The sequence below is a fragment of the Peromyscus californicus genome, unplaced genomic scaffold (assembly GCF_007827085.1).
Source record: "Peromyscus californicus insignis strain IS unplaced genomic scaffold, ASM782708v3 Scaffold_23__1_contigs__length_62951481, whole genome shotgun sequence".
Classification (NCBI taxonomy): Eukaryota; Metazoa; Chordata; class Mammalia; order Rodentia; family Cricetidae; genus Peromyscus; species Peromyscus californicus.
In genome coordinates, this window is record NW_026294534.1 from 59,403,281 (window position 1) to 59,691,638 (window position 288,358).

General features: G+C 44.7%; 8 protein-coding genes and 1 pseudogene across 13 annotated transcripts in view; 6 read left to right on the forward strand and 3 right to left on the reverse strand.

Moving 5' to 3' along the window:
* The first annotated feature begins 17,859 nt into the window (after nt 1–17,859).
* Nucleotides 17,860–125,634, forward strand: LOC128119341 (uncharacterized). The gene is made up of 16 exons (XM_052752751.1): nt 17,860–17,885; nt 20,437–20,470; nt 30,702–30,766; nt 42,005–42,041; nt 45,551–45,623; nt 46,710–46,958; nt 55,316–55,759; nt 58,239–58,496; nt 60,176–60,421; nt 77,851–78,099; nt 80,005–80,438; nt 101,048–101,120; nt 120,338–120,778; nt 123,205–123,501; nt 125,175–125,327; nt 125,443–125,634. Exons 3-16 carry the CDS (start codon nt 30,709–30,711, stop codon nt 125,632–125,634), a joined length of 3,204 nt encoding a protein of 1,067 aa, XP_052608711.1. The 5' UTR covers nt 17,860–17,885; nt 20,437–20,470; nt 30,702–30,708.
* Nucleotides 68,419–69,142, reverse strand: LOC128119441 (lactoylglutathione lyase-like; annotated as a pseudogene).
* A 5,849-nt stretch (nt 125,635–131,483) lies between the features above and the next one.
* LOC128119197 (cytochrome P450 4F3) lies at nt 131,484–153,344 on the reverse strand. Of its 2 annotated transcripts, none has more exons than XM_052752457.1 (13): nt 153,249–153,344; nt 152,668–152,866; nt 147,427–147,571; nt 146,122–146,175; nt 145,885–146,012; nt 142,048–142,169; nt 137,368–137,638; nt 135,647–135,713; nt 135,310–135,439; nt 132,922–133,055; nt 132,769–132,833; nt 132,056–132,138; nt 131,484–131,729 (listed from the first exon to the last, which is right to left on the reverse strand). In XM_052752457.1, exons 2-13 carry the CDS (start codon nt 152,863–152,865, stop codon nt 131,558–131,560), a joined length of 1,569 nt encoding a protein of 522 aa, XP_052608417.1. In that variant the 5' UTR covers nt 152,866; nt 153,249–153,344; the 3' UTR covers nt 131,484–131,557. The 2 variants fall into 2 exon arrangements, with proteins under 2 accessions (XP_052608417.1, XP_052608416.1); XM_052752456.1 differs by having other exon boundaries at nt 132,724–132,833.
* Nucleotides 153,345–184,892: 31,548 nt separating this feature from the next.
* On the forward strand, nt 184,893–185,837 carry LOC128118846 (olfactory receptor 2Z1-like). The gene has a single exon (XM_052751611.1). The coding sequence runs from the start codon at nt 184,893–184,895 to the stop codon at nt 185,835–185,837; it is 945 nt and encodes a 314-aa protein (XP_052607571.1).
* A 10,997-nt stretch (nt 185,838–196,834) lies between these two features.
* Nucleotides 196,835–197,776, forward strand: LOC128119342 (olfactory receptor 1361-like). The gene has a single exon (XM_052752752.1). It carries the CDS (start codon nt 196,835–196,837, stop codon nt 197,774–197,776), a length of 942 nt encoding a protein of 313 aa, XP_052608712.1.
* Nucleotides 197,777–219,351: 21,575 nt separating this feature from the next.
* Nucleotides 219,352–245,032, forward strand: Tpm4 (tropomyosin 4). Of its 4 annotated transcripts, none has more exons than XM_052752459.1 (9): nt 219,352–219,480; nt 225,769–225,894; nt 230,326–230,459; nt 234,962–235,079; nt 236,034–236,104; nt 237,826–237,901; nt 238,388–238,450; nt 238,531–238,600; nt 243,576–245,032. In XM_052752459.1, exons 1-9 carry the CDS (start codon nt 219,367–219,369, stop codon nt 243,656–243,658), a joined length of 855 nt encoding a protein of 284 aa, XP_052608419.1. In that variant the 5' UTR covers nt 219,352–219,366; the 3' UTR covers nt 243,659–245,032. The 4 variants fall into 4 exon arrangements, with proteins under 4 accessions (XP_052608419.1, XP_052608420.1, XP_052608418.1 ...); XM_052752460.1 differs by lacking the exon at nt 219,352–219,480 and adding an exon at nt 225,343–225,435; XM_052752458.1 differs by lacking the exon at nt 219,352–219,480 and having other exon boundaries at nt 225,511–225,894.
* A 7,420-nt stretch (nt 245,033–252,452) lies between these two features.
* Nucleotides 252,453–271,730, forward strand: Rab8a (RAB8A, member RAS oncogene family). The gene is made up of 8 exons (XM_052752463.1): nt 252,453–252,613; nt 259,562–259,622; nt 262,144–262,204; nt 265,485–265,562; nt 266,868–266,957; nt 267,376–267,441; nt 268,776–268,826; nt 270,533–271,730. The coding sequence occupies exons 1-8, from the start codon at nt 252,490–252,492 to the stop codon at nt 270,623–270,625; spliced, it is 624 nt and encodes a 207-aa protein (XP_052608423.1). The 5' UTR covers nt 252,453–252,489; the 3' UTR covers nt 270,626–271,730.
* Nucleotides 271,731–271,855: 125 nt separating this feature from the next.
* Hsh2d (hematopoietic SH2 domain containing) lies at nt 271,856–288,038 on the forward strand. Its single transcript, XM_052752462.1, has 7 exons — nt 271,856–277,117; nt 279,681–279,789; nt 280,102–280,248; nt 282,530–282,619; nt 283,414–283,579; nt 284,029–284,154; nt 285,841–288,038. The coding sequence occupies exons 3-7, from the start codon at nt 280,124–280,126 to the stop codon at nt 286,354–286,356; spliced, it is 1,023 nt and encodes a 340-aa protein (XP_052608422.1). The 5' UTR covers nt 271,856–277,117; nt 279,681–279,789; nt 280,102–280,123; the 3' UTR covers nt 286,357–288,038.
* A 216-nt stretch (nt 288,039–288,254) lies between these two features.
* The window catches only part of Cib3 (calcium and integrin binding family member 3), an 8,394-nt gene continuing 8,290 nt past the window's right edge, over nt 288,255–288,358 (reverse strand). For both annotated transcript variants that reach the window (XM_052752818.1, XM_052752817.1), the window contains one exon: nt 288,255–288,276. In XM_052752818.1, coding sequence (XP_052608778.1) covers nt 288,255–288,276 — 22 coding nt within the window. The remainder of the gene's footprint in view (nt 288,277–288,358) is intronic.

Here is a 288,358-nt window from a genome sequence, read left to right on the forward strand (position 1 = left end):
GTTTATTGCTGTGGGGTTATCTATTGCCTATATTTTGTGGGTGTATCTGACTTCCTTAGATTGGAATTTTCCTTCTAGTGCTTTCTGTAGGGCTGGGTTTGTGGATAAGTATTGTTTAAATCTGGTTTTGTCTTGGAATGTCTTGTTCACTCCATCTATCATGACTGAAAATTTTGCTCGGTATATTAGTCTAGGCTGGCATCCATGGTCTCTTAGTGTTTGTATTACATCTGTCTAGGTCCTTCTGGCTTTCAAAGTCTCCATTGAGAAATCAGGTGTTATTCTGATGGGTTTGCCTTTATAAGTCACTTGGCCTTTTTCCTTTGCTGCTCTTAATATTCTTTCCTTATTTTGTATGTTGAGTGGTTTAATTTTTATGTGTTGAGGGGACTTTTTTGGGGGGTCTAGTCTGTTTGGTGTTCTATAGGCTTCTTGTATCTTCATAGATATTTCCTTCTTTAAGTTGGGCAAGTTTTCTTGTATGATCTTGTTGAATGTATTTTCTGTGCCTTTGAGTTGGTATTCTTCGCCTTCCTCTATCCCTATTATTCTTAGGTTTGGCCTTTTCATGTTGTCCCAGATTTCTTTGACATTTTGTGTTATGACTTTTTTGGCTTTGGTGTTTTCTTTGACTGATGAATCCATTTCCTCTATTGTAACCTCTACACCAGAGATTCTCTCTTCTAGCTCCAGTATTCTGTTGGGTATGCTTGCATCTGTGTTTTCTGTTTGTTTACTCAGATTTTTCTATTTCCAGCATTCCCTCTGTTTGTGTTTCTTCATTGTTTCTATTCCCCTTTTTAGGTCTTGAACTGTTTTCCTCACCTGTTTCATTGCTTTTTAATGGTTTTCTTGGCTTTCTTTAAGGGATTTATTGATTTCTTGCAATTTTTTTGTTTGTCTTTTCCTCAATTTCTTTAAGAGAATTTTTCATTTTTTCTTGAAAGGCCTCTAGCATCTTCATGAAGCTATTTTTAAGTTCACTTTCTTCTGCTTCTTCTACCTTGTGATGTTCAGGTCTCACTGTTGGAGGAGGGCTAGGTTCTGGTGATGCCATATTGCTCTTTATGTTGTTGTATATTTGCCTTGATGTCTGCCTATCTCCTCCTCTAATAGGTGCAAGAGGTGCCTGTATCTGAGTGAGCTGCTATTGATCCACTCTGTGCTTGTTGTGTCTGTGTCTCAGGGGTCCAATCTTAGCTCTTGGTCTAATTGGAGCTGGCAGATTCTGTATCTCAGGGAGCTGCTCTTGGCCCAATCTAAGCTAGCTGATTCTGTGACTCACAGAGCCACTCTGGTCTTATCAGGTCTCTTGGTTCAGTCAGAGCTGATAGATTCTGTGTCTCAGGAAGCCTCTCTTGGTCCAATGAGGATGGCACATTCCCTGTGTCAGGAAGTTATTCTTGGTCCAATGAGAGATGGCAGTTTGGTTTCCCTGTCTCAGGAAGTTACTGGGGTCACAAGCAGATGGGTATTGGGGCAGGGCATGGAACTTGTAGATTGCAGAGTCCAATGGGAGGTTTTGGTGAGGGGGGGCCTTCCTGTAGGAGTTTTCCCTGCCTGCTGGCAACTGGGGCAGTGTTGGGTGGGGGTTCCTGGAGACTGGGTCATGAAGCTACTTTTAATGTCACTTTCTTCTGCTTCTTCTATATTGTGATGATCAGGTCTCGCTGTTGGAGAAGAGCTAGATTCTGGTGACGCCATATTGCTCTTTATGTTGTTGTATGTATTTTTGCATTGAAGTCTGCCCATCTGTTCCTCTGACAGGTGCAATAGGTGTCTGTGTCTGAGCAAGCTGCTACTGGTCCACTCAGTGCTGTTGTGTCTGTGTCTCAGGGGGTCCCTCTGGGTCCAATCTTAGCTCTTGGTCTAATTGGAGCTGGCAGATTCTGTATCTCAGGCAGCTGCTCTTGGCTCAGCCCAAGCTAGCTGATTCTCTGATTTAGAAAGTCACTCTTGGTTTTATCAGGGCTCTTGTTCCAGTCAGAGCTGGTGGGTTCTATTTCTTAGGAAGCCTCTCTTGGTCCAGTGAGAGCTGGCAGGTTCTGTGTCTAAGGAAGCCATTCTTGGTCCAATGGGAACTGGCAGACTGTGGTCACAGGCAGATGGGTATTGTAGATTGTAGGGTCCCATGTGGTGTTTTTGTGGAGGAGCCTGGCCATGGGAGTTTTCCCTGCTGACATGCCAGACTATTTCAAACCTACAGGAGAAAGGGATCTGGGACACAGGACTGGTGGGGACCTGCTTTGTCAGCTATTCAGCTTGGGACATTCCCTGAATTCCCAAGGAAGAAGACTCAGAGTGCATCTGGCTTGGATTTTTTCTCTTCCATTAGAACTGCTAGAAGTTGAACTGGGAAATACATACTGTGCAAGACTAGAGAAAAACAGCACCTTTCTCCAGTAGTCCAGAAATAAAAACAAACAAGCAAACAAACAAATGGAAAACAGCACAGCAATGTCTAAATCACAGTTCAGGAGATTTATGCATGTCCTTAATTAGATACCAGGTGACTGTGGGCAAGCTGATAACTGTATGGAGGCCTTCTAAAGGAGACAATACAACACTGTAGTAAAGGCTCTGATTAGTCCTACAGCACAGAAACATACATGGGTTCAATTTGTTAACCTTTATACCTACTCATAACCAGAGAAACCTTCTCACAGGAAACCCACACACACTGCAGACAGCCTGTAATCAACAGGAGTGTGCTGCATCCAAATCTGCCCAAGAGTAGGAACATATCTCTAAAGTGATGTTCTTAAGAAAATAAAGCAGGAGGATGCATCATCCTCCACAACTGATCCATCCCCTGCTAGGTTTGAGGCTATAATAGGAAGATTTGTGGGAAGACCTAAGGGACAAGATATGCAGAACATACTAGAGATCTCAGAAGGGGAACACAATTCCTCAGATACACTGAATATCAAACATATTGTCTCCGGGACAGAAGTATTTGTTGACTGAGGCAGAAAAGCACACAGAAGTGTTCCTTCCCTGGCATTTCTGAGAGTCATGCTTATCAAGAAAAACTGAAAAGGACAGAGATCCAGCTACAGGGGATCCTCTTGTCTCCACCCTCTCCTCTCAGCCTGGGCTCCTACCTCATCTCAGAAACATCAAAATGATACTGCAGCTTTATTGCCAAGTCCTTTTGCTGCAGGACCTTCTGCTTCAGTGAGTAATAAAGTTTTTCCCAGGAAACTAGAAAATTTCTACAACCAAGAGCCAAAATAAACCTTTTGTCTCTGTAAGGGGATTGTATAAGGGATTTTGTTCCAGCTACAGAAGGCTGGCTAACTAATGGTTAAATGATTGCATGTATTACTTCATGGTGAACAATATTCCATGGAAAAGCTGAACCACATTGTACTTTTTCACTCATTGACGATGAACATCTGGATAGTTTCTACTTTAAGACTGCTCTGAGAAATGATGCTCCCACACTGGTGTCCCCTAATTTCTCTGTGGACACATACTTATTATTTTAGAATCACTGAGTCACCTGGGAACTCCAGTTCAAATTCCAAAAAAAAACTGTAGCATGAATCTTAAAAGTTCTGATGAATAAAATCAAACCTGAAGCCAGTTATTGGGGTGAACACTGGATGATCAGAGAGACAGAACAAGCCACAGCTATCTCACCTTGCCAATTCCTCAGCTGGTCCTGTTTCCTCAGATTGGAAGCTTCTGTGTCCTCATCCCAATGACTCTCAGCTGAACTGCTGCTAGAAGCCTGAATGCTTAACCAGCCAAACACTTAACCAGGCAAATGCTCAACCAGCCAAATGCTTAACCAGCCAAATGCTTAACTAGCCAAATGCCTCAGTTTCTGGTCTCCACGGCTTATATATCTTTCTGTCTTGCCATCACTCCCTGGGATTAAAGGCTGGCTTTCTGGGATTAAAGGCATGAGTCACCATGCTTGGCTGTATCCTTGAACAGATGGATTTCTGCCTCTGGAATGCTAGGATTAAAGGTGTGTGCTACCACTGCCTAACTTCCATGTTTAATATTGTGGCTGCTCTGTCTCTGACCCCAGATAAGTTTATTAGCATGCACAATATTTGGGAGAATACAATACCACAAAAAACTGTATAAAGTTTCTCAGAGGGCTATACCATTTTGCACCACCAGCTATGTGTGAGGGTCTTCATCTCCTGACACTCCATGAGGCCAATTTTAACTCATTATGAAGAAATTTGAAATAAAAGTAGTTTCTGAGTGCTGCAGACACAACATGGAGTGAGTGCTTTAGACTATGATGGGCCCAAGTGGGCAGCTCTTAGACAGCCCTATTCTCAAACCACAGCTTGGCTAGGGGACTTCTGCTGGACTGAAATAAAATCACAAACATGCTGAAATCCAGAATCTCTAAGAATACAATTCAGGCCAAGCTCTGAGGCCAAGATTAACTGAGCCAAGTTTCAGCAAAGGTGGAAAGAAGATGGTAGAATGTAACAAAACAGGGTGCAGGAAAGACATAGCAAGTTACCTCACCACACAGTGGGCAGTCCCCATTCAGCCAAAGTCAAGAAGGGACACATACCCACAGCCAGCTTTTCTTGACTCGTGCCCCTTGATTTACCTCAGCAGCTGCCTCCACCTCACCTTCAAGTTTGCATTCCTTCAGTTTCCTCCAAAGGGTTTCTTAGCAGATAAATATTTTGCCTCTACAAACACCGGAAAATCTTTGAGTTTACAGTAGGTTTTATATCCTTTTATTCTAGGGAGCTGGGTGTACATGAGATGTTTGATGGATATAAAGTAGTACTAACCAGAGGGTGCATAGAGCTTTCTCATTAAAGATGGTCTCCATCTCATACCCAGTGAGGCCTGCCCCTAGGACCCATCACTGGGCCCCAGCCATTCCCTGGGAACAACCACCCAACTCAGCCCCAATTGCCGGCCAGCAGGCAGTGCTCCTACAGGAAGGCTCTCCCTTCACCAAGACCTGTCAGTGGACCCTGCAATCTACACACCCTGCCCCCATACCCATTTACCCAAGATCCCACCCACTTCCTGAGGCTTGGAAACCAACCCCAAGCTCTCATTGGACAAAGAGCGGTCATTGGACCAAGTGTAACCTCAGCAGACAGGGAATCTGCCAGCCCTCATTAGACCAAGAGTGGCTTTCTGAGAAGTAAAATCTCCCACCTCTCATTGGAAGAAGAGAGCTTCCTGAAACACAGAATCAGTCAGCTCTGACTGGACGAAGAGCCCTGATAAGACCGAGAACGGATCTGTGAGTCACAGAATCAACTTGCATGGCTTGACCCAAGAGCAACTCCTTGAGACGCAGAATCTGCCTGCACCAATTAGACCAACAGCCAAGATTAGACCAAGAAGGGCCCCCAAGACACAGACACAACAAGCACAGAGTGGACAAATAGCAACTCAATCAGACACAGGCACCTCTTATACGTATTAAATGAGGAGATGAACAAACGTCAAGGCAGAAGTACATACAACAACATAAAGGGCAATATGGCATCACCAAAACCTAGCCCTCCTCCAACAGCAAGACCTGAACATCACAATGTAGAAGAAGCAGAAGAAAGCGACGTTAAGCATAATATCAGGAAGATGCTAGAGGCCATTCAAGTAAAAATGAAAAATGAAATTGAGGAAAAGACAAATAAAAAATTGCAAGAAATCAATAAATCCCTTAAAGAAAATCATGAAAAAAAGCAATGAAACAGGTAGGGAAATATTTCAAGACCTGAAAAATAACCCTTAAGGAAATAGAAACAGTCATTAAAAGTATCCCAACCAAAAAAAGCCCAGGACCAGATGGTTTCAATGCAGAATTCTACCAGATCTTCAAAGAAGAGGTAATACCAATACTTTTTAAATTGTCCCACACAATAGAAACAGAAGGACTGATTCCCAAGCCAAACAAAAATGCACCAAAGAAAGAGAACTACAGACCAATCTCCATCATGAACATTGATACAAATATACTCAATAAAATATTGGCAAACAGACTCCAACAACACATCAGAACAATTATCCACCATGATCAAGTAGGCTTCATCCCAGGGATGCAAGGGTGGTTCAACATATGAAAGCCTGTCAATGTAATACACCATATAAACAAACTGAAAGAAAAAACCATATGATGATCTCACTAGGGGCTGAAAAGGCATTTGACAAAATCCAACACCCCTTCATGATAAAGGTCTTGGAGAGATCAGGAATACAGGGAACATACCTAAACATAATAAAGGCAATTTACAGCAAGCCAACAGCCAACAGCCAACATCAAATTAAATGGAGAGAAACTCAAAGAGATTCCACTAAAATCAGGAACAAGACAAGGCTGTCCACTCTCCCCATACTTATTCAATATAGTACTTGAAGGTCTAGCTAGAGCAATAAGACAACAAAAGGAGATGAAAGGGATAAAAATTGGAAAGGAAGAAATCAAACTTTCACTATTTGCAAATGACATGATAGTGTACATAAGTGACCCCAAAAATTCAACCAAGGAACTCATACTGCTTACAAACACCTTCAGCAATGTAGCAGGATACAACATCAACTCAAAAAATCAGTAGCCCTCCTATATACAAATGACAAACGGGCTGAGAAAGAAATCAGAGATACATCACCCTTTACAATAGCCATAAATGATAGAGAATACCTTGGGGTAACTCTAACTAAGCAAGTGAAGGACTTGTATGACAAGAACTTTAAGTCCCTGAAGAAAGAAATTGAAGAACATGTCAGAAAATGGAAAGATCTCCCATGCTCATGGATAGGCAGGATTAACATAGTAAAAATGGCACTCTTACCAAAAGCAATCTACAGATTCAATGCAGTCCCCATCAAACTCCCAACCCAATTCTTCACAGACCTGGAAAGAACAATACTCAATTTCATATGGAAAAACAAAAAACCCAGGATAGCCAAAAGAATCCTGTACAATAAAACAACCTCTGGAGGCATCACCATCCCTGACTTCAAGCTCTACTTTAGAGCTATAGTAATAAAAACAGCTTGATCCTGGCATGAAAACCAACATGTAGACCAATGGAACCGAACTAAGACCCTGACATTAACCCAACCACCTATGAACAGATGATTTTCGACAAAGAAGCCAAAACTATACAATGGAAAAAAGAAAGCATCTTCAACAAATGGTGCTGGAATAACTGGATGTCAACATGTAGAAAACTGCAAATAGATCCATATCTGTCACCATGCACAAAACTAAGTCCAAGTGGATCAAAGACCTCAACATAAATCCAGTTACTTTGAACCTGCTAGAAAAGAAAGTAGGAAGTAGTCTTGAATGCATTGGCATAGGAGATCACTTCCTAAATATAACAGCAGTAGAACAGACACTGAGAGCAACAATTAGTAAATGGGACCTCTTGGAACTGAGAAGCTTTTGTAGGGCAAAGGACATGGTCAAAAAGACAAAATGGCAGCCTACAGAATGGGAAAAGATCTTCACCAACCCCACCTCTGACAGAGGGCTGATATTCAGAATATATAAAGAACTCAAGAAATTAGACATCAGGCTGGAGAGATGGCTCAGAGGTTAAGAGCACCAACCTATCTTCCAGAGGTCCTGAGTTCAATTCCCAGCAACCACATGGTGGCTCACAACCATCTGCAATGAGATCTAGCGCCCTCTTCTGTATACATAACAAATAAATAAATCAATAAAAAACCAAAAACAACAACAAAAAGCTACATGAAGAAATCCTGTCTTGAAAAAATAAAAAAAAATAAAACAAAACACAAAATTATTTTTTTTAAAAAAGGAATTAGACATCAAAATACCCAACAGTCCAATTAAAAAATGGGCTATAGATCTTGACAGTAATAAAAACAGCTTGGTACTGGCATAGAAACCGACATGTGGACCAATGGAATCGAATTGAAGACCCTGACATTAATCCGCACACCTATGAACATATAATTTTTGACAAAGAAGCCAAAAGTGCACAATGGAAAAAAGAAAGCATCTTCAACAAATGGTGCTGGCAAAACTGGATATCAACATGTAGAAGGCTGCAAATAGATCCATATCTATCACCGTGCACAAAACTTAAGTCCAAGTGGATCAAGGACCTCAACATAAATCCAGCTACTCTGAACCTGCTAGAAGAGAAAGTAGGAAGTAGTCTTGAACGCATTGGCATTGGAGACTACTTCCTAAATAGAACACCAGTAGCACAGACTCTGAGAGAAACAATCAATCAATGGGACCTTTTGAAACTGAGAAGCTTTTGTAGAGCAAAGGATACGGTCAACAAGGCAAAGCGACAGCCTACAGAATGGGAAAAGATCTTCACCAACCCCACATCTGACAGAGGACTGATATCCAGAATATATAAGGAACTCAAGAAATTAGACATCAAAATGCCCAACAGTCCAATTAAGAAATGGGCTATAGAACTAAACAGAGAATTCTCAACAGAGGAAACTCAAATGGCCGAAAGACATTTAAGGAATTGCTCAACATCCCTAATCATCAGGGAAATGCAAATCAAAACAACTCTGAGATACCACCTTACGCCTGTCAGAATGGCTAAGATCAAAAACACTGAAGACACCTTATGCTGGAGAGGATGTGGAGCTAGGGGAACTCTCCTCCACTGCTGGTGGGAATGCAAGCTTGTACAACCACTTTGGAAATCAATATGGCGCTTTCTTAGAAAATTGGGAATCAATCTCCCCCAAGATCCAGCTATACCACTCTTGGGCATATACCCAAGAAATGCTCAACCACACCATAAGAGCACTTGTTCAGCTATGTTCATATCAGCATTGTTTGTAATAGCCAGAACATGGAAACAACCCAGATGCCCTTCAACTGAAGAATGGATAAACAAAATGTGGTACATATACACAATGGAATACTACTCAGCAGAAAAAAACAATGGCATCATGAGGTTTGCAGACAAATGGATGGATCTAGAAAAAATCATCCTGAGTGAGGTAACCCAGACTCAGAAAGACAAACATGGTATGTACTCACTCATAGCAGGATACTAGACATGAAACAAGGATGAATTGTCTGCTACTCACATCACCAGGGAGGCTACCCGGAAAACAGGACCCCAAGAAAGACACAGGGATCGCCCAATGACAGAGAAATGGAATGAGATCTACATGAACAGCCTGGACATGAGTGGGGGTAATGAAAGGCGAGGGTCGAGGGAAAGAGAGCTTGGGGGAGCGGGAGATCCCAGCTGGATCAACAACAGAGAGGGAGAACAAGGAATAGGAGACCATGGTAAATGAAGACCACATGAGAACAGGAAGAAGCAAAGTGCTAGAGAGGCCCACAGAAATCCACAAAGATACCCACACAACAGACTGCCGGCAATGGTCGAGAGACAGCCCGAACTGACCTACTCTGGTGATGGGATGGCCAAACACCCTAATTGTTGTGCTAGAAACCTCATCCAACTACTGAGGGATCTGGATGCAGAGATCCATGACTAGGCCCTGGGTGGATCTCTGGGAGTCCAATTAACGAGAATGAGGAGGGTTTATATGAGCGAGAATTGTTGAGACCAAGGTTGGATAAAGCACAGGGACAAATAGCCAAATGAATGGAAACACATGAACTATGAACCAATGGCTGAGGGGTCCACACTGGATCAGGCCCTCCGAATGGGTGAGACAGTTGATTGGCTTGATCTGTTTGGGAGGCATCCAGGCAGTGGGACCAGATCTTGTGCTCATTGCATGAGTTGGCTGTTTGAAACGCATCATTTTTTGCTATGTATTATTATATAGCAATGTGATTATGTATAAAACCAAAAATGCAATATCCAATTACCTTCATTTATTTTTTGTGACTAAATGTAATTAAGGTTATCTGTTTTTTTCCATTCTGTAATTTTTCAATTTAGACATATTAGACAATTCACATATTGTCTTACTGTTACCTTTAAGTATCTGCCACTTAATGTGTGTAGATGTAACCAACGGTCTTATTATATAAGAAACACAGAGCCAATTCAGAGAAGAAAGCCAAGAGGTCAGAGCTAAGAGCCTCACCCTTCCTGATTCAGGGATCCTCTCCAGCCAAGAGAACTCTCCGAAAAGGGACCTATTTCCTGTGTGTGTATGTCTTTATAGTCTTTCTGTTCTGCCTTCTCATTGGTTGTAAACCCAAATATGTGACTGCCTCCTCACTGCCAGTATGTACCGCCCTCCAGGTCCTTAAAGGCGTGCGCCACCGCCGCCACGCACTTGCTATGGCTCCAATAGCTCTGACCCCCAGACAACTTTATTTATTAACATACAATTAAAATCACATTTCAGTACAAGTAAAATACCACCACAAATGTGAATGTGTCTTGAAACAGTATGTAAGAGGTTCAAGGAATATCTTTTAAAAGTCAATGGATTTTGAATTTTGTAGGCAGTGCTAGGGATTGAACACTGCCATTGTGAGCATTCTAGGCAAGTGCTTTCTCTATTGGCTATGTGGCCAGATTATGCCAGCATATGCCGGTTATGATGACAATTGGTTTATGTGTTACAAGATGTATTTTCAAGAAAATATGCCACAGTAGCAGGAAAGTTGACAAAACAACACTATTATCAAGTAGGCAACATTGACAACAGGGTCCTGGCCCACTGAGTCTGGACAAGATTTTAACAGTGGAGAGAATGCTACAGGATTTGTGCTTTCAGCAACTGTAACCACAGAATCTTTCACACCTATCATGCCTTTGGAAGGCAAACCAGGGAGTGATAGTGTAGATGAATTGGAATGCCCCTCTTCACATAAGAGATGAGGTGAAAAGTGGCAGCCAGTATTACTATAACCCGGGTGACTTTCTTTTATATTATTTCAACACAATATTATTGAACCTCCCTTGTGGTGATGAGGACTGACCAAGGCCTCCCACATGCTGAATGTAGGCTCTAGCACTGAGCTGCATTCTCAGTCCATTTACTGCTGGGACAAATGCTCACCTCAGTCATGGACAGGGTCAAGGAAATGACATTTTGCATACTGCAAATGAAGCCAACAAGAATTGATTTTCTTTCTTTTTGGAGGGCAGAGTGTTAGCATAGAGTGAAAGCTCAACTCATTGATGGTTTACATGTGGAAACATAAAAGGGTTTCATGTGAGATACTACTCCCTTGAAATGGCTGCTTTGTGCCCATGCTTCTTCCACGATTCTCTCACCGGAGATCCAGTTCAGGGTGCATAACTGCTAAGGGACGACCTTTCCAGTACTTCTTATGGTGGGAGGTGAAGGGAGCTGATGCTGAGCTCCTTTACACTGCACAGGCATGAGGTACTCTAGCTAGAATGGAGGGGCTTCTTAGCATCCTCCTCAGATGGGGACAAGAGGACAAAGCACACTGACCTCTCCGGAGCTTTGCCACACTGGCAGGTGGAAATTCTTCCCAAAGGTGTTTGTCCTTGGTCTGTTTGCATCTCCTATGTTCTGCTATGCTGCAGAGGGCAGTCATCATAGATTTAGCTTCCTTGTGTCTGGAATTTTCATTCTCAATGGAGCAAGTTAAACTCAATCCTTGGGGAAGCTCATTTCACTCCTATACAAAATGAGAATACACATAATTCCTAGCGCCATTAGTCCACAGACAAAACAGCAACAGCAACAAGGTTCAGTTTGGGATACTGATCTGGTGTAGATGCCAGTTCCTCTGTCTGATAGGGTCATAGATATTTGCACAATTTGTTAGGATTATTAACTTCTGGTAAAGTTGTCTCTTTGCCTTTGAAATATACAGGAAAATGGAAATTAACAGTTCTCCATATATTTATTGTATATAAATAAATATTTGCATGAAAGACTATCCAGAAATGGTGTCAAAATATATGTGGTAGCAAAATTTTAGCCTTGGCATTTAATAGTTTTTTTTCTGCAGTTGTTTATAATACATTTTGTCTTTTTCTTTCATAGTGAATGCAGGAACTGAACTGAAGACTCCAATCAGGTAAGCATATATGGGTTTTAAAATACACTGAATATCTGGAGATATCAAATTTGGAAATCACACTGTTTTCCTCTGTACAAGTCAATTTCACCATCTTTATTCCTCCTTTATTCACAAGCTGAATAATTATTGGTAGAGCACACAATTTTGCAATTACTGATTACACCTGATCCAGTGTGTAATACTGTTAAGAATCCATGGCTAGAGAGATGGTTCACTAGCGAAATTACTTGCCCTGCCTGTGTCAGACTGGGAGTTGGATGCCCAGAAGTCACATGAGGCCTGATGGTCTCATGTGCATCTGTAATCTTGAGGAGCTTCGAGTGAGTTGGAAGGGAGACAGAGAATCCCCTAAAGTTGACTCAATAATTATTTGGGGGTGTGCATTCATGGACAATACACAGCAACAAAAACAAGGTTGAAGGTGAAGGTTGACCTTCCGCGCAGTTTGTACTCTAATTGCCAAACTATGCACCCTGGCATGCATGTATGTACCTGAAATCACATATGCATGCAAGTGCACTGCCCATAACATACCATGCACATGTATTTAAAATATCAGTTTCAGGTCATTAATTCAGATCACTAGTATGTTTGGGCCAAGTTATCTGTTGGCAAGAGTGTGAGTAACAAGGCAGGGTTCAAGACTCTCCCAGGCATTGCTGAAGATCCCTTCAGAATGGCCTTATGGACATGTTCCACACAGACATAAAGAGCCTCCTCAATGAGTTCCACAAAGGTGCTGAAAACCAAGGTCGGTGGAAGGTAGGAGAACAAAGTGGATTATTATTACCAACAACAAGCCCTGAAGTCTGGAGTTCTGTCTGTAGTTTGGATAAAGTGGTGCTGAGGGGACAGCGTTGCTCCCCACTGTGCTATAAAGACTCAGCATTACAGAATTACTTGTTGAGCGTAAAAATAGCCATTTGACAGCTTCATCATATACTGGTGAATAGACTATCAAAAAGCAGCTTTAAAGCACCAAAAATGTGGTGGCTTCTGAGAGTGCTGGCCCTTCAGCCCTTAGAGCTATGAATCTGTTTCATGTTCTACCCACCAACCTCTTGGGAGGGAGCATGAGACTCAGCGAAATACCTAAAATGTTTCCTGATAGTGAAGGGACCATGGTGCTCTAGGGTGTGGGAAAGGAATTAAACAGGAGCATTAAGTGCATTGAGCACATGAACAAAGTCAGCAGTTACTGCAGCCATGGGAACAAAGTGTGTGGAAAAACCCCTGGCCCCTCCTGTGTGTGATCATTAATTTCTGCCCTCATGTCGCGTTCCACTTACTAATTTGGCTTTGCTGGGTCCTCGTTTCTCTGAAGCCCTAAGATGCATCATTAAGTTATTTGAGATCGTTCTGACTCTTTTTAATGTAGGTACTTATAGCTACTGGTTTCTTTCTGAGTATGTCGTTCATTGTATATCTAGCATGGTATATTTTAAATTCGTTCAATTTTAGAGAATTTAAAATTTCTTCTTAAAGCCTATGATGTATACCTCATTGCTTAAACAGAGAAAAATCTGAGTTAACTGCCAGAGTTTTGCCAAAGGCTTTAATCTCAGAACTCAGGAGGCAGAATGCAGGCGTGTCTCTGTAAGTTCAAGGCTTACATGGTCCACCTACTAGGTTTCGGGTCGTCTGGGTTACATAGTGAGATCCTATATCAGATAGGGACTCAAAAGTAAAGCCTTTAGAGCACTTGCTAAATGTCTTTCATACTAATAGTACAATGATCACTTTTAACATATGTCACACTGAAAGAACATCTGCCAAGGAGCCAGAACAGAGAAACAAAGAACATGTGAGACTCAACACAGGTAAGATTTTTATATTGAACTACTCTATCTGTCCCTAACTACCCTAAATAAAACAAATAAGAGTAAAAATTTTAACACCTCCAAAGGAGTTAAGGAAATCAAATATAAATGTAGTTATTTTGTTTTAAAATTTGTTTCCTAATGGTCTGGAAAAATCAGAATCAATTAAACATTTCTAAGCACTTTCAACCATGAAAATATACTGTCAAAAATGTTGCTCATTTGATTTGACAGAACATGTACTGTCTTTGTATAAAGGAGAAAACTTCTTAACCGGGCAGGGGAACTCCATAAGCACACTAGCAAATTGGACTGTTATAAAAACTGATTTTTTCTTTCAGTTTTTATAACAAATGCTTCATCCTTTGTACTGCATATGATTACAAACTTGAATGTTACTAAAATGTAATTATGTCACAAACTTAATAATCAGTCACTTTAATTAATTTCTTGCCTAATAAGGTAATTACAGTCATCTTGGTGTTTTATTTATCTTGCAATTTCTCACTTGAGGTAGATTCCACACGCTTAATTAAGTTTATCTTTAGTCCTGTCCCATAGTAGACTGACAATGCTGAGTCATAGAAAGTGTAATAGACTTTAAGAAGACTGTCAATCCTTATATGTTCTTCTCTTCTTTGTTTCTTTCTTTGGTTTTGGGTTTTTGAAGTTCTGGGATTGAATGCATGGCCTTGTGAATATTCTAGCTTGCACCCTTCATATTTATTCTACCCTTATAACATTTTCCCTTTTGTTTTGTTAAGTACATAAGGGTATGATAAAAACATGGCTTACACACTGAAAAGCACACTTTCCAGAGAAACTTTGGACATGAAGGGAGAGTTGAGCCAATGACATCATTCTGTATGTCACAGAATTAGCTGCATCTCCACTGAGTCTAGAGATACTCTCTGACAGTGGAAGGAACACTGCAGAGTTTGTATTTCAATAACTGTCATCTCAGTGTCTTTTATACCTAACTTGCCACTGGCAGCCACACTAGGTAGTAAATCCAAATGCCTTCTTCCCTTCAGAGGTAAGACAAAAAGAGTCAGTATTATGGTAATGCAGGTAAATTTCTAGTATCATGTTACTGTGAATTTTGTTGTTCTCTGCACTTATAGTGATGAGGGCTGACTGAGGGCTCCCACATGATAGGCGTAGGCTTTACCACTGAGCCACAGTCTCAACCCATTCGATAGTGGGTCAGATGCTGTTCCTGAGTCATGGGGAATGCTAAGAAGATACAGAAAGTTTCTCTTGAAACAAGACAAAAAGAGGAGTAATTTTCATTGATGAAAGACAAACTATCAGTGTACAGTGAAAACTTGAGTGAGTTACTATTTTGTGGACACAGACATGTCAATTGATTCCAGGTCAGCAGGTGATCCATGGGATGTGGTGTTCCACCCCACTGATGTTCCTGATGCTCTCTCACTGTGAGATACAGCTCACCGTACATAACTACTTGGAGGATTCATTCCAATACTGTTTTTATGGGAGATGATGAACACTGTAATGACCGGGTTTTAAGTTGCCCATGAGTTTGTGAACTGAGCTGGAACTAAGGGGCCTCTTTCCCAAAAAGGATGAGGAGAGTATGCAAATTGTTCCCTCTTAGCTTTTTGTGAAGGTCTTTGTCCCTGGTCTGTTTCTGTCCACCGTGTTTCATCATGCTGCAAAGGACAGTTGCTGTACACCCAGCTTCCCGTGCTGGGGCGTTTTACCTAAACTGAACAATATCAGCTAAAAAGCTGAAGAAACTTCTTTGTGTTTTTGAAGGAAAAGAAATAGGATTATACAGTTTAAGAAATTTTCCTTTTTTATGTTATGTGACTAATCTTTTTGTTATGAAGCTCTGGCTGACCTAGAACTCACAGAAATCTCTCTGGCTCTGCTGCCCCCCTTGTGTTAAGGGTGTGCACCACCACACCAAATCAAGAATTCTTTCTAGTACTTTTAGCCCAGGGTCAAACAACAACAAGAAGCTATTTTGTGACTCAGTCAGTTTGAGGTCCTGAGTCTGGTAAGGATGCTGCTCTCTCTGTCTGAGATTGTTTAGTTAGGATCATCACAGATCTGCATAGGAGTTTATTTTTAGGCATTAATGCTTGATAGATTGCTCTCTCTTTGAGTTTAAATATACCGTGAATGGAAGTAAGAGCTCTCGGAATTAATTGCCCACAACTGAACGTTTACTCTAGAATAGTCTACACATTGATCTTAATGGAATTGATATTGACAATGAGTTTATTTCCATTTATATATTTTTGTGGAGTTATAATAAACCAATTTTTCTTTATCTTTAGAAGTGCACCACAGTACTGATCCAAAGCCTCTCTGCAAGTAAGATTTAAGAGATTTAACAGTACATTAACATTAGGGAAATTCAAAGATAAGAGACTAATTCCTGTTTGGTGTGCTCTGAGTTAGGTACTCTATACTGGAAGCTTGCTGTGTCTTATAGTCCCTATGGTATTATGAATATAATTTTAGACTGAGAACTTGTTCATTTTTGTTCATATAGACACAAGTTTTACACTCAACTCTCATTTCCCAAGCACTAACTCTCTGCTTTGGAAAAGGAACCTTTTGTGTTACTCACACTTATTAATATCAAATCGACTCTCCTTACTTATTCAAAAACATTCTGAAGTCAGCATTGAACCTAGACTTTCACTAGCAGTTATCATTTTTGACATTTATCTTTTCTGAGAGCATACATGATTTGGGATCATTCTGAATTATCAGAAGCTATCAGAGGCAGCCAACATTTGGCTTTCCTTCTCTGATACCGGAATTACATGCAAAGTATCCTTGTATCAGGTATAGCACACAATTTTCCATGGTAAAGACACATTCCATCCTTTTCCCAGAAGAGCTCCATTCATCAATTGTTTCATCAGTAATCTGTTTTCCCCCATAATGAGTCCTATGAATCTCAAATCTTAACTACAACAAGACTACTAGTTATCTCTGTATAAAGAGTATTTTCCTTCCATGTTATTTGGACATAAACACAGAGGTGAAAGCACATTTGTGTCCATGATCTGCTAGCCTAGACACTGCTTAGGTAGAGAATTTAACCTTCATTTCAAGCCAGTTCTGTCCTCGGTATAGTTGACTAGGTCCATAATAGAGGACATTGTTATCTTCTTTAATGGGGCTGTATATAATAAAACATCTGTTACATATTATGAAATAGCTGATTTACTCCAAGTTAAAAGATCCCCAAGTTGGAAGAGTTAATTACCCATGTAAAGATTCATAATTTTCTGGTTGCTACATTTCAAAGACACACCTTGAATGTTAAATTCTACTTGGAATTCTAAATAGTTCCATATCAAATAACAAAAATTATCCACCAGGTTTTATTTTTGTCTTCATGTTATTACCTTGATTGGTCTTTGTAGAAATCCTTGTTTAGCACATAAACAGCCAGATTGTGGTGCAGGATTCCCTCCTGAATGGGCTGTCAAGGAAAGGTTTGGAAGTTAGAGTGTTAGCAGAAGCGGGACTCTATTCCATGGTCTGAAAATCAAGCTCTTGGGAGGGAACACCACAGTCACTGAAATGCCAAAAATATGACAAAGAAGGTGCTGTAGTGCTCTAAGGGCAAGGAATGGGGATGGAGACAGGATATTAATTCCATTGAACATGTGACTATAGACGACCAGTTACTGTAGCCATCGAACAAAGGCTGTGAAAGAACCAGTGTCTCTTCTGTCTGCCTCTGTCTGACTCTCTGTCTCTCTTTCTCTCTGTCTCTCTGTCTCTAGCCCTGTCTCTGTCTCTCTGTTTCTCTCTGTCTCTCTGTACTTTTGTTGAGGTATTTTTTTTGTGGCTCAGTTCTTTTTTTTCTTCAACACAAGAAAAAGTTGTAAGGAAAGTGTCACCCACTCCAGTCAAAATATTGAAGAACGTATTAGTAGCTGTTTGTAAATTTATAATGTAAGTTATGTTATGAACTGAAACAACAACAAATTCAAATCATTGGGTAAATATTTTTTAAAATGGCTATTAAATTATCACTTTTAAAATATGTCACAGTGAAGTAAGAACTCCAGGAGAGCTACAATCGATACTTAAAAAGCCTGTCCAGATCAGTACAGGTAAGATTAATAGTGAATACTCTATTGGTCCTACCCTAATTGAAAAAGAGTAACAAGTTTTTTTTCCAGAAAAAAAAGCCAAGGAAATCCAATATAAATGCAGTTATATTCTTTCTTAATTTGTTTCTTAACATTTGTAGAATTTAAAATCTGTTAAGTTCTTTCTAAGAAATTACAGTCTCAAACCCTATCATCTGAAACATGTTTGTTTGTTTTTTAGCATGAGCCATTGACGAATGTAATATTTTTGTATAAATAAGAAAATGATGTTTAACCTAGTCCACATATCCTCTATACCCACTTAATAGCAAGTTGGCTCTGTTGTAAAATGGATTGTTTTTCAGTTGTTATAGGAAACGCATCATTTTTTGCTATGTATTATTATATGGCAATGTGATTATGTATAAAACCAAAAATGCAATATCCAATTACCTTCATTAATTTTTTGTGACTAAATGTAATTAAGGTGATCTGTTTTTTTCCATTCTGTAATTTTTCAATTTAGACATATTAGACAATTCACATATTGTCTTCCTGTTACCTTTAAGTATCTGCCACTTAATGTGTGTAGATGTAACCAACGGTCTTGTTAAATAAGAAACACAGAGCCAATTCAGAGAAGAAAGCCAAGAGGTCAGAGCTAAGAGCCTCACCTTTCCTGATTCAGGGATCCTCTCCAGCCAAGGGAACTCTCCGAAAAGGGACCTACTTCCTGTGTGTGTATGTCTTTATAGTCTTTCTGTTCTGCCTTCTCATTGGTTGTAAACCCAAACATGTGACTGCCTCCTCACTGCCTGTATGTACTGCCCTCCAGGTCCTTAAAAGCGTGCGCCACCGCCACCACGCACTTGCTATGGCTCCAATAGCTCTGACCCCCAGACAACTTTATTTATTACCATACAATTAAAATCATATTTCAGTACAAGTAAAATACCACCACAAATGTGAATGTGTCTTGAAACAGTATGTAAGAGGTTCAAAGAATATCTTTTAAAAGTCAATGGATTTTGAATTTTGTAGGCAGTGCTAGGGATTGAACACTGCCATTGTGAGCATTCTAGGCAAGTGCTTTCTCTATTGCCTATGTGGCCAGATTATGCCAGCATATGCCGGTTATGATGACAATTGGTTTATGTGTTACAAGATGTATTTTCAAGAAAATATGCCACAGTAGCAGGAAAGTTGAGAAAACAACACTATTATCAAGTCGGCAACATTGACAACAGGGTCCTGGCCCACTGAGTCTGGACAAGATTCTAACAGTGGAGAGAATGCTACAGGATTTGTGCCTTCAGCAACTGTAACCACAGAATCTTTCACACCTATCTTGCCTTTGGAAGGCAAACCAGGGAGTGATAGTGTAGATGAATTGGAATGCCCCTCTTCACATAAGAGATGAGGTGAAAAGTGGCAGCCAGTATTACTATAACCCGGGTGATTTTCTTTTATATTATTTCAACACAATATTATTGAACCTCCCTTGTGGTGATGAGAACTGACCAAGGCCTCCCACATGCTGAATGTAGGCTCTAGCACTGAGCTGCATTCTCAGTCCATTTACTGCTGGGACAAATGCTCACCTCAGTCATGGGCAGGGTCAAGGAAATGACATTTTGCATACTGCAAATGAAGCCAACAAGAATTGATTTTCTTTCTTTTTGGAGGGCAGAGTGTTAGCATAGAGTGAAAAGTGAAAGCTCAGCTCATTGATGGTTTACATGTGGAAACATAAAAGGGTTTCATGTGAGATACTACTCCCTTGAAATGGCTGCTTTGTGCCCATGCTTCTTCCACGATTCTCTCACCGGAGATCCAGTTCAGGGTGCATAACTGCTAAGGGACGACCTTTCCAGTACTTCTTATGGTGGGAGGTGAAGGGAGCTGATGCTGAGCTCCTTTACACTGCACAGGCATGAGGTACTCTAGCTAGAATGGAGGGGCTTCTTAACATCCTCCTCAGATGGGGACAAGGAGACAAAGCACACTGACCTCTCCAGAGCTTTGCCACACTGGCAGGTGGAAATTCTTCCCAAAGGTGTTTGTCCTTGGTCTGTTTGCATCTCCTATGTTCTGCTATGCTGCAGAGGGCAGTCACCATAGACTTAGCTTCCTTGTGTCTGGAATTTTCATTCTCAATGGAGCAAGTTAAACTCAATCCTTGGGGAAGCTCATTTCACTCCTATACAAAATGAGAATACTCATAATTCCTAGCAGCATTAGTCCACAGACAAAAGAGCAACAGCAACGAGGTTCAGTTTGAGATACTGATCTGGTGTAGATGCCAGTTCCTCTGTCTAATAGGGTCATATATATTTGCACTATTTGTTAGGATTATTAACTTCTGTTAATGTTGTCTCTTTGCCTTTGAAATATACAAGAAAATGGAAATTAAGAATTCTCCATGTATTTATTTTATATATATCAATATTTGCATGAAAGACTATCCAGAAATGGTGTCAAAGTATATGTGGTAGCAAAACTTTAGCCTTGGCATTTAATAGTTGTATTTTCTGCAGTTATTTATAATACATTTTGTCTTTTTCTTTCATAGTGAATGCAGGAACTGAACTGAAGACTCCAATCAGGTAAGCGTATATGGGTTTTAAAATACACTGAATATCTGGAGATATCAAATTTGGAAATCACACTGTTTTCCTCTGTACAAGTCAATTTCACCATCTTTATTCCTCCTTTATTCACAAGCTGAATAATTATTGGTAGAGCACACAATTTTGCAATTACTGATTACACCTGATGCAGTGTGAAATACTGTTAAGAATCCATGGCTAGAGAGATGGTTCAGTAGAGAAAGTGCTTGCCCTGCATGTGTCAGACTGGGAGTTTGGATGCCCAGAAGTCACATGAGGCCTGATGGTCTCATGTGCATCTGTAATCTTGAGGAGCTTCGAGTGAGTTGGAAGGGAGACAGAGAATCCCCCAAAGTTGACTCAATAATTATTTGGGGGTGTGCATTGATGGACAAGACACAGCAACAAAAACAAGGTTGAAGGTGAAGGTTGACCTTCCGCGCAGTTTGTACTCTAATTGCCAAACTATGCACCCTGGCATGCATGTATGTACCTGAAATCACATATGCATGCAAGTGCACTGCCCACAACATACCATGCACATGTATTTAAAATATCAGTTTCAGGTCATTAATTCTGATCACTAGTATGTTTGGGCCAAGTTATCTGTTGGCAAGAGTGTGAGTAACAAGGCAGGGTCCAAGACTCTCCCAGGCATTGCTGAAGTTCCCTTCAGAATGGCCTTATGGACATGTTCCGCACAGACATAAAGAGCCTCCTCAATGAGTTCCACAACGGTGCTGAAAACCAAGGACGGTGGAAGGTAGGAGAATGAAGTGGTTTATTATTACCAACAACAAGCCCTGAAGTCTGGAGTTCTGTCTGTAGTTTGGATAAAGTGGTGCTGAGGGGACAGCGTTGCTCCCCACTGTGCTATAAAGACTCAGCATTACAGAATTGCTTGTTGAGCGTAAAAATAGCCATTTGACAGCTTCATCATATACTTGTGAATAGACTATCAAAAAGCAGCTTTAAAGCACCAAAAATGTGGTGGCTTCTGAGAGTGCTGGCCCTTCAGCGCTTAGAGCTATGAATCTGTTTCATGTTCTACCCACCAACCTCTTGGGAGGGAGCATGAGACTCAGCGAAATACCTAAAATGTTTCCTGATAGTGAAGGGACAATGGTGCTCTAGGGTGTGGGAAAGGAATTAAACAGGAGCATTAAGTGCATTGAGCACATGAACAAAGTCAGCAGTTACTGCAGCCATGGGAACAAAGTGTGTGGAAGAACCCCTGGCCCCTCCTGTGTGTGATCATTAATTTCTGCCCTCATGTCGCGTTCCACTTACTAATTTGGCTTTGCTGGGTCCTCGTTTCTCTGAAGCCCTAAGATGCATCATTAAGTTATTTGAGATCGTTCTGACTCTTTTTAATGTAGGTACTTATAGCTACTGGTTTCTTTCTGAGTATGTCGTTCATTGTATATCTAGCATGGTATATTTTAAATTCGTTCAATTTTAGAGAATTTAAAATTTCTTCTTAAAGCCTATGATGTATACCTCATTGCTTAAACAGAGAAAAATCTGAGTTAACTGCCAGAGTTTTGCCAAAGGCTTTAATCTCAGAACTCAGGAGGCAGAATGCAGGCATATCTCTGTAAGTTCAAGGCTTACATGGTCCACACACTAGGTTTCGGGTCAGCTGGGTTACATAGTGAGATCCTATATCAGATAGGGACTCAAAAGTAAAGCCTTTAGAGCACTTGCTAAATGTCTTTCATAGTAATAGTACAATAATGATCACTTTTAACATATGTCACAGCAAAAGAACATCTGCCAAGGAGCCAGAACAGAGAAACAAAGAGCATTTGAGACTCAACAGAGGTAAGATTTTTAGAGTGAACTACTCTATCTGTCCCTAACTACCCTAAATAAAACAAATAAGAGTAAAAATTTTAACGCCCTGAAAGGAGTTAAGGAAATCAAATATAAATGCAGTTATTTTATTTTAAATTTTGTTTCCTACTATTCTGGAAATATCAGAATCAATTAAACATTTCTAAGCACTTTCAACCATGAAAATATACCATCAAAAATGTTGTTCATTTGATTTGACACTGATACATGTCCTGTCTTTGTATAAAGGAGAAAACTTCTTAACCTGGAAGGGGACCTCCATAAGCACACTAGCAAATTGGACTGGTATAAAAACTGATTTTTTCTTTCAGTTTTTATAACAAATGCTTCATCCTTTGTACTGCATATGATTATAAACTTGAAAATTACTAAAATGTAATTATGTCACAAACTTAATAATCAGTCACTTTAATTAATTTCTTGCCTAATGAGGTAATTACAGTCATCTTGGTGTTTTATTTATCTTGCAATTTGTCACTTGAGATAGATTCCACACGCTTAATTAAGTTTATCTTTAGTCCTGTCCCATAGTAGACTGACAATGCTGAGTCATAGAAAGTGTAATAGACTTTAAGAAGACTGTCAATCCTTATATGTTCTTCTCTTCTTTGTTTCTTTCTTTGGTTTTGGGTTTTTGAAGTTCTGGGATTGAATGCATGGCCTTGTGAATATTCTAGCTTGCACCCTTCATATTTATTCTACCCTTATAACATTTTCCCTTTTGTTTTGTAAAGTACATAAGGGTATGATAAAAACATGGCTTACACACTGAAAAGCACAATTTCCAGAGAAACTTTGGACATGAAGGGAGAGTTGAGCCAATGACATCATTCTGTATGTCAAAGAATTAGCTGCATCTCCACTGAGTCTAGGGAGACTCTCTGACAGTGGAAGGAACACTGCAGAGTTTGTATTTCAATAACTGTCATCACAGTGTCTCTTATATCTAACTGGCCACTGGTAGCCACACTAGGTAGTAAATCCAAATGCCTTCTTCCCTTCAGAGGTAAGACAAAAAGAGTCAGTATTATGGTAATGCAGGTAAATTTCTAGTATCATGTTACTGTGAATTTTGTTGTTCTCTGCACTTATAGTGATGAGGGCTGACTGAGGCTCCCACATGATAGGCGTAGGCTTTACCACTGAGCCACAGTCTCAGCCCATTTGATAGTGGGTCAGATGCCCTTCCTGAGTCATGGGGAATGCTAAGAAGATACAGAAAGTTTCTCTTGAAACAAGACAAAAAGAGGAGTAATTTTCATTGATGAAAGACAAACTGTCAGTGTACAGTGAAAACTTGAGTGAGTTCCTATATTGTGGACACAGACATGTCAATTGATTCCAGGTCAGCAGGTGACCCATGGGATGTGGTGTTCCACCCCACTGATGTTCCTGTTGCTCTCTCACTGTGAGATACAGCTCACCGTACATAACTACTTGGAGGATTCATTCCAACAACTGTTTTTATGGGAGATGATGAACACTGTAATGACCATGTTTTAAGCTGCACATGAGTTTGTGAACTGACTGCAACTAAGGGGCCTCTTTCCCAAAAAGGATGAGGAGAGTATGCACATTGTTCCCTTTTCAGCTTTTTGTGAAGGTCTTTGTCCCTGGTCTGTTTCTGTCCACCGTGTTTCATCATGCTGCAAAGGACAGTTGCTGTACACCCAGCTTCCCGGGCTAGGGCTTTTTACCTAAACTGAACAATATCAGCTAAAGAACAGTTGCTGTACACCCAGCGTCCCGTGCTGGGGCTTTTTAACAAAACTGAACAATATCAGCTAAAAAGCTGAAGAAACTTCTTTGTGTTTTTGAAGGAAAAGAAATAGGATTATACAGTTTAAGAAATTTTCCTTTTTGGTTCTTTATGTTATGTGACTAATATTTTGTTATGAAGCTGTGGCTGTCCTAGAATTCACAGAAATCTCTCTGGCTCTGCTGCTCCCCTTGTGTTAAGTGTGTGAACACCCACACCAAATCAAGAATTCTTTCTAGTACATTTAGCCCAGAGTCAAACAACAACAAGAAGCTATTTTGTGACTCAGTCAGTTTGAGGTCCTGAGTCTGGTAAGGATGCTGCTCTCTCTGTCTGAGATTGTTTAGTTAGGATCATCACAGATCTGCATAGGAGTTTATTTTTAGGCATTAATGCTAGATAGATTGCTCTCTCTTTGAGTTTAAATATACCATGAATGGAAGTAAGAGCTCTCTCTGAATTAATTGCCTACAACTGAACTCTAGAATAGTCTACACATTGATCTTAATGGAATTGATATTGACAATGAGTTTATTTCCATTTATATATTTTGTGGAGTTATAATAAACCCATTTTTCTTTATCTTTAGAAGTGCACCACAGTACTGATCCAAAGCCTCTCTGCAAGTAAGATTTAAGAGATTTAACAGTACATTAACATTAGAGAAATTCAAAGATAAGAGACTAATTCCTGTTTGGTGTGCTCTGAGTTAGGTACTCTCTACTGGATGCTTGCTGTGTCTTACAGTCCCTATGGTATTATGAATACAATTTTAGACTGAGAACTTGTTCATTTTTGTTCATATAGACACAAGTTTTACACTCAATGATCATTTCCCAAGCGCTAACTCTCTGCATTGGAAAAGGAACCTTTTGTGTTACTCACACTTATTAATATCAAATCGACTCTCCTTACTTATTCAAAAACATTCTGAAGTCAGCATTGAACCTAGACTTTCACTAGCAGTTATCATTTTTGACATTTATCTTTTCTGAGAGCATACATGATTTGGGATCATTCTGAATTATCAGAAGCTATCAGAGGCAGCCAACATTTGGCTTTCCTTCTCTGATACCGGAATTACATGCAAAGTCCCTTTGTATCAGGTACAGCACCCAATTTTAGATGGTGAAGACCCACTCCATCCTTTTCCAAGAAGAGCTCCATTCATCAATTGTTTCATCAGTGATCTGTTTTCCCCCATAATGAGTCCTATGAATCTCAAATCTTAACCACAACAAGACTACTATTTATCTCAGTATAAAGAGTTTTTTCCTTCCATGTTATTTGGACATAAACACAGAGGTGAAAGCACATTTGTGTCCATGATCTGCTAGCCTAGACACTGCTTAGGTAGAGAATTTAACGTTCATTTCAAGCCAGTTTTGTCCTCGGTATAGTTGACTAGGTCCATAATAGAGGACATTGTTATCTTCTTTAATGGGGCTGTATATAATAAAACATCTGTTACATATTATTAAATAGCTGATTTACTCCAAGTTAAAAGATCCCCAAGTAGCCGGGCGGTGGTGGCGCACGCCTTTAATCCCAGCACTCGGGAGGCAGAGCCAGGCGGATCTCTGTGAGTTCGAGGCCAGCCTGGGCTACCAAGTGAGTTCCAGGAAAGGCGCAAAGCTACACAGAGAAACCCTGTCTCGAAAAACCAAAAAAAAAAAAAAAAAAAAAAAAAAAAAAAAAAAAAAAAAAGATGACCAAGTTGGCAGAGTTAATTACCCATGTAAAGATTCATAATTTTCTGGTAGCTACATTTCAAAGACACACCTTGAATGTTAAGTTCTACTTGGAATTCTAAATAGTTCCACATCAAATAACAAAAATTATCCACCAGGTTTTATTTTTGTCTTCATGTTATTACCTTGATTCGTCTTTGTAGAAATCCTTGTTGAGCACATAAACAGCCAGATTGTGGTGCAGGATTCCCTCCTGAATGGGCTGTCAAGGAAAGGTTTGGAAGTTAGAGTGTTAGCAGAAGCGGGACTCTACTCCAAGCTTTTGGGAGGGAACACCACAGTCACTGAAATGCCACAAGTATGACAAAGTAGGTGCTGTGGTGCTCTAAGGGTAAGGAATGGGGATGGAGTCAGGATATTAATTCCATTGAGCATGTGACTATAGAACCACCAGTTACTGTAGCCATCGAACAAAGGCTGTGAAAGAACCAGTGTCTCTTCTGTCTGCCTCTCTCTGACTCTCTGTCTCTCTTTCTCTCTGTCTCTCTGTCTCTAGCCCTGTCTCTGTCTCTCTGTTTCTCTCTGTCTCTCTGTGCTTTTGTTGAGGTATTTTTTTGTGGCTCAGTTCTTTCTTTTCTTCAACACAAGAAAAAGTTGTAAGGAAAGAGTCACCCACTCCAGTCAAAATATTGAAGAACGTATTAGTAGCTGTTTGTAAATTTAGAGTGTAAGTTATGTTATGAACTGAAACAACAACAAATTCAAATCATTGGGTAAATATTTTTTAAAATGGTTATTAAATTATCACTTTTATAATATGTCACAGTGAAGTAAGAACTCCAGGAGAGCTACAATCGATACTTAAAAAGCCTGTCCAGATCAGTACAGGTAAGATTAATAATGAATACTCTATTGGTCCTACCCTAATTGAAAAAGAGTCACAAGTTTTTTTTCCAGAGAAAAAAGCCAAGGAAATCCAATATAAATGCAGGTATATCCTTTCTTAATTTGCTTCTTAACATTTGTAGAATTTAAAAACTGTTAAGTTCTTTCTAAGAAATCACAGTCTCAAACCCTATCATCTGAAACATGTTTGTTTGTTTTTTAACATGAGCCAATATTTTTGTATAAATAAGAAAATGATGTTTAACCTAGTCCAAATATCCTCTATATCCACTTAATAGCAAGATGGATCTGTTATAAAATGGATTTTTTTCAGTTGTTATACTAAACGCCTCATTTTTTGCTATGTATTATTATATAGCAATGTGATTATGTATAAAACCAAAAATGCAATATCCAATTACCTTCATTAATTTTTTGTGACTAAATGTAATTAAGGTTATCTGTTTTTTTCCATTCTGTAATTTTTCAATTTAGACATATTAGACAATTCACATATTGTCTTGCAGTTACCTTTAAGTATCTGCCACTTAATGTGAATGTGTCTTGAAACAGTATGTAAGAGGTTCAAGGAATATCTTTTAAAAGTCAATGGATTTTGAATTTTGTAGGCAGTGCTAGGGATTGAACACTGCCATTGTGAGCATTCTAGGCAAGTGCTTTCTCTATTGCCTATGTGGCCAGATTATGCCAGCATATGCCGGTTATGATGACAATTGGTTTATGTGTTACAAGATGTATTTTCAAGAGAATATGCCACAGTAGCAGGAAAGTTGACAAAACAACACTATTATCAAGTCGGCAACATTGACCACAGGGTCCTGACCCACTGAGTCTGGACAAGATTCTAACAGTGGAGAGAATGCTACAGGATTTGTGCTTTCAGCAACTGTAACCACAGAATCTTTCACACCTATCTTGCCTTTGGAAGGCAAACCAGGGAGTGATAGTGTAGACGAATTGGAATGCCCCTCTTCACATAAGAGATGTGGTGAAATGTGGCAACCAGTATTACTATAACGTGGGTTACTATCTTTTATGTTATTTCAACACGATATTATTGAACCTCCCTTGTGGTGATGAGGACTGACCAAGGCTTCCCACATGCTGAATGTAGGCTCTAGCACTGAGCTGCATTCTCAGTCCATTTACTGCTGGGACAAATGCTCACCTCAGTCATGGGCAGGATCAAGGAAATGACATTTTGCATACTGCAAATGAAGCCAACAAGAATTGATTTTCTTTCTTTTTGGAGGGCAGAGTGTTAGCATAGAGTGAAAGCTCAACTCATTGATGGTTTACATGTGGAAACATAAAAGGGTTTCATGTGAGATACTACTCCCTTGAAATGGCTGCTTTGTGCCCATGCTTTTCCCACGATTCTCTCACTGGAGATCCAGTTCAGGGTGCATACCTTTCCAGTACTTCTTATGGTGGGAGGTGAAGGGAGCTGATGCTGAGCTCCTTTACACTGCACAGGCATGAGGTACTCTAGCTAGAATGGAGGGGCTTCTTAGCATCCTCTCAGATGCGGACAAGGAGACAAAGCACACTGACTTCTCTGGAGCTTTGCCACACTGGCAGTTGGAAATTCTTCCCAAAGGTGTTTGTCCTTGGTCTGTTTGCATCTCCTATGTTCTGCTATGCTGCAGAGGGCAGTCACCATAGACTTAGCTTCCTTGTGTCTGGAATTTTCATCCTCAATGGAGCAGGTTAAACTCAATCCTTGGACAAGCTCCTTTCACTCCTATACAAGATGAGAATACTCATAATTCCTAGCAGCATTAGTCCACAGACAAAAGAGCAACAGCAACGAGGTTCAGTTTGAGATACTGATCTGGTGTAGATGCCAGTTCCTCTGTCTAATAGGGTCATATATATTTGCACAATTTGTTATGATTATTAACTTCTGGTAATGTTGTCTCTTTGCCTTTGAAATATACAGGAAAATGGAAATTAAGAGTTCTCCATGTATTTATTTTATATATATCAATATTTGCATGAAGACTATCCAGAATTGGTGTCAAAGTATATGTGGTAGCAAAACTTTAGCCTTGGCATTTAATAGTTGTATTTTCTGCAGTTATTTATAACACATTTTGTCTTTTTTTTTTCATAGTGAATGCAGGAACTGAACAGAAGACTCCAATCAGGTAAGCGTATATGGGTTTTAAAATATACTGAATATCCAGAGATATCAAATTTGGAAATCACACTGTTTTCCTCTGTGTAAGTCAATTTCACCATCTTTATTCCTCCTTTATTCACAAGCTGAATAATTATTGGTAGAGCACACAATTTTGCAATTACTGATTACACCTGATCCAGTGTGTAATACTGTTAAGAATCCATGGCTAGAGAGATGGTTCACTAGCGAAATTACTTGCCCTGCCTGTGTCAGACTGGGAGTTGGATGCCCAGAAGTCACATGAGGCCTGATGGTCTCATGTGCATCTGTAATCTTGAGGAGCTTCGAGTGAGTTGGAAGGGAGACAGAGAATCCCCCAAAGTTGACTCAATAATTATTTGGGGGTGTGCATTCATGGACAAGACACAGCAACAAAAACAAGGTTGAAGGTGAAGGTTGACCTTCCCCGCAGTTTGTACTCTAATTGCCAAACTATGCACCCTGGCATGCATGTATGTACCTGAAATCACATATGCATGCAAGTGCACTGCCCATAACATACCATGCACATGTATTTAAGATATCAGTTTCAGGTCATTAATTCTGATCACTAGTATGTTTGGGCCAAGTTATCTGTTGGCAAGAGTGTGAGTAACAAGGCAGGGTTCAAGACTCTCCCAGGCATTGCTGAAGATCCCTTCAGAATGGCCTTATGGACATGTTCCGCACAGACATAAAGAGCCTCCTCAATGAGTTCCACAACGGTGCTGAAAACCAAGGTCGGTGGAAGGTAGGAGAATGAAGTGGTTTATTATTACCAACAACAAGCCCTGAAGTCTGGAGTTCTGATCTGTAGTTTGGATAAAGTGGTGCTGAGGGGACAGCGTTGCTCCCCACTGTGCTATAAAGACTCAGCATTACAGAATTGCTTGTTGAGCATAAAAATAGCCATTTGACAGCTTCATCATATACTTGTGAATAGACTATCAAAAAGCAGCTTTAAAGCACCAAAAATGTGGTGGCTTCTGAGAGTGCTGGCCCTTCAGTGCTTAGAGCTATGAATCAGATTCATGTTCTACCCACCAACCTCTTGGGAGGTAGCATGAGACTCAGCGAAATACCTAAAACGTTTCCTGATAGTGAAGGGACCATGGTGCTCTAGGGTGTGGGAAAGGAATTAAACAGGAGCATTAAGTGCATTGAGCACACAAACAAAGTCAGCAGTTACTGCAGCCATGGGAACAAAGTGTGTGGAAGAACCCCTGGCCCCTCCTGTGTGTGATCATTAATTTCTGCCCTCATGTAGAGTTTCACTTTGTTGTGTTCTTGTTTCTCTGAGGAACAAAAATACATCAGATTTAAGTTATTTGAAATTGTTCGGACTGTTTTTAATATATGTACTTATTGCTACTGATTTCTTTCTGAGTATATCATTCATTGTATACCAAAGATCTAGCATGGAATATTTTTATATTCATTCAATTTTAGAGAATTTAAAAATTCTTCTTAAAGCCTATGGTAAATAATTACTCAAAGAGAGAGACATCTAAGTTAAATGACATGCCATCAAATGCACCTAACAAACATCTATAGATCATTCTATCCTTACATTCAGAACATTCATTCTTCTTACCTGTGCAAGGAATATACAAAAACATATGAAGTGTGAACAACAGAGTAATGTGTGTGGTGTTTTAATCAGGGTAAAAATTTTTCTCTGTCTTTGATATGAGGAAAGCATTCTCTGATCATAGTTAACCACTGAAGCACAAATTATTATTTTGTAAATGACTAATGTAAGATATATTGGGAAATCAAAAAGAAAGTATTAAGAGTATTTGTTAAATGTTTTTCATGTGAATTTAAATGTTAATTAAAAATACTTCACAGTGAAGCTATGCCTTTGAAGCAGATGAAGTCTGTTAACAGAACAAAGTCTGCAGAGTTCCGTGAAGGTAAGAGTAAAAGTCTTTAACGAGTATTTATGTGTGTGAGCGTTTTTCTTGGGCATGTACAAGCAATACCACATTTGTGCTTGGTGCCTGTGGAGGTCAGAAGATGGCGTTGGAACCCTTGGGATCCTTGCACCTGGACTTATGGTGGTTGTGAGCCACCATGTGGTGCCTGTGAACTGGACCTGGATCCCTTTAAGAGCAAGCTGTGCCCTTAACTGCTGAGCCATCCCTCTAGCCCTAGGTAAACTTTTGAAAATGAATAACTCTAACACTAAATAAAAATAAAAATGTGAACAGTTTAAAAAGTGAGTAAAGGAAACCACATGAAAATTGTAGTTACATTGCTTCTTAGTCTATTTTTTAGCATTTTTGAATGCAGAATTACTAAGAAAAATCTCAAATCTAAAAACATATCTCTAAAAACTACTGGTGTGTTTCATATTAACAACTGATATCATTGTAAAAATAAGAAAAAAACCCTGCTACACAGTATGTGTTCCTTATAGTCACACAATAACAAGTTGACTTTTTACAAAAATAGATATTTCGTTTAGTTTTTAACAATAGATACATTGTATTGTGTATGCATATTAGTATATAGTTAAATATCACTAAAATATTATTATGTCACAAAGGGTCATTTTTATTATTAGTCATTTTTATTATTTTTATGCCTAATAAAATAATATAGTCATCTGAATAAAACATAAAATAATGATTTATTTCTGTTTGTGGAGAGCAACAGTTGACTTATGGGGAAAGAGTCAGTGAGTCGGTAGTTTATATGTGTAGTCACATAAATTCATTTCAGGCCAGATAATACTCTCACAAAAACTTCTGTCCTGTGTCTTCTCTGCTTTTCTCTCACTAAGAGATGCAGTTCAGGATACACAACTATTAAGGGTGGGATCTTTCCCTAGTTCTGTTTATGAGAAGCAATGGAAGCTAATGAAGATAATTATCCTTTATACTACAGGGAAGACAGGGACCAGAGTTAGAACTGGAGAGTTTATTAGCATCTTTTCCAGAAGTGAACAAGGAGAATAATTACGTTTACCTCTCTCAAGATTTCCTACACTGGCAGTTTGATATTGTTGTTGTTGTTGATGATGATGATCATGACGATGATTTATGATGTTGATGAAGATGATGATGATGGTGTTCATGATGATGATGTGTTGTTCATGATGATGATGACAATGCTTTTGTTTTTCCAGACAGGACTTCTCTAATTTAGCCTGGCTGTCCTGAACTCACTCTGTAGACTCAGATGGCCTCCATCTCAGAGGTCCACCTGCCTCTGCCTCCCAAGTGCTGGGAGTAAAGACATGTGCCACCACACCCAATTCTAGATATTCCTTGGAAAGATTTCTGTCCCTGGTTTGTCTCTGTCTCCAGTTCCCATCATGCTTCATGGGATAGTCACCAAAACCTAGCTTCCTTATTCCAGAGAGTTCTCATCTTAAATGAACATTTTTTTAAATTTAAAAGTTATTTTTTCATTTTGCACAGCGAACCACAGTTCCTACTCCCCTGCCATCCCATTTCCCACACCTCGCCCCCTCAGAGAGGGTAAGGCCTCCCATGGGGAGTCCACAAATTCTGGCATATTAAGTTGAGGTAGGACCAAACCCCTCCCACTGCATCAAGGTTGAAGAAGTTATCCCACCATAGGGAATGGGTTCCAAAAAGTCAGTTCATGCACCAGGGATAAATCCTTGTCCCACTGCCAGGGGCCCCACACACAGATCCACTACAGAATTGTCACTCACATTCAGAGGGCCTTTTTCAGTCCCATGCATGCTCCCCAGCTGTCAGTCCAGAGTCCCTGAATTCCCACTAGCTTGGGTCAACCATCTCTATGGGTTTCCCCATTATGATCTTGACCTCCCTTGTTCATATAATCCCTCCACTCTCTCTTCAGCTGGACTCCAGGAGCTCAGCCCAGTGGTTGGCTGTGGATCTCTGCACACTCTTCCATCAGTGTTATAGATGAAGGTTCTATAATGACAATTAGGGTAGTCATCAATCTGATTACAGGGGAAGACCAGTTCAGGTACCCTCTCCACTATTGCTTGGAGTCTTAGCTGGGGTCATCCTTGTGGATTCCTGGGAATTTCCCTAGCACCAGGTTTCTCCCTAATCCCCATAATGACTCCCCCTAACAATGTATCTCTTCCCTTGCTCTCCCTCTCTGACCCTCCTCCAACTTGGCCCTTCCCTTCCCAACATTCTCATTCCCCCCACCCACAACATACACCCAGTTAACCCAGGAGATATTATTTATTTTCCCTTCCTAGGGTGATCCATGGATTTCCCTCTAAGGGCCCTCCTTGTTACCCAGCTTTTCTGTGGCTGTGGATTGTAGCCTGGTTGTCCTTTACTGTATAGCTAATATCCACTTATAAATGAGTGCATACCATATTTGTCTTTCTGGGTCTGTATTACCTCACTCAGGAGGATTTTTTTTCTAGTTCCATCCATTTGCCTGCAAATTCATGATGTCATTGTATTTTTACCACTGAGGAATACTCCCATTGTGTAAATGTACCACATTTTCTTTATCCATTCTTCAGTTGAGGGGTATCTTGGTTTTTCCAGGTTCTATTCCAGGCTATTATGAATAATGTTGCTATGAGCATAGTTGATCAAAAGTCCTTGTGGTATGATTGTGCATCATTTGGGAATATGCCCAAGAGTGGTATTGCTGAGTCTTGAAGTAGATTGATTGCCAATTTTCTGAGAAATTGCCACACTGATTTCCAAAGTGGCTGTTCAAGTTCACACTCCCACCAACAGTGGAGGAGTGTTCCATTTACTCCACATTCTCTCCAACATAAGCTGTCATTTATGTTTTTGATCTTAGCTATTCTGACAGGTATAAGATTGTATCTCAGAGTCATTTTGATTAGCATTTCCCTGATGGCTAAGGATGTTGAGCAGTTCCTTAAATGTCTTTCAGCTGTTTGAGATGCTTCTGTTGAGATCTATATCTCAACAGAATCTCTGTTCAGATCTATATCCCATTTTCAATTGGATTATTTGTTTTTTGATGGCTAGAGTTCTTTATATATTTTGGAGATCAGCCCTCTGTCAGATGTGGGGTTGGTGAAGATCTTTTTCCATTCCTTAGGCTGTTGTTTTTTTCTTATTTACTGTGTCCTTTGCCTTACAGAAGCTTCTCAGTTTCAAGAGGTCCCATTTATTAATTATTACTTTCAGGGTCTATGCTACTCATGTTTAGGACATGGTCTCTTGGGCCAATGTGTTCAAGGCTACTTCCTACTTTCTCTTCTATCAGGTTCACTGTAACTGGATTTATGTTGAGGTCTTTGATACTTTGGACTTGAGTTTTGTGTTGGGTGATAGATATGGAGCTATTTGCATTCTTGTACATGCTGACATATGTTATGCCAGCAACATTTGTTGAAGATACTTTCTTTTTTTCCATTGTACAATTTGGCTTCTTTGTCAAAAATCAGATATTCATGGGTGTGTGGATTAATGTCAGGATCTTCAATTTTATTCCTTTGATCCATGTGTCTGTTTTTATTCTAATACCAAGGCATTTTTATTACTATAGCTCTGTAATAGAGCTTGAAGTCAGGGATGGTAATGACTCTAGAGGTTCCTTGATTGTACAGGATTATTTTGGTTATCCTGGGTTTTTTGTTTTTCCACATGAAGTTGAGTATTGTTCTTTTGACATCTTTGGAGAATTGTGTTGGGATTTTTATGGAAATTGCAATGAATCTGTAGATTGCTTTTGGAAAGACTGCCATTTTTACTATGTTGATCCTACCTATCCATGAGCATGTGAGATCTTTTCATTTTCTGATATTTTCTTCAATTTCTTTCTTCAAAGGCCTAAAGTTCTTGTCATACAGGTTGTTCAGTTGTTCGGATTGAGTTATCCCAAGACATTTTATGTTATTTGTGGATATTGTAAAGGGTGATGCTACCCTGATTTCTTTTTCAGCTCATTTATCATTTGTATATAGGAGGACTACTGATTTTTTTGAGTTTATCTTGTATCCCACCACATTGCTGAAGGTGTTTATCCATTGTAGGAGTTCCCTGGTAGAATTTTGGGCTTGCTTATCTATACTATCACATTCTCTGCAAATGGAGAGGATTTGACTTCTTCCTTTCCAGTTTGTATCCCCTTGATCTCCTTTTGTTGTCTTATTGTTCTAGCTAGAACTTCGAGTACTATAGTGAATAGATATGGAAAGAGCAGGCAGCCTTGTCTTGTTCCTGATTTTAGTGGAATCACTTTGAGTTTCTCTCCATTTAGTTTGATGTTGACTGTTGGCTTGCTGTATATTGCCTATATTATGTTTAGGTATATTCCTTGTATCACTTATCTTTCCAAGTCCTTTATCATGAAAGTGTGTTGAATTTTGTCAAAGGCCTTTTCAGCATCTAATGAGATGATCATGTAGTTTTTTTCTTTTTATATGGTGGATTACATTGACAGATGTTTGTATGTTGTACCATTCCTGCATCTCTGGGATGAAGCCTACTTGGTCATAGTGGATAATTTTTTTGATGTATTCTTGGATTCGGTTTGTCAGCATTTTACTGTATATTTTTGCATCAATGTTCATGAGGGAGATCGGTTTGTAATTCTCTTTCTCTGTTGTGTCTTTTTGTGTTTGTATATCAGGGTGACTGTACCTCATAAAAAGAGTTTCACAATGTTTCTTCTGTTTATATTGTGTGGAACAATTTGAGAAGTATTGGTATTAACTCTTCTTTGAAATTCTGGAAGCATTTTGTGCTGTAACCATGAGGCCCTGGGCTTTTTTGTTGGGAGAATATTAATGACTTAAAATGGTTATAGGACTATTTAAATTGTTTGTCTGGTCTTGATTTAATTTTGGTAAGTGGTAACTATCCAGAAAATTGTCCATTTCTTTTATATTTTCCAATTTTGTGGAGTACAGATTTTTGAAGTATGACCTAATGATTCTTTGGATTTCCTCAGTGTCTGTTGTTATAGCCCTCCTTTCATTCCTGATTTTGTCAATTTGGATATTATTTTTCTGCCTTTTGATTAGTTTGGATAAGGGTTTGTCTATCTTGTTGATTTTCTTGAAGAACCATGTCTTTGTTTCATTGATTCTTTGTATTGTTCTCTTTGTTTCTATTTTATTGATTTCAGCCTTCAATTTGATTATTTCCTGTTGTCTACTCCTCCTGGGTGAGTTTGCTTCTTTTTGTTCTAGAGCTTTCAGGTGTGCTGTTAAATCCCTAGTGTGAGATTTCCCCAAATTCTTTATGTTGGCATTTAGTGCTATGAACTTTCCTCTTAGCACTCCTTTCATAGTGTCCCATAAGTTTGGGTATGTCATGCCTTAATTTTCATTGAATTGTAGGAAGTCTTTAATTTCTTTCTTTTTTTTTCTTTTTTAACTTTTATTTTGCAACACAATTCAGTTCTACATATCAGCCACGGATTCCCTTGTTCTCCCCCCCTCCAACCCCCCTCACCTTCCCCCCACCCACCCCTCATTCCCACCTCCTCCAGGGCAAAGCCTCCCCCTCGGATGTAAAATGAATAAAAAATTCTTAATAAAAAAGAAAGAAATTCCCCACAACAGAGAATTTCTTTCTTTTTTATTAAGAATTTTTTATTCATTTTACATACTAATCACAGATCCACCTCTTTCCTCCTTCTGTCCCTCCAGCCTTCCCCCGACCCAATCCACCCCTCATGCCCTCCTACAAGAAGGTAAGGCCTCCCACGGGGAGTCAGTAGAGGCAGGTGCATTCAATAGAGGCAGGTCCAAGGCCCTCCCCCTGCATCAAGGCTGTGAGAGGTGTCCCACCATAGTTAGTGGGCTCCAAAAAGCCAACTCATGCACCAGGGATGGATCCTGATCCTACTGCCAGGGGGCCCCTTAAGCAGATCAAGTTACACAACTGTCTCACTTATGTAGATTGGTGAAATTCTTTCTTATTTCTTCCTGACCCAGTGATGATTCACTTGAGTATTATTCAGTTTCCATGAGTTTGTAGGCTTTCTGCAGTTTGTGTTGTTGTTGAAATCTAACTTTAATCCATGGTGATCTGATAAGAAACAGGGGGTTATTCCATTTTTTTTTTTGTATCTGTTGAGATTTGCTTTGTGACTGAGTATGTGATCAGTTTTAGAGAAAGTTCCCTGAGGTGTTGAGAAGAAGGTATTATTCTTTAGTGTTGGAGTGAAATGTTCTACAGATATATGTTAAGTCAGTTTGAATAGTAACATCTGTTAGTTCCCTCATTTCTGTGTTAAGTTTCTCTCTGGCAGTCCTTTCCATTGGTGTGAATGGGTTGTTGAAGTCTCCCACTATTAGTGTGTGGAGTTTGATGTGTGATTTAAGCTTTAGTAATGTTTCTTTTACAAATGTATTTGGGGCATAAATATTCAGAATTGACATTCATCTTGATGGATTTTTTCTTTGATGAGTATGAAATGTTCTTCCCCTTCTCTTTTGATTAATTTTATTTTGAAATCTATTTTGTTAGATATTAGGATAGCTACACCAGCTTGCTTCTTAGGTCCATTTGATTGGAAAAACTTTTCCCAACCCTTTACTCTAAGGTAATGTCTGTCTTTGAAGTTGAGATGTGTTTCTTGTATGCAGTAGAAAGATCTTTTTTTTTTTTTACTCATTCTGTTAGCCTATATCTTTCTGTAGGTGAATTGAATCCATTGATATTAAGGAATATTAATGGTGAGTCATTATTAATTTCAGTTATTTTTGGTTTTGTTAGTATGTGTGTTTCCCTTCTTTTGGATTTGCAAATGTGAGATTATTTATTGCCTGTGTTTTTGTGGGTGTAGCTAAATTCCTCGTGTGGAAGTTTTCCTTTTAGTACTTCCTGAAGGGCTGGATTTGTGGATAGGCATTGTTCACACTTGGTTTTGTCATGGGATATCTTGTTTTCTCCATCTATGGTGATTGAAAGTTTTGCTGGGTATAGTAGTCCTGGCTGACATCTGTGGTCTTTAATGGCTGCAAAACATCTGGTCAAGACCTTCTGGCTTTCACAGTCTCCATTGAGGAGCTAGGTGTTTTTCTGATAGGTCTACCTTATATGTTGTGTGACCTTTTTCTTTTGCAGCTCTTAATATTCTTTCTTTAATTGATATGTTTAGTATTTTTATTATTATGTGGTGAGGGTATTTTATTTGGGTCCAGTCTATTTGGTGTTTTGTAAGCTTCTTGTACCTTTATAAGCATGTCCTTCTTTAGGTTGGGAAAGTTTTTCTTCTATGATTTTGTTGAATATATTTTCTGTTCCTTTGAGCTGAAATTATTATCCCTCTCCTATCTGTATTATTTTTAGGTTTGGTCTTTCATGTTGTTCCAGATTTCCTGGATGTTTTGTGTTAAGAATTTGTTGGATTTGACATTTTCTTTGACTGATGAATCTATTTCCTCTATCATATCTTCAGTGCCTGAGATTCTCTCTTCTATCTCTCGTATTCTGTTGGTGATGCTTGCATCTGTAGTTCCTGTTTGTTTATCCAGATTTTCCATTTCCAGAATTCTCCTGGTTTGTGTTTTCTTTATTGCCTCTATTTCAGTTTTCAAGTCTTGAACTGTTTCCTTCACATTTTTTTATTTTTTTCTCTGCTTTTCCTAAGGGATTTATTGATTTGGTCCAATTATTTGTCTTTTCATTGATTTCTTTAAGGGAATTTTTTTATTTCCACCCTAAGGGCCTCTATCATTTTCATAAGGTTATTTTTAAAATCGCTTTCTTCTGCTTCATCTGCATTGGGATGTTTAGGTCTTGCTATTGTAGAACCACTAGGTTCTGGTCATGCCATGTTGCTCTTTATGTTGTTGAATGTATTATTACACTGCCATCTACTGGGTTTGGGGTAATTATAGGCTGTGATGGGTCAGGAGGTGCGTGGAAAGTGCCCCAGGTCCTATGGCCTAGGGTACAGAGCTGTCCAGCTGGGAGAGCAGCCACTCACTTCTTCCTCCAATTGGTGCAGGTGGGGGCTGTGCCTCTGGGGCCCTCTGATGCCACTGGGGATGGTGGTGGAGCAGGCTGACCACAGGAGACTTGCCTGATGACCAGCTGCTGAGGCTATAATGGGTGGAGCTTAACTGAACAATTTTAACTAAGTAGCTGGAGAAGCTTGTTTCTTTACAAATTGAAAACATGTACTCAGTATTCGCTGGATACAATTCAGTGGTAAGCAACAACAACTACTACAACATGATGCTTCTTTGATACAGTTATGTTATGACACTGATTCTGGTAAGGATGCCACTTTCTGTGTGTCTGAAGGTAGTCAGCTAGGTTCATGGCCTTTGTGCATAGTGGTTTATTTTTAAGTATTGACATTCAATAAATTGATGTTTTTTCCTTGTATTGGAAATATAAAAAGAGGAATAAGTATTAATTGTCTATTCATGAATATTCACTCAGGAATATGCTATAGGAGAGGCTCAATGCAATGCATACTAAGAAATTACTAGTCTTTTCATTTTATTCTGCTATAGTTTTCTATACTTGTTGTGAAATATGTTTTTCTTTCTCTCTAAAAGCTGATGACCAGAATCTTTGTGTGGTTTGGGTATCAGGGTGACTGCAGCCTCTTAAATAAGTTTGACAACCTTCTTTTGGTTCCTATTTGGTGGAATAATTTAAGGAGCATTGGCATTAATTATTCTTTGAAGACTGAGAAAATTCTGCAATAAAACTCTCTGGCCTGGGTTTTTCTGCTTGGGAGACTTTTAATAGCTGCTTCTATTTCACTAGGGCCTATAGCTCTGTTTAAATTATTTATCTGATCTTTATTTAACTTTGGTAAGTGGTACACATCAACAAAAACATCCTTTTATTTTGTGTTTTCCAATTTATTGGAGTACAGGTTCTTAAACTAGGTCTCATGGTCCTCTGGACTTCCTTGATTTCTGGGTTTTATTTCTCCTCTTTGTCTAATGGGAGCTCTTGGTCTAGTTGATGCTGATGGACTCTTTGTCTCATGGAGCAGCTCTTAGTCCATTTGGTGCTAGTGGGCTTTGTCTCAGGGAGTAGCTTCAGTCTTAGCACTTGGTAGATAGTGGTAGTCTGATCTGTCTGCAGGAGGTCTGCCTGCCAACTGGCCTGAAACTAGGACTGCAATGGGTGGTGGTGTAGGGGCGAAGGGTTGTGCCCTTGGGCCCAAAGCCTAGGGGCTGGTGTGTTCGGGTATGAGGATAAAGACTCAACTCTTAGTCTAGTCGGGTCCTGGCCGGCTCTGTCTTGAGGTGTATTTCTTGGATGCAACAGAATTATAGATCCTGTTTTTGTATCCTTTCTGTTAATCTATGTCTTTTTTGTGTGTGGGGGGGATTGAGACCATTAATATTGGCAGATATCAATGACCAGTGATTGTTGATTACTGTCCTTTGTTGTTGCAGTTGGTGGTGTGTGTGTTTGAGTATTTGAACATGTCTTTTGGTTTTGCTGGTGTGAGATTATTTATTCCCTGTGTTTTCATTGGTAGACTTAACCTCCTTAGATTGGGGTTTTCCTTCTAGCACCTTCTGTAGGGCAGGATTTATAGATATTGTCTTTATCATAAATATCTTATTCTCTCCATCTAATGAAATTCTTGCTAAGAATAGTAGTCTGGGCTGGCATCTTTTGTCTCTTAGGATCTGCAGGACATCTGTCCAGGCCCTTCTGGCTTTTAGAGACTCCGTTGAGAATTCAGGTACAATTCTAATAAGTCTTCCCTGATATGGTACTGATATGGCACTTGGTTTCTTCCCTTGTAAGTTGTAATGTTCTGTCTTTGTTTGGTATATTTAGTGTTTTGATTATTGTATGGCAATCTATATGGTGTTCTGTTTGCTGATTGTACCCTTATAAGCAACTTCTTCTTTATATTAGGAAAATTTTCTTCTATGATTTTTTAAAAATATTTTCCAGGCCTTTGACCTGGGATTCTTCTCCAAACTCTATTCCTATTATTTGTAGGTGTGGTCTTTTCATAGTGTTCCATATTTCCTGGATGTTTTGTATCAGGAATATGTTAGGTTTAACATTTTTTGACTCTTCTATCCATTTCTTATATTGTATCTTCAGTGCTTGAGATTCTCTCTTCTATCTCTTGTATTCTGTTGGTAGTTCCTGTTCAAATTCCTAAAAATTTTATTTGTAGAATTCTCTCAGTTTGTATTTTATTTATTGCTTCTATTTTCATTTTTAGGTCTTGAACAGTTTTATATTTTTTTCTTTAAGTGTTTTTTTTTTTTGTATTTTCCCCTGGTTTTCTTTAGGGGATTTATTCTTGTCTTCCAATTGTTTGCATTTTCCTAGATTTCTTTAAAGGCTTCATTCATTTACTCATTAAGGACCTCTGTCATCTTCATATGGTTGCTTGCAAGGTCTTTATCTTGTGCTTCATTTATGTTGGAATATTCAGTGCCCACTGTGGTAGGATAGCTGAGCTCTGGTGGGGATATATTGCCCTGGCTGTTATTGAACGTGTTCTAATGCTAACATCTAGGCATCTGGGTTTGGGATGATTATAGTTCTAGGTGTTGATTTCTGGGTTTGTCAATTGGGTAGGTGTTACGTTGTTGGTTTTTTTGTTTGTTTGTTTCTTTTCTGGATTTTCATAGAGTGTGATAGCTGTGTATTGCCTGTTTTACAGGCCTTCTCAGCTGGTGTATTCACAGGGAATGGCTGCTGGTATTGGATACTGGAATGCAATGATGAGTTGGGGGGAGTGAGGTTAGGAGGAGATTGTCTGTGGCTTCCACAGGAGAAGTGGGCTGGGAGGAAAGGAGGCTGTAGTTGGTGATCTGTTGATGTTCTGAAGAAGAGACTGAGTGATTAGGTCTACAGGAAAAGAGTGAGAGAGAGAGAGAGAGAGAGAGAGAGAGAGAGAGAGAGAGAGAGAGAGAGAGAGAGCTGAGAAGTTCTGTGGGCAGCCTACCTAGTTTTCTGGCAGGTGTGGCCTGAATCTCAATAGGAGGCACCTGCTTAAGTTGAGGGCTGGGGTACAATGAATTGGGGAGGGATGTTAGGAGTGGATAGTCTATGGGATCCACAGAAGATATAGATGGGGTGGGGTGGGAGGATGAGACACTGGAGCTGGTTCTCTTGTATCACTAAGGATAAGACTGAAGGATTTGGTCTGGGAGAACAAAGAGATCAGAAAAAGATCTGCAGGTGGCCTATAGATATAACAATATATTGTTATAAAATATATTTTTCATTTATATTTAGAAGTGGATAACAATATCGAACAGAAGTCTTTATCCAGGTAAGACTATATAAATTAAAAATATGTGGTGAGTCCAAAGATAAGGAAGTATTGTTATTGAGTGTACCTTGAGATAGACACAATACTATGTGTTCAATGCTTGCTGTGTCCACAGTCAGTTTGCAAAGTATCTATGTTACTAAACCCTCTTTAGAACTGCTTAGACAACTGCTGCCCTGATTATTCGGTCTATGGTCCTGGCTCTGCAATGCATCTCTTGCCCTTCTGTACAGATCAAAGTGCAGAACCACCTCATATCAATTCAGAAAGTTAAGTTGTGTGACTTGGCTGTGGTCTATCCTCAGAAGCTGGGTTATATAGCCCGACAGCCTATGTGAATAATTTTGACAACTGCAGTTGGATCTCACACCTCATGTTTTATCGCTGAAGTTTTTAAGGCACATATGGCAGACATTCATAGCTTTTACATGGGAAGAATCAGGTGACCTTTGTAGATGAATGAAGAGTATCAATATGTAGATTATATGTAGATCTACATAGGCCATGTAGATCATGGCCTATGAATACTAGTTAGCATTAGCTTAGAGGAGTTGTTTATTTAATTTTTTTAAGAGAAAGAGGGTTCTCTAAATATCCCTAGATGGCCTAGAACTCACTTTGTAACCAAGGATGGACTCAAAAATCATAGAAATACATTATCTTCTGGGATTAAAGGCATTAAGTACTAACTTTTGACTTAAAGGATATTTGTAATTGATTACTTACTAATGTTGTAGATTTCTGTTTCTAGAACCACACCCTTCCTTGATTTTTTTAAAAAGCATTTTTCTTTTCTATTTTTTCATTTTTGAAAATTAAATATTCATTTTCATCAGTACACAGATTAAAAACATCTAGAATTTCAGGATTTTAAGGACTCTTAGAATACGTGTTAGTATTTCTTGTGTTTCATTTCCTTCCCAAGTGATGCTTCCATTGGGGAGGCCTGAAGTTCAAACATGAAAGTAATTTATGTCGACAGAGCACATGTCACAAACGAGATTTTACTCTAGCTTCTGAGTTGTAAAGCTGGTAGTCTGAAAATCCACCTGGTAGTCTCCTCACTTATCTACAGGTATGTGAGTGTTTAGTAATAAAATGGGAGAGCACAGGAAATGAAACCCATGGAGGAGGTAAGTGTGGGCTTAGCAGGTTAACCTCCTAAAGGAGGATGGGACTGAGTTTACAGTGGAAAGTGGAGCTTGAAGAACATTAGTTTGGGTAGCAGCGAGGGTTCTAGAAAAGCGGTGAAAACAATGGGGTGTGTAGCAGATGTGACAAGGATAACAGGGAAACTCAAGTTAAGAGACACTAAAATGATCACAAAAGCACATTAAAACTGGGAATTGAAGAGAGTCCTGAAAATGTATTGCTGTTTAGACTGCCTAGTTGGAGGACCTGAAAATGTCAAGGTGTCTGTTGAAAGGTCCCAGTTTGGGACTGGGGAGACAGCCCTGTCAGTGAAGTGCATCTTCTGTAAACATGAGACACTGATTCAAGCACACAAATAAAAGCCCAGGCATGATTGCACACGCTTGTCCATCCATCACTGGGGAGGCAGACTTACAGTTATTCCGATTGCTTGCTGAAAACCAAATAGAATAATGGATTTGTTTTCTTGTGCAGTGAGACACCTGTGTATGGTGGATGGTACCCGAGGAGGAAGCACACTGATGTCCACTGTCCTCCACACACACACAAACACCAGCACATGTATCTATACACATGTGCAAACACACACACACACACACACACACACACACACACACACACACACACACACACACAAAGATGTGAATGTGATTTGAACCCCTTAAAGTGGTCTCTGTAGCAGATATGCTTTCGGTACCCAATACTCTTTATCAGTTTACATAAATAATTAGTCTTCGCCCAGGTGTAGACAATGGACAGGGCATAGAGTGCTTAGTCTTCAACCAGAGTCAGCCATTGGGGAAGGTGCCGACAACCTTCTGTCTTGTTTTAGCAGTGGATTCATTTCAGTTCAGGTAGCAAATGTATGTACTTGTTAGGGGAATTATCAGCTCCAACTTTAAGAGAGGCAATTTGTACAGGCAAAAGTCAATATATTGGTGATTGACTCTCTCTCTCTGTCTGTCTCTGTCTGTGTCTCTCTCTGTGTCTCTCTCTGTCTGTGTCTCTCTCTGTCTCTATCTCTCTCTGTCTCTGTCTCTCTCTTTGTCTCTCTGTCTCTGTCTCTCTGTCTCTCTGTCTCTGTGTGTGTGTTGCATATGTCTGTGTGCAGGCTTAGAGGTAAGAGGAGGATATTGGTATCTTGCTCTATCATTCTCTATCTTTTCCACTTGATATAAGGTCTCTCAAGAACTTGGAGCTAGACTTGCAGCCAACAAGACCCCATGATGCCCTTTCTCTGCCACCCACAGACCTAGGGCTGCAAATGCATGCCCAGTTTTTTTTCAAAATGTTTTTATTTTCAGATTTGAAACATCAAATTGGCACAATGGAAGGGTCAAAGAAAGAGCATCATCACCAAGTCACTGTCTACTATTGCCAATCATTAAACCTATCAGCTCTCATATGTCTATTGTGAAACACAGTACACAGTTTAAAGGTCAAGTTCCTGAAGAGAAAAGATCAAATCCTAAATGTGACAGCATACAAGGTTCCTGCAAATAAGAATGTTAATGACATGCTATTTTTGATTAAAATATTTTACTTATTTTCAATGTTTTGGACATGACACAGTGTGTGTGTGTGTGTGTGTGTGTGTGTGTGTGTGTGTGTGTGTGTGTGTGTGTGTGTGTATAAATCAAAGGACAATAACGGGATTTGTATTTCTCTTTCTACCATGTGAGTGGGGCTCCAACTCAGGTCATCAGGCTTGATGCCAAGTGAAACAGCTATTGAAACATCCTTTCAAACCAATGGAATTTTGTATTGTTACATAATATGTGACACATAAACATGAATGTGCTAGTAAAAAGAAATGGAGTACAGACTTAATTCCTAAAACTCTAACAAGATGTTTTTATTCCTACTGTGCTTTCCCTAGTCTGCCTGACTCTAGAATCAACATGAGAACTCTCATGATTTTGGATTATGGATTTATGTTTCTATTCACAGGGGAGGAAAAGTGACTCTCAGAAAATGAGGTTGTTAACTTTCAAAGAAAAACTGTTTTTGGAATTTTAGAAAGAAGTTTTGTTATAGGGCATGCCCAATTTTTTTACACGTATGATGCAGATTTAAACCCAAGTCCTTGTGTGTAGGCAGCAAGCACTCTTATTTTCTGAGCCATCTCCTAAGCTGCTGACGTTTTAAAAGACTGGGACTATCAGTGAGTCTTTGTTGAATGGTTTATAGATTGAAATAAGTTAAAGCTCACACAGTCAACCAAAAGTTTTAAAACATAGGATGACTTTGAATTACATAAATGTAGAAATGTCACTTAATACATTAGTACTGGATCTTTTCTCCAGAGTTTCTCAGATGACCAAATCCTGCCATTATTGCATGTTTTTTTCCTAAAGGCTCTCTGACAAACCTGATCCTGATGTCCCTGGGACTACAATAGAAGGCAATGACAGTACCTCTGTTGTTAAGGTAAAAGGCACCTTAGTGAAATTTATTTTTTTATGATTTTTGTTCAAATGCAGCAGTAGTCTACCTATCACAGTTTCATATAGAAAGTTGGTCTGGGTTGGCATCCATTTTATATGTATGAAAGTTCCTTTCCTTAACCTTCAAGTAAGCAGCAAATCCCTTCAGGTTGTGGTGGCCAATGAAGAGAATGGCCTGGAAACACATAGTGGTAGAAGATTGAGTGCTGGTCACCGATAGTAGAAGATGTTTGATGTTTGCCCGAGGATTGTTTGCAGAAATAAATGAACATTGGAGTGATTTTAAAACACAGCTCTGGCAATACACCTAAATACATAATGGTTCCGGTTAGCTCTCTTTCTCTTGACCCTCACCCTTCATTACCCCCACTCATGACCAGGCTGTTCATGTAGATCTCATTCCATATCTCTGTCAAGAACCAGCTCTTAGATTCATTGTTTCTTTCAATGGTTTTATTTGCTTCTATTTCATTAATCTCTGGGCAGATGGACTTCCTTCTTTGGTTGTGTGTCTGATGTCAGATTTTAGCCTGCCTTAGATAAGACCAATGCCAGAGCTGTGTGGCCAGTTAGGCCAGGCAAAGCTGGTACATGAGCTACTTGACTGGACCTTCATCAGGCAAAGCTAATGTGAGCCATGGTCTGGAGCTATGCCTATGTGTGTGGGTATGGTAGGGGTGGGAGGTGGGAGTAAGGGAGGTACTCACCAGCTGAAGTCAGAGCCTGAGGGTCCAGAGTAGGTCTTTGGGTGCTGAGATGGCAGCTGTGGGTGTGGCTATGGCAGAGAGGATTTACAAATAAAGTCAGAGCCTGAGGTCCAGAGTAGGTCTTTGAGTATTGAGATGGCAGCTGTGTGGGTGGATGTGACTATTTTCACTTCTTAATGATAGGCCAGTAATTGTGAGTAGCTAAACATTTATAAGGATATACAATTATTAAATGATTAGTAGTGTCTGTTTTTTTCTGTGTCAATATCTGATGACTACTGAGGGAAAAAGAGTTGTTTGAAGACATACATCTCAAAACAAAAAATATGAGCAAATGTATGTTCCATCTTTCCTATATGCAGAAAATAACTCAAGACCAAGAAAAAACTAAATGTGACAGTGAATATAAAACTGTCCATCTTCAGCCTCCCTGTGAGGACTCAGATGAAGAAAGATGGGTACGACAAGTTGCAACACAGTATTCATATCTTAACCAGTACCTCAGAGAAAGATCAAAGGAGATGATGAGAGAAGGTATTGAAAGCTCTGACTCTGATACATCTGATGAAGAACCATTACCTAATACCTCTGGAGGAAGAACACACTCAATGGTAAGTAGTTCCCACTAATTTTAAAAGTGCTTGTTTCATGATGGGGGAAAGATAATGTGGAGGGTCTCTGTGTGGTACTGCAGAGTTTCCCAACAAAAGAACCCAGCTTTGGACATGCCCTCGCATCTCCTTGTTCTCTTAGTCACAGGAATACTTTGGTTAGTCATCTTCCCAGCCTTACATGCAAATAATTAAAGCTATGAAAATAACAAATCTTAAACCTGCCATGGTTTAAACACAAAGAAGAATTCTAGCACTAATACAAAAACAAACGATAATAACCACACAATAGTAGTGAGGGAACTGGGGGTCATTACAGTTGAAATGATATTTGATGTATGTAAACCAAAGCATAAGTAATTGGAAATTTGATATTAGACATATGCCAAAATACAGTAAACCTAAAGTGTAGTCATTTATGCACTTCAAAGATATAATTTTATTGAATTGAAATAAAAAGAGTGCTGGGCGGTGGTGGCGCACGCCTTTAATCCCAGCACTCGGGAGGCAGAGACAGGTGGATCTCTGTGAGTTCGAGGCCAGCCTGGGCTACCAAGTGAGTTCCAGGAAAGACACAAAGCTACACAGAGAAACCCTGTCTCGAAAAACCAAAAAAAAAAAAGACATCATATTTCTGTAGTTAAAGTTATATGTATGAGAACAGTTGAATTCTCAGTTTTCTTCTCTATCTACTTAAAAAGTTTCAGAAATTTGTCTAGGTTTGCATTTCTTTTTTTAGTTCATTGAGAATTTCATATGATGCATTTTGATCACACTCATCCCACAGCTCCTCACAGACTACAGCCCCCTTCCCTTTGTCCTCAGGCTTTTCTCTAAATGCCATTGAATCGGATTTGTGTTACTACCTACTGGAGCACGGTCCACCAACAGGGGCTACACAGACCCTTACAGAAAACTCCCTCTCCCTCTCCTAGCAGGAATTATTGCCAATACCTCCTCAGTATGGGTGGGACTTCAGGTTCACCTCCCTTCTTCAGGTCTTGCACATGCTACTGCAACTGCTGTGCTGTTCATACATGCAAATACCCTGTTTTGTCCAGAAAATACCGCTTCCTCGCAGTTATCCACCACTTCTGGCTCTTACAGTCTTTTTGGCTCCTCTTCTTTTTTTTTTTTTTTTTTTTATTAATTTATTTTGCAATACAATTCAGTTCTACATATCAGCCACGGATTCCCTTGTTCTCCCCCCTCCCGTCCCCCTCACCTTCCCCCCAACCCCCCCCCCATTCCCATCTCCTCCAGGGCAAAGCCTTCCCCACAGACTGAGGTCAACCTGGTAGACTCAGTCCAGGTAGGTCTAGTCCCCTCCTCCCAGGCCGAGCCAAACAATCCTGCATAGGCCCCAGGTTTCAAACAGCCAACTCATGCAATGAGCACAAGATCTGGTCCCACTGCCTGGGTGCCTCCCAAACAGATCAAGCCAATCAACTGTCTCATCCATTCAGAGGGCCTGATCCAGTGGGGACCCCTCAGCCATTGGTTCATAGTTCATGTGTTTCCATTCATTTGGCTATTTGTCCCTGTGCTTTATCCAACCTTGGTCTCAACAATTCTCGCTCATATAAACCCTCCTCATTCTCGCTAATTGGACTCCCAGAGATCCACCCGGGTTTTTGGCTCCTCTTCTACAATGATACCTGAGCCTTAGGAGAGGGTATAAGATAGGTTTTCATTTAGGGCTGAGAATTCTGCAGAGACCAGTTGTGGGTCTCTGTCAATCATCATCTACTGCAAAAAGAAGCTTCTCTGATGAGGGTTAGTAGAGGCACTAATCTATGGGCTTAATGAAAGAGATTGGTAAGTCATTAGGAGTCAGTTTAATGTTGTCCTCTATGGGGATTCCAAATGAAACATGAACATCTACATATTCAAAGCTTATAATCTACAAATAAGAGAAAACTTGCAATACTGTCTTTCTGGGTCTAGGCTACCTCACTTGGAATGACGGTTTCCAGCTTCATCCTTTTATGTGTGGCTTTTAGGACTGAATTTTCTTATCAACTGAATAAAATTCCATTATGTAAATACACCATATTTTATTCTCTATTGATAAGTTAATGGACATCTAGGTGGTTTCCATTTTTCTGGAAACTGGGAATAAGACAGCAATGAACATGGATGAGCAAGTATCACTGCAGAAGGATATAGAGTCCTTGGATAGATGCTCAAGGACTAATATAGAAGGACTATGTGATCAATTTATTTGTAGGTTTACAAGGAATATCTACACTGATTTCCATAGTTGGCTACACCAGTTGGCACTCCCACCAGCTGTGAAAACTGTTCCTCTTTCCCCACATCCATGCCAACATTTGTTGTCATTTTAAGAACCTTAGCCACTCTGACTGGGGGGAGATGAAATGTCAAAGTAGTTTTAATTTGTATTTTTCTGATGGCTAAGGATATTGAACATTTAAAAAATTTTATCAACCATTTAGTTTCCATATTTTGGGAACTATTTGTTTAGTAAAACTAAACTATTTCTTTAGTCCCGTGCCTCATTTTTTTAAATTGGGTTGCTTTCTTTCCCTGATGTTTATGTATTTACTTGTTAGTTAGTTAGTTAGTTAGTTAGTTAGTTAGTTAGTTAGTTAGTTAGTTAGTTCTTTTCATATTCTAGAGAGAAGCCTTCTGTCAGACAGATAGCTGGTAAAGATTTTTTCACATTCTGTAGGCTGCCTTTTTACTCCAATTATGTTGTCCTTTTCTATGCAGAAACTTTTCAGTTTTATGTGTTCCCATTTCTCATTTGTTTGTCTTAATGCTTGTACTATCAGGATCTGCTCAGAAAATCCATTCTAGTGCCTATAAATTCAAGTATATTTCCTACTCTTTTTTCTACCAAATTCAGGGTACCAGATCTTATATTAAGGTCCTTGATATATATGGATTTGAGTTTTGTTCAAGGTAAAGTAATAAGAATCAAGTTTTATTCTTCTACATGTAGCTTCCTTGTTTGACCAGCACCATTTGTTAAAGATACTGTCTTTACAACAAGGTGTGTTGTTGGCCTCTTAGTCAAAATTCAGGTAGCTGTACAATTGTAGGCTGTAGGCCTACACTACACTACACACACACACACACACACACACACACACACACACACACACACACACACACACACATTTTTTTTTTATTTTGCAATACAATTCAGTTCTACATATCAGCCACGGATTCCCTTGTTCTCCCCCCTCCCGCCCTCCTCACCTTCCCCCCAGCCTGCCCCCAATTCCCATCTCCTCCAGGGCAAAGCCTTCCCTGCAGACTGAGAACAACCTGGTAGACTCAGTCCAGGTAGGTCCAGTCCCCTCCTCCCAGGCCGAGCCAAGCGATCCTGCATAGGCCCCAGGTTTCAAACAGCCGACTCATGCAATGAGCACAGGACCCGGTCCCACTGCCTGGATGCCTCCCAAACAGATCAAGCCAATCAACTGTCTCACCCATTCAGAGGGCCTGATCCAGTTGGTGACCCCTCAGGCACACACACACATTTTTTAGTTATGTTCAGTGTATCTTGCAAATATATCTTCTGGAGAACATATGCATTTTGCAATTAAGGCTATCATTCTCCCATGTAGCAATTCAATTATGCCTTACAAGTACTCTGGGTGCCTCAGACTTCGTGGAACAACCTGAAGACATTGCCCTTTAGTGTTCCCTGATACTTGTCTGGCTAATATTCTGCTCTGTTATCCTTTTTCTCCTGTATAGTAAGTAGTGCCTGGTAAATAGCACTGAAACCCCGAATGTAGAAGTCCTAGGCTCTTACCTAATGCAAATGATTTCAGCTTTTAATGATAGCCTAGTGATTTTTGGGTAGCTGCGCATAGATATAGATAAATTTAACTGTTAATTACCAATTATTTTCTGCTTTCACTGTCTCCATAACCTTTGTCTTATAAAGTTACAGTCATTTTAAAATACAAGGACCCCAAATAAAGAACACTGAGACTGAAGCAAATCAAATTAATCTTCCATCTTCTCCTCAGCAGAAAATGTCCTCAAAACAAGAATACACATCCACACAATCAGATCATTTCTCTGCAAAAAAGAGTAAGGAGGAGATGTGGGCCCAGATGAGTGCACACCAGTATGCATGTCTTAACGAACTTCTCAAGAAAGATTTGAAGAGGAAAATGCGTAAAATGTATGAAAAGTCTGAAAGTAACATCTGTTCTAACAGAGTGCCAATTCCCAGTAAGCCCAAAGAGAAAGCATACTTAAAGGTAATTCTGTTCCCTCTGATCTGAAAATTGCATATATTTGAGCATGTAGGAAAAGATGCATCTGGACTGCCCATCTCTGAAGCAGGTTAGATATTTTCCAAACAACAGCAAAACCTAAATCATGAAAATAACTTGCATTTCCTCATGCTCCCAGTCCCAGGAATACACTGGCCAGTCATCATCTAAGGTTTAAGCAAACTAAACTAGACTCTAAAGATAACAAACTAAAAATCAAACATGTTTTTAACACCATAAGGAAAATTTATACAATTATGGTGAAAGTGTAAATAATAGTAAAAATAAAGGCCCAGGAGTCGTTAGAGTTGATATGAAAGGAAGCAACATGGCAGCTCTGCAAGTGATACCAGAACGAAGTGTATATAAGGAACTGGGGGTTAGCCAGTAGACACATGGCAAAGTCTAGTGAACCAAAGGTGTCTGGGCTTCTAGGATCATGTGACTGAAATGAAAATAGCACCACAGTTTTCCCACTGTTGACTTATCTACTTGAATAGTTGTAGCTAGAGTTTTTCTCTCCAGGCCCTGCCAAGCCCCAGCAGTCCCGTAGGCCACTTACAAAATAAACAAACATATAGACGCTTATATTATTTAGACTGCTCGGCCATTAGCTCAGGCCTACCACTGTCTAGCCCTTACTCTTATACTCAGCCCATTTTTGTTAATCTATATGTCGCCATGTGTTCTGTGGCTTTACATGCTGCTACCTGGATGGCAGGCTGGCGTCCCTCCCAGACTTCCACGTCCCAGCCTCTCCTCTCTGTTTGTCCTGCCTATCCTATACTTCCTGCCTGGCTACTGGCCAATCAGCGTTTTATTTATTCACAACATACAGGGCATCCCACAGCAAATAGTTGACTACTCAAGCTTGTATCTCCCTTGCTTTTACATTAAATAATCCAGAATTTGTATAAGTTTTCATCTTGAAGGTATAAGTTTATTGTGTTTTACAAATATTTACCCTTTAAATCCATATGCACCTTTCATTATGTATACATTGATACTCAGTTGTGCCTTCTAAGTTTTCTGGGTACCTCAGATTTCGAATAACAAATGAAGACATTGGCTTTTACCATTTCCTGATTCTTGCCTGCCCATCATTCTGCTCTATTACCTGTTTTCTCCATTAAGTAAACAGCATCATGACATTGAAGAGGAACTTCAGTTGGGAAAGTCTCTCCAACAGATTACATGTAGGCAAGTGTGTCGGGCATTTTCTTGCTTAATGATTGATGTGCAAGGACCCAGTTTAGGATGGACAGTGCTACCCTTGGGCAGACAGTCTTGGGTCATATCTGAAAACATGCTGAGAAAGTCATGAGGAGCAAACCAGTAAGCAGCTAATGGGTCCATGGCTTCTTCTTAAGTTCCTACTTTGAGTTTCTGTCTTGACTTCCTTCACTAGATTGTGACCCAGGGTATAGAAGCCAAATAATTCCTTTCCTTGCCTGTTGCTTTTGGTCATGCTTTTTATGACAGAAACAGAAAGAAACATCCATTGAGCCATCACCTCGGCCTCATCTTGCAGCTGTTTTGAGAAAACTGGATATTAAAAGAAGAAACTATTTCACATGCATGTATTTGCTTTGCACACACTATTTCAAAATCAACTCACCAAAAGAGATATGTGGCCCAGAGAAGATACATGTAGTTACTTACACAAACTGAATTAGACATTACAATTCCAGAGGTTTCTTCAACAATCTGGACTTTCAATTACCTATAAGGAATTGAATCCAGTATGCTTTGAGCCATGTCATTGATCAGTACGTATGCAGAAGGTTTCCCTTCTATATGAGCCACACAAATGCATTGGTTTGCTAAAAATCTAATTTGTGCTTTTTTTCTTTAATTAATATTTTCTGAAATAATAATATAATTATATCATTTACTTCCCTTCATTTTTCTCCCCCAACTCCTCCCATACACTCCCCCTTGCTCTCAAATTTATGGTCTCTCTTTATGTTTTTACACACACACACGCACACACACACATATATACACACAATACACACATACACTCTTAAATATATGAATACAACCTGCTCAATCAATATAATTTTACATGTATGTGTACATGTATTTATATAGCCTCAGGGCTGACCACTGGTATTAGATGATTCATTGAGGGAGGTACTTTCCTGAAGAAGACCATCTCTCCACTCCTTAGCATTCCCCACTCACCCATAGTTCTTTATATAGAGGTGTGGCCCTGTGACCTTTTGCCCTTCTATGTTAGCTGTCTATTGATATCATTTTTGTTCAGGTCATGTTTAGGCAGCCATGTTGATAAGACTTTATGGGTGTAGCTACTTTGACTTTTCGAGGAGGCACAATCTCACAGCAAATGTCATCTACTCTCCCTCTATAAGTAACTAAACTTAAACTCTGTCATCCACTGTGATTAAAATTTAAGTATTTTCCAGATGGTTTGTATTAATTCATATTAAGAAAGTTTAAATTACATGTTAATTCTTTTTTTTTTTTTTTTTTTTTTTGGTTTTTCGAGACAGGGTTTCTCTGTGTAGCTTTGCGCCTTTCCTGGAACTCGCTTTGGAGACCAGGCTGGCCTCGAACTCACAGAGATCCGCCTGCCTCTGCCTCCCGAGTGCTGGGATTAAAGGCGTGCGCCACCACCGCCCGGCTACATGTTAATTCTTGAATATGGGATTGCATACTAGGTATTAGACACTGGTAATTGTAAGAACTTTTGTTTATAGGATAGTAGATGTTTCCTAGCATCAAACAATAGATTTGAATCCAACCCTAAAAAAATCTTGTACTTCATTTATACTATAATCATATTTCCATGAAACATATAGTGGTTGTAGTTTGGTACATTACTGTCAAACATATTATATTCCTCTCATGCCTGAAATGTGCACTAACCTGGTCAATTTATCATTCTAAATGCAATCCATATCAATAATATCTGAATTTTCCTTCATAAAACATTGTATCTTTATTTCTAATATTTTGCCTAACATTTTTCTAGAAATACTTTATAAGGCATAAAATCTTTACACATAAACTATAAACTTAATTTTTAAAAGGACTGAAGAGATAGCTCAGAATTTAAAGCCCTTACTATTCCTTCAAGAAGACCTGAATTTAGTTCCCAGCACTTACATAGTAGCATACAACCACCTGTAATTCCAATTCCACAGATCTGATGCCTGATTCAGGCCTCCAAGAGCTTCAGCCCACACATGGAGACAGTCAGGCACACGTATACATAAACAAATTAAAATAAACATAAACTCTTAAAATCTAGTAATTTCCTGTGAAACCTTATCTTAAATAGTCTTTACAATTGAGGTAAATTTTATTCTGAAAAATTTGCACTCTCTCACTTATATAATGTCCTCTAATGATATATGTATGATAAGCTTAAGCCTCCTGACAAGGTGATTGACATTATGAACAATGTGTCCATAATAACCAGCATGTTAGGATAACTTAAAAAGAATTTATTCTCTAGAACTGAAATTTGTACCATTCACATTTATGTCAAGTTTATAGAATCAGTTCTACCCCAGTTTCTAATTGTCTTTACTGCCTGTACTGAGAGATAAAATCAACACTTAGCCAGGTATCCCTGCAGAAAGAGCAGCTAAAGGACATACACACACACACACACACACACACACACACACACACACACACACACACACACCCTTTTATACATATACATATGCATACATAAAAACAGTCAAAATGGAGTTATTTATAACAGGACCACAATGACCCTACTAGACATCAAAGATTAACAATACAAAACCCATTGTTCAAGAATTGTTTTGTAATGTTAAAAATCATCCAAGTCACTATTTTTGGCAAATTTAACAAAATTAAATTTATTTCAGTTAACACTGAGCAAGTTTGTTGGTTCATGGCTTTCTGCTGATGATAGCCTAGTGACTTGAGTAGCCAAACTTATGAAGAAACTGAACTGTTAAAATGTGCTTCCTGCTTTCCCCATCTGCTCCCTACAACCTGTAAGGACAAAGCCATTTTGTGAACAAGCACCCCAAACAACAACAACAAATGTGAGAATGAAGTCAAGCGAACTAATCTCCTTTTTCTCATCAGCAGAAAATGACTGAGGAAAAGAAGAAATGTGATGGAATAGATGCACGTGTGCATTCAAGAATTCCTTTGGTCAGGAGGAAGGAGGACGTGAAGGAGCAAGCTGATTGGCACCACACACAACTGAATGAAGCCTTCAGAAATTATATAAAGGAATTAATAAAGGAGGAATTGGCTACAGGGTATGCAAAGATGAGGAAACTCCTCATAAAGGATCTAGAGGAAATTAGGGGAACACTCAAGAAGGAATTAAGACAAATATTTGTGGAGAAGACGGCCCTGCTGCAAGAGCAGGAGCACTGGAATCTGCAGTACCTGCAGCTGAAGGAACTCTTTAGAAGGGACTTAAAAGAGATGGTTCGGCAACAGGTTAAAAATTCCAAAATTATCATTTGTCCTAAAGAAGAGCCACTACCTGGTGCCTCTAAAGGAACTGCAGACTACCAGGTAGGTCTCTCTCACTGGAAAGGACTGTGTTTGATTGACAGGCTCTGAAAGATGCATCTGTTTGCCTGAGTCGGCAGTCCTGCAGATAGTTCCTGTCAGATGCCCAACCTTGATCATATCCTGGCCCCTCATGTTCTTGGTCCCAAGAATCCAGTGGCTGGTAATCTTCTGATGTTCATGTGACTCAACTATGAAAACAATAGATCAGGAAGTGAACGTGCTGTTAACACAAATGGGCACAAGTCTCGTAATAGTACAGAAAACAGAGAATAATAACAAGCCAGAGAGTAGTTATGGTTGACAGGAAAAGAACAGATATGCATGTGGTAAGTGTATAAACAAAAGCAGAATTAGAAATTATATAGTAAATGCATACTGAAGTCAAGAAAGGACACTGGTTTAAATATTTCAAAGAAATAAATCACATGACTAATAAAACCACACTGTATGTTAACAGGTATAGATAGACTATAGAGCTGCATTAGAGAATTCTAAGCTATTTTTCTCTCTTGTTTCAGACTTCTGTGTATATTTGCATATATAATTATAGGTTTATTATACTTTACAAGTGTTTATCTTTTTTTAAAAAATTTGGTTTTTCCAGACAGTGTTTCTCTGTTTAGTTCTGGAACCTGTCCTGGATCTCACTCTGTAGACCATGATGGCCTTGAACTCACAGAGATCCACCTGCCTCTGCCTCCCGAGTGCTGGGATTAAAGGTGTGTGCCACCACCACCTGGAAAGTTTATCTTCTTAAATAATTTGCTTTTCCCAAGTTAGGCTGCCTCCTCTTCTAATGAATTGATAGAGCGCTGTGCATTAACCCTTGGGTGGCCTAATTTCAGGCAACATCACTTCTTACCATTCTCTGAAACTTTCCTGCTGTCATTCTGCTCTGTCCTTTCTTGTTTTCTTCAATCCAGTCAATAGCACAGAAACACTGAAGTTGGGAAGTTCTGGGCTCCAGTCATCCCTCAAAGTACCAACTGGTAACTAAGGTCTGTGATTTTAACCTTTCTCTGCTGACAGACAGAACAGGTTCCTGAATCAACCCCAATGCTTAGAAAGAGAACCTCACCTTCCAGAATGGAACCTTTGAAGTTAGAATTTCACTCTAGTACTTATTTCACTGTAACAAGAGGACAGTAGGCTACATTAGAACTAGACGTAGCATGGATAGTCCGTGTACATGCACGGCATGTTCACAGCGTGTAGTTTGAAATGAATCCTGTTGGCTGTGCCTGCTGCTTGCTGCCCTCTGGACAGAGAGTTCTACTTGTTTGTCTCTCCTCCCTGGCCTTTTAAAAATGCTTTGTACCAATACTGAACTATTTTTGCAAAACACATTTGATCTTTCTTACAGTTTCTATTTCTATTGTTAGTTAATTTAGTTATGTCTCCCTGTGTAACAGGTGTATATGGCTTTATTAATTAATTGTTGTCCCCAAAGCTTTATTATCAACTGCTTCTCCTCTTTCTTAGAAGCAGCCAAATCCATATAATCATGTGTCTCTAGCTATTTGACACCCTAAATAGCTCTTCTCTTACTGTCTGTGATCTCAAGTCAATATAATACATACATGATTTTTCATGTATGATCTTCCCCCTTGAGAGGTTATTTATGAGAAAAAATCCTTAGCCGGGAAGTGGTGGTACATGCCTTTAATCCCAGCACTCGGGAGGCAGAGTCAGGTGGGTCTCTGTGAGTTCTTGGCCAGCCTGGGCTACAGAGTGAATTCCAGGAAAGGATCCAAAGCTACACAGAGAAACCCTGTCTGGAGAGAGAGAGAGAGAGAGAGAGAGAGAGAGAGAGAGAGAGAGAGAGAGAGAGAGAGAGAGAGAGAGAGAGAATCTTGTAAACATGCTAAAATTTTAAAAATATTTAAGCTAGTTATTTAAATAAGTAAAAATCCTACATGACACTTTAAAAATCATTTTCTTCCATTTATATGTGTAGTTAAGATAGTCATCAGTTTGAGATATAATAATCATTAATTTGAGGAAGAGAATCATTGTTTAATAAACACTCCCAGGGAGCAATAGTACAAGTTCTCTGAGGAAACACACAGGTGAGGTCAAATCTTTAGGTGTGAGAATTGTTTTTACATGTTAAATCTCATCTAAATAAAAAAATTCAAAAAATCTCATGTAATTTATGGTTTTGAATATGTGACACACCATTAGTTTATTCCAAACAACATTGACACAAAAATCACGGGTTCATGACTTTTAGTTAATTCTAGAAAAACGTAATTTGTTTTCAGTTCTTAATGAGAGCCTAGTGATTTGAGACAGACTAAACATATATGAAGAAGTTTAACTGTTAAGTATTAAGCATTTTTTTTTACTTTCTCATGGTCTATAACTTATGACTTGTGAAGATAAAGTAATTTTGAAAACAAGCACCTAAAAATAAAAAAATTAAAAAAACTTCTTCTAGGAAACCAAGCAAATGAACCTTCTATCTCTCCTCCTGCAGAGAACATCTCTGGAACAAAGAAAAAAGAAAAAACATGGAGGTGACCATGACAGTGCCCCTTCACATTCAGAAAAGCCCTCAGTGCAAACTGAAGAGGAAGTCATTGATGGGCAGAGTGATTCCCGCTGTATGCCTCTAAAGGAACTCATTAAAGACGATTTAAAAGAAGCACTTTGTGAAACACTTGAAAAATATAAATGTGATACATGTATGAAGAAAGAACTACCTCATATCCTTCATGGAAGAAAACAACTACGGGTAATTCCTTCTAATTTTAAAAGCAATGTACGTAGTGTGTGTGTGGGGGGGGGGTAGAGGCATCTGTGAGCCCTTGTCTCTGGGCTGTAGAGAGCATCTCGACAACAGGACTTCAGCCTTGCACATGCCCTACACTTCTCCATTCCCAGGACACTTCCCACCCACCTTGAGCTTCTGTGAAAAATTTAGATTACAACAAATATGACTTTAAAATAAATGATGAGACTTCTTATATAATAATAATATAGAAAAATGATAAAGACCTCATGGGGTTTTCAGTTGAATGAAAAGAACTAATATGCTTTCTCTGCAAATAACATCATAAGCCAAATGTAATGACCTGGAAATTCAATCTTAGACATGTGCCTAAGTCTAGTACATCAAAGGGCCATGGTCTCAATAATTCAAAGACAGGAATCATGGGACTTAAAAACAGCATGTGAATCTAATGGAAAGCCCTATATCACTGGACAACTGGATCCCCTGGCTTTTCTGCCTTTGATACTCTTACTTAAGTATTTCAGAATTCTGTATAAGCTAACATTTTTAAGTCTAAATTATATTTATGGATGTTTATCTTCTTGAATCCATAAGCTTTTTCACAGGCCACATCCTCCTTGGCTGTCCATGCAGTTCTGTCTCCCAAGGCCTCCGTGTGCCTAAATTTCATATTACAAACTGAAAATATCCTTCTCCATTCCCTGGGTCTTGGCTGACCATTGCTCTTTCTGCTGTTGTCTCCATTCTAGTAAATAGCAGCTGGTGAATCGTATTGAAATACTGAAGTAGAGGAGACCTGGACTCCAGCCCTCCTTCAAAGTCCCAACCAGTCACCAAGCTCTGTCTTTCACATGTGTCTCTTTCTGCAGAGAACAGCTTCATTTAATGATGTTAGGATTCATGTAATAGCATTTTATTTATTTTAATATACTGAGGAAAAATAGGTAAAGATCATTGAACATCTTGTTCATTATCTCATATGAACTATGTTAAAACGTGAGTCAGTGCAGATAGTCTGCATGTATGCAGGGTACTCTCACAGGGTATAATCTGAAGTACAATTTAAACTTTGTTGTACCTGCCAGCTGATGTACCTTCAGCAAGATGGCTGTATTTGTTTATCTTCCCTATGATTTGTTTATGATATGTTAATATACAATATACTTTATACCATATAACTATAAACTACACAGTACATAATGTAAAGTAAAATTTAGCAGTTTGTTTTTCTTTTTGATGGTGTTCAGTGATTTTGGTTCTTGGTAACTTTGGCTTGCCAACAAGCTATTTACTGAAAAACAGAAAAAGGCCTCAAATGTACTCTTGGGGCTTAACCTTTCTAGGTAGTGTACGATAATATCTCTTACGAAAGTCATCCGTTGTGATGTTAAAAGTCATGTAATCATTTGTTAGAAGATTTAACAAGTAAAGTGTGGTTATTGTAATCAACACTGTAATCAATACTAAGTTAAGTATGTTGGGTCATGTTTTTCTCCTACTCTAGATGAGAATAAATTGGTTTCACTTCTTATCAATAGCAAGTGATGGTGTAAATAGAAGAGCATTTATGAAGATATTTAACTAATAAATATTAATTAGTTGCTCCTTTTTCTTTGTCCATACACTGTAATATATAAGGACAGAGTCATTTTGAAAACATTCTACCTTCTCATCTTCAGAAAATATCTACAGGACAAGAGCTAAGGAAGAAATATGACAGTGAGTTCTTATATTCAGAGCAGCCTGCTACCAAGAGAGTGAAGGAAATGGAGCATGAGCACAGTGAATTGCAGCACGTGCATCTTAAGGAACTCATTAAAAAAGATTTAAAGGTGAAAATTTGTGATGTGCTTGGAAAATACAAAAATGTTTGCCCCGAGAAAGAAGGACTACCTCGTGTCTCTATGGGGAAAACAAGATTAAAGGTAATTCTAATTTGAAAAGCAGTATATTTCATGTGAGGGCAAAGATGCATCTGCAAGCCCAAGTCCACAGTGCTGCAGTCCAGAGAGCAGAACCCCAGCTTTGTACAGGTCCCCCAACTCCTTCACACCTTCGGCCCCAGATGCATCCTTCTACCTGATCTTTAAAGGTTTAAGTGACAACAAATTAGACCGTGACTACAACAACAGACATTAACAAGCTTTTATACAAATGAGAATTCTTATAAAATAAACAATAATAATAATAATAATGGGGGTGATGATAAAAGACTTCTAGAGTAGTTACAGTTGAGATGAAAGGAACTAACATGTTTGATATGCAAATGAGTATATTATAAATCAAAACATAATTAACTAGAAATGCAATATTAGACATGTGCCTAACTGTAGTAAACCAAAAGGACAGAGGTTCCCATGATTCAAAGGAAAGAATCATGTCACTATAAAACAGCATGTGGTTCTACTGGAAAGCCCTACATCACTGGATAACAGGATCCCCTGGCTCTTCTTTGTCTGGTGTTTGAAATTAAATATTTTAGAATTCTGTGTAGATTTACATTTTTTACATATTAAAGAGCATTAAAGTTTTATTTCAGTCTATGATTTGTTTAAGCTGCTCACATTAATCCATTTCATCCCCAAAAGAAACAAAATGCTTCTAGCGTTGTAACACTTCACATCACCCATCCAGATAGCATCCACTACAGCCTGCAGAAAACTTGAATGTAGTTTGATCTCAAATTGGGTTTTATCCTCTAGACCAAAAGCTTTCAAAATTGCCTCTTAGAAATCCATCACCAGTCAGTCAGCAGAGTAGACCACTGAGCTAACTCCTGATATCTGAGTTCCCACTGGAAATAATTTATCCTAAGTGAATTCATAGGCCCCTATGGTGGGGAAGACTCATGGGAGCCTCCCTCACACAGAATGTCACCTAGAACAGTCTTTTTTTTAAATCTATAGATGTCTATCTTCTTTCACTATGGTAAGTCAAGCCTGAGAGCAAAGGGCACAAAGCCAAGCTCACTGAAGGTCTCAGAGTAGAAGATTAACACAGGAGGTCCAATGAGACATTAACTAGATAAAACTAAAAAGGATGACACAATCAGGTTAGTCTGTATGTCTAGCTGCTTGCTTTTTCACATGGTAGTTGCAGTATTCATTCACATAAAGTGTGCTGCAGCCTAGCCTATTGCCTGTAAGATGAATTGCTGAACAGTCTTATTAATAAAAAACCCTGGAGCCAGATATTGGGGTAAAAACTGAGAGATCAGGGAAGCAGAAAGAAGCCAGCCATGTTCTTACCACTAGAAATCCTTAGCCAAAAAGAGAGAGACTTATTTCCTGTACTCATGGCTATATGCCTTTCTTTCCCTGCCCTCTTACTTCCTCTCTCCACCCAGTTACATCATTTCCTGTCTGTCTGTACAGACCTCCAGACCTCCATGGTTAGTACTGGGATTAAAGGCATGTGCCACCATACCTGGCTCTGTTCCCAGTGTGGCCTTGAACTCACAGAGATCCGGATAGATATCTGCCTCCCAAATGCTAGGATTAAAGGTATATGCTACCATTGCATGACCTTTGTGTTTACTATAGTGGCTGGCTTTTCCCTCTGATCTTCAGATAAGTTTTATTGGCGTGCACAAATAAAATATCACCACATTTCCCCTTTTTTGCCTAAAATAAATAAGTTATAACTAATATCAGAAAAACTATATACAATAAGTACAATAACTATATACAGTATATACAGGCAATAAATACATCAACAATGTCTAGTCCATTTGCATTTGACAAATTCAGCAAAAATATTCCATCATCTATCCTATTTTGGTGAGTCCGAAATGTACTTAATTCACTTTCTATCCTAACTTTTATTACCAACCAAAAACTATCTTTTGATGTCTTTCAAACTTATACACTTTACACCTCTTTAGTGAGCTTCTTTTCTGAAATTGTTACCAAGGAAAACGATAACTAATCTTCAACTCCCTCAGAGAACCAAGAAGGAAATAATATTACCTAGTAAAACAGGAAGTGTAAACAAGCAACTTCCCAAAAATTTGTGAGTTATGACAGAAACAGCAAGCTGCCTGGACAGTCACTCGAGGTTTCTCTGCAACGTTGGGGCATCCATTCTTCAACCTACAGGCTTAGCATATCTGACACACTCATCTGTGAAGCAGGATTTTCTAAAGAGCCTTCCGACCTTGTCTTAGCAAGGTTTGCAGTCCTTTCTTTTATGTCCTGCTTGTCCATTTTGGACAGCATACTGTCAGCAGTCAATTTGAGGGCACTTTCTTGCCCAGTGGCTAACTTTTGCCACAATGAAAGTAAACATATGGAGTTTCTTCAATGCCCATCATCTTCTCTGAAGTAAATTGGTGCTGCCAGGAGCGGACATGTCTCATAGTCATAAAAAAAAGAATCTATGTTATTAAAACATCTTAAATGCCATAGTCTGCAGATCTCTGAAGTGTTTGAAGATGACCTGTCTATATAAAATATATCTCTGCTTGATCTTGGAAACATACCTAATATGACTACAAGTTTAATTATAAGGACTAATTACTAATTTACATTTCTTTAGATCCTAATTAGTTGGTAATAATAACTTTCAAGGACTAGCAAATTGCACTATATTGTTAAATGAACTGTATAGGTACAATACCTTGAACAAGATTAGAAATACATGTACAGTATTTTCTAATAAAGTCAATCTCAAATCAACATACAAAATTTGTATACAATATACAAAAACCCAATCCAATGTAAAATATTTAAAACTAGTAGTTGCCTTTTAAAAGTAAATTCAATAATCTACCATTTTATCTTTTCATATCCACATTCTCTCTTTTTTCTTTTCAGATTAGATTTAATAATCTACCCTTTTTTATCATTTCTATATCTTTTTTCAGAGTAAGATTCAATAATCTATCTCTTATCTATATCCTCTTTTTTTCAAACAAGAACCCTGAATATAATTTCCTTTGTTTAATATTTTTCCTGACCATTAATAATTAACAACTTGTAACCAACCATCCTAAACAATGACTACTATACAAAACCCATTGAAAGACCAAAACCCACCCACCCTACCTCTTGGGAATGTGGGTGTCATGTTCTTAAAATTACTTCCTGCTGTCTGGGGGCAAAAGCATGTTTAGGGGATCCTGAAAACAAAAATTTTTTGGGTTAATTGTCAAGTCCTGGGAGAGGTAGCTGTATCATTTGTTGTCCAGTCTCTACATAATGCAAAAGTACAGGGCTTATCTCAAGTCCTTGCTTGAGTAGTCTGTGAGGCTGGATCATCTCAGTTAGCCATCTCAAAATTATCCTGAGCAGTTTGTAGTAGAAAGCCAATCTTTGGGTGGTGTTTATCATCATCCTGATGGAATCATCATTGTGGAGCCCCATCATCTTTTTGGAGACTTCAAATTTGCTGTTAGGCATGGTCATGATTCCCTGCAGAAAACTGATAGAGACTCAAGCACGAAAACATGTAGAAGCAGCTAGATGAAGCTTTTTTTCTGGAGTAAGTTAGTACTCTATATGACCATTAATATTATGACAAAAGTTTAAAAGTATATGCATGTAAATCTTATAAATTTTGATATAAAATTCATACCTTGAAAAAAGTTTTGAAGAATCAAAATAGAACCAAAGAATTATGAGATTAGTGGCAATAGAATAGTCCCTTAATTTTGGTTTCTTCTGTCCCATTTCAGATGGCTCTTCTGACATGATACAGAGATTTTTCATTTTCTTTTTTTTCAAATTTTTTTCAAGACAGGGTTTCTCTGCATAGTTTTGGTGCCTGTCCTGGATCTCCCTTTGTAGACCAGGCTGGCCTCAAACTCACAGAGATCCACCTGGCTCAGCCTCCTGAGTGCTGGGATTAAAGGCGTGTGCCACCACCACCCGGCTCATTTTCTTTTAGCAAGCATGCTTGTGTTTAGAGAAAGAGAAAGCCATTCTCCAACTCCAAAGGCAGCTTTAATTTTTAATTGAACTAGGACTACATAAAGATAATTTATGTTAAGTGTCTGTAGAGAACAGCAGAAGCAAACATTTAGGAAGACATGAAATTTTATATGTGACATACCAATAGGCCAATTGACTCTTTTTTCTTGAGGCATTTTCTTTCAGGATAATTTGTCCTTTTTCTTCAGATGTCTCATTTGTCCAGTGTTCTTCAGATTCCTTAGCTGAATGCCTTCATTTTCCTGAAAGACAACAACAAAAACCCTTCCCCAAGCCTAACTTTGGGGAGGTTCCCTTTTGGTAAGTTATATCTGATTAAGTGAAAAGCATTTTTTAGTGGTATAAGTTAGTTTAAACTGAATGAATAGTTTAAATTGATTGATGAACTGCCACCTCTTCTAATTAAGAGTCTCTTAATTCAAATTGAACCTTTATCAATTTTGATGGTATCCATAGCTTTTGTTCCGCTGTAGAACAAAAGTAAAGCCTCATCCCCAACGTAACACATATCCTGGTTTCCATTCTGAGGTCAGCACATCCTTAAAGTATACAGGCTGATTTAATTCTCTAGTTTTTTCTGTTATATAATGTCTCTCCACAGCTCTTGTTCCTTTCTCCTTGGCATTGAGAAAATTGAAAGTTAACAGAGCATTATGTAATCTATTTCTGGGTTTTTTTTGTTACCCCTTTCTGATCCTTTAGAGTTCGAGTTGATCTTTCTATGACTGCTTGGCCTGTAGGATTATGTGGTATACCTGTAATATGCTTTATATTGTAATTAGCAAAAAACCATTTCATTTTACCAGAGACATATGCTGAAGCATTGTCAGTTTTAATTTGTACAGGTATACCCATGATAGCCATAACTTCTAGCAAAGGCATGATTACCAAATCAGCCTTTTCAAAACTCAGTGCAGTTGCCCCCTGAAATCCTAAATAATTATCAATGGTATGATGTACATATTCCAATTTTCCAAATTCTGCAAAATGAAACACATCCATCTGCCAGATTTCATTCCTCTGAGTATCTTTTGGGTTACATCCTGTTGATAGTGGAGTTTGGTTGTAAAAGGAACAAGCAAGACATTTACTTATAATTTCCTTGGCTTGTTATCAGGTTATAGAAAAACCTTTTTTATTCTTCTCTCATATATTACATACAGACCTCAGTTTCCCCTCCCTCCTTTCCTCCTAACCCTTTCCCCCACCTCCCCTCTCCCCTAGATCCATACTTCCTCTGGTTCCCTTCGGGAAAGGCAGGCCTCCCAGGGATATCAATGAAACATGGCATATCGCATTGCAATAAGCCTAGGCACATCCCCTCATATTAAGACTGGGTGAGGCAGTTTCCAGATGAAGGTGCAGCTGGGGTGTGACCTCACTGTTAACAGGGGATCTGACAGGGCAGGAGTCTTCACTCTCCCACAGGGTTGTGTTACAGAGGTCAGGGAGAGCTTTTTTAGTGTGTGATATTACAGAGAGAGACCCAGCCATTGACCTGAAAGACCAGCATTCCAGTTCCAAGCTGTTTATTGTGCTAGTTAAAATACCAGTGACAGACTCTGGGAGAGAAATGAAAGGGTTTAAGCTTCTACCTAAGAACGTGGATTTACCTTCAGGGAAACTCCTGCCAGTACAGCTCCCAGTGAGTGCGGAAGAGGCATTTAGATTCCTGAAGAAACCCAAGGAGGAGGCTGACACTGATGAGCCTCTCAGCACGCTGCTGTGATGTGGTACAGGTGGGCACCTGGGGACAGGAGGCTGCTGGTCACTGTCATTCTCCACCTAAAATGCCTCTGTGTCCCAGGAGACTCACTCTCCCAGTTCTTGTATGGCCTTGAATAAAGGGTTATTTTGCTGAAGGACTCCAGATTGTGCCCTGTCTAGTTGATGAGATTAATCTTGTTAAGTGCCCTTAAGTATGAACTGAATGGTCTGAAATGCCACAGGGTCTTCATGTTTTATATCACATATATGGTTTCCTAATGTTGGAAAACTGTCTTTAGAAAGGTGGTCTGTTTGAGGCCACTGGGAAAAAACCAAGCCAACTTTGGTATCTGTCCACAGCCCCTTGAGACAGCTTCAGAAAAGAACAGTGTACAGTATGTGTTATTGAGGGTGATGCTGCCTTTACCTGTGTTAGGGCCAGACATTTGCTATTTGATTAGTTTTGTAAAGACCTCAACAGAAAGAGGTTCATGTGCCTTAATAAATGCTGTTGGCTGAGAGGAGAGGTCAGAAGCATTTTAATGCCACTTGTCTCATGGTTAAACATACAGACTTCTTGCTTTTTAAAATTCTGTGTACTTTACTTTCTGTATTTATAATAACTTGCTTGGGTATGTAACTTGCAAGGTTGACTTTCCCAATGCTTTGTGTAAATTCTCTACTGTTTGGCACTTGTAGCTGCAGAAGCAGTGCCAGGGATCTCTTACAGCTACAGATGCAATGCCAGGGATCTCTTGCAGCTGGAGATGCAATGCCTGGGTCTCTTGCAGAAAAATCCCCTTTTAAACCCTTACTATTGACATGATGTTTTTTATGAAATTATGAGACCTCCAGCACATTTCCTATCAATGATCTATCAATCTCATCATTACCTTGTGCTAGAGGTCCTGGCAGACCCATGTGTGATCAGATGTGAGTTATATATAAGGGATGATTCCTATTCCTGATTATATTTTGTAACTGAATAAATAGTGAAGTTAATTCTGACTACTCAGGGATACATCCTTCAGTCTCAATATGTAAGACCACTCTTTCAGCATACTGAGAGTCAGTAACTATGTTGAGAGTTTATGAAAAATCCATTAATACCATCAGAATAGCATATGATTCTGACTTTTTAACAGAATTATAAGGACTTTGAACCACTTTACTTAAATTTTCTGATTTGTAACCTGCCTTTCCTTGTTTGTTTGCATCTGTACAAACTGTAGGGTTTCTCATACAGTGTGAGGTAGGATCCAATCAGCTCTCTTTATAAGTTTAATTCTATCACTTTGGGGATATTTGCTGTTAATCTCTCCCAAAAAATTACTGCAAGCTCTTTGACAAGGTTCACTTTCTGTCCATAATTTGACAATTTCATCCTTAGTTAAAGGTACTACAATTTCTGCTGGGTCTATCCCTGCTAATTGACAAAGTCTCAATTTTCCTTTTAAAATCAAGTCAGAGATTATTTTTCCACGTAAGTTCTAAATTTTTTACTTTGTTTATTTGGTAAAGATATCCATTCCAATACAATATCTTCCCTCTGCATTAAAATTCCTTTAAGAGAATGCTTAGAGGGTAAAATAACCAAATGCAATCAAGCTTTGGATCCACATGATCCACATGTGCATCCTGTATTTTCTTTTCCACCAAAGCCAATTCTCTCTCAGCTTCAGCTGATAATTCTCTTGAACTATTTAAGTCCTTGTCACCCTCTAAGACTTTGAACAAATTACTCAGTTTATTATTTTTTTTACCCCAACAGCAAGCCATAGACTGGCAATGTCTCCAAATAATCTTTGAAAGTCATTAAGTGTTTGTAATTGATCTCTTCTAATTTGCACCTTTTGGGGTCTAATTTTTGTGGACCTATTTTATATCATAAAGAATTAATAAAATCTCCTCTTTGTATCTTTGCAGAAGCAGTTTGTAATCCCCAACAAAGCAAAATTTTCTGCTTTAAACATTCTTTCTAAGGTGTCTGCATTTGAATCAGCTAGTAAACTATTGTGCATATAATGATAAATTACAGATTTAGGAAACTGTTTACATATTACTTCCATTGGCTGCCTGTGGTGGTATTGTGTTCCCCAAATATTGTGTATCCTAATAAACTTATCTGGGGTCAGGGAACAGAAAAGCCACTAGATACTTGGGATAGGCAGTGGTAGCACACGCCTTTAATCCTAGCATTCCAGAGGCAGAAATCCATCTGTTCAAGGATACACTGTTTCTTGTCCCCACTGTCACCAACACCTCAAAGGAGCATTCTTACGGAACTAAGTAATCTCTGTTATTTTGTTAGGATTCAGAATTTCAACCCAGTAGCCGTCAGGATCTTGAATGAATGCCAGACCTTTCATTTTACCATTGTCGAGTTTCTTCACAAACTTGACTTCCAGTCATTCAAATCTTTTCAGGCACCGTAGACATCAGGAATGGCAATCCCAATGTGACCAATTCCCTGAGGGTCTGAGTTGCTTTTGTGGTAACTCTGGGTTCCATCATCCTCTGTGCCCCGGTTGTGTGTCAACTCAAGTGTAGCTTTTCTGGAAAATGTCCATGCTGTTCTTTCAGTCTTATCTTTAGGAATGTCATTCTTATTTTTGTAAGCCAAAAAATAGAGGGAAAATTTCATTGAGGGAAAATCAAACTTTTGGAGTAACGTCAATCCAAGAACTCTAGTATATAAATCCAGGGATGCTGGGCGGTGGTGGTGTCCACCTTTAATCTCAGCACTCGGGAGGCAGAGGCAGGCGGATCTCTGTGAGTTCGAGGCCAGCGTGGGCTACAGAGTGAGTTCCAGGAAAGGTTCCAAAGCTACACAGAGAAACCCTGTCTCGAAAAACAAAACAAAACAAACAAAAAAAATCCAGGGATTTCTTAGGGTCCTTAGTTCAGTTGCTGCAATAGAAAGCCCTTGGTGCTGGGGTCTAGATCTGAGCAGCAACTGAAGGCGACTTCATCCGTGAGGCCACTGGAGGAGGGATGTGGCTCTGCCATGGCTGCCTTGGAGGATCACTGACCAGTTCTGCCAACAAACCAGTGGGTCATAACCTCTGCAAAGACCTGTTCCATCTTTGCACTAGACAGAGTGACTGGCCCAGGAGCGGACAGCCATGGCTCCCAGCCCTGGATTTATATTTTTAAGTATATTTTACAAATATTCATTTTCTCAAATCCATGTACTTTTTCCAAGTAAGGCCACCTCCCCCTACTCCATTGAGTTGGTTCTTTCTTCCTAGTCCTCTGAGTACCTCAAATTTCATATCACAAACTGAAGATAATGTCCTGACACTTGTTTGGCTCTTATCTGATTCTGTCAGCTGTTGTATCCGCCTTAGTTAATATCACCAGATAAATTGTTTTGAAATATTGACATAGGAGGAGTTTTGGGCTCCAATCATTCTTTATAGACCCATCACCAAGTACTGTGTTTATTCCCTGTTTCTATTGGTAGGGAGAATATATTTATTTTTTAAATTTATTTATTTTATTTTAATGTTTAAAAATGTTATACATACATATAACAAATTTTGATCAAATGCACCACAGTTTACAACCATCCAAATCTTCCTTATATGTCTGTCACCAGTACTATTCCTTCCCAAATTCATGTTTTCTTTAAAAAGAAAACAGTGCAATTAGTGTGCAAGGAAGTAATAAAATTACTGGATCATGGATAGCCTCGACATGCTGCATCCCTGAAGAAAGCTGAGTCTCCTTCCTCAGCATCCATCACCTTTCAATAGCTCCTCACAGGGTGGGACTTCATGAACCCCTCCCTCATTAATGCTGGGATGTTGGTTGGCCAGATCTTGTACATGTCTGTTGCATGCAGTTAAAGTTGCTATGAGTTAATTGTGCAGCAACCCTGTCTCAGCTAGCAAATACTGTTTTGTTGTGGACATCCACTACCTATGGGTCTTATAATTTATTTCCTCCTCCTTCTTCTGATATGCTTCCTAAGCCTAGGGATTTGAGGCTGTGATATAGCTGTGTCATGGAAAGCTGAGCGCTCCACAGGCCCTTATCCTCTGTACACTGAAAAACTGAGGTTGTAGGTATCTAATAATTATTGTCTACTGTAAAGAGAATGGTTGGGAGATGCAATATTCTATGTGTCTAAAGTTAAAACTCAGGAGACAGTTCAATATAGCAAGATAATAGTAGGATCTCCCCTAGGGCCTATGCATCACCCAGCTGTGGGTGTTTGACTCTGTCAACAGTCTCAGCTATAAGTCTTTGTGGAACTTTTAAATCCAGTGAGAAAGTGATTGGTTACTCCCATAGAATTCATACCATTATTGTACCTGTGTGCATGGCTTTCCAGGCTGGTGGTTATTGTAGCTCACAGGGTTGACAGATGGGTAAGACTATTGATGATCTTTCCTCTCTGGTAGTGTGAAAACCACCTTCTAATACATTGAAAGCTAGCCCAGAGGGATGGAGCTTCCAGGTTAGTACCAGATTGATTTTTCTATGTTCTATGACTCAACTACATAACATTTTCAGCAAAAGACTGATACCATTGAGTTTTGAAAGTTAATCAAGAACCACCACAGTATCTTCTAATTTGGAGAGGGAGGCTATAAATGGGACTGAAAAAAGTATTACTATGCCTAGCACTGAACTTTTTGATAGACTGTGGTGTATAGGAGAAAAACTGATCCCTATTATATAGTAACACCATTAAACTTCACTTATATGAATATATGTATATATTTTAACATCTGTATACTACAGAGGGTGAAGCTGTCTACTACAGTATGGTCCTGTCTTGCCATACTGGTCATTATCGCAGTTCACAGGATTCATGGCTGGGTGAGACTCTTGATGGCTTTTCCCCAGCAGATTTCATTGCATACAGCCAGGAGGGTATCAATAATTCAAAATGCTAAGTGAAAGAGGACAGACACAAAAGATTGTATAGCATACAACATCTCATAGGGACTGGCCATAGACATGTTAAAATATTTATGTAAAAATATCCCTCCAGCCTCTGACACTAGATATGAACCAGTGATCAGTACAGTATGGGATCTCCCAGATCTCAGCTCCTTAAGGCATCTCTGGAAGAAATTAGGTTTCATAATGGAGGTCTTATTTCCATATCTATCCCATGTAATTCCCCCTTTGTCAACCTTTCTTTTTCCATGCTGGAGAAGTTAATACAAATATTATTTTGCACTGACATTTGCTTTGAGTATAACATTGTTTTCCTTACAGCTATTAGTCCTTTGCAGACATTTATAAGAGCTATTGAAATTTTCCAATGGGTGTTCTTTTAATGAAGGGAGTCTGGCCGCTTAAGGATTTCTTGACCCTTTATTTTTGTTCCTGTCAACAACACAGTGACCTCAAATAATCAGTTTTTTGTATTGTTGTTGTTTTGTTTTGTTTTAATTGAAGCTAGGCTGTATCCTATCTCAACATATCTATTAAACTCGCAGACCCTGACATCATTAGTGTGGCAGTGTTCTGCACTGAGATCCATGCAGCTTATTGTCTATAAGAACAGCAGTAAGACTCTATTTAGTAATTTAACTTCACTCATCCTATGGAATCAATTGTCCATTTAGCAGTCTGAGGAAACTCAATGTGAATAAGGGATAAATTAATGAGTTAGAAACAGATTGTTTGAACCCTTTTATCTATATTCTAGCATTTTAATAAAAATGATACTACAGAGAGAAAAATTCACACATAAATGCTTTCTTTGTACACAAGCTATTGGAAACCATTGACATGAAGGGACTGGGTGTAGGCAACAGCTGGTACCACTTAGTTCCTTCCACAAACTGAAACATTGCAAGAGGTGTTGCTTTTGTTTCTACAGGAGAAGACAAACTGTGGATACCATCAAAATTGATTAAAGTTCAATTTAAACAAGAGAGACCTCTTAATTATAAGAGGTGATAGTTCATCAACCAGCATGACCATCCAATTTAAACTAACTTATACCATTAACACATGCCTTTTCAATTCATCAGATAATAACTTGCCAAAAGGGAACCTCCCCAAAGTTAGTCTTGGGGAAAGGTTTTTCTTTTTGTCTTTTAGGAGAATGAAAGCTAAGGAATCTGAAGAACACTGGACAAATGAGACAACTGAAGAAAAAGGACAAATTATCTAAAAAAAATGTCCCAAGAAAAGGAGTAAAGTGGCCTATTAGTATATCATCTATAAAATTTTATAAGTCTTCCTAAATGTTTGTTTCTGCTCTTCTCTAAAGACATTTAACACTAATGGTCTTCTTGTAGTCCCAGTTCAATTAGAATTTAAAGCTGGCTTTGGAGTTGGAGAATGGCTCTCTCCTTCTTTAGACCCAAGCATGTTGTTAAAAGGAAAATGCAAACTCCCTGTATCATGCCAGAAGAAAAGAGCCATCTTCTGATACGGGACAGGAGAAAACAAACAAACAAAAAAAATTTAAGGGACTATTCTATTACTACTAATCTCAATTCTTTGATTCTATTCTGATTCTTTAAACTTTTCTTAAAGTATAAATTTTATATCAAAATTCACAAGATTAATATATATATTAAACTTTGTTAAGATGTTAATGGTCATATAGAGTACTAACTAATTCTAGAAAAAAAGGCTTCAATTAGCTGCCTATATATGTCTTTGTTTCAAGTCTTTATCAGTTTTCTGCAGGAAATCATGGCCAGGCCTAACATCAACTGAAGTCTCCAGGAAGAAGATGGGGCCCCACAACAACAATAATTCCACATGGACAATAATAATAACTCTAAGCTGACAATCATCATTACAGATCAGCTTTGGACTGCAAACTGCTCAGAGCAATTTTGAGATGGCTAGCTGAGATGATCCAGTTTCAAAGACTACTTACTTGAGATAAGCCCTGAACTTTGGCATTATGCACAGACTGGACAACAAAGGATATAGCTACCTTTCCTAGAATTTGACAATTAACCCAAAATTTTTCTTTCCAGAATAAAGATGTCTTTGCCCATATCCAGCAGGAAACAATTTTAAGAATACGACGCCCACATTCCCAAAGAGTTGGCATGGGGCGGGTGGTTTTTTGGTCTTTTAATGGGTTTTGGGATGATTTTCATTGTTTAGGAGGGTTGGTTACAACTTGTTGTTGTTAAGGGTTAGGAAAAGGGCTAAGCAAAGGAAATTAGATTTAAGGTTCTTATTTAAAAAAATGATATATGGAAATGATAGAATAGAGGGTAGATTATTGAATCTACTCTGAAAAGTAAAAAGAAGATATAGATATAATATAGATAAAAAGATAGATTATTGAATCTACTTTTAAAAGACAATTACTAGTTTTAAATACTTTATATTGGATTGGACTTTTGTATATTGTATACAAATTATATATATTGAGATTGATATTGTTAGAAAATGCCATACAAATATTTCTAATCTTATTCAAGATATTGTTCTCATACAATTCATTTAACAACGTAATGCAATTTGCTAATCCTTGAATGTTATTATTACCAACTATTAGGATATAAAGAAATGAAAGTTAGTAGTTAGACATTACACTCGAACTTGTAGTCATATTAGATATGTTTTCAAGATTGAGCAGATATATTTTAGATAGACATGTCATCTTCAAACCCTTCAGAGATCTACAGAATATGGCATTTAAAAAGTTTTAATAACTTAGAAACTTTTTTATGACTATGAGACATGTCAGTTCCTGGCAGTACCAATCTACTTCAGAGAAAATGTGGGCATTGAAGAAACTGCATATGGAATTAACTTTCATTGTGGCAAAAGTTAGCCACTGGACAACAAAGTATCCTCGAATCAACTGCTGACAAACAGAACAAAACAGACAGACAGGACACGAAACAAAGGACTACCGATTCTTGACAAAACAAGTGTGGTTATGGCTTTATCAAAAGACATCTTGTGAGGCCAGGACAATATGGCACCATCCCTGAAGTGGCCTTCACAATCCGGAAAAGGTACAGTGCCCTTTTCTTCTAAGGCAGCTGAACAGGCAGTGGACCGATGGCTTCTGATGTGCAGTGGAACAGTAGCTGAAACAGTTATTCTTGAAAGAGTAACTAAGCTGACAGAGTCTAACCTCTTAATGGTAGACTCACATTTAATAAAAGAGTTAAAGCCACCCACAAGCTGAGAAGAACAGGATGCCGAGAGGAAGCCACACTCAAGCCAAGAAGAAAGGACAGCTGAATTAAAAAAAAAACAACATGAGCAATTTCCAGAATTTAAAATCCTGAATCATGACAGGACACTAGTGGAATTCAGTTATTTCTGGTACATGGACTGCTCTTACCAAATGTGAGGTCGAACTGTTGACCTTGTGTACATCCTACTTCACAAATGAGTCTTTCAGATATGCTAAGCCTATAGGCTGAAGATGATGCCCCAACTTGCAGAGAAACCTTGGGTGACTGTCCAGGCAGCTGGCTGTTTCTGTCAACTCACAATTTTTTTGGAAGTCACTTGTTTGCACTTCCTGTTTTTTTAGGTAATATTATTTCCTTCTTGGGTATCTGAAGGAGTTGAAGTTTAGATAGTTATAGTTATAGTTAGTTGAAAATTCGTAGTTATAGTTATAGTGTTCCTTAAGAATTTTAGAAAATAAGCTCACTAAAGAGGTGTAAGTGTATAAATTTGAAAGACATTATAAGATAGTTCTGTTAGTAATATAAGTTAGGATAGAAAGTGAATCAGGTACATTTTGAACTTACCAAAATAGGATAGATAATGGAATATTTTTGCTGAATTTGTCAAAAGCAAATGCACTAGACATTGTTTAAGTATTTATTGCCTGTATATATTGTATATAGTTATTGTACTTATTGTATATAGTTTTTCTTATATTAGTTATAACTATTTTCCTTTTTTATTAGAATAGAAAGGGGAAATATGGTGATATTTTATTTGTGCTGAAATGTGATTTTATTTGTATGTTAATAAATAAAGTTGCCTGGGGATCAGAGGTCATAGCCATTAAGCAGAAGTCTGGCAGTGGTAGCACACACCCTTAATCTGATCACATGGCAGGCAGGCAGAGTCTGTGTGTTCAAGGACACAGCCAGCATGGTGACCTGAGCCTTTAATCCAAGTACCAACCATAAAGACTTAGAGGTCTGTATAGACAGGCAGTGATGAGAAAGTCATGTGGTTGGGTTTAGAGCCAATGAGAAGGCAGAAAAGAAAAGCAATAAAAATACAGACACACAGGAAGTAGGTCTCTTTCTCAGGGGAAGGATGGCAGCAGAGTGGTGAGAAGGTGGTCTCAGCTCTTGGCTATTGCTCTCTGATCTCTGAGCTTTTAACTCTGCATTTGGCTCTGTGTTTCTTATTTAATAAGACCATTTAGAATTACATCTACAAGTTAAACTTCCAGAAATTTCATGAACAATCAGGGTTTTCAGTTGGTCTTTTTTAAAATTTTTTTTATTTAATTTTACATATCAGCCACAGATTCCTTTGTCCTCCCCCACCTTCCTTCCTTCCAGCCCACCCCCCATTCCCATCTCCTCCAGGGTAAAGACTCCCCTGGGAATTGAGTTCAACCTGGTAGATTCAGTCCAGGCAGGTCCAGTCCCCTCCTCCCAGGTTGAGCCAAGTGTCCCTGTATAAGTCCCAGGTTCCAAACAGCCAGCTCATGCACTGAGCACAGGACCCGGTCCCAGTGCCTGTGTGCCTCCCAAACAAATCAAGCTAATCAACTATCTCACTTATTTAGAGGGCCTGATCCAGTTGGGGGCTCCTCAGCTATTGGTTCATAGTTCATGTGTTTCCATTCATTTGGCTATTTGTCCCTGTGCTTTTTCCAATCTTGGTCTCAACAATTCTTGCTCATACAAACCTCCCTCTTTCTCGCCAATTGGACTCTTGGAGCTCCACTTGGGGCCTGGCCATGGATCTCTGCATCTGGTTCCCTCAGTCATTGGATGAGGTTTCTAGCACGACAATTAGGGTGTTTGGCCATCCTATCACCAGAGTAGGTCAGTTTGGGCTGTCTCTCGACCATTGCCAGTAGTCTATTGTGGGGGTATCTTTGTGGATTTCTGTGGACCTCTCTAGCACTTTGCTTCTTCCTATTCTCATGTGGTCTTCATTTATCATGGTGTCTTATTCCTTGTTCTCCCTCTCTGTTCTTGATCCAACTGGGATCTCCCGCTCCCCTAAGCTCTCTTTCCCTCGACCTTTGCTCTTAAAGAATTGAACCTGATGTCCTTTGATCCAGGGTTACAGACTGGTATGCTACAAATGAGGCATGCATGTGCATCAATGTGCTAAGGGCCAGACTGTACTTCTTGATGTCACTCACTTTGCCACTATAAACATTAGAACTTAAAAACTCTTTGTTATACATCATAGCAAAGACTTTAGTGTTTTTAAGGTGGTTAGTACTGACTTATATTGAGATGATTTAAATTATTGATAGGTCTTGAAAATGGGATTGAATTTAGGGTTCAGGATGTGGCTCAGTGTTAGAGCATTTTGTCCGATGAATATGAAATGTGGCCTGAAGTCCTATCACTAAAACAAGCTTCTACTTCCTTTATATTATAAAAATTCTACTCCTACAAGAGAATCTGTAAGCTTTAATAGGTTAATAAAGATATTACATCCCTCTCTTTATTCTTGCTTTTTCAAGGTGCTCTGACTTAACAGCTTCATTGCTCTAAATACTATCCATATGGATCATATCTAAATTCTCCTTGAAAAACCATTGCATTTTTATTTATGGTTTATAATTTGCATAAAAATTTAGTATAGAGACCAAGAAAATGTACAGAAGTATAAAAATTTACAAAACAAACTCTTAGAATTTGTAGTAACTTCCAGATAAACTTGATTTTTAGAATATAGTTATAATTGAGGTCAGTTTTACTCTGAAAATGTTTTTTGACCTGTTTGTAAAATGTCCCCAAATGATACATGTATCTTAAAATTTAAGCCTCCTTATTAACAATTGATGTTATGAGCAATGTGTCAGTAATAGGCATTAAGTTAGTTTGAAGTAAAAAGATCATTCCCAAGGCTTAAATTTGTAGTTTCCTATTGCCAATCACTCACGACAACTTTAGAGAATTATCTCTGCCTCCTGGTCTCTAGATGTCATCAGTGTCTATACCGAGAGAGGGAATAAAGGCATAAAATCAACTCAGTGACTCTTAACATAGGTTATATATGTAGTTAATTTTCTACTGCTATAAGACAACATGACCAAGGCAACTTATCAAAGAAAGCATTTGGTTGAGGGCTTGCTTACAGTTTCAGAAGGAAAATCCATGACCAACATGCCTGGGATCATGGCAGCAGGCAGGTAGGCATGGCACTGGAGCAGCAGCTGAGAGCTTATATCTGATCCAGAACCATGCATATCATTCATTTTTTGAAAAAAATAATAAATATATAAATAAGTATGAAATAATATGTGTTCATTCTTATCAACATTTACTAGGTTAAGTTTGTTGAATCATGTTTCTCTCCTAGTCTAAGCTAAGGCTATAAATTATTTACATTTATTATTGATAGTCCAGTGACTTTGGAGTAGCTGATCATATATAAAGAAATTCCTGTTAAATATTATGTAGTTTCTTATTTTTTTCTGTTCCCATATCCCATAAAATGTAAGGACACAAAAAAGCCATTTTGAAAACAAGTGCACCAAAACACAAAACCCATGAGTCTGAATCAATCAGAGTAACCCTCAATTTTCTTGTCTATAGAAAATCACTGAAGAACAAGAAAAGGAGAAGTGCAATGCTGAATATGCATCTTTATGGGAAAGGCCTTCTGTGAAAACTGATGAGGTGACAATAGACCAGCAGAATTCACTACAGTACAAACACCTTAAAGCATACATCAGAGAAAATGTAAAGGAGATGGTTCATGACCAACTTGAAAATGCTGACCTTATTATTCATCTTAAGGAAGAGCCTGCACCTGATGACTCTAGAAGAGAAATATCCACAAAGGTAATTCCCACCATGTGGAAAAGTACAGTACTTTACTGTAAGATAAGACAGTATCTTCTGAACAGCTTGTCTTTTCAATACTGTGGATTGTTGCAGACAAAAGAAACCTAGCTTGAAAATGTTCTCGATTCTTTCTTATGTTCTTCATCACGTACGTTCACTTTCCAGTCATCTTCTAAGATTTAAGTGAAAATTCATTAGACTGTAAGAGTAATAACCCAGGAAGCTAACATACTTAATATAAATAGAAGAATTTAATACTAATGTAGAATTTTTATGATGATGCGGAAAGTAAACGACATGGTGTTGAGTATGATAACTATGCAGGAGTTAGAGTGGGCCTGAAAGGAATCACATCTTTGATAAGCAAATGATTAGAATATGAATTCCAATAACAATAATCGTAAATAGATATTAGACATGCCAGAGTCTGGCAAACCAAAAGGGCTAGAGTTTTCATCCTTCAAAGAATTAAATCATGTGTCTGAAAGAAAAAAGACATCACTTTTCTACTCTTAAACACACTGAAAACTAAACTAACACAAGACTTTCCCAGAAGCCACCTGCTAATAGCAGTATAAATAGTATAAAGCCACAGTCTGAGATAGATAATATCAGTTCTCCACCACATGCTGACAGATTGCCAAATAGAAGTCTTTGTAAAGAGGTATAGTCATACCAAGGTTGTAATGACACAGGTGTGTACATGGATGATACCTGGCTTTGAAAAATGAGAAAGCTCACATGCCAAGTTCATGGTTTTCTCTTTATCATTTTCATTCTGAACCGATAACAAACAAACTCACATACATATATGGGCCAGAAACACAGCTCAGAGGGTCAGAGCACTTGCCTTGCAAGTCTAATGACCTGAATTCCATCCCAGAAAGCACTACAAGTAGCAAGTGTCTGACATGTATAATCCCAGCACCCCTAAATCCATAATGGAGGCTGAGAGCATAGAACAGCTCTGAAAATCACAAGCCAACCAGACTGGAACACACAGAGTAGCAGAAACAGTGAGAGACCCTGCTTCACCCAGGGAAGGAGAGAGCCAGATCCTGAAAGTTGTTCTCTGGTCTTCACACACAGCAGCAGCATAACCCACAAGCACATGAATGCACACACATGTATGCCCACCCCCCAGGGAAACATCCCCTCCAACAAGGCCACACCTCCTAATCTTTCCAAAATAGTTCCACCCACTGGGGACCAAGCATTCAAATGTTTGAGTGTATCAGGGCTGTTCTCATTCAAGCCACCACAGTGGTGCTGGAATAGGCCACTGCTCACACATATGACAGTCATGGTTAAGGTGTAAGAGGTCAGAAGGCATCTGCAGAATCCATACTTGCAGCTCAGCAGCTCCCCACTGCTATGGGTAGTGACACACTTTGTTCACGAATGTTCAGGTCACTTTCACTGTTTTGCTATCTCAGGGTCCCAGTGAACAATTGTGAAAGGCCATGGGGAAAGGACTACGTAGTACAGAAGGGAGAGGTTCCTTTCATTCCCGAAGCTCCTCCTTTCACATTCTATTAATCTGGCTGGAATGTAAAATCCAGGTCATAACATTTGGAGAGGACACATTTTGTCCTTTTATTTTTATATCTCCCCATTATACAGAGAATGATGATGTTAGGTAGCAAAGAGCAGAGGAAGAAAGGCATAAATCTGAGAAGGTTCCTTTTGAGGTTTCTGAAAATCCTGGGCCTTTTACTCAAGCAGAAAGGAAGCAGAGGTTACAAGATATCAGCGACTGTAATGATAAAATTAGACTAAACAACAAACATTTGGAGACTAAAATCAAGACTGCGACATTAACAGACAAGTGCTAAAATGAAAATGATTTATGAAAAATCATAAAATTTTTAATGAAAAGTAACATCTCAATATTTTTTAAAGGTTAAAGAAAAGAAGTCAGGGTATCTGTATGTACCCCATTTCAACCCTTTTGAGCACAGAATTGCTGCACTGCGGGCTACCGCACACGTTGAACCAGCTCCTGCTGCCTGCCCTGGTGATGCAGGTGACTTGGGTGACATGGACAACGCTTTCAAGGCTCAATTGGCCTGTCCAGTTGCTTTGGCTGCCAGCACTGAGCACCAAAGATGGCAACCGCACACTGACCCTGAGCTTGCTCCTGGTCACCGCCCTGGTGACACCAGGGACCCTCCTCACAATGCTGACCTGGCTCTTGACAAGCTCAGTATTGATCTAGAATCTGCTACTCTCTGTGGTCCCAGTGACACTAAGGATACTGCTAATGACGCTGACCTAGCTTTTCACACTGCACATCCAACTGGCCACTTCAGACCAAGCAGGAGCACCAACAACAGGTCTGTCCTTCCTGTTGTTTCTCTCTGATGACATGGGTGATATACCAGATTCTACAAGGGTGGTCTGGAAATCTTACCAAGAAGATTCCAGTAAAAGGAACGATGGCCAGGGTAAGTTAGTCCACAAACAGTGGTTTAAAATAGATGACTTTTGTCCCAGAAAACTAACTCTCTTTGGTGCTAATACTTATGATTAGTAAATTCCATGCTTTATATGGGGCTACATAGGCTTTACCTGGTACCAGAAGAAAGTGATTTTCCCCCAATTGTATTGAAAATACATAATATAAAAGTAACAAAGTCAGTTCAGTCCACCAAAACTGACCAAATAATGTTAGCTGGTTCATGGTTGTCTCCTATTCTGGAATGAGAATTATTTTCTCTCCCAGTGATAACCTTGTGTTTTTGGAGTGGCTAAGCATATACAGAGATATCTAACTGGTAAATGCTAGTCAGTGTCTGCCTTTTCTGTGGACATACACTGACTTGTGAGGATAGCATCATCTCTGAAACACCCCAAAACAAGCATCATAAAACAAAAAAAAGGAGCTTCCAATTCACACACCTTATACACAATGATGCTGATGATACTGCATGAGATGATGACAATAAAAACACTGATGCTGCTGCCCATAATCCTCTTGATGATGCAACTAATGTTCCTGATGATACTGCTAGTAATTCTGGCTTTTGCTTTTCTTCCTAGTTGGCGCTGCAGTTGATTGACAGTCCTTTGAAGCAGTCAAATTGATATCTATATTAGCAAGAATTTTAAAACATATAGAAATTCAAGAAAAAAATATTCCTCTGAGAGAGGACATTCTATTTATTGAACTCTGTACACAAATTGTTAATAATTTTCAATTAAAATACACTATACAAAAATTTTAAACTGTTTCTTGGCATTAGATTAACTGACTCTATAATCACTCCATTGTATAGGTAAGGGGAAGGTTTTTAATGTAGGAGAGAGAGAGACAGACAGACAGACAGACAGACAGACAGAGAGAGAGACAGAGAGAGATGGTTCAGTAGAGAAAGTGCTTGCCCTGCGTGTGTCAGATTGGGAGTTTGGATGCCCAGAAGTCACATGAGGCCTGATGGTCTCATGTGCATCTGTAATCTTGAGGAGCTTCGAGTGAGTTGGAAGGGAGACAGAGAATCCCCCAAAGTTGACTCAATAATTATTTGGGGGTGTGCATTCATGGACAAGACACAGCAACAAAAACAAGGTTGAAGGTGAAGGTTGACCTTCCACGCAGTTTGTACTCTAATTGCCAAACTATGCACCCTGGCATGCATGTATGTACCTGAAATCACATATGCATGCAAGTGCACTGCCCATAACATGCCATGCACATGTATTTAAAATATCAGTTTCAGGTCATTAATTCAGATCACTAGTATGTTTGGGCCAAGTTATCTGTTGGCAAGAGTGTGAGTAACAAGGCAGGGTTCAAGACTCTCCCAGGCATTGCTGAAGATCCCTTCAGAATGGCCTTATGGACATGTTCCGCACAGACATAAAGAGCCTCCTCAATGAGTTCCACAACGGTGCTGAAAACCAAGGACGGTGGAAGGTAGGAGAATGAAGTGGTTTATTATTACCAACAACAAGCCCTGAAGTCTGGAGTTCTGATCTGTAGTTTGGATAAAGTGGTGCTGAGGGGACAGCGTTGCTCCCCACTGTGCTATAAAGACTCAGCATTACAGAATTGCTTGTTGAGCATAAAAATAGCCATTTGACAGCTTCATCATATACTTGTGAATAGACTATCAAAAAGCAGCTTTAAAGCACCAAAAATGTGGTGGCTTCTGAGAGTGCTGGCCCTTCAGTGCTTAGAGCTATGAATCAGTTTCATGTTCTACCCACCAACCTCTTGGGAGGGAGCATGAGACTCAGCGAAATACCTAAAAAGTTTCCTGATAGTGAAGGGACCATGGTGCTCTAGGGTGTGGGAAAGGAATTAAACAGGAGCATTAAGTGCATTGAGCACATAAACAAAGTCAGCAGTTACTGCAGCCATGGGAACAAAGTGTGTGGAAGAAGCCCTGGCCCCTCCTGTGTGTGATCATTAATTTCTGCCCTCATGTCGAGTTCCACTTTGTTGTGTTCTTGTTTCTCTGAGGCACAAAGATACATCAGATTTAAGTTATTTGAAATTGTTCTGACTGTTTTTAATATATGTACTTATTGCTACTGATTTCTTTCTGAGTATGTCGTTCATTGTATACCAAAGATCTAGCATGGAATATTTTTATATTCATTCAATTTTAGAGAATTTAAAAATTGCTTCTTAAAGCCTATGATAAATAATTACTCAAAAAGAGAGACATCTAAGTTAAATGACATGCCATCAAATGCACCTAACAAATATCTATAGATCATTCTATCCTTACATTCAGAACATTCATTCTTCTTACCTGTGCAAGGAATATACAAAAACATATGAAGAGTGAACAACAGAGTAATGTGTGTGGTGTTTTAATCAGGGTAAAAATTTTTGCCCTGTCTTTGACATGAGGAAAGCATTCTCTAATCATAGTTAACCACTGAAGCACAAATTATTATTTTGTAAATGACTAATGTAAGATATATTGGGAAATCAAAAAGAAAGAATTAAGTATATTTGTTAAATGTTTTTCATGTGAATTTAAATGTTACTTAAAAATACTTCACAGTGAAGCTATGCCTTTGAAGCAGATGAAGTCTGTTAACAGAAAAAAGTTTGCAGAGTTCCGTGAAGGTAAATGTAAAAGTCTTTAACGAGTATTTATGTGTGTGAGCATTTTTCTTGCGCATGTACAAGCAATACCACATTTGTGCTTGGTGCCTGTGGAGGTCAGAAGATGGCGTTGGAACCCTTGGGATCCTTGCACCTGGACTTATGGTGGTTGTGAGCCACCATGTGGTGCCTGTGAACTGGACCTGGATCCCTTTAAGAGCAAGCTGTGCCCTTAACTGCTGAGCCATCCCTCTAGCCCTAGGTAAACTTTTGAAAATGAATAACTCTAACACTAAATAAAAATAAAAATGTGAACAGTTTAAAAAGTGAGTAAAGGAAACCACATGAAAATTGTAGTTACATTGCTTCTTAGTCTATTTTTTAGCATTTTTGAATGCAGAATTACTAAGAAAAATCTCAAATCTAAAAACATATCTCTAAAAAATATTGGTGTATTTCATTTTAACAACTAATATCATTGTAAAAATAAGAAAAAAACCCTGCTACACAGTATGTGTTCCTTATAGTCACACAATAACAAGTTGACTTTTTATAAAAATAGATATTTCGTTTAGTTTTTAACAATAGATACATTGTATTGTGTGTGCATATTAGTATATAGTTAAATATCACTAAAATATTATTATGTCACAAAGGGTCATTTTTATTATTAGTCATTTTTATTATTTTTATGCCTAATAAAATAATATAGTCATCTGAATAAAATATAAAATAATGATTTATTTCTGTTTGTAGAGAGCAACAGTTGACTTATGGGGAAAGAGTTAGTGAGTCGGTAGTTTATATGTGTAGTCACATAAATTCATTTCAGGCCAGATAATACTCTCACAAAAACTTCTGTCCTGTGTCTTCTCTGCTTTTCTCTCACTAAGAGATGCAGTTCAGAATACACAACTATTAAGGGTGAGATCTTTCCCTAGTTCTGTTTATGAGAAGCAATGGAAGCTAATGAAGATAATTATCCTTTATACTACAGGGAAGACAGGGACCAGAGTTAGAACTGGAGAGTTTATTAGCATCTTTTCCAGAAGTGAACAAGGAGAATAATTACGTTTACCTCTCTCAAGATTTCCTACACTGGCAGTTTGATATTGTTGCTGTTGTTGTTGATGATGATGATCATGACAATGATTTATGATGTTGATGAAGATGATGATGATGGTGTTCATGATGATGATGTGTTGTTCATGATGATGATGACAATGCTTTTGTTTTTCCAGACAGGACTTCTCTAATTTAGCCTGGCTGTCCTGAACTCACTCTGTAGACTCGGATGGCCTCCATCTCAGAGGTCCATCTGCCTCTGCCTCCCAAGTGCTGGGAGTAAAGACATGTGCCACCACACCCAATTCTAGATATTCCTTGGAAAGATTTCTGTCCCTGGTTTGTCTCTGTCTCCAGTTCCCATCATGCTTCATGGGATAGTCACCAAAACCTAGCTTCCTTATTCCAGAGAGTTCTCATCATAAATGAACATTTTTTTAAATTTAAAAGTTATTTTTTCATTTTGCATACCAACCACAGTTCCTACTCCCCTGCCATCCCATTTCCCACACCCCGCCCCCTCAGAGAGGGTAAGGCCTCCCATGGGGAGTCCACAAATTCTGGCATATTAAGTTGAGGTAGGACCAAACCCCTCCCACTGCGTCAAGGTTGAAGAAGTTATCCCACCATAGGGAATGGGTTCCAAAAAGTCAGTTCATGCACCAGGGATAAATCCTTGTCCCACTGCCAGGGGCCCCACACACTGATCAGCTACAGAATTGCCACTCACATTCAGAGGGCCTTTTTCAGTCCCATGCATGCTCCCCAGCTGTCAGTCCAGAGTCCCTGAATTCCCACTAGCTTGGGTCAACCATCTCTATGGGTTTCCCCATTATGATCTTGACCTCCCTTGCTCATATAATCCCTCCACTCTCTCTTCAGCTGGACTCCAGGAGCTCAGCCCAGTGGTTGGCTGTGGATCTCTGCACACTCTTCCATCAGTGTTATAGATGAAGGTTCTATAATGACAATTAGGGTAGTCATCAATCTGATTACAGGGCAAGACCAGTTCAGGTACCCTCTCCACTATTGCTTGGAGTCTTAGCTGGGGTCATCCTTGTGGATTCCTGGGAATTTCCCTAGCACCAGGTTTCTCCCTAATTCCCATAATGACTCCCCCTAACAATGTATCTCTTCCCTTGCTCTCCCTCTCTGACCCTCCTCCAACTTGGCCCTTCCCTTCCCAACATTCTCATTCCCCCCACCCACAACATACACCCAGTTAACCCAGGAGATATTATTTATTTTCCCTTCCTAGGGTGATCCATGGATTTCCCTCTAAGGGCCCTCCTTGTTACCCAGCTTTTCTGTGGCTGTGGATTATAGCCTGGTTGTCCTTTACTTTATAGCTAATATCCACTTATAAATGAGTGCATACCATATTTGTCTTTCTGGGTCTGTATTACCTCACTCAGGAGGATTTTTTTCTAGTTCCATCCATTTGCCTGCAAATTCATGATGACATTGTATTTTTACCACTGAGGAATACTCCCATTGTGTAAATGTACCACATTTTCTTTATCCATTCTTCAGTTGAGGGGTATCTTGGTTTTTCCAGGTTCTATTCCAGGCTATTATGAATAATGTTGCTATGAGCATAGTTGATCAAAAGTCCTTGTGGTATGATTGTGCATCATTTGGGAATATGCCCAAGAGTGGTATTGCTGAGTCTTGAAGTAGATTGATTGCCAATTTTCTGAGAAATAGCCATACTGATTTCCAAAGTGGCTGTTCAAGTTCACACTCCCACCAACAGTGGAGGAGTGTTCCCTTTACTCCACATTCTCTCCAACATAAGCAGTCATTTATGTTTTTGATCTTAGCCATTCTAACAGGTATAAGATTCTATCTCAGAGTCATTTTGATTAGCATTTCCCTGATGGCTAAGGATGTTGAGCAGTTCCTTAAATGTCTTTCAGCTGTTTGAGATGCTTCTGTTGAGAATTCTCTGTTCAGATCTATATCCCATTTTCAATTGGATTATTTGTTTTTTGATGGCTAATTTCTTGAGTTCTTTATATATTTTGGAGATCAGCCCTCTGTCAGATGTGGGGTTGGTGAAGATCTTTTTCCATTCTTTAGGCTGTTGTTTTTTTCTTATTTACTGTGTCCTTTGCCTTACAGAAGCTTCTCAGTTTCAGGAGGTCCCATTTATTAATTATTACTTTCAGTGTCTATGCTACTCATGTTTACGACGTGGTCTCTTGGGCCAATGTGTTCAAGGCTACTTCCTACTTTCTCTTCTATCAGGTTCACTGTAACTGGATTTATGTTGAGGTCTTTGATACTTTGGACTTGAGTTTTGTGTTGGGTGATAGATATGGAGCTATCTGCATTCTTGTACATGCTGACATACATTATGCCAGCAACATTTGTTGAAGATACTTTCTTTTTTTCCATTGTACAATTTGGCTTCTTTGTCAAAAATCAGATATTCATGGGTGTGTGGATTAATGTCAGGATCTTCAATTTTATTCCTTTGATCCATGTGTCTGTTTTTATTCTAATACCAAGGCACTTTTATTACTATAGCTCTGTAATAGAGCTTGAAGTCAGGGATGGTAATGACTCTAGAGGTTCCTTGATTGTACAGGATTATTTTGGTTATCCTGGGTTTTTTGTTTTTCCACATGAAGTTGAGTATTGTTCTTTTGACATCTTTGGAGAATTGTGTTGGGATTTTTATGGAAATTGCAATGAATCTGTAGATTGCTTTTGGTAAGAATGCCATTTTTACTATGTTGATCCTACCTATCCATGAGCATGTGAGATCTTTTCATTTTCTGATATTTTCTTCAATTTCTTTCTTCAAAGGCCTAAAGTTCTTGTCATACAGGTCGTTCAGTTGTTCGGATTGAGTTATCCCAAGACATTTTATGTTATTTGTGGATATTGTAAAGGGTGATGCTACCCTGATTTCTATTTCAGCTCATTTATCATTTGTATATAGGAGGACTACTGATTTTTTTGAGTTTATCTTGTATCCCACCACATTGCTGAAGGTGTTTATCCATTGTAGGAGTTCCCTGGTAGAATTTTGGGCTTGCTTATCTATACTATCACATTCTCTGCAAATGGAGAGGATTTGACTTCTTCCTTTCCAGTTTGTATCCCCTTGATCTCCTTTTGTTGTCTTATTGTTCTAGCTAGAACTTCGAGTACTATAGTGAATAGATATGGAGAGAGCAGACAGCCTTGTCTTGTTCCTGATTTTAGTGGAATCACTTTGAGTTTCTCTCCATTTAGTTTGATGTTGACTGTTGGCTTGCTGTATATTGCCTATATTATGTTTAGGTATATTCCTTGTATCACTTATCTTTCCAAGTCCTTTATCATGAAGGTGTGTTGAATTTTATCAAAGGCCTTTTCAGCATCTAATGAGATGATCATGTAGTTTTTTTCTTTTTATATGGTGGATTACATTGACAGATGTTTGTATGTTGTACCATTCCTGCATCTCTGGGATGAAGCCTACTTGGTCATGGTGGATAATTTTTTTGATGTATTCTTGGATTCGGTTTGTCAGCATTTTACTGTATATTTTTGCATCAATGTTCATGAGGGAGATCGGTTTGTAATTCTTTCTCTGTTGTGTCTTTTTGTGTTTGTATATCAGGGTGACTGTAGCCTCATAAAAAGAGTTTCACAATGTTTCTTCTGTTTATATTGTGTGGAACAATTTGAGAAGTATTGCTATTAACTCTTCTTTGAAACTCTGGAAGCATTTTGTGCTGTAACCATGTGGCCCTGGGCTTTTTTGTTGGGAGAATATTAATGACTTAAAATGGTTATAGGACTATTTAAATTGTTTGTCTGGTCTTGATTTAATTTTGGTAAGTGGTAACTATCCAGAAAATTGTCCATTTCTTTTATATTTTCCAATTTTGTGGAGTACAGGTTTTTGAAGTATGACCTAATGATTCTTTGGATTTCCTCAGTGTCTGTTGTTATAGCCCTCCTTTCATTCCTGATTTTGTCAATTTGGATATTATTTTTCTGCCTTTTGGTTAGTTTGGATAAGGGTTTGTCTATCTTGTTGATTTTCTTGAAGAACCATGTCTTTGTTTCATTGATTCTTTGTATTGTTCTCTTTGTTTCTATTTTATTGATTTCAGCCTTCACTTTGATTATTTCCTGTTGTCTACTCCTCCTGGGTGAGTTTGCTTCTTTTTGTTCTAGAGCTTTCAGGTGTGCTGTTAAATCCCTAGTGTGAGATTTCCCCAAATTCTTTATGTGGGCATTTAGTGCTATGAACTTTCCTCTTAGCACTCCTTTCATAGTGTCCCATAAGTTTGGGTATGTCATGCCTTAATTTTCATTGAATTGTAGGAAGTCTTTAATTTCTTTCTTTTTTTTTCTTTTTTAACTTTTATTTTGCAACACAATTCAGTTCTACATATCAGCCACGGATTCCCTTGTTCTCCCCCCTCCAACCCCCCTCACCTTCCCCCCAGCCCACCCCTCATTCCCACCTCCTCCAGGGCAAAGCCTCCCCCTCGGATGTAAAATGAATAAAAAATTCTTAATAAAAAAGAAAGAAATTCCCCACAACAGAGAATTTCTTTCTTTTTTATTAAGAATTTTTTATTCATTTTACATACTAATCACAGATCCACCTCTTTCCTCCTCCTGTCCCTCCAGCCTTCCCCCGACCCAATCCACCCCTCATGCCCTCCTACAAGAAGGTAAGGCCTCCCATGGGGAGTCAGTAGAGGCAGGTACATTCAATAGAGGCAGGTCCAAGGCCCTCCCCCTGCATCAAGGCTGTGAGAGGTGTCCCACCATAGTTAGTGGGCTCCAAAAGGCCAACTCATGCACCAGGGATGGATCCTGATCCTACTGCCAGGGGGCCCCTTAAGCAGATCAAGTTACACAACTGTCTCACTTATGTAGATTGGTGAAATTCTTTCTTTATTTCTTCCTGACCCAGTGATGATTCAGTTGAGTATTATTCATTTTCCATGTGCTTGTAGGCTTTCTGCAGTTTGTGTTGTTGTTGAAATCTAACTTTAAGCCATGGTGATCTGATAAGAAACAGGGGCTTATTCCATTTTTTTGTATCTGTTGAGATTTGCTTTGTGACTGAGTATGTGATCAATTTTAGAGAAGGATCCCTGAGGTGTTGAGAAGAAGGTATTATTCTTTAGTGTTGGAGTGAAATGTTCTACAGATATATGTTAAGTCAGTTTGAATATTAACATCTGTTAGTTCCCTCATTTCTGTGTTAAGTTTCTCTCTGGCAGTCCTGTCCATTGGTGTGAATGGGTTGTTGAAGTCTCCCACTATTAGTGTGTGGAGTTTGATGTGTGATTTAAGCTTTAGTAATGTTTCTTTTACAAATGTATTTGGGGCATAAATATTCAGAATTGACATTCATCTTGATGGATTTTTTCTTTGATGAGTATGAAATGTTCTTCCCCTTCTCTTTTGATTAATTTTATTTTGAAATCTATTTTGTTAGATATTAGGATAGCTACACCAGCTTGCTTCTTAGGTCCATTTGATTGGAAAAACTTTTCCCAACCCTTTACTCTAAGGTAATGTCTGTCTTTGAAGTTGAGATGTGTTTCTTGTATGCAGCAGAAAGATCTTTTTTTTTATTCATTCTGTTAGCCTATGTCTTTCTTTAGGTGAATTGAATCCATTGATATTAAGGGATATTAATGGTGAGTGATTATTAATTTCTGTTATTTTTGGTTTTGTTAGTATGTGTGTTTCCCTTCTTTTGGATTTGCAAATGTGAGATTATTTATTGCCTGTATTTTTGTGGGTGTAGCTAAATTCCTCGTGTGGAAGTTTTCCTTTTAGTACTTCCTGAAGGGCTGGATTTGTGGATAGGCATTGTTCACATTTGGTTTTGTCATGGGATATCTTGTTTTCTCCATCTATGGTGATTGAATGTTTTGCTGGGTATAGTAGTCCTGGCTGACATCTGTGGTCTTTAATGGCTGCAAAACATCTGGTCAAGACCTTCTGGCTTTCACAGTCTCCATTGAGGAGCTAGGTGTTTTTCTGATAGAACTACCTTATATGTTGTGTGACCTTTTTCTTTTGCAGCTCTTAATATTCTTTCTTTAATTGATATGTTTAGTATTTTTATTATTATGTGGCGAGGGTATTTTATTTGGGTCCAGTCTATTTGGTGTTTTGTAAGCATCTTGTACCTTCATAAACATGTCCTTCTTTAGGTTGGGTAAGTTTTTCTTCTATGATTTTGTTGAATATATTTTCTGTTCCTTTGAGCTGAAATTATTCTCCCTCTCCTATCTGTATTATTTTTAGGTTTGGTCTTTCATGTTGTTCCAGATTTCCTGGATGTTTTGTGTTAAGAATTTGTTGGATTTAACATTTTCTTTGACTGAAGAATCTATTTCCTCTATCATGTCTTCAATGCCTGAGATTCTCTCTTCTATCTCTCGTATTCTGTTGGTGATGCTTGCATCTGTAGTTCCTGTTTGTTTATCCATATTTTCCATTTCCAGAATTCTCCTGGTTTGTGTTTTCTTTATTGCCTCTATATCAATTTTCAAGTCTTGAACTGTTTCCTTCACATTTTTTATTTTTTTCTCTGCTTTCTTTAAGGGATTTGTTGATTTCTTCCAATTATTTATTTGTCTTTTCATTGATTTCTTTAAGGGAATTTTTTTATTTCCACCCTAAGGGCCTCTATCATTTTCATAAGGTTATTTTTAAAATCGCTCTCTTCTGCTTCATCTGCATTGGGATGTTTAGGTCTTGCTATTGTAGAACCACTAGGTTCTGGTCATGCCATGTTGCTCTTTATGTTGTTGAATGTATTATTACACTGCCATCTACTGGATTTGGGGTAATTATAGGCTGTGATGGGTCAGGAGGTGCGTGGAAAGTGCCCCAGGTCCTATGGCCTAGGGTACAGAGCTGTCCAGCTGGGAGAGCAGCCACTCACTTCTTCCTCCAATTGGTGCAGGTGGGGGCTGTGCCTCCGGGGCCCTCTGATGCCACTGGGGATGGTGGTGGAGCAGGCTGACCACAGGAGACTTGCCTGATGACCAGCTGCTGAGGCTATAATGGGTGGAGCTTAACTGAACAATTTTAACTAAGTAGCTGGAGAAGCTTGTTTCTTTACAAATTGAAAACATGTACTCAGTATTCGCTGGGCACAATTCAGTGGTAAGCAACAACAACTACTACAACATGCTGCTTCTTTGATACAGTTATGTTATGACACTGATTCTGGTAAGGATGCCACTTTCTGTGTGTCTGAAGGTAGTCAGCTAGGTTCATGGCCATTGTGCATAGTGGTTTATTTTTAAGTATTGACATTCAATAAATTGATGTTTTTTCCTTGTATTGGAAATATAAAAAGAGGAATAAGTATTAATTGTCTATTCATGAATATTCACTCAGGAATATGCTATAGGAGAGGCTCAATGCAATGCATACTAAGAAATTACAAGTCTTTTCATTTTATTCTGCTATAGTTTTCTATACTTGTTGTGAAATATGTTTTTCTTTCTCTCTAAAAGCTGATGACCAGAATCTTTGTGTGGTTTGGGTATCAGGGTGACTGCAGCCTCTTAAATAAGTTTGACAACCTTCTTTTGGTTCCTATTTGGTGGAATAATTTAAGGAGTATTGGCATTAATTATTCTTTGAAGACTGAGAAAATTCTGCAATAAAACTCTCTGGCCTGGGTTTTTCTGCTTGGGAGACTTTTAATAGCTGCTTCTATTTCACTAGGGCCTATAGCTCTGTTTAAATTATTTATCTGATCTGTATTTAACTTTGGTAAGTGGTACACATCAACAAAAATATCCTTTTATTTTGTGTTTTCCAATTTATTGGAGTACAGGTTCTTAAACTAGGTCTCATGGTCCTCTGGACTTCCTTGATTTCTGGGTTTTATTTCTCCTTTTTTCTTTTCTTTTCTTTTTTTCATTTTTCTTTATTAAGAAATTTTCTACTCACTTCACATACCACCCACAGATCCCACTTCCTACCTCCTCCTACCCCCACCCAGCCCTCTCTCTCTCAAGCCACCCCACATCCCTACATCTCCCAAATCAAGGTCTCCCATGGGGAGTCAGCAGAGCCCAGCACTCTGAGCATAGGCAGGTCCACTGCACCTAGGCTGCACAAGGCATCACACCGCAGGAACCGGATTCCCAAAAGCCTGCCCATACAACATGGATGGATCCCGATCTCCCTACCTGGGTACCCCCAAACAGTTTGAGCCAAACAACCGTCTTCCATATCCAGAGGGCCTAGTCCAGTCCCGTGGGGGCTCCACAGCCACTAGTCTACAGTTCATGGGCTTCCACTAGTGTGGCCAGTCATCTCTGCATGTCTTCCCATCATGATCTTGATGTCCCCTGCCTGCAGAATCCCTCCTCTCTCTCATCAATTGGATTTCCAGAGCTCAGCCTGGTGCCTGGCCATGGATCTCTGAATCTGCCTCCATCAGTCACTGGACAAAGGCTTTATGATGACAGTTAGGCTATTTGCTAGACTGGTCACCAGGGTAGACCAGTCCAGGTACCCCCCTGGACCACTGCCAGCAGTCTAAGGTGGGGTTGTCCTTGTGTATTCTTGAGAGCCTCCCCAGAACCCTGCTTCTTCATATTCTCATGATGTCCTCATCTATCATGGTATCTTCCTCCCTACCTTCCCACTCTGTCCCTGTTCCAGCTCGACCCTCCCATTTCCCTATGTTCTCACCCCCCACTGCTCATCCTCCGCCAACCCCCACACACAGTCCGCTCATGTAGATCTCATCCACTTCTCCTTTGCTGGATCATCCACGTGTCCCTCCTAGGGTCTTTCCCTGTTAGGTAGCCTCTCTGGAGCTATGGGTTGCAGTCTGGCCATCCCTTCCCTCACATCTAGTATCCACTTATGAGTAAGTACGTACTGTTTGTCCTTCTGAGTCTGGGTTACCTCACTCAGGATGATATTTTCTAGTTCCATCCATTTGCCTGCAAATTTCATGATGTCATTGTTTTATTTACTGCTGAGTAGTAGTCCATTGTATATATGTGCCACATTTTCTTTATCCATTTTTCAGTTGAGGGGCATCTAGGTTGTTTCCTGGTTCTTGCTATTATGAATAAGCCACGGTGGTCTGATAAGATACAGAAGGTTACTTGAATTTTTAGTATCTATTGAGATTTCCTTTGTGACCAAGCATGTGGTCCATTTCAGAGAAGGTTCCATGGGGTGCTGAAAAGAAGGCATATTCTTTTGTGTTAGGGTGGAATATTCTGTAGAGATCTATTAAGTCCATTTGAGTCATAATGTCTGTTAGTTCCCTTATTTTTCTGTTAAGTTTCTGTCTGGCAGACTTGTTCATTGGTTAGAGTGGGTTGTTGAAGTCTCCCACTACTAGTGTAAGGGGTTTGATGTGTGATTAAAGCTTTAGTAATGTTTCTTTTATGAATGTTGGTGCCCTTGTATTTGGGGCATAAATATTCAGAATTGAGACTTCATCTTGATGGATTTTCCCTGTGATAAATATGTAATGCCCTTCCTGATCTCTTTGGATTGATTTTAGTTTGAAGTCTATTTTGTTAGATATTAGGATAGCTACTCCAGCTTTTTTCTTAAATCCATTTGATTGGACAGTTTTTTTCCCAGCCTTTTATTCTGAGGTAGTGTCTGTCTTTGAAATTGAGGTGTGTTTCTTGTATGCAGCAAATGGATGGATCTTGTTTTCATATCCATTCTGTCAGCCTGTGTCTTTTTATAGGTGAATTGAGACCATTGATATTAATGCATATTAATGACCAGTTATTGTTAATTCCTGTTATTTTTTGGTGGTAGTGTTGTATGTTTCCCTTCTTTGGTATTTGTTGGTGTGGGACTATCTATTGCCTGTGTTTTCATGGGTGTATCTAACTTCCTTAGGTTGGATTTTTCCTTCAAGTGCTTTCTGTAGGGCTGGATTTGTGGAAAGATATTGTTTAAATCTGGTTTTATCATGGACTATTTTGTTTACTCCATCTATGTTGATTGAGAGTTTTGCTGAGTATAATAGTCTGGGTTGGTATCCAAGGTCTCTTAGTGTCTGCATTACATCTGTCCAGGACCTTCTGGCTTTTAGAGTCTCCATTGAGAGGTCAGGTGCTATTCTTATGGGTCTGCCTTTATATGTTACTTGACCTTTTTCCTTTGCAGCTCTTAATGTTTTTTTCTTTATTCTGTATGTTTAGGGGTTTGATTATTATGTGGCAAGGGGGCTTTCTTTTTGGATCCAGTCTATTTGGTGTTCTGTAACCTTCTTTTATCTTATAGGCATTTCCTTCTTTAGGTTGGGAAAGTTTTCTTCTATGATTTTGTTGAATGTATTTTCTGTGCCTTTGAGTTGGTATTCTTCTCCTTCTATCCCTATGATTCTTAGGTTTGGTCTTTTCATGGTGTCCCAAATTTCCTGGACATTTTTAGTCATGATTTTGTTGGCTTTAGTGCTTTCTTTGACTGATGAATTCTATTTCCTCTAAAGTATCTTCAATGCCAGAGATCCTCTCTTCCATCTCTTGCCCTCTGTTGGTTATACTTGCATCTGTAGTTCCTGTTCATTCACTCAGATTTTCCACATCCAGCATTCCCTCAGTTTGTGCCTTCTTTATTGTCTCCACTTCAGTTTTCAAATCTTGAACTGTTTCCCTCACTTGTTTAATTGCTTTCTCTTGGCTTTTAAGGGATTTACTGATTTCTTCCCATTTTTTTATTTGACTTTTCCTCGATTTCTTTAAGGGAAATTTTCTTTTCCTGTTTTAAGATCTCTAATATCTTCTTAAAGTCATTTTTATGGTCGATATCTTCTGTTTCTTCTGTGTTGGGATGTTCGGGTCTTGTTGATGTAGGTTCTGATGGAGCCATATTAGTTTTTATGCTGTTGACTGTATTTTTGCACTGGCGTCTACCCATCTCTTTCTCCACTTGGTGCAAATGGTGTTTGTGTCTGAGCGAGTCTCTTTTGGTCTGATCGATACTCTTTGTCTAATGGGAGCTCTTGGTCTAGTTGATGCTGATGGACTCTTTGTCTCATGGAGCAGCTCTTAGTCCAATTGGTGCTAGTGGGCTTTGTCTCAGGGAGTAGCTTCAGTCTTAGCACTTGGTAGATAGTGGTAGTCTGATCTGTCTGCAGGAGGTCTGCCTGCCAACTGGCCTGAAACTAGGACTGCAATGGGTGGTGGTGTAGGGGCGAAGGGTTGTGCCCTTGGGCCCAAAGCCTAGGGGCTGGTGTGTTCGGGTATGAGGATAAAGACTCAACTCTTAGTCTAGTCGGGTCCTGGCCGGCTCTGTCTTGAGGTGTATTTCTTGGATGCAACAGAATTATAGATCCTGTTTTTGTATCCTTTCTGTTAATCTATGTCTTTTTTTGTGTGGGGGGGATTGAGACCATTAATATTGGCAGATATCAATGACCAGTGATTGTTGATTACTGTCCTTTGTTGTTGCAGTTGGTGGTGTGTGTGTTTGAGTATTTGAACATGTCTTTTGGTTTTGCTGGTGTGAGATTATTTATTCCCTGTGTTTTCATTGGTATACTTAACCTCCTTAGATTGGGGTTTTCCTTCTAGCACCTTCTGTAGGGCAGGATTTATAGATATTGTCTTTATCATAAATATCTTATTCTCTCCATCTAATGAAATTCTTGCTAAGAATAGTAGTCTGGGCTGGCATCTTTTGTCTCTTAGGATCTGCAGGACATCTGTCCAGGCCCTTCTGGCTTTTAGAGACTCCGTTGAGAATTCAGGTACAATTCTAATAAGTCTTCCCTGATATGGTACTGATATGGTACTTGGTTTCTTCCCTTGTAGGTTGTAATGTTCTGTCTTTGTTTGGTATATTTAGTGTTTTGATTATTGTATGGCAATCTATATGGTGTTCTGTTTGCTGTTTGTACCCTTATAAGCATCTTCTTCTTTATATTAGGAAAATTTTCTTCTATGATTTTTTAAAAATATTTTCCAGGCCTTTGACCTGGGATTCTTCTCCAAACTCTATTCCTATTATTTGTAGGTGTGGTCTTTTCATAGTGTTCCATATTTCCTGGATGTTTTGTATCAGGAATATGTTAGGCTTAACATTTTTGGACTGGTCTATCCATTTCTTATATTGTATCTTCAATGCTTGAGATTCTCTCTTCTATCTCTTGTATTCTGTTGGTAGTTCCTGTTCAAATTCCTAAAAATTTTATTTGTAGAATTCTCTCAGTTTGCATTTTATTTATTGCTTCTATTCTCATTTTTAGGTCTTGAACAGTTTTATATTATTATCTTTAAGTGTTTTTTTTTGTATTTTCCCCTGGTTTTCTTTAGGGGATTTATTCTTGTCTTCCAATTGTTTGCATTTTCCTAGATTTCTTTAAAGGCTTCATTCATTTACTCTTTAAGGACCTCTGTCATCTTCATATGGTTGCTTACAAGGTCTTTATCTTGTGCTTCAGTTATGTTGGAATATTCAGTGCCCACTGTGGTAGGATAGCTGAGCTCTGGTGGGGATATATTGCCCTGGCTGTTATTGAACGTGTTCTAATGCTAACATCTAGGCATCTGGGTTTGGGATGATTATAGGTCTAGGTGTTGATTTCTGGGTTTGTCAATTGGGTAGGTGTTATGTTGTTGGTTTTTGTTTGTTTGTTTCTTTTCTGGATTTTCATAGAGTGTGATAGCTGTGTATTGCCTGTTTTACAGGCCTTCTCAGCTGGTGTATTCACAGGGAATGGCTGCTGGTATTGGATACTGGAATGCAATGATGAGTTGGGGGGAGTGAGGTTAGGAGGAGATTGTCTGTGGGTTCCACAGGAGAGGTGGGCTGGGAGGAAAGGAGGCTGTAGTTGGTGATCTGTTGATGTTCTGAAGAAGAGACTGAGTGATTAGGTCTACAGGAAAAGAAAAAGAGAAAGAGAAAGAGAAAGAGAAAGAGAAAGAAAGAGAAAGAAAGAGAGAGAGAGAGAGAGAGAGAGAGAGAGAGAGAGAGAGAGAGAGAGCTGAGAAGTTCTGTGGGCAGCCTACCTAGTTTTCTGGCAGGTGTGGCCTGTATCTCAATAGGAGGCACCTGCTTAAGTTGAGGGCTGGGGTACAATGAATTGGGGAGGGATGTTAGGAGTGGATAGTCTATGGGATCCACAGAAGATATAGATGGGGTGGGGTGGGAGGATGAGTCACTGGAGCTGGTTCTCTTGTATCACTAAGGATAAGACTGAAGGATTTGGTCTGGGAGAACAAAGAGATCAGAAAAAGATCTGCAGGTGGCCTATAGATATAACAATATATTGTTATAAAATATATTTTTCATTTATATTTAGAAGTGGATAACAATATCGAACAGAAGTCTTTATCCAGGTAAGACTATATAAATTAAAAATATGTGGTGAGTCCAAAGATAAGGAAGTATTGTTATTGAGTGTACCTTGAGATAGACACAATACTATGTGTTCAATGCTTGCTGTGTCCACAGACAGTTTGCAAAGTATCTATGTTACTAAACCCTCTTTAGAACTGCTTAGACAACTGCTGCCCTGATTATTCGGTCTATGGTCCTGGCTCTGCAATGCATCTCTTGCCCTTCTGTACAGATCAAAGTGCAGAACCACCTCATATCAATTCAGAAAGTTAAGTTGTGTGACCTGGCTGTGGTCTATCCTCAGAAGCTGGGTTATATAGCCCGACAGCCTATGTGAATAATTTTGACAACTGCAGTTGGATCTCACACCTCATGTTTTATCACTGAAGTTTTTAAGGCAGATATGGCAGACATTCATAGCTTTTACATAGGAAGAATCAGGTGACCTTTGTAGATGAATGAAGAGTATCAATATATAGATTATATGTAGATCTACATAGGCCATGTAGATCATGGCCTATGAATACTAGTTAGCATTAGCTTAGAGGAGTTGTTTATTTATTTTTTTAAGAGAAAGAGGGTTCTCTAAATATCCCTAGATGGCCTAGAACTCACTTTGTAACCAAGGATGGACTCAAAAATCATAGAAATACATTATCTTCTGCCTTCCTAGTTCTGGGATTAAAGGCATTAAGTACTAACTTTTGACTTAAAGGATATTTGTAATTGATTACTTACTAATGTTGTAGATTTCTGTTTCTAGAACCACACCCTTCCTTGATTTTTTTAAAAAGCATTTTTCTTTTCTATTTTTTCATTTTTGAAAATTAAATATTCATTTTCATCAGTACACAGATTAAAAGCATCTAGAATTTCAGGATTTTAAGGACTCTTAGAATACGTGTTAGTATTTCTTGTGTTTCATTTCCTTCCCAAGTGATGCTTCCATTGGGGAGGCCTGAAGTTCAAACATGAAAGTAATTTATGTCGACAGAGCACATGTCACAAATGAGATTTTACTCTAGCTTCTGAGTTGTAAAGCTGGTAGTCTGAAAACCCACCTGGTAGTCTCCTCACTTATCTACAGGTATGTGAGTGTTTAGTAATAAAATGGGAGAGCACAGGAAATGAAACCCATGGAGGAGGTAAGTGGGCTTAGCAGGTTAACCTCCTAAAGGAGGATGGGACTGAGTTTACAGTGGAAAGTGGAGCTTGAAGAACATTAGTTTGGGTAGCAGCGAGGGTTCTAGAAAAGCGGTGAAAACAATGGGGTGTGTGGCAGATGTGACAAGGATAACAGGGAAACTCAAGTTTAGAGACACTAAAATGATCACAAAAGCACATTAAAACTGGGAATTGAAGAGAGTCCTGAAAATGTGCTGCTGTTTAGACTGCCTAGTTGGAGGACCTGAAAATGTCAAGGTGTCTGTTGAAAGCTCCCAGTTTGGGGCTGGGGAGACAGCCCTGTCAGTGGAGTGCATCTTCTGTAAACATGAGACACTGATTCAAGCACACAAATAAAAGCCCAGGCATGATTGCACACGCTTGTCCATCCATCACTGGGGAGACTTACAGTTATTCCGATTGCTTGCTGAAAACCAAATAGAATAATGGATTTGTTTTCTTGTGCAGTGAGACACCTGTGTATGGTGGATGGTACCCGAGGAGGAAGCACACTGATGTCCACTGTCCTCCACACACACACAAACACCAGCACATGTATCTATACACATGTGCAAACACACACACACACACACAAAGATGTGAATGTGATTTGAACCCCTTAAAGAGGTCTCTGTAGCAGATATGCTTTTGGCACCCAATACTCTTTATCAGTTTACATAAATAATTAGTCTTCGCCCAGGTGTAGACAATGGACAGGGCATAGAGTGCTTAGTCTTCAACCAGAGTCAGCCATTGGGGAAGGTGCCGACAACCTTCTGTCTTGTTTTAGCAGTGGATTCATTTCAGTTCAGGTAGCAAATGTATGTACTTGTTAGGGGAATTATCAGCTCCAACTTTAAGAGAGGCAATTTGTACAGGCAAAAGTCAATATATTGGTGATTGACTCTCTCTCTCTGTCTGTCTCTCTCTGTCTGTGTCTCTCTCTGTCTGTGTCTCTCTCTGTCTGTGTCTCTCTGTCTCTGTCTCTCTCTTTGTCTCTCTGTCTCTCTCTCTGTCTCTGTCTCTCTGTCTCTCTGTCTCTGTGTGTGTGTTGCATATGTCTGTGTGCAGGCTTAGAGGTAAGAGGAGGATATTGGTATCTTGCTCTATCATTCTCTATCTTTTCCACTTGATATAAGGTCTCTCAAGAACTTGGAGCTAGACTTGCAGCCAACAAGACCCCATGATGCCCTTTCTCTGCCACCCACAGACCTAGGGCTGCAAATGCATGCCCAGTTTTTTTTCAAAATGTTTTTATTTTCAGATTTGAAACATCAAATTGGCACAATGGAAGGGTCAAAGAAAGAGCATCATCACCAAGTCACTGTCTACTATTGCTAGTCATTAAACCTATCAGCTCTCATATGTCTATTGTGAAACACAGTACACAGTTTAAAGGTCAAGTTCCTGAAGAGAAAAGATCAAATCCTAAATGTGACAGCATACAAGGTTCCTGCAAATAAGAATGTTAATGACATGCTATTTTTGATTAAAATATTTTACTTATTTTCAATGTTTTGGACATGACACAGTGTGTGTGTGTGTGTGTGTGTGTGTGTGTGTGTGTGTGTGTGTGTGTGTGCGTGTGTGTGTGTGTGTATAAATCAAAGGACAATAACGGGATTTGTATTTCTCTTTCTACCATGTGAGTGGGGCTCCAACTCAGGTCATCAGGCTTGATGCCAAGTGAAACAGCTATTGAAACATCCTTTCAAACCAATGGAATTTTGTATTGTTACATAATATGTGACACATAAACATGAATGTGCTAGTAAAAAGAAATGGAGTACAGACTTAATTCCTAAAACTCTAACAAGATGTTTTTATTCCTACTGTGCTTTCCCTAGTCTGCCTGACTCTAGAATCAACATGAGAACTCTCATGATTTTGGATTATGGATTTATGTTTCTATTCACAGGGGAGGAAAAGTGACTCTCAGAAAATGAGGTTGTTAACTTTCAAAGAAAAACTGGTTTTGGAATTTTAGAAAGAAGTTTTGTTATAGGGCATGCCCAATTTTTTTACACGTATGATGCAGATTTAAACCCAAGTCCTTGTGTGTAGGCAGCAAGCACTCTTATTTTCTGAGCCATCTCCTAAGCTGCTGACATTTTAAAAGACTGGGACTATCAGTGAGTCTTTGTTGAATGGTTTATAGATTGAAATAAGTTAAAGCTCACACAGTCAACCAAAAGTTTTAAAACATAGGATGACTTTGAATTACATAAATGTAGAAATGTCACTTAATACATTAGTACTGGATCTTTTCTCCAGAGTTTCTCAGATGATCAAATCCTGCCATTATTGCATGTTTTTTTCCTAAAGGCTCTCTGACAAACCTGATCCTGATGTCCCTGGGACTACAATAGAAGACAATGACAGTACCTCTGTTGTTAAGGTAAAAGGCACCTTAGTGAAATTTATTTTTTTATGATTTTTGTTCAAATGCAGCAGTAGTCTACCTATCACAGTTTCATATAGAAAGTTGGTCTGGGTTGGCATCCATTTTATATGTATGAAAGTTCCTTTCCTTAACCTTCAAGTAAGCAGCAAGTCCCTTCAGGTTGTGGTGGCCAATGAAGAGAATGGCCTGGAAACACATAGTGGTAGAAGATTGAGTGCTGGTCTCCGATAGTAGAAGATGTTTGATGTTTGCCCGAGGATTGTTTGCAGAAATAAATGAACATTGGAGTGATTTTAAAACACAGCTCTGGCAATACACCTAAATACATAATGGTTCCGGTTAGTGATTTCAGTGATCTGGGAGTCTCCCAGTTGCCTTTAGTTTTAGCATAAATGCAGGTATGTTCTATGTTCCTATTTTATGACCATATATGAGAGCATCTCCTATATTTCTGTTTTTGCTTCTGTACTCAGACTAACAAGAAATTGTGGAAATTTAGACATGTGTAATCTGTTCATCAAAATTCGCATTATGGAGAGTTTGCACCATGTTTTCATTTGATTCCATTAAGAATATATTTAAAACTCTTCATTTAGTTAAAAAATATGTGATTTTCCCCAATTAGCCACCAGTTTTGGAAATGATGATTCAAACTATATAGTAACATTTAAGTTTTGATTTAAAAATAATATATACTTACATTCTAGGATTTGAAATAGAAGGCTTTTATTTATTTTTTCTTTTTTTATTTTATAATTTAATTTTACATATCAGCCACGAATTCCCTTGTTCTCCCCCCCCTCCCGCCCCCCCTGCCTTCCCCCCAGCCCACCCCCCATTCCCATCTCCTCCAGGATAAAGACTCCCCTGGGGATTGAGTTCAACTTGGTAGATTCAGTCCAGGCAGGTACAGTCCCCTCCTCCCAGGCCGAGCCAAGTGACCCTGCATAAGCCCCAGGTTTCAAACAGCCAGCTCATGCAATGAGCACTGGACCCGGTCCCACTGCCTGAATGCCTCCCAAACAGATCAAGCTAATCAACTGTCTCACTTATCCAGAGGGCCTGATCCAGTTGGGGGCTCCTCAGCTATTGGTTCATAGTTCATGTGTTCCCATTCATTTGGCTATTTGTCAGTGTGCTTTTTCCAACCTTGGTCTCAACAATTTTCACTCATACAAACCCTCCTCTTTCTCACCAATTGGACTCCTGGAGCTCCACCTGGGACCTGGCCGTGGATCTCTGCATCTGGTTCCCTCAGTCATTGGATGAGATTTCTAACTTGACAATTAAGGTGTTTGGCCATCCTATCACCAGAGTAGGTCAGTTCGGGCTTTCTCTCGACCATTGCCAGTAGTCTACTGTGGAGGTATCCTTGTGGATTTCTGTGGACCTGTCTAGCACTTTGCTTCTTCCTATTCTCATGTGGTCTTCATTTATCATGGTCTCTTATGCCTTGTTCTCCCTCTCTGTTCTTGATCCAGCTGGGATCTCCCGCTCCCCTAAGCTCTCTTTCCCTTGACCCTTGCCCTTCATTACCCGCACTCACGTCCAGGTTGTTCATGTAGATCTCATCCATTTCTCTGTCATTGGGCAATCCCTGTGTCTTTCTTAGGGTCCTGTTTTCTAGGTAGCCTCCCTGGAGTTGTGAGTAGCAGTTTAGTCATCTTTGTTTTACATCTAGTATCCTCCTATGAGTGAGTACATACCGTGTTTGTCTTTCTGAGTGTGGGTTACCTCACTCAGGATGATTCTTTCTAGATCCATCCATTTGCCTGCAAACCTCATGATGTCATTGTTTTTCTCTGCTGAGTAGTATTCCATTGTGTACATGTACCACATTTTATTTATCCATTCTTCATTTGAAGGGCATCTAGGTTGTTTCCAGGTTCTGGCTATTACAAACAATGCTGATATGAACATAGCTGAGCAAGTGCCCTTGTGATATGATTGAGCATTCCTTGGGTATATGCCCAAGAGTGGTATAGCTGGATCTTGGGGGAGAATGATTCCCAATTTTCTAAGAAATCACCATATTGATTTCCAAAGTGGTTGTACAAGCTTGCATTCCCACCAGCAGTGGAAGAGAGTTTCCCTAGCTCCACATCCTCTCCAGCATAAGCTGTCTTCAGTGGTTTTGATCTTAGCCATTCTGAAAGGTGTAAGGTGGTATCTCAGAGTCCTTTTGATTTGCATTTCCCTGATGATTAAGGATGTTGAGCAATTCCTTAAATGTCTTTCAGCCATTTGAGCTTCCTCTGTTGAGAATTCTCTGTTTAGTTCTATAGCCCATTTCTTAATTGGACTGGTGGGCGTTTTGATGTCTAATTTCTTGAGTTCTTTATATATTCTGGATATCATCCCTCTGTCAGATGTGGGGTTGGTGAAGACCTTTTCCCATTCTGTAGGCTGTCGCTTTGCCTTGTTGACCATATCCTTTGCTCTACAAAAGCTTCTCAGTTTCAAGAGGTCCCATTGATTGTTTCTCTCAGTGTCTGTGCTACTGGTGTTATATTTAGGAAGTGATCTCCTATGCCTATGCGTTCAAGACTATTTCCTACTTTCTCTTCTATCAGGTTCAGAGTAGCTGGATTTATGTTGAGGTCTTTGATCCACTTGGACTTAAGTTTTGTCAACGGTGACAGATATGGATCTATTTGCAGCCTTCTACACGTTGATATCCAGTTATGCCAGCACCATTTGTTGAAGATGCTTTCTTTTTCCATTGTACAGTTTTGGCTTCTTTGTCAAAAATTATATGTTTATGGGTGTGCGGATTAATGTCAAGGTCTTCCATTCGATTCCATTGTTCCACATGTCGGTTTTTATACTAGAGCTTGAGGTCAGGGATTGTGATGCCTCCAGAGGTTGTTTTATTGTACAGGATTCCTTTGGCTATCCTGAGTTTTTTGTTTTTCCATATGAAGTTGAGTATTATTCTTTCCAGGTCTGTGAAGAATTGTGTTGGTATTTTGATGGGGATTGCATTGAATCTGTAGATTGCTTTTGTAGGATTGCCATTTTTACTATGTTAATCTTGCCTATCCATGAGCATGGGAGATTTTTCCATTTTCTGACATCGAAGAAGGCTTTTATTAAATATATAATATTCCTGTTAAAATTACTTCATAACCATGAACTCCTAGAGGTATATGTAACCTGGAGCCCTAGAGTGAGGGTTTGTGTGAATCATAAGTTGCATTTTAATTGAGTGTGAATAATGGATAAATGAGTTTCTAAAGCAGTTTCACAGCTACCTTGATAAGGATCGCACTAGTAATTAAATCAGTGTTTCCTTCTACAGAAAAATATAAATGGAAAATAATGTACATTTCACTTCCCAACCATCAAAGAAGAGAAAGATTGATGAAAGTAGGATGATCAATATTAATAATCAATCATCTTATACAGAATTTGGAAGGTCTGAAAACATAGTGAATTAAGTTTAGTTTGAACCACAATGACAAGGCCAAGATTATTAGTTCTTGATTTTCTCATAATCCAGGCTAGCATAAATATTTTTACTTCATAATGATGTTCTAGTAATTTGTGAAGAGGTAAATGTATTTGAAGATATTTCATTGCTAAATATTAGTTTCTATTTATGTGTCAATACCCTGTGAGTACTAAAGAATAAAGAAATGTAGCTAGAGTTTTTCTGCCTGGCCCACAGTCAGGACAATTCTCTCTTACCCACCAGTCCCACGGCTGCCCAGATCCAACCAAGTAAGCACACAGAGACTTATATTGCTTACAAACTGTATGGCTGTGGCAGGCTTCTTGTTAACTGTTCTTATATCTTAAATTAACCCATTTCTATTAGTCTATACTTTGCCACGTGGCTCGTGGCTTACCAGTACCTTACATCTCGCTTGTCATGGCCGCAACTGGCAGTGTCTCTCTCCTCAGACTTCTACTTCCCAGAATTCTCTTCTCTGCTTGTCCTGCCTATACTTCCTGCCTGGCTACTGGCCAATCAGTGTTTTATTTATTAACCAATCAGAGCAACACATTTAACATACAGACTATCCCACAGCACTTCCCCTTTTCTTTTTTTCAAAAAGGAAGGTTTTAACTTTCACATAGTAAAATTATAGATAACAAAACATTTATCAAGCAAGAATTACAGTTACAATATCTAGTCTATTTAGAATAACTAGATTATTTATATTTGGCAAAATTAAAGAAGATACCCTATCTATCTATTTGTGAGTCTAAGGTTTCATATCTAACTTATCTTTTATCATAACTAAGGAAAATTATAACTAGTCTTCAATTACATCAAAGACCTCAGAGGGATATAATATGGCCTGAGAAATGGGAAAAGGATGCAAGCAACTTTCGGGAGTCTTGCAGGGTAGACAGAGACAGCTAGCAGCCTAGACAGTCATCCAAAGTTCTCTTGTAAAGTTGGGGCATCGGTCTTAAGCCCACAGGGCTAGAGTCTCTCTGTCATTTTTCTCTGTGTCCTGTAGAATGTCTGGCAGTTTCCTCTGTGAAGCAGGAACCTGAAGGACCATTTTGCCAAGCAAAGTTCAGTGGTCACCTTCCTATGGGTCCTGCATGTCCAGTTGATCAAGCAGTCAAGGCAAGAACAGTTCCTTGCCCAAATGGCTATTTTTGTGAAGGTGAAAATAAACTCTATATGGAGTGTCTTCGATGCCCATCCTCCTCTCTGAAGTAAATTGGTGTTGTCAGGAGCAGACACGTCTCACTGTCCAGAAAGTCTAAATTTTTAAAACATTTTAAATGCCATATTCTGTAGGTCTTTGAAGTATTTGAAGATTACCCGTCTATCTGAAATATATCTCTGTATACCTAGAAAACTTAACTAACGTGACTATAAGTTTGACTATCATAGAAGACTAATTGTTCCATTACAATTTAAATGAATTGTATAAACATAATACTTTAAACAAGAGTAAAAGTATACATACAGTATAATAAAATTAAGTTTAAACTGGTATCAATAAACTAAAATCCATAGCAATGTAAAACATTTCAAACAAGTTGTTGCTCTTTAAAAATAGGTTCATTAATCTACCCTTTCACCCTGTCATATCTATATCATATCCCCTTTTCTTCTTTAGAAAGAGATTGTATTTATAATCAACCTGCTTTAAATAAAAATATTGTTTTTTCTCTGTCCCACACCAGCGGGCTCTTCTGATTTGGGACACAAGATCTTTTAACCTTTTCTTTTTTAGCAATATGCCTGGGTTTAGAGAAGGAGTGAGCCAATTCCATCTCCAAAGCCAACTTGGTATATTTGGGAATTTGGGCGTAACTTCTCTTACTAATTCCTGCTGGAAGGGTGTGCTGTACCTTATGGGGACACAAAGAAAATTTTAGGATTATGGAGCAGTCTGTGAGGGTGCATCATCTGAGCCAGTTGCCTTGAAACCATTCTGGATATTGGATCATCTGGGCCATGGTGTCATTGAAGACCTATCAGGGGGTCTTGGCTGGTCAAACATGATGTATCTTAATCTGGAACAAATCCATAGCCTCTGGCTTTCTGTGGAAAAAAAAAGCAGAGCCTCCTTTCCAAAGCAACATATCCTTACATCCAAAATTTGAAGTCAAGGTATCTTTAAAATATACTTATTGGATTAAAGTCGTGCGCCACCACCTCCTGGCACTCGGGAGGCAGAGCCAGGAGGATCTCTGTGAGTTTGAGGCCAGCCTGGGCTAACAAGTGAGTTCCAGGAAAGGCACAAAGCTACACAGAGAAACCCTGTGTCGAAAAACAAATACACACACACACACACACACACACACACACACACACACACACACACACACACACACACATATTGGCTTAACTCAACAGCTTTTACAATCAAATTTTTCTGCAGTTAAGAATCCCAAAGACAACACAATCCAGATTCTATGTGTAATATCCATCTTTACGTGGCTTATTTTTTATACTACCTTTACTGTCTCTTTAAAGACTTTATTTTTAAAAACTATTTGTTTATATAACTGTATATATTCCTTTTTCTCTCTCTTTCAAGCCTAATTACATTTTTTACACACATTGTAAAGCATTTAAAGTCTGAATCTGTCTTATTGTGAATCTATTGCTTTAAACTGCAGCATTCTAAAACTGAAACACAAGCTTTGGCTGGTGGTTCTGCCCACCTCAGCTTCCCAACATGGCGGTGGTGCATTCACTGCCAGCTCTGGGAGACATCAACTCTTAGAAACAGTGCGTCTATTCTTTTATCAAAGCAGTGTGTAGCCCAGAAACCTCCTTTTTCTTTTTTCTTTTCTTTTCTTTTTTTTTTTTTTTGTACTAGTAAAGGCTAACTCCACCACGCAACATGTTGCATGGCTTACAGAAACCTCTGTGTAACTCAGTGGGAATAGGTCAAGCCCACATGTCATGCACCCGCCATAAAGTAGCTCAAGCCTGCATGTTGCAGCGTCTAACCGCCCATATGAGACATGAAGCAGGAACCTGGTTTTGGCTCCGTTTTAGAATTGTTTATTAAATATTCTTGGGTTTAAGGTGGAAACTCGAGCCGTTGGGTGCCATTTGTAACTGGAGATTTCTCCAGTCCCACGGCTGGCCACTCAGATCCAACCAAGTAAACACATTGCTTACAAACTGTATGGCTGTGGCAGGCCTCTTGTTAACTGTTCTTATGTCTTAAATTAACCCGTTCCAATTAATCTATACTTTTCCACGTGGCTCATGGCTTACTGGTACCTTACATCTTGCTTGTCATGGCGGCGGCTGGCAGTGTCTCTCTCCTCAGACTTCTACTTCCCAGAATTCTCCTCTCTGCTTGTCCCACCTATACTTCCTGCCTGGCTGCTGGCCAATCAGTGTTTTATTTATTAACCAATCAGAGCAACACATTTAACATACAGACCATCCCACAGCAAAGATGTTTTGAAAACATGCCTTTTAAAACAAAAAAAGTTTATTTCAGAACCAAACCAAGAAGTTAATCCTCTACCTTTCCATGGCAGGAAATATGTAAAGATGCAGAAGTGATGATAAATGGCATAGACTATATCCACAAGGAAATTTCATCACAGTTTTTATGTCAGAACAGACAAGCCAGAAGAAGTGTGAAGAAGAGCATTTGGAAACTTTTAGGAAGATGTGTTGTTTGTTCTCAGGGAGAGCCACTAGATAATACCTCTGAAGGACAAATAAAGGTAATTCCCACTCATTTGAAAAGTAAAATATTTGCTTGTCAGGGGAAAGATGCATCTGTGTGCTATGTCTGCAGTTTCGCAGATGGTGTCAGAAAAGAGGAGCCTAGCCTCAAACATGTTCTGCACCTCCTTCACATCCTCATTCCCAGGAACACCATGCCAGTCGCCTTCTAAGGTATAAGTGAAAATAAGTTAGACTACGGAAATAAAAAATCAGAAAGTGATGACCACTACACTACGGAAACCTCCTGCTAGAACTGAATTGTATTGCAAAATAAATTAAAAAAAAAATCAGAAAGTGAACATGCTTTTAACACAAGTCAGGAGAACTCATCAAAATACAGAGAATAAATAATAAAGACTCCTGGATTAGTTACAGTCAATATGAAAGCAACCAACATGTTTGTGTGCTTTAGATTTGTTTATTTTATGTATATGAACGTTTTGTCAGCATTCTGTCTGTGCACTGTGTGTGTGTGTGTGTGTGTGTGTGTGTGTGTGTGTGTGTGTGTGTGTGTGCTGCCCGTGGAGGTCAAAAGAGGGCATTTGGTCCCCTGGAACAGGATTTACAGATGGTTGTTGGCTACTGTGTGGATGCTGTGAATTGAACCTAGTCCTCTGCAAGAGTAACAAATATTCTAAACTGATGCTCCATCTCCAGCCCCAGAACCAATGTTTGATATACAAATAATTAGAAAATAAGCCAAGATATCCTAAGTGGAAACAAGTAGTCAGTCTCAAGACGTTTGCTAACTTCCTGGAGCCCAGATATCATCATCCTGCCAGTTTTACACACTGACATCCAGAGAACATATGGGCAGAAAGAACAGCAATAGGAGGCTGGGCATGTTGGCACGTGACTTTAATCCCAGCACTGAGGAGGCAGAGGCAGACAGGTCTCTGTGAGTACAAGGACAGCTTGGTCTCTGTTTATTTGGGGGAATAGGGAAGGCAAAGAACATGTGTGCCATAGCAGAAGTATGGAGGTAAAAGGATAACTTGTGGAAGTCAGTTCTCTCCTCATACCATGTCAGTCTCGGGGATCAAATTCGGTTGTCAGTCTTGCTTAGTCATCTCATGGTCCTCTGATTTACAATATGACTAAAACTATGTTAGCATTAACACACACACAGAGGCTCATGTATTTGAACACTTGGTTACTGTTAACCTTTGGGATATGGCCTGGCTAGCAGAAGAAGGTGGCCTGTGAAGGGTCTTAATGGTCATCACTAATTCTGGTACCAGTTCGGAGTTGTGTGATTCCTGGTCTACCACAATATAAGAAGCAACAGAGCACCGCCACAGACCAAGGCACCCTGTTTGTCTTCCGTACTGTATTGGACTGACATTCCTGGCAGCCATGAGCCTTCCTACATTAAATAATTTCTGTTAGATTTTTGTCAAAAACAACTAGAAAAGTAACAGCCCTCTTCTCAGTTTTAATACCCCACTCAAAAGGTATAAATCAAGAAGAAAGATAGCTCTTTTTGCAGACCTCACTTATATGAAATGCTCATCTCTACACAACAAGCTAATTGCCTTGAAGCATTTAACTTCAACATTAGAAAAGAGGCAGATTAGATATCATCATTACACTTAATGAAACCATTATTCACTGTGACTTTAATATGGTCAGAAATCAAACTCAAATGTTCTTTCTTTTAAGCCTAATTCAATTTGGCTTCCAAATTAACAATAACTTCTACATGTGTGGTTGCTTAAAAGAAAATGGACCTGGTCGACTCATAGGGAGTGGCACTATTAGGAGGTGTGGCATTGTTAGGCTAGGTGTGGCCTTGTTAGAGGAAGTGTGTCACTTTAGGGGGCTTTGAGGTTTAAGAAGCTCAAACCAGGCCCAATGTCTCTTTCTCTTCCTACTGCCTGCCAATCCAGATATAGAATTCTCAGCTACCTCTCCAGTACCATGTCTGCCCGAGTGATACCATGCTTCCTGCCAACAAGGGAATAAACCTCTGAACCTCTCAGCTGACCCCAATTAAATGCTTTCCTTTATAAAAGTTTCCATGACCATGGTATCTCATCATAGCAATAAAACCCTAACTAAGACAATACTTGATCAAATTCAGTAACTTTTGGTCAAGAGAGGACTTAGCAGGGCGATAGATCTCAAGTACTTTTAATAAGAAAAGAAATCAGCAACACCGTCTGAACCAATGATCTCTTAGGTAAGACAGAATGAATGATCTGTCTGTGGACAGGCATGCTGTCCTCGATCCTTGAGGACAGAAGAAGGGAATTTTAGAATCTATGTAGGTTATTTAAAGACTCTAATGAGGAGCTGGAGTGAGTGCTCAGAGGGTCAGAGCACATACTGCTCCTGTAGAGGAGCCAAGTTCTGTTTTCACCACCCATGTCAGGTGACTCATAACTGCCTGGAATTCCAGGTTCAAAGAATGCAACACCCCAGGCCTCCATAGGCACATGTACTCATTTACACGTACCCACACACATCAAAAAATCAATCTTAAAAATGGAAGTGAACATTGAAGACGTATTTTTGTTTCATTTTCACCTTTAAAACCAAATTTGACATTTATCTCAAATTTCCAAAAAATTTAAATTCAAGATTTTTTTCATTTTAGGTTTAAAAAAAGCTCTATAGCATAAAAACATTTGATAATCATAAACTATGCTTATCTCTGGTAACTTCAAGGCAAATTTTATTTTCAGAAACATCTTCATACTCATGGTCAATTTCTTTTCCTGAATAGACTTTCTGCGTTCATGTGTATAAGTTCCTGATAAGATGAAGGTGTGAGCCGGGCGGTGGTGGCGCACGCCTTTAATCCCAGCACTCGGGAGGCAGAGCCAGGCGGATATCTGTGAGTTCGAGGCCAGCCTGGGCTACCAAGCAAGTTCCAGGAAAGGCGCAAAGCTACACAGAGAAACCCTGTCTCGAAAAACCAAAAAAAAAAAAAAAAAAAAGATGAAGGTGTGATGAACTTTGAGACATGAATTAGGTGATTAAAGTTATGAGCAGTGTGACACTGATGGCCAGTGGGTTAGATCTGAGGAAGAGGAGTTTCTTCCTGCTTCCTTAAATCTGTAATTCCATGTTGTGAGTGATTCCTACTAAGTTCAGAGGGCTACTTCTGCCCTGTAGTTCTAATTGTCTTAAGTTTTAAGTCAGTTTTCAACATTTCAGATAGAGTGGGGTAAAATCTTTTAATGCAAGGATTGCTTTCCCAAGTTAAAATAATCTAATTTTTGCAAACTTAATGTATATTTAGGTGTGTTTATTCCAATCCCACTAAGTTATGTTTGTTGGTTTTGTGGTTTGTTGGTGTTTTGCTCCTCTATAAAATATTCTGACTTCTAAATGAAAGACTTGTGTGAATAGCAAAGCATTTACAGAGATATTTAACTGTTAAATACTAATTTGCTTCTATTTTTGTTTTGAGCATACCTCATGACTCTGAAGGATTAAGTCATCTTGAAGACAAGTACTCTTAAACAAAAACAACAAAAAGTTTGGCAATGAAATCAAGAAAACTAATCATCCACCTTCTCACCTGCAGAATATATCTACAGATCCGGAACTAAAAATACTTGATAGAGAATCTGTACCTCCAGGACTTCCTCCTGAGGACAGGAGTGAGGATATGTTGATGGGGCAAAAGTATACACAGGGTGACAGCCCCATCAAAACAGAAACACCCAAGGTAGATTGTAGGCTTCCTGGAAAAACCGAAGTTAGTGTCCTTGTAGAAGAGCCCCTACCTAGTGCCTCCGAAGGACAAACACACTACACAGTAATCCCCACTGATTTGAAGAATACTATGTAATACTAATTCTGTGTAAAGAAACACAAATATTTAGAAAGTAGTTTGAGAACATGTCCATTTAGCAAGACAACACTATTAACTTCCTCCCTACAGCCTATGACTTTACCAAGCCATGGGTTATAGTACCAGGCATGAATTCCCACCTACGGAACAGGACTCAGATGCAATCCAAAACTGGCTGGTTATGTATGTCTTTAACCTTTGGGGCACTTTTATACCAATGTGTATTTTTGGTGTCTTGGTTGAATAGCATGTGGCTTTAGTTGCATGCCTTATATCCAGGTTCTCTATTCTGTTCTCTGAGTTTGCTTCTGTGCCAGTATCATGCTGGTTTTATTACTATGGCTCTGCAGCATACCTTGAAATCATATATGGTGACACCCCCAGACTGGTCTTTTTACTTGCAATGATTTTGGCTATCCAGGTTCTTGTGTGCTTCTGTTTGAATACTAAAATTCTTTCCTCCATTTCTGTGAAGAATAACATTGGAATTTCAACTGGAATTGCATTGACTCTCTAGACTGCTTCTGGTTTTAAAAAAAAAACCATTTCTCGCAATATTGAATTCTTCTAATCCATAACCATGAAAAATATTTGCAACTTCTAGTATCTTCTTCAAATTTTTTCTTTGGTGTCTTAACATTTTCATTAACAAGGCCTCTTTGACATCCTTGGTTAGGTTTATTCCTAGGTATGGTTTTTGAAGCTATTTTGAACGGGAATGTTTCCAAGATATCCTTTTCAGGATGCTTGTTAGTGCTATATGAAAATGCTACTCCTTTTCTAAGATTATTATTTATTGTATTTGCATTATTTTATTACATTTCTGAAGTTTTATTTTTTGTGCATATTTTCTTCGATTTTAGTATTTGAATACCACTGGCTTCACAAAAGGAGTCTGGAAGAGTTTCTTCTGCTTCTGGTTTTTGTTTTCTTAATAATTTAAGGATTGACTGTAAATCTTTGAAAGTGTGGTGGGAATTCTCTGTTTAGTTCTGTAGCCCATTTCTTAATTGGACTGGTGGGCATTTTGATGTCTAATTTCTTGAGTTCTTTATATATTCTGGATATCAGCCCTCTGTCAGATGTGGGGTTGGTGAAGACCTTTTCCCGTTCTGTAGGCTGTTGCTTTGCCTTGTTGACCGTATCCTTTGCTGTACAAAAGGTTGTCAGTTTCAAGAGGTCCCATTGATTTATAGTTTCTCTCAATGTCTGTGCTACTGGTGTTACATTTAGGAAGTGATCGCCTATGCCAATGCGTTCAAGACTACTTCCTACTTTCTCTTCTATCAGGTTCAAAGTAGCTGGATTTATGTTGAGGTCTTTGATCCACTTGGACTTAAGTTTTGTCAATGGTGACAGATATGGATCTATTTGCAGCCTTCTACACGTTGATATCCAGTTATGCCAGCACCATTTGTTAAAGATGCTTTCTTTTTCCATTGTACAGTTTTGGCTTCTTTGTCCAAAATTATATGTTCATAGGTGTGGGGATTAATGTCAAGGTCTTCCATTTGATTCCATTGGTCCACATGTCGGTTTTTATGCCAGTACCAAGCTGTTTTTATTACTGTAGCTCTATAGTAGAGCTTGAGGTCAGGGATCATGATGCCTCTAGAGGTTGTTTTATTATACAGGATTCTTTTGGCTATCCTGGGTTTTTTGTTTTTTCATATGAAGTTGAGTATTATTCTTTCCAGGTCTGTGAAGACTTGTGTTGGTATTTTGATGGGGATTGCATTGAATCTGTAGATTGCTTTTGGTAAGATTGCCATTTTTACTATGTTTATCCTGCCTATCCATGAGCATGGGAGATCTTTCCATTTTCTGACATCTTCTTCAATTTCTTTTTTCACGGACTTAAAGTTCTTGTCATATAGGTCCTTCACTTGCTTGGTTAGTGTTAACCCAAGGTATTTTATATCATTTGTGGCTATTGTAAAGGGTGATGTATCTCTGATTTCCTGGAGAGATGGCTTAGAGGTTAAGAGCACCGACTGCTCTTCCAGAGGACCCGAGTTCAATTCCCAGCACCTACATGGTGGCTCACAGCTTCATCCTTTTATGTGTGGCTTTTAGGACTGAGTTTTCTTATCAACTGAATAAAATTCCATTATGTAAATACACCACATTTGATTCTCTATTGATAAGTTAATGGACATCTAGGTGGTTTCCATTTTTCTGGAAACTGGGAATAAGACAGCAATGAACATGGATGAGCAAGTATCACTGCAGAAGGATATAGAGTCCTTGGATAGATGCTCAAGGACTAATATAGAAGGACTATGTGATCAATTTATTTGTAGGTTTACAAGGAATATCTACACTGATTTCCATAGTTGGCTACACCAGTTGGCACTCCTACCAGCTGTGAAAACTGTTCCTCTTTCCCCACATCCATGCCAACATTTGTTGTCATTTTAAGAACCTTAGCCACTCTGACTGGGGGGAGATGAAATGTCAAAGTAGTTTTAATTTGTATTTTTCTGATGGCTAAGGATATTGAACATTTAAAAAATTTTATCAACCATTTAGTTTCCATATTTTGGGAACTATTTGTTTAGTAAAACTAAACTATTTCTTTAGTCCCGTGCCTCATTTTTTTAAATTGGGTTGCTTTCTTTCCCTGATGTTTATGTATTTACTTGTTAGTTAGTTAGTTAGTTAGTTAGTTAGTTAGTTAGTTAGTTCTTTTCATATTCTAGACAGAAGCCTTCTGTCAGACAGATAGCTGGTAAAGATTTTTTCACATTCTGTAGGCTGCCTTTTTACTCCAATTATGTTGTCCTTTTCTATGCAGAAACTTTTCAGTTTTATGTGTTCCCATTTCTCATTTGTTTGTCTTAATGCTTGTACTATCAGGATCTGTTCAGAAAATCCATTCTAGTGCCTATAAATTCAAGTATATTTCCTACTCTTTTTTCTACCAAATTCAGGGTACCAGATCTTATATTAAGGTCCTTGATATATATGGATTTGAGTTTTGTTCAAGGTAAAGTAATAGAATCAAGTTTTATTCTTCTACATGTAGCTTTTTTGTTTGACCAGCACCATTTGTTAAAGATACTGTCTTTACAACAAGGTGTGTTGTTGGCCTCTTAGTCAAAAATCAGATAGCTATACAATTGTAGGCAGTAGGCCTACACTACACACACACACACACACACACACACACACACACACACACACACACACACACACACTTTTTTTTTATTTTGCAATACAATTCAGTTCTACATATCAGCCACGGATTCCCTTGTTCTCCCCCCTCCCGCACCCCTCAACTTCCCCCCAGCCCTCCCCCAATTCCCATCTCATCCAGGGCAAAGCCTTCCCCGCAGACTGAGATCAACCTGGTAGACTCAGTCCAGGTAGGTCCAGTCCCCTCCTCCCAGGCCGAGCCAAGCGATCCTGCATAGGCCCCAGGTTTCAAACAGCCGACTCATGCAATGAGCACAGGACCCGGTCCCACTGCCTGGATGCCTCCCAAACAGATCAAGCCAATCAACTGTCTCACCCATTCAGAGGGCCTGATCCAGTTGGTGACCCCTCAGGAACACACACACATTTTTTAGTTATGTTCAGTGTATCTTGCAAATATATCTTCTGGAGAACATATGCATTTTGCAATTAAAGCTATCATTCTCCCATGTAGCAATTCAGTTATGCCTTACAAGTACTCTGGGTGCCTCAGACTTCGTGGAACAACCTGAAGACATTGCCCTTTAGTGTTCCCTGATACTTGTCTGGCTAATATTCTGCTCTGTTATCCTTTTTCTCCTGTATAGTAAGTAGTGCCTGGTAAATAGCACTGAAACCCCAAATGTAGAAGTCCTAGGCTCTTACTTAATGCAAATGATTTCAGCTTTTAATGATAGCCTAGTGATTTTTGGGTAGCTGCGCATAGATATGGATAAATTTAACTGTTAATTACCAATTATTTTCTGCTTTCACTGTCTCCTTAACCTTTGTCTTATAAAGTTACAGTCATTTTAAAATACAAGCACCCCAAATAAAGAACACTGAGACTGAAGCAAATCAAATTAATCTTCCATCTTCTCCTCAGCAGAAAATGTCCTCAAAACAAGAATACACATCCACACAATCAGATCATTTCTCTGCAAAAAAGAGTAAGGAGGAGATGTGGGCCCAGATGAGTGCACACCAGTATGCATGTCTTAACGAACTTCTCAAGAAAGATTTGAAGAGGAAAATGCGTAAAATGTATGAAAAGTCTGAAAGTAACATCTGTTCTAACAGAGTGCCAATTCCCAGTAAGCCCAAAGAGAAAGCATACTTAAAGGTAATTCTGTTCCCTCTGATCTGAAAATTGCATATATTTGAGCATGTAGGAAAAGATGCATCTGGACTGCCCATCTCTGAAGTAGAGTAGATATTTTCCAAACAACAGCAAAACCTAAATCATGAAAATAACTTGCATTTCCTCATGCTCCCAGTCCCAGGAATACACTGGCCAGTCATCATCTAAGGTTTAAGCAAAAATAAACTAGACTCTAAAGATAACAAACTAAAAATCAAACATGTTTTTAACACCATAAGGAAAATTTATACAATTATGGTGAAAGTAAATAATAGTAAAAATAAAGGCCCAGGAGTCGTTACAGTTGATATGAAAGGAAGCAACATGGCAGCTCTGCAAGTGATACCAGAACGAAGTGTATATAAGGAACTGGGGGTTAGCCAGTAGACACATGGCAAAGTCTAGTGAACCAAAGGTGTCTGGGCGTCTAGGATCATGTGACTGAAATGAAAATAGCACCACAGTTTTCCCACTGTTGACTTATCTACTTGAATAGTTGTAGCTAGAGTTTTTCTCTCCAGGCCCTGCCAAGCCCCAGCAGTCCCGTACCCCACTTATAAAATAAACGAACATATAGACGCTTATATTATTTAGACTGCTCGGCCATTAGCTCAGGCCTACCACTGTCTAGCCCTTACTCTTATACTCAGCCCATTTTTGTTAATCTATATGTCGCCATGTGTTCTGTGGCTTTACATGCTGCTACCTGGATGGCAGGCTGGCGTCCCTCCCAGACTTCCACGTCCCAGCCTCTCCTCTCTGTTTGTCCTGCCTATCCTATACTTCCTGCCTGGCTACTGGCCAATCAGCGTTTTATTTATTCACAACATACAGGGCATCCCACAGCAAATAGTTGACTACTCAAGCTTGTATCTCCCTTGCTTTTACATTAAATAATCCAGAATTTGTATAAGTTTTCATCTTGAAGGTATAAGTTTATTGTGTTTTACAAATATTTACCCTTTAAATCCATATGCACCTTTCATTATGTATACATTGATACTCAGTTGTGCCTTCTAAGTTTTCTGGGTACCTCAGATTTCGAGTAACAAACGAAGACATTGGCTTTTACCATTTCCTGATTCTTGCCTGCCCATCATTCTGCTCTATTACCTGTTTTCTCCATTAAGTAAACAGCGTCATGACATTGAAGAGGAACTTCAGTTGGGAAAGTCTCTCCAACAGATTGCATGTAGGCAAGTGTGTCGGGCATTTTCTTGCTTAATGATTGATGTGCAAGGACCCAGTTTAGGATGGACAGTGCTACCCTTGGGCAGACAGTCTTGGGTCATATCTGAAAACATGCTGAGAAAGTCATGAGGAGCAAACCAGTAAGCAGCTAATGGGTCCATGGCTTCTTCTTAAGTTCCTACTTTGAGTTTCTGTCTTGACTTCCTTCACTAGATTGTGACCCAGGGTATAGAAGCCAAATAATTCCTTTCCTTGCCTGTTGCTTTTGGTCATGCTTTTTATGACAGAAACAGAAAGAAACATCCATTGAGCCATCACCTCGGCCTCATCTTGCAGGTTTTGAGAAAACTGGATATTAAAAGAAGAAACTATTTCACATGCATGTATTTGCTTTGCACACACTATTTCAAAATCAACTCACCAAAAGAGATATGTGGCCCAGAGAAGATACATGTAGTTACTTACACAAACTGAATTAGACATTACAATTCCAGAGGTTTCTTCAACAATCTGGACTTTCAATTACCTATAAGGAATTGAATCCAGTATGCTTTGAGCCATGTCATTGATCAGTACCTATGCAGAAGGTTTCCCTTCTATATGAGCCACACAAATGCATTGGTTTGCTAAAAATCTAATTTGTGCTTTTTTTCTTTAATTAATATTTTCTGAAATAATAATATAATTATATCATTTACTTCCCTTCATTTTTCTCCCCCAACTCCTCCCATAGACTCCCCCTTGCTCTCAAATTTATGGTCTCTCTTTATGTTTTTACACACACACACACACACACACACACACACACACACACACACACACACATATACACACAATACACACACACTCTTAAATATATGAATACAACCTGCTCAATCAATATAATTTTACATGTATGTATACCTCAGGGCTGACCACTGGTATTAGATGATTCATTGAGGGAGGTGCTTTCCTGGAGAAGACCATCTCTCCACTCCTTAGCATTCCCCACTCACCCATAGTTCTTTATATAGAGGTGTGGCCCTGTGACCTTTTGCCCTTCTATGTTAGCTGTCTATTGATATCATTTTTGTTCAGGTCATGTTTAGGCAGCCATGTTGATAAGACTTTATGGGTGTAGCTACTTTGACTTTTCTAGGAGGCACAATCTCACAGCAAATGTCATCTACTCTCCCTCTATAAGTAACTAAACTTAAACTCTGTCATCCACTGTGATAAAAATTTTAGTATTTTCCAGATGGTTTGTATTAATTCATATTAAGAAAGTTTAAATTACATGTTAATTCTTGAAAATGGGATTGCATACTAGGTATTAGACACTGGTAATTGTAAGAACTTTTGTTTACAGGATAGTAGATGTTTCCTAGCATCAAACAATGGATTTGAATCCAACCCTAAAAAATTCTTGTACTTCATTTATACTATAATCATATTTCCATGAAACATATAGTGGTTGTAGTTTGGTACATTACTGTCAAACATATTATATTCCTCTCATGCCTGAAATGTGCACTAACCTGGTCAATTTATCATTCTAAATGCAATCCATATCAATAATATCTGAATTTTCCTTCATAAAGCATTGTATCTTTATTTCTAATATTTTGCCTAACATTTTTCTAGAAATACTTTATAAGGCATAAAATCTTTACACATAAACTATAAACTTAATTTTTAAAAGGACTGAAGAGATAGCTCAGAATTTAAAGCCCTTACTATTCCTTCAAGAAGACCTGAATTTAGTTCCCAGCACTTACATAGTAGCATACAACCACCTGTAATTCCAATTCCACAGATCTGATGCCTGATTCAGGCCTCCAAGAGCTTCAGCCCACACATGGAGACAGTCAGGCACACGTATACATAAACAAATTAAAATAAACATAAACTCTTAAAATCTAGTAATTTCCTGTGAAACCTTATCTTAAATAGTCTTTACAATTGAGGTAAATTTTATTCTGAAAAATTTGCACTCTCTCACTTATATAATGTCCTCTAATGATATATGTATGATAAGCTTAAGCCTCCTGACAAGGTGATTGACATTATGAACAATGTGTCCATAATAACCAGCATGTTAGGATAACTTAAAAAGAATTTATTCTCTAGAACTGAAATTTGTACCATTCACATTTATGTCAAGTTTATAGAATCAGTTCTACCCCAGTTTCTAATTGTCTTTACTGCCTGTACTGAGAGATAAAATCAACACTTAGCCAGGTATCCCTGCAGAAAGAGCAGCTAAAGGACATACACACACACACACACACACACACACACACACACACACACACACACACACACCCTTTTATACATATACATATGCATACATAAAAACAGTCAAAATGGAGTTATTTATAACAGGACCACAATGACCCTACTAGACATCAAAGATTAACAATACAAAACCCATTGTTCAAGAATTGTTTTGTAATGTTAAAAATCATCCAAGTCACTATTTTTGGCAAATTTAACAAAATTAAATTTATTTCAGTTAACACTGAGCAAGTTTGTTGGTTCATGGCTTTCTGCTGATGATAGCCTAGTGACTTGAGTAGCCAAACTTATGAAGAAACTGAACTGTTAAAATGTGCTTCCTGCTTTCCCCATCTGCTCCCTACAACCTGTAAGGACAAAGCCATTTTGTGAACAAGCACCCCAAACAACAACAACAAATGTGAGAATGAAGTCAAGCGAACTAATCTCCTTTTTCTCATCAGCAGAAAATGACTGAGGAAAAGAAGAAATGTGATGGAATAGATGCACGTGTGCATTCAAGAATTCCTTTGGTCAGGAGGAAGGAGGACGTGAAGGAGCAAGCTGATTGGCACCACACACAACTGAATGAAGCCCTCAGAAATTATATAAAGGAATTAATAAAGGAGGAATTGGCTACAGGGTATGCAAAGATGAGGAAACTCCTCATAAAGGATCTAGAGGAAATTAGGGGAACACTCAAGAAGGAATTAAGACAAGTATTTGTGGAGAAGACGGCCCTGCTGCAAGAGCAGGAGCACTGGAATCTGCAGTACCTGCAGCTGAAGGAACTCTTTAGAAGGGACTTAAAAGAGATGGTTCGGCAACAGGTTAAAAATTCCAAAATTACCATTTGTCCTAAAGAAGAGCCACTACCTGGTGCCTCTAAAGGAACTGCAGACTACCAGGTAGGTCTCTCTCACTGGAAAGGACTGTGTTTGATTGACAGGCTTTGAAAGATGCATCTGTTTGCCTGAGTCGGCAGTCCTGCAGATAGTTCCTGTCAGATGCCCAACCTTGATCATATCCTGGCCCCTCATGTTCTTGGTCCCAAGAATCCAGTGGCTGGTAATCTTCTGATGTTCATGTGACTCAACTATGAAAACAATAGATCAGGAAGTGAACGTGCTGTTAACACAAATGGGCACAAGTCTCGTAATAGTACAGAAAACAGAGAATAATAACAAGCCAGAGAGTAGTTATGGTTGACAGGAAAAGAACAGATATGCATGTGGTAAGTGTATAAACAAAAGCAGAATTAGAAATTATATAGTAAATGCATACTGAAGTCAAGAAAGGACACTGGTTTAAATATTTCAAAGAAATAATCACATGACTAATAAAACCACACTGTATGTTAACAGGTATAGATAGACTATAGAGCTGCATTAGAGAATTCTAAGCTATTTTTCTCTCTTGTTTCAGACTTCTGTGTATATTTGCATATATAATTATAGGTTTATTATACTTTACAAGTGTTTATCTTTTTTTAAAAAATTTGGTTTTTCCAGACAGTGTTTCTCTGTTTAGTTCTGGAACCTGTCCTGGATCTCACTCTGTAGACCATGATGGCCTTGAACTCACAGAGATCCACCTGCCTCTGCTTCCCGAGTGCTGGGATTAAAGGTGTGTGCCACCACCACCTGGAAAGTTTATCTTCTTAAATAATTTGCTTTTCCCAAGTTAGGCTGCCTCCTCTTCTAATGAATTGATAGAGCGCTGTGCATTAACCCTTGGGTGGCCTAATTTCAGGCAACATCACTTCTTACCATTCTCTGAAACTTTCCTGCTGTCATTCTGCTCTGTCCTTTCTTGTTTTCTTCAATCCAGTCAATAGCACAGAAACACTGAAGTTGGGAAGTTCTGGGCTCCAGTCATCCCTCAAACTACCAACTGGTAACTAAGGTCTGTGATTTTAACCTTTCTCTGCTGACAGACAGAACAGGTTCCTGAATCAACCCCAATGCTTAGAAAGAGAACCTCACCTTCCAGAATGGAACCTTTGAAGTTAGAATTTCACTCTAGTACTTATTTCACTGTAACAAGAGGACAGTAGGCTACTTTACAACTAGACGTAGCATGGATAGTCCGTGTACATGCACGGCATGTTCACAGCGTGTAGTTTGAAATGAATCCTGTTGGCTGTGCCTGCTGCTTGCTGCCCTCTGGACAGAGAGTTCTACTTGTTTGTCTCTCCTCCCTGGCCTTTTAAAAATGCTTTGTACCAATACTGAACTATTTTTGCAAAACACATTTGATCTTTCTTACAGTTTCTATTTCTATTGTTAGTTAATTTAGTTATGTCTCCCTGTGTAACAGGTGTATATGGCTTTATTAATTAATTGTCCCCAAAGCTTTATTATCAACTGCTTCTCCTCTTTCTTAGAAGCAGCCAAATCCATATAATCATGTGTCTCTAGCTATTTGACACCCTAAATAGCTCTTCTCTTACTGTCTGTGATCTCAAATCAATATAATACATACATGATTTTTCATGTATGATCTTCCCCCTTGAGAGGTTATTTATGAGAAAAAATCCTTAGCCGGGAAGTGGTGGTACATGCCTTTAATCCCAGCACTCGGGAGGCAGAGTCAGGTGGGTCTCTGTGAGTTCAAGGCCAGCCTGGGCTACAGAGTGAATTCCAGGAAAGGCTCCAAAGCTACACAGAGAAACCCTGTCTGGAGAGAGAGAGAGAGAGAGAGAGAGAGAGAGAGAGAGAGAGAGAGAGAGAGAGAGAGAGAGAATCCTGTAAACATGCTAAAATTTTAAAAATATTTAAGCTAGTTATTTAAATAAGTAAAAATCCTACATGACACTTTAAAAATCATTTTCTTCCATTTATATGTGTAGTTAAGATAGTCATCAGTTTGAGATATAATAATCATTAATTTGAGGAAGAGAATCATTGTTTAATAAACACTCCCAGGGAGCAATAGTACAAGTTCTCTGAGGAAACACGTAGGTGAGTTCAAATCTTTAGGTGTGAGAATTGTTTTTACATGTTAAATCTCATCTAAATAAAAAAATTCAAAAAATCTCATGTAATTTATGGTTTTGAATATGTGACACACCATTAGTTTATTCCAAACAACATTGACACAAAAATCACGGGTTCATGACTTTTAGTTAATTCTAGAAAAACGTAATTTGTTTTCAGTTCTTAATGAGAGCCTAGTGATTTGAGACAGACTAAACATATATGAAGAAGTTTAACTGTTAAGTATTAAGCATTTTTTTTTACTTTCTCATGGTCTATAACTTATGACTTGTGAAGATAAAGTAATTTTGAAAACAAGCACCTAAAAATAAAAAAATTAAAAAAACTTCTTCTAGGAAACCAAGCAAATGAACCTTCTATCTCTCCTCCTGCAGAGAACATCTCTGGAACAAAGAAAAAAGAAAAAACATGGAGGTGACCATGACAGTGCCCCTTCACATTCAGAAAAGCCCTCAGTGCAAACTGAAGAAGAAGTCATTGATGGGCAGAGTGATTCCCGCTGTATGCCTCTAAAGGAACTCATTAAACACGATTTAAAAGAAGCACTTTGTGAAATACTTGAAAAATATAAATGTGATACATGTATGAAGAAAGAACTACCTCATATCCTTCATGGAAGAAAACAACTACGGGTAATTCCTTCTAATTTTAAAAGCAATGTACGTAGTGGGGGGGGGGGGTAGAGGCATCTGTGCGCCCTTGTCTCTGGGCTGTAGAGAGCATCTCGACAACAGGACTTCAGCCTTGCACATGCCCTACACTTCTCCATTCCCAGGACACTTCCCACCCACCTTGAGCTTCTGTGAAAAATTTAGATTACAACAAATATGACTTTAAAATAAATGATGAGACTTCTTATATAATAATAATATAGAAAAATGATAAAGACCTCATGGGGTTTTCAGTTGAATGAAAAGAACTAATATGCTTTCTCTGCAAATAACATCATAAGCCAAATGTAATGACCTGGAAATTCAATCTTAGACATGTGCCTAAGTCTAGTACATCAAAGGGCCATGGTCTCAATAATTCAAAGATAGGAATCATGGGACTTAAAAACAGCATGTGAATCTAATGGAAAGCCCTATATCACTGGACAACTGGATCCCCTGGCTTTTCTGCCTTTGATACTCTTACTTAAGTATTTCAGAATTCTGTATAAGCTAACATTTTTAAGTCTAAATTATATTTATGGATGTTTATCTTCTTGAATCCATAAGCTTTTTCACAGGCCACATCCTCCTTGGCTGTCCATGCAGTTCTGTCTCCCAAGGCCTCCGTGTGCCTAAATTTCATATTACAAACTGAAAATATCCTTCTCCATTCCCTGGGTCTTGGCTGACCATTGCTCTTTCTGCTGTTGTCTCCATTCTAGTAAATAGCAGCTGGTGAATCCTATTGAAATACTGAAGTAGAGGAGACCTGGACTCCAGCCCTCCTTCAAAGTCCCAACCAGTCACCAAGCTCTGTCTTTCACATGTGTCTCTTTCTGCAGAGAACAGCTTCATTTAATGATGTTAGGATTCATGTAATAGCATTTTATTTATTTTAATATACTGAGGAAAAATAGGTAAAGATCATTGAACATCTTGTTCATTATCTCATATGAACTATGTTAAAACGTGAGTCAGTGCAGATAGTCTGCATGTATGCAGGGTACTCTCACAGGGTATAATCTGAAGTACAATTTAAACTTTGTTGTACCTGCCAGCTGATGTACCTTCAGCAAGATGGCTGTATTTGTTTATCTTCCCTATGATTTGTTTATGATATGTTAATATACAATATACTTTATACCATATAACTATAAACTGCACAGTATATAATGTAAAGTAAAATTTAGCAGTTTGTTTTTCTTTTTGATGGTGTTCAGTGATTTTGGTTCTTGGTAACTTAGGCTTGCCAACAAGCTATTTACTGAAAAACAGAAAAAGGCCTCAAATGTACTGTTGGGGCTTAACCTTTCTAGGTAGTGTACGATAATATCTCTTACGAAAGTCATCCGTTGTGCTCTTAAAAGTCATGTAATCATTTGTTAGAAGATTTAACAAGTAAAGTGTGGTTATTGTAATCAACACTGCAATCAATACTAAGTTAAGTATGTTGGGTCATGTTTTTCTCCTACTCTAGATGAGAATAAATTGGTTTCACTTCTTATCAATAGCAAGTGATGGTGTAAATAGAAGAGCATTTATGAAGATATTTAACTAATAAATATTAATTAGTTGCTCCTTTTTCTTTGTCCATACACTGTAATATATAAGGACAGAGTCATTTTGAAAACATTCTACCTTCTCATCTTCAGAAAATATCTACAGGACAAGAGCTAAGGAAGAAATATGACAGTGAGTTCTTATATTCAGAGCAGCCTGCTACCAAGAGAGTGAAGGAAATGGAGCATGAGCACAGTGAATTGCAGCACGTGCATCTTAAGGAACTCATTAAAAAAGATTTAAAGGTGAAAATTTGTGATGTGCTTGGAAAATACAAAAATGTTTGCCCCGAGAAAGAAGGACTACCTCGTGTCTCTATGGGGAAAACAAGATTAAAGGTAATTCTAATTTGAAAAGCAGTATATTTCATGTGAGGGCAAAGATGCATCTGCAAGCCCAAGTCCACAGTGCTGCAGTCCAGAGAGCAGAACCCCAGCTTTGTACAGGTCCCCCAACTCCTTCACACCCTCGGCCCCAGATGCATCCTTCTACCTGATCTTCAAAGGTTTAAGTGAAAACAAATTAGACCGTGACTACAACAACAGACATTAACAAGCTTTTATACAAATGAGAATTCTTATAAAATAAACAATAATAATAATAATAATAATGGGGGTGATGATAAAAGACTTCTAGAGTAGTTACAGTTGAGATGAAAGGAACTAACATGTTTGATATGCAAATGAGTATATTATAAATCAAAACATAATTAACTAGAAATGCAATATTAGACATGTGCCTAACTGTAGTAAACCAAAAGGACAGAGGTTCCCATGATTCAAAGGAAAGAATCATGTCACTATAAAACAGCATGTGGTTCTACTGGAAAGCCCTACATCACTGGATAACAGGATCCCCTGGCTCTTCTTTGTCTGGTGTTTGAAATTAAATATTTTAGAATTCTGTGTAGATTTACATTTTTTACATATTAAAGAGCATTAAAGTTTTATTTCAGTCTATGATTTGTTTAAGCTGCTCACATTAATCCATTTCATCCCCAAAAGAAACAAAATGCTTCTAGCGTTGTAACACTTCACATCACCCATCCAGATAGCATCCACTACAGCCTGCAGAAAACTTGAATGTAGTTTGATCTCAAATTGGGTTTTATCCTCTAGACCAAAAGCTTTCAAAATTGCCTCTTAGAAATCCATCACCAGTCAGTCAGCAGAGTAGACCACTGAGCTAACTCCTGATATCTGAGTTCCCACTGGAAATAATTTATCCTAAGTGAATTCATAGGCCCCTAGGGTGGGGACGACTCATGGGAGCCTCCCTCACACAGAATGTCACCTAGAACAGTCTTTTTTTTTAAATCTATAGACGTCTATCTTCTTTCACTATGGTAAGTCAAGCCTGAGAGCAAAGGGCACAAAGCCAAGCTCACTGAAGGTCTCAGAGTAGAAGATTAACACAGGAGGTCCAATGAGACATTAACTAGATAAAACTAAAAAGGATGACACAATCAGGTTAGTCTGTATGTCTAGCTGCTTGCTTTTTCACATGGTAGTTGCAATATTCATTCACATAAAGTGTGCTGCAGCCTAGCCTATTGCCTGTAAGATGAATTGCTGAACAGTCTTATTAATAAAAACCCTGGAGCCAGATATTGGGGTAAAAACTGAGAGATCAGGGAAGCAGAAAGAAGCCAGCCATGTTCTTACCACTAGAAATCCTCAGCCAAAAAGAGAGAGACCTATTTCCTGTACTCATGGCTATATGCCTTTCTTTCCCTGCCCTCTTACTTCCTCTCTCCACCCAGTTACATCATTTCCTGTCTGTCTGTACAGACCTCCAGACCTCCATGGTTAGTACTGGGATTAAAGGCATGTGCCACCATACCTGGCTCTGTTCCCAGTGTGGCCTTGAACTCACAGAGATCTGGATAGATATCTGCCTCCCAAATGCTAGGATTAAAGGTATATGCTACCATTGCATGACCTTTGTGTTTACTATAGTGGCTGGCTTTTCCCTCTGATCTTCAGATAAGTTTTATTGGCGTGCACAAATAAAATATCACCACATTTCCCCTTTTTTGCCTAAAATAAATAAGTTATAACTAATATCAGAAAAACTATATACAATAAGTACAATAACTATATACAGTATATACAGGCAATAAATACATCAACAATGTCTAGTCCATTTGCATTTGACAAATTCAGCAAAAATATTCCATCATCTATCCTATTTTGGTGAGTCCGAAATGTACTTAATTCACTTTCTATCCTAACTTTTATTACCAACCAAAAACTATCTTTTGATGTCTTTCAAACTTATACACTTTACACCTCTTTAGTGAGCTTCTTTTCTGAAATTGTTACCAAGGAAAACGATAACTAATCTTCAACTCCCTCAGAGAACCAAGAAGGAAATAATATTACCTAGTAAAACAGGAAGTGTAAACAAGCAACTTCCCAAAAATTTGTGAGTTATGACAGAAACAGCAAGCTGCCTGGACAGTCACTCGAGGTTTCTCTGCAACGTTGGGGCATCCATTCTTCAACCTACAGGCTTAGCATATCTGACACACTCATCTGTGAAGCAGGATTTTCTAAAGAGCCTTCCAACCTTGTCTTAGCAAGGTTTGCAGTCCTTTCTTTTATGTCCTCCTTGTCCATTTTGGACAGCATACTGTCAGCAGTCAATTTGAGGGCACTTTCTTGCCCAGTGGCTAACTTTTGCCACAATGAAAGTAAACATATGGAGTTTCTTCAATGCCCATCATCTTCTCTGAAGTAAATTGGTGCTGCCAGGAGCGGACATGTCTCATAGTCATAAAAAAAAAGAATCTATGTTATTAAAACATCTTAAATGCCATAGTCTGCAGATCTCTGAAGTGTTTGAAGATGACCTGTCTATATAAAATATATCTCTGCTTGATCTTGGAAACATACCTAATATGACTACAAGTTTAATTATAAGGACTAATTACTAACTTACATTTCTTTAGATCCTAATTAGTTGGTAATAATAACTTTCAAGGACTAGCAAATTGCACTATATTGTTAAATGAACTGTATAGGTACAATACCTTGAACAAGATTAGAAATACATGTACAGTATTTTGTAATAAAGACAATCTCAAATTTGTATCAACATACAAAATTTGTATACAATATACAAAAACCCAATCCAATGTAAAATATTTAAAACTAGTAGTTGCCTTTTAAAAGTAAATTCAATAATCTACCATTTTATCTTTTCATATCCACATTCTCTCTTTTTTCTTTTCAGATTAGATTTAATAATCTACCCTTTTTTATCATTTCTATATCTTTTTTCAGAGTAAGATTCAATAATCTATCTCTTATCTATATCCTCTTTTTTTCAAACAAGAACCCTGAATATAATTTCCTTTGTTTAATATTTTTCCTGACCATTAATAATTAACAACTTGTAACCAACCATCCTAAACAATGACTACTATACAAAACCCATTGAAAGACCAAAACCCACCCACCCTACCTCTTGGGAATGTGGGTGTCATGTTCTTAAAATTACTTCCTGCTGTCTGGGGGCAAAAGCATGTTTAGGGGATCCTGAAAACAAAAATTTTTTGGGTTAATTGTCAAGTCCTGGGAGAGGTAGCTGTATCATTTGTTGTCCAGTCTCTACATAATGCAAAAGTACAGGGCTTATCTCAAGTCCTTGCTCGAGTAGTCTGTGAGGCTGGATCATCTCAGTTAGCCATCTCAAAATTATCCTGAGCAGTGTGAAAATTATATTACAAAACACCAAACAATTGAATGGCCATCCCCAAAATGAAATAAAATGAATAATAAGCATATGAAAAAAATAATAATAGCAATAAATTGATTTACAACTTGTGTCCTTTGTGCAGAGCCACCAAGGTAGGGAGAGCTGATTCAGCAAACACAAATACTAGATCACCTGCTTTTGAGTTTAAAGCAATGAAATACAGGTGCGGAGAGACAGGCTTCTGATGCCCCACTGAGGCTTCCCAAGAGAGGAGATAACAGCAGCCCTGTTTGTTGAGCACTTGTTATGTACCAGGCACAACTCCAAGTCCCTTGTGCTCACACCTCCGGTGGTGTTGTATCACTCCCTGTTGCTTGAAGAACAGAGAGGGTGGCTAACCTGCCCCTGTCACACAACTGAGCTTACTCCGGCACCCAGCATCCTCTGGGTCACTGGCTCTTCAGAGGTGATTTTTTCTTTCCAGTGGTCTAGTTTTAAATTTCAGCAGTCAAACGGAATGGCCCTGACCCCCTCCATTCTACCCCAAGATGCTCCCAGGTGTTCTGAAGACAGAATTCTGGAGCTAAGAGGGGGAGGAGAGGGCACACCTCCTGACATTTGTGACAGTCCTGGGCACACAGTGAAGGCTAAGCCTGTCTCTCTTGGCCAGCACATAGCATTAGGGGACCCATGGATGAAACAGGGAGGTCTCTGAAGGCAGAAGGAATAGCAGGAGCTGGAAGGGAGCCAAGAGTCCTGCCCGGCTGCCGGCTCTCCTCTGCACTCTGGACCAGCCCCTTGTGAACTTTCCTCTCTAACGAAGAGGCTTGGGCATGCCCTTTCCTTGGTTACACATCCAGTTGCTATAATGAACCACCCTCAAAAGGTAAGGGAGTAGGGCGCTTTGGATGAGAATGGCCCCCTAGGCTCATGTGCTTAGTCTCTTGTTGGTGGACACGTTTGGGAAGGGTTAGTGTGGTTGTGATGGCTATTTGGGGTTTTCAACTTGACTGCATCTGGAACTGACTAAACCCAAGCTGTTTGGTACACAGCTAAGGGATTTTACTTGATTGGATCACTCGAGGTGGGAAGAGCCATCCTTTAATCTGGGCGGCACCTTCTGGTGGCAGCCCATATAAAGGACATGGAGGAAGGAAGCTCTTGCTCGTCACCTGCTTGCTCTCACTCTTGCTGGTAAATTCATTCCTTCACTGGCATTACACCAGTGGTTCTCAACCTTCCTAATGCTGCAGCCCTTCATTACAGTTCCTCACGATGTGGTGACCACCAGCCCTAAAATTACTTTCATTGCTACTTTGTAGCTATAATTTTGCTGCTGTTATGAATCTATGAATCATAATGTAAATATCCATGTTATCCCATGGTCTTAGGTGACCCCCGTGAAAGGATCGTTTGACCCCCCCAGAGGGATCACGACCCATAGGTTGAGAACTGCTGTGTTAGAGCCTACTTCTTCAGGATTCCAGCATATACTAAAAACCAACTGAGACATCCCACCTCATAAACCAAACAACTATTGGATCCCTGGACTTCCCATTGGCAGACAGTCATTGTTGGAACAGTCAGGCCACAGCCTGTGAGCCACTCTGATAAATCCCATTTATATGTATTCGGTCTGTAAGTTATGTTTCTCTGAAGAATCCTGACTAATTCAGTGGCCTTGTTGGAGGAAGTGTGTCACTGAGTGGGGTGGGGGGGGAGGGAGGACACTTTGAGGTTCGCTCTCTCCACCTCATGCTTGTGGATGAGATATAAGCTCTCCAGCACCATGCCTGCCTGCTGCCGCCATGCTCCCCTCCATGAGAGTCATGGATTTACCCTCTGGAACCGTAAGCACTCAGTAAACTCTTTCTTCTGTAGTACAGTATAGAATGTATAAAATCTATACAATTCCTTCTCATTGGGTCTCCTCACAGCAATAGAAAAGTAACAAAGATAGAAAAGGTTAACTCTGGTTCTCACTTCAAGGTCACAACGTGGTGGAAATGGTAAGATCGCATTGGCATGAGGTGGCTGGTCACGTGGTGCTCAGCTCACTTTTTCCCTTTTTGTGTGTTCAAGATATTTTATTTGCCGGGCGGTGGTGGCTCATGTCTTTAATCCCAGCAGAGGCAGGCGGACCTCTGTGAGTTCGAGGCCAGCCTGGTCTACAGAGTGAGTTCCAGGACAGGCTCCAAAGCCACACAGAGAAACCCTGTCTCAGAAAATCAAAAAACAAAACAAAAACCATTATTTTATTTAAAGTGTGTGGGTGTTTTGCCTACGCTGCATGCTTGCTTGGTGCCTGTGGAGGCCAGCAGAGGACGTGGGACCCCCTGGAACTGCAGTTGCAGACGGTTGTGAGCCTCCATGTGGATGCTGGGAGCCAAACCCGAGTCCTTGACCTTAACCTATCAGTCTCGCTTTTTCCTTTTTATTCAACCCAGAACCCAAACTCGGTAATAGCGCCACCTACAGTTACAACGGATCGTTCCACTTCAGTTGACTGAATCCAGGGAATCCCTCACAGGTGTGCCCAGAGCCTTGCCTCCTGCGTAACAATCGATATTAATCTTCCTGTCCCTTAAATCCGAACTGTCCCTCTACTTCTCAAACACCTTCCGAGGCTGCCTGTGGCTCACAGGAGGCGCGCCACCTGGATTCCAGAACCTCCCTGCTGATGTTTGGTGAGGCTCAGACACGAGTGACCAAGATTTTTATTGTTGGGAATGTGCAGGGGCGTGGGGGGTGGGGTCCCAGGCCAGGTGTGGGGTCACTGCGTGCTCAGCGGCTCCACCCGCAGCCACAGCCCGCCCTCTGCTCTCAGGATCAGCTCCGGCTGCCTGCGCGGCTCCTCGCTGTCCGGCAGGAGGCGGAAGCGCAGCAGCGTCAGCGCCAGCGCCACCTTCATCTCGCTCATGGCGAAAGTTTGCCCGATGCAGTTCCTGCGGGAGGGCGGGGTGGGGACTCTGACTGTGTCCTAGACCCCACCTGTGACAGACACAGCACTAGAACCTGGCCCCGGGCTACGACATCTGGGACCACGCCTGGGCGTCAGTATCCTCGGAGCCTGGTCCAGACCAGCACCCAAACACCAGGGAGGGACTCTGAGCACAGAGCGGGGCTCTTCACCTTCCCTTCCCTGCTTCCCCCAAACCTTTGCTCAATTCCTGTGCAGAGAGGCAGGAGGGAGATGGTAACGCCTCCCCCACCCAACTCCCCCTGCCCTCACTGCCAGCCCCAGACCCCGACCCCTCACTCCCGACCTCACCTGGGCCCTGCCGAGAAGGGAATAAAAGCCAGGGATGGCCTGCCCTTGGCGTTGTCTGCGTCAAATCGGAACGGGTTATAGACCTGCAGGAACATAGAGCCACGGTGGGTGATTACCATCTGCCAGCACAGCCAGGAACAGAGAGTCCTCCATGTGCGGTGGAAGGTAAGAATTGATTTCTCTGGCTCCTGGGCTGGTAGACTGCTCGCCTAGAGTTAGGGGTGCGGCCAGGAGCACTTGGAAGCCCTGGATTCCATTCTCAGCACAAGCATAAAACCGAATGGGTGCAAACCTGTCATCTCAGCACCCCAGAGGTGGAGGTGGAGGATCAATGGTTCAGGGTCAATTTTGGCTGTATAGGGATTTCCAGGCTAGCCTGGGATACCTGAGACCCCGCTTTATAAAACCTATGATTGGGGTTGGGGAGGTAGCTGAGTTGGTGCGGCACTTGCCCTACCAGGCACATCCCTGGATCCCATCCCCAGCACCACATAAGCCAGGCATGGTGCTGCCCACCTGTCATCCCAACACTCAGGAGGTGGAAGCAGGTGGATCATAAGTTTACAGTTATGCTTGGCTACAGCGTGAGGTCAAGGCCAGATTGAGCTGCACACACACACACACACACACACACACACACACACACACACACACACACGTGCCTTCACCTCTAGAACCCCAGCGCATAACATAGGAGAATTAAGGGACAGCACCTCCGGGTCAGGCCACACAGCGGGATTGTGATGTGTCCCGAAAATACTTATTCTGCAGATGACACCTGTGGGGGAAGTGAAGCGGTCGAGACAAACTGTTGCACGCTGGACCCACTGTCTGCCCAGGACCCTCCTTCTCCTCCCTGTGGGCACCTTTGGGGATGACCCGGCCGTCTGGGAGCACAATGTCCTGAGCGCAGCAACGGGAGATAGCCATGACAGGGGGATGCAGCCGCAGACTCTCCTTGATGCACATGGTGAGGAAGGGCAGCTGCGCCAGGTCGTCCCTGGGAAAATCCCAACCAACAGTTAACCAGGTCAAAAATGAGAGCACCGCAGCGCCTCTGTGGCCCAGCGGAACCTTTCTCCCTCTGGTAAAATAATCTTGAGATGGATGAAGTGCTTGAGCGCTGTAAAAGCACAGGCTGACTAGAAGGCTCAGTGTGGAAAAGCACTTGCCGACAAGTCTGAAGTCTTGAGTTCAATCCCCAAGAGCGACATTAATTAGCTAATGTAATTTTTAAAAATGAAAACAAAAACAAAATTTCAACAGTGGAAAGGCTGAGACAGGAGGATTATGAGTTCCAGGCCAGCCTATGGTGCACAGTGACACTCTGTCTCAAAATACTTTATCAACTAACAGTTGGCTAGCTTACTGATTAGTTAGCTTAATTGTGTGTTTATTAGCAATTAACTTTTGATTATTCAAAAGGTTTTTAAATCAGAGAATTAGGAAAGTACCAAAGAAAGTTTAGCCAGGTAGCTTTAGAATCTCTTTCTGAGAGAAAATGTCTAAAGGCCAATGGTATAAAAAGTCAACAAATGGGCTGAGAGATGGCTCAGTGGTTACCAGGACCTGAGTTCATTTTTCAGCACCTACATCAGGCAGCTCACAACTGCCCCATAACTCCAACTCCAGAGACTTGACACACTCTTCCTACCTCTGCAGGCTCTGTATTCACATACACCTTCCCACCTACACACACACACACACACACACACACACACACACACACACACACACCACACATACCATATAATCTTAAAAATAAAAATAATTTTTAAATTAACAAGTTTGAATAAAAATTATTGTCTCTGGAAAAAAGAGGAAAACCAAAGTACAAAACAGTAAAAAGTAAAATAAATATGTCTAAAATGCTTTTGCTTTTCTTCATCACTGTACTAGAGATACTAGCAAATGTAATTAACTAAGAAAAAAAGGAAGAAAAGAATGTAACTTGCTGTAGAAGGGTAAATGTGTCATTTTAGCAGAGAGAGGTGCTGGGGAGGGTTGTTTGGGTTTTGGTTTGTTTTGAGTTTAGTTTTGGTTTTGTGGGACTTAGGATCCATCCCATGTGCTAGGCAAGTGTTAGCATATGCTAGACAAGTGTTCTCCCACTAAGCCCCTTCCACAGCCCCAGACGGTGATTTTATGCTTAGAAAACACAGCAGAAGTCACTGGAAAACTTGAACAACTTGTGCGGAGCCAACAATGTGGCTGAAACCTTTGATCTGTGTTCTTTTGGTGTGAGCAGCTAACTGCTCAAAATCTGAACTCTGTGGCACATCACTCAGCCCCCCGGCCCAGAGCCATACATATTCTCTTCCTGCAGGCTGCCTGGTTGCTAGCTTTTTGTTTGCTTGTTTGTTTATGTATCCCTCCAAGGATGCCTTTTTGTTTGTTTGTTTTATATTTTTAAGGGTTTTAAAGTGTGTGTGTGTGTGTGTGTGTGTGTGTGTGTGTGTGTGTGTGTACACATTTGTATTACAGGTGCCCAAGGAGTCTGGCAGCATTGGATCCTCTGGAGCTAGGGTTACAATTGTTACAATTGTTACAGACTGCAATTGTGAGCAGTCCGGCATGGGTCCTGGGAATGGAACTGGGGTCCTCTGCATTTCTCCAGCCCTGTTTTGTGTTTTGAGGTAGACAAGGTCTTGTTATGCTGCCCAAACTTATCTCCAACTCCTGACTCAAGGGATCCTCTTGCCTCAGCTTCCCAAGTAGGTGGGACTAAACATGTGCCCCTGACACCCAGCGCACCTGATGTTTCACAGGAACTTCAATAACTAAGCTAAAGTTTTTCTGGATGACTAAAGGATTGTATGGTTAGGTCAATCTGACAGGGAAGGATCTTGGAAGATACCTACAAGGACCTTTGCAATACAGAGCTGATGTGCCTATCTTCTGCTCAAACCCTCTCCTGGCCCCATAAATGGCCTTGGGTTAAAATCAAAGTCACTAACATTGCCTGCCCAGTCTATGCTGGTGGCCTCAGTTGCTGCCATCTTGGTTCATCTTAGCCCCAACACACACACACACACACACACACACACACACACACACACACACACACACACACACACCTTCTTCCTGTCCCACTTTCTCATTTCCTTTCCTCCCCCTTCACCTCCATCTTTCAAAGCCTCTCTCCCCAATCTAAATGCAGACCTCCTCTTCCCTCCTTTCCTCTCCCATCTTTTGTTTTCTCATGAGAAGAGCCAAGGAGAGGGGCTCAGAAGCACACCAGCACCTGCGCTCACCATTCAATCTCCTCAGGCTCACGGTCCCTCAGGAGATCCTGCACCTCCTGCCGGCAGCGATCCTGGTATTCCGGGTGTCTTGCCAGGTTGTACAGGATCCAGGAGAGCCCACTGGCCGTGGTGTCATGGCCTGAGGGGCAGACAGGCAGCCTGGGTCTCTTGGCTGCTTTAGCATCACCAAGTGGACACCATGCAGGTGGCTCAGTCCCCAGGAAGTGTAATTGCCAAGAAGGACAGGGAAGGGGAAGGGATAGAGGGATCCGGGCTCCACCTACCAGGTCACCAGGATGCTTAGACAGACACCTCCCCTCTCTGTAGCAGTTCACGGAACACTCACCTCCAAACATGAAGGTGTCAGCCTCAGCTCTGATGTCCTCATCAGACAGTGCCTTTCCATGTTCGTCCTGAAGACAAGGCAAGACATCAAATGGCACCAGTTCTTAGTATTCCTGTGTCTAACCTGAGACAGTCTCTGAAGACCCCTGGTCCATGTGGACACCCACCCAACCACACCCCTGCACCTGTGTTAATCACCATTCTCAGAGTCCCCACACCAGTTATGTCATTCCTGGCGGCTGGCCTCTGTCTTAACCCTGGAGGAACCAGCAACCCATCAATGTTCTTTATCCCTGTACTACAAGTATCTGGAGAAGTGAGTGGCAACCTAGAATATAGGAGTTGAATGTAGATTGCCTTTGAAGTCAGAAGCAGAACTTTATTCCAAAGAGTGTGCTTCTGTGTGTATCTAGGAACAGGCCAGTGAGAGGGCTCTATGGATAAAGGCCCTTGCCACAGCCTGATGATGACTTGAGTTTAATCCCAGGATCTATACAGAAGGAGTTGTCCTCTGGCACAGTGTACTGTGGCACAGGTACCCATGCACACGGACACACACAATAAACAAGCAATGTGATTTTAAAATGCATTAAAAGAGACACCCAAGAATCTTATCTCCCGGGAGCTGTTTGGCTGGCCTGCCTGTAGATGTCACTAAAGAGACCTAGTTTACACTTTCCTTTCTCCCTTCCTTCTCACTCCCATCTCTCATCTCTTCTCACTCCCTCTTTGCAGGGAAGAAGATACAATGTGACAGCCCTAGCTGTCCTACATAAGCCTCAAGCCTTATAGCATTCAAACCTTACTGCTTGAAAATAAGAGCTGTGATTCAGCACTGGGAAAATGGCTCAATTCCCAGCACCCACATAGTGTCAAGCAACTGTAACTCCAGTTCCAGGAGATCTAAAGCCATCTTCTCACTTCCTTGGGCACCAGGCACATATGGAGTGCACATACATATATGCAGACAACACATTCATACACATAAAATATAAATAAACCTAAAACCATTTTTTAAATGAAGCAAGATGGAGAGTGACTAAGGAAGACACTCAGTGCCAAGTTCTGTCCTCTGCATGAGCATGCACACATGAGCACAGGCCCTCCTACACCACAAGGGAACACAAGTGCTTGTTTGTTTGTTTGTTTTGTTTTTTTAATGCTTCATATACAGGTAACGTATTGCATTGGCCACTAAGGGGACCTGGGAGTTGGGAGCTTTGCCATCGTCCTAGCTGCTTTATTGTGGAATGGGCTGATCTGCTCCTGGGCATCAGGCTGCTGAGCATAGCCATAGGAAGATGTACCTGCTGCTCAAAGGTCCCCAGCCAGGCCCGTGTAAGTCCAGGGGCCTGGGGTGGTGAGAAGGATCTGGGCCTGACAAATGGGGGTGGGGAGAGTTGGTGTGACTCATATCCAGGGTCTCCTTCCCACCCTCTGTACAGGTTATGTGCAAAGATTTAGACCCATAGTTGGAAAGTCAAGAGCAGCCTCTCTGTGATCAGAGCCCTCCCTGGTCTGAGTTGACTCAAAGGATGTAGATACCCATGCAGGGTCCTAGACACCTTAGTTGGCCTGGTGGTGAAGGGCTCATGGCCAGGTTCCAGTGATGAGTGGAGCCTGCATGGCGTCCAGGACACAGTAAGGGCAGAGCATTCTCAGCTCTGTGACGTCACTTTGTCATCCTAGGCCCGGCCCCTCCGCTCCCCTTAAGGAACACACCTTGCTCAGCAGCAGCACATCAATGAAGTCCAAAGTCTTGGCCTTGGCCTTGGCCTTGAAGACATCATCATCAACCTGATCAGGGAGGGTGCTGCGCCGCTCCTGGATGATGGCATCAGTGAAGTCATGCACTAGGCGGCAGGCCTTCTGGAAGCGCATCCCGTCCCGGGTGAGGTGATAGAACAGGCCCACATGCAGATGCAGCTTCTGGTGCCTTCTGGCCACCAAAGAACTAAGTTCCAAGATGGCAGCAATGTACTCACTAGGCTTCCTGAAGGGTGTAGGCACAGAGGAAGTGATACTTTAACATCCATGAACCCCGAGAAGCATCTCAGTAGCCAGGAGCTGCTGCCCATGGGGATGGAGAAGCTAAAAGCGCTTGTTTACTCTTGATGCCATCTTGGACTTTGCCCAGTAGCCATGGCAACTAGAGCAGAACAATACAGTGGTACCCAGGTCTATGGTGATAAGAACAGACCACCTTCAACTCCAACTATGTCTCTCCCCTACCACCTGCCACAAGTGATCTAGAAAGTGGGACTCCTCTTGTATAATTAATATTAGAGGGACCAGCCTTAATATTATACATCCCAGGGACTCAGGAGAGAGAACTACTAACGGCGAGGACTATTTTCAGGAAATAGAATCTCAGCACACCGAGCTCTTAGTCCACTTGCTTTAATTCCTCTGGCATAACATCCTATTTACACAGTTTCAGTTCTGTTCTCTGCCTAGCTCCTTTCTTGCCTGATTTCTCTATATTTATCTACTGCTCCCTCTAAGTTCTATCTTAATTCTCTCGTCTTGATTCTGCCTCATCTAGGTCCTTTTCATCTTTTTCTTACCCAGCTAGTACTTCCCATCTGACTCTTCCTCATCTTCCATCTCATCCACATGTTCTCTCTGGTCCAAATCCTCCTTATCCCTCTCTGTTCTCCATCTCTAAGTTCTCCATGTTCCTCCTAAGTCTCCCAGGCATCCAGTCATAACCCCAAACAATAGCAATTTCCTGGTCGAGCAAGGTCACCAGGCTTGAATTCGACAGAGTCATAAAGGCAGGTAAGAATTTTCCTCAGGCAATGACCGCCAGGCTTTCTTTTACAATCCAAAATGGGAGTGGTAAAAGAGGAGGTCAGCTGAGTGCTAATCACCAGTTAGTATATCAAAAAGGAGGTCTATGTGCTCAGTCTACATTCCTAAAAGTGGTTAGGTAAGAAGTTAGGGGTCTGTTAGTAAGGTTGTATAAGAAAGGAGGGTCTCACCCTAAATTGTATAAGAAATAAAGCTATCTGCCTGACCTAGGAGACAAGTGTAGTTTCATTCAGCCTTGGATGTCTGATAGGCATTTTAGATAAATACACTGTTAGGAGTTCTTGGAAGCACGTAAGAAAATCATTTTAGGAACCATGTAAGAAAACCATATTAGGTTCCTAAAATGATTTTCTTATATATAAAAGCTAAAATATCACCAAGACTTCTTAAGCCTTGGCTTGACCTTTGGAGAAGTCCTTGACTTTTTCAAGTAGTAGCTTTTGTGATAATAGCTGATTTCCATTGTTTTCCTGCGGCTTGCAGCATACTCCATGTACATCCATGAGGTCTCAATCCTCGTAAGGTGAGTCTCTATGATAGTGCAGCTGTTTTGGGGTTCCTGTGCCCTTGAAAGTAACCCCTCCACTGTGCTTTGTGAGTAAGCCTAGTAAACCGGTGTACAGCAAGTTCCTAGAAGGAATTCTAGTTGGCCTTGACCCTTCAGCGAGGCTGCTTCACTGGTTAGAATTTCAGTAGCTGTGGAGAGTTGGAATGGTTCAGGTGCAGAGTCTAATCACAACTTATCTTGGCCTGTCTTTAGCCCCTATAATAGTCACCATTCCTTGCCCGTCTCTGACCTAACACCCTTGTGACTAACAAGTAAAACCTTTTTGGATGTGGTAGCTTAAAACCATAGTTTCCATGAACCAAAAAAAGGCTAAGTGTATCATCAGATGATGCCTGAGCCCCACAGGGGACATTTCCTCACTTGCATTAGCCCACCTACCTGATGCCTCCATCCATGTATTTTAAAAGTGCTTTGATTTATGATTTTGTTTTTTTTATATATTTTTAGATTTATTTATTTATTCTATGTGTATGAGTGTTTTGCCTGCATGCATGCGTGTGCACCATGTGCATGCCTGGTGCCCACAGAGTTCAAAACAGGGCATTGGATCCCCTGGAACTGGAGCTATGGATGGTTGTGAGCTACTGTGGGGGTGTTGGAACTGAGCCTGGGTCCTGCACAAGACCAGCAACTGCTTGTAACCACTGAGCTGACCCTCCACCCATTCCCCAATTTATGGCTTTCTTTGTTCTATTATCACAAAAACTTCATCAAACTTGGACCATGGTGAAACATGGAGTTTGGGGAAGCCTGAGTCTGCTTCCAGGCCATGGGCACTCATATTTGGCTCCAGAATAAACAGTCTCTTCTCCCCTTTCGGGAGAGAGCTGTGTTTTTGCCTCAACACTCATTGGTCTCACAGAGGTAGACTTTGGTCTGTCCTGAGTGCCCACCTTAGGGGAAGAAGTGTTTGATTGAATCTCCCAGGGGAAAAGTCAGTTCATCTGCCGCAGGGAAGATTCTGGAGACTCTTCTCCATCTCCTGTCCTTTACTGAGTCTGTGTAAGCTGCCTCCATGCCCCAGAGCACAGTGTGGACACCAGGCTCCTCCCCTTCCTCCTCCACCCAGGTTCCTCCCCTTCCTCCTCCACCCAGGTTCTTCCCCTTCCTCCTCCACACAGGCTCTTCCCCTTCCTCCTCCACCCAGGCTCCTCCCCTTCCTCCTCCACCCAGGTTCCTCCCCTTCCTCCTCCACCCAGGTTCCTCCCCTTCCTCCTCCACCCAGGTTCTTCCCCTTCCTCCTCCACACAGGCTCCTCATCTTCCTCCTCCACCCAGGCTCCTCCCCTTCCTCCTCCACCCAGGCTCCTCCCCTTCTTCCTCCACCCAGGCTCCTCATCTTCCTCCTCTACCCAGGCTCCTCCCCTTCTTCCTCCACCCAGGCTCCTCATCTTCCTCCTCTACCCAGGCACCTCCCCTTCCTCCTCCACCCAGGCTCTTCCCCTTCCTCCTCCACCCAGGCTCCTCCCCTTCCTCCTCCACCCAGGCTCCTCCCCTTCCTCCTCCACCCAGGCTCCTCCCCTTCCTCCTCCACCCAGCCTCCTCCCCTTCCTCCTCCACCCAGGCTCCTCCCCTTCCTCCTCCACCCAGGCTCTTCCCCTTCCTCCTCCACCCAGCCTCCTCCCCTTCCTCCTCCACCCAGCCTCCTCCCCTTCCTCCTCCACTCAGGCTTCTCCTCTTCTTCCCAACTTATCTTCTTTCCACTTCCATGTCTATAATTATTAATTGTTATTACTGGTGGCTCAATGAGTTTATTTTATTTTTTATTTTTTTGGTTTTTCGAGACAGGGTTTCTCTGTGTAGCTTTGCGCCTTTCCTGGAGCTCACTTGGTAGCCCAGGCTGGCCTCGAACTCACAGAGATCCGCCTGGCTCTGCCTCCCGAGTGCTGGGATTAAAGGCGTGCGCCACCACAGCCCGGCTCAATGAGTTTAATTAGGGTTATTTGCAGGAATGTGGACACCTCCTTACCAGTGGCGTAGCCTCTGAAGAAAATACCTCTCCGTTTCCATTAACTGCCTTATTGTAATGTAATTTCCTCTGAATTGAAACATTCCATCCTGGAGCAAGATTCATTAAGACTCAGGAAGTAAACAACTCTAGTCTCAGGAAATCCCTGAAACTCATCAGGTTCACGAGGCTCCTCCTTCCCCAGAGTTACATAAGTAGTAAGGACTGCTGGAGAGAGGAGACGCTCTGGCCTGTAGAGCTGCAGAGAGCTCTGGGCTTCCAGCTCTGTGAGCTGTCACCCATGCTGGCCGACTTTGGTGATGCCACTGTCTTTGAGTCATTTCTGCTTCTGTAAGTGACCCCAATAGAACTCATTGGTTCACCAAGTTGGACATTGGTGGTGTCCATACTTGGGTCTGTCACAGTCTCCCTACCTGGGGTGAGAAGATGTTTGTTTACATCTCCTCAGATAACTGTCACACAACATGCCTGCAGAGTCCCAGGAACTGTAGCCCTAGGTGGGGACTGATGAGCCCCTCTACCACCTCTCTCTTTACTTTGAAAAGTTCTCTCTCCTCCATGCTCTAACTTTGAGGTACTGCCTCATCCCAGGAGCCAACTGATCACTGACTAAAGCCTCTTGGGTTTCACTGATTGAAACCCTGGGCTCAAAAAATCCTTTTTTCTCTTGAGGTTGATTGTCTCAGATACTTTGTTACAGTGGGAGAAAACTGACTATTGCAAACTCAAACACCTTCAGTGGTTTCCTGGAAATCTCATAATGGAGTTCACATCCCTTGGCCTAGCTTTTCAAGGTCCTTAGAATTGAGCCACCATCTCCCCTGACACCCTCATCTTCAAGGCACTTCCTCACAGCTGGGTGCAAACCCGCATCTCCAGGCCATCATCTGAACAACTGCACCTCCAGGAAGGACCACTCAGTCTCTCCCCTCCCAGGTCCTCTAATGCTACTTCTGAGCCACCTCCTCCAGGAAGGCCGTTCTGCTCCCTCTAGCCATTCCCCACTCCCTTGTGTCTAGGGGCCATGTTCCCAGGCCAGGACAGGGACTCACTCCTGACAGTTGCTGTTGAAGCTGAAGACACACTTCTGCAGACTGTCCAGCGTCATGAGGCTGATGTGTTCAAACATGTCCAGGCGGGCACTTCCCTTGGAGGCTAGGCGCTGCCACTTGGCCTGGCCAGAGAAGGGGACAGGGATGGGCTGGGCCTTGGCACTTTGAGCCTCTTCCCAACCGCAGTCACCAAAAAGGAGCCCCCCAAAACAGCCTCTGATTTGACTTGATTTGCTGTGTGCCATACTAAGATAGAGCTGGTACCCCACCATCCACAGATCACATCTTTAACTGGGTGGACTTGAACAAGCTCCCTGATTTGTCAGACCTTCAGGGTCGCCCTCACTGGGAAGCACTACCCTCTACTTCACAAGCTTGTGAAAGTAAAAGCAGACAGGGGATAATTACAGAATCGGCATGTGAGACCATGTTTGACACACAAGGTGTTCAGTCGGTGCTAGCTTTCTTGATCTTCGCTGTTATAAATTTATTTCAAAAATATCAGGCGGTGGTGGCACACACCTTTAATCCCAGCACTCGGGAGGCAGAGCCAGCCAGATCTCTGTGAGTTCGAGGCCAGCCTGGTCTACAAAGCGAGCTCCAGGACAAGCACCAAAACTACACAGAGAAACCCTGTCTCAAAAAACCAATTCTGGTCATGTGGCTCAGTCAGAAAAGTGCTTGCCACTCTAGCATAAGGATCTGAGTTCAATTCCCAGAACCCATGTTAAAAAAATAAAGTGGTCATGGTGGCATGCACCTGTAATCCTTGGCCCAGAGATGTGGAGACAGGAGGGTCCCTAGGACTCAACAGCTAGCCGGCCTGGCCAAATTGTTGAGCTCCAGGTAATAAAAGACCCTGTGTCAAAAAAGCAAGGAGAATGGTAACTAAGGAAGGATACCCACGGTTGACCTCTGATCTACACATACACACACACACACACACACACACACACACACACACACACACAGGTGTGTCTGCACACACACATGTTGGGAGCAGGGCAGCCTAGTCTCGGATCAACACATGACTACTTATCCAGTGGGTTTCCTCAGGGCAAGGTACCCATGGAAATGGACTCTCACTTGGCAAGGACCAGTAGTCCACAGGACAGCAGAGGAATTTGCAAAATTCATGCAGCTTGCAGGCTCTTTTCTCTCCCATTACATTGGTGATTCTTCGGGTGGTTTTTAGTTTTATTTGTCAGTCACACACGCAACAGCTGTAATTTTCCCTGGAAATTCTGCTCTTTTTCAAATATTTCCCCTAAGATTCAGCAGGGGGTTAATGCTTCTTAAATTTTTTTTATCTGGAATTGCTAATTACAACTCCCAATCCTGGGAACTTTTCTGACTCAATGGAGACAGTTAGGTACATACGAGAACACAACACTTGGAACATTAATCATGTCTCACAGTTCGGGAAAGGGCATGCATACACAGGCTAGGGAGAAAGCCTCGGGAATACACATGGTGCCAACTGTTGAGAGTAAGTTCCCTGGACACCAAGCATAGAATCATTGGTAGGATCTGGTATGCTCTAAGAGGAAAAAATACAATGCAAAATGTGGGGTGGATAGATCCACCTTTACCATACACAGGGGCTTATATTGGTGGAAGAAGTATGGTGTAGTGGCATGGGACAAGTGTGCTTTATCAAGGTCTGCCTTTTACAGAAAGATTGAGACATGGCACCCTCTTGTAGTAAAGGGAACTGTATAAAAATATATCTTGAAAGAATTGTCTGGTTTGAATATTGCTTTAAGTATTGCACCCAGGTCTATTACTTTTTACTTTTGTAACCACAAGTAGCTGCCAGCTGATGTAAGTGTTGTGAGAGCAGGATGTGTCTGACTTGATATTTAGTTAAGGCTCCCAAAAATGCTGAACCCTATGTCTAGAATAAAGTTATGTAGGGGGTGGGAAGGTGTATTTGGGGAAGCATAAAGGGGAACAATGGGGGCTTTCATAATGATCACGATGTATTCCTTAAATTATGATGTATTTCTTCAAATTAAAAAATGAGAACTGATAATAAAGCTGTACATGTAACCATGGTAAGAAAAACTCTAAGTATAAATAAAGATGGCCTGAGCTATTCATGGCCACTTGAGTGCAATCCACTTGGTGGTCAGAAGTTTTCCTTGCACCAACGCCCCTTCCCTGCCTCAGGACCTGAACCTGAAGTGAGGCTGGACCCCAGCACAAACACACAGGTATACATGCACACACACACAGGTGTACACACACACACACACACACACACACACACACACACACACACACACACACCTGTAGTATGTGAGAGTTTACTGTCCCTGATCATGAGAATCTTTTCTAGGAATACCAATAATTCACTGTCCTATTATTTCTCACCTGGGCCATTTCTCAGATGTGTTTGCAAAGGACAGCTCAGAGGGCAGCAGTGACCCCAGGCTTCCTTGTTTGCTATCACAGAAGATCCCAGCCTGGCACGACCACTCATGCCTTTAATCCCAGCACGCAAGAGGAAGAGACAGGACCCCCAGTACAGCTGGCTAGAGAGACTAGCTGTATCCATGAGCTCTGGGTTTGATTGAGAGACCCTGCCTCAATGAGTCAGGCTGAGAGAGATGGATGAAGACTTCCAACATCAAGCTTGGGCCTCTACATGCACACACATGCGAACATACAAACCCTCTGTGATGATTAATGTTGATTGCCAACCTCACAAGATCTGGAGTTACCTAGGAGACAAGCTTCCGGGCATTCTTCTGAGGGATTATCTGTGTTAGGTTACCCTTTGTGCGTGCCTGGAAGGGGTTATCTGATGTGTTGACTAGTTTTGACTGTCCACTTGACACAGTTAGAATCACCTGGGAAGAGAATCACTCCATGAGGTGTTTTCTAGATCAGGTTAGCCTGTGGACATGTGTCTGGGGGATTATCTCAACGGTTAATTGATTCAGGAAAACCCATCCCACTGTGAGTGGCACCATTCCCTAGACAGAGGTTCCTGGACTGAACAGAGAGGCGAAAACTGGCTGTGGGTGAGCAGGGATCCTTGCGTTTCTTCTCTCTGCTCTTGACCATGGCCATGACACGTTCAGTGACACCTCAGTCACTTTTTTGTCTGGGAATTCTATCACAGCAGCAGAAGAGAAACTAGAAGGCTGAGGTTAACTGAAGGGCAATGGGCCACCCTGAAAGCAGGTAGGCCAGCGGCGTCCTTGGCTGTACAAAAAGGAGAAAGTGAGCTGAGCGCCTGTGGTGGCATTTTACTTGTACTGAAATGTGATTTTAATTGTATGTTAATAAATAAAGTTGTCTGGGGGTCAGAGCTATTAGAGCCATAGCAAGTGCATGGCGGCGGTGGCGCACGCCTTTAATCTCAATGCCATAGAGGACCTGGAGGGCTGTACAGACAGGCAGTGACGAGGCAGTCACGTGTTTGGGTTTACAACCAATGAGAAGGCAGAACAGCTAGACTATATAAAGACATACACACAGGAAGTAGGTCCCTTTCGGAGAGCTCTCTTGACTGAAGCAGGAAGGGTGAGGATCTTAGTTCTGACCTCTTGGCTTTCTTCTCTGAATCGGCTCTGTGTTTCTTATTTAATAAGACGGTTGGTTACATCTACAAGCGCCAGCACTCATCCCTCTTTGCTTCCTGACTACGCTTCTGCCACTGTGACTCCCCCAAACGATGGAGCGTGAAGCAAAGCGACTTCTTCCCTTAAGTTGCTTCTGCTGGGTATTTTATCACCGCCTCCATCTGAGCAGGGACTGGAGACCAGACCTGTCTACAGCCCTTTGTCCCCCAGGCTCCAGCTGGGGACCTGGGTTCCAGGGACTCACATGCATGATGTTGGTGCTGGCGTTGAAAATCTTCACATATGGCTTCAGGATGTTGAAATGGAAGGCGGGCGTCAGCATGCGCCGGTGGCGGCTCCACTTGTCACCAGCACTCATTAAGAGGCTATCTCCTAATAAAGCAGCTCGGCAGTAGGAAAGGAGAGCACCCTCACCCCGACCCCCTGGCCCCCACCCCCGGCCCCCGAGGGTGTTCCCAGCCTCTCACCTGTTGGTACTCACCCAGCCAGGGCTTCAGAAAACTGTAGAAGACTGTGTCCTTGGGAGCAACTGAAGCTGGTGTGAACAAGGACCATCAGGAGCCATGGCGGGAGGGAGGGCATGGAAGGGATGGGGCCCTTAGCCTGGGATCTGCACACTCCCCTCCAACTCCACACGGTAGGGTTAGGGGCAGGGGCAGAGGGTTCAGGGAGGACTCAGCCTGACATGACACACATACTTCAGCACACCTTCACACAGCTACTACATGGCTGAACATGTTTCCCCTGCCAAGCACAGCATCACATTCTGCAGACCTTTATAGAGACCCACCGCTCCTATCCGCTCCAGCATGTGCTGACATCGCCTGGCATAGTCATGTGACACACACAGACATACATAGGCTAACGTGACTGAAGTACACGTGACCTGCCCTGACTGTGACACAGATGGTCAGGCACACCTCAGCATGTCCCATTGATAGGCCCCGGATGAGATTTAAAAGTCCATTTCTGGGCCAGGCATGAGGGAGCACGCCTTTAATCCCAGCATTCTGGAGAGAGAGAGGCAGGTGGAACTCTGTGAGTTCCAGGCCAGCCTCGTCTGCATAGTAAGTTCCAGGCTAGCCAGAGCTACACAATGAAAATACAATAAAATATAGTGTTTAGGGAAATAGAGTTTTAGAGGGGAAAAGTTCATTTTGGGAGCAGCAAGATGGCCCAGTAGGTAAAGGTGCTTGCCACTTAGCCTGATGACCTGAGTTCAATGGCTAGGACGAAGAGAAATGGCTTCCCAACTTGTCCTCTGACCTCTGCCCTTGCTCTGTAGTACACACACATGCGCATATAAATAAATGTAAAAATAATACTAAAGTTAACGTCCCTGATGTAACCTACACAGGCTTCAACACTACTCAGATTTTTCTCAAAAGGTCTGTCTCAGTCATATCTCTGAAAGCCCCTGGTCCCAGACTTCAGACACTCCAAGCAGGACATAGACAAAGCCAGGAGAAAAAGACAGTTTCTAACAACACCTCAGACGAGAGCCAGGCAGAAGCCAATGCGTCCCAATTGTCTGTGGCCCCAGAGAAAACCATTGTCATATAAATCCGGGTGGGAACCAGGCGCAGCCACCAGCACACACCAGAAACATAGAAGCATCTGGAAGATACCACATGGAATGCTCCAGACAGGGGCCAAATGACCACAGGTGAGTCAGGTGGGTCCAAATGAGACAAGGGCAGGGGCATTTCTACCACAGCCCTTCCTGACCACACTGAGGACATCTGAGACTCACGGGTGTGCAAGCTGGGACCAGCATGGTGTCTACCTGGAGCCAAGAGCACAGGCTTGATGAAGGCAGGGTGGAATATGCAGATGACGGGTTGCCATGGCCCCACCCACCAGCAGCACACATCCCTGAAGGTCCGCACCAGGCTCTGGACGTACAGGAGCCCTTCCTCCGAGCTCTGGATCTATAGAAGAGAAGGACCCACCTGGTGTTTGCTTCTCTGGGCTGCCAGAGGTAACAGGTAGGGTAGGGAGCCACAGGGAGTCCCAGGGATTCCATCCAGGACTTCATCCACACTGCTGAGCCTTGCCCAGGTCCCCCATCCTGAGTCTTGGGACAGAAGATATATCCTCACTTAGTATCCTAAACACTGTATTTTATTTTATTTTATTTTATTTTATTTTATTTTATTTTATTTTATTTTATTTTGCCTTGTGTGCATGCTTGAGTGAGTGCACATGTGCACATGATCATGTGTATGTGAGTATGGAGGCCAGAGGTCAACCTCAGGTATCATCTAATTTGTTTTTTTTTATTACTTTCTATTTATTTGTGGGACATCAAGTGCTATGGTGTACATTGTAGAGGTCAGAGGATAACTTGCAGGAGTTGGTTCTCTCCTTCCACCGTGTGGATCCCTGGAATTGAACTCAGATTGCCAGGCTTGGCAGCAATCGCCTTTACCTGATGAGTCATCTCACCAGCCCCAACTTTGTTTTCTTGAGACAGAATCTCTCAGTGGCCTGAGGCTCACTGACTGGGCTAGGCCGGTGAGCCAGTGAGCTCCGGGGACCCAGCTGTCTGCACGTCCCCAGTGCTGGGGTCACGCTTGTGCACCAAGCACCTCACTGACTAAGCCATCCCCCAAGAACCCTGAATACCGTATTAACCCGGGTTCTCCTCCATCCCGTCTTCCATATGGAAACAGTTGTACCTCACAGTTTTCCACATAGCAAGCGGCATGGCTGAGACCTGAGCCTGGGACTGTGGATCCCCAGAGTCACAGAGACTTAGTGCAGACTTTGCCTTGTGAGGGCCATTTATGGGAACTCCAGGGGGCAGTGAGCTCTCTTGTAGACCTGAATCTCTAGGACTCATCATTACAGGCATACCTGCAGGGCGTTGTCTTGATTGTTAATTGCTGTAGAAGGACTCAGTCTTTGGGGTGCAGCAACATTTCATGGCCTGATCCTGTTCTAGTTTTAATGTTACTGTGATAAAAACACCCTGACCAAAGGCAACTCTGACTTATACTTCCAGGTCATAGTCCATTACTGAGGGAAGTCAAGGCAGGAACTCAAGCAGGAACCTAGAGGCAAGAACTATGGAGGAACACTGCTCACTGGCTCACTCTGGTTTGCTCACTAGCTTGTATTTATCTGTCTTTCTTAGACTGCTTGGGTCCACCTGTGTAGGGATGGTGCCGCCCACAGTGGTCTGGGCTCTCCTGCATCAATTAACAATCAGAAAATACGCCCACAGACATCAGACATGTCCATAGGCCAGTCTGATAGAGGCAATTTTTTAATTAAGATTTCTTCTTCCATGGTGTGTCAAGTTAACAGTCAAGACTTCATTACAATATGCATGTGTGTGTGTGTGTGTGTGTGTGTGTGTGTGTGTGTGTGTGTGTGTGTGTTATACACATGAGTGCAGTACATGCAGAAGCCAGAAGAGGATGTTAGATCCTGGAACTGAAGTTATAGGTGGTTGTGAGCTGCCCAGTGTGGGTGCTGGGAAGTGAATCATGTTCTCTGCGAAAGCAGCCAGTGAGCTCAACCACTGAGCCACCTCTCCAAGGCCTCTCAGTGCTCCTGACCCCATCAGTGACAGTGTAGCCCCAGCTTTCAAGTGTTCCCCCCTTTTTTTGCCAAACTAATAATTTTTTTGTGTTATTCTGTCCTACATTTTGCTCCTAATTCTCAGTATAAACACATCTAAAAACAAACATCAATACCATGCAACAGCCTGAAAAATCTGCTACTTTGAAATTCCTTCTGTCAAATGAACTAGTTTGACATTTTAAACACAGCTTTGAGGCTGGAGAGACAGCTCGGTAATTCCGAGCACTTGTTGCTCTTGCAGAGGACCCAAGTTTGGTTCTTTGCACCCACATGGGGCAGCTCACACCTGCCTCCAATTCCAGCTCCAGGGGATGCAACACCCTCTTCTGGCCTCTCCCTGGGCACTGTGCGCACACACACACACACACACACACACACACACACACACACATAAATAAATAAATAAAATCTTTAAACAGAGACTCCCACAAAGTCTCAGAGCAGGAACAAAATGTCCCTAAGTTCTTTGCCAGTGTGTGTGACAGAGTCTCCCTGGAAAGGTGTGTGTGACCGAATGTGTGTGTGACAGAGTCTCCCTGGGAAGGTGTGTGACAGAGTCTCCCTGGGAAGGTGTGTGTGACAGAATGTACGTGTGACAGAGTCTCCATGGGAAGGTGTGTGTGACCGAATATGTGTGTGACAGTCTCCCTGGGAAGGTGTGTGTGACCAAATGTGTGTGTGACAGTCTCCCTGGGAAGACACAACACACACCCCTACTCACCATGACAGACCAAAAGTAACAATTGCACGGGTGTCTGACAATTTATTGGGATTACTAACAGAATTGTGGGAAGGCACTTACTTACAGGGATGACTCAAAAGCAGCTGCATTGCTAGGAAACCCACCCAAACATGGGTGATTGCACCCCACACCAAAAAATTCCTGAAAAACAAAGCAACCCTGGAGCTCTCTTTAGAGCTTACAGGCCACTCCACAGCCCAAATATCTTTCTTTATGCGTTTGCCTCTTTTATACTGTTGGCTTAAGGTCCTCAAGAATCTCCTAAGCTTCTGCTCCCCTTGAGGCTCTTGAGCTCCCCTTTTCTTTCTGGAGCAAATGTTTCAATTTGGAAGGAATGTTGCAATTTGGAGGAAAATTCCACAGAACAGGTGGCCTCTACTCCAACTACCAGCAGTGTTTTTTCCCATCTAAAGACTCATGAGCACAGTAATTACCTCATAGGTACAGTCATTTTGTCATAAGCACAGTCATTACCTCATGGACACAGTCATTATTACCTCATGGGCACAGTATTACCTCATGGGCACAGTCATTACCTCATGGGCACAGTATTACCTCATGGGCACAGTCATTACCTCATGGGCACAGTCATTACCTCATGGGCACAGTCATTACCTCATGGACACAGTCATTACCTCATGGGCACAGTCATTACCTCATGGGCACAGTCATCACCTCATGGGCACAGTCATCACCTCATAAGTGGAGTCATTACTGTCTGAATTCTCACCAGATTCTGGACTTTTGAGTTCCTCCAGACCTACCCACTAATCTCTGTGTGAGTTATTTTTACAAGCCTGTGAGCAGAGTCCCTGAAAGAAGAGGTGACAGGAGGAAGGCCTTTCTTTGCTCAAGGTTTCAGAGCATTTAGTCTATGGCTGCTCGGCCCACCCACTCGATGTTTCACCTCATGGCGGCAGGAGCCTATGGTAGGGGAGTTCTTTATCTCACGTGGACAGGGTGCAAAAAGAGATAAGAAAGGAGAGAGGACAAGAAATCCCCAAGAAGCTGTCCCTAATGATCTATATCTTCCAACTACACCCTGCCTCCTGAAGTTTCCAGAACCTTCAAACGAGTGTCACCAGCTGGGCACTGGGCATCCAGCAAGTATATGTTGTATAACAATTTTCTCTAAATTGGAACATTCCCTCTGGGAAACTGGGGTTGGGGGTGCTCAGGAGACTCCAAAGGGGTCTGAAAGTAGAAACACACAAGACGTCATCAGCCTCATCCTGGATGAGCAGAAGTTAGTCCATGTTTCCTCAAGTCTCTCAACACCACGATGTCCACCTTGGCTTTGGAATGTGGATTCTCTCACCCTGGGAGCAGTCCCAGCATCAGAGGCCACCACAAGAGAAAACTCCCATGGGGAGATAGTGGGTGGAAGTGTGGTCTCAGGACCTGTCCCCAAGGTATCCCATATCCCTCCATGGTCTAGGTGGCCCATTTTTATATGGCACTTTTCCCTCCAGGCCTAAGAGGATGTCATTTTCAGCATTTCCTGGTAGTCATGGCAACTATAGCAGAACACTGGAGTAGTAGCCAGGCCAATGGTAATGGTGATGGAGTCATTAGACTCCAGGGGAGACCCTTTTCTGGTACTCCAGCTATGACTCTCTCCTCCAGCAGCAAGTGATCTTAGGATATGCTAGAGTGTACCGGAAAAGGAGGGTTTTTAAGACTCTATGGTGCAGCTTCCATGAAGTTGTCACCCAGGGTGGTTGAGATCTTACAATGATAGAGCTGTTTGAGGGTCACCCATGATCCTGTAAGTAACCGCTCTCCTGTTCTCTGTAAAAGCACCAGATAAGCCCATTGTTCTCACAGAGCTGGACACTGGTGGGCTTGTTACTGAGGAACAATGTTACTTGTTCACATCTACTCAGGAAAAGTTAGCTTGCCACCCACGTAGCCTCTGTTTCCTCCTGCAAGGAAGCCTTGACAGACCCCAAGGTAGCAGAGGTGTCACCTAAGTCTCCATCAGGGTGGCAGCTCTCACCTGTCATCTACTGACACCAGGCCCTGGCAGAACAGCCTGTGTGTGGTCCAGCTGAACCCCTGCACCCCTGGCACCATGCCATTTACAAGGAAAAACAAATGTCACCAAATCACCCAGAGGGAAAAGCAGCTCTAAGTCAACGTTCAAGGTGTGGCATGAAGGATGGATTCTGGGAAGGCGTCTGAAAGGGGAAGTGAGTGGCCAGCTCATATCTAGATTGAGCAACAGGGCTAGCTCTTTGGTACATCTCAGTTGAGAAGCCAGACATAAGAGGAAGAGGCTGGAGGAAGTGGGAAATCAGACCCCGGAGCTCCCCTGGCCCAGCCACCCCCCTGGGAGTGCCTCGGTGGGCTGCAGCTCATTTCTGTGACCAGTGGGAGACTAGAGATGAAAAGATGGGGTAGAGGCAGAGGACTGGCCCTGATCTCCCCTCAGGAGGCTTCAAGGCCAGCACAGACAGCCTGAGAACACCAGGGTCCTCAGTCTGTGGAGCCCAGGCTGGGAGCCCTGCAGCATGGCCATCTGTGTGGAAGTCAGCTGGAGATGGATGCAGAGAAACCTATTCCGGGTGGGAAAGGCTCAGAACCTTTTCTTCGGAACGATGTGTGTGATTCAGCCCATCCCTGTTCCCATTCCAAGCTCCTCACAATTCCTTCCACCCTGAAACCCCAGGCCCACCTCCCTGCCACACTCACCAGGCCCAGGTGACCCAAGAGCCAGTTTCGTTTGGGGGGCTGAGGGAAACAGCGAAGGCGATGGGAGATCTCATAGACAGCGTGAGCCTGGCTCAGGATGTAAGCCAGGAGGCAGGAGGCCCCAGCCAGGGGTAGGAACAGCCACAGGGAAGCTGTTGCAGGCCCCAGGCCCAGCCAGGACAGGCTCAGCTGTAGCATCCTGCAGGGCAAATGGACACAAGGTGAGATCCTGGGGCACGGGAAAGGGACAGGGGTGTCCAGGGACAATGGACAGGAGCAGGGGATTAAAGGGTGGGGATAAGGCCTGGGAAGGTAGGGAGACCCAGGGCAATGCAGGGGGCAGACAAGAAGGCGGAGAAGAAGAGGAAGAATGAGGCGGAGGAGGAAAGAGACTGATCTGAGTCCTAGTCATAGACCGGGGGCCGGGGACTGTGAGCGAGAAATCAACACCTGATGCCGACTTCCTGTCCTGCCCCAGCCTAGGACAGCCCCTCCCCGCCCCGGCTGGGACCCCTCATCCCACCGGCCCCAGGCTGGTACCTTCTCTCAGGGCCACTCTGTTCCCCAAGCCCTTCTCTCACCTTCTCTGACTCCTGACCAGGGGTGGCTGGAGGAGTCTGGGTTGGGCCAGCCTATGCCTTGCAGGCCCTGCTGCCTCCTTCTGTCTGGGTAGATGGCCCACACGGGGGCGGAGCCAGCCTGGAGCAGAGGAGAACCAATCAGGACCCCACACTCAGGGTCACACAGATGAGCACTGGGTCCTCGGGACTTCACACCTCTCATGGGGGGGCTTTAGAGGAAGCAGTGGGCAGATCAACAGAGATAGAGCCCCAAAGAAAGGGTATGAGGAAACAGGCTGGCCACCACTATGGGGCCTGTGAACTAGGGCTCTGCTCTGTGTAAGAGTGTGAGGAAAGTCCTCCCACCGTGCCTAGGGTCCTCATCCTGCCTCCTGTGCCCAGGCTAGTCTACACACTAGTCTGCATAAACTGTCTGCTTTCTTCAGGTGCCCAGCATCCTCACAAGGCCTATTTCCCTCCACACTCTAAGCAGTCTGCTCTAGAGTCCTGAATATCAACGGGAAAGCAAGGGGAGGCTCAGAGAGGGCAAGCGTCTAACCCAAGTTGCACAGCTCAGAAATAAATAAATAAATAAATAAACAAATAAACAAATAAACAAATAAATAAACAAATAAATAAAAAGATCTCAGGCTTGTCAGAACCTAAAGCCCAAAGCTTTTCCCTCTCCACAGCTGTTTTACCCTACGGAGCACAGTGCACTGTCAATGTAGGGACATTTATAGTGCTGGGATCACATGGCCACACACCAGAAGCATCCTGAGGCCCTTCAATGGCCCCCTGCTTCTCCTCCCTTCCCAGGATGCTCTGTCCACAGATTGCCTCCTTCTCTCCTGGCCCTCCTGAAGGGTGGTCCAGAGGGAGTCTGGAAGGATGGGCTCCAACGCAGCTGCTGAGAAAAGCGAGGGGAGACAGCTTCCTCTACATCCCCAGTACCACCTCCAGCCCAGCCAGCCGGAGGTCCGGTGACTGTTGCCCTCAACAGAGTCACAGTGCCATATGCCTGCCATCCAAGCCCTTGAGAGGCTAAGAAAGGAATGTAGTTCAAGGCCAACTTGGGCTACAGCGAGAGCCTGTACTGGAATTCCAGCTTTCCCATGGCCTCCTCGGGTACCCACACTTACATACACGTAACCTACACAGAGACACAAACACACAATTTAAAATAAAACCTTGCCTGACATGGCAGTCCATGTCTTAGTCACGGTTCTATTGCTGTGAAGAGACACCATGACCAAGGCAACTCTTATAAAATAAAGCATTTTAACTAGGGCTGGCTTACAGTTTCAGAGGTTAGTCCATGATCATCATGGGGGGGGGGGGCATGGTGGCAGGCATGGCGCTGGAGCAGTAGCTGAGAGATTTAAATCCTGCAGGCAGCAGGGAGGGAGGGAGAGAGAGAGAGAGAGAGAGAGAGAGAGAGAGAGAGAGAGAGAGAGAAAGAGGCTGGGCCTGGCTTTTGAAACCCCAAAGCCTACCTCCAGTGACACACTAACCATTATAATCTTTCCAGATGGTGACACTCCCTGGTGATTAAGCTTTCAAACATATGAGCCTATGGGGGCCATTCTTATTTAAACCACCGCAGCCCACCACTTTAATCCCAACACTCTGGAGGCAGAGGCAGGCAGATCTTGTGAGTTCGAAGCTAGCTTGATCTACATAGTGAGTTCTAGGTCAGCCAGGGCTAGATGGTGAGACTCTGTCTCAAAAATAAATGAATAAAATATTTTAAAGGCAACAACAACAAGAAATAAATCAAATAAATGAAGAGGTCTGGCTGGAGAGATAGATCAGTCAGCAAACTAGTTGCCTGGCAATTGTGAGGAGTTAGTTTGGATCCCCAGGACCCACATAAAAAGTCATGTGCAACGGCACACATCTGTAATCCCAGTCATTACATGGCCAGGTGGGAGGTGAAGATGGACAGATGTTGAGGAGCTCAGTGGCCAGCTAGCCTGACCTATATATGGAAATTCCAAAGACTCAAACAAAAGTTGGAAGTGACATGAGGGTATGTCCTCTGGTCTCCACGGGAACAATGTATGTGCCTTCACCCACACACAAAGGAATGTGTGCACACACACACAGGCACGCGCACACACATACACACAGGCACACACACACATGCACACATACATGCACAAAGCGAACCTGGTCTGCAGGTGAGGTCCTGATTTAGGCCAGTAGTCAAATTAGTCTTCCTGGAGAAATTGAGTTTTGTTTTTTTTTTTTTATAAAATTTCATTTTTAATTATTGTGTACATGTGTATCTGTGTGTGGGTTTGTGCATGTGGGCGCAGGAGTCCAGAGCGGTCAGAAATGGGGAGTTACAGGCAGTTGTGAGGCACCTGATGTGGGTGCCAGAAACTGAACTCTGGTCCTCTGCAGAAGCTGCCAGCGCTCTTAACCACAGAGCTGTTGCTCCAGCCCAGGAGGTGACTTTGCAACAGGGACAAAGAAAGTCTCCAAGGACAGATTGTGGAGGGGCACTGAGGGGCCCAAGTGGGTCCTCAGGTCTTTGACAGGTGCTGAGGTCACCAGTGTGGAGGATCATGAAGACTTCAGGAAGACCAGGTTGGGAAGACAGATGTGGCTACACTGAAGCCTTGAGCAGTGTGGCTGTGACTGAGGGCCCCTTTAGGCAATGTCCATCAGATTCCAGGGCCCAGTGGCAGGAGGGGTTAGGAAGGCAGACATGGGGCATGTCCTTATGCTAAGCCCTCAGCTTGGAGTTTTCTTCCAGGGAGGGAAATGGTACAAGCCAGGCTTATAGGACATTCCCAGAGAGAGACAAGGGGAGGGGAGCCTTGTTCTGGAGCACACGTCCTCTCCCTCCACCCAGCAAACACTTGTTTGCCTTATAAGTGTGAGGAGCTGAGTTCAATCCGTAAAACCCACATCAACAGCATCAATAATTACAGTCAGTTCCAGGAGGCCTGCCCCTCACCCCGAGCCTCAGTCTTCAGAGCTGATACACAGGCTTCCTGAGAATTCTTTTTTTTTTTTTTTTTTATTTTGCAATACAATTCAGTTCTACATATCAGCCACGAATTCCCTTGTTCTCCCCCCTCCCGTCCCCCTCACCTTCCCCCCAACCCCCCCATTCCCATCTCCTCCAGAGCAAAGCCTTCCCCACAGACTGAGATCAACCTGGTAGACTCAGTCCAGGTAGGTCCAGTCCCCTCCTCCCAGGCCGAGCCAAGCGATCCTGCATAGGCCCCAGGTTTCAAACAGCCAACTCATGCAATGAGCACAGGACCCGGTCCCACTGCCTAGATGCCTCCCAAATAGATCAAGCCAATCAACTGTCTCACCCATTCAGAGGGCCTGATCCAGTGGGGACCCCTCAGCCATTGGTTCATAGTTCATGTGTTTCCATTCATTTCCAGGAGGCCTGCCCCTCACCCCGAGCCTCAGTCTTCAGAGCTGATACACAGGCTTCCTGAGAATTCTATCAGACAAATCCAGGGACAGGCTGGGACACAGCTCTGCAGGTCAGGGACAGGCTGGGACACAGCTCTGCAGGTCAGGGACAGGGCTGGGGCACAGCTCTGCAGGTCAGGGACAGGGCTGGGACACAGCTCTGCAGGTCAGGGACAGGGCTGGGACACAGCTCTGCAGGTCAGGGACAGGGCTGGGACACAGCTCTGCAGGTCAGGGACAGACTGGGACACAGCTCTGCAGGTCAGGGACAGGGCTGGGACACAGCTCTGCAGGTCAGGGACAGACTGGGACACAGCTCTGCAGGTCAGGGACAGGGCTGGGGCACAGCTCTGCAGGTCAGGGACAGGGCTGGGACACAGCTCTGCAGGTCAGGGACAGGGCTGGGACACAGCTCTGCAGGTCAGGGACAGGGCTGGGACACAGCTCTGCAGGTCAGGGACAGACTGGGACACAGCTCTGCAGGTCAGGGACAGGGCTGGGGCACAGCTCTGCAGGTCAGGGACAGGGCTGGGACACAGCTCTGCAGGTCAGGGACAGGGCTGGGACACAGCTCTGCAGGTCAGGGACAGGGCTGGGACACAGCTCTGCAGGTCAGGGACAGGGCTGGGGCACAGCTCTGCAGGTCAGGGACAGGCTGGAGCACAGTTCTGCAGGTTATGTGTTTGCCTTACAAGTGTGAGGAGCTGAGTTCGATCGGTAAAACCCACATTAATACAAAACCAAATGGATGTGGTGGGGGAGATGGTTCAGTGGGTAAGAGTGCTTACTCAGCAAGCGTAAGGGGCTACCTGAGTTTGAGTCCCCAGCACCCCTGGAAAAAGCTGAGCATGGGCCAGTGAGATGGTTGAGTATGTGAAGCCACTTGTCCCCAAGCCTGATGACCTGCCTTCAAGCCTGGGACCTAGGAAGGTGAGAACCAGTTCCTACAAGTTGTCTTCTGACCTCCACATAGTCACACCAGACATGCACACACACACACACACACACACACACACACACACACACACACACACACAGCCTAATCCCAGTCTCCCGAGTGCTGGGATTACAGTCATGCGTGCTACTATGCCTTTAGACTCTCATGTGTGCTACCTGCTGGTAGATCCTCACCTCTCCCTTTCTCAGACAGAAAGAGATAACTTCCAAATTCACTGGAACTGAGTCCAAGCTGGCTGTGCAAACTCAAGCAAGTAGCTTGCCCTCCATGAGCCTCTTGGCTTCTTTAAAATGGAGAGGTGAGGTTATACGCTTCGGTGAGCCACCTGAGCACCTGCAGTATCCCTGGCTTGCCGCTTTGGACTCAGGACACATAAGACATACAAGGTCCCTGTCATCATGGTGTGCATGTCTGATGGGGAACAGCAAGAGGTAATAGGACCAAGTCAGATGGTGCAGGCTTAGGAAGGAGTTAGCAGAGACCTGGGAGGATGGGGGACTGTTCAGGACACAGTGATCAGGAGGATATCCACAAGAGGTGACCCCAGAGCAGAACCCAAGTGACACAGAGGACTGCGTCAGGGCAGCAGGCAGACCACCTGAAACACACCTACCTGCCCTCTGCACACTTCCCCTGCAGAGCTGAGATAAACAATGTGTAGCAACTTCCCCTCTCACGCACGGTGGGGGAAGGAGAAAGGCCACACAGAAAACCACACTGCAGTACTGACACTCTGCCCCAGGTTAAGGCCAGAAATGCTTGTCGAATTCCCACCCTGCCATGAGGTCTGAGATCCAGCAGCCCAGAGGCCTGCCATGCAGGAAGCCCCCAGCATCTTGGCAGAGATACCAGGGGTCCAAACGAGCCACCTCATTGGTCTCCTTGTTCCTTTTTCTGCATAAATTATAAAGTCATTGTTTAGGGTTGACAAGGCGCCCCAGTGATAAAGGCATCTGCTGCCAAACCTGATGACCTGGCATCAATCCCTGAGACCCACATGGTGGAGGAGAGAATCGACTCCCACAGGTGTCCTCTGACCTCCACATGTATGTTATGGCATGTGTGCATACACACACGTGCAAACATATGATTAATTGCTGTGGGATAATCCTTTTCTACACTGTAAAGTTTTGTCACTAAATTGGTTTAATAAAACACTGATTAGCCAGTAACCAGGCAGGAAGTATAGGTGGGGAAACCAAACTAAGGATGATGGGAAGGAGATGGGCAGAGTCAGGGGTCACAACCCAGATGCAGAGGGAGAAGGAGATGAACATGCCATGCTAAGAAAGGTACCACTACATAACAGAGTATAAATAAAGAATCTGGGTTAACTTAAAATGTAAGACTAGTTAGTAATAAGCCTGAACTATTGGCTGAGTGTTTAAAATTTATATTAAGTCTCTGTGTGGTAATTTGGGAAGTAGCTGCCAGATATTTGGGAACAGGCAGTTGGGACAGGAAATGTCCATTTACATATGGATTTCCAACATGTGGCTGAAATTTCCACATAAAACCTGACAAAGCTTTAGAATCCTTTTTTGGATTCTAAATACACAAGAAGGGAGTCAAGCATGGTTTCTTGGTAACTGCCTTTTCTCCAGTGGGCTCTGTTTGTTGGAGGTGAGCAGAGGCATGGCTCCTTTAAGAAATGGCTTTTCGGCGGGCTAGTGCTACCAGCAAAAACGGGTGGGTCTTTTAAGAGATCCTACAATCAAACACTTATATGGTGTTTATGGGCAGCCGCTACTTGGTGGCGGCATGGAACTAGAAACTTCCCAGAGTTGGGGCAGTAAGCAAGGCTTTCAGAGCTGGTGGTAAGCATGCCTCTGCTGTGGGACTAGACTCTCAAGGAACAAGGAAGAGGAGTCAGCACCAGCACACCATGAGCTAAGTCACACAGCAGGGTTGAGTTTTGTTTTTTTGTTTTTTTGTTTTTTTGTTTTTTTGCTCATGCAGACAGAAAAGGTTACAGATGCACAGTAAGGACAGATTCAGATTAAAAAAAAAAAAACAACCTCTAAATGGATACAATGTGTTTAAAAATATATGCAGGCTTGGGAAAGAAAAGAAAAAGGGTAGAGAAAGTCTTTTGAAACGGAGTAGAATAATAAAAAATATAATAAGCTACATAAAAATGGAAAATACAGAGAGTCTAAATTATGTATATTATTGTGTTTTCTTTAACACTTTTGGCTGCTTAGAGACCTTGGATAATGAAAACTACTATAGTAAACCAACCTATGTATTTTAAAATTATTTTGACTTCAAAATTTAAGACAAAAGATATGTTACTTTGGGGGAGAAGTTATACTTTTATTTCCACAGGACATGAGGGGCTGTGGATTCATTCCAGGTTAAGAAAAATCAGATTTGATCGAGAAAGAATCCCTGAAAAATCTCCAATGGGAACGGATGGCCCAGATGATCCAGCATTTCAGAGTGCCTCTGTTGCAGTTTCCTCTGAGTTCTGCATCCAGAACAGCTTCAAGGCTGCTAACTGAGATGGACCAGGCCCACAGACTACTCCAGTCAGGACTTGACCATAATCTTAAATTTCCTCAGGGTCCCCCCAAAGATTACCAGCATCCCCAATCAGTAGGAAGTAGTCTAAGAGAACTACGCTCACATTCCCAAAAATAAATTATAAATGTTTGCCATCATTTAGGGGTGTTAGTTACAAGTTGTTATGGATAATGGTCAGGAAAAAAGCTAAACAAAGGAGATTAAATTCAGGGATCTTGTTCTGAAAGAAAGAGGTGGGATAGAGAAATGATAGGATAAAAGGATAGATTATTGAATCTACTTTAATCCAAAAAAAACAATTATCAATCTTACATATTTTACATTAGTATGGATTTTGGTTTATTGATACAAATTTAAAGTTAGTTTGTTATACTGTGTGTATGTTTCTACTCTTGTTTGGGTATTATGTTTATGCAACTTATTTTAAAATGTAATATATAATTAAAAAATACAGACTAGGGCTGGAGAGATGGCTCAATGGTTAAGAGCACTGGCTGCTCTTCCAAAGGTCCTGAGTTCAATTCCCAGCAACCACATGGTGGCTCACAATCATCTGTAATGAGATCTGGCGCCCTCTTCTGGCCAGCAGGCATACATGCAGGCAAACACTGTATACATAATAAATAAAATAAACCTTTAAAAAAAAAAATACAGACTAATAGTCATCTATAATAACAAACTTACAGTCATGTTAGTTAGGTTTTCAAGTGCATACAGAGATACATTTTAGATAGAGAGGCAATCTTCAAATACTTCAAAGACCTACAGAATATGGCATTTTAAATGTTTTAAGAACTTAGACTTTTCTCAACAGTGAGACATGTCTGCTCCTGGCAGCACCAATTGCTTCAAAGAGGATGATGGGCACTGAAGAAACTCCACATGGAGTTTGTTTTCTTTATGGCAAAAGCTAGCTCTGTGGGCAAAAAAACTGCCCTTGCCTCAATTACTGACAGAAACTGTCCAAACTGAACCAGCAGGATGCAAGAAAGGCAACTGCCGAACTTTGCCAAGACAAGGTAGGACAGTCCTTCAAAATTCTCTGCTTCACAGGAAAGTCTGTCAGATATGCTAGGCCTGTAGGACAGAGTTGGATGCCCCAACATTATAGAGGAACTTGGGGTGACTGTCCAGGCATCCTGATGTCCCTATCATTAGGTAACATTTTACCCTTCTGGGGTCTTTGATGGAGTTGAAGACTAAATAGTTATAATTATAGTTTGTCCTTACTTATAATAGAAAGTAAATTAGATACAAAACCTTAGACTCACTAAGACAGATAATTATTTTCTCTAATTTTGAAAAATGCAAATGATTTAGATAGTGTTACTGTAATCTATACTTCATAACTTTTTGTTGCATATAGATTTACTATATTAAGGTTAAAACCTTCCTTTTAATTAGACAAAAAGGGAAAAATTCTATAAGATAATCCTCTTGTACACTGTAAAGATTTGTTTTGGTTTAATAAAACACTTACTGGCCAGTAACCAGGCAAGAAGTATAGGTGGGGGCAGCCAAGCTAAGGATGATGGGAAGGAGAAGGACAGAGTTGGGGGTCGCCACTCAGAAGGAGAGGGAGAAGGAGATGAACATGCCATGCTAAAGGTACCATCACGTGACAGAGCATAAATAGGGAATATGAGTTAACTTAAAATGTAAGAGCTAGTCAGTAATAAGCCTGAGCTATTGGCTGAGCATTTATAATTTATATTAAGTCTCTGTGTGGTAATTTGTGAAGCAGCTGCCGTGTATTTGGGAACAGGGGGTTGGGACAGGAAACGTCCATCTACAATTAATTTTTTAAAGTCGTCTTGTTTTGTCAGCAGGCTGTGACTTCTTTGCATCCATACAGTGTTATACCCCAATCTGTAACCATGACCTAGGCCCCCATTTGTGTGTGTTTCCATTCATTTTTCTCAAAAACATAGGCTTTTACCTTTTTTTTTGCATAAATGTCTTTTTTCGGTTACTTTTTATTATTGCATTATTTATTTATTTTGTGTGTATACATGCATGCATGGGTATGGCATGCAGGAATGTTGGCTTGACCCCTCCCAGAAGACAATTTCACAGCTCTCTTCCCCAGCCTCAGACTCTTACATCCTTTCCACCCCCAAGGTTGTATAGATGTCCCATTTAGGCCTGAGCAGCAGGTTACCTCAGCACTTTGACCAATTATGAGTCTCTACATTACCTGCTGACCGTGGAAGAAATCGGCTTCTCTGGCCAAGGCTGAGAGTAGCGATAATCTACAGGACTTTTTGTATGTTTTTACTTGATGGATTATACTTTTTTTTCCTCCTTTGTTCTGTTAACATCATAAATCACATCGGTTTCTCTTTCATTTTTTTATTGTACTTACTTATTATTTGTCATGCAGGGCCTACATAAGAGAAGTCAGAGAGCAATGCTCAAGAGTCTATTATCTCCTCACCATGTGGATCCCAGGGATCAAACTCAGGTCATCAGTCTTGGTGGCAAGCACCTTAGCTGTTGAGCCATCCTGCCAGTCCAGATTAGTTGGTTTCCAAATGAGAAAAATAATGTCTGGAAGAAGTCATGATGTATCACCTCTTGAAATTTATTGCGTTCCATCTGCTAATGTTTTGCTATAATTTTTGCACTTTTTAAAAAAATTTCTGCTGGGGTTATTGTTTTTGAGACAGGGTCTCATAAAGCCCAGATGGCCTTGAACTCCTGACTCTCCTGTCTCAGCCTCACAAGTTCCAGCCTGGCCCCACCTGGCTGAGTCCCTGTTTCTGACTGTAATGGAGATGGGTCTGAGATTTCTCATGATCTTCATCTTGGTGTCAGAACTGTTGCAGGCCTGTTGGGATGAATGAGGAAGTCTTCCATCTTTTCCTCCATTCTGAAGATGTTTTAACATGTGTCTCATTTCCCCACCTGAGGAGCTCTTGGCAGTTAACAGCTGCTGGGGAAGGGAGGGACTTTTTTTCAGTAGTGTGGTGCGTGCTCATGTTCCTGTTAGTAACTCTAAAATGATTCACTGGTTTTTCAAAAGTCAAAAAGGGACATGACAGAAGAAAGGGGGGCTACCTGGAAAGAGGAAAGATGGAGATCATTGGAAATGGGAGGGAAGAAGAGAGGGTGACAGGGCCAGGGAGGTAGCTCAGCTGATAAGGTTGTCTGCCACCAAGCTTGACAACCTGAGTTTGATCCCTGAAACTCACGTGATGGGAGAGAAAGTAAAAAATGTAAATATGATCAAACACATTACATATGTGTACAAGAGTGCCATGATAAAACACATTATTACATGTAGTTAATATATGCTGATAAAAATCTTTTCAAAACTAAACCAAGGGCTAGAGAGACGGCTCAGTGGTTAAGAGCACTGGCTGCTCTTGCAGACCATCCCAGTTTAGTCCCCAGCACCCACCCATAGTAGCTCACAATCATCTGTAACTCCAGTTCCAAGAGATCCAGCACCCTCTTCTGGACTCCATGGGTACTGCACACACACACACACACACACACACACACACACACACACACACATCAATAAATGTAAACAGAATTTTTAAGCTATATATATATAGCTTATATATATACACACATATTACATATATTTACACATACAAATACCTTTGTACATTTTATTGTTCCACTTTGGAAAAGTTGGTGACATTCAGAATTTTCCATTCAGAGGCTGGAGTGATAGCCCAGCAGCTGAGAGTACTTGCTGCTCTTGTAGAGGACCTGAGTCTGATTCTCAGCACCCACATCAGGTGACTGACAACCACCTCTGACTCCAGTCCCAGAAGATCTGATGTCCTCTGTGGCCTCTGAGAAAACCTGCACACAGGCACCAAACACTCACAGAGACATAGACACATACATAAAAATTAAATCTTAGCAGACACAGTGCCATATTCCTTTAATCCAGCACTCAAGAGGCAGAGGCAAACAGATCTCTATAAGTTCAGGGACAGCCTGGTCTACACAGAAAGTTCCAGACCAGCCAAAGATATAGTGAGACCCTATCTCATAGAAAAATATTTTAAAAGTAATTGTTCCATTTGATCTACATTTGCACACTCATTTATATGACTTTTCACCTTCCCTATTTCTCTTCTCTGTCTGTGCATCAGTGACCCTGCGTCATTCTGATACGGACCAACTGTAATGTCTCATTTTCATCATCAGTTCTTCAGGAATTATGTAAATTATACTAATCTCTTCAAATACTGGAATATTGACATGTTAGATGTCACTGCTTATTGCAAATCTGTTTTGTATTTTACCTTTTTTTCTTTTTATTTCTTTTTTCTTTCTGTACTGGGAATCAAATCCAGGACCTCCATGTGCTAAGCAAGCACTCTGCCCCCAGCCTGCTCTCCAGGCCTCTTTTGACTCTCTATCTCCTTTTGTAGGTATTATTTTGAGACAGGGCCTAAGTTGCCTAGAACTCACTGGCCTGAGTTGCCTGGCCCCAAACTTCAATTCCAAGCTGACCTGGAATTCACAATCTTCCTGCCTCACCCTCCCAAGTAGCCTGTGCCTCAAATACCCAGATCATCAAACTTTTGGGGGGGTGTTGATTTTTTTTTGAGCCACAGTTTCTCTGTGTAGCCCTGGCTGTCCTCAAACTCACTCTGTAGACCAGACTGGCCTCAGACTCAGACATTTACCTGCCTCTGCCTTCCAAGTGCTGGGATTAAAGCATGTGCCACAACACTTGGCCAAATTGTCAAATTCCTTTTAAAAAAAATATATTTATTTACATATACATTATTCTGCCTGCATGTGTCCCTGTAGGCCATAAGAGGGCATCAGATCTCATTACGAATGGTTGTGAACCACCATGTGGTTGCTGGGAATTGAACTCAGGACCTCCAGAAGAGCAGTCAAAGCTCTTAACCACTAAGCCATCTCTCCAGCACCCAAATTGTCAAATTTCTAATACCCATTTACACCTTCAAAAGCATTGCTCTCTCCTCATTCTATGCAAACTAGATGAATAAATGGAAAGATGGATGGATAGATAAATAGATACATACATACATACATACATACATACGTACGTACGTACATATATACACAAATAGATACACAGATACATAGATAGATGACAGATAGATGGATGATAGGAAAGTGATAGATGATAGATACATAGGTAGATGGATAGATAGATGATTGAGAGATAGATAATGGATTATTGAGAGATGATAGACAGGTAGAGATAGATAATTGACAGATGATACTATAATAGATGATAGGTAATATAGATCAATAGATGATAGATGATAGACTGATAGGAGATAGATGCATAGAATGATAGAATGATGATAGATAGATATAGAATGATAGATACATAGATAGATAAATAGATAGATAGATATAGACAGACAGATAGATAGATAGACAGACAGATAGATGGAACATATATGACTCAGGAGTGCAGCCCAGAGCATGCAACTAGGCAAGTGTTCTACCACTGAGCATCAGCCCCAGCCCCTAGAAGTTAAATTTTTGTGCATGTATGTCTGCACTAAAATGAAGAAAAAGGGAAAAACCAGGTCTCCTAGGACCTGTTCCCACAAGAAAACAAGTGAAGAGTTTTAAATTGTCGGCTACAACTGGCTTTGAGTCAATCATTGACCTGTTTCCCAGAGCTGAAAGTTGAAAATGTTTTCCAAAATCTTCTGGGAGGAATTCTGCTCTCAAGAGCTCCACCTCCCAGAGCTATTAATTTTCCATCTAAACAAAAACCTGAGAGATTAGTAGAAGGGTCCTGATGCAATGGCATCCCCAGGGGCCCTTTCTTCAGAGAGCGCTTTTAATGACATCTCAGAACAAAGCAAGTGATATTAGCAGAGGACTGGTCTCCGAGGAGGTTCTGTCAGGAAGACGTTCTAGAACAAAGTCTGGGCAGGTGTGTGCAGACCTGGGCATAGAAGGGGCTGGACAGGGACTTGGTGACTCCTAGGTATCTCATTAAGAATAGAAAGGACTTGCTGATGTCTTTATTTCATTTCGTGATTGTCAGGTTCGAGGATACACAGACATTTTCAAGGGTAAGAAAATGTATTTACTTCATCCCCAGCTCCCACCAGAGCGTGTAAGCACTCAGTAGTCTCATTTGATTTGTTTCTGTGTTAGGAGTGTGTGTGTGTGTGTGTGTGTGTGTGTGTGTGTGTGTGTGTGTGCACAAGCACATGCCGTGGTGCCTGCATGGAGGTCAAGGACAACTTGCAAGAGTTGGTTCTCTCCTTTGGGTCCCAGGGATTGAACTCAGGTCATTGGGCTTGGCAGCAAGCCCCTTCCCCCTGAGTCATCTTGATGGTCCTTGTTCAGTCTCATTTGATGGCACTACTGTGAACTGCCCACTCCAAATGCCATTTTAGAAGTCCACCCCTGAGCTTCCACTGAAGTTGCAGAGCCTGGAAGAACCCTGGACAACTGCTGTGGAATCAGACCCAGAACACCCCTGGGCAAAGCCTAAGCAATCTTTGTCGCCTCTGTAGACCACTTCAGGCTCACAGTAATCTTTATTTTACCTTTCATTATGTGTGTGTGGTGGGGAGGGTTGAACATGAGCTCAGGTGTCCTAAGAGGCCAGAGGCATGGGATACTCTGGAGTTGTCTGTCTGCTGCCGGCTGTGGGTGCTGGGAACCAAACTCGGGTCCTCTACAATAGTAACACATGTTCTTAACTACTGAGCCATCTCTCCAGCCCCACCAGAAATTTAGTATTTTAAATCGCATTTTATGGTTGGTTTTAATTTAAAGACACAAACTCCAGGATGGGTAGAGCCTTCTTTCTCCATCTGAATTTTAAAGAAATTAAAACAATTTTGTGAGACTAAAGCTGTAATTTTAGAGCATTTTACTTGTACCTCAATAAGTAGAGTACTTGTAGCTCAGTTGGTAGAATACTTGTAGCTGAATGGGTAGAGTACTTGTAGCTCAGTTGGTAGAGTGCTTGCGTAGCATGCACAATCCCTGGGTCCATCCCCAGCATCATACAAACCAGACAGACACATACTTGTTCCCAGTGCTTGGAAGATGGAGGCAGGGGGATCAGGTCCAAAGTCAACCTTAGCTACATAGTGGTGAGTTCAAAGTCAGCCTGGATTACAAGAGACTGTCTCAAAAAAGAAAAATAGGAAACATTTCCATGAATGTAGAGCCCCCGAGCCTGGTGCTGTCAGGAAGATGTAGAGAAGGTTTGATCGGCACAGAGCCAGCCAAGCCCGGCACCTCTCTTCATCTCTTGTTCTCAGGGTCAGACCTTAAACACACAGCAAAGGAGAAGATGTGAAAGGAAAGATCTTTAACATCAGTCCAAGAGACCTGTGACAGCCAGGCCCTGTGATGCAGGGCTGTCATCCCAGCTGCTCAGAGGCTGAGGCAGGGGGATTGCTAGTTTAATGTCTGCCTGAAGTACAGAAAGAGTTCCAGCTAGCCTGGGAAAGTCAGTGAGATCCTGTTTCAAAATGTAGGAAGAAAAGGAGGGGGTGGCAAGATGGCTCAGGGATCAAGGTGCGTGCTGCGCAAGCCTGTGGCTGAGGTTGACCCCAGAACCCATGTGGTGGAAAGAGAGAGCTGGTTCCTGCAAGCTGTCCTCTGACCTACACCTGTGGGCTGTGGCACACACCCTTTGCACTCATTTATGTGAGAGAGAGAGAGAGAGAGAGAGAGAGAGAGAGGAGAGAAAGAGAGACAGAGAGACAGAGAGACACGAGAAAAGTCCAAAGAGGGCTGGGGGTGTAGCTCACTGGCAGAGTACCTGCCTGTGTGAAAGACCCTGGGCCTGGGCCTGTGGCAGGGACTCTTCACCCTAAGGAACCCAGCACTCCATGTGGAAGAAGGAAATAATCCCCAGGAACGTGGCGGAGGTGTGTTGAGTGAGTAAACGTGCTTACCGGCAAAACCAACAAGCTAGGTTGGATCCCCAGAACCCATGTAAAGGTGAAAGGAGAGAAGTAACTCCAGGAAGGTGTGCTCTGACCCACACACACTTCAAACACACACAATAACAAGAAAGTTGTAAAAGGAAAGAGCCATCCCAGGTCCTACACCCCGCCAACCTAACTACAGAGGGTGGGTTTGGTGGGTAGAAGCATTAATTTTCTGAGGCAACCTTTGACGCACAGAGATGACATCACAAGGGTTGGAGAGATGGCTCCAAGGTTAAGAGTATTAACGGCTCTTTGTAGGGGACCTGAGTTCAGTTCCCAGCACCCACATCAGGGCATCTCACAACTTCTTGTAATCCAAGCTCCAGGGAATCCAACACCCTCTTCTGGCCTCCAAAGGCACTGCACACACACACACACACACACACACACACACACACACACACACACACGACAGTAAAAATCTTTTTTTTAATCCTATTCAAAAGCAACCTACAAGAGATCCCAGTCCCTGGTGGAAGTGCACTTTCCCAGATCAGTATAGGGGCCACCCAAACGCTCCAGAAGACAACAGGAAGTCATCGAGACATCCCCAGCTGTTCTTCTCTCAGCAGGGACCCAACATCCAGAAGCCAGCAGTCCTGAGTCCTGAGTGCTCCTGAGTCAGGTAAAGTCAGGTAAACCAGAGCCAACCTGCACAAACCTTTCTCAAGACCGAATCTGGACATCTGTCTATGACCATGTATCCATCAGCTGAGAGGACCCCAGGAGAGATTCATGTGAGTTCTGTGGGGAAGGGAATTGGAGTGTGGACACAGGGCTAAGACATCATGGATGAGGAGGCAGTTTCTGTCCTGGAATAGGAAGGATTTTTACCATGTCTTGTTTATTTATAGTCCCAGAACACGTGTGGAGGTCAGAGGACAACTTTTGGGAGTCAGTTCTCTCCTTCCATGTGAGTTCTGAGGATCTAACTCAGGTTCTCAGATTTGGCTGCAAGCTCCTTTACTTGCAGAGCTATCTCAACCACCTGGGAAGAAATGAGATGCTAAAGGGGGCGTGGTTGAGGCAGGAGAGCAAGGACTGACCGGGAGAAGCAGGCTTGACTTAGTTCCAGGGATCAAACTCAGGTCTTCAGGCTCAGTGGCAAGCACCTTTACCCACTGAGCCATCCTGCCAGCCCTCATCCACCTTAAAATGTCAATGGTGCCAAGGTTCAGAAATGTCCCAACCCAAACCCATGCATTCTTTATTGCAGTAGTTTGCCGCAGAGTAATTCCTTATTTTTTTATGGTGCTGAGGATGGGATCCCAGGCTTTTGACATGGTAATCAAGTTCTCGTCCACTGAGCTGCATTCTGCCAACTGTTTGAATGTTTACATTTCTTTAACGATATAAATAATACTTGAGATCTTAATTCAAGAGTGTAAGCTCCTTCACCAAGCAAGGTGGGTCACACCTGTAACCCCAGCATCTTGGGAGACTGAGGCAATGAGACTGTGAGTCAAGATAAGGGGAGGACAGTTCCTGTATCCTTAGCTTTAGTGAGGAAGGGGCTTTTTACTGTCCTCTAAATTCAGGTAAACAGAACCCTAGGGGGTGCATAACCTGCCCAGATCCTGCTGCAAGCTGCAAGAATATAGAGATTCAGCTGTATATAATAAAGCTATACCCAGAAAGATCAAGGAATTTTTTCCAGAGGGAAGCCATTTATCCAGGAATATTTGGTGTTATTCAGTTTTTACTATTCAGCTGTTTCTTGCAATGAAATTCTTGTGCAATCATATACTAATAGGTCATACAACAAAAGCATAAACTTCTCAGACCTTCTGCTGATCTACTAGGTAACACCCCTACAGACCTAGGAGACAAGGGGACTGAAGATACATAGCTTTGTTTCTTGTGCAAATGAAGCTCAGATCATCCCTTCCCTTCAGACCTAGTGGCATTGCAGAGCAAGTGACTCAAGACAGAAGAGTATTTTGCATAACCAGATGCAGTAAAGACTGGAGCTGCTGGTTGGAGCAGAGTGGCCAGAGAGAAGAGAACAAGGCAGAGTTTCTGTGGATGGTAAGGCAGACTGGCCGAGGAGTAAGGAGCAAGGAAAAGTTTTGCAGACTGTAGGTGGTTTGAATCAGGTCAGGAGAGGAGAAGAGGAAGGGAAGATGGAGGACGAAGGAACAGAGGACGAAGATGAGATCGAGAGCATAAGAGCTTAGTTATTACTCGGGCTTGAGAGGACAGAAAAAGAAGGGACAGAGAGGAACTGAGTGTCAGAACGGAACTGAAGCTGTGTAGACAGAAGTTTGTTATAGAGAAATAAAGTAAATGGACGTAAGAAACTGGTATACATAGATTCTTTTCCCTCAGATAACCCCATGCCGGATGTAGCGTCTTTCCCAGAACTCTGGGAGGAATCTTCTCAGGGCAGACCCCTGGGAAAATTCCAATAAGATCCCAAGGTAGATGGGCTAGCACCACCTAAGCCTAGGGGCATTCTCTCAGTTAGTAACCAGCAGCCCACAGGGATCAGTGAGACCTCCTTCCAGTCTTCCCACATCACACACTGGCCTTCCAAGGTCTCCTGTGACGCCATGTGTTGGTTTTATCCCTAGTTCCTGGTCCATAGCTTTCTCCCCAAAGCATACACAGAAACTAGAATTTCTTTTCCCTCCGAGGCTTAGAAACCTTCACCTTCCCCCACCTTCCCGGCCTAGAACTGGCCATAAGGACATCCCTTGACCTACTTCATGTGTGCAGTGTGCAGTGATTCCCAGGAGCTCAGCAGCTGTCAGGACAAACAGACAGAAACCACAGGAGTGTGGGAACCCTGAGGCCCAGTGGGTCCAGCCAGAGCACAGCACAGGGAAGACACTGGTTCTGGTGGCTGGCTGCAAAGCGGCAGTCTTGGGTACCTGTGATTGACAGCTGAAGTGGGTGCTGTGGACTCAAGGACTTGTGATTGACAGTTGGAGAGGATGGGTAGGCTCAGGTACTTGTGACTGACAATGGAAGTGCGTGAGGGATGGACAGTTAAATTGACGCTGAACTGGCTGTGTGGAAACTTGCAATTGGCAGCTGACTAGGAAAAGAGAGCTCTGGGATGGAGCCCTCAGTCTCCGACTCTCTGGTTCCCTGCCTGCTCTGCAGATAAGAATGTGCCAGGTGCAGTGTCCTGTGGTGTGGGGACAGAAACTCACCCACCTGGTCCAAGGCAGCTGTGCTCCAAGTGTATACAAGGGGACCTGGTTCCCTCCCGCCAAGTGTTTCTGAACCCACTTACCTGCCAGGCAAAGCCAGGTGCTGGTCCTCCCTGGGGACCGAAGCACCATGTTTCCCTAGCATCACTACCCCCCCCCCTTTTTTTGCCGCCCTAAAGTAATTTGCTTACCTACCTGCATCTCATCAAACTTAGGAGTTTAAAAAACACTTTAAAGGGTCTTTCTGTCATCAGCAGGAAGGGTACAGAGGCACACCCCCAAGTCACTCACAGTGGCCAGAGGAGTGCCCTTAATCTTTTCTGTTAAGATTTCTGATTGACTGATTGTGTGTGTGTGTGTGTGTGTGTGTGTGTGTGTGTGTGTGTGTGTGTGTGCAGTGCCTGCAGAGGCCAAGAGAGAGCATTAGCTCATCAGATGACCTGGAGCTGGAGTTACAGGGGTTTGTGAGCCATCCATGATGGGTACTGGGAACCAAATTTTTATACTTGGCAAAAGTAGTGTATACTCTTAATCACTGAGTCATCTCTCCAACCTACATTCTCTTCATCTTTTAGGGGTCTCCACTCAGGCAAACGCAGGACTTGTGATTTGAGTTGGGGGTCTTCTTAAAAATAGAAAGACCACATGAGAATAGGAAGAAGCAAAGTGCTAGAGAGGACCACAGAAATCCACAAAGATACCCACACAACAGACTGCTGGCAATGGTCGAGAGACAGCCTGAACTGACCTACTCTGGTGATGGGATGGCCAAACACCCTAATTGTTGTGCTAGAAACCTCATCCAACTACTGAGGGATCTGGATGCAGAGATCCATGACTAGGCCCCGGGTGGATCTCTGGGAGTCCAATTAGCGAGAATGAGGAGGGTTTATATGAGCGAGAATTGTTGAGACCAAGGTTGGATAAAGCACAGGGACAAATAGCCAAATGAATGGAAACACATGAACTATGAACCAATGGCTGAGGGGTCCCCACTGGATCAGGCCCTCTGAATGGATGAGACAGTTGATTGGCTTGATCTGTTTGGGAGGCATCCAGGCAGTGGGACCAGATCTTGTGCTCATTGCATGAGTTGGCTGTTTGAAACCTGGGGCCTATGCAGGATTGTTTGGCTCGGCCTGGGAGGAGGGGACTAGACCTACCTGGACTGAGTCTACCAGGTTGACCTCAGTCTGTGGGGAAGGCTTTGCCCTGGAGGAGATGGGAATGGGGGGGGGGGGTTGGGGGGAAGGTGAGGGGGACGGGAGGGGGGAGAACAAGGGAATCCGTGGCTGATATGTAGAACTGAATTGTATTGCAAAATAAATTAATTAAAAAAAAAAATAGAAAGAGGAGGCAAGTGAGAAGCTGAATGGGTAAAGGTGTTGTGACAAGCTTGGTCCCACAATCTAAGTTCCACCCCCAACTCCACATTAAAGTGGAAGGAGAGAATGGACAGCACAAAGTTGTCCTCTGACCTCTGCCTGCACACAGGCAAGCCCCTACGCAGACACACAACATGCACACACACACTGATAATAATTGTTTTTCTTTTTAAAGATAGAAGGAATGAATGTAGACAGGGTGGCAGAGGTGTGGGCTTCTCTGCCAAAGACACGATTCACTAAGAGATATTTTTGCCATTATTCTTAAGCATAAAGGTTAAGGAAAAAGAGGGAACCTCTCAGAGCAGAAATGAGGTGATGCCCCCAACTGTGGGGCTGGCCTCACTGGAGAGTCTCAAGCATCTCAGCATCGGCTGTATAAACCAGTTTGGTGACTCTCAAACCACAACTCAAAGGGTTGCTAGGAAACTTGATTGTCTCTTTTCCCCCTCTATCCTGATAAGTGAGATTATAGAGTGGCTCCAGGTCACCCTGGAGGGAATTATAATCTGATAAAACCAGGGCCACTGGGGTTGCACAAGGAAGTGAGGCTGTGTCTTTTCCTGGAGAGATTCCTAGAAAACTACAGGTTTCCTGCCAGTGAAGAAGCAGCTGGTAACTGTCGGGATTCTAGCTTCTAGTTGATAACTGTTGGGATTCTTGCTTCCAGCCAGACTCCTCCCCCTTCTCACGTCCCCGGTCATTGCCCCTTTCTGTCCATCCTTCCTCAACATTGTATATTGTCCAGGGATTTGATGAGACAGACACCACCCTGGAAGCTCAGGTTTTACCAGTAATCCCAGGTTTTAGCTTATTTGACCCTTTTAACATTCAATTGATGGATAAGGTTGTGTATATTTAAGATGTCCACTTTCTGATTTACATATGCACTGGGTCATGGTTATTACAAGCAATTTAATTAGCACATTGATCTCCATCTAGACTGTGCATCAGAGTGGCTGAGAAAAATCCAGCTGGCCAGTGTCTGCCTAGTCAGATCCCTGGTGATCTCTGTTCCCTTTACTGCTCTGTTGGTTGGTTACTTGGTTGGTTGGTCAGTAGGAAGGTTGGCCAGTTGATTGGGTTGGAGATGTTTTGTGGGTTTGGTTTTTGTTTTAAGGATTTACTTATTTTTATTTCACATTGTCTGCATTTATATCTGTGCATCATGTGCATGTTTGGTGCCCTCAGGGGCCAGAAAGGGACACTGGATCCCCTGGTACTGGGGTTACAGACAGTTGTGAGTGCCATGTGGGTCCTGGGAACCAGGACCTCTGCAAGAGCAGCCAATGCTCTAACCACTGAGCTACTTCTCAAGCCCCATGGGTTTGGAAGTTTTATTGTTGTGGTTGGTTGGTTGGTTAGTTGGTTGAATTTGGGGTTTGTTGTTCTTATGACTGGTTAATTGCTTCGTTTGGTTTCTCTTCCTATTGTTGGTAGTTGGTTGTCTTATTAGTTGGTTGGTTGCTGTGGGCTGTTGTTCTCTGAGACAGAGTCTCACTCTGTAGCCCCAGCTAGCCTCAAACCCATGACAATTCTCCTGCTCAGCTTCCTGAGTACTGAGGTTATAGGCATGATCTACTACACTCAACCCAATTTTCTGTCTCTGTTTGTTCAACTGCTCCAGAGTTCACATATAAGTGATAGTAGGCCATAATTGTCTTCCTGTGCCTGTTACACCATCTCCTCAAGGTCCATCCACACTGTTCCAAATGGTAGGGTGTCCTTTTTGTGGCTGCGTAATATTCCATTATAAATGTACATCCCATCCATGCAGTCTCATTTTCTTCCTCATTCATTTGTTGACACGTAGCTTCTTTCCAGCCTTAGTTCCCATGCCTGATGACACAGTGATTTCAGGAGTTCAGATATGTCTTCCACACACCGATTTTGTTTTCTTTGGATATTTACCGACTCCTAGAGTGGATGCATCCTGAGGTGGTTCTGCTTATTGTTATGTGAGGAAGTTCCAGAGACAGCTGCGCATGTGGAGCCAAGCCATGCCACCCTTGATTTCATTGGATGAATCCTGAGGGGCACAGCTGGATTAGTAGTTCTAGTTCTAGTTCTTAAGAGACCCCCAGACTGACTTCTGTGAAGGCTGCACTGGTTTGCACTTCATAGTATATAAGGCTCCCTCATCATCGCCAGCATCTGTTGTGTCCTTGGTGACAGTCACTCCCTATGGTGAGGTGGAGTCTCCATGGACCTTTTTGGTTTAAGTTTGAAGTTGAGGGTCTCACATAGCTGAGGCTGGCTTTGAACTCCTGATCCTCCTTCCTCTGTCTCCTGTGTGCTGAGATGACAAGCATTGTGTGACATTATTACTGGGGACATGAACAAATGTCTACTCACTCCAGACAGGAAATTGACAACGGGTCAAATGACAGATGCCACCAAATCCAGCTTGGTGAACCAATGAGTTTTATTGGGGCTACATAGGATTATGGGTGAGAGGTCTCTTACAGAGCAAAAATGACTCACAGACAGCTGCATCACCAGAGCCCACCCCAGCCCAGGTGACAGCTCGCAAAGCTGGGAGCCTGGAGCGCACTGCACAGCCTGCAGGCAGCTCAGCAGGTTGGAGAGCGTCTTTCCAGGTGCCTCAGTTGGGCTGAACCTCTTCCCAGAGGCTCAGCTGGTCTGTCTCTCTCAGCAGGTCTTATACCTCATGCACACTTGAGGAAGGAGGGGCCTCGTCAATCTTGTCACTTTGGGGGACTTCCTGAAGACTTTGAGTTGTTTACTTCCTGTGCTTAGTTAAGGCGATCCCCTGGGAGCCAGAAGGTTCTAATCTCAGAGGAACCGTCCACACCCCGCTTCTCAGTGGATGTTTTGATTTGCATCTCCCAAGAGGTTAGGAGGTTGAATGTCATTTTCATGAATGTATTGTTCTTTTGTTTTTCTTCTTTTGAGAACCATCCATTCAACCCACGTCCCTGGGTTGACTGGCTGCTTTGTTTCCTTGGTTGACGTTTTGAGTTCTTCATATATTCAGGACAGTAACTCCTATCTGGCAAATGCTGGCAAAGACTTCCCATTCCGCGGGCTGCTTCTTCCCATGCCAGCCTGTTTCGTTTCCTCTGCTGTATGAGTGCTTTTCAAGCTGGTGAATCTCCTTTGCTATATGTATGGAAGAAGATGGTGGGTTTTGTTTTACTTTCTTGCTTCCTTGTTCTTATCTCCCCAAAGGGCCTCTGGACCTTCTGGAATCATCTCTTTATCTTTTTCACCCCCAGGTTTCCTTTATGTTTTGGATTTATTTTATTTATTTATTTATTTATTTATTTATTTATTTATTTATTTATTTTCGAGACAGGGTTTCTCTGTGTAGCTTTGCACCTTTCCTGGAACTCACTCTGTAGCCCAGGTTGGCCTCGAACTCACAAAGATCTGTCTGCTTCTGCATCCTGAGTGCTGGGATTAAAGGCATGTGCCACCACCGCCCAGCTTAGATTTAATTTTTAACTTATGTGTATATGGGTGTGTCCGTGTGTGTCTGTGTGTCTGTGAGTGTGCACATGTGTGCAGTGCCCACGGAGGCCAGAAGAGGGCATTGGATCCCCTGGAGCTAGAATTACAGACAGTTTTAAACCACCATGTGGGTGCTGAGAACCTAACTCTAGTCTTTGGCAAGAACAGCAAGCACTCTTGACCAGTAAGCCATCTCTCCTGCCCGGATCCCCAGCCTTCCACGCCTCCTTTAGTGACTAATGCAAGTGTTACAGCTCTGGAGGGAAAGGTATCCTGACTTGTCTGGAAGCCAGGCTATACCTAGAGCTGTGATAGGACAGCTCTGGAGAGAGAGGTATTTTGGCTTGTCGGGAAGTAAGGTAACACCTGAACCTGGGATGCGGTGGGGGATGATCTCCCTGCAGGATATAGCAATCCTGCTCCTCTCCTTAGGAGAAAGCCATTATAGCTGAGCTTTGTTCTGCCCCCTCCTTAAGGGCTCTTCCCAGCAGAGCTCTGCTTCTGCTCCCTGGCCCAAGATGTTGCCTCTTCTGCTTCACTCTGCTAAACAGGAAACCTCTGCAGAAATGTAGCAATCTCCTCTGGCTCAGGCGAAAAGTTGTTACTTTTTCTGCTCTGCCTTGTTCAGCACCCCTAAGGGAATGCCTCAGCAAGGTTTTTTCTGCTCAGTCTCACTAAGGGACGTCTCAGCAAAGTTCTGTTCTGCGCTGGTGAATGAAGATCTTCACCCAATCTGTGCCCAAGACTCTTTTTAGAAAGAGATTAGTTTGGGAAGGAGGAGTACACGAGAGTGGCTGCCTTTGCCAGGGTGGGAAAGTCCAGCCCCCAACTGAACAGGCAGAGTGGCTTATACAGGGCTTCTTAGGGGTAGAGTTTCTCTAGAGAGATTTTTCTGCTCAGGGATTGGTTGGTTTTCCTGCTCAGGGATTTGTTGGTTTCATCGGGCAGGGGCAGAGTTGGCTCTGGTTTCAGGGCCAAACTGTGTTTCTTTCACTGGCCCTTATTAGCTTTTTGGCTCTAATTTTAGGGCCAGGGCATATTTCTTTCACTGGCTCTGATTCTAGGGACAAAGTGTGTTTCTTTGGTTCTGGTTTCAGGACCAGGATGTATTTCTTAGGTTCTGGGTTCAGGGCTAAAGTGTTTCTTTCACTGGCTCTGGGTTCAGGGTCAGGGTGAGTTTCTTTGGCTGGCCCCTTTTCCCTACAGCTAAGACATTGTAAGAGTGTAATTAACTGTTACCAAGAGAGTGAGTGAGTGTCGGAATATGTTGTGTAACTTTTTCTGGGGAGATGTGAACAAATGTCTATTTACCCCCCATAGAGCTCCTACAACAGACAGAATAAACAGCGCTAGCCCAGCCCAGCCTGGTGAGCCAGTGGGTTTACTGTTAGGTCGGTCATTGGGTGGAGGGGAGAAGTCCTAAGACCAGGGAAATGGGGAGAGTTTCCAACCTGAAGAATAGGCAGTAGGCAGGGAAACTCAGGCTGTTGATTGACAGGAGTACTTATCTGGAGTCCATTTGACCTGTGAGAGATGGGTCCAAGTCTCATAACTCTTTGAAGCTTACAAGATTTTTAAATTTACAAAATGAGATAAAAATTTTAGTTATGTTAGCATCACCACTGTTTGTATCTGTACTGAAATCCACAATGTAGAAAAAGCAGTAGACTCATACCTTTGAGTTGTAGTAGAAGCCTGGGACCCCAAAAATGATTTTGGGTTAAAAATCATTAATACTACGTTCCTCTGTCCAGAAAGCTGGATATATAGATTGGACAGAGATGATTTTAGCACAATGAGAAGCACTTTTAAGTCTATACTTAGAAGACACCAAAGGAAATTTAAGTTTTTGAGCTTGTAACTATGATAATAGTAGCAGTGCTTTATCCGGGCTCGATTAATAACTTGTCATTGATTAATACTTAACTCTGAACATTTGAAATCTTAGTATAACAATAGCATAAGAGAGGGAAAGAAGCCTGAAGCATTTCCCATTTTTATGTTCCTTAGATCACTTTTTTACACCTTTACAACATGCATTTATATACCTTAAATCGCTTTCCTAGACCCTCACAACTTACATAAATTTAGACTTTCTTTCCATCCAGTCATTTACCCTGAGACACAGGTGGTTGATTACTGAGAGCAATCACTGCAAAAAACAAGTGCCTTTAAATAAAGAATAGCTTTTAAAAAATTACGTTGAGCCAGGCTGTGGTGGTGCGTGCCTTTAATTGCAGCACCCAAGAGGCAGAGGAAGGCAGATCTCTGTGAGTTCAAGGCCAGTCTGGTTCACATGATTAGTTCCAGGATAGCCAGGGCTATGCAGAGAAACCCTGTCTTGAAAAACCATAAGACTTAGCACTTGGGAGGCAGAGGCAGGCAGATCTCTGTGAGTTCAAGGCCAGCCTGGTCTACAGAGTGAGTTCCAGAACAGCAAAGACTACACAGAAAAGCCCTGTCTCCAGAAAAAAAAGAAAAGAAAGAAAAAAAATATTTGATGTAGCTTGAAGCCCAGTCCCACAGCCGCTCAGTCCCAAGTAAACACCCAAAGGCTTATATTAATTACAAACTGTATAGCCTATGGTTCAGGCTTCTTGCTAACTAGTTCTTTGATCTTCAATTAACCCATTTCTATTCATCTATATATTGCCACATGGCCGTGGCATTACCGGTCTGCTGGCATCTTGTTGCTCTTTGGGTTGGTATCTCTCCTGCCTCCTCCCAAAGGTAGATTATTGAGTCTGCATTTTAAAAGCAACTACTAGTTCTAAATATTTTACACTGGATTGGATTTTTGTATATTGTATACAAATTATGTATATTGATACAAATTTGAATTGATTTTGTTAGAAAATACTGTACATATATTTCTAATCTTGTTCAAGGTTGTATAGGTTGCACCTATACAGTTTATTTAATAATATAATGCAAATTTCTAGTCCTTGAAAGTTATTATTACCAACTAATTAGGATATAAAGAAATGCAGGTTAGTAGTTAGTCACCTATTACAATCAAACTTGTAGTCATGTTAGGTATGTTTTCAAGGTGAAACAGACATATTTTAGATAGACATGTCATCTTCAAACACTTCAGAAATCTACAGAATATGGCATTTAAGATATTTTAATAGCATAGGTTCTTTTTTTATGACTATGAGACATGTCTGCTCCTGACAGCACCAGTCTACTTCAGAGAAGATGATGGGCATCAAAGAAACTTCATATGGAGTTTATTTTCTTTGTGACAAAAAGTTAGCCACTGGGCAAGAAAGTGCCCTTGCCTCAACTGCTGACAGTATGCTGTCCAAAATGCACAAGGAGGACACGAAAGAAAGGACTGCCAAGCCTTGCCAAGACAAGGTAGGACAGCCCTTTAGAAAATCCTGCTTCGGGTGGTGGTGGCACACGCCTTTAATCCCAGCACTTGGGAGGCAGAGGCAGGCAGATCTTTGTGAGTTCGAGGCCAGCCTGGTCTACAGAGCAAGATCCAGGAAAGTCACAAAGCTACACAGAGAAACCCTGTCTCGAAACCACCACCACCACCACACACACACCCCCACCCCACCCCGCCAAAAAAAAAGAAAAATTTCGGTCCTCAGCTCCAGAAAAAGAAAAGAAAATCCTGCTTCACAGATGAATCTGTTTGATATGCTAGGCCTGTAGGCCAAAGGTGGATGTCAAAAACACTGCAGAGGAACCTTGGGTGACTGTCCAGGCAGCCAGCTGTTTGTCATTGCTCACATTTTTTGGAAGTTGCTTGTTTGCACTTCCTGCTTACTTAGGTAATGTTATGTCCTTCTTGGGTCTTTGAGGGAGATGAAGATTAGATAGTTATAGTTTTCCTCGTTAACAAATTCAGAAAAGAAACTCACTAAAAAGGTGTAAAGTATATAAGTTTGAAAGACATTAAAAGATAGTTTTTGGGCCGGAGGGGTGTGGTGTGCGGGGGACAGTGGCACATGCCTTTAATCCCAGCACTCGGGAGGCAGAGCCAGGCGGATATCTATGAGTTTGAGGCCAGCCTGGGCTACAGAGTGAGTTCCAGGAAAGGCGCAAAGCTACACAGAGAAACCCTGTCTAGAAAAACCAAAAAAAAAAGATAGTTTTTGGTTGATAATACAAGTTAGGATAGAAAGTGAATTAGGTACACTTTGGACTCACCAAAATAGGATAGATAATGGAGTATTTTCTCTGAATTTGTCAAATGTTAATGGACTGGAGTTATAAATGTTAATTCTTGACTGTATATATTATATATACTTATTGTACTTATTGTATATAGTTTTTCTTATATAAATTATAACTTTTTATTATTTTAGACAAAAAAGGGGAAATGTGGTATTATAGTATATCCTAATAAACTTTGCCTGAAGATCAGAGAACAGAACAATCCACTAAATTAAACACAGAGGCCAAGCAGTGGTAGAACACACCTTTAATCTTAGCACTCAGGAGGCAGAGATCTGTCTGGATCTCTGTGAGTTCAAAGTCACCTTGGACTACATGAGATTGACTCAGTCTAGGAGAGAAACAGAGCCAGGCAGTGGTGGCACACACCTTTAATCCCAGTACTTGGAAGTCACACGTCTTTAATCCCAGCACTAAGATCTCATGCCTTTGCTTGGGAAGCACACACACCTTTAATCCCAGGAAGTGATGGCTGAACAGAGAAAGGTATATAAGATGTGAGGAGACAGGAACTAGAGAACTTTTCAGGCTGAGGAGTTGGTTAGGTAAGAGGTAGTGGCCGTGGCTTGTTCCTTTGTTTCTCTGATCTTTCAACATTTACCCCAATATCTGGCTCTGGGTTTTTTATTAACACCATGTAGGAATTCATGTTACAATTTGAAACCTGTTTTTTGAGTTTATCTCTTTTAGAGTGTGTCAGCAAGGTAAACTGCTCATGTCTGCCTTTCTCAGCGGGGGACCTAGGGGGCTCTAGAAAAATGAGGCCTGAATTTACATATGAAATGAACTGACAGCTGAAGCTTTAGGGGGAAGAGCTGGGTTCCTGACACTGATAACATAAAGTTACAGTTAGCTGTCAACATCATCAGAGATCTGAGAAGGATAAATTACAGCAGGAAATATAATCCAAATGGCCTATGTATCAATTACAATGACAGAGATTTGCCACTACCTGGATGGTTACCATAGGCTTCCATGGTCTCAGTGGTCTCAGTGGTCTTGATGCCTTGACTGGGGGAAGAAGTTTCTGGTCTTCATCTGTCACACAGGACACCATTACGTCTTTGGCTTCTGTGCCAGGCAGCACTAGCTTTCAGCTGCCAGACCCAGAAGGTCTGAGAGATTTTTCCTGTGGAGGAGGAGCTTGGGAAAACTGATGTACAGTGGCAAGGCACAGTGGAATAGTCAAGTCAACATGTCCACAGTTTGTGCGGGGCCCTGGTGGTAGGTGAGGCATGGGGCAGTTCTGCCCAGCTCATAGCCTCTGGGCCCCGTTGTTTTCTTTGGCGGCCTTAGGGTTGCTTCTAGGATCTGGCATTTCTGTCAACCGTGGGGGAGCTTTTTCTATTAAACATTTTAAATGCCATATTCAGCAGATCTCTGAGGAGTTTGAGGACCATTATCTATTAAGTATACCTGATTTTAAACAAACTTTACTTGTTTTCAGTTACTTACTTTAGGCTTAAACTTGAAAACATATACAGGAGCTAAAAAGCTTATCATTAAATAAATTACACTTATGCTTAGCATGACTATGAGCCTAGTTCTGAGCACAAAAAGAAATTTGATCATTTATAAGGTAACTGAGAATTAACTTGTATATCTTAATTATCTTGAACAGTTTACAAGTTAGTAGCTTTTATAAGATTTTACAACTTAATTCCTGTTAAGTCTGAGACTTAAAAATTTTGAATTGAAGATTTGATTGAAGATCCTTTAGCAACAAAATAAAACTTTAAACCACGAATACAGTCCATAGGGAGATTCTGAGTTAGAGGCTAGTCTGGTCTACAGAGCAAGTTCCAGGACAGACAGGGCTACACAGAGAAACCCTATCAAAAAAAAAAAAAAAAGAAAAAAGAAAGAAATACCAAAACAAATCTAACACTTCTTGGGGTGTCTTACATAAATACAGAGGTCAGGAAACCTCACCAAAGTGGACGTTGTCTCTCTAGAGTCATCATTGTTATGTCATTCCTGCCATTGTCTTTGTCCCATCACATGTGACATGCCCCTCCAGTCCCCCTCGGCAGCACTTCACTGCTTCTACAACCTTGTAATGGGGCCTTGTCAATCTTGGCTCCATTTCCTGGGCCTGGGGAGTCTCCAGGAGGGACTGTTTCAATCGGGAAGAAATAGCTGCCTGACAGAGCAGCTTGGGAAAGGATACTGGAAAGACAACGCCTTCAGTGATTTGACTTCAAAGGAAGCAAGACAGAAGAGACAGAGTGGAGAGAGGACAGCAGTTAGGCGAAGGGAAATGCCGTCAGCCCGCTTTTGACAAGTGTGTGGAGGCTGTGACACAGCTTGCCGGGGTCGGTGCTCCCCTGCCTCCGTGTTGTTCCTCCGGGCTTGAACTCAAACTTGGCACCAAGCATCCCCGCCCACTGATTCATCTCACTGGGCCCTTTCCAAGGGTTTAATTATTAGTAGTCAATTTATTCATTTTAACTCATGTGTATGTGTGTGTGGATGCTCTCAGAGGCCAGAGGTGTCTGATCCTCTGGTGCTGGAGATACAGGTGGTTGTGAGCCACCTGGCATGGGTTCTGGGAGCCAAACTCTGGTCTTCTGGAGCAACAGCACATGCCCTTAACTGAGTCATCTCTCCAGTCCTGGACCAAAGGTTTCTGATGAAGCTCAGCAAAGCTGTGTTAGAGGAAAGCAAGTCAGAGAGGCTGGAGGGTATCCATGGTAATGGCATGGTGACCTGGGTGCCCGGTGGTCTCCAGGCAGATCCTGGTGTCCAAGTGTCTCACCTCCTGTGGACACATGGTAAAGCAGGTGTCTGTCCTGTGCTCCAAAGGCCAGAATGTCTGTGCTTCTGGATGTGTCCCCATCAACCATAACAGGGGCATCTTCAACACAGATGTGCTCAGTGCTGGAGGTGAGAAGTATAAACAATACTGCAAGATGCTCTGAGATCAGGGGGAGAGGAGGCTGGTGGATGGATGGCCACACATTCATACACATGAAACAGGACACACCTGAGCTAGCTTCCGGCTGGGGAGACTACTCTGTCAGAAAAGTGTTGGACATACAAGCATGAGGACCTGAATCAGTCCCTGGGACACACATAGTAGGAGAAAGAAGTGACTCCTCCAAGTTGCTCTCTGGTCACCACATGTGCATGTATACACAACCAGGGAGGAGGAGAGAGAGTGGGGGAGGGAGAGAGAGGAAAGGGAGAGGGAGTGAGGAGAAGGAGAGAGAGGGGGAGAGGGAGCTAAAGTAGAAGATAGTGAGAGAAAGTAGGGAGAGAGAGAGAGAGAGAGAGAGAGAGAGAGAGAGAGAAAACAAGCATGGTAGCAGAAGCTTGTAATCCCAGCTCTGCGGAGGCAGTAACAGCCTGGTCCCCTGGCTTGCTAACCAGCCAGCCTACTTGGCAGGCTCCAAGCTGGGGACAGACCTCATCTCAAAAACCAAGATGGACAGCACAGCCCCTGAGAAACAACACCCAAGACTGACAACTAGACTACACACACGCACATGCACACGCACACACAAATACACACACACTCGCACACACGCACGCACACACCAGAAACTTAACAAGCAGGCTGATGTGTCTCCTCTGTCATTGGGAACACTTAGTCCAACCTGCTGACTCTCCGTCTCTCTTGAACCATCCCAGACACTCCATTTCTGACGGTTCTTGATTTTCAGATCTGCTCTCTGCCAAAGATACGGAAATGAGCCCTTTTTCCCGGTTCCAGACATTTCTCAATCTACCTTTGTCTTCATGTGTCATCTTGGGCAAGGTCTCCATACTTCGAATCTTGACTTCTTCAAAATCCCACACCTGATTCAGCCACAGGGTGTCTGGTGAGCTGTGTGCCTCTGATCTTCCACTGGAGCTGGCTTGTGCCCTTCAGCTTAGTGGCATACTTCAATAGTAAATGTTAGTAGATTGCGCTTCCCTGAGAGATATCATGATGGTATCTCTCAGATACTAGGATGGACTTCTCCATGTTCTGATCACAGGTGGATTCCAAGCAGGAGCTTCACCCCTGAGCCACGCCCCCAGCTCCTCACTGGGGATTCTAGACAGGGGCTCCACCCCTGAGCCACGCCCCCAGCCCCTCACTGGGGATTCTAGGCGGGGCTCCACCCTGACCACGCCCCAGCCCCTCACTGGGGATTCTAGGCGGGGCTCCACCCCTGAGCCACGCCCCCAGCCCCTCACTGGGGATTCTAAACAGGGGCTCCACCCCTGAGCCACGCCCCCAGCCCCTCACTGGGGGATCCTAGGCAGGAGCTCCACCCCTGAGCCATGCCCCCAGGCCCTCACTGGGGATTCTAGACAGGGGCTCCACCCCTGAGCCACGCCCCCAGCCCCTCACTGGGGATTCTAGGCGGGGGCTCCACCCCTGAGCCACGCCCCCAGTCCCTCACTGGGGGATCCTAGGCAGGAGCTCCACCCCTGAGCCACGCCCCCAGCCCCTCACTGGAGCTGACCCTGGATAAATTCATCAATTTTCATCCCCTTCTAGTGAGACTCCAGACCACCACCTAACAGTTACAGTATGATGTAAAATTATCCCACTGGGACCCTTTACCAAATCACCTGTACTTCCCTCGACAGTGATGCACTCTGGGAGAATGGGGGCATCAAATGCGTCGACAACCTCAGATTTCACCCTCGTGGGGCTCTTCAGCTACACAGGGCCCCATCTCACCCTCTTCTTCCTCGTGGCCACCATGTTCACCGCAGGACTGCTAGGCAACACCATCCTGATTCTCCTGATTGCCACAGACTCCAGACTCCACACACCCATGTACTTCCTGCTCAGCCAACTCTCACTTCTGGATGTTGGCTTCCCGCTGGTCACCATCCCCAAGATGGTGGCTGACTTCCTGCAGGGAGAGAACGCCATAACCTTCGGGGGATGCGCCACCCAGATGTTCTTCCTCATGCTCATGGGTGTCTCTGAGGGTGTCCTTCTATCCCTCATGTCTTATGACCGCTACGTGGCTGTGTGCCACCCCCTGCATTACCAGGTGCTCATGAGAGGCCAGGTGTGTCTGGTGATGGTGGGCGCATCCTGGTTCTCAGGTGCGCTTGTGGCCTCCATCCAGACCTCCATCACCCTGCAGTTCCCCTACTGTGCCTCACACACCGTGGACCACTTCTTCTGCGAGCTGCCAGCTCTCCTCAAGCTGTCATGTGCAGACACGTCCGCCTATGAGTTGGCGCTATCTATCTCCGGGGTGCTGATCTTACTGCTGCCCTTGTCGCTCATCTTCACCTCCTACGGCCACGTTCTGGGGGCCGTGCTGCGCATGCACTCAGCCGAAGCTAGACACAAGGCCTTCACCACATGCTCCTCACACGTGGCCGTTGTGGGTCTCTTTTATGGGGCAGCTGTGTTCATGTACATGGTCCCGGGCAACTACCACAGCCCACAACAGGACAATGTGGTATCCCTCTTCTACAGCCTCATCACCCCCACCCTCAACCCCCTCATCTACAGCCTGAGGAACAGAGAAGTCCGAATGGCCCTGGTCAAGGCCATGGGCAGGGCTGACTTCAGGGCCAAGCGGTGATGTCCTGGGATGCTGGTTTTCCCAGGAGTTCTTCTCTAAGGCTGGACATGTTTACGATTCACTGCAACTGGCCAGCTGCCTCCTCCAGGGTGCACCTCTCACTTTTGGGTGGACTTGCAGAAAAATAGATGTTATGCCCCAGCTTGGGGTGCATGCCCATCATCTCCACACTAGCACAGGGGCGCCAAGGCAGGAAGGTTAACTCAACTTTTCAGCCAGCATTGAAGACATAGCAAGAAGCTGCCTCAAAAAAAAAAAATTTAGGGGAAGGCAGATGGATTGGCTGTTTAGAGCACTTGCTGTTCTTCCAAAGGACCTGCATTTGGTTTCCAGCACCCATGTCCCACAGCTCACAACTGCCTGTAACTCCAGCTCCAGGAGATCCAATGCCCTCTTTTGTCCTCCTTGGGCACCCACACACTTATGGCATATACACACATAATAAATGTTTTGTAAATTATTTAAATAAGAGGGCAGGTGTTCTAGGCTGCACATGGTGAAGTATGCCTTTTACCCTGACATTGGGAAGGTGGATCGGGATTTCATAGTCGGCCTGAGAAATGGCTTCAACCTTTAAATGCTTGCCACATAAGCATGACGACGTGAGTTCAGATTCCCAGAGCCCACACAAATGTTGAGTGATCATAACTCACCTCCAGTCTCATCCTCCAAAGGCAGAGACGGGATCCCCAGAGCAAGCTGGCTAGACAGACTAGCCACATTGGTGAGCTCTGAGTTTTATCGAGAGACCCTGCCTCAAAGAATAAGGTGGAGGTGGAGGGATGGAAGAGGAATCCTGACATCAACCCCAGGCCTCTGCATGTGCACACACACACACACACACACACACACACACACACACGCAAAAATACATACACACATGCACACAACACATGAAAAATAATGATAAATACAAATTAAAAAGCAGTCTAAGGTCACTCTCAGGTACATATTGAGTTTGAAGTCAACCTGGACTACGTGAGACTGTTTCAAAAAAAAGAAGCACTGATAGATATGGCCCTTCAACCTTGTATTCACAGAACCACAGACCAAAATAAACTTCTTTCCCTTATAACTTATCAGTCATTGTGTTATAGCAACAGAAAGTGAACAGAGGCACTAAAGCCAGCCTGCCTCATGCCATGATTAACATTTCTGCAGTCTGAGAGCGTTTGTTGTCTAGTGATTTCCTCCAAACTCCCGGAGAAGGGATAAAGGCTCATATCATAGACGAAGGAAGTAAACAAAACTTACACATCTCAGGAAACTCCTCAAATTTACAGGATTTGCAAGGCCCCTCCCCAAGGTTACAGAGAGGTAAGAACTGCTGGGGTGGAGACTCGAAGGTGGAGCTGTCTGCAAGTTGTACAGCTTCTGTGAGTCGACCACCACGCTGTGGGGGGCTTTGGGAGCTGCCTTTGAGTCACCCATACTCTCTAAGTGACCCCAGTGAATGCCCTGGTTCCCTGAGCTAGAGTGGGTAGAGTAATTACTTTGGTCTGTGGTCAGTGCCTCTCCAGAGTGAACAAACATTTATTCACTTCTCTCTAGGAATAGTTACAGGACATGAAGGGCATGGTGGCACATGCCTTTGATCCAGCCATCTAGAGATCGAGGCAAGTGTGTCTCTGTGAGTTCCAGGGCAGCCAGGGCTACACAGTGAGACCCTGTCTCACAAGAAGAAGAGGAGGAGGAAGAGGAAAAGGAGGAGGAGGAGGAGGAGGAGGAGGAGGAGGAGGAGGAGGAGGAGGAGGAGGAGGAGAATCATAGGCCAGGACTCTAGGATCCAACCTCTGAAATCCACAGAGAAAGAACCACCACCAAGGCTCTGAAACTTCCAGCTCCTGCTGACCTTGGCAGCGACTTTGCTTGGGTCACATCTGCAAATTTTACCTAAGTAAAAGAACAGCCACTCAGGGTGACCCTCTCTGGCCAGTCAACACACGAGTTATTGTGCTGTTGTGATAGTTACAGAGCTGCGTGGTGGAATGGGAACCCACCAGTGACTACCAACTCTGTCACTGGTTGATGCTGCTTTTTTTTGTTTGTTTGTTTTTTTGGTTTTTCAAGACAGGGATTCTGTGTAGCCCTAGGTGTCCTGGAACACACTCTGTAGACCAGGCTGGCCTTGAACTGCCTGCCTCTGCCTCCTGAGTGCTGGGATTAAAAGTGTGTGCCACCACTACCTGGTGATACTGCCATTTTTAAGCCTCTGTTGTCACTGACAGTGGGCCCAAGGCTTAATTAAGATTGCTCAACTCAGAGTTTTAAGTGGACAGTGTCTGTACTGCCATTAGTGACTTAGACAGGGGCTTGATTTGTGATCCACGCCCCTAGCCCCTCACTGGGGGATTCTAGGCAGGGTTCCACCCCTGAGCCAAGCCCCCAGTCCCTCCCTGGAGGATTCTAGGCAGGGGCTCCACCCCTGAGCCACGCCCCTAGCCCCTCACTGGGGGATTCTAGGCAGGGGCTCCACCCCTGAGCCACGCCCCCAGCCCCTCACTGGGGGATTCTAGGCAGGGGCTCCACCCCTGAGCCACGCCCCAGCCCCTCACTGGGGGATTCTAGGCAAGAGCTCCACCCCTGAGCTATGTCCTCAGCCTCTCACTGGGGGATTTTAGACAGGCCTCCATCCCTGAGCTACATCCCCCCAGTTCTTTTTCTTTTTATTGTGGGGCAGAGCCTATCCTTGAATTCACTATGTTTTGTAATTCTTCTGCCTCAGCCTCCCAAAGTAACTGGAATAGTAAAGTCTGCGTCACCATGCCTAGAAAATGTCAAAGTGAGCTTGGCGGTGGTGGTGCGTGCCTTTAATCTCAGCACTTGGGAGGCAGAGGCAGGAGGATCTCTGTGAGTTCCAGGCCAGCCTGGGCTACAGAGTGAGTTCCAGGAAAGGTGCCAAAGCTACACAGAGAGACCCTGTCTCGGAAAAGAAGAAGAAGAAGAAGAAGAAGAAGAAGAAGAAGAAGAAGAAGAAGAAGAAGAAGAAGAAGAAGAAGAAGAAGAAGAAGAAGAAGAAGAAAATGTCAAAGTGTTTTGATCTTCAGTGATGGAGTGTTTGTATCCATTAGCAAATCTTTAACAATCAAAATCTAAATAGGTTTGTTTTTAAACGACGTATTTATTACTTGCTATTTATTTATCTGGTGTGTGTGGGCGGAGAACAACTTGAGGCAGCCAGTTGTTCCACCATACTGAACCCAGGGATCAAAATCAAGCCAGCCTTGATGGCAACGCCTTTGCCCAGTGAGCCCTCAAGCCAGCCTTGATGGCAAGCGCCCTTGCCCAGTGAGCCCTCAAGCCAGCCTTGATGGCAACGCCTTTGCCCAGTGAGCCCTCAAGCCAGCCTTGATGGCAATGCCTTTGCCCAGTGAGCCCTCAAGCCAGCCTTGATGGCAACGCCTTTGCCCAGTGAGCCCTCAAGCCAGCCTTGATGGCAAGCGCCTTTGCCCAGTGAGCCCTCAAGCCAGCCTTGATGGCAACGCCTTTGCCCAGTGAGCCCTCAAGCCAGCCTTGATGGCAACGCCTTTGCCCAGTGAGCCCTCAAGCCAGCCTTGATGGCAAGCGCCTTTGCCCAGTGAGCCCTCAAGCCAGCCTTGATGGCAACGCCTTTGCCCAGTGAGCCCTCAAGCCAGCCTTGATGGCAAGCACCTTTGCCCAGTGAGCCCTCAAGCCAGCCTTGATGGCAACGCCTTTGCCCAGTGAGCCCTCAAGCCAGCCCTAAGTATGTTCTTAAATAGTCAGTGTCATGAAAGATCAAAGAAAGGTGAGGACTTCCTCAGATGAACGTACACAAGACACACGGTGTCCTGGTTAGAGCTGAGGAGCTCCTCAGGTGAGCGTACACAGACACACGGCGTCCTGGTTAGAGCTGAGGAGTTCCTCAGGTGAGCGTACACAGACACACGGAGTCCTGGTTAGAGCTGAGGAGTTCCTCAGGTGAGCGTACACAGACACACGGAGTCCTGGTTAGAGCTGAGGAGCTCCTCAGGTGAGCGTACACAGACACACGGCGTCCTGGTTAGAGCTGAGGAGTTCCTCAGGTGAGCGTACACAGACACACGGAGTCCTGGTTAGAGCTGAGGAGTTCCTCAGGTGAGCATACACAGACACACGGAGTCCTGGTTAGAGCTGAGGAGTTCCTCAGGTGAGCATACACAGACACACGGTGTCCTGGTTAGAGCTGAGGAGTTCCTCAGGTGAGCGTACACAGACACACGGAGTCCTGGTTAGAGCTGAGGAGTTCCTCAGGTGAGCATACACAGACACACGGAGTCCTGGTTAGAGCTGAGGAGTTCCTCAGGTGAGCATACACAGACACACAGTGTCCTGGTTAGAGCTGAGGAGTTCCTCAGATGAGCGTACACAGACACACGGAGTCCTGGTTAGAGCTGAGGAGTTCCTCAGGTGAGCATACACAGACACACGGCGTCCTGGTTAGAGCTGAGGAGCTCCTCAGATGAGCGTACACAGACACACGGCGTCCTGGTTAGAGCTGAGGAGTTCCTCAGATGAGCGTACACAGACACACGGCGTCCTGGTTAGAGCTGAGGAGTTCCTCAGGTGAGCATACACAGACACACGGAGTCCTGGTTAGAGCTGAGGAGTTCCTCAGGTGAGCATACACAGACACACGGTGTCCTGGTTAGAGCTGAGGAGTTCCTCAGGTGAGCGTACACAGACACACGGCGTCCTGGTTAGAGCTGAGGAGCTCCTCAGGTGAGCGTACACAAGACACACAGTGTCCTGGTTAGTTTTGTCAACTTGACCCGAGTGTCAGTCATCTGAGAAGAGGGAACCACAGTTGAGAAAACTCCTCCATAAGATGAGCCTATGGGCAAGCCTGTGAGGCATTTCCTTGATTAATGATTGATGTGGAAGGACCATGACAATCTTGGGCTGATGGTCCTGGGTTCTATAAGAAAGCAGGCTGAGCAAGCCAGGGGAAGCAAGCCAGTAAGCAGCTCCCCCACATGGCCTCGGCATCAGCTCCTGCCTCCAGGTTCCTCTTGCCCAGTTTGAGTTCCTGCCTTGGTTTCCCTCAATGACTGTGATTCAGGACATGTAAATCAAATGAACTCTTTCCTCCTCAAGTTCCTTTTGGTCATGGTGTTCTAATCACAGCTGTAGAAAGCAAACTAAGACACACAGCAACTGGATGGACCCAACCAGACAGAAAAAGAAAACACTAACTATGGACACTGAAGCCAGAAGTGATGGTCCACACCAGCCATCCAAGCACTGAAGAGGCAGGAGGCAGGGATATGGAGAGTTCTAAGCCAGCCTGATCTACATAGCTAGACTCTATCTACAACAAGATAAAACCCAAAGGTATAATCAAGCAATTCTTGTCATGATGGCACACCTGTCATCCCACAATAAAGGAGGCTGAGGCAGGAGAATAGTTAGGCCAGGCCAGCCAGGGCTACATGGTGAGATCCTGTGGTGGGGGTATGGGGTAGTCTACTATGTGACATGTACACACTAAACATCTGCCTTGAACCACGACTCCATAAAAATCTCAACTAATTTGGAAACACCATAGCTCTGTGTGTGGTTCAGTGGAAGAGTGCTTGCCTGGCATGTGATGGGTCCTGGGTTCACCTGCTACACAGGAAAAGGGGACGGGATGGGAGAGGAGAGAGAGAGGAGGGAAGATGGAGGATGGAGAAATAAGGAGAAGACTGAGAAGGGAAGAAGGAAAGACGGAGGGAGGAAGTGAAGGGAGGAGGAAGAGGGACCCAGGAAGAGGCACCTCTGGGGTTAAAGCTGCTATGCTCTGTGCTGTGATTCTCACTGTGGCCACTAGGGGACGAGGTGCCTCCTCCAATCCTCACAGCCATGCTGAAGCTCACTCCCAGAGTTAGGGTGATGCCTGAAGGTGATGCAGAGTCCCCCAAAATGCAGGAGACCCAGAGGAAAAAGTTTAAAGTCACGCAATCCAGTGTTTCACAACATCAAAGCATGCAGCAAAATAAAAAGTCATGAAGATGCTAGAAGGCCAGGTCCGGTCTCCATGCGATGGGAGCGGGCTTCCAGATCCCAGCGCTGGGGACTGGTGTGCATCATCATCCTGACTGCTCCAATCCTTTTCTTTGCTTTGTCTTTTAGAAAGAGTTGTTTTGTCGGGCAGTGGTGGTGTGCACACCTTTAATCTCAGCACTTGGGAGGCAGGCAGATCTCTGATTCAAGGCCAGCCTGGTCCAGGGCTACACAGAGAAACCCTGCTTCAGAAAAGCAAACAAACAAATAAAAAGAGTTGTTTTATTTTTTACGTATGTGTCTGTGTGTTTGTCTGGGGAGGGGGGATGGAGTTTGTACATGTGTGTGCAGTGCCCTCAGAACCAGAGCAGGAGCTAGGATTACAGGCAGCTGTGAACTGGGAACTGAACGAGGGTCCTCTGCAAGAGCAGAAAATTCTCCCACCTACTGAACTGTCTCTCCAGTCTCTCCCCCTCCCATGATCAGGACGTATGGTGTTCAAGCCGCAGCACATCCAGCCGGAGCTCCTGTGGTCCCCTGGGAAGTCGTGAGTGCATCCTCACAGCACCTCTCCCAAGACTAGCTTGTTCACCCCAGCAATGGCTTCTCTCCTGCCAGCCCTTGACACCTAGTCCCTGCTGAGCAGCGCGTGGGCAGCAGAGAAAGCTCAGCCTCAAGCCCTGTGCTTGAGAAACTCCAGAGTGTGAGAGCAAGCAGCAACAACAAAAACCGCAGGTCAAGGGTAAGGAGAGCCCAGAGCCAGGGTGGGAAGCGGTGCAGGGAAGTGTGTCCTGCAGGATGGGCTTGGGATAAACAGACAGAGTTCAGCTTGAGGAACAAACCCGCAGGAGATGTGGGGAAATTCCTGTCAGAGGACCCAAATATGCAATTTGGGGCCCCAGAAAGCATAGTTTAGAAGAGAATGGGAGATGGGTAGTGATTACATAAAAAAACTAGTGAGGTCAGTAGGAACCTGACCCCACGTGAGGTTGGGGAGCACCCCTCAGCAAGGGAACAGCTGCTGCTGTCAAAGTGAGTCAGGGAAGCCATTCCAGGAAGAACAGGACCAGGCTGAGAGGAATGGTAGGGCATTAATTCAAGGGACTCCATTCCCACTGGAGGATATGAGAATGTTACATGCCTGAACACATATGGACAAAACAGGAATTGCGCCTGCTATAGACATTGTGTCCCTCGCCCCCCGAAAAGATAACAAAATAATAAGTATGAATGCGGCTACTGCTCCCGGCAGTTGGAAGCCACAAACCTACCCCAGGGTTTGGGCAGGACTAACAGCGTCAAGGGAATTCTACTGAACCATGCTCTCCAGGGAGTCCCCCAAAGAATCCTAGAGACATGGGCACCACAGGTGTGGAGGGAAAACTTGGGAAGGAGCTCCTGTGCCCTCGGCCCCTGAGAAGCTGGCCCGATAGGAACCGAACACAGAACAGACAATTAGCCAGTGTCCTAACAAGGCCCTCGGGACTAAGCCCAGGATATGAGGATGGAGGGTAAATAGTGCTCTACCAAGGCCTTGCTTTGTCCTTGGTAGGGACAAAGAGCACGGGTCACACACCATCCAAGACCCTTTCCCAAGAAAAGCTGGCTCACCTCCCACCAGGAATCCCAGAGTCGGAGGGACACTTCCCATAGGTGAGTGGAGACAGATGAGCTGGGCAGAAGGAGAAAGAGGCCACACCAGGCAGTGAGCTGTGAAGGGTTCAGAGGAGCCTTTCTAGACCTCATTAAGTCATGGCTATAAAAAAGATACAACAAAATGGCAGTTTTGCTGAGTGGTCGAAGTGCCTGGGTCCTGCATGACAATGTTTTGAGACAAGATCTTATGTGGCCCAGGCTACCTGGAGCTTGTAATCCTTCTTCAACCTCCTGAGTGTTGGGGTGACAGATGAGCCTACCACACTCAGGCTGTATAGTATAGTATTAAGAGCTTTGGAGAAAGACAGACTGTGACATGAGGGGCAATTGGTAATTTCCTGACTCACCTCAGTGCCTGAATGGCGATAAGAGACCTTAGCTGGAGTGCTAAGTGTGATGAGGGGGGCTCCATCCATTCCTTGTCATGGTCTTCTGTATACAGCAAGTGTCTCATGAGTGGAAGCTGCCAGCTACCAGCAGCAGGTCAGCAGGAAGCCAGTGCAAGATTTTACAGAGGAGAGGCAGGTCCCCTCACCCTGATCAGGTGCCATTGTAGAGAGTGGTCCAGATCAAGCCTGGTGCCAAAGAAACAGCGAAGGGGTAAGGTTGAGAGTCAACAGGACAAGCTGAGAATCAGCAGGGGGAGGGAGGCTGGGTGTGGTGACCCACACCAGTCATCCCAGCATGCAGGAGGCTGAGGCAGGAGGAGGATGAATTCCAGACCAGATTGGGCTAGAGTCAGACCCTGTCTCAACAGACCAAAGGTGGAGGATGTGGCAGAGTGGAAGAGTGTCAGCAAGCAGAGTCCCCGGATCCATCTCCAGCACCACAAATAATAATGAAAATTGAAAAAGAGGGCAGAAGGGAAGAAAGAGGAGAGGGAGGAGGAGGAAGAGGAGGGAAAAAGGATGAGAAGGGAGAGGAGGTAGAGGGTGAAGAGGATAAGTGGTATATAAGATGATCAGCACCCTTGGACAGCCAACGGCCACCACTGTCCACCCCGAGCCCTGCCTGGGCAGCTCTGACTTTAGCGGAGGTGAAGCTAAGCCAGAATCAGGCCAGACACTGAGAGAGGGTGGACCCAGCCTCTGGGGATCTGAGCAAGCCCAGCAAGGATGAGGACGCCTGAGAGGAGTTAAGGGTCCTTGGGTGACAGCTCACAGGAGCGGTGGCCTTGAGCACAGAACAGTGTTGGGGTCTGAAATTAACTAACCAACTCAGGCAGGGCTGAAAAGTGGGAATATGTGTGTTTTGTGTGTGTGTGTGTGTGTGTGTGTGTGTGTGTGTGTGTGTGTGTGTGTGTGTAAGAGAGAAAGAGAGAGTTTGATTTTCAGGCATCCAAAAAATATGGAGAATTCCACTTTGGCCAGGTTTAGTGGTGCATACCTTTAATCCCAGCTGGAGGCAGAGACAAGCAGATCTCCGTGAGTTTGAGGCCAGCCTGGTCTACCTGGTCTATATGTGGAGTTCTAGGACAGTCGGGGCTACATAGAGACTTTGTTTTAAAATTAAAAAACAAAACAGCTGCATGACAAATTATATTCATTATCCAAACTAAGAAGGAAAAAATAGTCCAGAGAAAACTAGTGCTGTGTGGTGTGGTCCCTCCCACATCTATCTACAGCAAGTCGTTCTCTGTGTGTGTGTGTGTGTGTGTGTGTGTGTGTATGGAGGTCAGAGGAAAACTTGTAAGATTCTTTTCTCTCCCTCCATCATGTGAGAACTGGGGATCGAACTCAGGTTGTCAGACCTGGCAGCAAGCTCCCTTACCCAGTGAGCCATCTTTCCAGCCTGAATTTCCTTCTTTTTTAAGCAGACCTACTTCTGGTCACACATCCAGGAAATGATCAGCAGGGCATAGAAGCACACAGCTGTCATCCACACACTGGGAGGTGGAGGCAGGAGAATCAGGAGTCCAAAGTCAGCCTTGGTACATAGCAAGTTCAAGTCCCACCTGGGCTACAGGAGTCTCAAAAAGACAAACACAACAGCAGCAAAAAAGGAAATGAGCCGGGCAGTGGTGGCGCATGCCTTTAATCCCAGCACTCGGGAGGCAGAGCCAGGCGAATCTCTGTGAGTTCGAGGCCAGCCTGGGCTACCAAGTGAGTTCCAGGAAAGGCGCAAAGCTACACAGAGAAACCCTGTCTCGAAAAACCAAAAAAAAAAAAAAAAAAAAAAAAAGGAAATGAAATCGTTGTCCATGAAACCTTGGGTCTGGAACTCCCTGCACAGGCCATGTGTTAGAGGCTAGATGAGAGGCTCAGTGGATAAGAATTTGTGCTGCTCTTACAGAAAGCCCTTCAGTTCCCAGTGCCCATGTTGGGCGACTCAAAACCACCTGTAACTCCAGCTGCAGGGGAACCGATGGCCTCTTCTGGCCTCCCCAGGCTCTGCACACATGCACACACACATAGTTATAAAAACACTGGAGCCACGCACGGTGGTCAATGGCCTATAATCCCAACACTGTGAGCTCAAGGCCATCCTGGACTACATAGTGAGATCATTTCTCAAAAAAATAAAAATGTCAGGCGGTGGTGGCATGCAACTTTAATCCCAGCACTCAGGAGGCAGAGGCAAGTGGATCTCCAAGTTCGATGCCAGCCTGGTCTATAGAGTGAGTTCCAGTACAGCCAGGGCTACACAGAGAAACCAAAATAATAATAATGATGATGGTGGTTATGATAATAATAATAATAATAATAATAATAATAATAATAAAAAAAAAAGATTGGGTCCATCAGCTTGTGTCACTATTGGGAAATAGTGACACATTTAGGAACCAGAACCATTGGCATTGGGGTACCATCCCCCTCATTCTCTCTCTTCTGCTACACCCACCGCAGCGTACTGTCTCACACTGACCCAGGCTCAAGGCAGGGACTGAAGCCTCTGAAGCTGTGAGCCAAGATAAGCCTGTCCTGCTGTGCACTGACTGTCTCAAGCATTTTGTGACAGTGTTGGAAATCTGATAAACGTACTATCTCAGACAGATATGCCCACTCCCACACAGCATTGTTTTTACCTTTTCCCCTTTCAGGAGCCTTGTGCATGCTAGGGGAGCACTCTGAGACTGAGTCGCCCCCACCCTATCACTGTGGGATTCTAGGCAGAGGCTCTACTGCAGAGGTGGAGCCCCTGCCTAGAGTCTCCCAGTGAGGGGGCTAGGAGCATGGCTCAGGGGTGGAGCCACGGCCTATGATCTCCCAGTGAGAGCCTCAGGGGGTGTCTGAGCAAGGAAATGGGATACAATCCAGATTCAGGGCTGAGGGGTTGGGAGGGGCACTGATGTCCAGACGGACGGACCTCAGTCAGCACTGTGGACAGACCCAGTTTCTTCCTGTTATTCTAGGTCTGCCATGGAAGGTGCCAACCTCAGCGGAGTCTCTGAGTTCCTGCTGCTGGGCCTGTCACAGGACTCCAGGCAGCAGGAGCTTCTCTTTTCTGTCTTCCTAAGCATGTACCTGCTCACAGGCCTGGGGAACCTGCTCATCATCCTGGCTATTGCCACTGATCCCAGGCTCCACATGGCCATGTACTTCTTCCTGGCCAACCTGGCCTTTGTAGACATCTGCTTCACCTCCACCACCATCCCCAAGATGCTAGCCAACCACGTGTCAGGACACAAAAGCATCTCTTACTCTGGTTGTCTCACACAGATGTTCTTCTTCATCTGGTTCGCCGGCATCGACAGCTTCCTGCTGACCGCCATGGCCTATGACCGATACGTGGCCATCTGTCACCCTCTACATTACACTACATCCATCACACCCTGCCTCTGTGGCCTCCTGGTCACTGCCTCCTGGACCTCGGCCTTTGCAAATGCCCTGACCCACACAGTCTTGCTGCCTCGCCTCTCGTTCTGCGCCCGGAACCAGATCCCCCACTTCTTCTGTGACCTCAGCTCACTGCTGAAGCTGGCCTGTTCAGACACATCTCTCAATGACACCATGGTGTACACTGTGGGCGCACTGCCCATCATCCCCACCTTCATGGGCATCCTGATCTCCTACATGCGCATCTTCGCAGCAGTGCTGAAGATCCCATCTGCAGGAGGGAAGCGGAAGGCATTCTCCACCTGTGGCTCCCACCTGTCTGTGGTGTCACTGTTCTACGGGACACTCATCGGGGTGTACTTCAACCCCACATCCTCCCACACAGCCCAGAAGGATACGGCAGCTGCGGTGATGTACACTGTGGTCACCCCCATGCTGAACCCCTTCATCTATACCCTGAGGAACAGGGACATGAAAGGTGCCCTGGGGAGCCTTGTCGGAAGGAAGACAGTCTGTGTTGGGTAACCACAGGGTTGGGAGTTCTTCAGAAGGGCAGAAGTTAAAGCCTCTTTGGCCTGAATTGCCCAGACATTCATCACACGGCTTTAATTCACCAATTATTTTATTCTCTCAAAGTTGTCCACAAAACAGTCATTTGCTTTACTCTCTCTCTCTCTCTCTCTCTCTCTCTCTCTCTCTCTCTTTCCTTCTCTGTGTGTGTGTGCGTGTGTGCGTGCGTGCGTGTGTGTGTGTGTGTGTGTGTGTGTGTGTGTGTGTGTGTGTGTGCGCAGTGCCCATGGAGGCCAGAACTAGGCATTGGGCCCTTATAGCTGGAGTTACAGGCAACTGTGAGCCACCTGAAATGGTGCTGGAACCCAAATTTGAATCCTCTGGAAGAGCAGTAAGCGCCCTTAACTACTGAGCCATCCTTCCAGAATGGCCCGCATCCTACGGCAGACAGGAAAGAGCAGAGGGAGACGGAGGAAGGAAGGAGAGAGGGACAGACAGCTTTACAGCCCAACTTCCCCCATTACAACAACCACACTTTCACAGAGATTGAATCACTCCTATAATTCTAATTCTAGAATTAATTGTTTCTCCTTGGCTGTGCTATCCTGGACACACCAGATCTTGTCCAGTCTTGGAGCCCAGTCCTGTGACCTGGTCACCTCTCGTTGGCCACAGCTCCGGTGCTGACGTACTGGGGGTTTCTTCCTTCTTGTTTCTCTACCAGTCCTAAGTCCTGCCCTGTCTGTGCCCAGGGCCCTGGCTCTGTGTATCCTGTACACTGGGCAGGTGCCACCCTCTGGTCCACCATCGCAACCCTGCACCCTGCAGCTTCAGTCAGTCACAAGCAACCATGGCCCAAAACAGTGTCAAGTGGAACATTCCAGACTCCAGGGTGTCCACCAAGCTTGGTCACCTGACTTTGATCCCCGGGACTCACAAGGTGGAAGGAGCAAACGGACTCTCACGTATTGTGCTCTGAGCCCACAAGCCTGTCACCACGAGCACGCCCACATATGTGCTCCAAATAAATTCATTAAAATGTAAAGGGAAAAAAGCTCAAAAAACAAGAAATCCAAAGTTTTAAATTTTTGTTTTATCTTATTTTTTATGTGTATGAGTGTACACCATGTGTGTACAGTGCCCATGGGAGCCAGAAGAGGGGGTTGGATCCCCTGGAGCTGGAGTTACAGATGGTCGTGAACCTCCATGTGGGTGCTGGGAACTGAACCTGGGTCCTCTGCTAGAGCAGCCAGGGCTCTTAACCATGGAATCATCTCTCTAACACCCAAATTCCCAATCATTTGGCATTCTTCCCACATGATGATATCTTATGCTGTTCCACACCATCCCTCCCAGAATGGGAGTACCCCTCTCTTCAGCATGTCCATGCTGTACCTACCTGCCCGTGACTCAAGCTAAACATCTCAGCACTGTGTGCTCATTTTCAAATGGCATCCCCACACCCTGTCTCAGTGCCCGCGTCATTAGCTCCTATGGCCACACAAGCATCCTATCGTCTCCTGATATCCCAAGATGCACAAGAATGATACAGTAACACAGTCGGAAGCTAAGCATGGTAGTGCACCTAGGGGGCTGGGGTGGGAGAATATGGAGTTTAAGGTCAGCCTGGGATACAGACTGAGACCTCGGAGAGACAGGGGAGCAGAAGAGAGGTAGGGAGAGAGGGGGAAAGGAAGGGAGCGAGAGAGAAGGAGAGAAATGACGAGCGGGGAAGAGAGAGAGGAGACCCTGTTCACATAACTTTATCGCCGCTTATTTTGTTACTAGTTGTTTATTGTTAGGGTACTGTTGTGCCTAACTTATAAATTCATCTATAACATTTCTTACATGTGGGTATGTGTGGAAGTGCACCTTTGTCATGACATCTGTGTGAAGGTCAGAGGACAGCTTGTGGGTGTTGATTCTCTCCTTCCAAGTCAGGTCATCAGGCTTGGCTGCAAGCACCTCTACCCACTGAACCATCTGGAGTGTAGTCCCTGGCTGTCCTGGAACTTGCTCTGTAGGCCAGGCTGGCCTTGAACTCACAGAGATTCTCCTGCCTCTGCCTCCCAAGTGCTGGGATTAAAGGCGTGCACCACCACCAAGCTTAGATTAATCTTTTAAAAAAATATTTGTTTATTCTGTGTGTGTGTGTGTGTGTGTGTGTGTATGTCCACAAAGGCCACAGGAGGGCATTGAGTCCTTTGGAGCTGGGGTCATAGGTAATTGTGAGCTGAGCTGCCAGATAGGAGTGCTGGGGTCTGAACTCTGGCCCATGGTGAAACAGCAATCACTCTTAGCCACTGAGCCATCTCTCCGGTCCCACTAATGAATCTTTACCACAGATGTTTAACCATGGTTAACCTGGTTAATTGTGACTGCCAGATTGGTTATATTAGGAAATGGCTAAGGGGTCATTGCAAGCTCTTGATAAATACAGTTCCCGCCTGTTATCACAGAGGCTTCTTTTTGCAGCAGATGGAGGCCGTTACAGAGACCCACAACTGATCAAATGCAGAGAACAAGTGGCCATGGGCATGCAGTCCCAAAAGGGACATCTAAACACATCCCAAAGCTCAGCGGACATCATAGGAAGGGGCGGAAAGGACTACTGCAAGATAGTTGTAGACAGGGAGCTGCAGCGGCAATCCCAACACCACGTCATCCAAACAAGACATGCTCTACGATGCTCTGCCCACACGGGTGGGGGCCGAGCGAGCACAGATGCAGCCCTCTGCAACCTTGAGTCAAAGTTGATCCTTCCTCACCCTCCTCACCACAAAAGCCAACACAGCTGGATAAATGGCTCAGCAGATAAAGGCACTTGCCACCAAGTTGGATCCCCAGAACTCACGTGACAGAAGAGAACCTATTCACACAAGTGGTCCTTTGACCGCCATACATGCGCCATGGCACATACACCCCCAGATATATGTACACTCAGGAGAAATTAATGTAATTTTAGGCTGGGTGGTGGTGATGTATGCCTTTAATCCCGGCATGCAGGAGGCAGAGGCAGACAGATCTCTGTGAGTTTGAGGCCAGCCTAGTCTACAGAGCTGTCTCAGGGACAGCCAGAGCTACACAGAGAAACCCCGTCTCAAAAAAACAAAAAAAAAAAGGAAAGAAAAAATAAATTTAAATTTTTTAAGATCGTGTGTGTGTGTGTGTGTGTGTGTGTGTGTGTGTGTGTGTGTGTGTTCCCCCCTAGAGGTACAGGCAGTTGTGAGCTGCCTGATGTGGGTGCTGGGAATCTTCTGGAAGGACAGCAAGTGTTCTTCTTTTTTTTTTTTTTTTAAGATTTATGTATTTATTATGTATACAGTGTTCTGCCTGCATTTGTCCATGTGGGCCAGAAGAGGGCACCATATCTCACTATAGATGGTTGTGAGCCACCATGTGGTTGCTGGGAATTGAACTCAGGTCCTCTGGAAGACAGGAAGGGAAGGGAGAGATTGCCTGGAGCCGCCGCCAAGACAAGGAAGATGTAAGGTACCGATAAGCCACGAGCCACGTGGCAAAGTATAGATTAATAGAAATGGGCTGAATATAAGAGTAAGAGCTAGACAATGATAGGCCTGAGCTAACGGCCAAGCAGTTTAAATAATGTAAGAGTCTGTGTATTTATTTATTTATTTATTTATTTATTTATTTATTTTGGTTTTTTTGAGACAGGGTTTCTCTGTGTAGCTTTGCGTCTTTCCTGGAACTTACTTGGTAGCCCAGGCTGGCCTTGAACTCACAGAGATCCGCCTGGCTCTGCCTCCCGAGTGCTGGGATTAAAGGCATGCGCGCCGCCGCCGCCGCCGCCGCCGCCGCCGCCACCACCACCACCACCACCACCACCACCACCACCACCACCACCACCACCACCCGGCCTATGTATTTATTTTATAAGTGGGCTCTGGGACTGGCGGGACTTGGTGGGAGCTGGAGAGAAATTCTCCAGCTACAGTAGCCAATGCCCTTAACCTCTGAGCCATCTCTCCACAGCAAGTGTTCTTAACCACTGAGCCATCTTTCTAGCCCTCCCACCATTATTTTGTTTTGTTCTTGAGGGAAAAAAAAAAACATTATATAGCCTTGGCTAATCTGGAACTCTCTATCTAGCCCAGGCTAATCTCAGACTGCAGCTGTCAGGTTCCAAAGAACCTGAGACAAGTCTCCCTCAGTCCCTGTGGCTCCTCCCAGCACCTCTCACCCTACCCCCTACCCTAAACTGCTCCAGTTCCCCCAGCTTCCCTTTCCCTTATCACTCTGCCACTTTGGTTCTCTCTGCCTTCCTTTGTCTCCCTCTGCCATCTCTTCTCTCGCTCTCCCCCACCCCTCCTCTCCTGGACCCTTCCAGATGCCTCTGGCTGTGTTCTCCCCCTACCCCTCATCTAAAATAAACCTCTCCTCAAGCATACCTGAGAGCCATCATGCCCTCCCCTGAAAGGAACAGGCAGACACCATAACAGGCTGCTCAGTCTTCTCTCAGAGATCAGGCCTCAATTTCAGTTTCCTGAGACTTAAGCAAGCAGTTTCTGGGAGGACCATGACTTAGTCCTTGCAGTAGCTCCCTTTCTGCACATACTCTGAATGCTCAAGGTTCAGCCAGTTGTTTACTATCTGGGATCCCTCACCAACTTAGAGCTACGTCCATGGGTCAGTGTGAACATGAGAGGCCAGCCAGCCTCCATGGCAGCTCAAGGACAGAGCCTGGGCTACTGAATCAGCCCCCATAGTCAGTAAGTGCTAGGCCAGCCAGCCCCCATGACAGCTCAAAGACAAAGTCTGGGACTTGTCCAGGCCTGCCCAAAAATGATAACTGTAACCCCCAACCAGTAAATTCAAAGGTTACACACCCTCACCCAGTCATATGATGCCAAGGCTTGTACCACCCTGCTTGCGGTTTTTTCCCTTTAAAAACCCCTCACCCTGAGAGCTCAGGGCCATCCTCCTCCACCTGCTGTGTCAAGTGTTGGACATGGACCAAGCCCGGGCTTGTTTGCTATCAATAAACCCCTGTGTGTTTTGCATCAGATACCAACTCTGTGGTGGTCTTGCTTGGGGGTCTTGTGACATAGGCACAACATTTGGGGGCTCATCCTGGATCCCCTGCAACCCTCAGACCCCAATCCGAGGGGTTCCTAACTGGCTGGTAAGTTTCTATGTGTCTTTGTTTGTCCTTGTCTTTGTGTGACTCTGTGTGTTCATTTTCTGAGGCATGCTAAGATGTGATCTGGTAACAGACAGTGTCTATGGCAGGCAGCCAGCGGATACATTGGTGAGCCGGGATCATGGGGGTCTGGGGAGACATTCTGGGCCCTGGAGGTGGGGATGTGGATGCCCCCGGTGCATGTCTGATTGATGGGAATGTGGAAGGCCCCAATGTCTGTTTGATCGAGGACAGAGAGCCTCGAGTCTGGACGGTTTTTGGTGTGACTGAACCTGGAGGGTCGCTCCCCCCAGGCACATCAGACCATCGTTGTTCTGGGAGCTTTGTTGGTTGTCTCACTGAGGCAAAGTTTTTCATGTGCCCTTTGTCTTGTGTGTAGTGTGTTAACTGTTCTCATTGTTGACTTGACTGTGATGGACGCTATGGGACAGTCCCCTTCTTCTCCCCTAGACCTTTGCCTACCCCACTGGAAGGATGTGCAAGCCACTGCGCACAATAGAGGGAACTGGGTCCCCAACTGAACTGAGATAAGCAGGTAGCTCCTGCCGGGTGGGGCTTGTGTACTGCAAGAGGGGCTTGCTAGCTGCGACTGAGGCCATCGCCTCAGTGCTGATGTACCTGTACTTGGATTGTCTGTGTAAATGTTGTTTCTGTCTACTAACCTCCCTTATTTTCCTGAAAGAGAAGGAGAAAGAGGCATAGCAAGGGCCACCTCCCTCCCTCCGTAGCTCTCTTGCTATCAGGCCTGCAGCCAGCCAGTTGCTCTCACAGAGGGTGGGGGTGTGTGCTCTCAGTACAGGTGGGCAGAGACAGGAGCTCTGGGCAAGGCAATGAGTATTTGACTGCTTGTAATGGATAAAAAAAAAAAACTGTGTGAATGCTGGACAGAGAATCTGACTTTAGTCAGAGGAGTTAACAAAATTTATTTTTCAGGAGCACTGGCAGCCAAGGACACTCTGTGCCCACTGCTCTGATGGGGGAATGTATGCTGCGAATATGTGTTGCTCTGATTGGTTGATAAATAAAGCTGTTTGGCCTGTGGCAAGGCAGCTTAGAGGCAGGCAGGAAATTCAAAGAGAGAGACAGGAAGAAGGCAGGGAGAGACACCAGCGAGCTGCCCAAGGAGCAACATGTAAAGGGACGCAGGTAAAGCCATGGAACATGTGGTGATACATAGATTAATAGTTATGGGCTAATTAAGCCTCTGTGTGTTTACTTGGGGGATGCGAGTGGGAGAGATTTGTCCCAACCTCCAGCAGGCTGGGACACAGGAAATTTTCCAGCTAAAAATGGCACCCAACATGGGGCATAAAACCTAAAAAAGCTTTTTAAAAAAAATTCTAAAATGAAACTAAAAACAGCTTCCTAGTTATATCTCTCAGGCCAGCCAAGAGCTACAGTATGGTGGGTTCACAGTGGCGTGTTGGCTTGAGTGCAACATGGCAGATTTCTGCCATAGTACACAGTAGTGTCTCCAAGACACACAGTGCACTGTGTCGTGAAAGATTTAGCTTTTGCTAATAAAAAAAAAAAAAACCTTCTGGGGTTCACGCTGCTAAATGGAAACATAGACCCACTGCTTCCCATAGTCAGCAGTGAGCCAGGTTCCCAGAGCTGGCGGTAAACGTAGTTCCTTCATGTTGGGAAGCTGAGGTGGGTGGAGCCAGCAGCCAAAGCTGCCATTTCAATCCTAGTAATGCTACAGTTTAAAGCAATAGGTTCACAATAGGACAGATTCAGATGGAACAAGACTTTAGATGGTTTACAGTGTGTGTAAAAATGTATGTAGGCTTGAAAGAGAGAAGAAAATGAATATAGACAGTTATATAAAGAAATAGTTTTAAAAATAAAGTCTTTAAAGAGATAGTAAAAGTAATATAAAAAATAAGCCACGTAAAGATGGATATTACACATACAATCTGGACTGTGTTGTGTTTGATATTTTTAACTGCAGAAAGACATTTGATTGTAAAGGCTGCTCAGTTAAACCAATATGTATATTTTAAAGGTATCTTGACTTCAAAATTTGGATCTAAGGATATGTTGCTTTGAAAAGGAGGCCCTGCTTTTGCTTCCACAGGAAGCAAGAGGCTATGGATTTGTTCCAGATTAAGATGGATCAGATTTGATGAAGTCAGACCTCCTGAACCTTAACAGATGGTACCTATTAACAAAGGTTATAGCCAGTCTTCCCAGGACTTGACCATTATCTCGAATTTTCTCAGGATCCCCATAAGACTGTCAGCACCCCCTATCAGCAGGAAGTAGCCTAGGAAGTAGCCTAGAACACTATGCCCACATTCCCAAAAATGGATTATGGATGTTTGTCTTTGTTTAGGTTGTTGGTTACAAATTGTTATTGGTCATAGTCAATCTCTTTCTAAAAGAAGAAAGGAGGATATGATATAGAAAGATAGGATATAGATATGATAAAATGAAAGAGTAGATTATTAAATCTACTTTTAAAGAGCAACAACTTGTGTAAAATGTTTTAAATTGATATAGATTTTAGTTTATTACAAATTTAAAGTTAATTTTGTTATACTGTATGTATATTTCTACTCTTGTTTAAAGTATTTTGTTTGTGCAACTCATTTGAAATTGTAGTGTATAGTTGAGAAATACAGATTAATAATTAGTCATCATGATAATGAAATTTATAGTCATATTAGTTAAGTTTTCTAGGTATATATAGATATATTTCAGTTAGGTAGGTAATCTTCAAACACTTCAAAGACCTACAGAATATGGTATTTAAAATGTTTTAAAAACTTAGACTTTCTGGACAGTGAGACACATCTGCTCCTGGTAGCACTGATTTACTTCAAAGAGAAAGATGGGCGTTGAAGACACTCCATATGGAGTTTATCTTCTTCTTGGCAAAAGTAGCCATTTGGGCAAGAAACTGTTCTTGCCTGGACTGCTTGACAAAATGTTGTATTGACTGGATTTGCAGGGCCCATAGGAAGGTGACCACTGAACTTTGCAAGGAGAGATGGTCCTTCAGGTTCCTGCTTCACAGAAGAAACTGCCAGACATTCTACAGGACACAGGAAGAAACAACTGAGAGACTCTAGGCCTGCAGGCTAAAGAATGGATGCCCCAACACTGCAAAAGAACTTTGGGTGACTGTTCAAGCAGCCAGCTGTCTCTGTCATTCTAGATTCATGGAAGTTGCTTATAACGCTCTTCCTGTTTACTTAGGTACTATTGTATCCTTCTGAGGTCTTTGATGTAGTTATAATTATGGTTTTCCTTGGTTATGATAGATAAATTAGATATAAAACCTTAGACTCACAAATATAAGATAAATAGAATATTTTCTTTAATTTTACAATATACAAATAGACTAGATATTGTAACTGTAATTTTTGCTTGATAACTATTTTGTTATATGTAATTTTAATAGGTTAAAGTTAAAACCTTCGTTTTGTTTAGACAGAAAAGGGGAAGTGATGGGGGAATGTCTTTCTGTACACTACGAATATGTGTTGCTCTGACTGGTTGATAAATAAAGCCGTTTGGCCTATGGCAAGGTGGGAAATTCAAAGAGAGAGATAGGAAGAAGGCGAGGGAAGACACCAGTGAGCTGCCCAAGGAGCAACATGTAATGGGACGCAGGTAAAGCCACGGAACATGTGGCGATACATAGATTAATAGTTATGGGCTAATTTAAGATACAAGAGCTAGCTAACAAAAGGCTTGAGCCGTGGCCATGCAGATATAATTAATATAAGCCTCTGTGTGTTTACTTGAGGGACGCGAGTGGGAGAGATTTGTCCCGACCGCAGGCAGGCCGGGACACAGGAAATCTTCCGGTTACACCGCTCCCACTCCCTTCCTTCCTAAGCCAAGTTCTTCACTGTGATAACTTCAAGGTCCTTTCTGCTGGCCAGCAACTTCTCTTGTTAACCCTTCTCCTGATATTGCTTGAAAAGAAAAACGTTGAATTAACAGTCAAAGATACACAGGTTTGGGTCATTTGAGTTCAATGGGTTATAAATACTTGCCATCATTTAAGAGAATTGGTTACAAATTATTGTCGGTTGAGATAAGGAGAAAAAAACTGTATCAAATTCCAAGTAGAGGATAGCTCAATGAATTGAATAGAAAAAAGACATTTTTAGACGTAATGTTTTTATAAGAATATAAAGGCTTGAGATATGAGGATGAAAGTTTGAATAAATGATTTTTTGGTTTGCGGAAACAGTTTAAGATGTGAAAATTTGAAGGCTTAAGCAAGTTTTAAGGGTTTGAGTACACGATATTTTGGGTCTGAGGAAGTAGTTTGAGGTTTAAAAATGTGGAACTTTAAGTTTAACTTTAAAGTTTAAGTAAGCTGTGAGGTTTGAGTATAAGTAAAGTTTATGTGGGATCTAAGATGTAAAGGTTTTAGGTATGGGAATATAAAAAAACATTTTGGGAAGAAAGAAAGTAACAAGAATGTGAAATGCAAGTTATTGGGATATGTAAAAGCAAGTTATGAAGGTCTGAGGATAAAAAGGCTTAAGTAATGATAAAAGAAAATGATTTAAAATGTATAAAAGAATGAAACCTGTTTCAGATTTCTTTCTCTTGCTATTCTGCTGTTACATTGAGACTCCAAAGGTTCATAGTTTTAAAAATGTCTGTCTACTCAGCAGATATGAATGAAAATGTGACCACATGTATGTTTGGTTTTGAGTGTCTGAGTTTGCATGTCCTCTGTGTTAAGGAATACAAGTTAATACTAATAATCCAGCTATCCAGATACTACTTTAAAGCATACTGTTAGCTCTTATTTAAATTATAAGCTATTATTTAAAGAAAAAGAAAAAAACAGAACTTGAGAGCTGCGTTTGACTAATATATCTACAAGATAACAAATTGGCTTGGTTATTGTTACCAAACTTATAGATGTTTTCAAGATTAGGCCTAGATTTGTTTGGCTCAGATGTATTTAATAATGACCTCAAACCCGTCAAAGATCTGATGAATATGGCATTTAAATTATTTGATAAAAAGCTTACTATAGTGAACAGAGACTCCCAGCTCCTAGCAATGACTCCCAAGGTCTCCAAAGAAGATATGAAACAACAACAAGATGATGCCAACTGAATTGTGGACAACACCGACCACTGGGCAAGATGCCCCGACTCAACACCTGCTGCCAGGGATCCGGCCCAGGATGGACAAATGAGATACTCACAAGATAAGGTTGGTCTTCCCCAAGTTGCTCCTCCACAGGGAGAAATTTCACATCATGGGCCCGGAAGCCAAGACTGGTGCTGTCCTGACATCTGTCCTGCCAATGCCATGAAAACTACAGGAGCCTGGGATGATGGCAGTCTGGGTAATTGATAGTCTCTGTCATTTTTTAATAGATTTGGAAGTCTGCACTCAGACTTTATCTTTCTCAGATCTCTGATGGCACTGATGACTGGGCTAGCTATAGCTTTGTCAGCTTAGCAACATCAGTCAGCCAGAGTCTTCCACAAGATTGCAGCCACTTATTAATTAGTTGATCAATGCATTAATTAATTAAAGCTAATAAGTCCCTTAAAAGAGAGAGAGAGACACACCGGGCGGTGGTGGCACACGCCTTTAATCCCAGCACTCGGGAGGCAGAGACAGGCGGATCTCTGTGAGTTCAAGGCCAGCCTGGGCTACCAAGTGAGTCCCAGGAAAGGCGCAAAGCTACACAGAGAAACCCTGTCTCAAAAAACCAAAAAAAAAAAAAAAAAAGAGAGAGAGAGAGAGAGAGAGAGACACACACACAAATAGGCTCTGAATATAGACTTACAGATGCTTTTCATCGGGCTGAAGACATTTCAGTCCAATCTATATCTGGCTCCCTAGATAGAAAACACAATATGGATTTCAATGCAAATTGATAACACTATAATTACTGAGACTATGGGTCTGAAAGTCCCAAATAAGTTCATGAATTTTAACCCCTGTTCCTAGTTTTTATCTGTCTCAACAGGTTTCCACTTGGCTGACAGACACATCCAAGCATTATTTACTGATGAGTCCTGAACTTGCTGAAAGCTGATATGGACCAGTCTAGCTGATATACATGCCATCTCTTCAGTTGGTCAATAAAATATTCCCTCCTTGCCTTTGACTAACATTCTGGCTTTCCAGGGCCCTGACAACAATGTCCCAACATTAGGAAGAAGTAATTACAGCAGCAAAAATGTCGCCCTTCCCTCTCCCCCCTGCCCAGAATGTTAGATCAAAAGGGAATTTCTTGTCATAGGGAGCCTGAGATAAAGTAATAACTGGTCCCCATTCTCCTTTCCAAGTTCCTTCAGAATAAGGAACTCTGTCAGTCATCACAGGGATTTTGACCCTGTGCTTCTGCTAATTCTCTCTTATGTCACTGATGTCTTAACTAAATGAAGATTCCTGTCTGGGTACCACTAAACTGAGGACGCTAGAATTCCAATATCAGCCCCTGGACCAAACCCATGACACACTTGCAGATGGCAAAACCCGAATAAGGGGAGGCTCGCTTTGCCGTTGATAATGGGAAAACTCTTATGTCCTGGCCCAATTAGTATCCAAAATAATCTACTACCCTGGTGATGAAGTCTTTTACCAAAAAGAAACATCTCCAAGATTGGAGATGATATACAACTCAAGGGGGGAATGAAAGGACCAAGCAGATGCCATAACAGGCTGCTCAGTCTTCTCTCAGAGATCAGGCCTCAATTTCAGTTTCCTGAGACTTAAGCAAGCAGTTTCTGGGAGGACCATGACTTAGTCCTTGCAGTAGCTCCCTTTCTGCACATACTCTGAATGCTCAAGGTTCAGCCAGTTGTTTACTATCTGGGATCCCTCACCAACTTAGAGCTATGTGCATGGGTCAATGTGAATGTGCAAGGCCAGCCAGCCTCCATGGCAGCTCAAGGACAGAGCCTGGGCTACTGAATCAGTCCCCATAGTCAGTATGTGCTAGGCCAGCCAGCCCCCATGACAGCTCAAGGACAAAGTCTGGGACTTGTCCAGACCTGCCCAAAAATGATAACTGTAACCCCCAACCAGTAAATTCAAAGGTCACACACCCTCACCCAATCATATGATGCAAAGGCTTGTACCACCCTGCTTGCAGTTTTTTCCCTTTAAAAACCCCTCACTCTGAGAGCTCAGGGCTGTCCTCCTCCACCTGCTGTGTCAAGTGTTGGACATGGACCAAGCCCGGGCTTGCTTTTTATCAATAAACCCCTGTGTGTTTTGCATCAGATATCAGTTCTGTGGTGGTCTTGTTGGGGGGGGGGGGGGCGTGTCTTACAACGTGGCTACAACAGCCTCATCTATGCTTCCCAGGAGCTGAGATTACAAGTGTGTGTCACCATACCTGATGATGTTGTTGAGAAGGGGACTAGTGCATAGATTTTGTTGTGGTTTGAATGTGAGATATTCCCCACACGTTTGTGTGTCTGAATTCTTGGTCCCCAGCAGGTGGCACTGTTTGGAGAGCTTTTGAATCTTTGGGACAGGAGGCCTAGCTAGGAGAAGTGGTCACTGGTGTGGGTCTTGACAGTAACACCCACTTCCTACCCAAGCCCTCTGCTTCCTCATCTACCCATATGTAATAAATAGCAGCTGCAAGCTCACACCTCCCCAGACCAAGACACTTCTCCATGCCTTCCCTATCACGTAGACTGTATCCCTCAAACTGAGTCAAAATGAATGCTTCCTCCTATGCTATCTCAGTAACAGAACAGTAACTACACATGTTCAAAGACATGTTCAAGCCCGGCGGTGGTGGTGTATGCCTTTACTCAGGAGGCAGAGGCAGATGGATCTCTGTGAGTTCAAGGCCACTCTGGTCTACAGAGTGAGTTCCAGGACAGGTTCCAAAGCTACACAGAGAAACCCTGTCTCGAAACACCCCCCCCCCTCCTAAAAAGAAAGAACAAGTTCAAGTGAATGATAGTTTCTTCAGCACACAGGTAAGACTCTAGCAGGCATGGATAATGATCCCTCCCCACATTCCTTCAGTCCACCCACAGTTCTCAGGCACACAAGCAACTTCCAACATAGAAGTTCAACTATGTCCCCCCAAAAGAATATGTGAATCAGCCGGGCGGTGGTGGCGCACGCCTTTAATCCCAGCACTCGGGAGGCAGAGCCAGGCGGATCTCTGTGAGTTCGAGGCCAGCCTGGGCTACCAAGTGAGTCCCAGGAAAGGCGCAAAGCTACACAGAGAAACCCTGTCTCGAAAAACAAAAACAAAAACAAAAAAAAAAAGAATATGTGAATCAAAATAAATATTTTTATTTATAAAGCCATTTTCTGAGATGTTTTGTTGTAGAGAGGTGACTAGCATAATCTTGGACTTCCTGGCTGGGGTAAACCTCCTTACTTTAGTAATTGCCCAGTCTCAGGCATTTTGTTATAGCAACAAAGAACAGATGAAGGTAATGAAGGTAAGAACTGGATGAGTGGCATGGAGCAACAATTCAGTGGGTAAGAGCACCCGCTGCTCTTGCAGAGCAACCAGACTCAGTTCCCAACACTCACTTGGGTGGCTCACAACTGCCTGTAACTCCAGCCCCGGGGATCCAACTCCCTCTTCTGGCCTCCTCAGAACACCCACACCTGTACATACTTCCACCCAGACGTATGTAACAGGGCCCAGAACCTCAGAAGGCCTCTAGACCTGAGCACAACTGACTCCATGATGGAAGTGCCGTTCAGGACGTGAAACTCAGCAAGAAGACAGCACCACTTGCTGAAATTAAACAAAGACCTGATCCATCCAGCTCCATAGTTCTGGGAAAATCTAAAGGTACTAACCGTGCGTTTTAGCTTCTGTAGTTCCGATTCTAACTGTTCTTGCTAACTGAAGTATATCATCACAGGATATGGTTTTGTGCTTAAACGCTCACCCTGAGAAAGGCTCAGGGCTACACTGGGGTCTTGACCACCCAGGGTAGTCTCTGGCTGGCTAATAAAGGCATTCTATTGAGTTAAACTGGTGTCCAAATAGCCTTCTCTGGTGGATACCCCACAACACATACACATAATTTTATCCATAGAAATAATTTTATGTGCATTGGTGTTTTGCTTGTATGTATGTCTGTGTGAAGGTGTCAGATCCCCTGGGTGCTGGAAATTGAACCCAGGTCCTCTGGAAAAGCAGCCAGTGCTCTCAACCTCTGAACCATCTCTTCAGCCCAGAAAAAGAATTGGACAACTGAGTCCGGAGCAGTGGCCTACTGCTCTATCAGAGACCTGATTCACATCCTGTAACACACATCAGAAGGCTCACCAATACCTATAACTCCAGGTCCAAGGGATTCAACACCCACTTCTGGCCTTCCTGGGGACCCACACGTACACACAGAGTGACACACAGGTACATTAAATAAATAAAATAATAACTGGGTGACTTTTGGGCTCCTAACCTGAGATATCTGTTTTTGCTTAGGAAGATTGAAAGGGAAGTTGAGTCCCAGTGACTTCTTGGTCTCCCTTCTCTGCCCCGGCAGGCTTCCGGAGTCGCCTCCCACACACCCCGAATTGGGGCAACACACACAAATATGTAACAGTAAAATAAATCCTGAGAGAGAGAGCGAAGAGAGAGGAGAACACACAGTGAGACCTCTCCCTGCACAGACAAGGTGGGGCCGAGGCGGCCTCCTGAAGGCAGCTGCCAGGAGCGGGCCAAGCACTGCAAGGGAAGGGCTGCTCCACACACCCTCAGGACCACGGGGTCCGAGGGAACCACCAGGAAATGCCAGCCCCTCCCACACGTGCCAGGACCCCGGGAACCCCGAGGCTGCAGAAACCGGCAGCCCTCGCTTGCCCTCCTTCCACACAGCACAGAACTTGCTGGAGCGGGAGGGACCGGAGGACTTCAGCTTTAATTCAGGCAGCGGTGCCAGCAATTATCTCTGCAAAGGAGCGAAGCTCTCAGCCTTGAGCAGGGGTTGGGGTTAGGGGGACACGACACCTTTCCACAGTGGGCAGCAGTTCATGCACAGACTCATATCTGGCCAGAGGTCTGAGATTCAAGTGACTGTTGAGTACTCAGCCGGAAATGGGCCGACTCCATCACCACCCCTTCCCCAGAGCTCAAAGAACACCTCAGAGGAGAGGGACAGAAAGAACGTAAGAGCTGGAGACTGGGGAGGAGCGATGTGACAAGGGTCTTCTGGACACAACAGGGTCATTGCAGTCAGGAACTCACTGCAGCCGTGGGGACTTCACTGGAGCAAGCCAAGAGGTGGGTCAACATTTCAACAGGCAGTGTTAATTGCACTATGGACTATAGACACACACACACACACATACATACATACACACACACATACACACATACACACGGAGGGGGGGGAGATAGAGAGAAAGCAGGAAGTAGGAGAGAGACATATTGGAGAGGTGGCAAGGAAGCAGTAGAAGGGGACTCATAGGATCAAGATATATTGTATGCATGTATGAAGTTGTCAAAAGCGGGCACCGACGTGGCTTAGAAGGCAAGGGCATTGTTTGCCAAGCCTGATGACCTGAGTTTGATCCCTAGGACCCACATGATAGGAGAGAACTGTCTCCTAAAAATTGTCTTCCTACCTTCCTACCTGTGTGAGCACGCATGCACGCGCGCACACACACACACACACACACACACACACACACACACACACACACACACATATAAAATGTAAAAACAAAAATTCTCTTAAAGAAATTGGAGAAAGGTAATCATCAATCCAGCTACAAAACCTGAGATCTGGGGGATGGAGAGATGGCTCAGTGGTTAAGAGCACTGACTGCTCTTCCAGTAGGACCAAGGTTCAATTCCCAGAACCCATATGGCAGCTCACAACTGTCTGTAACTCCAGTTCAAGGGAACCTGACACCCTCACACAAACATCCATGCAGGGAAAACACCAATGCACATAAAATAAAAATAAATAAGTTTTTAAAAAGAAAGAAAGAAAAGAAACCCCTGAGATCTACTGTGGTGACCTGCCTGCAGGAAATGTATGAGCAGTAGTGGCACAAAAGTTGTGGGAGTAACCAACACTCGCTGGTTGGATTTAAGGTCCACTCCGTGAGATGGAATCCATTCCTGGCACTGCTCCCGTGGCCAGGAACCTGAGACTAGACAGACAGGTCATGAGCCGAGAGGAAAACCAAATACTGCAAAGAAACACAGCAATAAAATGCCTCCTAATGACATTCTACTACAGCCTTAGATCAGAAAATCTTCCTCTTGCTGTAGGTGGGAACTAACACAGAGACCCACAACTGGACAGTGTGTGGAGAGTGAGAGACCTTGGGACAACTCAGTCCTCAATGGAATGTCTTCATCAAACCCTTCTCCTCAGGGTTCTGCTAACCCTGCAGAAGAGATGGAGGGCACCGAGGAAACAGGCCTTTTAGATACAACAGGACTCACAGAGACTGTGGCAGCATGCCCAGGGCCTGCGTGGGCCTCAGCCAATGGGGTTCCAGAGCTGAAAGGGGGAAGTGGACATAAACCCCCATTCCTAACCCAGAAACTGTCTCCAATGGACAGCTGCTTGCAAAGGACAAATCCGTTTCCTCCAGTGGAGCCCCCTGGGTACACAAACCACCCGAAGGTAGACCCTGTGCCCAGCCGGATGACCGACATGAAGCCAGCTCAATAGTATTCTTTTTAGAACTTTTTACTCACATTGCTTTGTTTGGTCATTGTTTGTTTTGTTTTACTGGTCTTTTGCTCGTAAATTATGGTTTTCAATTTTGTGTTTTCATGGGGCTGAGTGTGTGTGCGTGTGTGTGTGTGTGTGTGTGTGTGTGTGTGTGTGTGTGTACGAGCACATGTCTATGTGTTTCTTGTGCTCTTTGTTTTTTTTTTTATTCTGGCTTGTTTGCTTTTTTGTTTGCCTATTTGTTTTTGTCTTTGTTTTTCCTAAAAAAGAGAGAGAGAAAGAAGGAATGGAGTTGGGTGAGTGGAGAGGTGGAGAGGCTCTGGGAGGAGTTGAGAGAGGGGAAACGGAAACAGCGATCAGAATATATTGTATGAAAAATATTTTCAATTAAAATTTTCAAAGAAAAAAATGAAAGCTATTCTTTAAAAGAAAAAATTCAATCTTTTATTTTGGAAGCAAACATTCCTGCCCCACCCTCAGGTCCAAGAGGAATATTATTATCTCTACAGAAACCCAACAAACCTGCCCTCTGCTCCACAGGGGGAGGCTATGCCCCATAGGCAAACACTCTGTTCCACAGGGGAGCTCTACTCCATAGGCAAACATCCTTGGAGGTAGCTGGAACCCAGGCTGCCACACCCCTGGAGCCAGATAGTTCAGTCACGAGTGGAACTGTCCCCTGATAGCAGCAATGACACCCCTTGGCTGACCACTGTAAATAACCTGAGCTGGCCCTGGACCAGAAGAGGCTATCCATGGCATTGGCTGGTGGCTCTTTGTGTGGACTCTGGAGTTAAGAGTCTATGTTCAAATCCCAGCTCTGACACTTGAGTAAGGTACTAGCTGTGAAAAGCATCGGCTGCTCCTGCAGAGAACCTGGGTTCAGTTCCAGCACCTACATTAGGTTCTCTGGTTCTAGGAGATCTGATGCCCTCTTCTGGCCTCCAAGGGCACTGCATGCATGTGGTGCACAAACTCACACACAGACACATAAAATAAAAATAAGTAAACCTTTTTTTTCTTTTTTAAAGTAAAACACAGTGTCTGTCTCTTGGGAGAATTGTAAAACTGCATGCAATTCAATTGAAGGCACTTGACAGAGAGCCCCAGGCACAATGGGGCCAATCAATGTTAACTATAATTATTATTAATTACCCCACCATGCTGCCGAGCCTGTGGCTCTGCCTGTTTTGTAGCTCTCTAAACCACACAGTGCAGCTCATTATTGCAAAGAGGGTATCAGGCCACACCCACACAACTTATGTCAGTCATCCCAACAGTGATGGAAATTAGAACCTGGGGTTCACATGTTAGGCCTGTGCTCTACCACAGATCCATCTTGCCAGTCCCTCAGGTCTTTCTTTTTTTTTTTTTTTTTTTTTTTTAAAGATTTATTTATTTATTATGTATACAGCATGTATGACTGCAGGCCAGAAGAGGGCACCAGATCTCATTACAGATGGTTGTGAGCCATCAGGTCTTTCTTAATAAATGGGAGCATCAGGGCTTCCAAATCAGACATTCCTGTTCAAATCCCGCCTTGCTACAGCCAGTTGACTGGCCCTGGGTGAGCAGTTTGCAGATAGAGGGGCATGCCAGATGTGGAAGTTAGGTAGAGCCCGTGAGGTGGTAGCCCTGGGTGCAGAGTGAAGCCCAGAGGCCAGGGCAGTTGAAGAGGCTGGCCAACAACTTTAGTGAGAAAGGGCTGTGCTGGCCCCTGTTTCACCCTGGGTGGCAGCGAAGGAGGGTGGGGACATCGCTCTGGATGCCATGGGAAAGGTTGATACAGTTAGCTTGTTGCCTTTCATGAATGTGAAGGGGGTGGGACAAGGTGGATAGCTACGGGGTCAAATCACATAAGAGAGTCTTTTCCCCCACCCCAAAAGTCTCCAGGAATCTGTGGAACCAACTGGCTTGATGGTTCACACCTATGTTATCATCCCAGCACTCAGGAGTGAGGCAGGAAGGATGATGGAGGCTAGCCTCGGCTACATAGCAATATCCTGTCTCAAAAAAAAAAAAAAAATACCTAAAACACGGGCCAGATGTGGTGGCCCTGGCCTTTAATCTCAGCACTTAAGGCAGAAACAGGTGGATTTCTGTGAGTTCAGGCCAGCCTGGGCTACATAGTGAGCCAGGGGTCTCAAAAACAAAAACAAAAAACCATTGGTCACAGAAACACTGGCCAGTCAGCACCCTCCAGGCACAGATCACAAGGATGAGGGATTGGTGGAGAAGGCCTATATTCTCTGGCGCCCCCAACAGGCTTGCTGTGGTACTGCAACCCCATTGAACCTGATGGTAACCAATTTGTTTGAAGGTTGTGGTCTCCTGGTCTCACTGCTCCTGTGTATTTAGATCACCTCCCTTATAAACTATTCACCCTGAGATCTTGTGTGAGGATCTGCTTCTGCAACACTCAAACTGAGACACTTGTTTGTACTGTTGAAATGGTCGGCCTCACCCCAAAAGGCTGAGTCACATCTCTACCGTGTCACTCAAAACAAACCCTCATATTGGGCAGGAGAGATTGCTCAGTGGGTAAAGGAGCTAGCCACCAACATGATGACCGAGTCGGCTTCTCCAGACCCACATGGTGGAAGAAGAGAACGGAATCCACAAGCTGACCTTTGAATCCCACAAGTTCACACACACACACACACACACACACACACACACACACACACACACACACGAGAGAGAGAGAGAGAGAGAGAGAGAGAGAGAGAGAGAGAGGTGGCTAAACCAGCAGCCTGGATCATAATTCTGTTCCATGAATGACTCTGAGTCTCATGTCCAAGATGTCTTTCCTCAAGTGGGGATAAAGGGGACCACACTCTTTTTGAGCTATAAATGTCATCTGCTAACTGGCCCTGCCTCCTGCGTGCACAGACTGGACAGTCATACCAGACCTCCCCTCAGGGGACAGGAACTCCAAATGATCCTCTCCCTTAGCCAGAACTTCCCAAATGTCCCTGGGGCAGAGACACAGGAAGGCAGCAGGTTCATCCCTAAAGCTACAGAGCAGAGGACAAGAGGACATGTCTGGGGACAGGGAACAGCCCCCTAGTCCTCTCCAGGCATCAGACTTCACCCCAGAGCTCCCTGAGCAAGGGACAGGTCCAGACACCAGAGCCTGCCCTGTGAGAGGCCAGGCTGTACCCAGGAAAACGGGTTCTGCGGGATGAAGCCTCTTCCTGGGCCGCTGCTGTCAGACCTGGAATTAGCCACAGCACCTGCGGTGGGCAGGCGCCAGGGGCAGTAGGGACGGAGCCAGGTGACCTCAGATGACTCAGCTTTAGGTGGTTGATTCAGCGACATGGGGCGGGGGCTAAAGATCTCATACTGGCTCAGCACCAGAGTCCGCTGAGTCATTGACAAGGTGGGAGGCCAGGAGTGAGCTCCCCTGGGCCTCAGTTTCCTATCTGTGAATTGGGGAGGGGGTAGGCTGCTATGTTGCCCACAGGTAGAACCCCTGCCTAGAATCCCCCAGTGAGGTTATGAGTGGGCAGAGAAACACTGAGCTTGGGGTGAGACTCTGAGTTTCACACACAGTACTGCAAAAACTATGATGGGGTGTAGCCCAGTGCTGTGGTAAAGGCCTGTGACCCCAGTACTCTCCTAGACTGAGATGAGAGATTCGTAAGTTCCAAGCTAGCCTGGGCTACATTGGAAGATCCTGTCTCAAACAAAGTGAAAGTGTCTACCTGTTAGGCTCCTTGATTCAGGAGCCTTTGTGATCTGTCCCCGAGTTTTTTTTTTTTTTTCATTGACACTCTGAAGATACATTTAATCCGGTCTGCTTCTGTCACAAATGGAAACTGAGTCTGCATGGTGAGAACACAGATCAAATTAGAGAAGGGGTAGAGAAAGGACCTAGGGGGAGGTCTAGGCTAGGCCTAGATCCCAGACCAAGAAGGTCTTGCTGCTGGACTGGAAGTCCAGGGTCTGGCTGGCTTTCCAGGGGCACTGGCAAGGGTGGGGGGGGGTGCGGGAGTCTAAGGCCATTTGCTGTTTCTGTGGGTACTAGGGAGCTACAGCAGGTTCTGAACGAGGAAGACAGAGCATGGGGTCTAAGAATCCCGGGCCTGCGTACAGCTGCAAGCTTGCAGGAGATAACCGCAGGCAGCAGATGGGCCAGGCTTCTCAGTTTGGTGAGCTGCATGTGAGAGAAACCACAGTGACAGAAGAGACAGGGATGTAAGAGAGACAGAAAGAAAGATGGGAAAGAGACAGAGAGTTATAGAATAAGAGACAGGGGGAGAGATGACAGGAGCAGAAGAGAGGAGAGACCATGCCAGGTGTGAGCAGGGGACACCTAATGAAGACACCTGGCCCTGAGACCCACAGGCAGCACTCGACGGGACAGGGATGCAGACAAGCATCTCTCCACATCTGAGGCGAAGACTCTGGGCCCACTCACAAACCTTCATTCCTCCCTGGAGCCAGGGAAACTGAGGTGTAACCCTGCCCCAGGCCTGCCCACAGGAATCTCAGGAGACCCGCCTGTTGCCCGCAGTCTCACGTGGGTCCCATACCTGTGTCGCCAGGTTATAGATGGAACCGGATCTGGCTTTTTTTTTTTTTTCTTTAAGAAAAGCCTAGACCCAAATAAGGCAAGGTCTTCGGGCAGGTGAGCTGGCCAAGTCCTCCCGAGCGCGAGCCTGCGAGCGAGTGGCGGCTGGCCCGGCAGGCAGCAGACTTGGGCCTCCTCCAAGACTCGCCCGCAGGGGGGCGGGCACGCACGGTCTATAAGGCCTGGTCCTCCACCCTGGGCTGCTCACACAGTCCCGTGCCCACACCCCGCAGAAGCCATGGAGGCCATCAAGAAGAAGATGCAGATGCTGAAGCTGGATAAGGAGAACGCCATCGACCGTGCCGAACAGGCCGAGGCGGACAAGAAAACAGCTGAGGACAAGTGCAAGCAAGTAAGAGCCTTGTGCCACGCTGGGCTGCTTCCGGGCTGCCGAGCATCCTCTCTGTGCTGACTCCTTCTGCTGTCTCAGGCTGGGCCTGAGGGTGAGCATCCCAGGAACTCTGGGGCCTGGACACTGCCGGGAGGGTGGGGCTAATGCCCTGTATTAGAATAGGCAAGGGTACCAGCTGGGGAGATGGCTCAGTGGTAAAGGGGCCTGCATCCAAGACAGAAGACCTGCCTTCAGTCCCTGGGGTCCACATGGTGGGAGAAGGGAAACACCTCCAGCCAGCGGCCCGCTGACCTCCACGCTTGCACCACGACACTGGGATGTGTGGTTTTCTAACAAAGAAAAGCCGAGGGGAGCCCTGCTCTTCCTAGGAGGCTGTGGACAGCAGCCAGGTCGAGCTCTCACACAGCAGAAGTGGCAGTGGCACTTGCTAGGCTGTGGTCTCCAGAGCCCCTGGGTGCCAGAGCAGAGCGACACTCAACACTCGCTGTAGCATGCTCACCGGGAGTCTGAGAAAGTGAGAAGGAAGCAGACCTGGCAGTCAGGGTGTGAGTCACGGCGGCTGTGTGTGGAGGCTCCTCTCCCTGTGCCTACCTCCAGCGTGTGTGCTCACATCTGTGTGGTGTGTGAACATCATACAGGATCCGGGGTAAGGAAGATAAGACGTCTGTCTGTCTGTCTGTCTGTGTGCTTCCGTCACAGCCGCGGGATGATCATATCTTATTGGGGCTGTAGTGTCTGGACTTGCATCCATGAGGTGTTACCAGGATGGCCATTGTCCTGTGTGAGTGCCTGCGTGTCTAGGTTAAGTGTGTCGGTGTGTCCCCATTTGTAACAGCATCCTAAAAAGAGTGGCTGTGTGTGGAGGGAGGTGACCTGTAACCTGCTACAGAGTGGCCAGGAGGAGTCTGGGTTCCGGGAAGAGGAGCCTTGAGTACTCTGGGAGCGGATGCCCAGGAGGCCTTGGCGTGGGGATGCCCTGGAGAGCTGGCATGGGGGTGGGGGCAGTGGACACTGACCAGGCTCAGCACTCACTGCAGTGACTCTGGCAGAGCAAATTCACTTGTTTCAATGTTGTGTCCAGAGCCCCAGTGGGAGGGAGGAAGGCAACCCTGTTCCTCACTCTGGCACCATCCCACTCTGCCCTCAGTGCGTACCCCACCACAGCAGCATCTGCAGCCTCAGATAAGCCCAGGGGTCCCCCAGGATGGTGACACCAAACTCGCGTCCCTGCGCAGGCCCCGGATTAGTTGGTTTAGACAGAAGACTTCGTCACTGTGTGCCCAGGGACAAGCACCTCCAGTTCTCTGTGCCTTTGTGACCTCCCTGTAAGGTGGGGAAGTCACAGAGCCACCTCCCCAGCTCACACGGAGGCTCATGGGTGACTGTGCAGGTGAAACCCTTGGCCCAGTGCCTGGCTCGGAGTAAGCACTCAATAAATGTGGGGTTATATCCTGCCCCGCCTGACTTCCCCTTTGGGCCTCCCCACCCCCCACTGTCCCAGGACTGCCCGGAGAGCCTGTGTGGCACATCTGTGTAGGCTGACTCCACCCCTCCTCCTTCCCTGGAGCCCCTCCCTAGCAAACACAGTAGCCCTGTCCTAGTCTAGACTGCCTGGCCGTATCTGTGTGGTGTGTGAACACTGTGCTTCACCCAACCCTCAAAGCCCTCATCGTGAAGCGCTTGGATTGGGAAAGAGAAAAGTGAGTCTGTGGCTCCACTTCTCACTCACTGTGACGGGTTGGTCTAGAGAATCTCCCAAGGGAACCTAGTGCTCAAAAGAGAAGAGTGTCATAGTCCCCAGCCAGCTCTGTGACCAAAATAGTGACAATTTGTCCTGCTTCTCGCTGTATTTGTCTGTGTGTGTGTGTGTGGGGGGGTACATATGTCTGTCCCAGATGGCAGAGGGAGACGCCTATGTCCGATGTAGCACCTTCTGCCTTCTCCCCTTGAGGCAGGGTCTCTCACTGGCCCTGGAGCTAGCCTGGCAGCTGGTAAGAGCCAGTGTTCCTCCATATGAGGCAGGTGTGTGTGTGTGTATGTGTGTGTGTGTGTGTGTGTGTGTGTGTGTGTGTGTGTGTGTGTGTTATATGGATATGGGTGCTGGGGATTTGAACTCAGATCATCATGTGCTGTAAGTGTTCTTACCCACTGAGCCATCTCCCCAGCCCAGGTTTTTTTTTTCCTTCTATATTTTCCAAGTCTTTTTCTCAAGCAACCTGCTAGGAGTGACTTGGGTTCAAATCCAGGTCTCATTTGATTTGTCTGTTTTGTGTTTGGCGGAGGGGCACACGTGTGAAGCTCTGAGGACAACTTTTAGGACTTGGTTCTTTCCTTCCACCTGGTCCTGGGACTGAACTCAGGTTCTCAGGCTTGGCTTGGGCACCTTTATTCACTGCGTCATCTCCCTGGTATGGTTAGACACGTGATCCAACGAGGTAGCACAGACTGGCCTGAAACCCACAGTGATCCTCCTGCCAGGTGCCCACCACTGTACCTGGCTGCAGGCCACTGTCTCTGAGCCCTTAGTGAAATCTTGGGATGCTGGGTCAGAAGGTTGAGTCCTGCCTGATGATAGAGGCTGCGGGGTGGGTATGGATACCACCATGGACTCCCCTTCCCAAGAAGGCCTAACACTGTGGGAGGACAGAGGGAGCCAGTCAGAACCCATCTGAACCAACTCCTGCCCCTGTGCCCCCAGGGACCTCCAGCCAGATCCGGTTCCTGGCTGTGCCTGCCCAGTGTGGATGTAGGATGGAAAACTGGCCTGGCTGTTTCCTGCCCACTCCCAGCTCAGGGCAGCAACATCCGTTACCGCTGCCCTTTGACCCCACATCCTGCCTCCACCTCACTAAACTGTGTATCCTATGACCACTTTACTGGAAGGGAAACTGAGGCCCAAAGCACAGTGGCTGGCCAGGAAAGGCTGCACACCCACACACTTTGTGCATGAAGTTTGGACAAAAGGAAAACGACCCAGTTCCTGTGGGATCTGTTTACTTTTCATACCCACCTCCTGCCGCTGGAGGCTTTGGAGTATGTCACCGATCCAGCCAACGAACCCCTGGGGGCTGGGGAGATGCCAGAGTGGGTAGTGCTGGCCACACAGCATGAGGACCTGAGTTTGGATCCCAGATCCCATGTAAAAGTCCAGCACAGCAGGGCACACCTGTAACCCCAGCACTGGGGATCGGGGCTCCCTGCCCTGTGAGGCTAACCGAACTAGTGGACTCCAGTTCCATTGAGAGACCCCCACCTCAAAAAACATAGAGTGGAGAGTGACAGAAGCAGATGCATGATGTTAACCTGTCTTCCACATAGGCAAGCACACAAGCACACACATCCACACACATCCGTACGCACATATATACCATACACATACCAAAGATCACTTCCTGCTGTGTTCTGCTGCTGGGGCCCCATGGTGACTTCAGCTGCAAACCTGGCCCTCAGTGACATCCCCAGCCTCAGGATGCCAGAGGGAGGAGGCTGAGGACATTGGGGATAGGTGGGCTGACAGCGGAAGGTGTCCACAGCAGAGCCTTGAAGTCAAACCAGCACTGACGTCCAAGTTCTACTTGTGTGAGCCTGGAGTCCCTTCCCCTTTCGGGGACTCAGTTTGCTGTAACATGAGGCTTCAGGGAGCCTGTAAATCTGTCTACGTTTCCAACAGTCTACTGTCTCCCAAAACATCAGGAACTCAGTCGGGCACCCAGTCAGGTGAGGGGATGCATGCCTGTCACCCCAGCATCCTGGAGGTGAAGGCGGAAGGGTCAGGAATTCAAGCTCATCCCTGGCTGCTGGAGGATACCCTGGGCTACACGAGACCCTCCTTCAAAACACAAACGGGCTGGAGCGGCTGGTATGTGGTTAACAGCACTGGCCGCTCTTACAGAGGACCTGAATTCAGAAGCCAGCACCTGGGTCAGACAACTTACAACTGCAGGCACCTGCCCTCATGTGAACACACACACACACACACACACACACACACACACACACACACACACACACCTCTTTTTAAAGCATACAAAAACCCCTAAAACTCTCTCTTTAGCCTCTGAGTCCAGTGGGGTCAAATCTGTTTCACACTGAGAGTACCCATGCTTGGCATACAGTAGGTGCTCAATAAATCCTCCACTCCACAGGTCCAGAAGGAAGACAGGCGGGTGAGGGCCAGCCCTGCTCTGGGAGGTGTCTTTAAGGAAAATGACTCACTCTCTTAGTCAAAGACAGCTTCCTGCCCTAGAGTGTTCAGAGTCCACCAGACAAAGGTTTCCATTCTGCAGATGGGGAAACTAAGGTCAGAAAAGCCTGGGGCTGGGAGCCAGACTTCAGGCTTTCTGCGCAGAGGTCAAGTGCTAGGGACGATGGGATGGCCCAGTCAAATCCATCATAGTGGCAGACTGGGACTGTGTCAGGGTGGCCTTGGGATGTCACACAAGCCAGCTGGGCCTGCATTCTGCTGTGCCTCGTCTGGGACTCGTGGGTGACTTCAGCTGAGCCCCTGTGTCAGGCCTGCCTCCTGCCCCCCAGGGTGGGCTTTATTCCTACCCACCGAGGAGTGCCTCAGGACCTCCCAGGTGGCCCCTCTTCCAACTCACTGCCTCTGGGAGAGAAGAGAACAGAGCATGAACCCCAGTGTCAGGACACAGAGGCAGCAGATCTCTGAGAGCTCGGGGCCAGCCTGACCCACACAGTGAGACCCTGTCTCCAAAAATAAAAATTAAAGAGAGTGGACGGCAGCCAGGCACGGTGGTGCAGGCCTTTAGTCCCAGCACTCAGGAGGCAGCATCTTTGTGAATTCAAGGCCAGCCTGGTCTACGAAGTGAGTCCCAGTACAGACAGGGCTACAGAGTAAAATCCTGTCTTGAAAAACCAAAAAAAAAAAGAAAAAAAGGTAGACAGCATTTAATATTCTCTTGGCTGCTTGGCGGGCTCTCTCTCTGTCTCTGTCTCTCTCTCTGTCTCTGTCACACACACACACACACACACACACACACACACACACACACACACACACACGCTCTCATGTTCAGCTAGTTATCATCGTAGTTAACATTTACTGTCCACAGTGATCAGCCTTGGTGTGAGCATTCTGTCCCCAACAAGTTTACCTTGAGAACTGGGTTCCAGTCCTGCGCTGGGCAACCAAGGGAAAGGCACCACCCTCTGTGATTCCTGCTGAGGGAGTCAGGACAGTGAGTGCTGCCTGCTTGGGGCCACAGACAGCATTTGGGGTGACGCAGTAGGCTGCACCAGTCGATCCACTGGAGCAGACACAGGAGTGGCCCTGGCAGCTAGGAGGTGTCAAGGAGGCTGGGTGGGTGGCTTCCTGAGCCGACTCTGAAGAGCTGGGTGACTGTGAGAGAGAACGGGAAGTCGGAGACAGACCCTCAGGACTAACAGGAGTAGGATCTGGAGAAGGTTAAGGGACGTGTTAATTAAGACAGAGTGAGAGCAAATGTGCAAAAATTGGAGGAGAGAGAACTTGAGTTTTGATGGGAATCAGTCTCTGCGGGGTGAGTCTCTTCCAGCAGAGCCCTCAAAGCCAGGCACCGAAACAGGTTCAGGGTTCTCCCGAGCAATGGGGAGCCACAGAAGGTTCTCGGCCCGCCGGGAGACGGGCCTGCACATGACCAGAAACTTCGTCTCTCTGACTGTAAAATTCGGTGAGCGACCCAGAGGCTCCACTTTGTTTAAACGATCCCCTGAAAGCCGAATTCCGAAAATGGGAATGCAAAATCGAATTTGTAGTGAGGCTCTGACTTCCTCAAGAGAGTGGGGACGCTGGTGAGTCTAACTAAGAATTCAGTAGTGCACACTCTGCAATGTGTGTATGATTTATTTTTATTTTATGTGTATGGACGTTTTGCCTGCATGCAACGGTGTCATGGAGGCCAGAGGAGGGTGTTGGATCCCCTGGAACAGGAGCTGGGAATCAAACCTGTGCCCTCTGTAAGAGACCTATCTCTATATACCTTTTACTTTCTACATTAATGTGGGGGGCGCGTGTGTGAGGTCGGCTTGTGGCAGTGGGTTCTGTGGATGGACTCCTGGTGGTGTCAGGCTTGGCCGCCAGCTCCTTTCCCCGCTGAGCCACTTCACCAGCTCATAAAGGCTTTATGTTTCTTGGCAGGGCCTCAAACTCCGGATCCCCCTGCCTCAGCCTCCCAAACGCTGGGCGACAGGCGTGCACCACCACGTCCATACTTTACAGATAAGGAAACTGAGGCCCAGAGAGCTGGGACCCACACCCTTAGGCTGACTCGTTCTCCTCTGTGTCCCCAGGTAGAAGAGGAGCTGACGCACCTCCAGAAGAAACTGAAGGGCACCGAGGACGAGCTGGACAGGCACTCGGAGGACCTGAAGGACGCGCAGGAGAAGCTAGAGCTGGCGGAGAAGAAAGCCTCCGATGTAAGCGCGGCTGCGGGCGCCGGCTCGGGCAAGGCGGGGCGGGCCGCGCGGGAGGACGAGGAGCCCTCAGGGCAGCGGCGGCCAGCGGTGCCGACGTCAGCCCGGCCCCCCCCCCCCCGCCCGGTGCTGACGTCGCGGGCCGGCCGGGGTGACCTCATCGGCCCGAAGGCAGCGGCCGGGGGGCGGGGAGAGGCGGGGGCGGCCCCGGCGTGGCCAAGGCTCGCGGGCCCGGGCGCGGCCGCCCAGCTGTCGCCGGAGCCCAGCGGAGCGAGCGCGCCATGGCCGGCCTCAACTCGCTGGAGGCGGTGAAGCGCAAGATCCAGGCCCTGCAGCAGCAGGCGGACGACGCGGAGGACCGCGCGCAGGGCCTGCAGCGCGAGCTGGACGGCGAGCGCGAGCGGCGCGAGAAAGTGAGCGACCCGGGCCTCCGCCGTCCCGAGCCCCCCGCGACCCCCGCTTTCGTCCGGCGCTGCAGCCCCGCGCGCTCCCGGGCCCGCGCGCCCTCCTTTCTTCCCGGCTCCGTGCGCTTCCAGCTCTCTCTCCCTCCCTCCCTCCCTCCCTCCCTCTCTCCCTCTCTCTCTCCCTCTCTCTCCCTTTCCCTCTTTCAGTCCTCCGCCTGGGTCATCCGCACCCCCGGACCCCAGAGCGGGCGCCGTACGCCGACCGGGCGGGAAATGGGGGGGAGGGGGCGCGGAGCAGTCCCGCGTGGGGCTCTCCGGGGCGGCCGGGCGAACCCCGCGCTCCCATTGTCTGCGGCCGGACCGCGGTGGGGGCGGGGGCGGCGCGCGCTCTCGCTCCTTCGCGCCCGAACTTTCCCGGCGCGTCCCTGGGGTGCGGCCGCGACGTGTCGGCTGAGGGCGGGGTGGGAGGCAGGAGTATCAGGGCGCAGGCCTGCCGCACCCCCCCCCCCCCCCACACACACACACCTTGTCGCCCCGAGCCCTTGGGAATACCCGCTAGGGGCCTCTCCACCCGCCAAGGTCGGAGCGCCCACTCTATGCGCCTTCGCGGGGAGTCCGGGGACCCGGGTGCATGAATAGCTCCGAAAGAGGAAGCGGCCTCCGCACCTCCTCCTCTTCATCCCTGGGTCAAGCCCGGGGCCGGAGGCGGATCTGGGTTCTAACCCAGCTCTGACACCCACAAACTACTCGATTCGCGTTTCTCTCCCCAAAAGTCTTCTTAAAAGAGGAGGCCAGACCAGACTAGAGAGAGGCATTCCAGACGCTTCCGCGGCTCTGAGAGACCCCAGCCTGGGTACTAGAGCCGCGTTTGCTGGCTCAAGAGCCTCTCAGACAAGGGAGGGGTGTTGGGGGGACGTCCAGGGCCCCTGGAAGCCAGAGTGTAGGGACTCAGGGCGGGGACCCCAGAAACTGCCCGGCCAGGTGGAGTTGGCTGCGCAGGCACCGCCTGGACTCCTCCCAAGGCGGTCTGGGCGACAGCCTGGCCTGAGTGGAAACCTTGAATCCCTCCAGGGCCTCTTTGGCTGGAGGAAGCCTCAGAACCGGGTGGAAGCTCCACACAGTAGCTGTTCTGGCCTTTCACACTCCAGTCCCACCCTAGACAGCTCCAAAATGGCCCCGAGTCTCCAGCCAAGCCAGGAATTTGGCGGCCTGGGGGTGGGGTGCGGGGGATGCTTTTTTGCAAAACTTGGGGCTTCTTTAAAACTTCGTGTGACAAAGTGTGCTTCTCTTCCCTGTGGAAAGACGTCTCAAGTTGATTCCAGGCCAGAAGCACCCAGACCAGAAATGGGGGGCGGGGGCTGTGGCAGACTTCTGGGCCTGTGTCCCAACAGCTGGTTTCATTTAGATTTTTGTGTGATTAACCGACGTCTTCCTGTTCCTTGGCCACAAGTATCTAGAGAGCCTCTTTTACCTTATAAGGGAAACCCTTTGTAGCCCGTGGAAGGCTTTGATTGCAGGAAGAGGCGGAACTCAGGATGACTAGCCTGGGGGGCGGGGAGAGGGAGAGAAAGAGTGTGAGTGTGTGTGTGTGGCACGCGCGTGCCCGCATGCACTGCCGTTAATGCACGCTTATGAACGAAAGCTCTTTCGATTTTAAGCAGTTGAAAATGTGCCAAGATTCAGAATGTGCTTCATCAATCTAATTTCTTTTTCTTTTCTTTGAGACAACTGAATCAAGAAACTCAGTGTGACTGTGAAAGTTGATTACTCCCTGGGTGTGGCCTTGGAGTGTGGCCTTGCACCTCTGTAGCCTCCAGCTGCTCTAGAGGCTGAGGCCGTCCCTGAGTGGTGCAGAGCTTGCTTGGCCTGCACAAAGCCCAGGTCCATCTCCAGGACTGGGTGAACTGGATGAGACAGTCTCAGCACTTGAGAGGTTGAGGCAGGGAAATCAGAAGTTCAAGGCCACCCTATGTAGTTAAGGCCAGCCTGGACTACATGAGACCATGGCTGAAAAAACTATTGACTGCAGATGGGTCCAAGGTTCTTTTTGGAAAATGACAAAAGTTAACAAATTAGATAGTAGTCCTAGTTGCATACTTTTGCTAAATATACTAGAAACTGAACTGGGCGGGAACCAACCCTGCCCTAGCTGTTGGAATGCGAGAGGTATTGAGGTTCAAGACTTAAAAGGAGGCACCCGTGGGCACCGAGATGGTTCCTCTGGGTAAAGGTTCTTGCCACCAAGGCTGATGACCTGAGTTCAATCCCCAGGACCCACATAGTGGGAGGAGAAACCTGAGACACACAGGCACACGTTGATGTTGGGAGATGGGGGGTCACAGGTCACAAACTTTTTTTTGTCTGTGTGTTGACAGGCAGCCTGGCCTTGCTCTGTTACTTTCCCTGCTCTGGAAGCTGGGGCCGGGAGGACCCAGACTCTCCCTGATTTTTATAACTGCCCCCTTGTAGTAGTTATCCCTGAAAGGAAGCTGATAGCCTGACTTCCTGTGTCTCCTTCAGCTGAATCCCATGCACCCACGCATGCATTTTTAAAATGTGTGTGATGGAATTTAAGCTCAGGTCTTTATGCTGTGCAACGATAACTGTTACCTACTGCGCCAGCTCCCTCCCCAGCTCCCCGGCTCCTCCTCCTTCTGGTATTTTGGCAGAGGAACTTGCTGTATAGTAATCAGCTAGCCTGAAATGATTTATCCTGCAGCTTCATTCGCTTGGAGCTGGGATCTCAGGCATGTGTCCATGCCCTGCTAATTGAATCTTAAGTGACCAACTTTCTGTGCTCCTTCTTGAGGGTGGCCATCTCTAGGTGACTGGCCTGGCCTCCAAGCTTCTGAGGGACAGAGTGAGAAGGGACTTACCAGCCCCAAGTCACTGAACAAAACCAGTGCACTGATGGACTTTGTGTGAAGCCAGGGCCAGGAAGATGGCTCAGTTGTTAAAGGTGCTTGCCAACAGCTATACTACCTTGAGTTTGAATCCCAGGACATGGTGGAGTGGAAGAACCAACTCCCGAAAGTTGTCCTCTGACAGCCACACAGGTCCCCTCTTACACACACACACACACACACACTCCGAATGAGTGTAATTCAGAAAAATAATGACAAAGCGTAGCAGTAAGCGCTCCCACCCTGCCCCACAGTCTTTCCCCGTGTTTGGGGTGAGCCATGCCACAGCCTTTGGTCATAACCCTTAGTCCTGTGAAGTTCAGTCTGAGAGATCCAGGTACAGAGAGTGACACAAGCTGCCACTTGACCCCAGAGCTCCTGCTCTTCTGCATGCTGTGTGTGAAAGGGCCCCTGGAAAGCCTGCTAACGGTGCTGGAGTGCAGCTCCAGGGCAGTGTGCTTGTGAATGTGTGTGCACAAGGCCCCAGGTCCCTCTCCAACTACGACAAGAGCAACCACAAACAGCAAAAACACCAGAAAGCTAATAGCACTACTCAGAGAGTTGGGCATGTAGCACCAGGCCTAACTTTTCTTTCTTCCTTTTTTTGGAGACAGGGTCTCATTGTGTATCTCTGGCTGGTCTGGAACTCACAGAGATCTGCCTGCCTCTGCCTTCCAAGGGAGCCGCCCCGGCTTGTTTTTTGTTTTTTGTTTTTCCTGTTGCACTTAGATTCTTGTTCAGCACGTGATAGTTATGCAGGTGGGGTCTCTCCTCTGCTGACTTGGTTGGCCATCAGTCACAGAGTGAATTCTTCAAAGTTTTCAGGAGACTGAAATGTTACGTTCTCCAGAGAGGCTGGGTGCTGTGACTTGCCAATAGTGTCAGCACCTGGGAGACTGAAGCAGGAGGATTCTCTGAGTTGGAGACCAGCCTGGTCAATTCTCGAGGCCTTGTCTCACAGATCAATAATTTTTAAAAATCAAATTTAAAGTCAGATGAGAGTGAATTCTGTTGAGCCTGGGCCCCTGGGTGGGCTGTGGCAGGGCATCCGGGTCACTGAGGCAGGGTGGTGGGGGCTGCTGCTCGCCAGCATGCCACTTCTCATGGCTGCGCCTCTGACTTCCCAGGCTGAAGGAGATGTGGCTGCTCTCAACCGCCGCATCCAGCTGGTGGAGGAAGAGCTGGACCGCGCTCAGGAGCGACTGGCCACAGCCCTGCAGAGGCTGGAGGAGGCAGAGAAGGCGGCAGATGAGAGCGAGAGGTAGGATGCTCCGACCTGGGGAGACGGGATGGAGCCAGGTGTGCTGGCGCACCCCTGTGGGCCCAACACTGAGGAGGATCGGGAGTCCCAGGCCAGCCTGGGCTCCAGGAGGCCCTTCCTGACTTTTAAAAAGGTGTGTATGAGGGCTGATGACTCAGTATATAAGTGCTTAAATCCTCAACACCCATGTGAAAAGCCTGTTGTGTTTACACAGGAGGACACTGGTGCCCGTTGGCTGCCAGCCTACCTCCAGGTTCAGTGAGAGACCCTGTCTCAAGGGAAAAAGACAGAGTGATAAACAGGACACCTGACATCCACCTCTGGCCTCCATATTACACATAAATTTTGGATTTGAAATGGTGCTGGTGACCTCAGAGCTGAAGGGAAAGCCAGTGGGGTTTTACAGATGTGTGACAGCCCTGTAAACACCACACTGTGTGGTGATTTGGGGGGTTTATTTTGTTGGGATTTTTTTTTTTTTTTTTTTTTTTTTTTGGTTTTTCGAGACAGGGTTTCTCTGTGTAGCTTTGCGCCTTTCCTGGAACTCACTTGGTAGACCAGGCTGGCCTCGAACTCACAGAGATCCTCCTGGCTCTGCCTCCCGAGTGCTGGGATTAAAGGCGTACGCCACCACCGCCCGGCTTGTTGTTGTTGTTTTTAATTCCCTTTTCTGTTGTATTTTGTTTGAGGCAGGGTCTACCCATGTAGCTCAGGCTGGCCTCAACTCCTGGCAACCTTCCTGCCTCATCTACCTGAATGCTGGGGTGACAGACGGTCCCCCATGTGCCCAGCTTGGGTGTTGGTTGTTGTTTTGTTTTGATGATGGCTTAGGAGAACACATTCCAGCAGGCGGAGAAAAGCAGAAATGAGCAGGTGTGGGGCTGGGGCGTCAGTGTGCTGCTGCTTTCCGGGGAAGCCAGGGTGCCTTTGGTCCCCGTTCTAGAGAAAACAGTTTCTAGATGATGTGGAGAAAAGAGGAAGTAAAGGTGGATGGGCAGCGTAGCAGTGCACACTTTCATCCCAGGATCGGGGGTGCAGATCTCTGCCATATGCCTGAATGGCGGTTCCCATTGCTGTGACAAGCTTTAGGCTTCCGGATGACACAGCTGTATTTTGGGGACAGTGCATAACCAGCCATCACTGTGTGCACAGCTGATTGTGCTGCTCTGGTAGTGTCTGTGCCAAAAGGCTTCCACAGGGAGCTCTGTCCCACCATCCTCTGGAGTGAGTGACTGATGTATCTCAGCTTGGAGGTCAGACTGCATGGTTACAGGAGCCATGGACAGGGTGGCCTGCCCAGCACTGAAGGCTCCTCCCAAAGACCTGAGTGCAGATTGTGCTGCTGTGAACATGAAGCAGACACTAGACACCAGCTAGGATCTGGGGTGCTGCTCAGTGGTGAGCGCCTGCCTAACCTTGTGAGAGGCCCGGGCTCTATACTCCGCGCTAGTCCACTTGGGCTGTCGAGGTGGTCTAGTGGATAGAGGCACTTGCTGCCAAGTCTCATGACCTAAATTCACTCCTGGGTCTCACATGGTGGAAAGAGAGAACCAACCTCCCGCAAGTTGTCCAATGCACAGATGCACACCCTGAACACACACAGTGCTCATATTGGGCAGCTCACAACTGCCTATAACATGAACTCCAGGGAACATAGTACCTCTGATTTCTGTGTACGCGTACCTGCACACACACACACACACACACACACACACACACACACACACACACACACAGTTAAAAATAAAATGAATATTAAAAACCAAAAACAACACCAGTGAGATGGCTCAGTGGGTAAAAGCACTTGCTGCCAAGTGTGACAGCCTGAGCTCAGTTGGTGCCCGGGACCCACACTGGAAGGAGAACCAACCCCTGCAGGTGTTTTACAACTTTCACACTTGCTGGGGCGCATGCGCTCACACACAAATAAATGTAGAATTATAATAATAAATAAATCAGGTGTTTTGTCATACGCCACAGTTTTAATAATGTGTGTATGTGTGTCTGAAACAGGGTCCTGACTGTCCGGGGACTTCCTGTGTAGACCAGGCTGGTCTAGAACTCCACAGAGATCCACATTCCTCTGCCTCCCCAGTGCCGGAATCAAAAAGGGTGCCCGGTGCCCCACCACACCCAGCCCCCCCCCCCCCCATTGATTGTATTTCATTTGTGTGTGCCACAGCACGTATGTGGAGGTCAGAACATCTCGTAGGAGTGGGTGCTCCCCTTCGTCAGACTGGTGGTGACAAGCGCTGTTCCCACTGCGCTATCTCCACCTTGTTTTTTGAGACAGGGTCTCAGTGGACAGGAGCCCCAGGAATGCTGTCCCCACCTCCCCAGCAGAGGTTTTTATGTGGTGCTGGGGAGCAGGAGCAGGTCTCAGGCTTGTGGGACAGCATTTGACCCACAGCCATCGCGGATCCCCATGACCGCCTCTGTTCCACGCAGCTCGGCGAGAGCCAGCTCTGCTGAGGCAGCTGAGTTGTTCTGGCTGCCCTCGGACATCATTCTTTCTGACCTGGGTGTCCTTTATCTGAAATGCTTGGGACAGAAAGTACTTAGGAGTTTGGTTGTTTCTAGATTTGGGGATTTTTGCATGTGCGTAATGAGATATCTTAAAGGTGGGATCCAAGTCCAAACAGGAAGTCCATATGCATTCTCTATCCCTTCTACCCAGGGACAGGGGGTCATTTCCGGCGTATCTAGTGTGCCCTCCTTTTAATGGTGGCCTGTTGCATAAGGAATCTCCCGTTTGTGCTGTGGCTGTGCACAAAGGTTGCGGGTGGGCCTTAGTGGTAGGACTCATGCTTAGCATTCACACTGCACTGAGTTCTAGCCCCTGCATGTCCAAAAAAAAAAAAAAAGTTTATCTTGAAAGCCAGGTATGGTGGAGCACACCTTTGAAAACTAGTTTATTTTGAGCAGTTTGGCTGCCCGGGTTGTGCCTTCCTTCCCTGTGGTCTTTGCACAGCAGCTTCTTCGTTTTATTTCCATTCAGCCCTGGTTTTGGAAGCTTCCAGTAATTCCCTTTCCCCCAGCATAAACATCGCGCCCATCCTGGGCATGGACTTGTTCTTTCACTCCTGTGACTCCGGGGGGTGTTTGGTTTTGGCTGGTTAGTTGATTGGTTTGGAGGTTGTTTCTTTGTTTCTCTTTTTATAATTTTAACACAAAGTCTCCCTGTATAGCTCTGACTGGCCTGGAACTCAGAGATCCCCTTGCTTCCGCCTCTTGAGAGCTGGGACTAAAGGCATGCACCACCACACACAGTAAAACTCTGGCTTCATTGTTTGCCTTTTTTTTTTTTTAACTTTTGTTTTATTGAAACAAGATCCTGCTGTAGAGCCAGGCTTGCCTGCAACTCAAAGGCCTGTCTCAGTCTCCCAAGTGCTGAGATGACAGACACAGGCCACTCACCTGCCAGGCTCCTCCAGTTCTCGTCTTACGCTTAGCTAAGCCTCATGTAGATAAGGGCTCTAGAAAGCCTTCTGTGGCTCTCCCCTCGGTTCCCACTACACCTGCTCCTCCACATTCCCGCAGGTGTGGCTGCACACTCCATACTGACTGCTGATGCTCAGGCCTGTCTCATGGAGAGGAAACAAACATGGGTGCACCCTGAGGAGTGGGCCCAGTTCTGCTGCCTAGCAGCTCCATAACCTCGAGCCTTTCTCTGCCTCAGTTTCTTTTGTCTATGAAGTGGGGAGAGTAGACCCCCTCCCTGGTGTGATTTTGAAAGCTAGAGGTCCACCAGACATGGTGGTGATGCATGTCTGTCATTACAGTGCTCCCAAAGGCTGAGGCGGGTGTAGCCTGGGCTAGGTAGCAAAACCCTGTCTTCTAAGACCTGATGAAAGGGGTGTTGGGAGGTAGGATTGGAGCTCAGTTGATAAGAATTCTTACCTGGCATCCACAAAGCTGGGCTCAGTCCTCAACACCACATAAGCCAAGTGTGGTGATGCAAGCCCGTCACCTCAACACCAAGGAGGTCGAGGCAGGGGGATCAGGAATTCAAAGCTGTCCTTCACTGCACAGTGAGTTTGAGGTCAGCGTGGGGTATATGAGACCCTGTCCCAAAAAAGTAAAAGTGAGTCTGGGGAGATTGTCCGTGGTTGAGGGCTTGCTGCACAAGCCTGAGAACCTGACTTAGTGTACCCACCCCCACATAAAAGCTGATATGGGTGTGTGTGTCTAATCCCGGCACTGGAGAGGCAAGGACGGAAGGCCTTTGGCCATGGCCTGGGGTTCCATGGCAGCCAGTCTGTAGAGAGCAGCAAGCTCCAGGTTCAGTGAGAGACCTGTCTCAAAAAGATACCACAGGCTGGAGAGCTGGCTCTGCAGTTAAGAGCACCTGCTGCTCTTGCAGCGGACCTGGCTTCAGTGCCCAGCGCCAGAGGGCTTCTCGGTGAAATGAATATGGAAGTTGACAGCAGGTCTTCGTCCTTGCCTGGGTCCCGGGTGGAGGCATTTGAGGACCTGGCTCTCACACCCCGCCCCGTTTGCAGAGGCATGAAGGTGATAGAGAACCGAGCCATGAAAGACGAGGAGAAGATGGAGATCCAGGAGATGCAGCTCAAAGAGGCCAAGCACATCGCCGAGGAGGCCGACCGCAAGTACGAGGAGGTGAGTGGGGCCGGCGGGATGGCCGCAGGAAGTGGGAGGAAATGGTACTGCCGATAGGAGCGCAGGGGAAGCCCACACTCAGGACGATTGCCTCTGCGGGAACATCTGTGTTTCCAGGCACAGCCACTTGGCTGGGAAGCTATCTTGATGGGTGCCAAAAAAAGTCCTGTGGCCACTTGTTTAAGTTGCTGGAGACCAACTGATCAGCTCCCTCCTCTCGTCCTTTAAGCTGGATGTGAGACCGGTTGGCAGATACTGTGGTCATGCCTGCCAGTCAGGCTCTGCTGCCACTTTTTTATCTTCGTGGACATAGGCTTACACACTTGCCCAGGCTGCCCGGGCTAGCCATGAACTCTTGATTCTGTGTCCACTGCCTCAGCTTCCCAAGTGCTGGAATTATAGGTGTGAACCACTATGCCTGGCTATCTTGCCTTTTTTTTTTTCTGAGAAAGGTTCTTCTGCAATCCAGGCTGTTCTCCCCATACAGAGAAGAATGTAAGGATGGCCTCTGAAGTCCTAATCCTCCTGCCTCCAACTCCAAAGTGATTATAGGCATGAACCACACTCTACGTGGCTGAATTTTGGTTTTAGAGAAAGGGTCTAAGGAATCTCAGGCTGGCCTCCAACTCCCTTTATATAGCCAGGGGTGACCTTTAATTCCAGATTCTTTTGCCGCTGCCCCCAGATGTTGGGATTGCAAGCCGTCATGCCGGGTTTTGTGTTTTTGAAACTGGACCTCCCTAACAGGAACGGCAGTGTCACCACCACACTGGGCTCTGGTCCTTCTCCCTCCAGTCAGTGACTCAGCTCTACCTTCCCCTTGTCTGCCTCACTTCGGAGACCTGAGATGTTTCCATCCCTTGCAGGCTCCAGAGCTCTTAGATTTCAAGGGACCAACATCTGCAAGGACCTGATAGTGGGGATGGGTCTCAGCTAGCCCTTCTGTCTTTGTAGGTGGCGCGTAAGTTGGTCATCCTGGAGGGTGAGCTGGAGAGAGCAGAGGAGCGTGCGGAGGTGTCCGAACTGTAAGTGGCAGAACGGGGCTGAGCTGCTCATCCGGCTCCAGGTGGAGGAGGGAGGAGGGAGAGTGGGCTGTGCTGGGAATTGCCTGCAGCTGGGGCCTCTGCTCAAGGACTTGGGCATCCAGGGTTCAGGGCTCATCCCTCCTTTTTTGCTTATCAGCTGAGAGAACATGGTTACTGATGGTTCTTACTACCAAGGAAAGCTTTGCTGGGCCCTTTTCCCATCAAGAAACTGGGAAATTGGGTTGAGACCCCAGGACAGCATAGAGGGCCCAGATTTCCCCCTCCCAGCCGAGGCTACTGTGCTTTGCTTTGATTTCTGGGGTTTTTTGTTCGTTTGTTTTGGTTTTTGTTTGTTTGATTCAGGGTCTCTTGTTGCCTGGAATGCCTGATCCTCCTGCCTCTGACTCTAGACTGCTGGGATGACAGGCATGCAACCACACTGAGCTTTTAAATTTTTGTTCCTCACAATTTTATTTATGTATGTATACACACACATTTTACTTTGTTTATATCACACCCCCTACACCCTCTTCTATCCCTCTCCCACTGACCCTTTTCTCAGTGTGCCCCCTCCTAACTTCCATTTCTTCTTGTGTGTGACCTGCTATAGTTATTAGACATATATATATGGATGAGCATGGAAATGTAGCTCCTCCTCCCCCAGAGGCCATTGACTGCTGATAGCACTTGGGAGGGTGGGCCTCCTGAGCCCACACCTCTTCCATGACGGAATGTTGTCAGGCCCTCCTGTGCAGGTCTTGTGTGGGTGGCCACTGCCACTGTGAGTTTGCAGTGACCCTGTACAGAAGACAGCGTTTCCTAGCTCTCCTGCCCATCCTCTGGCTCTTACATCCCCTCCCCTCTTTCTCAGCGTTCCTTATTGGCTGTTTTTATTTTATTTATTTATTTATTTTTAATTGTTTTTGTTTGTTTGTTTGTTTTTGTTTTTTCAAGACAGGATTTCTCTGTATAGCTTTGCGCCTTTCCTGGATCTCGTTCTGTAGACCAGGCTGGCCTCAAACTCACAAAGATCCGCCTGCCTCTGCCTGCCGAGTGCTGGGATTAAAGGCCTGCACCACCATCGCCCGGCTAGCTGTTTTTATTTTTGAGACAAGGTTTCACTTTATAGCCAGGCTGGCCTGGAACTTGGACTTTCCTTCCTTAACTTCACACACCCAGCCAGGCCATGTGATCTTCAGAATGCTGTCTGTAGATGGCAGGTGCCCCACGTTTCAGGGCTTTGCTTCTGATACTGGTATTGGTGCCTGACTCATTCCAATTGGAGTAGCTCAGCTAGAATCCCACAGGTCCCAACAAACAAAACACCTCTCCCCTTGGCCTTGGACCAGGGATCCAGCTCCACAGAGAGCCCTGTAGGACTGGGAGCACCCTGGTTTCACAGGTGCATTCTAGGCTTGCTTCCTGGAGTGTCCGGTATGAACTCTGAATGCTATCTCCCACCTCCCGCCCTCATCTCCTTTGCACTCCTTCCTGAGAAAGCCCAGCCAGTCACAGATTTCACAAGTCCCTATTGCCTCATCCCTGGCAGATGCCCAGTTTGCTTTACAAACCCTCCAAGTGCCCTCCTGCCCTGCCTCTGCCTGTACCTGGCAGGAGAGGGTTTGCTAAGCTCCCAGCATTCCCTGGGGAACGGAGGCTTCTTGGAAGGGAATTGCCTGCTGTAATGTAAGAGAAAACACACATCTTTTGTCTTGGTGCAGAAAGTGTGGCGACCTGGAAGAGGAGCTCAAGAATGTCACTAACAACCTCAAGTCACTGGAGGCTGCTTCTGAAAAGGTCAGGTGGAGGGGAGCTTGCTGCGTTTTGTCCTGTTCTTCAGTCTAGGTGGCCAGGCATATGCCAGGGTGTCAGCAGGCAGACTTTTGTTAGTGGGAGCCTTGCCAAGGCAGGGTTTCTCACCTGAAGCTCATCTCTTTGGCTAGTCTAGCTAGCCAGCTTGCTCCAGGGATCCCATCTCCGCCGATGGGCTGCCACAACCACACAGCCTTTATGTGGATGCTGGGGTCCTCACTGCCAGGCAGTGCTCCCCTGCTGAGTCACCACCCAGCTCTTTCTTCCTTTTTGAGAGTATTTATTTATTTAATGTGCATAAGTGTTTTTGCCTGCCATGTGTGCCTGCACTCCAGGGAGTCAGGTTCCCTGGCACCGAAGTTACAAGTGATCGTGAGCCTCTGTAAAAGCTTCAAGAGCTCTTAACCTCTGAGCCATCTCTCCAGGCTCCTTCCCCCCTTTATAAGAACTGCCTTTTCGTTTCTCCCACAGTATTCTGAAAAGGAGGATAAATATGAAGAAGAAATTAAGCTTCTGTCTGACAAGCTGAAGGAGGTGAGTGTGGCTACACCCAGCCATGTCCTGCTTTTTGAGGGGCTGATCTGAAACAGGGTAGTGACTCTCTTCTCCCCTAGGCTGAGACCCGAGCTGAGTTTGCAGAGAGGACAGTTTCCAAACTGGAGAAGACAATCGATGACCTGGAAGGTAGGAATCTCCACCTCCCTAAGTGACACATGAAAAGTTGGGTGAGGGGGTCTGTGGAGGGACAGAGCTGACCTTTGTTTCCACAGTGAGGTCTTCAGAATTCTCATAAGATGCCTTGCATTTTTTAAATGCCTCTGGTTCTTGCTGGCCTCTCTCCCAGAGGCCAGGCTTATTTATCTTAGTGTGAAGAAAAGGAAAAAGGGGCCTACAGGGCCTCAGTTCCCTGGGGCCACACACAACTCAGCATTTCTTGAAGTGACTTTATTATTCTTCAAGATAGAGCACGGAAATTCCAGTTGGGATCCTGCAGGCTGTCTCATCCAGGAAGGGGAATGAAACCCATTCTTCATATCCCTTATCCATATAAGGGAAAATGCTCCGTTCCCTAGGGTGACCTATGCAGGACAACGTCATTCGATCATCAGGAGTCATCTTGGCCCAGTGGTGATGGCAGTGGGAGTTAGTTATCTTAAAACAGGGTCTTACAGTGTAGACCAGGCTGGCCTTGCCTCTGCCTCCCAAGTGCTGGGATTAAAGGCGTGTGCTCCCAGGCCTAGCTCACCATTATTTTAAGAGTTCATCTAGGCTACTCCAGTCCAGAACCTGAGACTTCTCCGTAGTCACTCCATAGCTGTTTGTTTGACATGGGGCTCAACTTTGTCTTAGTCACACTCTGTTTTCTCACTTTCTCCTGTTTGTCTACACTGTTCATCTCAACCCTCTGTCTTCTCTCTTCGACTCCCTCCCTGGGGACACCACCATGTAGACAGCTCAAGGAAATAGCTATCATGAAGAATCTGAACGAGCCCTCAATGACCAAACCTCTCTCTGAGGGCACCTTGGATCTTAGCCATCTCCCGGTGGCCTCCTGCCTCTGGTGCCTCGGCAATCCAGGGACCCACCTCCTGGCCTTTTTCCATGTGTCAGACTCTGACTGGAATGACAACAGGCCATCTCCATCTTGTCCTTGCCACCTCATCTTTGAGCTGGAATTGGTGCCTTTGACAATGGCTAGGATGAGAGGTAGAGGCTCTCTTTACCCAAAGAAAAATGATGCCCACGTGGTCCTTTTCTGAAAATAATTCCAAAAACCAATCTGGCGGGAGTCCTGAAACACAGCAGTAGCTAATCGGAGTGGGAACCTAGTCATTGTTTCTTAATAGAGTGTCTGATGAGTCAGCAAATAAAAGGAGGCTACCCTTGATTGGGGTTTGGGCTATGAATTCAAGTGGTTGCAATTCAACTCTTGTTCTGTCTGTTACACTGAGGCTGAAGACCCGAGTCCCCACATCTCCACTGTCTAGGGAACAGTCAACCAATGCCCTGTCCCTGGGGAGAGGGAGCCACACAAGGGATATAACACCCATTAGCAGTAGAAGGAAGGTGAACCTGATGTATTGACAAAGAAACAAAGGTACTGGGCATTTGGAGGCTGACATGAGGATTTGAATTTGAAGTCTGAGTAACATAGCCAGATCCTGTCTCACACATACCCTCCCGAAGAGAGGTTGGGGGAGGAAGATGACTCCGTAAGAGTGCTTGCTGAGCAAGCAGAAAGATCCAAGTTCAAATCCCCAGCTCCCACATAAAAACTGGACATAGTCCCACGATAATATAACTCCAGCACTCAGGGGTGGAAAGTGGTGGAGACAGGATCACCGGGGCTCCCTGGCTGCCTGCCTAGCTCCAGGTTTGGTATGAAACCCTGTCTGGGTTGAGTGATAGAGCCTCTGTACTCTGCACGTGCACAAGGGGTGCGCACATATGTGTACATACACAGAAGTGTGGGCGGGGGGAGACAAGCAATAAAGCGGGGTTTTCCCGAGTTCCAACATTATCTAAGGTGAGAACATTTCCATAGTACTTGGGATAACCAGGGGAAGTGCAGGCACTGAAAGTTCATGCTTAACATGACTGAAGATTGCGACAGAGATGCACCCAGATCTCATCACCACCAATACCTCCTATCACCCCTAAAACATGTACGTTTGTTTGGTCAGTTACAGTGCTTGCTTTTCAAGCATGAGGACCTGAATTCAGTCCCGGTAACTAAAGTAAAAAGGCTAGGATGTGACTTGGGCTTGTAGAGTCAGCAATGGGGAGAGGGGAAATAAGATCCCTGGGGCTTGCTGGCCATCTCGTCTAGCCTACTGAGTGAGTTTCTGGCAGTGACAGACCATGTCTCAAAAAAGCAAGGTAAGGAGGCTGGAGACATGGTTAAGACCACTTGCTCTTTCGAAGGACCCAAGTACATTTCCCAGCATCCAGATCAAGTAGTTCACAGCTACATGTAACCCAGCTCCAGGGGACATAGCACCCTCTTCTGACCTCTGCAGGCACCTACACACAGATACACACACACACACAAAAGATAGGTGACTTCTGAGGAAGAGCAGCCAAGGTTGACCTCTGACCGACCTTGGAAAGATTCATTTTGCCAACTCTAACCTCTCCACCACCAGCCTCCCGGTTCCTGTGTGCCATTTACATTAACCCATTTTGTAAGCAGGGTGTTGGTGGTACATACCTTTAATCCCAGCACTCAGGAGGGAGAAACAGGCAGATAGATCTCTGAGTTTGAGACCAGCCTGGTCTACAGAACAACTTCTAGGACAGCCAGGGCTACACAGAAACCCTGTTTGGGGGGTGGGGTGGGCATTTTTTAAACCGTGCCCTATATACCTTGTCTTGCATAGGCCCTGGGATAGATTACAGACCGTGCTTTTGTTGTTTGCTCTGTATTTCCCTGACACTTTTCCAGACATGAATAGCCTCCACCCTTTGAAATAACCATCCCTTCCTGTCTGTCTAATCATTCTAGAGCCCTACAAGAGCTTCTACAGACTGGTGCCATAGAGCTCAGCTCCTTCCTGTTGTCTGTCTGAACGGTGTTGCGGGTCTCAAGGATAGGGAGCACTTTGGGAGTGGGGTACGGGGGCCTCTTTCATCTCAGACCTAATTAACAACACATGCTGGAATGGGGGACCAGGATTGACAGTAGAAGACCTGGGTTATATCCCACCTTCATTACTGAGCTGTGCAATGTTGAACAGAGGTGCAGTCTGGATTACCAGGAGTTGTCTAAGAACACAGAGCAGCTGGCTCCCAAGAGCATCCAGTTAACAAGTCTTCACCCAGTCTGGGTGGGCCAGTCACAGTAGTTTGTCACATAAAAGCTTCTGTGGCTATAGAGAGGCTGCAGTCTGAGGTGTTTTTCTTTCTGAAAATTTCCAGGTTGATCCTATCACAGTTTAGGAAGTCTTTTACTTTCTTCCAGTATTTTAATGACTCCTGGCCTGATCCTTATCGGCCATCATTCACACAAACCAGTTTTCTCTCGTGCTTGGTCATGCAGCGCTTTTACAAATTATTGTATTTATTTATTTGTTTGTTTGTTTGGGGTTGAAGGGAGCGAGCACACAGAAGGGATCAAGTCTCTCCTGCCATGTGGGTCCTGGGGATGGAACATAGGTCTTGAGGGTTGGCAGCAGGAACCTTGGCCATCTCACAAGCCACCCCTGTCTTTTTTAAAATTTATTTAGCCAGCTCAGATATTGAGTAGTTTGCCTGCGGTCTGACTTAGGTTTCGGTCCTGTGTCATTTACCTGGCATCTGACTCCAGTGCCAGAGGCATACAGACAGTGAACATTGTATGCCTGGGATTACAACAGTCATCTCCAGACACTCCAAAGAAAAATGGGTTATAGGATTTTCTATTTTCCTAACAAGTCACCTGTATCTAGGACCAAAATCTTTTATGTGTATAGCACCTCCTGAGTTCTGAAGCATGTCCCAGTTAGTTCTCCTAAGGCCTATATTACACGCACTGGTGTTATTCTCTACATTTTTTTTTTTTTTTTTTTTTTTTTTTTTTTGGTTTTTCGAGACAGGGTTTCTCTGTGTAGCTTTGCGCCTTTCCTGGAACTCACTTGGTAGCCCAGGCTGGCCTCGAACTCACAGAGATCCGCCTGGCTCTGCCTCCCGAGTGCTGGGATTAAAGGCGTGCGCCACCACCGCCCGGCCGTATTCTCTACATTTCACAGATGGCCTGGAAAGGTTAAATGACTTACTCTGATGGTACAACTCAGGGCTTCAGTCCAAGTGCTCTGGCTCAAGGATTGCTGGGTTTAGCAAAGGAAAATACAGGGCAGTTGATCAACTGAGTTTTCATCTCATGAAACATTTGGGATGTTAAATTTTTATTTGTAGTTTATATGTTTGTGGGGGAGGTGCTCATGTGCCACAGTACATGTGTGGAAGTCAGAAAACAGGTTGTAGGAGTCGCTTCTCTTCCTTCCATTATGTGAGTCCCAGAGATAAAACTGATTATGGAAGGGGAGGTGCACACCTTTAAACCCAGCAAGTGGATCTCTGTGAGTTCAAGGCCAGCCTGGTCTACAGAGTGAGTTCCAGGACAGCTAGGGCTACATAGAAAAACCCTGTCTCAGGAGAAACCCTATCTCAAATAAGTAAATAAGTAAAACCTTGATGATCGGGCCTGGCAACAAGTGCCTTTTCTTTTCTTGATGGGGAATCCTACCAACCCAGGAGTTTTCTTTGGGTTGGGGGTGGTGGTGAGACGAGGTCACATGTGCTGGAGTGTCAGGTATACATCACAAAGCCAGGCTGTTTCTAGACGTATTTGTTGTTTGTTTTTGTTTTTGAGACAGGATCTAACTACACAGTTCTGGCTAGCCTGGAACTTACTGTGTAGATCAGGCTAGTCTCAAACTAAGATCTACCTGCCTCCTGAGTGCTAGGATTCAAATAATGCATTATCACGCCCAGCCTAATATTCCGTATTTTATCTTGTTTAGTCCTTGATCCCTATTACTCCATGGTATTCTGTGTGATTAGAGCACAAAGTACTTTCTTAGCTGTGACTTTCACTGACAATTCGAGGTGACCCCCTTTTCCTTCCTTTAACAAAGATGCTTATTAATTCATTTTTCCTTCCTGTCTTAATCCTCAACAGAAAAACTTGCCCAGGCCAAAGAAGAGAATGTGGGCTTACATCAGACACTGGATCAGACACTAAACGAACTTAACTGTATATAACCCAAACCAGAAGAGTCCTGTTCCAACACCAACTCGACTCCAGAGAGTGTGCCATGTCTTCCTCTCTTATAAGAAGTTCCTCTTGTTACTGTGTCTCCACCTTGCTGGAAATGCCAAGCAGATATTGAATTCATGACCAAATATTTTGTATCAGACAAGCTTTGAGCACCACTTACGTTTCTTTCCTTTTCCTTTCAAATGGCACCAGCTTCTTCAGCTAGTCTTGTTCTTAAATTGCATTTATTCCTAAAATAGGCAGGGAATTTCACACTGAGTGTAGTTGCTTAAGGCTGAGGGCATTTGGTTCCTGGGAATTAGTCAGCCCCACACTTTCAAGCACAGGCTCAAGTATCTGATAGTATCTGGTCACTGTTGGGGAAGTTATGGGAGGCTGGGGGTTGTCACAAGAAAAAGTGTAGGAATTTTCCACCTAGAGCAAAAATTAAAAACGGGCTGCTATGGGAAGTCAAGCCTGATCATGCCGAGCCGGCTCCACACTCCACTGTGCAGAACAAACTTCCTTTAAGCATTCCAAGTGAGGATGGTGGGGTGATTGCCCGTGTATTTTCAGACAGATCCTTGATGCTGTTCCGTGCACATTTTCCTTTCACTCCAAAATTGTTCTCTGAGGAGCAAGTGTCTTATTCCAGGACTGGTCTGCTGTGGTCTAAAGCCAGGCACAGTGGTGCACACCTTTAATCCCAGCACTCGGGAGACAGAGGCAGGTGGATCTCTGTGAGTTTGGGGCCAGCCTGGTCTACAGAGTGAGTTTTAAGCCAGCCAGGGCTACATGGTGAGATCCTGTCTCAGATAACAAACAAAAAGACTGTTAGCCATCAATACATTGAGGAGACTGTTCTAATAACAAATGCTGGGCAACAAAAGGTCTCTCCAGCAGCAAGGTGATAGAAAAAGAAAGTGGTTAAACTTCATCTCCATTGTTCAGGGAACAACAAATGGAAGCTTGTCTTTGCCAAGACTTGAATTCCTTCGGGAATGACACTAGTAAAAGACCAAGAAACTCCTGATTGAACTGGATGTGGAGTATTCTGTAGGCTGCACTTTTTTTTTTTTTTGCTCTGTTGTAGTTTTGCTTTCTCAGTTAACATCTCAGACTGAAACATTCCACATTCCCTGGGAGCATGGGGACAACTCGAGTTTACAATTCCGACTGAAAATCACCCTGCTTCTAGCTTATCTGAACCCCTGCCCCTCACTCCTATTTATTAAGCATCACACTACCAGGGAGGTGAACTTTTAGCAAACTGCAGTTGAATAAAACCTACTCTGTTCTTTAGATTCTTGCAATTGTATCATATGTGATAATATCACTTTTTCTACATTTTGGTCAAATAAATTTTTACATAAACAATGTGTATGGGTTTTTTTTTTTCAGTTCCTTGACCATTTTGTGGTTATATATAGAATACATTTGGTTATTACACACACACCCCTTATTTTCTTCCTGCTCCTTTACACCCCATCTCCATCCCTACCGGTCTCATTTTGGTTTTGCTTTGCAATATATTTAGTTAAACCAAGGCTATCTGTGATTGTAGGTTTGTAACTTTCTGCTGGAACCTGGTGGGATCATCAATGGGTATACAACTATTCCCCCCTTTTCTGAGTCTATCAAACTAGTTCCACACTGAGGGATGGGGCTCCCAGGCCCCTCCTCCATCAACACCTGGCTGTTGACTGTCCCATTTTTGTGCAGACCTAGTATGGACTTGGTAGTAATTCAGAGTTATGATTCTGAGGGCTATATCTTGCCCAGATGATGTCATTTCCCAGCCCTTTTCCATTCCAGCTCTTACATTGTTTCCACCCTCTTCTGCAGCGTTTCCTGAGCCTTTGAAGGAATGGTATAAATATCTTTAGGGTTGAGATGTGTAGATTTCTTTTTAATGTTTGTTGTTTGTGCACTTGTGCATTTAAGTGCACACAATGGTGAGTATATGGAGGTTAGGGGACAACCTGGAGGAGCTGATTCTCTACTTTCGCCATCTGGGTTCTGGAATCTTCAGGCTTGGCAGCAATTGCCTTTTCCCACAGATCCCAGCTGTGTTTTAGAATGTGCAGGCACACAGACCATTCTGCTTCGACAAATGTTAGCAGAATGTAAAGTGAAGGAGACTGTGCCCCGAGCTCAGCAAGTAGCTGCTTTGCCTTACACCGTGACTTCACGGTACAAAGAAGATAATCTCCATACTTCAGGTGAAAGCACATGGCTTCTGTCACTCAGGATGTCCTGTCCTTTGTGATTCCTAATCCTGCCTAAACTGGGTTGAGCAGAGTGGGAAGGATGTTAATAGATGGTGAAAGAAAGGTTTCTACTGTCCTATTTAGGAAAACGTAAGGCCTGTTGGGACCAGGCTTCCTGTGGTACACTAAAGCCAAGCAGAAAATAGAAGAGTGAAAGGTAGACTGGATCCACGTTGATAAAAACTGGAATTTGGTTAGTCAGAAATAGAAATAAACAGCAGTATTAGGGAACCTGCTTAGCATTTAATTTCAGAAATACTGTGGCTGGTTTTACAGGAGGAAAGCAGGGTGGGAAAATGTCATTGACCCAGGATAGAGGCTGGCAGGATGGCTCAGGGTAAAAGTGTTTTCTGTGCAAGACTGACCACCTGAACTGGATTCCTGGATGCCACCGTGGAGGGTGAGAACCAACTCCCAAAAGATGTCCTTTCAGGGCTGGAGAAATGACTCAGCTCTTGAAGAGACCTGGGTTTAGTTCCCAGCACCCACACTGGGCACCTCACAACTATCTGTAACTCCAGTTTCAGGGGATCCAACAACCACTTCTGGCCTCAAAGGGGCACTTGTACTTACGTGGTACAGATACAGATAAGCAGGCATACACACATAAAATAGAAATAAAAGTTGTCCTCTGAGCCAGGTGGTGGTGGCGCACGCCTTTAATCCCAGTACTTGGGAGGCAGAGGCAGGTAAATCTCTGAGTTCAAGGCTAGCGGTCTACAAAGTGTGTGCCAGGACAGCCAGGACTGTTAGACAAAGAAACCCTGTCTCAAAAAAAACAAAAAGTTTTTCAAGGAGACAATCTGGGACAGCAGTTGCTGTAAGGGGGAAGTGACCTTCCTGTTTGGCTGGGTGGTAGGGACATGGAGTAAGCCTGTCAGTCACTACAGTTTCGTTACCGCAATTGTTCTAACGTGTTTTGCATCAAAATCTTACCTTCAAGGGGGTTAAGGAAGTGAAGAAAATGGGTTTGTTAGGTGTAGTGCTACAGGCTAGCCTAGGCTAGAGTGAGAACCCGACTCCAAAAGAGTCAGGTGAGGTGGTGCACACCTTTAGTCCCAGCACTCAGGAGGTAGAGGCAGGCAGATCTCTGTGAGTTCCAGGCCAGCCTGGGATATTTGAGACCCTTTCTCAAGAGAGAGAAATGGGGGGCTGGAGAGATGGCTCAGAGGTTAAGAGCACTGGCTGCTTTTCCAGAGGTCCTGAGTTCAATTCCCAGCAACCACATGGTGGCTCACAACCATCTGTCATGAGATCTGGTGCCCTCTTCTGGCCTGCAGTCATACATGCTGTATACCTAATAAATAAAATAAATCTTTAAAAAAAAAATAAAAGAGAGAAATGAAAGCTTTCAAAACATTAGCACAAAATGCAAACCATTTTCTTAACCAAATACAATCAAGAGCTTCCCTATTCTGTGTGGACCATGAGTTTAGATGGTACAAAAGTCTTTAAATAGCATAACCCTCTCCTCTGAGTGCCACACTATCATCGTAAAATCAAAGTCCCTTACTTTACACAGGTCTTTTCTCCTTCCTCATCCCACTGGGTTGGAGTCTAAACTCAGGATGGTTTTAGTCACTTTTGTGACTCAGCACTTAAATAAGTGTTCAGCTTTGCTTACCACCACAATGGGAGAATTGGAGCCAGTGAGGGTAATCTCCAGTGTGACTATAATTGAAAAATTTCCCAGTATCTCTGGTGTTGACTTAGGATATAGTCAGGTTTGGCAAGTTTTGAGACTCTAAGAAGGCTAAAATAACAACAAAAAGGGCCCAGTGTTTGCTGACTTGTCCCAGCCTTGAGGAGTCCCCAGTCCTGTGAACTATGGAGAGAAGAGAATGAGGTTAGAACCAGATTGTGTGGGATGGACCAAGGCAAGGATGGATATTAGGTAACCATTAAGAATGAGCACATCAGAGTGGATTCTAACGTGGACAGGGAGGGGTAAGATAATGTGACTACGGTAATGGAAATGGATTTGAACCTCTTTAAGAACCAGAATGTGGGCTAGGGGGATGACTCAACCAGTAATGTGCTCGCTGAGTAAGCTTGAGAACCTGAGTTCAATCTTTAGCACTCATGTTAAAAAACCAGGCATGGAGGTCTGTACCTCTAAGCCTAGCACTGGGGAGATGGAGACGGGAGGCTCTCTGGCCAGGAAGTTTAGCCAAATTGGCAAGCTTTAGGTTCAGTGAGATCCTGTCTCAAACAATATGGTGGAGAGTGATTAAGGAAGGCACACAACAAACAGCCATACACACTGATACACACAGCAGATATACACAAAGAATCAGGATGTGAGAGAGATTTTTAAAAGTTTCAAAAATTATTTCAGTTTCACCCACAAGGTAATTTAGAACAAGCTAGTCTGGATAATGACCAGAAAGCAATTAAACATGGGCAATGGATGAGTAATTTATTTTTTTTAACACTATTTACTCACTTATTTATTTTGTGTGTGTATGGGTCTGTGTATGTGGTACATGCCATAGCATGTTTATAGAGGTCTGAAGACAGCTTGCAGAAATTGAGTCTCTTCTTCCACCACTTGGATGTCTACTAAAAATATAGACTGATGGTCATTGTGAGTATATGCAGACTTCTATCAGACTCTTCATAAACACACTCTGAACAGAAGTAGAGATGTAAACAGAAATGACTGCCAAGACAGCACTATTTCAGACATAATCCCCTTATAGTTTGCTATTACTTACAATTCCATCAGCACTCACAGAAGTAGACACCACAGGCCTAAGGACGGACTATAACCACAAGACATCTTTTTATCTTTTCTATATTTCAGCTATGAATGTCAGTTCCCACAGCCCAACTTGTCCTTAACAGGTAGAACTTTTATGTCCATTCAATCATTCTTACCCCTTTCTGGGCCAAGTCCTCTACACACAGGAGAAACTGTCACTAGGTTTTTCATGTCATGCATCCACATGTGACTCCCAATCTTATACTTTTAAGATATATGGAGTGACTCGCAGCAGAGCCACATGAATGAGGAAGTCTGAATGGAGGAGATGACATCCTCATGCATTTTCTGCTTCAAATCCTCCTGGTTCAGCTTCCAGAACATCAAGGCTTTACCTCCACAGCTTACAGGCACTGCACCCTTCTCTCCCTTCCACACTGGCCACCTTGAACTCCCACCACATAGATAGATCTTAAGAATCTAATTCAAGTTGTCACATTTGGTGGCAAGCACCATTACCCACAAAACTATCTCACTGGCCCCTGGATGAGGAATTTGGAATTATCACCATGGAGATATTAGAAGCTACAGGAAAAATCATCCAGAAAATGACAGTCAGATGGAAAGAATCTTGCAGAACACCAATATTGAAATACAAACAGGAATCTACAGATTCTGCAGTGCTTAGTGAAGGGGAGGTGGAAATGACAAAAGAGAGAGGCAACTACCATGAAGAGAGTACCAAGAAAAAAGAATTTGCAGAGGTAGTCAAGAGAAGTAACTGCCCCAGAGGCTGAGGCCTAGAAAGTGGGCATCAGTTCTGATGGAAACTTCCCAAGCAGAGGTGGATGAATGAGAAGGAGGAAGAGGCAGACAGAGGCCAGCTTTCTACATGTCCTTAGGTGAATCACTGCCTTTCTAATGCTCCAGAGTAACTTAAAAGCAGACTACCTCTGAGGAACAGGAAACCATAGATCAAATTCTTGCCATGGTGATCTGACTCAGAAACCAATTTCTAGCCTGGGAATGAGGGTCAGCATCAAAGCACTTGCCTGGAATGCACAAGGCCTCCTTGTTTTTATAGGTGCGTCCCAGGGGCACCTACTCGGGTTTCCAGGCTCTTATATACCAGGACAAAGGATTGTACTGGGGACATAAAACTAGACAGTTTAGAAAGAGAGAGTGTTTCTGAGAATGAGAATGGGCTTGTGAGCAGGGAACAGGCATCTATCTCCTCAAAAGCACTGGCCTACAAGACTCATGATCAGCCTCTCCCTTATATGTATATGGTAGCCTTTTTCTGCACAAGGTTGTTATAGACAGTCCAGGTAGAAAAGAGCTTCCAATCCTCTGCCAACTGGCTTTTTGTTATGTCCCGTTGAGGTGTGTGTGCCCATGTGTATGTGAAGGTCAAAGGACAACCTCAGTTGTCTGTGCTTGACTCCACCTTGAGACAGGGTTTTTTGTTTTGTTTTGTTTTGTACACTGCTGACACACTTACCTTTGAGCTTCCAGAGATTCTGTCTTCGACTTGACCTTATGAGCATTAGAATTACGATGAAGCCGGTGGTGGTGGTGGTGGTGGTGGTGGTGGTGGTGGTGCACACCTTTAATCCCAGCACTCAGGAGGCAGAGGCAGGCAGATCTCTGTGAGTTCGAGGCCAGTTAGGTCTACAGAGTGAGTTCTAGGACAGGCTTCAAAGCTACACAGAGAAACCCTGTCTTGAGAAACCAAAAAAAAAAAAAAAAATTACAGATGAGTTCTACCACACTCAACTTTTTATGTAGGTTCTGGGGATTCAAACCCAGTCCTCATCTTACACTATGAAAGGTTTTCGATTTGAGCTTCCAGGGGGATACTGAGACAGATTATCCTTTCAGGAAAAATATTTATTAGGAGATTGATTAACACATAGACAGACAAGCAGTAGCAGGGCAGGAGTTCTAAGGGTTCAGATCCTATGGCCATAGGCAGGCAGGGAGCCAAACAGGATGGTAGGAACTCAGAATTCAGGTCAATGTGGCAGAGTAGGGTGGTCTTACAGGTTTTATAGCGAGTGGTTCCATGCCATGTGGTTGAGTAGTCTACAGGAAAAGCTTGCCGTCAGGCTGTCTGATTCCCAGCTGGCATGATGCAGGGGAAGTGGGAAGGGGGCCATTTAATTAATGTTGTTCCTCTGAGGAGGCAACATCAGATAACTTGGTGTGTGTTAGCCTAGAGCCTACATGCATAATCAGTTATGCGGGTGAAGACAGGCTTGACCGAAGTTATGGGGGTGAAGACAGGCTTGACCTAAGCTGATCTGTGATCTAAGACTCAGCCAGTGTTTCTTCACCCACTGAGCCATCTCCTCAGCCCCAAAATACTGTGTACCTTAATAAACTTATCTAGGGTCAGAGAACAGAAAAGCCACAAGATACTTAGGCTACAAAATGTTAGCACACGCCTTTAATCCTAGCATTGCAGAAACAGAAATCCGTCTGGATCTCTGTGAGTTCAAGGCCACATTGGAAACAACCAGGCATGGTGACTCACGCCTTTAATCCCAGAAAGCAGCCTTTAATCCCAGGGAGTGGTGGTAGAAAGCAAAAAGGTTTATAAGGCGTGAGGACCAGAAACTAGAAGCATTTGGCTAGCGGCATTTGCCTGGTTAAGCGTTTGGCTGGTTAAGCATTCAGGCTTCTAGCAGCACAGTTCAGCTGAGATCCATTCTGGATGAGGACTCAGGGGCCTCCAGTCTGAGGAAGCAGGACCAGCTGAGGATCCGGCGAGGTGAGGTAGCTGTGGCTTGTTCTGATTCTCTGACCATCCAGCGTTCACCCCAATACCTGGCATCGGGTTTGATTTTATTAATAAGAACTCTTTAAGATTCATGCTACAGTCACTGCTCTCCCATTACACCGCGTTCCATCTCAACAATTCTTTTTAAAGCACATGTAAAAAACCGAAGGGAAAAAGTGCCACTCTGAGGCCTGGGAAAGTCACTTCACCTATAGCGTCAGCGTACTTAGCATAAAATGAGCAAAGACTACTAACCTCACCCGGCGGGTGTGGGGTGAAGGATCTTGCATTTTTTATAAGCGTGTAGAGCAGCAGCAGGCACAGGACAAACGCGGCCACTGTCCTATCAACCCCGGCCCGCGCTGAGGCCTCTGGGATCGCCCGCGGGGTGCGCCTCAGGGCCTCGCTCGTGGCGGACTCGCCCTCAGCGTGTCCAGTGGTGAGCGCCAAGGCTGGGGAGCGAGCCTGGAGCCTACCCTAACCAGCGCCACTTCACCTCCGCGGACACTAACACAGCCACTTAACTACTTCCCGCGCTTCGCCTCAACGCCGACTGCGACTGCGCGGGCTGGGAAGGCGGGAAACCGGACGTCTTCCGCGCGCGTGCGCCCTCTGCTGGAGCCAACCGTCTTCCCAGCACGCATGCGCATTCTCACCAAGCCCGCCCCTCCCGCTCCCTCAGCAGCTAGCGCGCGGAATTGTTGGCGTCCCTCCCGTCGGGGGCGGGGCGAGGCCACTGAAGGGTTGGGGGGGTGAGGAGGCGGGGCCAGGATGTAGCCACCCCCACCGCTGGTCATTTGAAGCCCTTACCCTCGACTCTCCACCACTAGCCAATCACAAACCTCCCTATCCCAAGGGTCAGCCAATGAGCTGTGCGGTCCGGCTGCTTCCGGCTCTGCGCCGGATTCGCCTCTTTCCCTTGGGCTCCCTGCGACGGGCGGGGCTCGGGAGGGCGGGCGTCGGCTTTGGTGACGCGCGGCGGGCCGAGGGCCAATAGGGGGCGGGATCTGAGATGATAGACGGGTCTAGCGACCAGTGGCGAGGCGCTGGCCGTACTTCCCGTCGGGGAGAGAGTGTAATATGGCGAAGACCTACGATTACCTGTTCAAGCTGCTGCTGATCGGGGACTCGGGGGTGGGGAAGACCTGTGTCCTGTTCCGCTTCTCCGAGGACGCCTTCAACTCCACGTTCATCTCCACCATAGGTAGCGGGGCCTTGGGGCGGCCGGGGGCCCGGGTTGGGCGCGCCCCTGTGGGGCTGGGCTGAGGGATCGACTCAGGATCCACCCGAGCCGAGGATCCGGGAGGGTCGCGGGGCCTGACGGAGAACCGCAGTGGCCTCCAGCTCCCCGAGGGGAGCCCCGGCTGTGGCGGGACGAGGTGCAGACGGGACCACGCAGGCTGCTGTCTGAGGGAGAGCCTACCCTGGGCTGGGGTCCTGGCGCCTGTCAACTCTGTGTGTCTTCGCAGCAGCCCTGGAGACTGTTCTTTGGGGGAGATCCCCGTCTTATAGAAGTAGAAACTGAGGCATGGAGGTGACACCTGACCTCGTGCATCATTTCCTATGTGACAGGCTCGGCCTGTGCAGTATCAAACACTGTAGTGTTCTCGTGTTGGGTGCTGTGTCGCTGGAGGAGGAATTTGAAACTGAGGGAGGGAGTGGCACGCACTGAAGGTCACAGTCTACAGGTGTCAGGGATGAGATTTGAACCCAGGTGTGTCTGACCCCAAAATTCAAGGCCCAGCTGTCCCAGAGAGGGGTCGGCTTATAGCCTCACAGGGCCAGCACCATCAATCCGCTTTTAAGTCAGGACTCCAGACCAAAGTCCTCCTGCCTTCTGCCTGACGAGTGGTGATAGCACCTGCCATCCCGGTGGGGATATGAAAAAAAAAGTTCCAATGAGAAACTAAGATCAGCCATGGCCACATGCAGCCTTGGCTTCCCTGTCACAGGCTCGGGACACCACCTGTCACTTTCTGGACTGCTTTCCCCCAGGGCTGCCTCACGGTACAGCTTGTGATAGCCCAAGTTCTGACGTCAAAAATGGCTCAGACCTTGCTCCTTGCCATGAATAGTCATGGCCCGAATTGAGAAGGCTGGACCTGGAAGTAACTCCTTTCAAACAGAGTGATCTGCGTGCGTGATCTGCATGCTTTATGGCCCTGGAACAAGAGAATGGTCCCTAGTCCTGGTTTATCCAAGCCAAGCTGTTGTTCAGTTGTTGCAGCCCTGGGTTCGATCCCCAGCACCTGGAAACCAGATGTGCTAGTGAACACCTGTAATGATAGCACTAGGGAGGTGGAGGCAGGGGGGTCAGGAGTTCAAGGTCAGCCTTGGTTACATAGACTGAGCTACATGAGACTCTGGCTCAGAAACAAAGGGAAAACTTAGGGAATGATTTCTGTGTAATGTCAACTAAGCTGTATTGTCTCCCTAACCAGACCATTGTGTGCTTAATGTCATCGAAGCTCTCCTTCCTGGTGGGCACTCTAAGACAGTCACGTGTCAGGTGTCAAGTACAGAGAACTAGACAGAAAAATCCTACCTGGATTCCAGGTGCTGTTCATCCTTGAACAAGCTCTAACCCTCTCTGATCTGATTTGGTTTAGAGTAGATGTGGCACTGTCTATCTTGGCTGGTGCCCTGGGTGGTTGAAGATTAGATCTATATGACAAGTGAAGAGGTCCATCTGGGGGAAAGAGAGGGTTTAGGCACCCCTGGGCACAGGTGCATCTGAAGCTTCTCCCCTCCCCCACCCAAATGTCCAGCCTTGGAGTCGCCCTTAGGTGAGGACCAAGCAGGAAATGACAGTAGCTGCCCACAGGCTCTGGCTTGCTTTCAGCACAGACCTCAGTTTCCCAGCCTCAGACACTTCCCAGTCACCACCAACATATTCATTCAGGGTGTTTTTTGTTTGCTTTATAGTGTGTGTGTGTGTGTGTGTGTGTGTGTGTGTGTGTGTGTGTGCAGGAGGCTGGAGATTGTTCCTCAGCCACTCTGCACCTTGCTTCTTTTATTTATTTATTTATTTATTTATTTATTTATTTATTTATTTATTTTTATTGTACTGAGAGGGTACATGCATGCTGGTGCACATTGGGGGTCAGAGGACAACTTGTGGGAGCTTGTTCTTTCCTTCCACCATGTAGGTCCTGGGGACTGATCTCAGGTGGCCAGGCTTGTGGCCAAGTACCTTCACCCACCAAACCATCTTTGCTGGGTCTCTCATTGAACCTGGAACTCACCAGGTGGCGAGGCTGGCTGGCCAGCTAGCCCCAGGACCCTTCTTTGTCTGTATTACCAGTGCTGGGGCTGTAAGCTCATGCCACCATGCCATGGTATTTTCACATGGATGCTAGGGATCAAATGCAAGTCCTCGAGCTTGCGTGGTAAGTAAGCACTTGGTGGACTGAGCCACGTCCCTGGCCTTTGTTTGTTTGTTTGTTTGTTTGTTTGTAACAAGCTGGCCTAGAACTTGCTGTGTAAACCATGCTGTCCTGGATCTCATGGAAATCTGCCTGCCCCTGTCTCTCCAATGCTGGAATTACAGATATGAGCCTCCCTGCTCAGCTGGTTTTGTTACATTTATTTAGTGTGTGCGCATATGCCAAAGTCAAGAGACAGCTTGTGGGAGTTAGTTTTTTTCTTCCACAAAGTGGGTCCCAGGACCCAGGTGTGTACCACTACCTCTGGTTTATGTGGTGCTAAGGGTGGAACTGAGATCTGTGTGCAGGCTAGGCAAGCCCTCTGCCAACTGAACCACAGCCCCAGCCCCCACCCCCATATTTTAAAAAGGTTTTAGATAAGATTTGTTAATTTGGTCGGGGTGTGTGTGTGTGTGTGTGTGTGTGTGTGTGTGTGTGTGTGTGTAGGCAGGCATGTGTATGCTGTGGCCAGTGTGTGGAGGTCAAAGGACAAGTCATCAGGCTTGGTGGCGAGCACCTTTACCCGCTGAGCCTTCTTGTAGGCCACTAATACCTATTTTACGTGTGTTTGTTCGGTTTTTTTACTGGAGATGGAGCCCATGGCCTCACACAGGTCCGCCACACATCTCACCACTGACCATCTCCATCTGGATGGTTTAAAACTCTTGGGCAAAACCAACTTAGTCCTTCAGAGTCCCTGGGAGACGGCCCGCCCCCCCTTTACAGCGAGGTGAGTGTAACTGAGTCAGATCACCCAGCGAGGTGGAAGTAACACTTGAACCAGGATTCCTCCCTCCCCAAATCAGCATCACATTCCCACAGACCTCTGTCTTCTAGGAAAGTTAATCTCCCTGACCTTGAAGTTATGGCCTCATAAAGTTTGCAGTTCCTAATTCAGTTCTTGTGTCAATAGAAACTAGGAGAGCTCTAGACTAAAGCAGGATTCATGGCCAGGGCTGGCTACACAGTGACCCTGGACTTTTGTGTGTCACTGGGCATGTGTGACAGACACGTTGGGTAATGTCTCGGGGAGAGTCTGCCCTGGCCTCGTAGTCCTAAAATTATGCAGGAAGGTTCAAGTTCATCCTTACTGGCAGCCGGCTGTACTCTATGTGTTCCGTGTTTTTTCTGGAAGCTGTGCCCCTGTGGTAGATTGTGCTCCAGAGCCGAATGAATTCTTTGTGGTGTGAACCTGGCCCTGCAGCCCCCTGAAATCAGTTCTCAAGCCAGGCTCAGAGCCCAGCCACTTCCTTGGGCTCATTCATTGTTTCAGCAGACACTGTAGCGGTATTATCTGACCATCTTTCTGTTGTTTGAGATGAGGCCTCATGTAGCCCAGGCTGGCCTTGAAGTCCCTATGTAGCTGAGGATAACCTTAAACTCCTAATCCCCATCTCCATCTTCTGAGGTCTGGGATTGCTGGGATACACCAGCGTACCCGGTTTTTTTGCGCATGCTGTGGCCAGTGTAGGAGTTGGTTCTCCTCCTTCACCATGTGGATTCTAGGGATTGAACTCAAGTCATGGGCTTGTTGGTAAGCATCTTTAACTACTGCCGTTTGCCAGCCTGGACAGTGGGTAGTCTGTGTCTCCTCTAGACAGGACTGAAAATCTACAGAGGACCCATGCATGGTGCTTGTAATCCCAGCACTAGGGAGGCTGAGGCAGGAGAATCACTGTGAGTTTCCAGGTCAGCTTGGGCTGCAGGGTCTGTGGTGCTGTCCTCTGAGTGTAAGAGCCACCTCCCCTCTTCCTCCCTCCTCCCCCCACCCCCCACCCCCCATGTGTGTGTGTGTCTCTCTCTCTCTGAGACAGGGTCTCTCTCTATAGCCCTGGCTAGTCTCAGATTCACACCTTAGAGCCCTGATAACGTGACTGTTGACCTTCACTGAAGGTGGGATAAGGAGACTCAGCAGACCTTTGCCTACAACGTCTGCTGCTCCCCGCTGCGTGGAGTCTCAGTGAGTGCTAGAGTACATAGTGTGTAAAGTAAGAGTGGACTCCATCCATGAGGGATGGAGGTCTGTCATGCACCTCTCAGTGACCTCCTTACCCATGCTCCTGTAACCAAGTCCACATGGTTCACTTGGACTTGGGTGTTTTTCCTTTGGTCTGTTGTTAGACTTGAATAGAGGCCTGTTCATATCACCAGGAAAGTTCATGAAACAGTGAGGTCCTGTCTAAAAAAAATGTAGGCCAATGAGATGGCTCAGCAGGTAAAGGCCCTTGCAGCCAAGCCTGACAACCTGAGTTCAATTTCTGGGACCCACATGGTGGAGAGAGAGAGCTGTCTCCTGAAGTACATCCTCACCTCCCAAAACTATATATTAAAAAAAAAAAAAAAAAAAAAAAAAAAAGCCGGGCAGTGGTGGTGCATGCCTTTAATCCCAGCACTCGGGAGGCAGAGGCAGGTGGATCTCTGTGAGTTCCAGGCCAGCCTGGGCCACAGAGTGAGTTCCAGGAAAGGCGCAAAACTACACAGAGAAACCCTGTCTCAAAAAACCAGAAAAAAAAAATCTATGGAATATATTCAGAGTTCCTATGTAAGCAACATGTCATAGTATGAAAAGAATTTGAATATCATCAGACTTTGGTGTAGGTAGAGGGTCCTCAGCCATCTCTCTTGCATGCCATGAGATTGGTGTCTAGTGTTGGCGTGGTGATGATGGAGGAAGGCCCCCACAAAGCCATTTGAACAACTTGAGCAGGAGAGGGGCACCAGGTGACTGTGGAAGCAAAGAACATTCCAGAAGAGAGAAGCACAAGTGTGAAAGCCCCTAGGATACTTAAGATGTGTAGGGTACTGCCCTACTGCCAGGGGACAGCATGGCTGCACAGAGGGCCGGTGTCATAGTCACTGTTCTCTTGCTGGGAGGATACACCATGGCCACAACAACTCTTCTAAAGGAAAGCGTTTAATTGGGGTTTGCTTACAGTTTTAGAGGTTAGTCCATTATCATCATGGTGGGAAGCATGGCAGCATTCATGGCACTGGAGCAGTAGCTGAGAGCTACACCCTGATCCACAGGCCAAAAGAGAGATAGGCTGGGCTTTTAAAACCTCAAAGCCAACCCCCAGTGACACACCTCCTCCAAGGCCACTCCTCCTAATCCTTCTAATCCATTAAACAGTTTCACTCTGTGAATGACCAAGCATTCAAATACATGAGCCTATGGGGGCCAGTGATGTGTGGGTTCCAGAAATCAAACCTAGTCGTGAGGCTTGGCAGCAAGTCTGATTATCTGTTAAGCCATCTTGCCAGCTCTTAAATTTAAATTTAAAAAAAAAAAAAAACAACTTTATCATAACTGACATCTCATTGATCCACCCATTTAAAGCATACAGCTCAGCACCTTTTGGTATGCTTTGAGTTGCACATCCATCACCATAATAAATTTTAGAATGTCTCCTTGTGCCAAAAAGTAACACCAGCACCCTCATGCCCCTCAGCCCTTTATCTTCCCCACACCCTAGCCTGGCAGCCTCAGGCACAGTCCTCGCCTCTGGATTTGCCTGCTCTGGCAGCCTAGTCGCTCCATATGTGGCCTTCCTATCTGGCTTCTTTCACTCAGCATTGTGTCTTTGAGGCTTCTCTACAGTGTATCTATCATGTGAGTCCTTCGTTTAGTTCAGTGACAGCGCAATATCCCATAGAGACGGTCTGTGGCGGGGCCCCTGGAAGCTCTGGGGCCAAGGCCAGTTTCAGGACATACTTACAGTTAGGGTTGATTTGGGTTTTGGTTGATCTTGAGACCTGATATAACATAGGCTGGCCTCAAACTCACTATGTAGGCAAAGGTAACCATGAACTTGTGATCCTCCTGCCTCCACCTCCTAGGTGTTGGTGTATCTGGCACGATCTACCACATTGCCTTCTGCCTTGCAGCTCTGGATGGAACTCCAGGCCTTGTGCATGCTATGCAAGTGTTCTACCCTGAGCTACATCTGAAGCCCAAGGCTTGTATTTTTGAAGGCTGGAGTGGGCAGAGATGTAACAGTGGGCACCAAAGAGCTCCAAGTCACTCTCAGCAGAGGGGAGTACAGAGGCAGAGAGCTGGCACCATCAGGAACGGGCCTTAGGAAGTGACATTGGGGCAGGTAGCTAGTAGTCCATCTGTACAGAAGCAGCCTGTATATACCAGGTTTGGTGACACATGTCTATAATCCCAACACTTAGGAAGTGGAGGCAGAAAGATCAGGAGGTTAAGGCTAGCTATATCGTGAATTTGAGGCCAACCTGGGCTATGTGAGATCCTGTCTCAAAAAATATAAGTAAGTAAGTAAGTAAGTGTACCTGTGCAGTGGCTAGGGAGAGAGGATGTGGCCTGTTTGCAGTGCAGTGCACTGTGGGTGGCAGATCAGCTGCTGGATGCTCTGTGCAGGACCTGGTCTGTAGAAGGCTTTAGGATGCCCACTGTGAGGCTAGGCAAGGGTGGTGGGAGGGCGGGGCCAGCGTGAGATGCCCTCCATCCCCCTCCAGTGGTCTTGCCCACCTCCCACCACCTGTCAGCTTCCTTCCAGCTCCCTTAGCCCCTACAGTCTCAGGCTCTGCTTCTAGCAGGGGAGGATACTTCCCAAAGCTTCCAGTCTTACTGGGGTACAGAGAACCCTGAGGACCCAGCACCCAGCTGCTGCTCCATGAGCCACAGCCCCTGTCCCCAGCCTAGGCTGGCAGCTCAGGAAGTGACCTGACCTTAATAACACCTTTTCTTCTTCCTTTTCTTTCAGGAATTGATTTTAAAATTAGGACCATAGAGCTTGATGGCAAGAGGATTAAACTGCAGATATGGTGAGTTCTGTTGCCTTGGCCCGAGCAGAACCATCGGTGCCCCCTCCCCACATACAGGTTTTCTTTTCTTCCTTTTTTTTTTTTAATATTTTTTTATTTTGAGACAGTCTCTCTGTGCAGCCCTGGCTGTCCTGGAACTCACTATGTATGTAGACCAGGCTGGCCTCAAACTCAGAGAGATCTGCTTGCCTCTGCCTCTCAAGTGCTGGGATTAAAGGGGTGCACACCACATCTAGCTCCAAAGATGACTTTGAATTCCTGATCCTCCTGCCTCCCCTTCCTGAGTGCTGAGATGACAGGTGTGTGTCACAGCTCTTAGTTTTTACACTGATGGGGATGAACCCAGAACCCCGTACATGCTAGGTTAATACTCTACCAAATGAGCAAAATTCCTTGGTACCAGGCCCTGGCACACAGTCCTTTTCCTCAGAAGGTTCTAGAGTTTCATACCCAGCCCAGGCAGCCATGCTCTGCTGGCCACTGGAGCCTAACGGTTGTGTTAAGGGACATAACCTGTGGGGGAAGAATTACCTGTCCAGTGAGTTCAGTATCCCAGGGTGCACAGGGTTATGTTGAACCTGAAGGGAGCCCTCCATGCCAGGAGGTAGGTAGCAAAGACAGCAGAGACAGGGAAACTACTTCCAGAAGCTTTCAAATGTGGGAATGGAGGGGATCCTGAAGGCCCAGTGCTCAACAGGTAGGCCATAAGTCATGGCTCCTGTCACCATGCCAGTCTGCTGGCTCTGTCTGCCCAAGGATCTTGGGGAGTAGGCAGAGGTAGCACAAGATACCTGGGCTACAACTTCCTCTTTCTCTTTTGTGGTGACAGAGTCCCACTGTGCAGCCCAAGCTGGCCTGGAACTTGAGTCTTTAGCCTTGGGCTCCTAGGTCCTGGGATGACAAGTGTGTGCCACTGCACCCAGCTAGGAGTTCCCTTCTGAGCCCACAGCCTCACCCCAAATTTTAAAGGCCTCATACCACTTCCTGTTTTCTCCCCTGAGGAAAGAGCCCAGGCCTCACTTCCTGGTGTGTGGACCTGAAACCCACAAACAACCCTGAAGCTAAGGCCAGGCCCGGAGGCCATGAGTGTTCATACTCCTCAGCCCTGAGAGAGGCTTCCCCACCAGAGTCAGTTAGGGAAGTGTGAGCATCTAGGTCCCCATCACTCGTGTGGACCTGGGGGTAGTCCAGCATCCTGGGAGGCTGACTCCAGCCAGCCTTGGGCAAACAGACCCAAGTCACTTCAAAGAGCATGCTCCAGTGGGACATGTGGCATACATCTGTCATCCCAACCCTCATGGGACAACGCAAGGGTCACAGCAAGTTCTAGGCCAATTTGGACTGCACAGTGAGAAGCTGTGTCAGAACCAAACAGAAGGGTGTGGTCACACACCAGCCAGGCATCCCTGGGTGGGAACAGAGAGCCTAGGTGCCCCTCCCCAGGATGCGGTCAGTTCTCTTTAATCTCGGCATGAGCCATCACCTGGCTTGCCAGTATCTCTGGGGGAGCCTTCTGGGTGCCCTTGTCCCTAGCCAGCTGTCAGTCTTAGCAACATGGTAAGTGGAGCCATAGAAGTTCTCCACTTCCAACAGGGTGGCCATGAGGGAGCCTTCGTGCCCCAGTCCCAAGTGACAGTCCCAGCAAGCCAGGCCACCTGCCCTGGCTCCTCCCTTCCCACCTTGCCCCTCAGCATTCTCAGCCAAGGGAGAGTCACTGGAAGGCTGGCCTGGGCTGCAGTTAACATTCGTCACCATGTATGTCCCTGCAGGTGCCACCAGCAGGTCATCCCAGAACTAAAAATAGCATTAAACCGAGAACTTCCGGGCTCAGGGACAGAGCACTGGCCTTAGCACATACAGGGCACTGACTCCATCCCCTGTGCCACAGTAAAATAAGATTCAAAGCCAAGGGGCCAGCGAGAGGGCTCAGCAGGTAAAGGTGCTTTTTGCCTGAGTTCGATCCCCAGGACCCACACTGTAGAAGGAGAGAACCAACTCCTACAAGTTACTCTGTATGTGTACTGTGGCACTCACAATCAGATAAGAAGACGTTAAAGGCAAGGGGTAGAACTCAGACTCAGCACTAGACCTTTTGTGTAATTCAGATATCCAGAGCCCTCGGGAGGAACTATGGACTCGGACAAAAAGGCATGTCCCTGACTAGATCGCGTTTCCTCCCAGTCGTAGAGATTGAAGACCTTATGTGTATTAGGCAAACACTGTACCACCAGGCACACCCTGTCCCTTTTTTATTCTGTGACAGTGTCTCACTGTATCCCAGGCTGGCCTGGAACTCAAAATCCTGCCTAAGCCTCCCCAGTGCCGGCCGGGATCACTTACCTCGTGCCAGTACTGGTCCAGGCATGGTCGCACCAACTCAGGCGCCCTCCCTGGACACCACCTCCCTCATGAAGACGGTCACAGAGTGTGGGAACAGTGGTGACTGCTTCCTAAGCAGAGAGACGAGGGAAAGATCCAGCAAGCCACAGATGTCACTAATATCCTCCATCCTTCTTCCTAGGGACACAGCTGGCCAGGAGCGGTTTCGGACGATCACAACAGCCTACTACAGGGGTGCCATGGTACTGACTGTTGTTGTTCCTGTTGCTTTACAAGTGGAAACAAGTGTCAGTGGTGGCAGTACGAAGGCCGGGGTGACTGGCTTTTGCTGTGTTTCATCTTATTGAAACCATCCCAGATGTCGCCTGGGCTGGCCTGGGACTCAAAACTCCTGCCTTAACTTCCCAAGTGCTGGGATGGCTGGTGTATACCATTGCACCCAGCTTATTTTATGTGTTCTAAAAATGTGTGTGTGTGTGTGTGTGTGTTCATGTGGGTACACGTGCATATGTGTACATGAGTGTGGAGGCCAGATATCAGGTTATCCTCCAGCATTGTTCCTTGAGTGCCTCTGGCTTGGAACTTGCAGGGGCGATGAACCCCAGGATCAGCCTGTCTCCACCTCCCCAATGCAGTGCAAGGCAGCACCATGTGGGTTTAGGGATCAAACTCAGGCTTATGTGGTGAGCACTTTACGGACTTGAACTATTGGTTTGTTTTTTTTTTTTTTTTTTTTTTTTGGTTTTTCGAGACAGGGTTTCTCTGTGTAGCTTTGCGCCTTTCCTGGAACTCACTTGGTAGCCCAGGCTGGCCTCGAACTCACAGAGATCCACCTGGCTCTGCCTCCCGAGTGCTGGGATTAAAGGCGTGAGCCACCACTGCCCGGCCGGACTTGAACTATTGCCTCAGCCCCCTTTTTGATTTGGTTTTCAGACAAGCCTTTCTGTGCAGCCTATGTAGCCCAGGCTGGCCAGGAACTCACAGTTCTCCCGCCTTAGCCTCCCTAGGCTGGGATATCACCGGTGTATGCCGCCACACCTGGCCAAGCCTTATGTCTTGTGGCGCCTGTGTTCCAACTCCTCGGGCAGCTCAGGACCCACACTGGCTTTAAAGAGGTCAGCGTGTCCCGACAGCTCCCTGCAATGTCGTCTCCGTCATCTCCATGTCCATCGCACACATCGCACACTCCAGGCCTCAGACCCAGGGCAGGGTTTAATATCCTTTGTCGAGGAAAAGGGGCTCCAGGAAGCACATCCTTCAGGGGAGGACAAACCCCGGCCAGCCTCTCAATACTGAGAAGGGCCACATCAGTGTCTCCGGAATTCCATAGAAAACCTTGAAGGCTGGATTTACTTGGATTATTGTTGTTCCATCTTGCACCTGGGCCTGCAGCCAGATGACATGTCAGCAAATTCACCCCCATATACTTCCCCCATGGAGATGAGGGAGGCAGCAAGAAGGGTTCTGCTTGTGTGAGACTGTGCAAAACTGGGCCTCAAGAGACAAAGTGGGCAGGAGCAGCCCCAGTCCCGCCCAGAACTCTGTGTCACACTCTGAGCTCTGTCACCTCTGAGAAAGTGGAATATGCCCCCGGGCTGCTGTGAAAACAAATGGCCATCTGCCCAGAGTCCCATTCTCCCTGTCACCTGTGCCTTCTGTAGCCCAGCCATAGGCCCCAGTTCCTCCCAGCAGGCTGTCCACAATGTAAGGACAGTGTGTGTCTAAGTCCTTGTGCAGGCCTGATGCCTGAGAAATCATGGGGACACCTGAGGAGCCTGGGAGCAAAAGACATGAATGGCGACATTAAATTAAGTATTTAGAGCGTCCAGGAAGTGTAGCCAACATTGGAAACTCAATCCTGTGGCCTGCAACCTTAGAGCTCTCGTTAAAATTAATCCTGTTTTGCTCCTTGAGGGTACTGGGGTCTGGGGATCTTCTGCCCTCTGGACCTCTCTGGGCTAAGATAGTCACCCTGAGCCCCTCCCTGTCCCATCCCCACATCCTGTCCCAGATAGCACCCTCAGTCTTAGCCTGGTATCTCCTTGGATCATGGTGCCCTGAGTACAGGTGTGGACATGAGCCCTGCTGTGCAGCCAGGACCCCGAGACTTGACAGACCAGCACCAAGATGGTGGCAGTGTCCTTCAGTGTTCTTTCGTTGAAGCATGTTCTTGCTGTTTAGCTTAGGCTGGCCTAGAACTTCTGATCCTTTCTCAGCCTCCTGAGTGCTGGGATGACAGGCCTGTGCTACCATTCTGGTTCACAAAGTGTCATCATGGAACCCAGGGCCTCAGGCATTCTAGGTAATGCTCTACCAACTGGACCACACATTCCCTGTTTTAGACAGGGTGTCACTGTGCAGCCTGGCTGATCTGGAACTCACTATGTAGACTAGCTTGGTTTTGAACTCACAGGTGTCTATCTACCTGATACTCCCTGCGCCTGAGTATTGGTGTGAAAGGCATGTACCACCATGCCTGAGGCAGTTTTTCTCTTGGCACCGTCTCTGTACCTCAGACTGGTAAGCCTTTGCTTCAGCTTCCTGGGTGCTGGAATTACAGGCAATGACAGCAGCTTGTCAGGACGGCTGACAAGCTGCTGTGTTACTTTGTTTATTCTTGTTTCCATGCTGGGAATGGAACCCAGGCCCTCACACATGCCTGCCACTGTGCTGTGCTCCTGTTGATCACTCCTCTTCCTTGGCCTTAGAGATGGGATGCTGCAGTCTACACAGGACTGGACCCAGTAGCCAACGCCTGAGGGAGAGAAGCAAGCAGGGCCTAGGCTGGAGCCAGCTATGGGCCTTGAAGCCCAGAGTGTGTGGTGGTGGGGGGGGGTGGAGGGCAGGGTGAGAGAGGGAGAGGATCCTACTATGTAGCCCAGACTGGTCTCAAACTTACAGGAGTCCTCTTGCCTCAGCCTCCTGAGTGCTAGGAATTCAGGCATGAACCAGCACGCAGGTAGGTATCCTGGACTTCAGTCTTAATCAAAAAGATCTCATCTCCTTATGCCTCAGTTTCTCCTCCACAGGAGCAGTGAGGCAGTATGCTCAGGCTGGCTGAGGCCGCTTTCTGGATCACTTGGGATCTGTGGACCTTGTCAGGTGTCCCCTCACGTTCATGTGTCCCCTCACGTTCATTAGGGAGCTGACTAGACCACTTATCCTGGGGTGCTGACCCCTCCAAGGGCACGACCTGAGTGCACACCCCAGCCTCGTTCCTGCCTGCCATAAGCCTGGCACATAGTGGGTATGATGCCAGGTATCCTAAAGAGGCACTGGCTGAATCTGGAGGCCTTTGGGGAGTCCAGGCGCACATTTCTGCTGGTATAGGGAGCCAGCAAGGCTCATAACAGAGGGTGTGGCAAGGTCTAGCTTGGGAGTCAGAAAGGTCACCGTGGAGGTGGGGAAGCTAACAGGCTGGGCTGAGACAGTGGTCATCTCTGGCAGTGGCCATGCCCACTCCTGATGGGTACACTACCTGCCTTGTGGGGCCCTTCAAAGCCCATGTCTTTCCCCACCCAGGGTATCATGCTGGTCTACGACATCACCAATGAGAAGTCCTTCGACAACATCCGGAATTGGATTCGGAACATTGAAGAGGTGAGGGCACCTTTTTGCTTCCTCTCCTGAGGCTGTACCCCAGAGCCAGGAACATGGGGGACAGGCAGAGAGTGGGGAATGGGACCAAGATGCCAGCCATCTGCCCAAAATCAAGATTGGCCCAGGACCCACACAGTAGTGTTTGGCTGATCTTGCAATTGTTTCTGCTTTTGACTCTTTATAGAGAGAGAAAGTTCTAGAGCAGCTGATACTTGTATTTGGACCGCATGTTACAAACATTTTGAGCTGCAGCTGCAACAGAGTGTGAGCTTGTCCAAGCCCATGTTCAGGTCAGCAGCTAGTCATAGAAAGAGATCCTGAACTGTGAAGGGTCAAGGAGGCAAGCAGCCCAACCTCCCCTCCCAAAGCTAACTTTGTCCTCTGACCAGTTAGTTGCCCAGGTGCTGCCACACCCCATACCCTTCCTGGCCAGCTCCACCTGATGACTAAGCAGGTGGGGCATTGGGTCTAGGATGTCAAGAACTTTACCATCTATAAAGCCGCAAAGGAGCACATGTCACTGTGGACCCAGGACTGGTGGACACCCAGGCCAGGCCGGGAGGCAGGCCCTTTGTTTATGAGCAATTGCTTTGGGCTTGTGTAGGTGCCAAGGCCTTGCCCTGGCTATAGAAGCCATCTTGGTCAAAAGAGTCCTGAAATTGGCTTGGAACCCCTGTGTGGTCCTCTGTGGACAGGAGATATGGCAGAGAGTGGAGAAGTGTTTCCCTCACAACAGAGCTGCTTTCAGATGTCTCTTCTGCAGGGGAGCCATTTCTAGGAGAGAAGTCAGAGCTGGGCCAAGCCTGGGTGCTCATCAAGAACTTAGTTAGAAGTTGTGACTGTTCTAGGCACAGCCTTGTTTCTAAAACCTAGAGAGGAGAGAGTAAAAAGGTCTAAGTAGGCATTGGGGCTTCAGCTGGCAAGCTACCCAGTGGGTAAAGGCACTTGCCAGCAAGCCTGACATCCTGAGTTTTAGTCCCAGAACCCATATGGTGGAAGGAGACAGCTGACTCCAAGTAGTCCTCCACATGGTGTGCTGCATGGCTGCATGGCGTGTGCATGCAAGTATGCAAGTGCACATACACAAACTAACACAGAAGAGCAGGGAGGGCGTGGGTAAGGTCTCTCAGGGTCCATTCTGGGAGTCCTGCCCTGGAGTATGATGACTATGGTCCATACAAGTTTTTTAATAGTCAAGAAGGGTTTGACAACAGGGGACATGGGCTGTCGGCCCCTGAGTAGTATCCCCTTCCCCCCCCCTCACGCCCCCTGCTACTTTGACCCTGATCACCCTGTTCTCCTCAGCATGCCTCTGCAGATGTGGAGAAGATGATCCTGGGGAATAAGTGTGACGTGAATGACAAGAGACAGGTGTCCAAGGAGCGGGGAGAAAAGGTGGGTGCCAGAGCCAGTCCCACCCCAGGGGGACCCACGTGCCTCTTCATAGTCTTTTGAGCAGAGGATGACATGCCATCCTGGCTTGCTTGGGATGGAGGAGAGAGCCTTGTGAGGTGATAATCCCGGGCAGGGCTGGAGGACAGAGGCTGTTCATGGCTAGCAATGAGAACTTGGCAGTGAGCTTCAATCATGTCACCAGAACCCACCAAGGCCAGGCAGGAACAGCTGGTGCAGGCTACCTCTACCTTCCTCTCCTTAGCTCCTTCCCCACTTGGTACAGTACCATCACACAATGAAGGTGACACCCTTAGCCTGTCCTGGCCTATCACTACTTGAGCTTTGTGCCAACCCCACCCCAGCATCCATTCCTTAGGGAACACTGGGAGTTCACTGTGTTCATGTGTCCCTTTTACAGCTGGCACTCGACTATGGGATCAAGTTCATGGAGACCAGTGCAAAGGCCAACATCAATGTGGAGAATGTGAGTCCCAGGCTCCAGGGAGACACAGGCTTGTGGGATCAATGCTCAGGGGCTCTGGGGGCCTTTCTTTGGGAGATTCAGCTTGGAAGATCCAGTGGGGCTGACCTCTGGCGAGGGACCCCAGTCCAGGGCTGCTGATGGAGCCTCTGCAGCGCCCTCTGTTGGGCACTCAGGACACATGTCACTGGCTCTCAGCAGATGACCGGAACTTCAGCTCATATTCCAGCCGACCCAGTACATAGGCCCAGCTGCGTTCATCTCAGCCACACTGCTAATTCACAGCCCCAGTAGGGAGCCAGGTCCCAGAGCTGTGCCCTGATCCTCATGCCGTCTCTAAGGCAGTGCCAGCTTGGCCCCTGCCCCTCAACCTCTCCCACACAGCCTAATGACACTCAAAAACAGACCTGCAGAGCTACCTGTAATCAGCTCTCAGGAGGCTGAGACAGGAGGATTGCTGGGGCCAGCCTGGGCTACACAGCAAGACCATATCAGGAAACAAACAAAAAACTAAATCTACATCACCCCACAAGGTACCCAGAGGACAGTGGCCAAGGCCCTTGCCCACCTTGCTGGCCTTCCCCCCACTCCTCCCATAAACCACCCGGGTGGGCCCACCCTTCCCAGCCTTTGCTGCCTTCCCTTCCCTTTCCATGGCATCAGATTCTCCTTTCCCTGGCCAGGCCCACCACCCAAGGGCAACACCTCCACGCCCTCTTCCCTGGCACTACTTCCCAGGTCAGCAACCCTGCACGGAGATAGGAAATCCAGTCTGCCTCTGCATGTTCTCTCCATGAGGCAGTGGGCAAGCAGACTGGCATTTGTAGGTGTTTTTCAAGAGAGAGGAAGGGCCAGGCTTGCTGGTGACACCTGTGTATCACTCAGGTGACTTAGGTGACATCTGTCAACCTGGTACTTTGGAAGTAGAGGCTGGAGAAACAGGAGTTTGAGGCCAACCTAGGCCAGGAGAGAACTTCTCTAAAATAAAAGGGTAGGGGATTAGCATGGGCAGACACAGCCAGGGATAGCTACTTCAGGTCCTCCAGGTCCTCCAGGTCCTCCAGGTCCTCCAGGTCCTCCAGAACCAGTTAACTACTCGGGACCTTTGACTACTCCATGTCAAGGACCAACTGAGTATAATGCCCACTCACACTCACAGGATTGTTGGTCTAGGGGAGGTGGCCACACAGCAGGCCTCTGTCCCCAAGGTGCTTACAGAGGGTGACAGATGGGGGCCTAATTGGGAACAGGAGAAAGTGCTAGCTGGAACCTCTTGCTCACCTCCAGCCAACTGCACTCCACCACTAGAGGGCTCTGACAGCCTGCTCTTTCCACAGGCATTTTTCACTCTCGCCAGGGATATCAAAGCAAAAATGGACAAAAAATTGGTGAGTCCGGGTGCTTCCTAGGTCTCCACGTGGGGTTCTGTAGGATGCAGCCATCCTTGACCAGGGCAGTACATCACTGCCCAGGTCTACCATCCTCCCGTGTGTGTGTGTGTGTGTATGTGTGTGTGTGTGTGTGTGTGTGTGTGTGTTTATCAAGTATCGTCTTCCTTCGATTCCGACCTTAGATTTTGAGACAGGGTCTCACTGAACGTTGAGCCGTCTGGTTAGGTTGGGATTCTAGACGGCCTCAGGACCCTCCTGTCTCCCCAGCCCTGACACTGGGATTATAAGCACACCACTCTGACTTGTTTTGTTGTTGTTTCATGATTTTATTTTACTGTTTTTGTATGTGTTTGGTGTTCTGCCTGCCTGAACATCCGCACACCATGTGCATGCTTAGTGCCCTTGGAGACCAGAAGAGGGCATGAGCTCTCCTGGATCTGAAGTTACAGGCAGCTGTAAGCTGTACCACAGGGGTGCTGGGAACCAAACCCAGGTCCTCTGCAAAAGCAGCCGGTGGTCTTACCTGCTGAGCTGTCTCTCCAGCCCTGACTCCTGGCTTTTTATGTGGGTGCTAGAGGTCAAACTCTTGCTGAGCAAAGAGAGCAAGGCTCTCCTGCCTGAGCTGAGTATGTCACTGAACGCTGGGACATGGGGGACACGATGTGACCCTGCTTCCTGAGACCCACCAGTGTGGTTAGAGAGCAGAGAGTGCTGGGCCTGAGGCCCTTTAAAGTCTGATCACCTGACAGCCCGTGTGAAGTACAGCCCGCCCTGCAGTCTCCTACAGCGTTCATCCTGGGCTGTGTGAGTGGCCGCTGAGGCTCAAGGTATCTCCGCGGCATCTCCTCGATGCTTACATCTAAACAGCAGCAATCCCTGTAAACCAGTATACCAGACAGGTGCAGCATACAGCTCCTGTGGCTTTGTTTGCCTGCTGTTTGTATGTTTCGTATGTTTGTTTTTACTTCAACATAGCGTGGTCAGAATTGGAGTCCTGGGTGGACAGATAACTCAGTGTATAAAGATACCCAGAACCCACACTGTGGAAAGAAAGAACTGACTCCTCCAGGTTGTTCTCCTACCTGCACGTGCACATTTGTGTGTGTAAGAGCACACATGCATGCACAAATAAATAAATGTATTTTTTAAGAGCTTTCTTTATAAGAGGAAGATTAGAGTTTAGGTCCTATGTCTCTGGCAGCCCATGGACCTGGGCACCACTGGGGCACAGGGGGCAGAAAACTCTGAGCCCATATCTCCCAGGCCCTAAGGGACACTGTTTCCCTCGGTCGCCTCCATGATAGACAGAGGGATGGTTAGCATAGATAGATGGGTAGACAGATGGAAGGGGGCAGGGATGAACAAAGGGCAGAGGAAAGAACAAGATGGTTTGTACGGCTGGGGGATGTGGCTCAGTGGATGAGCCACTTGGAAGGACCAGTATCCAGTAGGTCCTCAGTTCAATACCCAGAGGGAACAAGGAACAAAAAAGTGTGGAGAGAGGTGTGTGGGTGTTTGTGCAGTGGGGGAAGAAAGGGTGAAGGCCTGGGGATCCTGGAAAGCAGATGAAGACGGGTCTTGAGTTTATGGAAGGTGAATGAACTGTCAGGAGATAGTGGGATGGTTGGAAGAGGGTGGGTGACTGCAAGAGTTTGCGTGGCCGACAGTCCACAGTAAGTAACAAGGCACACTTGTGACTTCAGGAAGGGAACAGCCCGCAGGGAAGCAACCATGGGGTCAAGATCACAGTGGAGCAGCAGAAGAGGACCAGCTTCTTCCGGTGCAGCCTCCTGTGAGGACAAGGTCGCCACCCGCCGCCGCCCCCGCCCATTCTGAGCCTGGCTCAGCCCCCGCTGACTGTGCCTGTCCCGGGCGAGCCCCCACCTCCCTCCGCTGCTCGGATATGGCCGCCCGGACACAATTGAGAAAATGATTATTTTAGTCTGATCTTTTCCACCTTCAGAGATGGAACGAGTTAGAATTTTGCTGTTTTTCCTGTGTCATCCGCCAGTCAGGCCTATCCATCCCTTGTGTATTGCCACAGATGGAGAGAGGTTGGGTGGGGGCGTGGCAGCCTCCATCTCCAGCCTCTGTCCCTGTCCCTCCACCACAGAAGTGAGGCCAGCGGTGGTGCCTAGCCTGCCTGGCCCTGTACCCTGAGCACCGCCACAAGGGCCACTGCAGGCCAAGCCTGACACCTGCCTTCACCTGTTCTCAGTTTTGGACAAGTGACAAAGAACCATGTCCCTGTCTTCTTACGTGTCAAACCAAAGGGAAGCACAAACTAAGGAAAATCCATGCAGAGGATTTTGGAAGAAGTGGACGGCTCTCGTGGCCACAGCAGGATTGGAGTCTGTGGTCCAGCACTGAGGGGACACACACAGTACCCACAGCAGGTGACCCCAGCATCACCACTCACCCACGACCACTGTCACTGGGCCACCTGCCTCAATGGCACCAAAACCGCCTCCCTGCTCTTCTCATCCTCTGGCTGGCTCCAATGGGACGTTCCTTTTCTAGCTGAGATGATTTTTTATTTTTCCAGATTCCTAACACCATGAAATGATTCCGCCTTTGATTTTCTAGCAGCATACCCAGGCGATCAGGAACCAGCGTGACTGCCCTGGCCCCACAGGGCACCTGGTCCCTGAGACCCAGACAGGCATTCCATGGCACAGTGCCACCCTGCAGTCTGGTGGGTTGTCGCTGTCTTTACCCAGTTGTGTTTTGACAGCTCTGTCCTCCCAGAGAGACTGGTTGGGACCAGATGTCCTGGCGGGAGGGGTGTTGCCTGGGAGCCCCTTCCTTTTCACTCTAACCCTTCCCCAAGCTGCTGTCAGTCCAAGCTGTCAGCACCAGAATCTCCCTTTTTTTGGAATTAAAACCAACGTACCAGCAATAGTCGCCCTCCCCTGGAGTCTCTTACGTTTCCTGTTTACACTGACCATGCACTCGAAAACAGATTAAAGTGCATTTGAAAAGAACCAGTTCTGCCCACCCAGTACCCACCAGGTCGCTGGGTTTGGTGGCAGCTTCAGTGGATGCCTTTTAGTAAAAGTGGCCTAGGGCCTGGAGAGAAGGCCCAGCAGCTGAGCACTTGCAGCTCTCCCAAAGGATCCAGCCTCCATCCCTCAGCTAAAGGTGGGACTTCATGAGCCCCTCCCGCATCCATGCTAGGAGTTTGGTTGGTGTGGTCCTGTGCAGGCCTTGTGAGTGCAGTCACAGCAGCTGTGAGTTACTTACAACCCTGTCTTGTCTGGCAAATACTGTTTGATACAGACATCCTCCCCTCTGGCTCTCACTGCCTGCTTCCTACGTGGGAAGCACGCCACCACACTCCCCAAAGGCCTTGCCTCTTAAAAGTCCACCACCTCCTAAGTTCACAGAGAGCCAGACTTCCAGCACACAGCCTTTCTAGCCACAGGCTTTAGCCAGACTGTGGCACACATCCAGCTAGGATGAACCACTGTAAGAGAAGGGAAAAATCAGCTAAGGAAGCCAGACATGATGGAGCACGCCTTTAATCCCAGCACTCAGGAGGCAGATGGACAGATCTCTGAGTTGAGGCCAGGGCTACACAGAAACTCTGTCAGCGGTTGGGGGCGCATGGAGTTAATAGCGTGAGCAAGGGAACATAAGGAAAGTGGGCAGACGCTTCCAGAATCCTCTGCCAAAGCAGTCACATACCATGCGCTTCACCCCACATGAACAGACTGCCAACATGGGAAGGGGTGATCTGCCAGGTAAGGGCAGTGTCTGTCTGCACCCAGGTTTCTATGGGGGCAATCATGGAGACTCCCATGTGGTGACGGCAGGACTCCCTCCTCCCAGTGAGCATGTGCATGCTTAACACAGACCATTGTGTGTGTGCAGGTAGTTAGCACCACACTGAGCCATCCAGATAAGGGTTTGTTTGGATTTGCTTTTTGTGGTTTTTGACCGAGGATCATTATGAAGCCCAGGCTGCTCTAGAATCCTGCAGCAGTCCTGACAGCCTCTGGGTGCTGGGATGACAGGCAGTCTTCACCTAACCCTGCTATCTTTGTTCTGAGCCCTTAACATGTCATGGGTAAGAGGAGGCTGCCGGCTCAGATCTCAGGCCACCACTCCCTATGTGGGCCATGGAGGGATTCCCAGCTCCCACCTCACAGGACAGTAGGGAGAGCCGGGAAGATGAGGTGGGGTGAGGCTGCAAAGGAGAGGTGAACGATGGCTACAGAGGCACACTAAGCCTTCCTACAGGGGTTACGAACACTTACTGCTCTTGCAGGGGCCCCTGGTTCTAGTTCCGCCACCCACCCGGTGGCTCACCACCATCCTTAACTCCAGTCCCAGAGGACTGGCAAATCTGGGCTCTAACAGTAGGCACACATATGGTGCACAGACACACATGCTAGCCAAACACCCATACACATAAAAAGTAACATCCTATATGCATCATAATTGACATCCCTGTAGTTTTTTTTTTTTTTTTAAGATGTATTTATTATGTATGCACTCTTCTTCCTGCAGGCCAGAAGAGGGCACCAGATCTCACTACAGAGGGTTGGGAGCCACCATGTGGTTGCTGGGAATTGAACTCAGGACCTCTGAAAGAACAGCCAGTGCTCTTAACCACTGAGCCACTCTCCAGCCCAACATCCCTGTAGTATTATCTGGCCCTCAGAAGGAACTCTGAACATCTGGTCCTGCCAGACATATGCGGTCTGGGTTCCACATCAGCATTCACAGAGCAGGGTTCAAGGCCAAGGTTTGGTACCCAGAGTCTTCCGGGAATAATAATAGTGTGTGTCTTTGAGCAGAGAGATGCTTTTCAATGTAACATGAGGGTCATGACAACAAAAAGATCGCAGATAAAAATGGCATTAGGGGCAGAGTGTGGGAGCCAAGCTGGTCTTCCCCAGCACTGGAGAAGTTAGGACCGGAGGGAGAAGGGTGTGAGGCCAGTGTGGACTATTTACGGGGTTGGGGAAGGTTTTTTTGGGGGGAGGGGCTTTTTAACTTTATTTTTCTGTGTTTGTTTTGCCTGCCTGTATGTCTGTGCACCACATTCATGCCCGGTGCCCATGGAGGCCAGAAGATGCATCGAATGAATCCCCTGGAGCCAGAGTTACAAGTGAGCCACCATGTGGATCCTTGGAACGAAATCCTGGTATTCAAGCAAGGGCAGCCAGTGGTCCTAACCATTGAGCCATCTCTCCAGGACTTGGGCAGGTTTTTAACACAATCACAGACTTAAAATATCTTCCCCAAAGTCAAGTTTAGAGTATGTTTTATTGCTCAGTCCCCATGAGCAGTCACTACTTCCTGTTGCCCCCCTTGTGAGCTGCCCCAGGTAGCGTGTCTTCTGTCTGTGCGTTTGCCTGCTCTGGCTGTATGCCAATTGTAACGACACACACCCTTCTTCTGTGCCTGGCCGCTGTTGCTCAGCAACAACTTCTGGTGTTTTGTTTTGTTGAGACAGGGTCTCATTGTGTAGCCCTAGCTGGCCTGTTCTTGATATGTAGACCAGGCTGGCCTTGGATTAACTGATGTCTACCTGCTTCTGCTTCCCAAGGGCTGCCATTCAAGGCCAGGGCCATCATACCCAGCAGCAGCAAGTTATTAGTTTATACAAGTTATAGCCTGCGGCAGAACTTTCCTCTTTCCAATGTGTGGTGCCATGTTTTGAGTGTGTCTTCCAAGGTTCCTAGGCTCACAGCTCAAGCCCAATGTAGTAGTAGATCCTTTTTTTTTTAACTTAAAAAATATATTTTTTTCTGTGTGTATATGTGTTCAGAAGTCAGAAGACAGCTTGTAGGAGGAGTCACTGTGTGATTCCTAGGGACCAAACTCAGGTATCATGCTCGGCAGCAAGTGCAGTTACCCCCTGAGCCATCCTATCCCCTGCCCACCCTCCCTTTTTTGAGATAGGATACAGCCCAGACTGTATCTAGCTTTACTCCTGCCTCGACCTCTCCAAGTAGCTGGGATGAGAGGTACGCCATCATTTCTTCTGCCTCAGCCCTGACATCCAGTATGGTACCTGCACAGAACTCAAGCCCAGCCAACGTTTGTGAAATGAATGAATGAACAAGGGAAGGAGTAGAAGCAGATGCCCTAGGCAGAGAGAAGTATAAAATGGCGGCTCTGCCCCTTCCCTGTCTGCCCCCTGTCCCGAGTCTGTGACCCAAACGGATGTGGTTTGGCTGCAGCTACCTACCCTGAGGATGGTCCACTCCAGCTCACCCTATGAGGTCAACGAAAGAAGCTGACACAGAGGGAGAGGGACCTCAGGGTCCCCGTTACCTTCCATCAGGCATCCCTGTTTACACTGCCTTGGTGGCCACCACGGCCCCCTTCCTTCCTCTGGGAGCTGTGTGTCCGTTTGTGAACCACAGACATGGCGGGTGGGGGAATTCTACTTTAACTGCTGACAGGAAGATGTTATCCTGTGGAAGACCGCAGCCCAAGAGCTAAGCTGAAACAGCTCATGTTCTCCGAGACTGAGCCCCATGCACATAAGAACCGCGAAGACCTGACTGTCCAGATGACACTACTTCTGGACTCTTCTGTCCTTCACCAGAGAAGCTGGGGACCAGGCCAGAGCAAGCAAGTGTGAGGAGGATCAGAGAGGTCAAGGGCGTTGGCCCAGCCAGTGAAATTAGAGCCCATCTCACCTGGAGCCAAGTCAAAAGGCACCAAATTAAGTCATAATAATCGCCCGGATAAACTGACTCAGCTGAGCCCCTGGGCCCTTTGCTTGAGTGGGTCTATCATGGGGCCAACCCTGGTTTCCTTCTCTGTTTTCCTTTGTCAGCCCAAAGACTCCCAAGCCCACACCACCCTGGGAAGAGCTGTGTGTGTGTGTGTGTGTGTGTGTGTGTGTGTGTGTGTGTGTGTGTGTGTGTGTGTGTGTAAGGCTCCCAGCTCCATCCTAGAAGGTGTCAACTTCCAGATGCCCTGGAGAGGAGGAAGTAGCTTTGCCACCTGGTGTGGAGTATGTGTGTGTGTGTGTAAAAGGCTCCCAGCTCCATCCTAGAAGGTGTCAACTTCCAGATGCCCTGGAGAGGAGGAAGTAGCTTTGCCACCTGGTGCGGAGCCAAGAGATGCTGAGGCAGGCTGTTCACAGCCAAGTCAGCTTTGCCTGTTAGGCACAGGGACACATCACCCAGGACCCAGGGTATGCACAGGAGTCCCCACACAATGTTTTAGTTCATTTTAAAATCAGAGAGAAGTCAGGCATGGACTGGACCTGCAGCTCAGTTAGCAAGGTGCTCGCCTATGATGATGAAGCGCTGGGTCCCATAGTCACGCCTACGATCCCAGCACTCCAGAGGTGGAAGCAACAAGAGCAGGGCTTCGCAGCAGCCTCAGCCTCAGTTTAATGGGTTCCAGGCCAGCCAGGGCTCCACGAGACCCTGTCCTAGAAAAAACAAACAAACAAACAAGATAAAATAAATGGACGTTCTGGTTTTGTTTTCTTTGGATTTTGAGTTTGAGTCTCCCTATGTATCCCAGGCTAACCTGGAAACCCAAATCCTCCTGCCTCAGGCTTCTAAATGCTGGGATTATAAACCTGAGCCATCATGCTTTTTATGGTCTGAAGGCAACAGAGAATGTCATTTCAAGAGTGTTTTGCAAAGGAAGGCAAGACAGAGCTGTGTGTGCAGTCTGTCCTTCAATGTCTCTCCAACCTCAGGGCCTTTGCACATACTGTTCTCTGTCTACACACTCTTCCTGCACTCCATACCCACTGAGCAGTCTACTTGCCCCCTTTCACTTTCTGACTGCCACACCCCCATTTCCTGACAGATGATTACCTCGGGGCTGCAATAAGGGCAGGAAACGCAGCTCAGCTGGCAGAGTGCTTGTCTAGCAAGCTTGAAGTTCTGGGTTCCATCGCCAGCACCGCATAATCTTGGCATGATGGTACAGGCCTGCCAGCACTCAGGAGGTGGAGGCAGGAGGATCGGGAGTTCAAGGGCATCCTCAGCTACATAGTAAATTCCAGGTTAGCCTGAGCTACATGAGACTGTCTCAAAAGGGAAGGAGGGGCTGCAGCTGTCTCAGGGGACCCATGGAGCTGGTAGCAAATAGGTACTGAGCAAACCCTTGGCAGGAGCCAGTATCAGCTTCAGCTACAGATACAAGCCCTGAGCTTGGTCCCGCCCTTATTCACCTGCTGGAGGAAACAGGAACTGCCTGGGGCTGCCCGCCCTGCCCCTCTGACGTGCAGACCCTGAAGTGAAACTTAGGCTCCAGCGGCAGCTCAAGAGCCCTGCGGAACACAGCCTAGACTCTCCAAGGTATGTATCCTACATCCTGAACTCCTCATCTGGAATCCTAGCATCCCTGCATCCCTACATTCCCCAACTGCAGAACCTCTGTGGCTCCAGCTCTGGGTGGAGTGGGGCTGGGAGATAAGGGAAAGGCTTACCAGGGAAGGGAACCGTTTGCAAGCTCTGTCATGGTTAGCCACACCTGCCATTCCAGCACTCTGGGGGCCAAGGCAGGCTAGATCATGAGTTTGAGGCTAGCTTCAGCTACATAGAGAGACCTGTTTCAAAGAAACCATCGACCCACTAGCCCTGTGTCCTAAGAAAGCAATGAGGGTAAGACAGAGAAAAAGTCTCTCCAGCTCCTTGGGATCCAGCTGGAGTCAGCAGAGGAAGGAACAATGGGGAATCTCAAAGGGAGGGAACATTGCCAGGGGTTTTCATAGGCAAGGGGGGCAGGAAGACTGGCTGGAGGAAAGGACATTTGCATTGAGTCTTGAAAGAAGTGTAGGAGTGCTCTGAGGTAAAAAGAGAATTCTGTGCCAGCTTATGACTGGGTTCAGCTGTATTTTATACAGAGGCAGATGTAGGGTCCCTTCATGATGGGATACATTCTGGGAGATGCCTTGGTAGGTGATTTTGTCACAGCGTGTACTTGGTTGCCTGCTGCACCCCTGGGGACCGGGACTCCAATCTGCATGAATACTGTCAGAACTGGAGCACCATGGAGGTGTCTGTGCCTGCATGGTGAATAATGAAATAAGAAAAGGGAAGTAAAAAGGGAGGGGCTGACAAGATGGCTCAGTAGATAAAGCATTTGGCAGAGGGTCGTGAGGACCTGAGTGCAGATCCCCAGAACCCAAGTAAAGTCTGGCAGGCAATCCATGGCCACCTGTCATCCCAGTGGCCTGTGGGAGGTGGAGGCAGGAGAGCCCCAGGGCAGCTGGCTAGTCAGACTCACCGAAGCTGCCAGCTCCAGCTTATTCAGAGCCTCTGCTTCAATACGTAAGGGGGAGAGTGAATGAAGAAGACACTCGATGTCAATTTCAAGCCTACATACATCTGCACACGTGCGTGTCCATACACTTGGACACACACACACACACACACACACACTAATTTTTTTTTTTTTTTCCGAGACAGGGTTTCTCTATGTAACAGTCCTAGCTGTCCTGGATCTTGCTCTGTAGACCAGGCTGGTTTCAAACTCAGAGATCCGCCTGGCTCTGCCTCCCGAGTGCTGGGATTAAAGGCGTGCACCACCACCGCCTGGCTACACTAAAATTTTTTAAATATCAGAATGAGATTGGAGAGAAGGGTAAACAGTTAAGAGTGCACACTGCTCCTGCAGAGGATCTGAGTTCAATTCCCAGCACCTGCATTGGGAGGCTCACAACCACCTGTAAATCCATCTCCAGGGATCTAGTGTACCTTCTGGCCTCCAGTGGTACCTGCACACACATGGCTGATAAACATTTATACACACATACACAGAGAGAGAGAGAAGCACACACATACACATAAATAAAAATAAAAACCTTTTAAAAATAAATAAGCAATAAAATAAATAACCAGAGAATAGGAGCATTTCAGCTCCACTATTATTATTTTCAAGAGTGGGCTATAAACTCCTGATCCTTCTGTCTCCACCTTGTAAGTACTGAAATGGCAGATGTACATCACCACATTTGGACTTTTGTTTTTAATTCAGGGTCTCCCAGCATCATCCTGGTAGCTTTGAGCTCATGGTAGTCCTGCCTCAGCCTCCCAAGTCAGGGATTACGGGTATGTGGCAATAGCCTGGGGTCCTGGCACAGTGTAAACTGGGTTAAATAGAGTAGGCCTGTCATCCCAGCACTTGGGACAGGGAAGTGAGACGATCAGGAGTTCAGGGTTATCCTTAGCTACACTCTGGCCAGCCTGGTCTACATAACTGTCTCAAAAAATAAAAATAAAACAGAAAAGAAAGAGGCCGTCTCTGACCTTTCCATATATACAGGTGTGTAAGCAATCTGTATAATGTATAATGTGTTGACTATATAGTACTTTGTCCCAGCCATCCCCTTCCAAAGATGTCACCTAGGGACAGAAGTTAAGGCCCCGAGCAGTTAAGTTTGTGACTTCACACAGCAGCTATGTAGGGTAGAATTTGAACCCAGATAATCTGCCTCTAATTCCAGCTGCTTTGATGCCTGTGATCCCAGGCCTCATCCTGGGGAGACCCTAGCCTGGAAGAGACAGTTCACCTTCATGGAACTCCTGCTGAGAGAGAGGGAACAGGAAACAGGAAACAGAGACAGTGTACAGCTTGGTTATCAAGTGTTCATTAATGGATTCGGTTAATGACTTTCCTCTGAGTGCCTCTGGGCCACACCTGAGGGAATGAGTTTGTTGTCTGGGAAGAAAAAGTCAGCACAGCCACCCTGTGTCAACAGACCCCTCCCTGTGGGATCAGCCCATCATCCAGGGCTGGAGATGGGGACTGCACACACAGCTCAGGTCTCGGGACTGAGTGAAGAGGGATTGAGGCCCCGGGAAGAGCTTCTTGCTGGTTTTCCTTCAGCTTAACACTTAATACTGTTTTGCATTTCAGACCATGTCCATTATGTCATCAGCCCACAAAGCCCTGCGGTACCCTGAGTGTAAATCAACCAACATGAGTGTGAATTAACAGCACACAGGAGGAGCTGTCACCTAAGGAGGTAGAGGGAGGAGGGTTGGGGGTTTAAGGCCATCCTTGTCTACATGGTTCGTTTCAGGCTAGCTTGTCTCATTAACCAAACCAAGAGCCCGCTTAGTCCATAAAATGCTTCCTGTGTGAGCATTAAGGCCTGAGTTCAGATTTGCCTTCCAGCAGGCAGGTGACAACAGAGAAAAACAAAGGCCCAGCATGGGGTGGGGGTTGGGGGGTATGGGAGGACCCCTAGGATTCTGTGACCAGCCCCAGCTTTAGTGACAGACCCTTTCTCAGAATATAAGGTGAGGTATGAAGAAACTTTCCCTCCTCCCCCAAGGTGACCATCTTCCTTGGATGCCATGGCAGAAGCCAGGAAGCTGCCCCCACCACTGCCCCCTCGGCTGGACTGGTTTGTGCACACCCAAGCGGACCCACTGGTCCAATACGGGATCCCGGAGTGGTTCCACGGCACCATCTCTCGAGAGTAAGGATGTAATGATAACCCCCATCCTGCCATATCCTCCTTCTTAGTCGTCACCCCTAACCACAGTGAACATTTGGGGGTGTACCCAGGTGGCAAGCCCCCTGTTCACACCATTCTCAGATTAGCTCCCAGCCATGGGAACAGATAAGGTTAGATACCTGCCTGAGGTCACACAGCAGATGCATAGCACAGCTGGGCTCTAGACTCAGTGCATCAGATGGATCATAGCCCCGGCTTTTTCACCTGGGGTACTGTGCTCCACCTAAGAGGATTTCAGATCTGGGACAGGCAGGTAGGGGCTGTGGGAGATAGGAGATCTCCTTCAGGGTCAACATCAGAGGCCTCCAAGTGTCCACAACCCAGCGCTTCAAACCACCAAGAAAGACAGGGTATTATTTACTTATTCAGAGGCTGTGGCTATGGCTTGATTGGTAAAGTGCTTGTAGCTTAGTTGATAGAGTGCTTGTAACTCAGTTGGTAGAGTGCTTGCCTGGCATACACAAAGCCCTTAGTTCTGTTCCCACTGTACATAAACCAGGCGTAATGTCATCCCAGTACTCAGAAGGTGGAGGGTGGAGGATCAGGAGTTCAAGTTCATCCTCAGCTGTATAGTGAGTGTGAGGCCAGCCTGAGCTACATGAGACCTTTCCCCCAAAGAAAAGAAAGGCAGCCTGAGAGTACAGGCCTGCAAGCTCCAGGGCCTGTCAGGTGTGCCCAGGTCAGGGTGAGGGTTCCCAGGTCAGGGTCAGGGTTCCCGGGTCAGGGTCAGGTGTTCCTGGGTCAGGGTTCCCGGGTCAGGGTCAGGGTTCCCAGGTCAGGGTCAGGGTTCCCAGGTCAGGTCAGGGTTCCCGGGTCAGGGTCAGGGTTCCCGGGTCAGGGTCAGGGTTCCCGGGTCAGGGTCAGAGTTCCCAGGTCAGGTCAAGTGTTCTCAGGTCAGGGTCAGGGTTCCCGGGTCAGGGTCAGGGTTCCCAGGTCAGGGTTCCCGGGTCAGGGTCAGGGTTCCCGGGCTCTCGGCTTCCTATGTAAGGGCTCACATGAATTTTCAAAAGCAGCAAAACTGTCTCATTAAGACAAAGCAATGGTGCAGGTTAGTCAGGGTTACACTGTCAAGACCGACGACAGCAGGGGCCAGTGAGATGGCTCGGGGGTAAGGGTGCTTGTAGCCAAACTTGACAATGCAAGTTCAATTCCTGGGACCCCCAAGGCAAAAGGAGAAAACCAACTCTGTGGACTGTCCTCTGACTTCTGAGTATGTCGTAGCACATTTGACCGCCTGGCTGTCCTTGAAATAGGCTGGCCTCAAACTCACAGGTACCTGCCTGCCTCTGCCTCCTGAGTACTAGGACCAAAGGTGTGTACTCCAAGAGAAGGCATTTTGGTGCTGAGGGAGTGTACTGTGGGTGGTTCTGTTTTGATTCACAGGCTTGAAATAGATAGGTCTTGCTCATGGTGCATGCCTTTTCTATAATGCATCTGATTCTAGTCACATGCATGCCCCAGTTATACACAGGTGTAAGATTCGCCCCAAAAGCCATGTACATGCACACTAGATCAGTTGTGGCTGGGTCAGAATTTTTCTTTCTTTGTAAGGAGATATTTACATTTTTGTTGTATTTTATTTATTATGTGTGTGGAGGTCAGAGGTCAGCTTGTGAAAGTCGGTTCTCTCCTTCTATCCCAGGGATTAAATTCAGGCAGACAGGCTTGGCAGAGCCATCTGGCCAGCCCCGGGTCAGTCCTTCACTTCTTCCTCCTCGATACCCTGGGAACACACTTGAATAGAAACTAAATTGGGGTGGGGAAACTTACCCCATTCTTTCTTTCTTTTCTTTTCTTTTTTTTTTTTTTTTTTTTTTTTTTTTTTTTTTTTTTTTTTTTGGTTTTTGGAGACAGGGTTTCTCTGTGTAGCTTTGCTCCTTTCCTGGATCTCGCTCTGTAGACCAGGCTGGCCTCGAACTCACAGAGATCCTCCTGGCTCTGCCTCCCGAGTGCTGGGATTAAAGGCGTGCGCCACCACCGCCCGGCTACTTACCCCATTCTTAAGTGAGAGATGTACAGGTAGCCTGATGCACGTGGGGGTCCAAGGTTGCTCTGTGCGTTGTTCAGAGGGGTGGGTGTGGACAGGCACACACAGAACATAGAGGCGAGAGAGCTGGGCGCCATGTGCAATACTAAGAGCCCTGTGCATAACCAGAGCCAGATGGAGCCCTGGGTTGCTAAGCCATCCTCTGTGCTGGCCTGCCTCCATATCCAACCATCTCCTTCCTCTGTGCCTCTCCAGAGCTGCTGAGAACCTGCTGGAGTCACAACCTCTGGGGACCTTTCTCATCCGAGTCAGCCACAGCCATGTGGGCTACACCCTTTCCTACAAGTAAGGCCATGGGGGAGGTTAGGCCCAGGAGAGGGACAAAGGCACCTCATGCATAAGGGGCCTGCCCAGTGTGCAGGCCTGGAACACTGGGGCAGACCTGAGACCTGTGTCTGAGGATAGGGCAGGCAGAGATCTGAGGGTGGCCCCTGCCTCCTTCCACACTTCACCTTCAGATTATTGACATGAGTCTGGGTCAGGGAAGTCAGGGCTGCGAGCTCCTGGGGCCTCAAAGCCTGATTTTGGCATCTTAGAGCATTCACAGGAAAGCCTGCCTGCCTTCCTTCCTTTCTTCCTCCCTCCCTCCCTCCCTCCCTCCCTCCCTTCTTCCCCCTCTTCCTTCCTTTTCTATCTCTGTCTTCCTATTTGGAAGAGGGTTTCATAGCCAGGTTGTCTTGAACTGGCTGTGTAGTATGGGGTGCACATCTGTTAACCCAGCATGGGAAAGCTGAGTCAGGGGGATCTGAAATTCAAGGTCCTCCTTGGCTACATAGTAAGTTTAAGTGTAGCCTGGACTCCATGAGATGGTGTCTTTAAAATGAAAAGATTACTATCATTTTGCTACTACTATTTGGTTGAGACTGAGTCTCACCATGTAGCCCAGGCTGGCTTCCAACCCTCCATCCTCTTGCCCTGAGTCTCCCAACGCAGGGATGACAGGCAGGCACCGCAATTAGCTCGTATCCCCTTATTTCATCCACCCAAGAACTCCTGAGGTGGGCCTTAGAAACCCTGCGTGCTAACTGGGGAAATCTAGGCCCAGTGGCTGCATCCCAACCCCAGCAGTGCCTCCACAGAGCCCAGACCTGCTGCCGTCACTTCATGGTGAAGCTCTCGGACGATGGGACTTTCATCCTTGCTGGGGACCACGTAACCCACGCCTCTCTGGATGCCCTGGTCACTTTCCACCAGCAGAAACCCATTCGGCCATACAGGGAGCTGCTGACGCAAGCCTGTGGGCAGGTGGGGGCAAGGGGACCCCAAATGGGGCCAGAGAGTGCCAGAGGCCCTAGCATGGAATCCACAGGGGTTCATCTGCAGGAATGGCTTTCCTCTGAGGCTGGTGGGCGTGGCTTACCTTATGTGAACTGGGCTCTTTCAGTTAATGAATGATGAGTGTGGCCTAAACCTGCTGTGGGAGGGGCTCTTTCCTCTGATGGCTGACGGGCGTGGCCTAAGATCTGCTGTAGTTGGAGCTCTTTCCACCATCTGAGACTTGTGGGCAAGGCTCTTTCATCCCCGAGGCTGGTGGGCGTGGCCTAGACACTGTGGGCGGGGCTCTTCCCCTGAGGCCCAGTGGGCGTGGCCTGGGTTCTGATATCGGCTTTTAGAGGCCTCCAAACCAGGGTTCTCCCAATCCCAGCCTTTCCCACTGCCGAGTCTGAGCCCTATGTCTCTTCCACACCTTGCAGAAGGATCCAGCAAACGTGGACTACGAAGATCTCTTCCTGTACTCTAATGCCCTCGCTCAGGATGCTGAAAGCCGAGGTGGTGGCCCCACGGATGTTCAGAGGCCTTCTTCCTGCCCTCCTGAAGAGGTAGGCCCTGGGTGGCACCTCCAGGCTGGGTCTGGCAGAGAAAGATGCTAGAGCAGGCCCTTTCTAGAAAGAGTTCTCTTCTGTAGCTAGGTAATTAAAGAAAAAAAACAACTTCCCAGTGATTTCTAGACTCGGATTAGATTCCACGTTGTGGTCTCGGGTTGTGTGTTGCTCAGTGATAGTGCTTGTCAGGGGTGCCTAAAGCTTGGGGTTCCATCTCTACCCCATCAGAAGCAACCAGGAACTCTGGAACTTCATCCCCTCCCCCTGAGCTGCTTCTTGTGTTCAGACCCATCAAGCCACCCTGAGAACCTTTGGTGCTGTTCTACTCCAGGCCCTTCCTCCTGGGACCCTCCAGAGGGCCATTGCACTTTCCAGGATTCTTCTTTTAGAAGCCATTCAAGGGTCTCCCTCCCTAGTTCCTGAATCTTAAGTTTCCCCACACACTTCACCCCGTGTGGTCATTGCAGAGAACCACTTCCGACTTGAGAGGCTTTTGTTTATTCTGGGTGTGTATGTTTTACTTTCTGTTTCTCCCCTCAAACCTGTGGCCCAGGTGGCTCATTCTGCACTGCTGTCCTCACCCCTCCAAGAGGACCTGGCATAGTTTTTGTTTGTTTCTGTTGAGACAAGGTCTCTCTATGTAGCCCTGGCTGGCCTGAACTCACTCTGTAATCCAGGCTGGTTTCAAACTCACAGAGATCCTCTTGCCTCTGCCTCCTGAGTGTTGGGATTAAAGGTGTGCACCACCAGGGGGCTGGAGAGATGGTTCAGAGGTTAAGAACATTGGCTGTTCTTCTACAGGTCCTGAGTTCAATTCCCAGTAACCACATGGTGGCTCACAGCCATCTATAATAAGATCTGGTGCCTTCTTATGGTGTGCAGTCATACAGGCAGGCAAAACACTGTATACATAATAAATAAATAAATCTTAAAAAAAAAAAAAAAGGCGTACACCACCAGGCCCGGCCAGGTCACCATTTGAAGGAGCCAGGCTAATGACTCTTCAGTGTAGATGGGTGAATAACTGATGGATATGTGCGTTGTGGCTCCTCGAGGCTGGTGGGGCCTTTAGGTTGAGGCCATGTTGTACTCCAGGCTTCCTGTGTTGCCGGGAAGTGCTGACAGCGGTGGGGATGAAACAGGCTGGTGTTTTGGACATCTGTTTGGGTGCAAGTCAGAGAAGACATCCCGGAGGCGGTTTCAGGGTGCTGGGATATGAGGATGGGGGCAGCTAGACACAGAGATTCAGGAAGGGCATTCCCAGAGTGGGGAGATGTGCGCAAAGGCCCTGGGGCTTGTGTGTCTACAGAACAGAGTGACAAACGGCAATACATGGATCATTGTGGCTAGGGACCTCAGGGGTACTTAGTGATCCTATCTTCTACCCTCCCCCACCCCCGCCCCTCCCAATGGAGAAGGGTGGGGCAAATGTTGATAATAGAAGCGGTCCCCAAAATCATGTTGGGTAAATTCATTGAGCCACGCCCCCAGCCTAGCTGTAATTCTTTTGAGAAAATTTGCCAAACCTTGGGAGCGGTGGTGAAGCCACACAGAGAAATGGGCAGAATGGGGCAGGGATCGGGCTTGGGAGCTCCAGTGCCCTGAGGCAAGGTTGTGGGGTTGCCTGGAGCTTTGCTGATCAGCTGGGCCCCAGGCCTCCCCTTCTCTGTTCCACGTTCCCAGTTCCAGGCTCCTAAAAGGAAGCTTTCTGCAGCAACTGATGGAAAGCTTGCATCAGCCCCCTGCTCCCCAAAAGCACTTTTTGGAGAGGCGCGACAGAGACTGTGGAAGAACCTGAGGACGCTGCCAGACACCAGCCGGAGGGTGAAACAGAGGCTCACTTCGCACCTGTCGGCCACGAACCTGCTCGGGGACATCAGGCGTGTGGCGCAGCATCGCAGCCCTGTGACACGAGCATCCAGCTGGGACAGCTCTCGCCACTCCGCGGACCCCTGTGCAGCCACCTCTCTCCAGAACCCCTCAGAGCCCCAGGCCTGGAGAGGCGGGGAAGCCACCTTCACAGCCTCTAGGCCTGCCAGCTGGAGGGAGGCAGTCTCAGGGGTCAAGGCCTGGCGTGGGAAGGTGGTGAGGGCCCTGTCGGTCCAGGCAACCAAGCCAGACCCTGTAGACTTGCCAGAAGCCCAGGACTGGCTACCCGAGGAATACCTCCCACCACCACCTTTCGCCCCTGGGTACTGACAGCGCCCCCTCTATCTTGGGCACCGGCCTCTTCTTTCCAGTCCCCACCCCTGTCCTCACAACCAGAGAGCTGTGTTAAAGAGGTTACGGGGCTGAATTCTGCAGTTGCCAGCAGAGGGACCTGATTATTCTAACAATAATAGAAGTACCTCTTTAGGGACTCGGGTGAGATAGCCCAGCAGTAAGAGGGTAAAGGCGTTTGCAGGCAAGCGTGACTACCTGAGTTCGATCCCCGGTACTCACATGATGGAGGGTGAGCCCCAACTCCTGACAGTTGCCCTCCGACCTCCACATACATGTGTTGATATACACACGCAGTAAATATAACTTTAAAAATAATTACCGCAGTGACTTGGTGGGCAGAGCACATGCCAGGCCTGTATCCCAACCTCTCTGATCATGGGTTAGCCATCTGTATCCATGGGCTCCACATTTCACATTCAGCTACATTAGCTTATTTAGTGAATTTCAGACCAGTGTTTAAAAAAAAAAAATCAGAGCAGGCAAGATGACTCCAGTAAAGGCACTTGCAGCTAAGCCTGAGGATCTGGGTTTGAGCCCCAGGACCCATAGTGGAAGGAGAGATCTGATTCCTATAAGCTGTCCTCTGACCTCCACACATGTGCCCCTGTCCGTGCCAACAAATAATATAAAAAAATTGAAAGCCAACGTGGACACCCTTTGAGGAACAACAGCCAAAATTGTCCCCTGACATCTGCCTGCACGAGAACACACATGAGCACACGCACACCCCAAAAAAAACCCACAAAGGCATCTGTGCAGAGTGAGGGTTGGCAGTGGCCTCCGAAGGCATTCCTACATTAAAGTGCTGTGTGATCTTTGATGAACATAGACCTCTCTGGGCCCATTTCTTCACTTGGGAGATGGGGAAGACAGCAGGTCCCTTCTCAGGAGGGACATATAGAAAAGAGGCAGGGAGGATGGGCTTCTATCACCACCATCATCACCATCATCATCGAGATAGGGTCTCATTATGTATTCCTGGCTGTGCCAGAAGTGACGGAGATCCACCCGCCTCTGCCTCCTGAGTGACAAGGTTAAAGTTGTACCACACCAGGCCTGTCCCGTTTTCATTTTATTGTTTCTGTTTTGTTTGAGATAAGGTCTCTCTGTGTACCCCTGGCTGTCCCGGAACTCACTCTGTAGACCAGGCTGGCCTTGAACTCACAGAGATCCGCCTGCCTTTGCCTCCTAAGTGCTGGGATTAAAGGCGTGCGCTACCACCAACCGGCTAGAACTATTTTCATTTTTAAATGTGTATATGTGGTTATGTGTGTGCACATAAGTGCAGTTGCCCATGGTGGCCAGAAGGTGGCATCAGGTCTGCTGGAATGGGAGGTTCAAGCAGTTGAGAGCCACCACCACGTAGCAGCTGGAACCCAACCCAAGGACCAAGTCCTCTGCAAGAGCAGCAGGTGCTGCTAATAGCTGAGCCATCTCTCCAACCCCAGAACCTGATGCTTTTAATCACTGGAGTGAGTGGTCTGGGAAGATTCTGGGTGGCTGGGCCGTGTGGTGGGATCACCACCTAGCGGGAAGGCGGGTGCCCTACACAAAGACCCTGGGACAACCTTGGGCTCCTGGAATTCACAAGACATGGAGGTGTGAGTGAAAAATGAGGCGCTCATGGGCTCAAGTTGGCCTCTGGAAAGGAGCTATGGTGTGGCTTGGACAGCCTTCATATGTTAACTGGAGTTCCTGCCCCTCTAGACTTTGAGGTCTAGAAGTCAGTTTGTTGTATGAATGGAAGATGGCAATGCAGAGTGGGTGTGGCCACACAGCAAAAAGCAAAGATCCTGAGGCAGGTTTGATTCCTGTTTATTCAGAGAGATCAGAGTCAAGATGGGTGAGGGTCAGGCCTTGTCCTCCGGGCACTGTCAGATGCGGATGTGGAAGGTGCTGCGTACAGAAAATAGAGGCATCACTGATAGCTCGAAAATAGATACTGGGTCCCCAGTACTCTCTCTTCTAGACCCAGAGG

What these genes read in the sequence shown, in the direction of transcription:
- LOC128119341 (XM_052752751.1), top strand. Translation starts at nt 30,709, where the DNA reads ATGCCTTTGAAGCAGATGAAGTCTGTTAACAGAACAAAGTCTGCAGAG. An exon ending in TGGGGAAAACAAGATTAAAG is followed by an intron (nt 60,422 to 77,850) that starts GTAATTCTAATT and finishes TCTTGTCTATAG; the next exon opens with AAAATCACTGAAGAACAAGA. An exon ending in ACAGTACCTCTGTTGTTAAG is followed by an intron (nt 101,121 to 120,337) that starts GTAAAAGGCACC and finishes TCTCATCAGCAG; the next exon opens with AAAATGACTGAGGAAAAGAA.
- LOC128119197 (XM_052752456.1), bottom strand. Translation starts at nt 152,865, where the DNA reads ATGCTACAGCTGAGCCTGTCCTGGCTGGGCCTGGGGCCTGCAACAGCT. An exon ending in TTTTCTGAAGCCCTGGCTGG is followed by an intron (nt 146,013 to 146,121) that starts GTGAGTACCAAC and finishes CTGCTTTATTAG; the next exon opens with GAGATAGCCTCTTAATGAGT. An exon ending in ATGTGCTGCTGCTGAGCAAG is followed by an intron (nt 135,714 to 137,367) that starts GTGTGTTCCTTA and finishes CCTTGTCTTCAG; the next exon opens with GACGAACATGGAAAGGCACT.
- LOC128118846 (XM_052751611.1), top strand. Translation starts at nt 184,893, where the DNA reads ATGGGGGCATCAAATGCGTCGACAACCTCAGATTTCACCCTCGTGGGG.
- LOC128119342 (XM_052752752.1), top strand. Translation starts at nt 196,835, where the DNA reads ATGGAAGGTGCCAACCTCAGCGGAGTCTCTGAGTTCCTGCTGCTGGGC.
- Tpm4 (XM_052752458.1), top strand. Translation starts at nt 225,526, where the DNA reads ATGGACTCCTGGTGGTGTCAGGCTTGGCCGCCAGCTCCTTTCCCCGCT. An exon ending in GCGGCAGATGAGAGCGAGAG is followed by an intron (nt 230,460 to 234,961) that starts GTAGGATGCTCC and finishes CCCCGTTTGCAG; the next exon opens with AGGCATGAAGGTGATAGAGA. An exon ending in CGTGCGGAGGTGTCCGAACT is followed by an intron (nt 236,105 to 237,825) that starts GTAAGTGGCAGA and finishes GTCTTGGTGCAG; the next exon opens with AAAGTGTGGCGACCTGGAAG.
- Rab8a (XM_052752463.1), top strand. Translation starts at nt 252,490, where the DNA reads ATGGCGAAGACCTACGATTACCTGTTCAAGCTGCTGCTGATCGGGGAC. An exon ending in CACGTTCATCTCCACCATAG is followed by an intron (nt 252,614 to 259,561) that starts GTAGCGGGGCCT and finishes CTTTTCTTTCAG; the next exon opens with GAATTGATTTTAAAATTAGG. An exon ending in CCAACATCAATGTGGAGAAT is followed by an intron (nt 267,442 to 268,775) that starts GTGAGTCCCAGG and finishes CTCTTTCCACAG; the next exon opens with GCATTTTTCACTCTCGCCAG.
- Hsh2d (XM_052752462.1), top strand. Translation starts at nt 280,124, where the DNA reads ATGGCAGAAGCCAGGAAGCTGCCCCCACCACTGCCCCCTCGGCTGGAC. An exon ending in CACGGCACCATCTCTCGAGA is followed by an intron (nt 280,249 to 282,529) that starts GTAAGGATGTAA and finishes GTGCCTCTCCAG; the next exon opens with AGCTGCTGAGAACCTGCTGG. An exon ending in GGCTACACCCTTTCCTACAA is followed by an intron (nt 282,620 to 283,413) that starts GTAAGGCCATGG and finishes GTGCCTCCACAG; the next exon opens with AGCCCAGACCTGCTGCCGTC.